The 288,358-nt window shown below is 37.5% G+C and overlaps 1 protein-coding gene across 3 annotated transcripts; it reads right to left on the bottom strand.

Annotated features, from left to right (window-relative positions):
* Positions 1–2,621: 2,621 nt before the first annotated feature.
* LOC122812034 (prosaposin-like) lies at positions 2,622–228,437 on the bottom strand. Of its 3 annotated transcripts, none has more exons than XM_044084280.1 (8): positions 228,318–228,437; positions 213,890–214,023; positions 213,377–213,469; positions 149,279–149,462; positions 114,467–114,627; positions 92,468–92,548; positions 79,141–79,228; positions 2,622–2,729 (listed from the first exon to the last, which is right to left on the bottom strand). In XM_044084280.1, exons 1-7 carry the CDS (start codon positions 228,361–228,363, stop codon positions 79,160–79,162), a joined length of 768 nt encoding a protein of 255 aa, XP_043940215.1. In that variant the 5' UTR covers positions 228,364–228,437; the 3' UTR covers positions 2,622–2,729; positions 79,141–79,159. The 3 variants fall into 3 exon arrangements, with proteins under 3 accessions (XP_043940215.1, XP_043940213.1, XP_043940212.1); XM_044084278.1 differs by lacking the exon at positions 2,622–2,729 and adding an exon at positions 2,819–3,080; XM_044084277.1 differs by lacking the exon at positions 2,622–2,729 and adding an exon at positions 43,384–43,748.
* Positions 228,438–288,358: the final 59,921 nt, after the last annotated feature.

Genomic DNA, 288,358 nt, shown 5'->3' on the forward strand with positions numbered 1-288,358 from the left:
GGAAGATACTTTATGTACATGTTATACCACATAGTTCTCATCTACAGTATACCAGTGTCCATGAATATATGATCAGTATGTAATGGCCTTTTGGTGTATTTCATTTTACATTTGTACATGAGTAAAATCGTAAGTACTGCCTGATATAAACAATAATGGCATTCTGTACAGTTTGCCACTCAGGCTAGGTCATTGACATTTGTCAGTTGTGCAGACATGCATAAGGACATCTGCTGACAGGTAGTGGTCATACTATTGCATGTTTGTAATATAACAAGCAGCATGCACCTATACCGTTTCCGCACAGAACCTAAAATGACTACATTCAAAAAAAATACAACAGCATTAACTTTATGTTGAAATAAAATGATATCTAAAGTTTTTGGGAAGTGATCGTGCCTCAAATCTAGTACACTGCATCTGGGGACGTGGTGTTGAATGTTAAAACTATTCGTGGGGGGGACTAGATAGGCAGCCCAGAATAGCTTTTCTAGTGGAAATCTGTGACTCCCTGAGGATTTGTAAAGAAGGTAAAGAGATAGTGAAACATAAATGTCAAATTGAAAGGCAAAATTGAAAGATGGAATACAGAAGTAGTGGATGATGATAAAAGAAATTGTAAAAAATGAAGTGAAATCAATGCAAACCTTGAAAATAGATCTACCTTAGTCTCTGAGGTGCACAACCTGAAGAATGAGTTACCTGTTGACAAGAAGCCACTCAAACTTGTTCAAAGCTAGATGAGTCAGTGTCCTCAGGGGATCGAGTGAAACAGATCTTTACAGAATATCACAAAGAGGTACATGAACTCATATCAACAGTAGAAGCTTTGCAGAGAAGAGTGCTTTATCCAGAGAACGGAAAGATAACAAATACTGTATAGGTTGTGGCAACTAATGAAAGGAACTAAGACCAGGATGAAAGGGTTTGTTGGTGAATGGTTTGGGCTTACATATGCACATTCCAACAGATTCTAAAGCAAGTTGAGGAGTCTATGGTGTGCAACAAGCAAAGGATTTACACATAAGCTCAAAGACACAAATACATAATCTCCAGAATGAAATAAAGCATAATTATCTGAACTTGAGGTTTGCTGTATAAAAAGTTTGTCTGCAATGAAATGTCTCTCAGATGCTTCACAGATGTATTATTGCTTAAAAGATTGTGATATAAAAATGTAAGGGAGCAGTCATGAATGACTGTTCCAAACCAAATAGTAATGGTGAGGCAGGAAAAGGGGAATATGTGTAGAACTCCAGATGGACCTTAAATATTCCTTGAGTTGGATCCAACAGCTCAGAGCAAGGCACACTAAATATAAGTGAAGGAGCCTGAGGGTATACAGGCGGGACATTTAATTATAAGATGATGGCCAGGATCCAGTTGGATCATAAGCATTATAGAAATGGATGTCTCAGGAACATGGTGGCCATGGGAAAAAAAGCCCATATGGACTGAGATATGCAAAAATAAGCATGTGACACCTAATAAGGTAGGAATTTTGCTGATGTATAAAGGAGATAAGGGAGTAGATATCAGAACAAAAAAAAAGTAAATGTGAGGAAAAACAAGGTACCTAAAGCAATGTTAAGTATACAATAGGGAGCTGTAGCTGGAAACTGGGCAGTTACTGGTTAAGGTGGAAGAAGATGCCCAGGACAAAACAAAAGGAACAATAAGTACCTCAAAAACATTTCTTTGTAATAATGGACGTATGTAGTACAAAATCTAGTTCATGTAGTGCACTGATTGCCTTCTGATATTAGAAAAAAGACAAACCAGTTTAGCATTAAAGTGGCATGCAACCCAACCTTAACAAATGTTAAGCATGTCCTGCTTATGCTGTTAAGTTCGGGTCTAGTGCCAGGCAATAAAATCTGCTTGTACTGACAAGCAAATGATAGTAGGAGAATGAATCTTTTTTTTTTCTGCCTGCTGTCTGTACCCTAAACGAGTCCCTAAATTCCTGTAAAAAAATAAAAGGTGGCAGGAATAACATGATGTGTTTGCCTGCATAATCTGAGGGTTACAAACTCTGAAACTAAAATCTATTTCTTTATTTAATAACTTAAGTCCTCAGTAGTTTGCCCAAAAAACACATATTTTATGAGGAATGGAACACAAATATGAAGCAATAAGCAAGAGGGGTATGGAGGTAAGTGCAAATGTAATGGAGTGCATTACACTGCCTTTCTGATAGTGTCCAATAAATGTTTTATTGCTTTCAAACCCAGTAAAACACTTAGCATTTTTTTTTCATTGTAACTAATACTACATGGAGCAGATAAAGCTTCATGCTCTACAAAGAATTATGATTGGTTTGCCAATCATAACTCTTTATTACATGTTTTCGACATGGATGCTAAGATTCACCTCAAGAACAAATTTCATGGCATCAATGTCTCAGACACGCATAATAAGCAAGTTATGATCAGCAACCTGATCATAATTCTCTATATTATGCACAATGAATGTAACACTATCCATATACATCTAATTCACTGCAGTTAATCATCCTGCCCACTAGATGGCAATAGAGAGTCATGATACCATTTTTACTAAACTAATAATTTATTTTTAACAACATTACTAACAGTCTTGAAGGTCACATGATGCACATTACTAACAGTCTTGAAGGTCACATGATGCACATCATCATTTTCAGGGAGAAGCTGGCTGTAGACGTCCTGGTTCATGGAACCGTCCAGGAAGCTTATTGTTGACATGTGCTGTGCAAAGAACATGAGCAATAAAAGTTAATATCACAAGACTTACAATCACCAGGTACAAATAAACGTTCAGCATAAAAACTATTTTGATGCAGTTTTTATTTATTGGCAAAAAGTAGGAATATTCTGAAGCTCAGAATTGTACAGGGTGGGGGTGGGGAGTAAACATAATACTAGTACCTGTTCATGAGCTAATATATTTTAAGAGCTCATCAGGTGCTCAGAGAAAGCTGACCATTATAGCTGAATCAAGGAAACTATGATACTATGTCAATAATCATGCACTGAGAAGAAAGGGATGTTCATCTTCCAACATGAAGTGAGTCCAAGGAAACAACCATTTAAAGTTTCCTGCAATTAAAAAAAAATAATTGACACAGATCAGTTGTATAAAATATATGTATAAAATATATATAAAGTTATATAAATTTCTATAAAACTATGCTAAAGATCACAGTTATGAGTTATGTAGTAGCATGTAAACGATCATATATTCATTATGAGGTTACAAGGTTGTATTAAATGCAAACAGCACTGGGCATCATCAACCATGTAATTTATTGATTCTAATGACATGCAGTTAGTTAAGCAATGAATAATACTCTGAAGTGATATTTGGGGTGTAACTGTGCCTCTTCCGGTGTTAATGTTGGCAAAAAGTAGGAATATTCTGAAGCTCAGAATTGTACAGGGAGGGGGTGGGGAGTAAACAATTATTAAATTATTAGTAAAAAATTATTACACTCTAACCCAAAGATTCCTGGAGTTCATAAACTCAAATGCCATGGAACAACTAGTCACCATCCCCACAAGAGGTGAAAACATACTTGATCTCATCATCACGAACATGGGATCAAAATGTTCAACACCGGAAGTATACCCCTCACTGGTGAGATCAGATCATAAACTAATCTCGCTGGAGGTCCTCATCCCGCCCCCACCTGAAACAAAAAAGACCACAGTGAAAAACTTCTCAAAAGCCGATTTCACACTTCTAAAACTAGTGTGGTCTCCTTTAAGGCCCCTGAGCCAGTGGTAAACATTACTCAAACCGCTGAATCACTTACAAATGCCTTCTACCAGCACCTACAGGACTGCATGGATCAGGCAATCCCAAACAAAACTAAGACTCTCTGTACCAAAGGCAAGTGTCCAGTCTGGTGGACCCCAGCCATAAACAAGCTCTACAACAAAAGGAGGAAGCTACTACAAGATAGAGCAAAATCCTTGAAAGGTAAGACACCTTTGATCATTATAAGTAAAAACTAAGAGCTCTCATAAAATCATCAAAGGCAAATTTTGAGAGAAAAATCGCCAAGGACTCTAAAGACAATCATAAGGCCTTCTTTAGCTATGTTAGAAACCTAGGAGGAAACTCCCAGATATGCTCAGAATTAGTTCAAAATGATGTGAAAATTACTGAACCTACACACATTGCTAACATACTGGCTGACAGGTTCAGTGCAAACTCCCCCCCCCAAAAGGAGAGATATCTATTCCAGAGGATTGTAGCCCCAAACATCTACAACGCCCAGGTGAGAACTGCCCTCACTAAGGCAAAAACACAGCATCCATGGGACCGGATGGTGTCCCCGGCTGTGTGCTTCATGAACTCAACGAGGAATTAAACCCACAGTTAGGACAGCTGTTTAATCTTAGCCTCACCTCAGGATACGTACCCAAGGAGTGGCGCGCGGCGACTGTGGTCCCACTTCATAAGGGCAGTGCCTCCACAGACCCTGGAAATTACCGCCCCATTAGCTTGACAAGCCTTATCTGCAAAGCCATGGAGAGGATCATAATGGAACTCATAAATAAAGACATAGGGAACTTGCAGACTTTGGATCCAACCCAGTTTGGCTTTGTCAAAGGCAGATCCTGCCCCTTAAACTTGGTTGACTTTTTCGAGACAGTCACCAAGGCCATTGATGAGGAAAGGCAGTCCATACAGCCTACCTCGACCTGGCAAAGGCCTTCGACACAATACCCCACTCAGGTATCATCGAAAAACTCATCAGCTTGAATGTAAACCCATACATCACAAGATGGGTTGCAAACTGGCTAAGCGACAGAACCCACAGGGTCAGAGTTGCTGGAGCCATGTCAGACTCAAAGCCTGTCACAAGTGGTGTCCCACAGGGCTCAGTCCTGGGTCCACTCTTGTTCGGCATCTACTTTTCTGAAGTACAAGCAAACACAGGAGGGTTATGGCTGACAAAGTTTGCAGATGACTGCAAACTGGGCCATAGTCGAAAACACATCTGACACAGATATCCTCCAGAAGGGCCTCACAGAAACGGATAACTGGTGCCAGAGCCATGGCCTGAAGTTAAACGCCAAAAAATGCATAGTCATACCCTTCGGGAAAAACAAGGTTACCCCTAGCTACCATATAGGTGACAATCCACTGAGCACAGAAAAAGTCATCAGGGATCTGGGGACCCAAGTTGACAGTAGTCTTTCATTTGACACTCATGTTGCTAAAGTAGTTAGGAAAACCTTCTATAGCGCCCACCTGATCATGAAGGGATTCACATCTAGATCAAGGGAGGTCATCGTCCCCCTGTACTCATCACTCATTAGACCTATGATTGAGTACAATGCACCGTTCGGAATGTATCTGACCAGACACCTGATGCAGCTTGAAAGGCCCCAAAAGTTCCTCACCAAAAGGATAAAGGGTCTCAAAAATATGTCTTATGCTGCCCAACTGAAAGAACTCCAGCTTTATTCAGTCTCATACCGCTTGCTCAGAGGTGACCTGTGCCTGACATATAAGGCCATGTCAAACCCAGATTTGATGAATATGCTTCACCTCAAAAATCTAGATCCCTCAGAACCACAAGGGCGGAGACTTAAACCTTGACACGGTTATAAATAGAACGTGCTGGAGGGACAGATTCATCACCCAGAGACTCCCTATGCTGTGGAACAAAATCCCGGTACATGTGAGGCAGAGCACCTCGCTGGCCTTGTTCAAGAGGAATCTTGACCAATGGATGGGAGATCGCAGATATACCCCAGGGATTACTTCAGTGTCACTGCTTGACAGAGGCACAGAAAAATGATAGGCATAGTTTTTATTCAAACTAAAGGGGTGGCGAAAGCCACATAACTATGGGCTAGGCTTATAAATGCCCTTGGGCAGATAGCCTAGTATGAACCTATGAACCTATGAACCTATGAATGAAAGAGGAAGTTTATTATCTTAAGCATTTATGGTAAGATAAAACTATTTCTCTCCAGACTGTTTACTATTCTTAGACTGCCAATCTTTTATAATATTCTTTACAGTCTGTATTTTTATAGAATTAGGCCAACCATGTTATTAAATAGAACTAGGTCCAGCTCAGTTCAATACAATACAGTATTTTACTAATGATATTAAGTTAGCCACTCCCACAACTACCATTTTGGGAAACAGGATCTTTAATGTGAAACATCTTACCACTGATGCTAATTTAATGATCCCTTGTAAAGCGTAATATACTTAGGTTCTTTAATACTGCTCTATCAACTGTTATTCTGAATTTTGACTCGGTTAATTTAAATTAATTTAAACAGAATTCAAAGTGAGGCCAAGAAGCAGATAACTTCTCTTTACCTTCATTAGTAGCCCAAGGTGGGTTGTCTGTTAGCAGGAAGAAGAGAGATTACATTTCTGAGACATGGAAAAACCACACAGAGAAATACGTAATTAGTAGCTCATTGCCATGTCTCTGAATCAAGCACTGCACTGTCAAATCTGACCCAGATAGTATTCTCTTAGCAGGCTGTGCATTGTATTAACAAAGGAATTTATTTTGCATGCAAATATAGAAATACATTCAGATAGACACACACACAGATGTGCGCGCACACACACACACACATACACTCTTTTACTGCATCTTCAGGATGTTGTTAAACCGTATGGGTAAACATTTAGTTCTGATTTTATCTTAACTGTTAAGCAGACCATCTTCACCAAACTCATCTACACTTAGTTCATTCTGGCAGTCAGCTCGATCTCACATGTTACAGCTCTGCTGAGCTGATTATTTAAGTATAGGCCAGAGCCATAGCTATGGTGTGATGAAGGAATTGGCTGCCAGGCACAAATTCTTAGGAAATGCGATGGGCAGATAACGATGTGTGGTAGTGCATTACTGACATTTAGAAACAAATACCAATACTATATTTTGGGTTTTTGTCTGTAATATTTAACAATAGCAAACTGCTTGTAACAGAAGACTTTTTTTTTTTTGCTCTGAGGTTAAGAGTTTAAGAGGGTGCAAGTTCAGGGAACTTCACATGGTGTGAGATAACCTAGCTATGCTTCTGTGTCGACCAACCAGCATGTAAACCCTATAGCTCACACTTGTACCACATCCACTCAGATATGCCTAACGTTCTACTATTGCACATGAGTTTGCTTGCAGGGCTACGTATTTCTGTTTCTGCTTGATGTAACTGTTGTTTTGAGACATCTCTACAGATACACATGATATCACAGTAACACAGACCCCTGTCTCAGTTTTAAAATTCAATGGGGTGCCATGAAAAAGATGTTATAATTGCCAATCTGATTCAAAATTTGGCACAGCAGTTACTAAACCTAGGAATAACAATGTTTTGACCACGAGTCTCACATTTATTTTCAATAACCACTTCTTTAATTAAATTGATATTGCAAATAACAGCAAAATGGTGTGCTATTAGATTTTGTACACCTTCCCCCTTGTGCAGTACACTTGTGTCTTAGCAGGCCAATGGTTATACCACATACATTTGACAAGATTACACTCATTCTGCTCCTTGTGTTCATGCATATACTGGTCAGTATCATATTTCTTTTTAAATTGGCCAGGTTTTCTTTGTGTTTTACCTCATATACATCATTTGCCTTAGTAACCATAAGTTGTTTTACTTGTTCTGACTCTATGAATTTCTGTAGCTTTTTCTGAAGTTAAATTCAGTTCTAGTGGTAATTTTTGAAACACTTCAGCAACATCCCACCAAAAGCAATTGTCTCTAATCTGCTCCTGTTTCATTCTATCAAACCCACAGTTTTCAGCCATTTCATCCAAACTCCTTACAAAAGCTTCAAGACTTTCACCTATAGCTTGAACACATCTGTGAAAGCATGTACTTTCATGAGTTCATTTTTAAGATTTATTTGTGGCATAAAATGTTCATTACACTTACTAATTTCTGACTCATAAGTTAAACTCTGGCATCAGAAAATGAATATGAATTGTGTATTGTGTCATCTTCTTTGCCTGTAGCATACAACAAAGTGTTAATCTGGATTTCTCCAGTTCATATGAAATATGCAAATCTTTGCCTCCATGCAGGCCAATCAAATGCCCCCTCCAAGACAGATAGCTCTGGTTGGTAAAATTTTGTTATATTTACTTATTTATTCTTTGTTGACTAGGTTAGTATGAGAAGGCTAGTAGCTTGTTTTCAGGGGAGATGCAAGGTGGTATTTATACTATTAGGGGATATTTGGCCAGGGCATCAGGGAACTTTCCCTACTCATCATTGTTGTGAGTGGAACCCATTTTGAAGGAACACTTGCTGTTTTGTTCCAGATGCAGAAGCAGCCCAGATAAACAGGGAGCCAGATGGAGATAGAAGAAGATGATGGAGTGGTGAAAGAAATGAAGGAGAAAGCAAATATTGAGACCAGAGAATGTGTGCAGGATTCTGAGGAAATATTTAAAAAAAAACTGTTTGATGGAGATGAGTCAGCAAATGACAGATGTATAATTACAACCCTTTGGCCGGGAGAGTTGTGGAATGATTAAGAAATGATGGTACGGAGTGAGCCAAAAATGAAGGAGATATTTCCTGTGGGGACATTTAGGGCTGCCACCTTTCTATGTGGTAAAAACCGGACCAAAGCCCCATCTCCTTGCACATCATATAATCCCACCTCTCTCCCCACCAATTTCCCAGTCCACCCTACCCAATCTCCTGCCCATGCAAATGTGGACATCATCACAAGGTGGAATGTCTTCTTTTGCTTTTTTTCTCCCTTTTATAACAAAGTCCTGTCTTTTTAACAGTGTCACACCAGGGAAGTACTGCCAGTCCAGCTATCTGGAATTTTGTAAATAATTATATGTCACTTGAAAATATTAATATGATTTATATAGAAATGTGAATGTGACACTGCCAACCCAGCTATCTGGAATTTTGTAAATAATCATATGTCATTTATGAATGTTAATATGATTCATATGCTTGTCTTACAAATGTGAGAGAACTGTATCTTATATACTGAACTTCAAGAATGTAACCACAGTGTACCCTAATGGAAAACAACAGAAATGTATATAACTTGTATATACCTGTGCAAATGTATATTTTAATAGGAGAAGCTAGAACTTACAGATTTAACTTGCAAAACTTCAAGAAAATAAGTTAATAAGTAAAGTCTTTTACGATTATGTTATCTCAGTTACAGTGCAGCAAGCAGACACAATGCCTAGAACTAGAGGTTTTCCTATTGTCTTGAAACAGAAATAATTACTAGGTTTCAAATGTAAAAGTGTTTTATTGCTCTATGACTTCCTAGCAGCTGCACACTTCTGAGAGATATGTATTTTTGACACAGAGGTGTTAAATTCTAAATATCTGTTTAGCCTGGGAACTGAAGTCAGGTGACAGAGTGATGCCATCTGAGCTAACCCAGCAGTAATGTTGATTATTAATTTAAGAACTCTCTCAGAATAAGACTGGGTATTTTGTATCTTGTCTTGGACCTAGAAACATCCATCATCTGCATTTGCCTTGCTCTGTAAGTAAGTTATTAAGGGCATGGTATATTTTAGATATAGATAGGAATATAGCAAACAGTTTACTTGTTTTCTGTATTTATTTGAGACTGCCCTGCAATGTTGTTTGAAAATATTTCCTGTGATCCTGAACTCTGTAGTTACTGTGTTGTTAAAGTATTGTCTTGTCCTTTCATTATTTATTATTAAATATATTTATACCTTTTAAATCTGGCTGGTTTGTTTAGAAATATTTAAGCTCTTAGAGTACTTGCATATGTATTTGGTGACACTGTATAGGCCATTGCAATAGTCTTGCTCTTGGTCACACTTACCATTTGGATAATAGTAACATTACACAGTAGGATTGGGCACCCTTTGTAAGGGCCTTAGAGTAGCTGATAAGTAGTGGTCGGTGACTGTGATAACTACCTTATAATCTGGGCAGAAGGGGGCATAGCTAGTAAACCTGTACCAGCCTTCCCTAGGAGTGTCTGTGTGTTTGTATATAAATCAAATGTCAAAGTGTGCATGTGTGTGTGTGTGTGTGTGTGTGTGTGTGTGTGTGTGTGTGTGTGTGTGTGTGTGTGTGTGAGAGCTACTTGGGTAGGGACACGAAGCACTGCTTGGACAGAGAGGGTGCTGGAGGTTTTGGCTTGACCACTTGGCTGAGATTGTAACCGTATAGCTGTGCCAGTGGGGAGTCTTATTGGGGATCTGGAGAAAGAAGCAGAAACCAGCCCCAGACTGACTGTGATCTCTGTGTGCCCTTAAGGGAAATTGTACTTTACTGTGCATGTACTTGTCATGCTCCCAATGTGTACACCCCTCACTGGTGTTAATGGTGAGGATTGAGCCTCCTTGATTACTGGGCCAGTGTAGGGGTGTCACAAACACATCAAAAAGTTATTTTGCACATGCTTGTTTATGAACTTGCTTGTTTGCAGATAAACAGAATACTGGAGGTTGTGCAGTGCTTTGTGGACTACTGGACCAACATTCTGATTTCCAGGTAGTCCAAAAAAAGTACCAGAAAGGTGGCAATGCTAGGGACATCATAGAGAAAATACAAAAGAAGGATGCAGAGACAGTCTTGAAGAATAGTGGTGAGATGGAAAAGAAAACATATGCAGAGAAAGCAAAAGACGGTAAAAGTGGAGTAGCAGAAAAGAAGATGGAAGAAAATGAAAAACAGATGTACGTGATAAGGGTTCAAAGTAAAAAAGACAAGGAAACAGACAGGTATGAAGGGTGGTGCAACTTAATGCCTCTTTTGGCTGTAAAAGCACATAAGGTAAGAACATTTATTCTTATTAACATAGACTGTTTTTCTAATGGAAAATTTTCTTGCAGAATATGCAAAAAAAAGACTGTAACCCATGGAATCTGTATGTGATAAAAGCATTTAAACAGGGAAACAAAAAAGAAGGCGTGTGTACAATTCCAAACAGAGGTAGAAAGAGAAACCTTGAAAGGACATTTGAAAGCTTTATGTAAAGAAGTACTGGACATTGCAAACGTTTATGACAGAAGGAGTTTATGGACTGGTGGTTGGGATTATAATATTGTATTAAAATATAAACAGAAAAAATTATACATATACCAAGTATGTTAAATGTGAAGGGAAATAGGGGTATTGTAAACTACTGGGGACAACCTAAAATATGTTTTTTCATGGAAAAGAAGGACACTTGAAAAGTAACTGTGACAAAAGAAAATGTTATATTTGTGGGAAATGGGACATCATGCAAAAAAGTGAATTGAAATGTTATAAATAAAACAATTTGACATTTATGGATGGAGTGCAAAAATGAAAATAACTGAAAATAATTATAAGGAAAAAGAAAAAAAAGAAAAGAAGAAAATGACCAAAGAGAAAAAAATTTAAAAGTAGTAGAAATAGAAAAAAAATTAGATGAGAAAAAATAAAGAGGACATGGAAAAATGTTTTGAAATAAATAATGAAGAAAACATAAACTGTGAGGTAGTAAAAGGGGAAAAAAGAACTATATTGGGAAAAGGAGTAAAAGAAAAAGTATAGGATAAGTACAAAAGGAACAAAGAAAGGAAATTGATGAAAAGATTGGGGTTTGGCATAATGGTTAAGTGTTTTTGATTCACAAAGAGAAGGTACAGTGTTTGATTCTCACTGTTGCACATTTTCAGAATTAGTTATGCATAAAATGGCCTACTAAGAAAGCTTGACTTATGAAACCACAAACCTAAGGAAAAGAGAAAATGAAATTTTTAGAGTGCTTTCTGTAAATGTGAATAGTATTAGGAATATAATAATAAGAATAAGACTTTTGGAGTGGTATAATACATGTGATGTAGATGTAATTATATTAAAAGACAAGATTTTTAGGAAAAGAAGAAATATTACAAACAGAGAAACTATGTGGAGGAAAGATACATTTGGTAAATGAGAGATGTTCTGTAATACCTGTATTCTGTAGAAATACAGTAACGTTATTAGATGTAACTTTATCAAAAATGGCAAGATTAATCACTGTAGATTTAAAATGGAAAGAACAAGTATATAGAATTATACTAATTGCAAAGAAAGGGAAAGCTTATTTCATCAGAATTTAGTTTATGTAGTGATAAATATGAATATTATAATAACAGGAGACTTTAATTGTGATTTAAGAGGTGAGCATAAAATGAAAGGAAATGATATAAGAAAAATGTTAGAAGTTATAAGATGTGGTAAATTAAAACTTTAGCAAAAACGTCATGGGCTAACAGAAGGGCTATGTATAGAAATGAAATAGATTATTTTATAGAGTGAGAAAGTTTAGTTAGAGGAGAAGGGGAGGTAGCTGAAACAGGATTTTCTGATCATCTTGCAATATGGCTAGAGATAAAGGAAAACATGGGATATATAAAAATAAGCAAAGGAATAAAAAGTATAAATGAGAAAGTATGGAATGAAGAAGGAAAGAGATTAGTAATACATTTATGGAAAGATCATATTACTATGAGAACATTTAATAAATATCGGTCTGAATAGTGAAGAGTGAAAACTATCTGTCAAGAAATGTTAAAAGACAATGCTCCTTCAATGTTACCACACATCATCTACAACAAACTGTTTTCTCTCTAGGAACTGTTGGGCTGGGGAAGCAAGCAGAAGGGAGGAGTAGGGTGAGAAAGGGGTGTTGCATTTGCTTAGAACAGTGTTAAACAGTACTGGAACATATTTTATACCAATTTTTTGTGGATTTGTTTGTAATCCATTCTTTTTTATGAAAACATTTGCATTATTATCTTGTATTTTCCTACCCATTGTAATTGCTAACCAATGGCACAGTGATCATGTTTATTTTCTCTTTTCTTACTCATAATCAATGTGAACTTTAATACCGCATTATTAAGTTGAAAAAAAGAATTTATCATCTGTATATGCAGTAAGAGAGGGCCCTGTATGCAGGAAACATGTTAAGCATGTGTGAATATCTTCCTTTATATAGATTCTTTTGACTTATTTAACTTGCTCTCTTAATTATTTTTATTAAAAATGTAACTATGTAATCCTTGATGGTTACAAAAGGAGCCATCTTTATGTTTTTGTGTGAAAGAAAATAATAACTCCATTATGGACTATATAGAGTGCAAAGGAATGTTACTGATCAGAACTAGAAATTTCATATAGAACGGTCACATTAAATACTAATTCACACCAGGAAACATGTTTTCTTCTCACACCTCCTTATAGACAGCAGTATCACTGCTAGAATTCAAAGCAAGAACCTATATTTAGCCATTAGAGTCACTCTGAGTACTGAGTAAGTGCTGAAAAGCAGGTTATAGGAAATCTGTTCAGAAAAATAAAGATGCAGATATCAAGTTTTCCTAAAATAATCTTGCTGGTTAAAGGCTGTTTTAGAAATTAGCTCTAATATATAAAGGACTTTATGCAGTACGTTTTATTGGTTCAATTCACAGAAACTTAAGACGTATAGCATAGCAAAGCCCATGGGTCAATCTTTATATGGTACAGGAACTGAGATTTCTTGTTATGGTACACTTTACCAATGATGGTGAAGATGAAGCAACGAAGCAAACATGACAGAGGTGTGTAAAACCTGAACACTGTAGGCCAGTTTGTGAATATTATGGATAAACAATTCAATTATTTTATCATTTTTCTTGCAATATGTCAGCTTTTTCACTGCTTCCAGTTATGGTGGCTAGATATTTGAAGCTATATAGCTTTGTTCTTCATCTTGCCTCTTACACATTAGTTTCTGGCTGACTCACTGTGATGGTTTTACTTGTCTGAATAATGAATATGGATTTTAATTGGGAATGAGATGCATATACAAGCAGTGGCTGGTGTAATGAGTTGAAGACCATGCAGAGTTCAAGAGATTAATTGTACGGAAAAGGGAGTCCCAGAAGTTTCCTGGCTTGGAATAGAAACACTCAGGACAAAAGTATCAGAACAGGAGCAGTATTGGATGAGCTGAGTATGGTGAAATTGAATGTAAACTAAATAAACATGTGCAGCGGAAACAGTGGCTAGGTGGTCTTTGTTGATGAAGTCCAGAAAATGTAATAGATTTGTATAAGAGACTATGTCATGGATATACAGAATAAAAATTTAAAAAGAAAGAACCGGCAACATACTATAGTCATTCTGTAAGAAAAAAATATCTCAGTAGCTAGAGCTCAGGTAGGGAATAGCTCAAAGCAATATTGATTCATAATGTAAAAGATATGTCAGACTAATCCAGGTGAAAGTTTTTTCCTTTTTTTTCTTGTTAGAACTGGGGAATGCAAAATAATAAATTAGCCTTCTGGCAGACATTCCTGGATATAGGAGCAAACAAAAGGTAAGCAAGCAAGTTACACAGTATAGTCATGGGCTGTAGTATGTTATCATGTTAAATATTTGACAAACAACCAATAAGGAAAATAATTGAGTGAGATGCAACCAGAAAAAAATACCATTTTTTAATGAGGCAGTGTAATGCTTATTTTATTTTATTTTATTCATTTGTTTGTTAACTGGATTAACCAACAAGGCTCAAGAACTCCTTGTTGGTTATAGGCAATAATAGCACACTGCCTAATTAAGTTCATAGGTTCATAGGTAGGTACTAGGCTATCTGCTCGAAGGCATTTATAAGCCTAGCTGGAATGTGTTGACTTTCGCCGGACCCTTAGATTAGTCATTGAACTGATCCCTGGGGTAAACTTTCTGTTTCCCATTAACTTGTCAAGTTTCTCTTGAAGAGGGTTAGATAGGAGCTCTGCCTAATGTAGATTGGGATTTTGTTCCAGAGCATGGGAAGTCTCTGGTACTGGAATCTATCCCTCCAGCATGTCCTATTTATTTTTGTGGTGAGGTTTAGATCCCTGGAGCATGTGGCTCGAGGGGATATGGTTTTCCTTAGGTGGAGCATGTCCATCAATTCTGGGTTGGACATGGCTTTGTATGTCAGGCAGAGATCACCTCTGAGTAGGCGGTATGCAACCAAGTACAGCTGGAGTTTCTTCAGTCAAGCTGCATAAGGCATTTGCTTGAGGCCAGTGATCCTCTTGGTGAGGTACTTCTGTGGTTTTTCCAGTTGTTGCAGGTGTCTTGTAAGGTACATCCCAAATGGGGCATTGTACTCTATGATGGGTCTGATGAGTGATGCATAGCGAGGCCCAATGACCTCTTTCGATCTGGATGCAAACCCTTTTGTGATTAGGTGGGTCACATAGAAGATTTTCTAACCACTTTGGCAATGTGATTATCAAAGGAGAGGTTACTATCTACTTGGGTCCCCAGATCCCTTATTACGTCTTCCGTATTTAGGGGGCTACCACCTATGTGGTAGTTTGTGGGTACTTTGTTTTTTCCAAAGGGGATGACTATGCACTTTTTGGCATTTAGCCTTGAGGCTATGGTTTTGATACCAGATATCTGTCTCAGTGAGACCCTTTTGGAGGATGTCTGTGTCAGCCAGAGAGTCAATTATAGCCGTAGTCGTCTGCGAACTTTGTCAAACATAGTCCTCCTGTGCTTGCCTGTACCTCTGAGAAGTATATGCTGAACAGGAGGGGTCCTAAAACTGAGCCCTGGGGAATGCCACTTGTAACTGGTTTAGAGTCAGACCTAGCTCCCGCAACTCTTACCATGTGGGTTCTGTCCATGAGCCAGTTGGCAACCCATCTCTTGATGTAGGGGGTTTATGTTCAGACTGGTGAGCTTGTCTATAATACCTGAGTGGGCAATGCTGTCGAAGGCCTTTGCAAGGTCTAGGTAGGCTGTGTGGACCACCTTTCCCTCATCTATAGCCTTGGTAACTGTCTCAAAGAAGTCCACCAGGTTTAGGAGGCATGATCTGCCCTTAACAAAGCTGAACTGGGTAGGGTCCAGTGTTTGGAGGTTTCCAATGTCTCTGTTAATGAGATCCATGATGATGCACTCTGTAGCTTTGCAAACCAAGCTAGCCAGGCTTATAGGCTGATAGTTCCTGGGGTCCGTTGTGGCTCCACCTTTGTGGAGTGGAATAACCTTTCTGTGGGCATGTAGCCTGTGGAGAGGCTGAGTTTAAACAGTGTGTTTAGGTGAGGGGTTAGTTCATCTTTGAGCTCGTGTAGGATGCAGCCTTGGACACTGTCCAGTCCCATTGATGCTGTGTTTTTGGCTTTGGAGAGGGCTGTTTTAACCGGAGTGTCTGTGATTTCAGGGGCACTATATTCCTCTGGTATAGTTATGGGCTCTTTTGGGGGTGAGAGGGGAGTGAAGTTTGCACTGAACCTGTCTGCCAGGATGTTGGCTATATCAGTCTGTTCAGTGTATTTTGTGGCATTCTGCATTAACTCCGAGCAGATCTGAGAATTGCCACTTAGATTCTTGACATAGCTAAAGAATGCCTTGTGGTTATCTTTGGAGTTCATGGCAATTTTTTTTTTGAAGCTAGCATTGAATGATTCTATGAGGGAATGTAGTTTCATGCTGATACTGATCAGGGATTTCTTCCCTTCTTGGGATTTTACTCTTTTCTGTACTAGTTTCTTCCTTCTATTGTATAGCTTGTTTATGGCAGGGGTCCATCAGACTGGTTTCTTTTTCTTGGAAGTGTGCATCTTGGTTTTGTTTGGGATAGCATGATCCATGTATTCTTGTAGGTGCCCATAGAGTGCATTAGTAAAGGATTTTGCAGCTTGGACAGCGTTATCTTTTAGCATGGGGGCTTTGAAACTTCCCACATCAGTCTTAAGTAACATGAAGTTTGCTTTTGTAAAGTTTTTCACAATGGTTTCTTTGACCAGGGGTGGTGGCGGAATGTGGATATCCAGAGTGATTCGTTTATGGTCAGATCTAACCAGCAAGGGGTTGACCTCTGGAGTGGAACACCGGTCGCCCATGTTGGTGATGACCAGGTCCAATATGTTGTCACCTCTGGTGGTGGTGTTGACCAGTTGATCCAGGGCATTTGAGTTTATAAATTCTAGGAAATGTTGGGCAAGGGAGTTTGTACTTGAGTAGTTCTCCCAGTTAATGTATGGGTAATTGAAATCACCCAATATTAGGGTGTTTGGTAGGACCTTTATGTTTCCCAGTGTTTCCAGGAATGCGGAGTGGGGGTCCTGGGACATGGTGGGTGATCTGTAGCAAGCTATAATTTGAATAGCAGTTTTGCCCATTGTTAGTTGCATGTGGATGATCTCTAACATTGTGCTGTGCCACTAACCTGGAAGTGTGGGTATCGTAATGAATATGGATACTCCCCCACCTTTTGTGAGTTTTGTGGCCGAAATGTATGGTATGAGTTGTAGCCTGGTAGTGCTGGGGTGCTCTGTGGGGTGCTCTCTGGAGCCTTAAACCAGGTTTCTGTTACTGCACATATATCAATTTTCTCCATACTGAGGAGTGTCTCGAGTGCGTCCATTTTGAGGTTTACACTTCTGGCATTGAGTAGCATTACCCTCAGTTTTTTGTTACTTGTGCTAGTTATGGCGGTGGGTTTGTATTTTGAGCCTTGCCTAAAAAGGCACTATGGGAGTGGCAAGAGCCCTGGCCAGTATTCAAAAGCCTAAGGGTGACAGGTGCAAGCCATCTCTAGCAAAGCAGTGTGGCTTGTCGAGCATGCTATCCCAAGATGACAGACATTGGATCCCCTTTGAATGACACCAGAAGCTTAGCCAACTGGTGAAATTGATCATTTTTTTCTCTATACCATGGTATCATTCTTGGTGAGGGAAGGATGCTACTCAGGGTCAGTGTCATACCGGCCTGGGCTACGTGATCAGAGAGCTCCTCCATGTCTCTTTTCATGTAGTCCAGTGAGGTATGGCTCAGGTCATTCACACCAACATGGACAATGACAGAGTCATATTTGTAATTGTTCTGAAGTGACCTGAGTGCTTGTGTTATGTGGTGGATCCTGGCACCCAACAGGCAGCTAACAGTAACCTTCTCCTTGTTCAGCCTAGTGAGTGGGATGTCAGTGTGCCTGACTATAGAGTCACCTATTACTAGTGTGTTGGGCATGTTATTTTGCCTTAAGGGCTGTGATTGTGTGGCACACTGGTTTTGTGAAGTATGTGTTTCATGGTTTGTGTTGGGGGATGGAGGTTGCTTGGATGTCTGCTTTGGAGGTCTCTGTTGCTTCTGCAGATTTTTATTTAGAGCCTCCGAGTATGTTTTCGTGTATTTATGTGTGTTTTTTGCCTGTGCTGGTTTCATAGGTCTATGTGAGACTGGTGGTGTGATGCAAGTAATTCCCTTCTCCTCTTGACTGCCTGGTCCAGTCTTGAGTTGAGAGAGCTTAGCCTCCAGTTTGGCTGTATAATTGCAGCTCCATGTATTAGTGTTTGGTGGAAGGAGGAGAGGGTTGTTTGTGTACATGAGGCATTCATAACATTGCCTCAAAATGCCCAGATTCACCAGTTGGACTGGAGAGTACACCTGAAACTGCCCTTTGGACTTGCCTGGATAGGTACAGTGAACTGTTTTACTGACTGGCTGGTAAGGTTGAATAGAGAGCCTTGTCCTTCTCTACACTATGGGGGGGGGGTCTATTGCTAAGGTTTATTAGTGCTTGCTATGAGTTTTGAGCAAGTGCCGGTATGAAAAGTGAATGGTTTGAGTGCTTAAGTTGAAGGTTTGTCTAGTTTCAAGGAAAAAATTGAAGAGTAAACCTTGTGGAGCAGGGGGATAGTTATACCCTAGCTAACTGGCGCTGCCCGGTGTGCAAAACTGCACAAATCTGGGTTTTATAGCAAGGAAATGAAAGAGATAGAAATTAGCCCAAAATGGCCAATAAACTACTAATTTCTGGGCTGAAACAACTCCTCCAAGGACAGATAGGCTGCTCAAAGCTCCTCTTTCACAGTGAACAGAGAAAATTCCTTCTATCCAAGTAAGGTATGTGCAAACACAAAAACTTGTAACACAGCCCTGAATTCAGCACTAAACTGAAAACTGGACTATACTAGCTTAGAAAGGTGGGAAAACAAGTATTTTTTTTTCAAAAAATAAAGTAGATACAATAAAAAAAACACTTTAAATGCACAGAAAATGGCTATCACACTTGAGTGTGTAGCATACAACAGTTAAACAGGTAATTTAAATACAAAAACAGCGTTGTTAAAGTGCAGGCAGTAAAATAAGTACAATATGTAACTGAAACAAGCTTTTTAAATCAGAAACCATAGAAAATCGGCGTTTTAGGCAGTGATTTGCTCTGGGACACAAACTGTTGAAACAGCTACTGACGCAGTCACACCCAGGGCTACAGCAAGAAGCTTATAAGCAGCAAGATTCAATGATGGCCTTGTCTTTTAAAGCTTTTATAAATGATGCTGTAAAAAAGATTATGAAATAAAAGTGGGGTTATTCGCTAATGGTGCAAACATGCATAATAGTGTTGCTAACTTGTGAAGAAAAGGATTGACAGTGTAAGAAGGATCACTGTAAAAGGAATACTTATATATGATATTTGTGTGTGTGTGTGTGTGTGTGTGTGTGTGTGTGTGTGTGTGTGTGTGTGTGTGTGTGTGTGTGTGTGTGTGTGTGTGTATGCATACATCTGTGTGTCTGTGCATGTATGGTTATGGGTTTTGATTTTATATCTATTCAATAGGATTGGCAGTTCTCAAACCCATCTATTCAATGAGTTTGAAAGCTGTCATATCCCATGGTAAAATGGAGGAATAGGCAAAGGGATCCGTGGTGCCCTCTCATTGCCTACTGTTCCCCTACATCCCAGCTTGGCCTCCTCACAACATCCAGCTTATCTTTTTCTTGTGTTTGTTACACTTTATATTGCTCTTCAAATTTTTTTTACTATCTTTTCCACACAGCCTAACTTGGCAAGACTGCAATGTAATAACTATGGAGGAAATAAATGAAATAAATTATGTCTGGAGGTCTGAGAGTCACTAGTTTTTCAGAAGTCAAAGGAGAAAAGCTCAAGGAAATATGTATGGCTCTAGCACCTGAGGAAAAAAGATGAAATAGGTGTAGTTGAAGAAGAAGGGTAATGACTCAAAACAGCATGTGTGAGGACTATTGAACATTTATGTGGTCAAGCCTTGTATGGAAATATGGTACATAAGGTAAGTTGGCAGTGGAATGCAGAAGTCTCAGAAGTCATCAAAAGAAGGAGTGCAGGTAAAGGGACATAGAAAAGGTGGACCAAGCAAGGACGGAATACTGGTTGACTCACAAAGATGCTAACAGAGCAGTTGAGCTAGCAAAGAACAAGGTATCAGAGGCAATCTACCAGCTTCTGGAAAGTGACTTAGCAGATGCGACAAAGAAAATCCATCAAGTTGCAAAACAGGAAAGAAAGACGAAGAAGATAGCCATCAAAACCCCTTGATAAGGGATGCCAGCAATGCCCTTCTCACCAGTCCAGAGGATATCAAAGACAGATGGAGGGAGAGCTTCCAGCAGCTTCTGTATGAAGAAAACCCCACAGAAGCTGTACTACCTCAGACACAGCATATGATGAAAGAAGAAGAGGAACAGCACTAAGGCAAATGAAGTCAGGGAAAACAACATACTCAGATGACATCATGGCAGATTTAATCAAGATGGTGGGTGCTTTAGGGGAGAAATTGTGTCAAAGGGTAGTCTTAGCAGTATGGAAAGACAGACATGCTCACAATGACTGGAGAACAAGCACACAAGTGTATAAGAACAGACATATAAGATAAACATATAAGAACAAAAGTCACAATACATGAACATTCTGGAGAGGGTGACTGATAAATGAATATGCAGAATAATGGAAAGTAAGACCAGTGATGGGCATTTTGGATTCAGATCAGGACGCAACCAAGCCAATTCTTTAAATGATACAGATAGTTGAGGAGAAGATAGAGATAATGAAAGAGTCCAGCTGGGCATTTCTAAAGTTGCAGAAAGCATAATAACAAGGTCTTGAAAATGCTGATTTGGGGAGTCACGTGGTGGTTTGAAGTTCCAAAAGCAGTGGCAGAATTAGTGCAGGCTATGTACAAGGACCCAGTCAGACACGTAAAGCAGTATTCCGATACATGGATGGGTGCCCATTGGGAGTGGGTGTGCATTACTGTTCAGCTGGATCTCAGCCCACTGCTTGTTATACTTTTGATGGATTACATTAGCAAAAAGGTCAGCAAGGAAAGATCAACAAATCTGTTGTATGTAGATGATGTGGCATAACATGCAGACATTGAACAAGAACTTCAGCAGTTGATAGGAGAATGGAATACAAAACTGAAGACAGTTTTAATGGCAGCAAATGGGGAAATCAGGAAAAACTGACAAATGAGATAGAAGGGAAATAGTGGAAAAGGGTAACAGCTTCAAGTATTTCAGATAGGTGATTGAGGAGAAGGGAAATGTGAATGAAGAGGTCAAAGCTAGAATTGGAGGTGTCAGAGGTGACGTGTGACATAAGAATGCCCAAAAAGCTGAAAAGAAAGAGGTGCAAAACAGTGGTGTTACAAGTACTACTGTATGGTGCATAGATTTGGGCAGTGAAGGCAAAGCAGTTGAGGAAGCTAGAGGTGATGGAGATAAATTGCCTGAGGTAGGTGATAGGATTCATATTGTCAGACAGATGAAGAAACAAGGGCATCAGAGCAAAAGCCCAAGTAGCTCTAAGTGCAGAGAAGGCCAAACAGAACTGATTACAGTGGTTCTGGCACATGTGCTGGAAAGCAGAAGACAATGTAATGAAGAAGATTTGAGACAGACAGAAAGAAGGCAAAAGCAAACAAGGATGCCCAGCAAGGAGTTGGATGGATTGTGTGAGAGAAGACCTGTGAAAGTTAGGCATGACTGTTGAAGAAGGTAGGAGAGTGGCAGGAGAGATGGCAACAGTTGACACTACACCCCAACCCCCTTATAGGAATTTGGAAAAGGGGTTGACGATGATGATAATGAACAGATTTCAATTTGCTCCTATTAGAACTATATACACTTCGTGCTTCCTTACCCCTATTCCCAAATATGCATCTGTTGTTTGATTTAGAGGAAAGTGAAAAAATAATGATCACAGTAACATATTTTGCATTGTTGCTTTAAGAGTGCACATTACCCCATATAAGTTATAGTGACCTTCTGAGCAAACATCTGAGGTTTGATTGGGAGGAAAATTTAAAAAATATTAACTACACTGTCCCCAGCCTCTGCACAAGATCTAGAGACCTTCTTTGCAAGCCTCTCAGCAGGGATGACTTTAGAATAGGTGATACCCATGCCAGAGGTTGAGGATATCCCTCACAATAATGTCTAAGTGTATGTCAAAATCCACTTATGCAGGCATGGATATGGAGGAGACCAGGGTCCAAGAAGTTCTAAAAGTGTCAATGCTCTGTGGTACATTTTATGCCCTGTTTTTGAAAGATAATTACTTGTCAGTTTTACTTTCTTACTGTTACCAAGGAGAGTTATGTATGCAACCTTATCATCTTGTGCAGCTGTTCATCTCCCTGGATCTGCAGACTATCCAGTCTTACTGGGCACCCACCCACCTTTGCAAGCGCAGACACCTTCCCTTCTACCAATAAATGATACCTGAAACATGGGTGCAAGTGGACAGAAAATCAAGGAAACCTTTTGCTTAAAACTAATTTTGCAGAATATCTGGTCTTACTGTCCCCCACCCACCTCTGAGAGCATGGACACTATCACTTCTAACAATAAATCATACCTGAAACAAGGGTGCACATGAACAGAAAATTAAGGAAAAGTTTTGCTTAAAACTAATGCAGGTGCTATAAGCATATTACCAGAGGTGACGGCTGCTAGCCTCCTTCACAACCCCCATTATGCTTTTCTACCCTACTAGAGGCACTACCCTTCCCCCTCTTTCAGCATTTCATCAGTAAATCACACCATCATCTCTCCTGTACAACACACAAAACTTTTAGGTGTAGAAAAAAAAACAGTAGTTTGAAATCCATATTGCACAAACCATTAAGAAAGTGCACAAAAACTAGGCACACTTTATAGAAATAAAAAAATATTTCACTAATAATACAAAAACCACTATAGCTAGACCACATCTTATCTCAACCCTTCTCTATGCATTGCCAATTCTCACAAACCTTAAGAAATCAGATCTAGACACATTAGAATCCTGATATAACAAAATTACAAAATTTGCTACTGACACCAGCTCTAGGACACATCATTGCACTGCCCTCAAACAATTGAGTTGGCTAGAACTCTGTCAACTAATAACTTATCACCAGCTGTGCTTTGCACATAAGACCCTGCACCAACCTGAAAAACTACCAGCACTTCAAAACTTATTAACTCCTTACTGTAACAAACGTACTTCACACGAGTAGCAAAACCATGTTAAATGTAATCAAAGCTAACAATAAATCAGACAACTCCCTTTTTTCAAGCAACACAGCTAAAATCTGGAATAGCTCACCATCAGAAATAACATCTACTACCAATTTATCTCACTTCAAAATAACTCTTAAGTCTCACTTAAATACATGGATATGCTAATATACAAATCCTGGATAAGAAAAAAATTTCAATGCAATGTCCTATTTACTGTAAGCACTCTTTTTCTAGTTAATACTAGTTCATCACACAAATCAGATCACATCTCACCTTTCAATATACGTCGACCCATTCTAATTACAATCTAAAGCGTGTATTCAAGGATTATAATAAAACTATTCTTCTTAAGTTGCAACTATGTTTCTATATCTAGAGGAGGTGCTACAGGCTGTCAAGTCAATGTAGTATATCTATGGAAATGGCTCACCCACCGATTGTTATTAATAATACCTGGTTTACATTCTATAAGTCAATCATTTTCCTGATAGATTTCTTCACTTTGTTTTTTTTTTTTAAAGAATAATCCTCTCTTTTCCTGTATTAGACTATGCAAAAATGCCATTAATAAGAAAATTTACATGAATGTATTTTATCCAATGTTACATGTTTAACACAAATGTCAAGTCATGTATATGTAAGCCTTGTATTTGTAATTATAATCATTGTTACATGTTAAATGTGGAGCTTTTCTCCCCAGTCCTCTGCTGAAAAAGGATTTTTGTCCAGTCGGACTTTACCGGTAATGAAATGTAAAATAAAATATATAAAATAAAAGTGGACAAAGTCATATATTTGCATTCAATTTCATAAAAACAGACAATTGTCAGGCAGCCACAGTAATGTATTCACTCCAGCAATAATCATACAAAGTATCATATTCTCCCATAATATCAGATTAAGTGCTGGGATGTAAAAAACAGAAGTACTAACCTCAGCCTTCAAACTAATATTGTTGTTTTATGGCCATCACATTCAGTTTCCTTTACAGGCTTTCTTTTCCTTGCCCCTCCTGCATCCATTATCTAGGCTTGTAGTCTAGCAGAAATCTGACAAATCAGTGGCTGTGTCAGGTGCATGGCACATCCCATGTAGTGCAGTATTAATGGTCACTTGAACTGGAGCACCACAGGCCATTTATGTATTTACTCCTTCATTTACGTATCCATCAATCTAGCCATTTATTTATTTATTTTAATAAAGAAAATGCTATGTTTGTGTTTATTTGCTTAAACTGTATAAATAAACTTTGGAAGAGTGCCCCATACTGAATGATGCCCTAAGCAGTTGCCCAATTACACTGACACACTGATCCTTTGACAAAATATCAGTACCACATGGCATGCAACTTCCTATAACTAGATTGTTAGTTTTTCAATCTATTTATGACATATTTTACATAACTGATTTCATGTCTGAACAAAGACTCACTTCTGAAACCATATGTCATGATTGGAGGTGATCCCCCTCTTACTCTGGAACTGAACCTTAAGACAGGACCTGGGCAGATATGAGATAGTCAGAAACCCCTGGCTAAGTTCTGCTGAGTTAGAGTTTGCATCAATAAATGAGGGGATTGCCTCAATATGATTTTAAGTAACAGAAAGAAAAAATGTCTATTGATTCTACCAGTTATCCTGAAGACCTAGCCTTTTCAGGAGACCATGGTAGTGCTATTTGAGAGGCTACTGACTCAAGACACAGTAGTTTTACTTGAAAACCTCAGCATGCATGAAAAGTGAAAAAAAAAAAAACAGCAGGAGGTGTAAGTGGGACTGATCTGAATATTATGTATATATATTATGAATTGTTGTTTGACTTCTCAGCTAACGATGTATTTTTCCTCTTAATCATTTTTATTGCATTCACATACTTCATAAGGAAACAAAATACATTTGCTTGATATATTCAGCATCATTGCAGCCAATAGCGTACGTCGATGTAAATCGATAGACTAAATTAATAATTTGCATTATTTTAATATAAAACATCATCTACATATAACAATGATAAGTCTAACAGAGACATAACACAATATTTACATTTTTGTATCCATACTATTTCTCTTTTGCCCATTTACAAAGTAGACCCCATACTGTTACACTTCACTTGTCTTGCCTCCCTTTTTCAACCCTCCCCTTATTGCATTTTGCCTACCTCTCCATGCTGTACCCTATTTCTCCTTTATCTTTGCATCGGATTTGTATTGCCATCACTCATTGCTTACTGCCTTAATCATTTACTTATCATTTCTTCCTTCTGTTAGCAATTTCCTTTTTAACCTACATGTCATTAGTAAGATTTCCTTAATTTCTTATATTCCCTACATCCTCTGTTTTCCAAGTGTTCCCAATACACATAACTCCCATGTTTCCTTTACCTCTCTGTTGTACAGCTGCTCCATTTTACTTTCATTGTCTGCCATTCCTCCTGCACCATTTTATATCTGCACCACATATGTATATTATCTACATCTTTCTCTACACATCTCTAACACTGTGGACTTTCCCACTAGCCCACCTCTCACAATATCTTTGAGAATTTCGTATCACTGGACCTGACACGTTGTACAACATAACCATCACTCTTGCTTCTTACTACTTCTCACCATTGCCTCACGTCTTGCTTACCTTTATCTGTCTCTCCCTATGTTTGCTGAAGCTTATTGTGTTCTTCTCCTCCCACAAATCTATGTATATCTGTCCCATTCTTCCTTTTTCTTTACCACCCCAGACAGTTCCCTTTACTCTGCCTCCTTTATTTTATTTGTCTCCATCCTTCTTCCTCTCATACTACAACTACTGCCCTAATTACTGTAATTTACACTAGCCAACCCCACCATCAAACCAGAAGTCTTCTTCTCCTACTCATAGAACATATGTTGCCTTCTCTACCCTTTCTTTGTATCTGCTGTGCATATCTCATACTTTTTTATTCATTCTTTCAAGACACTCTTACTCAGCATGTGACTAATTCTTATCCATTTCTTCTCCTTCACTGTCACCCCCTCTTTCACAAATGTTCTTATTCCTGTATCTGTTGTTCTCACTATTTCTCTGAAAATGTTAGCTAATTGTGGATTGTCATTAGCAAGCACCATGATCAAACACAAGACTAATCTTACCTGTACCTAGTACCAGAGTACTTTGGGCCAACCTTCAATGACCTACTTTTAGTCTTGCCATCACATTTAAGGTTATATGTTGCAGACTTCATAGTCAACAAAGGTACTGAACTGTCTGATCATCTCTTTTTGGTGGGGAGTGGGACTAAATGGTTAATGTGGAGGCTAATCAGACCTAGAAAACACAAGTACATTGTGAGGGGTCCTGGGTGTGTCCAGTGTATGATTCGTTGTAGAATGAGTTCAATTCTCAATTAAAGTAGAGCTTCTCACCTATCCGAAAGAAGGTATGGAACACAGAGTCTGAATGGACCATGTTCAGACCTTTAGGTCTTGAGACAGTGGCAATGGCTAAAAGGTGGTTGGTGAATGTCATGGTGGTAACCCTCAGACCCCCATTGGTAGGTCCCAGCAGTGAGGAAAGCTATCTAGTTTAAAGAAACAAACCTTACATGTAATGCTTGTAGAATTTCCCACTGTTTTACTGATAGATGCTGACAGGCCAAGAACACAGCTGCTACAGCAGTTGCTAAAGCAAAAGCCCATTTATTAGTGGAGGCTTCAATAGCATATAGAATGACTTTTAGGTAGCCTCAAATAGGTTCTAACAAATCAACTTTAGACAGAGCTGGAGGGGTGGAGGGTGGAAACTGTTAATGTTGCTTTAAAGGTGAGGATATTGTTGTGAGGTTGATAGAATACTCTGAAGAACTCCTGAACATGGTGACCACTATCTCATTTTAGGAGGCAAGGCAAAAATCAAATGTTGGAACTGGATCATTTTGTATAGATCATAGGATCATAGGAAGTTACTAGGCTATTGGCCCTGAGGCCCGTACAAGCCTAGCCAAGAATTTAGCCCATGTTCCAACAAGTCAGCACCCTATGCCACTGTTCAGCAGGGACACAGGTGGAATTCCATGAGTATATTTTCTGTTCCCTATCTAGTTATCCAGGTTGCTCTTAAAAGGGTTAATGAGGTACTCTGCTTGATGTGGAGAGGGAGTCTATTCCACAAGAGGGGGAGACTCTGGGACACAAATCTGTCCTGCCAGTAAGTCCTATTGATGTCATAGACCAGGTTGAGGTCGCGCATGTGGGGTACTTGAATGAAGCTTGACTTGCGGATATTCAGCAGTCCTATCAAGGCAGCGTGTAAGATTGCTTTACATGCCAGACAGCGATCACCTCTGAGGAGTCTGAAGGAGACTGAGTAGAGGGATAGGATCTTTAGCCTATCTGTGTAGGGTAGATGTTTGAGGCCCTGGATTCTCCTGGTGAGGAACCTATGTGTCCTTTCCAGCTGTTGCATGTGCTTTGTGAGGTACATGCCAAAAGGGGCATTGTACTTAATAATGGGTTTTATAAGGGAAGAATACAGGGATGTTAAGACCACCTTATCCCTGGATGAGATACCCTTACTTATGAGGTGGGCCATGTAGAAAGCTTTCTATACAATGGAGCCAATATTGTGGCCAAAAATCAATTTGCTATCAACCCGGGTGCCCAAATTCCTCACGATTGATTGCGTGCTTTGGACCTTATTATCAATCTGATAATTTGTGGGGAAGTCACTCTCCCCAAAGGGGACGATGATATATTTTTTGGAATTCAATTTGAGGCCATGTTTCTGGCACCAGTCATTTATTTGGGTGAGACTATCTTGGAGGATATTGACATCACTAGGGGAATTGATGACAGCACCTGGCCTGCAGTCATCTGCAAACTTGGTCAGCCATAGCCCACTGATTTTTGCCTACAGCTCAGAAAAGTATATCCCAAACATCAGAGGCCCCAAGACCAATCCCTGGGGTACACCACATTTTTTCCTTTTATTATAGAGTTTTTTTATTGCAAATGTCCACTAGACAGGTTTATTCTTCCTTGAAGAGGATGATTTCATCCTGTCAGGAATTCCTGATTTCCTGCAGCTATATAAATGCTCATATAATACTTTAGTGTAGGTTTGGACATATGTGCCAGTTCCTATGGAGGGGGAGGGGGCTGTGAATTTGTTTATACCTTCCCTCAGGAGGTTGTAATCAGTTTTGGAAAAGTTTTTTTGTTTGACCCTAGCTGGGGGGGGGGGGGGTTTGGGGGAGATGGTGACTTTGAAAGTGACAACTTTGTGGTTGGATCTTACCAGAGATGATGACACTGTAGGGATGCTGCAGTGGTTACTCATGTTAGTTAATACCAAGTCCAAGATACTTTCACCTCTTGTGGGGGTGTCCACCCACTGGTCCAAGGCATTTGCATTCACAAAATCAAGGAATCTCTGGACATTTGTGTTTTGGCATGTTAACTTCTTCCAATCTATGGTTGCATAGTTAAAGTTGCCCAGGATCAGGTTGAATCTTGATAGATTCGAAGAGGTCAAGATAGGTGGTGTGGGCATCTTAAGTCAAAGTTGGAGGCCTATAGATAGCTATGATTTGAATGGGGGTCTTGTCAATTGTTAACTGCACCTGGAATGTTTCCTGTGCATCATAATGTTTGACCAGCCTACAGGTGTGTATGTCTTTTATATATATTGCATCTCCACCTCCTTTTGCTTTGCTGCCCTTGGTTTGAGGTCTGAATGTATGATAGGATGAGTAACCTGGTATGGCTGGGGTGCCCTCTGCAGCTTTGAACCAGGTTCTGTGACTGTACAAATGTCAGCATCTTCCAGGGTTACGAATGCTTGCAATGAGTGCAGTTTAGCAGCATGACCTTTAATTTACATTTTGATGAAATTTTCATGTTGGTAGTTTTAACCTCATGGCATTACCTAAAAAAGGCACTATGGAGGAGGCAAGAGCCTTTGCCAGGACCTTGAAGCCCAAGGAGACAGATACAGGCCATCTCTGGCAAAGTATCGTGGCTTGTCAATCATGTCATCCCAGGCTGTCAGGCACTGGATCCCCCTGGAATGACACCAGAAACTAAGCCAATTGTTAAAGTCAATCATTTCTGTTTGTATTGAGATATCATTCTGGGTGATGGTAGAATGCTGCTTAAGACTAGGAATATACCTGCTTGGGACACATATTCAGCGAGCTTGCTTATGTGTCTCTTCATATAGTCCAGGGAGGTATGTCTCAAGTCATTCACGCTGACATGGACTATGACATAGTAATAACAGTACATGTTGAGGGACTTGAGTGCAAGGGTGATATGGTGGATTCTGGCACCCAGCAAATAACTAACTGTGACTTTCTTCTTATCCAGCCTGGTGAGGGGCAAATCTGTGTGTCTCACAATGTAGTCTCCTATGACTAATATGTTGGGTGTATGTTTAGGCCTTAGTGGCTGTGAGACATAGGTGTGTGGACTATGTGTGATGTGTGGTGTGGTGGACAGTGGAGTTTGCATGTGTTATTGACTCGGAAGTCTCTTTTGTTCGGTATATTTTTGTTGAGGGCCTCTGAATATGTGGGGGTTTGTTTTGTAGGTGTGGGTGCTGTTTGAGGTGTGGTGTTCATGTTTGAGGTGTGGTGTTCATGTTTTTCTAAGTGCCAGATATATCAGCTTGTGGATAAGAAAGCAATTACACCAGATGCTTGATGTAAATGCAGCTCTCCCAAATTGTGTTTTTAGTGTTAGTAGTAGATGGTTGTCCGTGTACATGAGGCAGTTGCTAAACTGTCTTGGGATGCCCATAGCAACCAGACTGACAGGAGAAAACGTAGGAACTTGTCCATCTATATTTGTCAGAAACTGAGAGAGAGATACCAGCAAGAGCTAAGAGGGTAAAGGGTGGAAGGTCTAATAGTAGTACTACTAGGTAATTACACAAGTGCTACTAAGGAAAAATTTGCAGCTGGAATACCTCAGAAAGAGTTAAAAACTGTGCACCTGAAGCTCTGGATGCAGCATACCTGTATCTAGAGTATGCTACTGAATTTTAAGGTTAAGAACTCAGTAAGAAAAAACTCACAATGAAGCACAGATTAATTGCATATAGTCAAAAGAATAGAACTCGCAGTATGAAAAAATACAGTTAAACAGCAACAAAATGCATGTAAAATGCAGTTAAACAGTAATGAATTGCAGTAGATAGCAATGAAATGTAGTTAATCAGCAAATTGCTTTAAAACAGTAGCTCACAATCACAACAGTAAAAGACAGCTTAAATAAAGCAGCAATTCAGTAGAATCAGTTTAATAAGGCTACCAACAAGCAGTAATAAATGTGGCAAACTAAATGCAGTTGAACTCCTAAGCACAACCAGCAAAATGAAGTAGGAAGAGGCACAGTTTCTTTTTTTTTGTTTGTTTTTGTAGCAGAAAGTGAGGAGACAGAAGATAATTCAAGGTTTAGAAGCTAAAGAGGTGGGCCTTAACAACTTATCTCACTGTACACAGTAGAATGAGCTGCTGTAATGGGACTGGGGAGAGTGTCCAATATCAATTTTATACTAGAGGCAGCTGCGGTGGTGGTGCTGCGGTAGCATTGTCGCCTCACAGTAAGACGTTGTCCTGTTCGATTCTCAGCTCGAGCGTCTTCTGTGTGGAGACATGTGTGAATGGGCATACCTTCATTGAAGGTTGTGTGTCAGGGCCAGCGACTCGGCACGTAATCATTAGCGGACTGGAGTTCCGCTGTGGCGACCCCTAACCGGGAAAAGCCGAAAGACACAACAACAACAACAACAACTAGAGGCAGGCGACTCAAAGCCACCAAGCTTTAATACCACAACAGCAGCTGGGCAGGTGGACAGGATACACAAGATCAGAACAGAGGTAAGGACCGAATTCACTAAATCTAAAAAAAAAAAACAGTTGCACAGTTTAAACAGATATGCAGCAAATGTTTTTAGTAAATCAGAAGTGCAGAAAACAGTTAAAATAATCACTTATCTTTTCCAATCTCACAGCAGAGCAATGGTAGAAGGCCTATTTTACTGCAGCTTTGAGCAAACAAGTATACACTGGTTTAAACACTGGCTATTTAAGACAGAGAAACAAAAAACAGCCAAATTGTCCAATAAAAAAACATAGCCTTGCAGTAATGCCTCTAACTAGATCAGACCAGACTGAATTCCCCTGCCATGAAGAAACAGCTTGGCCTCTCTAGACAAAATATTTTACAATAAGCTCCAAAGGTCACAAACAGTAATATATATTTAGCTATATGTTAGTGTTTTTTTAAAGTACAGCAACAAGCAAAAAGAACAGAACAAACAAATAAAAAGGAGGCAAAGATCAAAATTGAGGTAAGAACTGAATTCATTAAGTCTTAAAAACAGTTGCTCAGTTTAAACAGCTATGCAACAAATGTTTTTAGTAAATCAGAAGTGCAGAGAAGCACTCATCTTTTCCAATCTTATAGCAGAGCAATGGCAGAAGGCCTATCTCACTGCAGCTTTGAGCAAAAAAGATGAGTTTGAAATAACAATTAAATAATTTTGAGGTACCGAAGTTGCAGGAGTGGATAAGCTCTTGCTAGAATAAGTAAAGTTGATTAATTTTGTTGGAGTGTCATGGTTTCTGATAAGACTCAAAGTCTGCAAAACCTGCAAACAATGTTGGTGACACCCTGCTGTGTGAGGAAGGTAAACCTATATTTTTCTTGTCTGTAAGTTGCTTAAACTGTTTTACCTGCTCAATTTTGTTTTCTGTTCCGAGTGACGCCACCGGGTGCATCTGCAGTTAACTCCTACTGACGCCTCTAGATGTCAAATATTGCTTGTTCATATTTGCATCAGTAATTTCAAAAGAATGCTATATACAAGATTTTAGAAGATTTCATCTTAAAGCTTACACAATAGCAAACCCAACTGCATTAATATTTGACTTCTGTCTGGTGCAGGCAAATAGACATTAAACTGTTGTTTTTTATGATATTATTTATATAGATATAATTTTATTTTTTTTTAAATGTCTCAACAACCAAGTAACACAGACAGAACTTATCTTCACATGAAAGGTCACAGCTAGATTAATAAAATGTTGCTGACAGTATGTGTGTAATTTGAATGGTTGTTGAAATATTGTAAGCTGTTTTCAAAACATTACAAATGTAATAGTTACTGTTTACTGTGACCTATAACATTTGGTTTAAGACTTAGAACCTAAAGAATACTACCACTATAAAATAGTTTGTGGTGAAGAGTTTGCCATTTATACTTATTTCATAACCCCTGTAGTTCCAGAGATATGAACATTTCTTTGAAATGTGTGGACATAATTTGATTCTGTCAAAAGGTTTACGCTCTACCCAATGGAAGTTACGGGCAAACTTCCTGAACTCCATTGGAGTGAATGAGTTAAGAAATCTGCTCGGCCTGATTTTTTTGTTCTATATGGGAGATAGGCACTTAGATTATCTAGACTACAATTTTCACGTTTTTCTCATTGGTTTCTTGTTTCCTGAGTGATACTTAAATACACAAATAAGTTCTGTGTTTTAGTTTTTTCTGAGAAGACTCAAATCCTGCAAAACCTACAAGCTCTGTTGATGACTCCTTGCTAGTCATTTTTACTAGCCACCATCCCATTCCTTGATCTGATTTTAAACTTGATGATTTTAAGCTGCTCATCTTTACTGTAAATTGAGCTTTATAAGCTCCTCCCTTTCTACACTGCTGATTATATGTAGAATTATTTACTTGCCTTGCTGATGTAGAATTATTTACTTGCCTTTCCTTGTGCTTATTTTGAAAAAAAAGAGCATTTTCCTCTCATTGTCTGCTTTACGGATTTCCTTGCTCTGAATTCATTATCTAGCTAGCTGTTGGATAAAATAGTCTATGTTTGCACCTTAGCAAGTACTTTTCTGTGTTTTACATCAAGAGGTCAGTGGATTTTCTATCCAGTGGCATTGGGTGGTAGCTTGGTCTATATAGGTGGTTGGGGAAACATACTAGAGATCCTGCATGTAGTTGTTTTATTGGCTGGAGGTCCTATTAATCAGCATATCTTGTTTTTAGTGCCTTTATAAATTCTGTACAATTGAGTGGCTTTTGACTCATTTCTGCAAAGAAAAGTACTTTTGTTGAATAATCACACTTTTAAAATCTGTTTAGTAGACTGCTGTATCTGTATCTCTAAGTTTGTGCTTTTACATTAGGAGGACTGGGATTATTCATCTAGTGCTAGTAGGTATTTACCTGGTCTGTCTGAGCTGGGAAGCACACAAAAGGGCTCTAAGTGTAGTCATTGTATTGACCAGAGGTCTCGGTCAGTTTTCTGTATTTCCAGTGCTTTTATCATTTCGGCACATTTGCACAGATCTGCTCGTTGTCCCAGTGTCCTGAACAGATGGAAACACCTTACCTTATTATAGCACCATGGACTATTGCTGCTCAGAGAGCATCTGATTTGGTGCTGGGCAATATTACCAGTTGGGTAAGCTGCAGATTGCACCAAGTAAGAACCCTTCCCTCATCAGATTACAAACACATTCCACTCCTCTCCTTTCAGGTACACATTAGGGCCTGCAACCATGGATGAACACTTTCCCACTATCTCTGCATCCAGCTTGGGGGGCATAGGTATCCTGAGGCAATGTAGCAATTACCTTATGTACATTGACAGTCAATTAATTCTCAGACAGACAAATACAGTATGTGAGATGTAGTTATACATTGACATTGGAGACAAGACTCACATACAGACACAAAAAGCAACAGACAGGTTGTCAGCAACTCAAACACATCACTCCCTTTACCCACAAAGGACCACACACACACACACACACACACACACACACACACACACACACACACACACACACACACACACACACACACACACACACACACAGATTCACATATGCAGAGGTGCTCACATGTAACATACCCAAACCTCAAAGGCCCCTCAGGTGCAGCCCTCAGAAACTCTGCATGTACACAAACAAGACAATTCCCATCACATCACAAAGCTATATCTCAGATACCAAGCCCATGAGGCAAAACACTCCACAACCCAATATGCTTCTCATGGGAGATTCCATTGTGAGACACACTGATGTCCCTCTTACAAGGCTGGATAAAGGGACTGTTTCAATTAGTTGCCTATCAGGGACCAGGATTTACCAGATCATGCAAGCACTCAGGCCATTTGCCCCTAACTACCAGTATGACTCAGTCATATTTCATGTGGATGTGAATGACCTGAAATGTACCTCCTTGGAATATGAAAAGAGACATGATTGAGCTCTCAGAATATGTGTCACAGGCAGGTATGAACCTAGCATTGAGCAGCATTCTACCATCTCCAAGGTTGACGCCACAATAACAGCAGAAATGATTGACTGTAACAATTGGTTTAGATACCGGTGTCATTCCAAAGGGATCCAAAATTTGTCAGCCTAGGAAGACATGGTCGATAGACCTCTCTGCTTTGCCAGGAATGGTCTTTACCTGTCACCTCTAGGCTTTCGCATATTGGCCAAAACATTATCCATCCAATAGTTCCATTTTTAGGCATTGCCAAACAGACAAACCTTCCAACATAACAAAAACTACTCAGGACAAGCTAAAGGTGTTACTGCTTTACTAGAAAGGCTCAACCAGACTCTGCTACACTTTGCTGTGAGGGAAAGGTTAGTTTGCTTTTTATTTGTTGTATTTTGTATTACTTTATTGCCTTTTTCTATTTTGAATACTGTGAATTGTTTTCTTTACCTTGTGTTTTATTTGTATTCTGCTATTAACTGCGTATTAAAACTTGGAAAGAGACCACAGCTCTGTCTTTTGTGAGTCAGGCAGAATTTTCTTTCCCACCCTCCCACCCGGTTACTGTTATGTTCTTAAACACCACTGTGTTTCTAGTTGCCTGCCCCTTATGTTAATTTGACCATATATCTCATTTCCTCTCTGCTTTTACTAGCTTTTGTGAGTAAGCGCAAAATTATCATTTTGTGAAATCACTCCCCTTCAACTATTTAAATTTATTGGCCATCCTACTGTATTCCATAGTACCAGAATACAAAAGTGACCACCCCCTTTCAATCTATCTTGCTGTTTTAAAAATAGTGACTCTCCACTAAAACTTAACTTTTTAGACAGGTAAATCTTAAGTTACCTACTTTCACATCTAACTCCTCTAGTGCACACTGCAGTGTTTATGATAAACCATTTTTTTTCATCTTACCTTTAAGCATCTCTGTGACTAGCACTTGCTCTAAAACCTGCTGGAAAGCACTAGGAAGCCTTAAACTGTTACAAGCACTCAACTCTCCTTGTTAATAAGGAGAAATGAATCATAGGTACTAAACAGCCTAAAATTGCAAAGTACCTTGCTAAGGTAAGGAAAAACAGCTCTTGTACTTTACAAAAAAAAGCACTAAACCAGGCATGTCCAAGGGTCAGCTTCTGGTGATTTCTCCTGTCCACCTGGTGAATCTGGGCATACTGGGGTAATGCAGCAATTGCCTCATGTACACAGACAACCCTTTTCTCCTGCCAGCCAACACTACAACCTGTTTGAGATGCACTTACATAGCCAAACTGGAAGCAAAGGTCTCTCCACCCAAGATTGTGCTAGACAGTCAAGAGGAGAAGGTTAACACCCACACTACATCTCAAGCAACACATAGCCCTTCTAAACCCACACCACCAACACCCTCACATAGCAACACTAAACCCTCATATGTGGAGGCCCTTAACAGTAACCTGCCCAAGTAATAAGGACCTCCAAAGCTGAAATGCAAACAAACACCAATCACAACCAAAGTGTCAAATAGCTCACAACACCAGTGTGCCAGCCAACAACAGCTCCTAAGGCAAGACAACATACTCAACACTTTAGCTATAGGTGACTCTATAGTCAGGCACACTGATGTCCCACTCACCAGGCTGAACAAAGAGAAAATGACAGCCAGATGCCTGTCAGGTGCCAGGATCCGCCACATAATGCATGCACTCAAGTCACTCCACAACAAGTACAAATATGACTCTGTCATTGTCCATGTTGGAGTGAATGACTTCAGACATACCTCCCTGGACTACATGAAAAGAGACATGGAAGAGCTCTTAGATCATGTGGCCCAAGCAGGTATGACTCTAGCCTTGAGTAGCATCTTGTCTTCGCCCAGAATGATACCATAGTATAAGGACAAAATGATTGACTTCAACAATTGGCTAAGCTTCTGGTGTCATTCAAAGGGGATCCAGTATCTGTCTGCCTGGGACGACATGATCGACAGACCACGATGCTTTGCCATAGATGGTCTGGATCTGTCACCCCTGGGATTCAGGTTACTGGCTGAGGCTCTTGCCACTCCTATAGTGCCTTTTTTAGGTAAAGTTCAAATTACAAAATCACCACCATAACACGTACAGGCATGCAAAATCTGAAGGTAATGCTACTCAATGCTAGAAGTCTAAATCTCAAAATGCACTCTCTCGAGGCACTCCTTAAAATGGAGAACATCAATATCTGTACAGTAACTGAGACCTGGTTCAAGGCTGCAGAGAGCACCCCTGCAATACCAGGCTACAACTCTTACCACACTTTTCGGCCACCAAACCAGGACCGAAACACTAAAGGTGGAGGAGTGTCCATATTCACCAAGGATATACACACCACCAGGCTAGTTGCCCAACACAATGCGTCTGAAATTCTTCAGGTGCAACTAACACTAGGTAAGACTGTAATCCAAATTGTAGCTTTCTACAGATTCCCCAAGATTCTCACTACACCTTTCTAAACATACTGGAAAATATTAAGATACAACCAAACACCCAAATAGTGGGTGATTTCAACTACCCTGCCTTTAACTGGGAAAGCTACTCATGTACCAACACCTTTGCCCAATGTTTCTTGGAATTCATAAATTCCAATGACCTGGATCAACTAATCCATAGTCCCACCAGGGGCTCCAGTATCATAGATCTGGTCATTACCAACATGGGAAATCAATGCTCCACACCTATGGTCGCCCCATCATTGGTCAGGTCTGACCATAAGCTAATCACCTTTGACATCCACATCCCTCCCCCACCCCCCAGTAAGGAAACCGCTGTAAAATCTTCTCCAAAGTCAACTTCATGCTACTCAAGTCAGAAGTGACAAACTTCATGACAACCATGCAGACGGGAACTGAAAGTTTGACTGCTGAATCCTACACTAAAGCACTCTACAAGCACATCTACTCGTGCATGAATTGTGCCATCCCAAATAGAACCAAGATGCTCTCCTCCAAAAGAGGAAGCCAATCTGGTGGTCCCCTGCCATAAACAAACATTACAACAAAAGGAAGAAACTGTTGCAGAAAAGAGGAAAATCCCAGGATGCAAAAAACTCCCTTACCAGCCTCACTAAGAAGCTGAGATCCCTCATAAAATCCTCCAAAGCTAGTTACAAAAATAAAATTGCCAAAGCTTCCAAAGACAAGCACAAGGCATTCTATAGCTATGTCAAGAATCTAAATGGCAATGCTCATATCTGCTCTGATCTACAACAGAATGGCATTAAATATACTGATCCCAAGGATATTGCCAATATCCTGGCAGATCAATTCAATGCCAGTTCACCTCCTCTCACCCCCTAAAGGGCCCTTCCCAATTCCGAAAGATTGCCAAATTCCAGTAAAAACACCCACACAGGTAAAAAACACACTCTTCAAAGCTAAGAATACAGCATCCATGGGACCAGACGACATCCTGGGCTGTGTACTTCATGAACTACAAAATGAACTGGCACCTCACCTAAGTGTCATGTTTAATCATAGCCTCACCTCAGGCTTTGTGCCCACTGAGTGGTGCACAGCTGCAGTTATCCCTCTCCACAAGGAGGGATCCACCTTGGATCCTGGGAACTACTGCCCCATCAGTCTGATGAGCCTGATCTGCAAGGCCATGGAATGCATTATCATGGAACTTATAAACAAAGACATTGGCCACCTTCAAACACTGGACCCCACCCAGTTTGGGTTCATGAAGGGCCGATCTTGTTTCCTGAACCTGATTGACTTCTTCAAATCAGTCACCAGAGCTGTGGACGAGGGTAAGGTGGTCCACGCAACCTATCTGGACATCACCAAGGTCTTCAACACCATCCCCCACTCTGGAATCAAAGATAAACTTACTAAACTGGGCATTAATCCCTATGTCACTCGCTGGGTTGCCAACTGGCTTACTGACCGAACCCACACTGTAAAAGTAGCTGACTCCAAATCCAGCTCCAGACAAGTGACAAGTTAAGTACCTCAGGGTTCAGTCCTGCGATCGCTCTTGTTTGGCATCTACTTTTCTTAAGTACAGGTCAACACTAAGGGACTCTGGCTAACAAAGTTCACAGATGACTGCAAACTGGGAGCCATTACTGAATCCCCAAATGATGTGGATATTCCACAAAAGGGCCTTACAGAAACAGATGATTGGTGCCAGAGCCATGGGCTCAAGCTCAATGCCAAGAAATGTATAGTTATCCCCTTTGGGAAAAAAACATGTACCCATGAATTACCACATAGATGGCAATACACTAAACAGTGAAAGTGTGATAAGAGACTTAGGGACACAGGTGGACAGTGGTCTCACCTTCGGAAACCACATTGCCACAACAGTTAGGAAATCCTTCAGTGTGGCACACCTCATCACTAAGGGCTTTTCATCCAGAAAAAAGGAGGTCATTGTTCCACTGTACTCATCCCTCATTAGACCCTTTATAGAATACAACCCCCCATTTGGTATGTACCTCTCAAGACATCTGCAACAACTGGAAAGGCCACATAAATACCTCACTAAAAGAATCACAGACCTAAAGCAGATGCCCTATGCTGACCGTCTAAAAAAACTCCAGCTATACTCTGTCACATATCGTCTAATCAGAAGAAATCTCTGCTTAACATACAAGGCCATGTCAAACCCAAAGCTGTTGGACATGCTACACTTAAAGACATCATAATCCCTCAGAGTCACACGCTCCAGGGATCTAGACTTTATCATCATAATGAACAAAACATGCTGGAGGGATAGGTTCCTGACCCATAGAATCCCCAGACTCTGGAATAGACTGCCCATACATGTTAAGCAGAGCACCTCTTTGGCTCTCTTCAAAAGGAACCTTGACGATTGGCTGAGACATAGAATATTCACCCCCGGGGATCACGTCAGTCACCCTGTTAGACAGGGGTTCAGGGAAGTAAATATTGTGGGAAGAAATAGCCAGGGAATTGTTATGGCTAGGCTTGTATAGGCCCTAGGCCCAATAGCCTAGTACCAACCTATGAACCTATGAAACTATGTTAGGAGCCTCAACAGAAAGTGTACTTCTTGGAAGCTCTCCTTAGGAGAATGCTAACATCTGTGCAGTTACTGAAACATGGTTTAGAGCAACGGAAAGCACCCCATCAGTGCATGGTTATAATGCCTTTCATACATTCTGACCACCTACTGAACATAAAAAAGCAAATGTAGAGGTGTATCTATTAACATAAAGGATAAGCACAACTCAAGGCTGGTCAAACAATATGATATGTTTGAGGTACCCCATGTCCAACTAACCATGGGAAAAATCCATTACCATATTCTTGCTACCTACAAGCCCCCCACTATGAACCAGGAAACCCATACATCATACCTGAAGTTAATAGAATCATTCACCATCCATCCTAATACCATATTCGTGGGTGACGTTTAACTACCCCTCCATTAATTAGGAAGCTTACCCAACCACTAACAAACAGGCCTAAATATTTCTCGACATTGTAAATTCAAATGCCCTGGATCAGCTAGTCTGCACTCCCACTAGGGGAACAAATATGGGAGATCTGGTTCTCACAAATATGGGAGAGTAGTGCACCCCCTTTTAATGTTATGTCCTCACTGGTAAGATCAGATCACAAAGAGGTCTCCCTTTGAAATAAAGGTAAAAATAGTCCCCTCACCTAACCGCAAACATTTTAAGAACTTCTCTAAGGTAAATTACTCCCTATTAAGGGGCAGCATAGCTAATTTCCAAGCTCCCTCAAATCCAAAAAAATACAGAACCCTATGTAGAGGCATACACAAAAGCGTTGTATGACCATATAAACAACTGCATAGACATGGCAGTACCAGTCTGAAATAAACCCAGGTCAAATTACAAAAACAAGCCACCCCGGTAGGTTGCAGATATTGGTAAGTTGTACAACAAAAGAAAGAAAATCCTGTTGAGAACTAAGAGGGAATGTGCACAGCAGAGCAATAAGTCGCTCATTAGTCTAATCAAGTGAACCAGGGAACTAGTCCATTCTCTAAAAGCAGACCTTCAGATAAAAATATCCTCCAAAGCTAAGGATAACCATAAGGCATTTTTCAGTTATGTCCTCAATCTTGACTAGGCACTTACAGCAGCTGGAGCGATCTCAGAGGTTCCTCACAAAGACAATACAGGGTGTAAACAACATGAACTGTGTGGATAGACTAAAAGCCCTATCCCTTTACATTGTCTTCTACGGACTATTGAGTTATGCCTGACCTACAAGGCACTCACAAATCCAGCCCTGATGGAGCTGCTACACATCTGCAAGTCAAACAGCACAAGAGTCAACCAATCTAGGCATCTAAACTTAATCAATGACTCAAACAAAACATGCTGAAGAGGCAAATGTCTCAGAGATTTCCCCCTCTTTAGAACAGGCGTCTTATTCACATTAAACAGAACCCTTCCCTTGCCCTCTTCAAATGAAGTTTGGATCAATTGATGGGGAATCACAAATTCACACCCGGGGTAGTGTCTATGTCCTTTATGGACAGGGACAATGAGTAATATACTCAATGCACAGGCACAAATCCATGCCATTCTGTTGCCCCTAGGAGCCATATATTGGGTAAAATCTAGTTTTACTGGCTTGGCTTGTAAGGGGCCTAAAGCTCTTAGCCTAGTAATCTACAAATCAATGAACCTAAAAACTTTTCAGAAATGGACAGGAAATGAGGACAGTAGCTCTGGATTGGCAAATTAGGTGGTGGTCCGTCCTGCAAAAAGATGGACAAAATCCTGAATTTTAGCCACAAGTGCATTATGGACTCAGCCTCTTTGAGAAAATAAACTCCATTTGATAGCTGAGCTTCTAACTCAAGAGGAATAATTCAGATTCTATCTTAGCTGTGATACAACGGATCCACTCTTGTTGTTGCCAGAATGTCCAAGAGGTAATCAGATTCTGTCAATGTGTTCTGCAAGTGTTTCTTGGACTTAGAGAAGACATATGTCTGTGTACCCCAAAATGTGTTGTGGAAGGTGCTACAACAGTACAGGGTTACAGAGTCAGTGCTGCATGTCATTGGGTACCCTGTATTTACAAAGCAAAGATGTATCCACGTTCTCAGTTATGTTCTGAATGCATTCTAGTTGGGCATATAATTCCACCCAGGTTAAAGTTTGCCTCCCCTTCTGTTATTTGGATGGCATAGCCAAAGTATGGACAGGATCCATTTTGTGGATGTGAAAGCATGAGATGTTGAGATGTATCTTTGTTGATTTTGGATGATTTTTTTCCAGTTGGTGTATAGTGACTGTGATCTTCAGTATGCACTAGAATGGGACACAGCTGGGAGTAAAGTGTTGGGGCAAAAAGCATCACATTCAAATCAAAAGTCATGGTTCTGTCCCCAAAAAGAGTGAATTGCTGCCTATAGGTGAGAGAGGAGTGCAGATCCCAGGTTAGAGTAGTTTAAGTATAGTGGCTATATAATAATCATCAACATAAATTAACACTTGAAATTCACTATATCAGCTGCAAACGGAGCATTCATATAAAAAAAAAAAGAAGTATATGACATAAAAAAATAGTTTTTTCATGGGTAGAGGCCCCTCTGCACCTCACACCCTACAAATATAATCAGAGATTACACAACGGTGAGGAAACTGAAAAATCCCCTTATGCCACTGTCACTTGATTTGTGGCAAATATCATTTATGTGTATTTGTATTTGTTTGTCAGGATAGTCCAGATTGGCAATGAACTCCTTTTCAAGTGGAGAGATTGTATCTCTCAGCTTTCTGAGCAAGGTTTGATAAGCCTGCAGGATGAGCAGGGAATTCTTACTAGTGGCAGGGGTAGGGATGTCTAGTCTGCTCTGTTCGTCTATGACCCTTATTAGGTTAAGTGATTTAGAAGAACAGATAGAATAATGGATGGATGAAAAGATTTATACATAACTGGATGAAAGGATTAATTGGTTTTCCATATACAATTTTCTCTATATAGCATCATGAAAAAATTAAATAATATCAGAAAATCCGATATAAAATGTTTCTACTTCAAAAGCATACAAGTCTTTGGTGTTCAGGCTATTATTTAATATAAAATATTTAAGGGATATCGTTCCCAAAGCATTTTATGTATATTTTAATATACATAAAGTAAGTACAGAACATGATAAAACAGTATGTGATGTGCAAAAGTAGATAGTACCACATTCCTAGGACGTATACCGCACTTACACTTTGACCTCATGTTTTACAACATCCACTAGAATGTGATAACTACTTGAACTATGCAGGGATCTTTATGCTACAGTGCCAAGTTTGATTTCTTCAGGTAGAAGTCATTGAGCAAATGTTTTAAGTCATTTCAACTTTCTTGTAACATCATAGTTCAGTTACACACACACACACACACACACACACACACACACACACACACACACACACACACGTACACACAATTGTTCCTGTTTCCATCTATGTGTGCTGCCATGAAGTTGTCACATGCCTGCTGTCATTGGAGTATTCCCTAGTGTCTACAGGTGCAATTCTCAGTGTGTGATTGTAGTACTAGTGACAAAACGAGTGTTAAAAGTCATATGGGGCACAGCTCTCCCTCATACTGTGGTATACAGAGCAGCATCAAAACTTTGCACTTCTGTCTTTGAATTTCATCCCATTCTGTCTGTGATGCATATTTATTCCATACTTTGGACTTTCTCTGCATTTTGGATCTCTCTAAATCCAGCTGCTTGTCATCAACATTTGCATTTGCAAAGAGCAAACAGGAGGTCGAGGTTATAAATGAAGGTCATAAATGAAGATCTAAGAGGCATCAACATAAAGCAGTAAAACTTTAATAAGTCAAGCAGGCAAATAAGCAGCAGATTTTAACAAACTGAAAACCATTAATGAGGTAGAGTCCAATACACAGTACATACATTTTTATATAAACATACTACCTATTGTCACATTTGTCTCAATCCCACAAAATAACTGTAAAACCATTTTAGATGCGTTTTGGACAGCTATAAATCTGTCCATAGATTTTCATGCTAATTGCTTTGTGTAGGCTTCTCCTCTTCTCTGCCATTGTTTTCTTCCATATCTTTAGTAAAGTGCATGTTAGTTTAGCTCGGACAGAAGCTAATAATGATTTTAGCAGGAACCGCATTGGAAGTTATAATTTTGAATGAGCTGTACAGCCTGAAATAGAAACATGAGGACATTATTTCAATGCATGTTATTCACACCACTGTTCTCACCTACTATAGAGTTACATAAGGACTAAGAGTTTTAAAAGCTTACTCTAAGTATCATGTATATTTTTTGAAATAAGACCTGCCCAGAAAGTAGCATTGTTACAGGAATGTCTCATTACGCTGGCTCGTGGGGGAGGCTTTCTGAATCGCTTTATTTTTATACAGCTGTGAAGTGTACCCCCCGGTGATACATAAAGTAGCCACTCAAAGGCACTGGAATACTGCACTCAGGGCATGCCTTAAGCCAACTGGCACCCTATGCAAAAAGGCTTCATAGCACCTCTTCCACAGCCCCTCCCCTCTCCATATGCAGATTACCTGCCCCCCCCCCCTATCCTGGTCTACCCAAACCATCCAGATTACTTTTTTCCTTTTTCTCATACTTTGCCATGCTCTTCATTTTTCCTGCACTTATTCATTAAAAAAAATAATTAACTCAACAATTAACTCAACAAACAACCATCTCAAGAAACAAATAATATTCACAAATATTCACAATACATGATACAGATATAAGAAGCAAAACATAAATTCATGCTATAATTTAAAGGGATACCCCACTGGGTTTACTAAAAACTATGTGAAATGTTGACTTTCTACAACTTACAACTATAAATGAATTACAGTGCATATAAGCTTTCATAATAATACATTTCATATAGACATGAAATAATTCCGTTATAGCTAGATCTTAACATTTAATGCCTGCAACTTAACACTTTCTTCAAAATAATAAAGGCCTCTATATGTTAATAGAGTGCCTGTCCATATCTAGGTGTACCAGCTGCTTCTATGTGAGTCAGACCTATTATGAAAGACTTTCAAACATAACAGACACAATATCTGAAGGATGGGCATTTGTTTTCAGAACTTCCTTCTTTTCCCTATCTGATATTTTTGACAAGAGGAATCCTTTACGAATAAGACAGATACGCATTTTTTTTGTTTTCAGGGAAAAGAATATATATATATATATATATATATATATATATATATATATATATATATATATATTTATATATAGGTCTACTTCAAAAAATCAAAGTAACGGAATATCAAAGATGGATACATTGAGAAAACATTGATGAATCTTCACATCATCAAACATCCGTAACAGTGAAAACTAAGGCCAGGAAAAGAACCACTTGGCCACCATGGTGAACTTTGCCCTTTCCCTACTTTAGTGCAGTTTTGGAGTTGGTATATTTAGTTAGGGGGGTGTGGGGGATCTGGCCCCCACTTTGGAGTGTTTTACTTGCTTCTTTGTTTGTTTTTTTGTTCCAGTGACCAAGTGGTTCTTATCCTGTGGATAGCTATCAGAGTTCCGTGTATTCAATGTTTTAAAGTTTCGCCGATGTCATCACAATAAATCCATCTTCGCTATTCTGGTACTTCTATCTTTTGAAGTAGATACATATCTCCTCTCTCTCTCTCTCTCTCTCCATATATATATATATATATATATATATATATATATATATATATATATGTATATATGCTCATACTATGGCAAATAGATGTAAAGACCAAAAATTTGTGGGGGGGGGGGGGTTGGCATAATGGCTAAGGTGTTTACCTCTTAGACTCGAAGTACAGGGTTTGATTCTCACCTTTGAAAGGGAAACTGACTAGGCTTGAAATGGCTCACAATAGCAGCTAGCCTAATACTTACTTATAAGTATATATGCATACATATGTATGCACGACTCCATTGGTGTACATGATTGCTGAGCATGAATATAAAGCCTACCCAAAAAACTACCTTTGTAAGCAGTATGGAAATATCAAAAATTGAGAGTATCCATTCTCCATAAGCAAAACGTATGTGAGCATTCCCATATCTCCTGAAATGCAGTTGGATTATCTAATCTGCATCCATAACAATAATGAAATCTTAGTCTTGATGTAGTGCCAAAGTAGGAATCTTTGGTTTTCATTAAGTTTGTTACTTTTGGATATTTTTCTCCATACTTTTGATAATAGTCTGGATCACGGTGGAGAAGGAATTCATTTTTGATAAGATTACCCACCAAAATAATAATAATAATAATAATAACCAAACATAATTTCTGTTTTCAGTTAATTAAAACAATGACAGCTATTATTATACTATTATTTTTCTTTTCTGGCTTAAGGTGCTGATAATGAATTAAATGCGCCAACATTTGTGATACGGTATTATGACAGTTTAAAATAAAGGCATTTATTATATTATACTAGAAACACAAAAATTGTGCACAAATGCCCTTTAGATTGAAGGACTTGCTATTATTGTTATCAGATGTGTGCCATCTGTGGAACCTGTATGATTTCGGGCAGTTGGCGAAGACCATTAAGGCTTAGAGCTGTGGTTACATTTACAGAGCTTAATTCCCTCAGTCCTCATTTTCCTACTCCGTGACCTTGAGCAAGTCAGTTAAGCAGACAATGCTTGGGGTCAACTGGGAATGTAGTCTAGCCTCCTCAATGTTATACCAGACTGTAACCTAATAACAACTTATGAGCATATTATTTGTTTAGTAGAGATAGGTTAGTCAGACATAGCTTAGCACAGTTAATTCTGCTTCATGGAGACTATTGGTGAAGGCTTTCCCCTCCAGCTCCAGAGCAGAGAATCTGGGGCAAAGTCTCTGGAAAAAAAAAAAAACAGAACCAGCACAGAGGTAAACCACTGGAATGCAACAACAATCCAAGTAATAAACAAACATAAAGAAACACCGACAGTACCACAGCTAGTAGATTTATTTAAGTAGAACAGTACAAACAGTACACAGGTTAGTGCTTTCAGGGGATATTATATATATATATAATTTTTTTTTTTTAACAATTTCATAATTTTATACTTATGCATGTCTATATGCTGGTAAGTATATTTTAGCATTCATTTATATATTTTTCACTATTTATATTATGCCTATATACTCTTAGCAAGGCGCATGCATTAGCACACGTACTCATTGGTATCAAGTCAGATGTATTTTATATATATATATTTTTTATATATATAGTTTATATATTTTTCTATGCACGTTTTAACAGAATTATTACCTTGGATAAGGAATGTGTGATATATGATATTCTTATTGCATTATTTAGTTTTATATTTTTTATTCTGCATTGGCAACTGTGTTTCTCTTTAATTAACAGTGATTAGGGTAATTGCCTGCATCATCATGTGACTGTTTCAAGTATTTAAGGAAGTGTGGAATTTCAACAGTTGTCTGATGAAGGGGTTGATCCCTGAAAGCACTAACCTGTGTACTGTTTGTACTGTTCTACTTAAATAAATCTCCTAGCTGTGGTACTGTCGGTGTTTCTTTACGTTTGTAGTTCCTTATTTTCCACTGACAGTTTTGTGCCTAGAGAGGACTCTACATCCAAGTAATAAACAAAGCAGTTCCAAATGACAGACAAGCAGAGTCAGTGGAAAGCAGGTTTTATTAAGAATCCACAAGGCTTTTGGGAAAAGTCCCTTTATCAGTGTGTATAGCAATGTTAAAACCAGTAACTCTTTTACACATTTCAAAAAATGAACTTGAATTGAACTAATAAGGAATATTCTTTGTATCAATGTATGGCAATATGAGATAATCCAGTACTGAATCAATTTAATGCGTTTTCCTAAATGAATACAGCAAATCAACAACCGTATGATTGTAATTTTAATGAGCAAATTTGTAATCTTGAAAGAAAAATGCAATCATTCAAGAAGCTCCAATGGCAGTGGTGTTTCCATATTCATAAAGGATGCACACACCTCCAGACTGGTCGCCCGACATAATGCATCAGAGTTACTTCAGGTGCAGCTAACATTGGGTAAGATAGCGATTCAGGGTATAGCCTGTTATAGGTCCCCAACCATGTCCCAAGACTCACACTCCACATTCCTAAGCACCCTGGAGAATATTAGGGTCCAGCCTAACACTTTCATACTAGTCAACTTCAACTACCCCTCCATTAACTGGGAAAACTTCTCATGTATCAATACACTTGCCCAACGTTTCCTGGAATTCATTAACTCCAATACCCTGGACCAGCTCGTTATTACCCCCACTAGAGGTAGCAACATCCTTGACCTGGTCATTACTAACATGGGCAACTGTTGCTCTACACCAATAGTTAACTCCTCCCTGGTTAGATCCGACCACAAACTAATCACCTTGAAAATCCACATCCCTTCCACCCCACCCCCCGCAAAGGTAACCACCATGAAAAACTTATCCAAAGCTAACTTTGGGCTCCTAAAAACAGAGGTGGCTAACTTCATAGCACCCATGCAAATGGAGAATAGTTGTATGACTGGCGAGTCATACACCAATGCACTGTATGAACACGTACACAAATGCATGGATCTCGTCATACCCAATAGAACAAAGACGCTCTCCTTCAAGAAAAGGAAGCCAATCTTGTGGCCCCATGAACAAACTCTACAATAGAAATAGAAAACTGATGCGGTGTAAGGTGAAGTCCCAACACTGGAAAAATTCCCTTATCAGCCTCAACAAAAAGTTGAGATCCCTCATCAAATCCTCTAAAGCTAGCTATGAAAACAGAATTGCAGCAGATAGTAAAGACAACCACAAGGCCTTCTATAGTTATGTAAAGAATCTCCACGGCAATACCCAGATTTGCTCTGAACTACTGCACAATGGTACCTCCTATACTGAGCCAACTGATATTGCCAATATACTGGCTGACAGATTCAGTGCCAACTTTACCCCCCCAAAGGACCAATCATAATACCAGTAGATTGCCAGGCACCCAGTATTACTGCTGCACAGGTTATAACAACACTGTCCAAGGCCAAGAATACAACTTCTATGGGATCTGACAATATCCCTGGCTGTGTTCTACATAAACTACAGAATGAACTGGCACCACACCTGTGTGCCCTTTTCAATCACAGCCTCACTTCAGGCTTTGTCCCTACCGAATGGTGCACTGCTACAGTCATCCCTCTCCACTAAAGAGGAGCGACTACAGATCCTGGGAACTATTGCCCCATTAGCCTGACTAGTCTGATATGCAAAGCTATGGAATGCATCATCAGGGACCTAATAAACAAGGATATAGGGAATCTCCAAACTCTGGATCCCACACAATTTGGTTTTGTGAAGGATAGATCACGCCTGCTCAACTTGGTCAACTTCTTTGAGTCAGTCACCAGAGCTGTGGATGAAGGCAAGGTGGTTCATACAGCCTACCTTGATCTGGCCAAGGCCTTTGATACCATTCCCCACTCAGGAATCATAGAAAAACTCACTAAGCTAGGCATTAACCCCTATATCACTAGGTGGGTTGGAAACTGGCTCGCAGATAGAACCCACAGTGTGAAAGTACCTGACTCCAAGTCAGACTGCTGACCAGTCACGAGTGGAGTCCCACTGGGATCGGTCCTGGGTCCTCTCCTGTTTGGTATCTACTTCTCAGAAGTCCAGGCCAACACAAAAGGACTCTGGCTGACAAAGTTCACAGATGATTGCAAGTTGGGAGCTATTATTAACTCCCCAAGTGATGTTGACATTCTACAGAAAGGTCTCACTGAGACCAGTGACTGGTGTCAGAACCATGGCCTTATGCTCAATGCCAAAAAATGTGTCATCATCCCCTTTGAGAAAAACCCAGTTCTCATGAATTAAAACATTGATGGTAGTCCACTGAACACAGAAGGTGTTATAAGAGATCTGGGAACACAGGTTGACAGCAACCTCTCTTTTGACCACCACGTTGCCACTGTGGTCAGAAAGTCTTTCTATGTGGCACATCTCATTACTAAGGGTTTTGCATCCAGGAAGAAAGAGGTCATTGTCTCCCTCGACTCTGCCCTCATTAGGCCAATCATCGAGTACAATGCCCCATATGGCATGTACCTCACTAGATACCTGCAACAACTTGACAGTCTGCAAAAGTACCTCACAAAGAGGATTTTAGGCCTTAAACATTTGACCTATATACAGACTCAAAAAACTCCAACTATTCTCTGTCTCATATCACCTACTTAGAAGTGATCTCTGCTTGACTTACAAAGCCATGTCTGACCCAGCTCTGTTAGAAATGCTACATCTAAACAAATCCCAGTCCGTCCACACCACACACTCCAGAGACCTCAACCTCATTACCACAATCAACAGAACATGCTGGAGGGACAGGTTCATAACCCAGAGACTGTCCATGCTATGGAAAATACTTCCCATACATGTCAAACAGATCACTTCACTGGTCCTCTTCATGAGAAATCTTGATGTGTGGATGGGAAATAGAAAATTCATCCCGGGGATCACTCTAGTGGCTCTAATCAACAGAGGCACTGGTAACTAAGGACGGGTAGCACGATGCCAGGGTAATCCTATGGGCTAGGCTTGTAAAGGCTCCAGGGCCATTAGCCTAGTACACACCTATGAGCCTATGAACCTATTAGGTTTTTCTGCCTACTTAAATCTGGGCATCATTCCACGAGGGCTAAGAATTCTAAAAATGCCCTCATGTGGCAATACATACACTGAACTGTTGAAAAAATGGCAAGAGCTCAATTTAATATTAAGCGCTAATTATATGACTAATAAATCTTTTTTGAAAAGACAGAAGCTGACTTACAAACTGAAATGGCATTGCTTGAAAAACATGTCACTGGAGAACCATGTTTTTCAGATCATGTTCAATGCTATAATGACATGTTGGAAAGACCTAGAAAATTTAAATAAAAACTGATATCTTCTAAAAAATGTAAACTAAATAGAGACTTGCATAACTTTAGCCATGGTAACATATTTTTGTGGCCCAAAGAACAGCATAATACGTGTAGTGTGAGCAATGGAACAATTCAATTTAATAGAACTGATAATACTTTGCAAAGATCATTAGATAGGTTGGATGTTTTTTCTACATATGACATCCAAAAACATAGACCAGCAGACTGTGGCAGAAAATATTATTGTATTTAAATCAAATGCATAACAATAGTATATAAAAGAATAAACAGACCAGATTCTGCTAGTTACTTACATAGCCTTCATCAGTGTAATGATACACAAACAGCTCTCCCTTTATATACTTTCTATATAGCCTGTGTGTAATCAGTTAGAGGTGCTTATTTAACCTGGATGCAAATAGCCCTCCCAATTTGATTATCATTTTTTTCTCTTTTGTATTAAGAAGTTCGGGCCAACCTGCTTTATTAAATTTAATTCTTAAAATCCGATCAATTATAATAAAATGAAATAGCGCAGTTCTATGAGACTCTGTGTGTTTATACAGTGCACTGGTGCTTCGATGTTTTTTGATATCAATAAAGTGTTCTGATATCCTATGTTTTACTGGTCTTGATGTCTGACCAATATAAAATGCAGAGCATTTGCAGATTGCAAGGTAAATAACCCAGTCTGAATTACACTTAGAAAAGAAAGGGATATCATATACTTGACTAGGTTTTTTGCTGCTAAAGCTTTTAGTTTTTATTATTCTATGGCATTGTGTGCAGTGACCACATGGAAAACAGCCTATAGCAACCTGTCCCTCTATGTTACTTTGTAAACTCTCCTTTAGTCTATGCGGCCCATGCTTATAATGATTGAAATAAGATGCTAGATTTTTACCATTTCTAAAGGAAAATTGGCATCTGTCCCCTATCATGCCACAAAGCTTATTATTAGCCATTAAGTTGTTCCAGTTATGCTGCACAGTGTCCATTAGTGTTCCAGTGTTCCTACCAAAGGTTGTAACAAACCTAAAAGTACCCTCTATTGTATTAGCCTTACTGTTATATTGTAAGAGGTTATCTCTTTCAATATTATCTACTGTATTTTTGGCTTGTAGAATATGACCTACTTTATAGCCCCTTTCCTTGAATCTATTAGTCAGGTCATCCCTGAAATGCTTATAAGAGTCATTCACCAAGCATATACGTTTCACCTGCATATATTGAGATTTAGAAATATTTTTGCATATATGTGGGGGGGTGATAGCTGGAGGCATGGACAAGGGAGTTATATTCAAGGAATTTGTGGTAAACGTCTGTTATCAAAGTGTTGTCAGGAGCTTTGATAGCCATAACATCCAGGAAGATAATCCGTTCTTTATCCTGGTTTACCGTAAATTCTATCCCCCATTTGTTTTTGTTCAAATAATCAACAATTCTTTCAAATGTTCCTCAGTCAATCTCCATACCATCCAGCAATCATCTAAATATCTTTTCCAGATATCTATTTCTTCTATATTCAGATTATGGGAACCAGAGAAACACAAATGCACTGTATAAACACTCAGAGTCTCATAGAACTGCAGTATTTCATTTTATTATAATTGATCGGATTTTAGGAATTAAATTTAATAAATCACGTTGGCACAAACTTCTTACTACAAAAGAGGAAAAATGGATAATCAAATTGGGAGGGCTATTTGCACCCAGGTTAAATGAACACCTCTAATTGGTTACACACAGGCTATATAGAGAGTATATAAAGGAAGAGCTGTTTGTGTATCATTATACTGATGAAGGCTATGTAAGTAACTAGCCAAAACCAGTCTGTTTATTCTTTTATATACTATTGTTATGTGTTTGATTTAAATACAGTAATATTTGCTGCCACAGTCTGTTGGTCAATGTTTTTGGATGTGCTAAAGGTATTTTGTGACCTTGCAGATGCCATACCTGAGGGAACACATTTGGACTGTTTTCTACATATGAGCCAGTATGTATTGCAACTGAGAAATACAAAAATAATACAATTATTTCCACAGATTCTTCAGATTCCTCTGAAAATAGTAATAATACATCACAGTCTAATAATAATGTTAGTGAATCATCTGCAACCACCTGTGCTTTGGATACTAATGGTAGAACCCAACCAATAGAGTAGTTTCAGAGACATCCTATACTCCTCCAGTTAAAGCTTCTGGAAGTGATAGAAATGAAGAACAGGGCTCATCATGTGATCATTCAAGAGCAAGAGTAGAACAGAGAGCAAATGGGACACCACATTGGCAGAGCAAAGGCCCGCAAACACAGAGCAAATCCAAGTCCCAAAAGAGGTGATTAAGGGACTGGTAGTGAATCTTTCTAGTTCCGATTTATCTGAATTTGACATTTCTTTATTAAGTAAAGGATTGAAGTTCATTCCATCAAATGTTGATGTTGATGCCTTAAGAGGTTTACTTATGTTTGTAAGAAATTTGCAAAGTACCACTATAGACAAAACTCATTCTCCATTACTAGTCAAAACAATACCTCTCTCGAGGTAGCCTCCCCTATAAAGCTTCTTGGAGTCCTTATTGATGAACAGTTAAAATTTGATACCCACCTCCTAACCAATATAAAAAAAAAACACCAGAAACTAGGCATACTCTACCATCATAACTGCTATATCACTCCCAGTACTAAACTTGTACTAACACCTTCATCATTCTTTCTCTCCTATATGGTGCCCCACTTCTTACCAACCTTCAATCTTCTCTAAAAACAAAGCTATTCTCCTGTTATAACAAAATTTCTAAGTTTGCTACCAGCTATAAATCCTTCTTCCACCACTGCAATGCCCTACACAAACTAAATTGGCTCGAACTTCCCAACCATCTTACCTGCATTCAACTTACTCATGCCCATAAACTCATCTTTAATCCCTCCATCTGCCCCTCCCTTGCCTCCTCCTTCAAAATGCACCTACCCAACAAACTTCTAAGACCCAATAACCAGAATTTGCTTGAACTGCACAAACCTGCTCGTCCTCCAGGCAAACATCTGCTATCCTTTTCCCTAGCTCACCTCTGGAACTCCCTGCCACCTCTTATTCATACTACAGACAACCACTCTACCTTTAAGGCCCTGCTTCATTCCCATCTCAAAACCATCTGAGAATATTCCTGCTCTCATCCCACATGACTTACCTCTTTTTTCCCCATTTCTCACACTACTTTACTTCTCTCTTCTCTTCATCATACTGAGCTTCCCTGACTACGACCATCTTTATTTTTCTCATTTACTCCTACTCTTGCTCTACTTTTTTTTTCTTTCTTATTGTCCCACCCTTCTTACATTCAACAATTAGCATCTCTTATCCCCCTATCCTACTTTAACTCTGCTAAGATTTCATGCAAAATGGTACTGTCAACCCTGTGTTATTTCACATTGTAACAAATCTAACAGGAATATGCACAAATGGATTTTTCTCATTTTAATTTACTTATTTATATATGTGTGTGTGTGTGTGTGTGTGTGTGTGTGTGTGTGTGTGTGTGTGTGTGTGTGTGTGTGTGTGTGTGTGTGCGTGTGTGTGTGTGATTTTACCTTTTGCTTTTCTGACTGTATTTTCACTGCAAGCGTGGATTTTTTGTCATGTTGTGTAATACCATCTTTCTTCAATAGTATTACATAAATGTAAATGCATTGTCTTCATATTATATTGTTGTTTATGGAGCTTTTCTCCCTGGGACTCCATTGAAAATGGGCTCTTCCTGGCTCAATGGACTATCCCGGTAAACAAACTGTAAAATAAAATAAAAATAAAGTTTAAAACTGATTTTTAAAGATGTATTAGCTATTGATTCTCACGTATGCAAAAAGTCTAGCTTGTTTGTTCCCTCTAACTGGCCGATAATAACAGTTTTTAATGAGATCTGTGAACAAGAAATACGAGACCTCTATGACAGGAAAGTTGGTATAAAATATTATAATTTTGCAGTCCAGGAAAATGAGGCTCTCCTTAAGTTAGAAAAAAATAATGATATTATAATCAAACAAGCAGATATTGGTGGGGCAGTTGTGATTTTAGATAAAGTGACTTGACAACTGCATGTATGAATTTTTGAATGATGCAGATACTTTTTCTCTGATAAATGAATCTTCTGTTTCTCAGTTCATTAGCAATGTGAATATGGCAATTTATGAAATGCAGTTAAATGGTGATTTAGACACTGACCTATTTAACTACTTTACTGTTCCTTGCCCAAGATTATCATCCATATATGGGTTACCAAAGATTCATAAAAATCTAAACCACACCCCAATAAGACCTATTGTTTCTGGGGATGGTTAGGTTACAGAATCTATTTCTCTTTACTTGCAGTCTACTCTTAGTCCATATTTACCTTTGCTAAAGAGTTGCATAAAAGATACTGAAGATTTTTAACTCATTCATATACTTGGCATGAAAGTCATAGAGGACGCAATTTTTATTTGTTACATTAGATATCAAATCTCTGTTTAACATGCTCCCTACTGATGTTGGTATACAACAAATATGTACTTTTCTTTGTAAGAACACAAATTTGAATGGCAGAAAAATAGAAATTCTTTGTGACTTGTTTGAATTAGTATTAAATAATAATGTGTTTATGTTTTATGAATCTCTGTACCATCAAAAGATGGGTGTTGCGATAGGAATGCCAGTAGCAAATACGTATGCTAATATTACTGTAGTAAAATGGGAAAATAGATATGTTTATCAATGTCCTGAAGTCTTTAAAGGCAAGTGTTATTTTTTTCAGCATTTTGTTGATGATATATTTTTATTATGAAATGGAACAAGTACAGAATTAGAGCTGTTTGTTCAATATTTAAATCAAATTACTAATTATTTAACATTCACAGCTAACCATTCATCTGATAATGTAAATTATTTGGACATAAGGTTAGAGAAAATGGGTGATATTATTACTACTATTATATATAAAATGACGTGCAGACAAATAGATATATACATAGTAAGAGTCTACCTGCACCTCATATATTTAAAGGTATAGTGAACAGACAAATGTTAAGAGTTTGTCATCTTAATACAGATATGATATGACTGGTGAATTCTTAGAACAAGGATATGATATGGAGTTGTTACAGCAAGTAAAAATGATGTTATAGGCATGAGGGTAAACAAAGCTACCCTGTATTTTTCAGCTCACTGTAAAGATAGAGTTGACTATATTTACAATAAAAAGAAATAATGAATGTGTGAGGCATGTTACCACATGCAACAGAAGGTCTCATGGAGTACAACAGATTATAGAAAAAAACTGGAGTATTTTAATGACTATGCCTAATATTAAAGCATTAGTAGGTGATAAACCATTTTTGTGTATCGAAATTGTTCAAATTTGAAACAACATTTATGTTATAAAGATCTAAAAAGTCATCCTGTACAGCAAAAAAGTAATAAAAAAAGCTACTTTCCCTTGTTTTAATTGTACATGTTGTAAGGATTTAGAGAGTGATTATATTTTTAGACATCCTACCACTGGGAAGTATTTTGTGTTTAATCTGCATGCTACTTGTAATACTAAGAATATTATATATTTAGCTAGGTGTTTAAAGTACCCTGTGTTTTATATAGGTAAGAGCAATAGGAAATTCAAAGGCAGGATCATTGAGCACAAGTCTGAAATATGGAGGAAAGCGGATACAAATGCCTTATTTAGACATATTAGGGAGGTAGGTGAAGAGCATACTTTCCTTTTTAGGGCTATAGTCATTACAGTTAAGAAGAGAAGAGGGGGTGACCTGAATAATGTTATAGACGTCATTGAATATGAGTGGATTACCTCTTTAAATGTTGATTCAAGGCCAGGTTTAAATTCAGGTGTAATTATTAAACCCATATGAAAGAGACAGAAAAACATTTTGTAATGTTTTAAGTATGTTTTTATGTAATCTTATATAGAATTTGCTATATGTAGAGGTCTTATGCAGTTTTATATGGAGCCATTTTAAATTTAAATTAATTAATTAATTAATTGGATGCTTTCTTTGATTGGGCTGTGATATTTTTTGAAAATTATAAAAGAATTACTGGTTTTAACATTGCTATACACACCGGGGAAGGGACTTCTCCAAAAAGCTTTGTGAATTCTTAATAAACCTGCTTTTCACTGATTCTGCATGTCTGTCATTTGGAACTGTTGTTTGTTGCAAGCACTCTAAAGATTAGAGGCAAATTGCTAAAATCAGAGATGTCTAATTAGCATAAATTATGTGTATCTGTGGACAATGTAGTTAAGCTACAAGGTCAAGCAGGACACATTAAACTCATTATATCATAGGATCTTAAATGTAAGCTTTCGAAAGTATAAGTATTACTACTCAAAATAAAACATTTTCTTTAAAACACAGAGAGCAGAATTACAATGCCTTATATCAAAAAATGTTCTATATAAGTGTTTTCATTCCATCAAAATTGGACCTAGTGGTAGGTAACCATACTGGGAAGACATGATCAATTTTGTAGCTTGTCATAATATTACGAGTCAAATAAAAATAGTTCAGCTGTTGCTTAATCACTGCTCAGCGGCAGTATGTGGCTGTTAAGGAAAACTCCATGTTGAAACTCCAGAAATATGTTTTTCACTGTGTCTTAGTTCACTTCCAACACAGAAAACAAAATTCACAGTGCACCTTCAAATGATGCTATATATGAAATGTGATATGCATAAATGCTTTCTAATTAGAAATAGTAAATTCTACTACAAGCGTTCATGTGCTATTAGCTCATAGCTAACTCACTTATTGCCAAAAATGACAAGAGCCCTACCTCCTACAAGCTCAGCCTTACTAATTATACAGCCCTCTCACTGCCCAGTGCTAGCCAATGATATAAAAATCTTTGAACCGTAACTTTCACCCAAAAACTTCCACCTGGTCTCTAACCCTTACCTGAAACCTTGGCCCATAACTCTAATCTTAAAACACCCTCTCACTCCCTAAGCATACATTCTCTTCTTTCTCCCAAATCCTAACTTTACCTCTCATTGTGGAAATTTAAATCCGCAATCAGTCTCTAACCATAAGCTCCCCTCTGACTCCATCAAAACTTCCCTCTTGTTCCCTAACCTAAATTCCCTGAACAGTCCCTAAACATAAATTCCCTAATTGCAGCCTAACCCTAAACAGCCCTCCTGCTTCCTAAACCTGACTTCCGTAGTCATGCCTTAACCCTAACCTCCCAGACTGGTCTGTAAACCAAAACTCTGCCTCAGTCTCTAACCCTAATCCCAAACCCACTCTCTAGCCTTAACCCTAAATTCTCCAGTTACCTACTGAACCTAAGCATTATACTCCCAACCCCTACCACTCCATCCCCATGGCTGCTCTACTTACCTTACTCAAACCCAAGCCACTTGTTTGGACAGCAGTTTCAGTATCTTCATGGCTGCTGCCCTTTACACGAGCATGTAATTGACTTTAAGCATGAGTGGCAGTCCATACAAACGGCAAGACACTCAAGTTACTGGGTATGACATTGTGCCCTGTGAGCAGCCTGGTCTTAAGCATTTGTTGTACACTAAAACTGTTATGGTAACTAACTGTTTTGTCAAGACATGTAACAATCAGTCTGACCGTGATTTAACTCTCTTTAGTCACATTTAAAGGAAAACTTCACCTTGAAACTCAAAAAGTACAGATATTTTAAGTGCACATTAATTAAAATACAAAAGCAAAACTGCATTGCAATATGAGAAAAGGGTGTATATCAAAACTGGTCTACATAAAACTGTATTCTATCAATCATCATAGAGGTAATGTGTGCATTTCTAAGTTTGCATATCCTTATAAGTTAAACAGAAATGGATAACTGCTACTAAAGTACAGTTGAATTACATTTAATGGAAAAATTCCACCTTGAAATTCCCCAAAATATGTTTTATTCTTATTGTAACTATGTAGTACTTCTTAATATATTTTAATAGGATTTATCACAAAATGGCTAATAGGCCATCATAAGGCTGCATATCATGAAGTACCTGCATATGATCTTGTTTTACAATTTCTGCTGTCTTTCCCAGAATCCATTTCTAGTGCCCTTCATATGACTAGTTTCCAAACCAAGGGGTAAAAAGGTCACACAGACAAACCATTGATTAAAAATTGCAAGAAAGACCAGCCTGGCAAAAGTTTTCACTCTGTAATACCTTGAAACTCCTGTATCGTGGCCCAGGGGGTATATGCAAATAACCCCTTAGGGACATATCAGTGTTTCAGCCACATGGCTTCAGAATGCTGTTGACATTTTACTTTTTAAGTCATTATGGGTACATTTGGGCCAATAAAGTCCAACCTTACTAGCTGTAGACATGCCATGTGTTTGACTCTACTTCAGAAACACAAAGTTTCTTTGGTTTGGATGTTAGCTGGGGCATTACAGGTTAAATATAAAAGACGTTTATGTTTAGCTTTATATAGTTTCACAGCTGAGCTGGATAATAGTTGCTGTTACTATAAAAATTAAAAATGTGATTGCAACATATATTGAAACATGCATGATTATGTTAATGTGGGAAGGATGATATTCTTTCAGGATAATCCCGTAAATGTGTACTGCATTTGTGAAGATAACTTGCAAAACCTACTAAAATAAATGACCATAATCTGACCTCTGAAGTAAAGGAAGGCATAGATCAAGCACATGTGAGGTTACACAGCTGTCATGCTGGCAAGGACTCTGGAATATAAGACCTTAGCAAAACACTATATATTATTTAAAATCTACAGACAAGAGGAAGGTTTACCTACTTTACAGCCAAAGGAGTAGAAAACATACCAGAAAAAAATGTGTTACCTTCAGTTGTTGAAGTGTTCTTACATGCTTGTGAGACTGAACTGTATAATTTCTTTAGAATGAAGAAACAAGTCAGGGTTAACAATAACTTAACTCTTGAGGAACAACAAGCATTGCATGATTTGAGGGGTAACATAGAATTGGTCATTCGACCAGCAGATAAAGGGGGTCCAGCGGATGTGATGGATGCAAAATATTACTATGACAGCAAGATGAGAATGTGTATAGAACTGTTGAATTGAGTGTTGTAGGAAAGATACAGGAACATTTAATGAGCAAACTTTACGAATGCGTGTGTATGGGTTTGATTACTAGACAGTTGTTTGAATATTTAAAGGTGGACCATCCTCTTGTTCCACAACTCCATGGGCTTCCAAAGATCCGTAAGAATCCCTTATACCCCACATTTAGACCCATAGTTGCAGGGGGTGGGTGGTTGACTGAGCACATTTCAATCTATTTGGATAAACAATTTAGAAAGGTATTGGATGATTGTCAAACAGTATTGAGAGACACTGAAGATTTTTTGCGTGACTTGCATCAAATGGCTACTGAACCCACTGGGCAAACACTGGACATCCTGGTCACCTTGGATGTCATTTCATTGTTCACCTCCATACCCAACCAGGAAGGCATAACCATGTTTAAGTCCTATTTAATCAGGCATGGCCAACTAGATAGCCAGCAGGTAGATTTATTGTGTTTCCTCCTTGAGTTGGTTTTAGAGCATAACCTATTTTTGTTTGATGAGGTCTATTACTGGCAGAAAGCGGGGGGTGATGGGCACTAGCTGTGCTGACTCCTATGCAAATCTTGTCATGACAGAATGGGAATGTCATAATATATTAAGTACTGATAATGGGCATGTCTGCTTCTATCGATGCTTAGTTGATCTCTTTTTAGGATGGAAAGGAGATGAGTTAGCTTTGATGGGCTTTGTGCAACTGTTGAATGAAAGTAATAACCCTTTGAAGTTCACTATGAAATTCTCTACTGTGAAAATAGATTTTTTGGACATGGAAGCAGTGAAAACAATGGATGGTAACTTGCCTACCAAGGTGCACAGAAAGGAATGCTATCACCCAGTATTTTTGCACAGGGCCAGTATGGATCCACAGCACATTTTCCCCAATATAATGAAGGGTCAAACCATGAGGGTTTCATATTTGTCGTATGAGAACCATGATTTTGAAAGCAATTTGGAATGCTTGAAGCATGACTTTATGAGGCTGAGCTCAATAGGGCATACAAGAAGGCCAGTAATGAGAGGAATGGTAGAGCCAAACCCTATTTTTCTGGTGGGATGGTGCACAGGTTGAATAGACGAAGGTGGAATAATAATAATCTCATTGTTTTATCATATACTAGGGATGTTAGCAAGGAGAGAGGCATTATATGTAATAATTGGCACTTTTTACGGGTGGATGGGAAGGCTGCAGAATTTGTGCGTCCACAGCCTAGGTTTGTTTATAGAAATATGAGGACACTGAAGCAATAGTTTTGTTACCCAAGAAATCATGGCAACTCTGGTGTGTATCTTTTAGGTACCAAGAAGTGCAAAGCATGTACATTTTGTGACTTTATAGAAGAATCCCGATTTTTTAAGCACCCCGAATCAGGTTTTCTATGGCAGTTGAGAGTATCTGCAGACTCAACACAAAGAATGCTATTTATGTTGCACATTGTAAAATCTGCTTTAAGTTTTATGTAGGGAAAACCAATCATAGGTTGAGGGAGCATATTAGGGACCATCTATATTGCACCCGAAAAGGCATAGAGTATCTAGGTAAGCACACTTTACATGCAGGTGAAGAACATGCTTTTGTGTTTCAGGTTTTACATGTCCTTGAAGACAGTGTTAGAATGGGTGATCTGACAAACAGGACTGAAAATGTTGAACTACAGTGGATCTTACGGCTGGGGGCCCATAGGAGGCTTGGACTGAATAATATGGTCCCATTGAAACCTGTTTTGAAGTCCAGGAAGTTGAAGTGATGGGAGTTATGTTTAATACTAGTACATTGGAATTTCATTTAATGCTATAAGTGTACTAATGAAAAGGTGTGTTTTTAAAGTATCTAACAGTTGTTATTGGACTATTTTGTTTTAAATTTTTGTATATAATTGATTGTTGAGCATGACGGTTTATGTATGATGAAGCAATGTTTTTCATTGTGAAAGCATTAACATTTATTTTAAATACATTGTTGTTTTGAAGCAGTTTGGAGTGATTGGACTTTGAAGCCACTAGTCTCTGCCTTTTTGAGGTCACTACATGGACATGCTACAGGGGTTCATTGTTTCCATTGTTCTTCCGTAGAGTTTATCACTGCTTTGGGACTTTTTTTCTTTGTAAATTCAAATAGGTGCTAACTGCATTGCCGCTGCATTCTAACTACCTATTTGTTTATTTTTTTTACCTCTGTTGTTACTAACTAACCTTTCCTTTTGCAGCCTTGTTTGTATTGTCATTTTAAAATTCAGCTTAAAAACTTAAGAAAGAAAATGCATGTTTTTTGTGATATTTGAACAGGGTTAGGTGTCAAATACATGCTTTTTAAAGAACTGCGAATTTGGCTCAGACTTGAACTACTGGTATATGCCTTCTCATTATCCTTAATTAAGGCATATTAAGTGACAATTCCTGATCTGTTACGCCTAATTAATGTTTAACTCAGCTAGAATAAGTATGCAAAGTCACACTATGACTAAGGCATATATAAATTAAGGAAGAACTCCTTGCTAGGTGCTCTAAATAATCACATTGACAATTAAAGAAACAAATACTTGAATACATACATACATACATGAATAAATACATGAATGAACAAATAAGTGAAGGATCCAATACATGATAACTTAAAAGGATGGCCAAAAATTGGGGAAAGGTAAGTGATATGTTTAGCATGTAGGACAGCAGTCTGGCTAAAGGACCTTTTTGGTAACAGAGAATGTGGTCTGTTTAGATAAATGTAGAAGTGTCATACAAGAATATCAGACCTAGACTTTGTAGTGGGCTGAGTGGGAAAGAGGCCACAGGTAAAGACAGGACTGGGTAGATAAATGTACAAGTGTGAAAAGTGTAGGATAACACAGCATGGGCAGATTTATTTTTATTTTTTTATTTTAATTTTGTTTACCGGGAAGGTCCGACTGGACAAGGTCCATTTACAGCGGAGGCCCGGGGAGAAAAGCTCCAGTTACATTAGGATAACACATTACAGAAAATAAGCATATAATAGAATATGTAGGCAATAGTATCTATTGAACAAGAAATTTCTAGACGGAAGTCAAAAGAGTAGACATTTGCAATAATAAAAAAAAGCAATTTACGTATATACATTTAGTTAGCAAAGAGCACAGTCAGATTTTATTATGTACATGTTTTTCATGTAAAATATTTTGAGGAAATATATTTATTGGGCATGAAAAGACAGATAGAAGTTGGTTGTAAAGGTAACAGATTGTGGTCTATGTGATACATGGACAGAGCCAAGAACTTGTGAGATGGGCCTTAAGTGAGTTGTTGAATAGAGTGGTACTAGCTGCAGAAGTCACAGATGGGGGGAGAGAGATGCTGCCAGAGAGGGATTTTCAACCTTTTTGGTTCAGTAGTCATTTATCATAGCTGTAAAGGTTTGATGGGGCCACCTTACCATAAACAACATGCATATTCACAGTTTAAGCAGTATGCTGTGGAGGTTGTTGTGGGACATGCTGAGGGCTGGATAAAATGCTTTGGTGGTCTGCAGTCTAGTCTGTGGGCCACCTACTGGACATCATTGTTGTAGGAGAAGTGCAGGCAAGTGCTGTGGCATGTAATGAGGAGAAGGGAGAAAGTGTAAGATGCAGTCATAAAAGAAAAGCCAATAGGAGTGATGCATACAAACAATAGTGCCAGGTGACAAAAAGAAAATAACAGAACCAGAGATGACCATGCAAGAATCAACACAAGGAGAGAAGGAGGGCAGCTGGTAGTGAGGGTCCTGCAGACTGATGGGAGGACCAGAGAATAAATTGACAAATCTCATACTTAGTACAGTAGAGGTGGGATTATAACCAAATGGACCAAGGGGCACCAACGTAATCAACTGACTCTGTGGACGGCTGGGTAGTAGAAATGGAGAAGTAATGGTTACAGAAAGGAGATGTATGGCAAAGGAAGTTAAGAAAGCCAGAGACTGTGTGAGGTTGTAGAAAAGAGTTTTGAGTATTCACAGATGAAATCACCATGGTATTTAAGAGTATTAGCAGGGATACAGGAGAAACTGGCATTTGGAACAAAGGATTAAGGCTATATCATCAATACTTACAGACATCTCATAAGGCAAGCCACCACACAATCCAACATTCTGGTCATTGGAGGTTCCATTGTAAAACACACTGATGTCCCTCTCACCAGGCTGAGTAAGGAGAAAGTCACAGTCAGTTGCTTATCAAGGGCCAGGATCCACCACATTACACACACACACACACTCAGGTCACTATACCACAAGTACCAATATGACTAAGTCATAGTCTATGCGAATGTAAATGACCTCAGATGTACCTCCCTAGACTACATGAAGACAGACATCATAGAATATGCGTCCATGGTATGAGCCTAGTGATGATCACATTTTACTTTCTCCAAGGATTATGTCAAAATACTAACAGAAGATGACTGACTTTAATAATTGCCTCACTTTCTGTTGTCATTCTAAGGGGGTGCAATATGTGTCAGCATGGAAGATATGGTCAACAGACTACTCTACTTTGCCAGGGATGGTCTGTACCTCTCCCCTCTCGGGTTTTAAATATTAGCTGAAACATTGTTTTCCCCCATATTGCCTTTTTTTAGGCAATGCCAAACTGAAAGTGCTTCTGACATAGCAAATCAAAACCAAAAAAAAAAAAATCTAAAGGTGTTACTGCTCAGTTGCTAGGAGTCTATACAAAAAGCTTCACTCTCTATAAGCTCTCCTCACCCTAGAAAATGCTGTCATCTGTGCAGTCACTGAGACCTGGTTTAAAGCCATGGAGAGCATACCTGCAGTATAAAGCTGCATTGCCTTCTACACATTCAGACTAGGTACTACACAGAGAGGCACTAAAGGTGGAGGTGTCTTGATTGGCATCAAAAATAATCATACCTCAAGGATGGTCAAACAGGGCAATGCACTTGAGCTTCTGCATGTTCAAATCACAAGAGGCAAAATCCCTTAACAATTCCTTGCAAACTATAGGTTCCACTCTATGACTCAGAAAACCCATAACATGTTTAAACTCATTGGATACACTTACCATCCAACCCAATACCATATTCATAGGTGACTACAATTACCCTACTATTGAAAGGGAATCATATACAACACCAAAACTTGCAGGCACAGATATTCCTGGATTTTGTAAACACAAACTCTCTCAACAAGATTGTCAATATACTGACCAGGGATGCAAAAATACTGGATCTGGTCCTCACTAATATGGGAGAGTGCTGCACACCCCCAAGTGTAATGTCTTTTTGGTAAGCCCAGACCAAAAAATTATCTCCTTTGAAATAAAAAATAAAACTTGGAACCCCAGGTAACCCTGGAATGTTCAAGAACTACTCTAAGGCTAACTTCCTACTATTAAGTGATAACCTGGCAAAATTTCTAGCCCCCATAAATCCTAAGACCACTATTGCATACGCAGAAAGGTGCACAGAAACCCTATACAAGCATATTAACAGCTACACAGAGGCAGCTGTACCAACCAGGAAGAAGTACAGAACTAACTCAATAAACACGCCACCCTAGTAGAATCACAGCATCAATAGGCTGTATAGCATATGGAAGAAAATCATGGGAAAATCTGGACATGCAACACACAGCAGGATAAAAACAGTCATCAAACTAAAACAACTTAAAAAACAAAGTCTAACAAAGCTAAATTTGAGGTAAATTTGGCTTCCCAGGCAAAGGACAATCACAAGGTATTCTTTGGCTATGTCTTAAACTCAAAGGCAATACACAATTGTGTTTGGAGATCATTGTAAATGGAGTCATGTATACTGAGCCAGACGATATAGAAAACCTACTGGTCAACAAATTCAGCTCCAAATTTACCGGTCTCTCCCCCTCAGCCTCCCTTCAGGAAATACTATCAAGTATAACTCCCTTCACATTCACTAGATAACAGGTCCTTAATGCGCTCTGTAATGCCATGAACACTGCATCAATGGGCTGGGCCCAGACAATATCCCAGAATGCCTTCTAAATAGCACTAAACTTGACCTATCATGCTCTCTGGAATTGCTGTTTAACTGTAGCCTTCAAGCATGCTTCCTGCATCACAAATGGAGAACAGCTACAGTCATTCCTCTGCATAGAGGTGAGCCATATACACACCCTGGAAACTACAGGCCCATAAGTCTCGCTAATCAAATATGCAAAGCCATGGAAAGAATTATCATGGAAATAGTCAATAATGACATAGGAAATTTCCAGACACTGGACCCAACCCAGTATGGTTTTGTCAAGGACAGGTCATGCCTACTCAACCAGGTGGACATCTTCGAGAAGGTCACCAAAGTAATGGATGAGGCCAAAATTTTTCACACTGCCTATCTTGATCTGGCCAAGGCATTTGACACAATATCCCACTCGGACATTGTTGACAAAGTCAAGAAGTTAGGTATAAACTCTTCTGTCACCCAGTGGATAGCCAGCTGGCTCACAGACAGCACCCAGGAAGTTAAAATTGGAGAGTTCACCTCTACAAAGCAGCCAGTCACAAGCAGAGTCACCCAGGGAACAGTCCAGGAACTGCTCCTTTTTAGCATTTACTTCTCTGAAATCAAGGCCAATGTCAATGGCCTCTGGCTGATTAATTTTGTAGATGATTGCAAATTAGGAGCAGACATAGAATCCCCTACCAACACAAATGTTCTCCAGAAAGGGATGAAATAGACAAATAGCTGGTGTCAGAGCCATGGACTAAAACTAAATGATAAGAAATGCATAATGCATAATAGTGTCCTTCATGAAGTCATCCACCACTCGTAATTATCATATTAACAACACACCCCCTAAGAGATGACTCAGTAGTAAGGGACTTGGGGACACACATAGATAATAATTTAGCCTTTGACCATCAGGTGTCTACAGTAGTGAGGAAATCATTATCATCAAATAAATGAATAAATAAATAAACAAACATATCCAAAAATCTTTCCTGCATTCACCTAATTACAATTAGAGTTCCTGCAAACTTTACAATAAAATGCCGTTTTACATAGTTTCTGTAAGATTTTCTGGGTATGTGGCTGAAACTTGAATACATTTGTATTCAATTGTTCTTCATGTACTCTGCTGTTCATTTATTGTTTTGTGGAACTTTTCTCCCTGGGCCTCCACTGAAAAAGGACCTGTGGCTAGTTGGAATTTCCTGGTAAATAAATAAATAAATAAATGAATACATACATACATACATACATACATACATACATAAATACATAAATTCTGTGTTGTGCAACTTATACACAAAGGTATGGCATCTAGGTCCAAGGAGGTCATTGTTCCATTGTATTCAGTATTCATCAACCCTATCATTGAGTACAGTGCTGTCTTTGGTAAGTACCTAAAAAGTCACATCAAACAATTAGAACATCCACAGAGGTTCCTCATCAAAGAATACAAGGAGTAAGAAACATGTCCTGTGCAGACTACATCAAGGTCCCATCCTTGTATTCTGTCTCCTACAGGCTGTTGAGGGAAACTCTATACCTAATCTACAAGGCATTGTCTGACCCCACCTGACTGGACCTCCTGCATATCCACAAAACAAACAGCACGAGAATTACTCATTCTAAGGATGAAAACCATGTGATGTAAATAGGACTTGCTGGTGAGACAGGAACATATCCCAGCAATTAACCCTTCTCTGGAACAAGTTCCTCATCCATGTAAAGCAGAGGGCCTTCCTAACCCAATTCAAGGGTAACTTGGATAGTTGGATAGAAAACAGGAAATTCAGCCTAGATTTGGCAACTATGTCTCTAATGGAGACAGGCAGGCTGTTAAAGGTTTGTTTCCCATACCCATGGTTGTAAATGTTTCATCTCCCAAGCCCCTGCTTATACTTATCAGGGGTACCGGAATTAGATTAGATCTGGGATACATGGCTAGGCTTAAAAAAATGCCCTTGTGGTCATTAGCCTATTCCACACCTATGAAACTATAAGCTGTTAATAAGCTACTTCCAGTGGTATAGGGTTGGATTCATCTGATTAAAGTGTGACCTTGAGCAAGTAACTTAACCAGGCAGTGCTTTTGGACAATTGTAAATTTGAGGTAGGCTCATTAATGGTCTCCTGGACTACATGCCTTGGAACTACCCAAAAACATATGAAACTAAGAAACCAGATTATAGTGAAACCGGTCTCACTGCTCAGACTTAGCAAATCAAGAAAGAAGGTGGCAGAAGTGGTCATCAAGTATGAGGGGTGGCCATATTGTGGTTTATGTAGCCACCAGTGGCTTGTCAGAGGAGAGCTAAGGTGGTCACCGGGTATGAGGAGTGGAAACATTGTGGTCTATGTAGGCACCAATGACCAGTCAGATGAGACAGCCAAGGTAGAAGCAGTGAAGAGGTCCGGGTTGCTCAGCTGGATTCTGCAGTCTGTTTTACAACTTGGGGGACACAGAGTATCACAGTTATGTTTGGTGAAGCCCCATCCCATTTTTGTGAGGGCAGATCTGTTTTGAAAGCTGTGTTTACAATACATTATTGTACTATCAACCCAAAACAGTGACAGTGACAATACAAGAATGGAGCTGCAGTTGTCAAGGTGAAATATTTTCTGTTTTTTATAAAGCATATCTGCAGACATGTGCCTAAATCCAAATGAGAGGGTGTCAAGTCAAGTTGTCCCATTCAACAATAGTTTCAGGGTGTGCACACTTATGCAACCAGCGTATTGTACATTTTTTATTTTTTATATTTTTTTCCCCTAACAGATTTGTTTGTTTTTCAATTGAATTGTACAGGTTATAGGTCACATTAAAGGTGGGAAAAGTTTGAAATGATTTATTGTTGTCTCATTTATTTGCATCACAAAAACCTGGCATTTTAACAGGGGTGTGTAAACGTTTTATATCCACTGTCTAATATATATATATATATATATATATATATATATATATGTATGTATATGGGTCCTATCAGTTGACTGAGTTTTCTCAAACTCGAAATTCATATGGCGAAGATCATACGATCGAGTTTTTGAAAACCCAAAGCTTTTGAATGGAGATTGTGGTACAGTGCGGATCAGGAAATACCCTTTTCCTCACTGTAGTTTGATCTCAGAATTGGTATATATAATTTTCAGGGGGTGTGGGTTGTACATGGGGGCTTGCCCCTGTAAAAAAGTAAAAAAGGTAGGTTTCTTTTTTGTTTTTTTGTGTTTTTTTTATGTTTGAGCTTTTGGAAACTCAATCATCCCTGTCACTATTCCTGGCTGTGTTCTACATGAACTACAGAGTGAACTGGCACCTCATCCGTGTGCTCTGTTCAATCATAACCTCAACTCAGGCTTTGACCCTACCAAATGGTGCACTGCTACAGTCATCCCTCTCCAAAAAGGAGGAGCGACTACAGACCCCTGGGAATTATCACCCCATTAGCCTGACGAGTCTGATATGCAAAGCAATGGAACTCATCATCATGGGCCTAACAAACAAGGATATAGGGAATCTCCAAACTCTGGATCCTATACAGATGGTCGACTTCTTTGAGTCAGTCACCAGAACTGTGGTTTAAAGCAAGGGGGTTTATAGAGCCTATCTTGATCTGGCCAATGCCTTTGATACCATTCCCCACTCAGGAATCACATAAAAACTCACTAAGCTAGGCATCATCCCCTATATCACTAGGTGGGTTGCAAACTAGCCCACAGATAGAACCCACAGTGTGAAAGTAGCTCACTCCAAGTCAGACTGCCCAACAGTCACAAGTGGAGTCCCACAGGGTTCGGTCTTGGGTCCTCTTCTGTTTGGTATCTACTTCTCTGAAGTCCAGGCCAACACGAAGGGACTCTGGCTGGCAAAGTTCGCAGACGATTGCAAGTTGGGAACTATTATTAACTCCCCAAGTGATGTTGACATCCTACAGGAAGGCCTCAATGAGACCAACGACTGATGTCAGTACCATGGCTTTAAGTTCAGTGCCAAAAAATGTGTCATCATCCCCCTTGGAAAAAACCCGGTTCCCTTGAATTACCACATTGATGGTAGTCCACTGAACAAAGAAGGAGTTATAAGAGATCTGGGAGCACAGGTTGACAGCAACCTCTGTTTTGACCACCACGTTGCCACTGTGGTCAGAAAGTCCTTCTATGTGGCACATCTCATTACTAAGGGTTTTGCATCCAGAAACAAAGAGGTCATTGTCTCCCTCTACTCTTCCCTCATTAGGCCAAACATTGAGTACTCCATTTGGCATTTACCTCACTAGACATCTGCAACAACTGGAGACACTGCAAAAGTACCTCAAAACGAGGATCCTAGGCCTTAAACACTTGTCCTATATGGACAGACTAAAAAAACTCCAACTATTCTCTGCCTCATATCGCCTACTTAGAGGCTATCCCTGCTTGACTTACAAAGCCATGGCTGATCCAACTCTGTTAGAAATGCTACATCTAAAGAAATCCCAATTCCTCCGCACCACATGCTCCAGAGACCTCAACCTCATTATCACAATCAACAGAACATGCTGGAGGGACAGGTTCATAACCCAGCGACTGCCCATGCTATGGAATAGGCTTCCTATACATGTCAAGCAGAGCACTTCACTGTTCCTCTTCAAGAGAAATCTTGATGAGTGGATGGGAAACAGAAAATTTAACACCGGGGATCACTCCAGTGGCTCTACTCAACAGAGGCACTAGGAACTAAGGTCAGGTGGCATGATGCCAGGGTAATCCTATGGGCTAGGCTTGTAAAGGCTCCAAGGCCATTAGCCTAGTACACACCTATGAACCTATGAACCTATATGATCTCAACCATATGAATTTCGAGCTTCTGAAAACTCAGTCATCTGACATAGACTCATATAGATATATATGTCTATATTTATATGAATCTGGGTTTATTATGTGTGATTGAATGATTATAACATTGACATCTGTTTTGTCAACACCATTTGGTCGACATAAACAGATGGTTGACATATTGAAGAGATTGACAATTCCTGGGTAGGGAAATATTCCCTTTCACCAGGGACTGTGCAATCTCAGAATTAGTATATATAATTAGCAGGGGATGGAGGGGGGCTGACCCTCAGGCAAAACACTTGCTATTTGTTTAGCATCTTCCATTGTAATCCTTACAACATGTTCAGAATGTGTCAGCTTTATGTTTTGACATTAGTAAGTCAAATTTTTGGAATGTCAATGTCGTGATCTTTTGATCACAAATTATCAATCAGGACTATCACTGGTTTATTTGAGGTTTATAACCAAAATAATGAAAAATGCTTGGAGCTAGCAATGACCTAGACAGAATATCAATAGCACAGAAATGTATTCAATGAATATTAACCACTTTTTTTCTTCCCAATCGTGGACTTCATCAGCATCAAAAATAAAACTCCATTTCATGTATTTAAAACCATTCAAAGTGATGTCACTTAGCTATGCTACCTTATCAAACCAATTAAATTTGTTCTCAAGTGAAAACAGTTGTTAAAACCTTCGAGAAGTTAAATCATTTCAAAATATATCCAGTAAAAAGTAAAGGGAAAACATTTCTAACTTACAGCCTAGAGAGGATCTAAGTTTCAAAAAATATAAAAAGATAATCATTCAAACCAGGATTAAATGATGCATGTTAATGGATCTACCATACCAGTTCTTTGGATTCAAGTATGGCTCCATATGCTTCCACAGTTATTTTCAACAACATGTCAATTATAAAAAAAAAAAAAAAAAAAACAAAACATAAACCTTTTAAAGTTTTTACAGTCTAATGAATGTCTAAAATATGATCCCGATGCTGTATGCATGTTTGTAAATTCTATCTCTCAACCTTCTGTCTGTTTTGCCTACATAAAAAGCAGTAATAATGTGGCAAGATGCCAGATAGACCACCCTTCTAATCTCACAATCAAAGGCACCAGGAAATCCAATAGTTCTGTCATATCCTTCTGCTATGGTACAGGAATCCTTAATGATGAAGTTATTTTTGTAAAAACAAACAATCCTTTTATTGGTCTAGCAACTGATTACAATAAAATTTCAACATTTAAAACACATTTAAACTAAAGCAAGGAGAATTAAACAACTACTACAATCTAAAGTATGTTTCATGTATTAAGAAAGTAGTCTGTCCGCTCACAGATTTCTTTCCATCTTATAATTAATCCTAAACACTTCACATCCTTAAATTTAATTTAGAGATAGATGTGCGATCTTAGTAGGTAACATTGAGTTGCTCATAGTAATGAGTATTTGACCCATGAATATTTGTTAAAATAATCCTTTAATGCATCACTTATTAAGCCATTGATGAATTTACAATTACAACATTGATCACATTTTGCCCACTTTTTGGATGAAAACACTTAATCTTCAATGAATGAATTTTTGTGTTATCAAAATCTAGCCCGAATTGTTGCTGGTTTCCAATGTTTATCATTTATTTGGGTTATTTGTCTTACGTTGGTTTCACTTTTGGTGTTTGGAGATCTGAGGTTTAGTCGACAAAACGGATGGTTGATATAATGGGGAATTTGCCCTTTCCCTGGGGATTGTATGATTTTTGAGTTAATATAACTGAGGGAGGCTAACTAATTAAGCATTAATAAACGTTTTTCTTTTCCATTGATAGCTCTTTTTAAATATTTATATTCAGACTTTGAAACTTAAATGCATTGTTACTATTGTTTGCACATTTGTATTCAGACTTTGAAACTTAAATGCATTGTTACTATTCTTTGCACCCTGCATAAAAAAGGAGTTTATTTATATGGTCAAGTTGCATCCTTGAAGCATGCTCAGAAGTGTGTTGATGTCAGCATTTTTGATGTTAAAGTGTCATCATTAATTTGCTTACAAAATGTCAATTTTACCTGGATCACTATATCATTATTTATCTATCTATATATATATGGGTCTATTTGTTATGATCAATGACTCAAATATTGACGTTCATAATGTCGACCAGAAAATATTGACATTACAAATGCTGAGAAGCTACTACTCATATGATGAGCAACAGCCTAGGCACATGAAAAAATAAAACATTAAAATTAAACAAAAGTATTTTTTATTTTTATTTTATTTTTTTTGCAGGGGGAAAGCCCTCTGCATCCCCACTCCCCCTCATAATTATGCATACTAACTCCGAGATCACACAATATAAGGCAAAAGACATATTCACATATGCCAACTATTGTGTGATCTTGCATATCTGTTGACCATCTGTTTAGAAGACCAACTTTTGTTGACTAAACAGATGTCAACACAACTGTAGTGCTGACCATATTCTGTGCTTATAACTAGCTATATATATATATATATATATATATATATATATATATATATATATATATATATATATACACACACACACATGTGTGTGTGCAGATAGATACAGATATATGTGCAGATAGATACAGATATATATATATATATATATATATATATATATATATATATATATATATATATATATATAAAGATATATATATAGATATATATATATAAAGATATATATATATATATATATATATATATATATATATATATATATAGATATTACGTCAGAAAAATAGATCGACACACATACCTCATCACACACTAAGGCTGCCATATGACTACTTTGTCTTGTTGCAAAATCTGGGCTTGTGCTCAATGGATCAGCACTGCTGCTGCTTGTACCTCCCTGTGATCATACCGTGCTCCTACATGCTCTTTCCACAGTTCCTGCTGCAGCCACAGCACACACTTGCCTTATTGCATTCATTGCTTATGAGCAGTGGGGCTTATTGTGCATGCACATTAAATAAAGGAGGGTTAGATACAATTGCAGACACAGTATTTCTGAATCCCAGTCTAACTATATATTTTTTCATGAAATAAAAAATAATAAAATGAAAAAAAGAAGAAAAGAAATCACAATAATGTTGTCAGCCACAATCTGTGACCCAAACTGTATTCCAAAGAAATACTACGCTCTTTGTATTGTCACATGATATGTGCATATGCAGTATTTCTGTTCAATATATTTGCTGACTCATGCAAAAAATACAGAAGCAGAAAAATGTATGTCACACTAAAATGGAGTTATTTTACACTTGTAAGAAATGGATTTTTTCAAGTAACGCTGTTGTATGATGGCACTCTATCTTATGTTTATGTGGGCAAGTTTAACTTAAAACAACTATAAAAAAAAATCCTGCTCCATGACAAATGGTTAAAAATACTACATTAATAAATTTATGTATTTAACATTTGTTAACTGAGAAAGTCCGACTTGGAACAAGTCAATTTTCAGCAGAGGCCCGGGGAGAAAAGCTCCACATGTATGTCTTTGTAATGTGGGAGGAAACCGCAGCACCCGGAGGAAACCCACATGGACAGTGGGAGGACATGCAGACTCCGCACAGAAGGCACCCCAGCCAAGAATCGAACCAGAGAACCTTTTGCTGTGAGGTGATAACACTACCGCTGCACCACTGCACCTTAATAACGCAAACAGACTGATTTTACTAATGTTCATTCAATGAATCAATCACAGGACCATAGGATCATAGGAGATTACTAGGCGTTTGACCCGGAGGTCATTTCAAGCCTAGCCGTTTCACCTAAATGTAATACCATAGTAATGCTAACCAATACCCAAGATTGCATTTAATAATGATTGCCCATGTCCAGGAGGGATGTGGGTGCTATCTCCTTCAAGAATTTACAATGCCCCATCCGCCCGTCCAGTTTTCTCTTGAATAGTGTCATAGATGTGCTCTGTTTCACATAAATTGATAGCCTATTCCAAAGAAGCAGCAGATGCTGGGAGACAAATTAGTTCCTCCAACATGTCCTATTTAAATCACAGAGCATATTTAGGTCCCTGGAATGGGTAGCTCTAGTCCCATTTGATTTATGTATATGCAGCAAGTTCATTAGGTTTGGGTCTGAGATTGCTGTGTAAGCCAGGCATAAGTCTCTTCTATGAAGTCTATATGATACAGAGCATAATGACAGGGACTTTATTCAGTCTGTGTAAGACACATGCTGGAGTCCCTTGATCATCTTTGTTAGAAACCTCTGAGGTGTCTTCAATTGCTGCAGGTGCTTTGTACAGTATATGCCGAATGGCGTGTTATACTTAATTAAAGGGCCAAATTAGTTCCAAGTATAGAGGGGTTATAACCTCCTTTGCTCTCATGGTGATGCCTTTACTAATCAAGTGTACTACATAGAAAGCCTTCCTTACATGGTGATCGAAGTTAAGGTCGCAGTTAACTTGTGATCCCAGATCCCTTACCACTTCATGGGCACTTAGTGTATTGTTGATTTGATAGTGTGAAGGGACATTATTTGTGCCGAAGGGAATGATGATGCATTTCTTTACATTCATTTTGAGACTGTGACTAAGACCCAGTTATTGGTATACGTAAGACCTTCCTGGAGTATACTGACATCATCTGTGGATTCAATAATTGCACCCAGTCTACAGTCATCTGCAAACTTTGTCAGTCACAACCCCTTAGTTTTGACCTGAACTTCTGAGAAGTATATACCAAACAATAGGAGGCTCAACACTAACCCCTTTGGCACCCCACTGGTAACAGGTCTGCTGGTTGATGTGGAGTCACCCACTTTGGCACTGTGTGTCTGGTTTGTGAGCTAGTTGGCAACCCATCTTACAACAAAGGGGTTTACATTTAGTTTGCTAAGTTTATTGGAAAATGCCTGAATGTGGGATTGTGTTAAAAGCCTTTGCCAATTTGAGGTATGCTGTGTGCACATATTTGCCCTTGTCAATGGCCCTAGAAACATTTTTGAAGAAAGCCACCAGATTTATCAGACAGGATCTGTCCTTGAGGAAACCAAATTGGGTTGATCCAGGGTTTGGAGGCCCATAATGATAAGTTCCATAGTCTTACAGATGAGGCTGATGAGGCTTATGGGTCTGTAATTTCCTGGGTCTGTTGCTTGGCCACATTTGTGGAGAGAAATAACTGTTGCTGTTATCCATTCCACAGGAACAATGCCTGTAGTTAGGCTATGCTTGAAAAGGGTACTTAATGATAATGCTAGTTCATGTTTTAGCCTGTTTCAAAGACAGTCTGAGATGCCTTCTGGCCCCATAGAGGCTGTGTTTTTTGCCTTGGACAAGGCTTTAATGATCTGCTCTTCAGATATGTAGGGTGGGGGGTAGGGAAGGTTTGTGATAAGTTTGGAGGGGATAAGGGATTGAAATTTTTGCCAGACTTATCTGCTAGCAGGTTTGCTATCTCTGTGAGGTCAATGTGTGTGATACCTTTAGTCACCGGTTCTGCGCATGCTTGGGTCCAATCTTTTAGGCTACATACATATCTATAAAAAGCCTTGTGGTTATCCTTGGCTGTGCTTGTTTTTCTCTAAAAAGTCCTTAGAGGATTTGAAAGTTGTCTCATTTGCCTGTTGAGGATAAGGAGGGTGTTTTTCTATTGTTGGGGCTTGCCTTTGTTTTCTTGTCTTTTTTTGGACAGCATCTTTTTGTATTTATTGTAAAGTTTGTTGATGCTGGATGTCCACCATGGTGGCTTGGTTTTACTTGGGGCTCTGGCTTTGATTCTTTTTGTTACAGCTTACTCTATACTCTTATGTAAGTGATTGTACAGGGCTTTAGTGTAAGCATCGGTGTAATTACCACTTCCAGCTGGGGGTGGGGCATGGAATGCATTTATACCTTCAACTAAGAGGGTATAGTTTGCCTTGGTGATGTTTTTTAGACTCCTTCTGCCCTTTGTGAGTTATGGTGTTAGTGCCAGCTCAAAGGAATTTAAATAATGCAGTCATTTAGAATATAATTGAATATCATGTGAACAGTTAATTTATACTAGTCACATATATAAATACATATTAAGTAGACATTTAAACAAGAAATGAACATAAATAAATCAAGCTACAAGTGTCAAAAGGAGAGATAGCATCTTAATAAATAGTTTGAAATACAATATGAAGGTAACAATTGTTTAAAGAAAATATGGTATTTAACAGTAGTCAAAGCAAAAGAAGAAATATTGCATGTAAGCAAGCATGAATTTGTTGCAGTTTACTTGTATTACCAAACTAATAGAAGGAAACTAGCTAACTAACTAACTAATTAACTAACTAACTAATTAACTAAGCAATAACAGCTTTTTTTTTCTTTTCCTTTCCATTGATAGCACTGCTTAGATATTTGTATTCAGGTTTTGAAATTTAAATTTAGTGTTAGTATGTTTTCAAATAGGTGATTCTGTGAATGAACTATTGATGAGATCTTTAAGTTTATTTAAATTGCTGACTTTTTTTAAAGATTTTGTTCAGTTCACAAAAGCAGAGCCATACCTGGCTCAGTTAATGCCCAGTGCCACTCAATGTTGAGGCTCAAAAAACAAAACTGCCATTTTCCAATTTGTTACTTCACACCCTTCTCCTAAGAAGTATGAGGTCTAAAGTGCTCTTTGCCTGCTCATTTGTCTTACTGGTGGATGAAACTTGAACTCTCATGCTTGGACTGTCTGAGCTTCAACTTGTCAATGATGGGAGTTCCTCCACAGGAAATTACTATCAGTGAGATTTGCCAGAAGGGATTCCGTTTGAGGGAATTTCCTCCTTTTTTGAGGGAAGTTGTACCATAAGTGATTCCCTTTTTGGGGGAATGTCCCTCTTTTTTGAGTAAGTGCAACCCTGAAGTTGGTGTATATAAGTTTGGGTGTGTGGGGGGATTGTCCCCTCATATCAGGTGATGCAGAGAGGGCTTACCCCCTGCAAAACACTTAAAAAGTGTTTTTGGCAAGATTTTTTTGGCAAATTCAATTCAGGGATTCCAGTCCTTGGTGCATTTACTTTCACCCACTCATAGTGGAAGCCAACTTGTCAAGTAGAGGAGCAAAGAAAAATTCTTCAAATTTAAAGTATTGTAACAAACTGCATGCTATATTTGTAGCAAGCAGCTTGCTGCAAGTTAAATCACACATAAAGTGCTGAAGCAAGAGCATCGGTCCTAACCAGAAAAGCAGCATTTCCCCTAACAGCATTCAGAAATTAATGCACTAGTAATCAATCTTCATTTACCGATCATGCCCCCTAACATCACCTGCCTTGGGTCGCTGTCCCCTTTGCCCCCCTGACTATATTTATGCACATAAGGGTTAGTGAAACAAGTCTGTTAGTGTTATTAAGCTGTGCATATTGTTTCTATTTTTAAAGTTACTAGTTCACTTTTTCTGAATTTTTGTTTTTTATTTTACTTAACTGCTCTGTTCCATGCACCATGACAGATATGTTGGATCTGTATAATAGTTTCTGGTATCTCAGCTGAATTTTATCAACCACTAGACTGGTTCTAGTTTGGTCATGAGGACTCTAACTATATATAAAATAGAACATCCAGATATAAATCTGACCATAAAGTTCATAAGGTCATTCTCTTGGTACATAAGCAACTTTTAAAGCCACGCCAGGAATTTTGAGTAATGTGGAGGAGCACTTGTATTAATAGGTTTTGCACCAATACGGTAGCAAAGATGTGTTTCTGATGCTGCTTCTGCAATATGAGGCAGCACAGAGCAGTAGCAAGGAAATCTTGTACTTGAACATTATTGTTTGTCTCCTCAATCTACTATTGATCAGAATGATTATTAAATGACAGCTTGCAAAACTCAAGACATTTTTGTAAGGTAACCTTGGCCACCTTTAAAAAAGGAATAGTTTGACAGAGTAAAAGCTGTCTTTAAAGAACAGCAGTCATGGTTGCTTATAAGCAGCTCATAAACTGTCAAACTGTTAATGCTTTTTTTTTGCTTGTAAACTGCCTTTAAAGAACAGAACATTTGCACAGTTAGGTTGCATGCTGCCTGCAATACTTAAGGACATATTGTAAATTGTCACAGGTCTGAGTTGTGAGACTCAGACTTGCCAATAACTTCATGGGATGATGAATACTGCTAATTTCAGAATGTTCTTACCCCAGTCTGACCACATTCACACTGACTTACTTAAGTTGCATAAGGTGAATCAAGGCATAACTAATAACTTCTGTTTGTACTGAAGAGCTGTTGGGCAACTATAAATAGCTATGCATGGAAGTAGTAGAAAAACAGCTAAACAGTAGCAAATAGGACCACAGAGACTCAGTGAATTAGTTTAAAATGTATGTTGGAGGGGCATAGCTATTAGCCTTCCTTTTCTAAAATGTGGAATGCTACCTTTCCTAATGTGGAACAAATAGGCAAATTGTGGAATACCTACTGCAAGCTTACTAACAGGTTTGACTTGAAAACAAACAGGATGGTTACATTTGCTATTTTATACCTTAGAAATATTATTTTGATGACTTAATATGATTCAGTATTATTTACCATGGATATCAGTTAAAAACTTTCTTAACACTGAATGTATGACAGAAATTCCTAATGTGGAACTGCAAGAAACCTGGACTTTTTAAGAGTTACAATGAGGAAACTTCCTTATATTGAGGTACAGCCTGTCAGAAGGACATGGCTACAGAAAGATGAAGGGGTGAAGCTGACATCAGAAGTTTTTTAATGCACCATCTTCTGTCATTGATTCCTAATACTTACATTATGCATTGGGGCACTTTCATTGTCCTTCAATGGCTCGGTGATTAGCTGGAGAGTCGTGCTTTGCTGCAACACACATGCTTACTTTCTGTTAAAAAAATAAAGAGAAGGTCAGTATTATACAGCAGATTTAAGATAATTTATTTAAATAAATATGACCTTCATTTCTACACTAAAGACATATCCATCCTGATAGCTAATTATGGCAGGAAAATATTTTAGAGCTTATAACAGGAGATAGGGTAGCTAAATTATTGTTGTAAAAGAGATGTTCATGTATTGCTCCATTTTTGTCAGTGATTCTCTGATGATGTCTATTGTTTCTTGCTGACTATCATTGCAGTGGTTCTTTCCACTATTACCCCACACACACTCATGTTGGCATCCTCCAAACCATAAGTTTAAGCAGGATGTGGTAAAGTAAGCAATATATATCAAACCACAGGGTAAATGGTCACACAGACAAGCCATTCAGTAAAAAACGCAAAAAACATATAACCAAGCTCCAGAGTTCAATGTGTAATACCTTAAACCTCTTGTAGTCAGAAGCTATGTAGCTGAAACACTGGTATGTTCTTAAGGGGTGATTTGAATATATCCCACAGGCCATCACTCATGCACTACAGGAAGTCTAAAGTATTGCACATTGAAGACTTTAGCTTGGTCCAGTCTTTCTTGCAGAGTGTGTGTATGTATGTATATATATATATATATATATATATATATATATATATATATATATATATATATATATGTATATATAATATATATATGTGTGTGTGTGTGTGTATGTATATATATATATATATATATATATATATATATATATATACCATATTTCTTCATAAATAAGACCTAACCAGAGAATAAGGCCTAGCATGGTTTTCCAGGGTGGTCATTATATAAGCCCTACCCGAAAAATAAGCCTCAGTTAAGATCAACAACACACGATGGGTGTGATGAATTATAAAATAATATTATTGACACCCATTGACTGAGGTTATTGTACTCTGCTCGCCATTTTCGGACCATTTGGATACCCAACTTCTTCTCTTTGCAGAAAGTTGTAAGATTCTTTCCATGGAAGTCCTCCACAATTCTTACTGTAACCCTAATCATCACTCACACTTGATGGTTGAGATCCTTGGCCCATAAACACTGGCAGATGCACTTTGATTGGTGAAAGTACAGACAACGCGCAAAAAGCGCACGCACTTGATAGCAAACAGCTGTGGTTGTGTCTTCTTAACCATCGCCATTTTGTGTTGCCACTCCGGTCTTGTAAGTCTTCAATTAACCCCCCCACACACAAAATGAGTGCAAAAAGAAAGAGCTATTCTGTCGAGTACAAGAAAGGAATCATGGAGGACTCTCGGGGAAAGAATCTGATGGCTTTCTGTAAAGTGAAGAAGTTAGATCTCCGAATGGTCCGAAAATGACGTGCGGCGTACGAAAACCTCAACAGGCCAATGAGGGAAATGCTAAGAAGTGCAAGTTTGGATCAGGCTGGCGACCATTATTTCCTGAGCTGGAAGACATCATCTGAAAATGGATTGCTAACAGGAGAGCAAAGGTTTTAGTTGTGTGCAGGGCTGATATTCAAGCATTTGCCCTTGTAATGGCACCACAGTTAGAAATATCCCCAGAAGAATTCAAAGCATAACAACACTGGCTGGATGGCTTCCTTCAGTGGCATGAACTGTCTCTAATAAGATCAATAACACTGTTCAAGTTGGAAGATACTGAAGTTATTAAACGTGCACTTGCGTTCAAGTCCTTTGTTGATGGCATTGACTTTTCTAAATACCAACTCTCCACATGATTGCTATTGATGAAACTGTAGTGTTTATGGGCCAAGAATCTTAAACAACAATTGATCAAAGTGGTGCCTAGTCAATCTGTATTCCCTCCACTGGTTATGAGAGTGCACGTGTTACCTGTATTTTGGCAATTCATCTAGATGGAAAGAAAACACCCACCTCTAATCATTAGTAAGGGTAAGAAAGATAAGATAGCCCTAATGCGTATTTCGGCGGGAGAAAGAGTATAAGACCCGTTTTTTTTTTATTTTCGGGGAAATATGGTATATATATATATATATATATATATATATATATATATATATATATATATATACATACAGTGAGAGATATACACATATACACAGACACACACACAAACACACACACACATAGATAGATAGATAGATAGATAGATAGATAGATAGATAGATAGATAGATAGATAGATAGATAGATAGATAGGTGTATATGTATATATATATATATATATATATATATATATATATATATATATATATATATATATATATATATATATATATATATGGGTCTACTACTAATGCCCGAAACGACGATTCCCCGACGGAAAACTCACCGACGCCAGATGACCGACAGGTAAGTGTACCGACAGGGTGATTTGCCGACAGCGGAAAGACCAACAAGGGAATGTGCGATCGCGACGCTGTAAGTGTGCGATGGTGACGGAGTTAGGAGCGGTCAGGTAAGTGCTCGAGATTGTGGGATGTCGGGTTAGGCTGTGGGAAAGGTGAGTGTGTGTTCGGTCGGAGGAATGGTTCGGGTAAGGTAAGTGTGTGCTAGTGAGGGACTGTAGTTTAGGGACGGGTTAAGTGAGTTAGGGTTAGGGTGCAGGTAGGTGATGTGTGCGTTAGTGTCGGAGCTTGGGCTAGGGGTGGGTTAAGTGAGTTAGGGTTAGGGTGCAGGTAGGTGAAGTGTGCGTTAGTGTCAGAGCTTGGGCTAGGGGTGGGTTAAGTGAGTTAGGGTTAGGGTGCAGGTAGGTGATGTGTGCGTTAGTGTCGGAGCTTGGGCTAGGGGTGGGTTAAGTGAGTTAGGGTTAGGGTGCAGGTAGGTGAAGTGTGCGATAGTGTCGGACCTTAGGGTTAGGGTTTGGGTCAGGGCTAGTGTGTATGCTATGTAGTGTCGCGTGTTGTTTACGTTCCATGTGTCGGTGTAATGGTGTTCGGTGTAATGGTGTTCGGTGTTTTGCGTTGTCGGGTTTGTGTGATGTTGGTCGTCTGGCGTCGGGGAGTTTTCCGTCGGGGAATCGTCGTGTCGGTAATTAGTAGTAGACCCATATATATATATATATATATATATATATATATATATATATATATATATATATACATGTATGTAAAACACCATTAAAACTTTCTAACAGGTACAAGTTTTAAATAATTAAATCAGCAATTACTGAGCAAATGGTAGTAGTAAATTGCTTCTATAGGTATTTGAGATTATATATTATATTCTGTTAGCAGTCAACAGCAATATTTTACAGACCCTTTGGCGCTTTGAATGTTTTGACAAAGGCTGTAGTTTATGTGGGTTGGGGCATTCTTCAGTGTGCGGAGCATCTTACGTGCCCCCCCCAGACTCCTTGTCACTTGCAACTGTCTGGAACAGCCTACCTTAGATTGTCTTTAGGGTTTTTCCATTTGTGGGCTATATGGGGATCTAACACTGGAAGCTAACTGGGATGGATCAAAGCCAGGAGAAAAAAAAAACTTTAGTACAAGAAAGCTTTATCTGAGTGTACAGTACTAGGAATGATGCCATCTTTGATTACAATTCAAGCTCTGGGGAGCTATCCCAAAAATTATGTTCCATCATTGAACTGGTAGACCCACATCCTGAGCATATCAAGCTCTGCATGAATACCTGATGCTCATCGCTGTACCCTTGTAGTGATGATTAAAAGAGGGAATTTCCTTCCTAAGACATGGGTCTCCATGGGTCTCTCTTCAATGATTTCAAAAGTTGTAAGAGTCTGTGGGCTTCTCTTTGAGGATCTCCCAACTCTCTTTACCCTCCACATCATTCAACACAACTTACACTTCTTCACCTTACTCCACCTTTCTACTCTTTTTCTTACCCTCTCCTCCACCTTCTGCTCACTTTCACCTCTCCAATATACATGTATACATTCTATATATCTATTATGAAGTAAAGTCTTATATGTTAAAATTCTACTAAACCTTTCCATCTACTTTTGTTATAGTTTACCCTGTTTGCTTGACTTCTTTACTTCTTTTATAGCTGCCACTCTCCTACAATAATTTTCTATTTTTTTAAATGACCGAATGTTACATTACTGTTTATTTTTAAACCATGCATTATTTTTCAGAACAGGGCCTATGTGATGATAGGAGGTACTGCCAGTAATGCCAGGAGAAGTGGGGCAATGGATGGGTAACATATACCAGCATAGCTAGTGGAATTCTGTAAAGAATTATATATAATTTGTGTATTAAACTGAGTTGTAATGATGCTTGTGTTTAAAAATGTATTTGTGAGCTGCTTGTGTTAAAAATATATCAACAGTGTACCCTGCTGGAAAGCAAAGAAATGTAAGTGCATTATAGTAACTGTTTACATGTATATATTGTAACCAAGGATACAGAAAGAGAAGAGGTTAATCTCAAACTTAAAAATAGTAAAGAAATTAAATACTGGGCATAAGCCATATCTCACAGTTTTGAATGCAGCCAGAGAAAAAAAGCTTGCACTAGGAAGCTTCCTGCATTCTTATTCAGGTGAACTAATTGCTACTCTGAAAGAGTAGAGGTTTGGAATGGTTTTATGACTTCCAGGAGCAGCAGCAGATCTGAGCAAATCCCTTGTGTGGGTATTATTGACACATAGGTGCAAAAATCCTGGCAGCTTCTAGTGATGGTGGATGGTGCGGGAAAAAGAGTCATATGACCAGATGTGTGTGATGTCATTCTCTAAGCTAGAAATAATATTTCAGTATTAGTAGGAGATTGCTCTCAGTATTTTGTCTTGGATCTGACAACAAGGACCACTCACCCACTTCATCTTGCCTTGTGCTAGTAAGTGACCAGGGATAGTAGTTCTGTAAATCAGTTAGGAGCATCTTGTGAGAATAGTTAAGTATTGTTTTCTGTAACTGGCATGAATCTTTCCAGCTGTGTTATTTTTAATCTTTCCTGTCACCAAAACTGTGGCGATTACTGTAAATAAATATTTAGTATATTCATGTTCTTTTATTATTTATTAATAGATATATTAAAATTTTTGATTGTGGCTGGTCATTTCAGAAAATACTTAAGCTTTGAGAGTATTTGCATATATTTATTTGGTGATAACTCTAGCCCCTCCTGAAAGCCTTGCTGTTTGGTCAGCATTACCATTTGTATTAGTAGTAATTGTACACAGTATAACTGTGTACCCTTGTAAGAGCCTTAAAGTAGCTGGCAGGGGTTCTGGTGGCAGTGATAACTACCTTCTAGTCTGGGCAGAATGGGGCACAGCAGGTCAATCTGTGCCAGCCTGTCCCAGGTGTGTTTGTGCAAATCAAATCTCAAAGACAGTGTGTGTCAGCTGCTTGGAACAGGGACACAAGGCACTGGTTCCACAGAGAGGGGCTGGAGGACTTGGCTTGGAACCTTGGCTAAGGATTCAGTTCTAAAGCTGTGCCAGTGGGGAGTCTTACTGGAAGTCTGGAGAGAGAAAGATTGTATCAGCCTCCAGACTGAGCATGTTCCCTGTGTGCTCTTAAGGGAAAGTGTGCTTGATGCAGAGAAGTCTGCATCTGGAAATACTGAATGTATCCATTTGTTTTTCCAAGTGAACATCACTCTCCAGTGTCAGTGGTGAGGACTCGGGCTCCTTGATTAGTGGCCCAGAGTGGGGATGTCATAACCTGAAAGTGGTCAATGATGATCAATGCTCTACCCTCACTTAGCAAATAAAAATGAATAAACAAACAAATAAATAACTCATTGTTATCCCTGTCAGTCAGCATTTAATGTAGCCTGGATGCCCTCAGGAGTTTAATGTCATTCATGTTCCCTCTGAGGCTCAAAGCTATCCTAATTAAAGGAAAGTGCTGCTCATCTTTCCAGTCAATAGACAGACTTGTAGAGTATGTAACAGATGTGTAAATACATCCAGAATGATACATTGGAAAGACCCCACTTCTCCCTTATTGTCTTGCAGTCAGCTGGCATTCATTGGCCCTGCACTATATAAGTTAAATCAGGCAACCATCCAATCTCATGTGCTTCCTTTTCTGAATCTCTCAATGTCTGTCCTGCCACTCACAAGTTGTGATTATCCCAGACTGGAACAGCTGCTCCCCTTGCCTGGCTTGGAAGGATGAGGTAGTAAAGATCTTTCAGTCCAGAGAATGTCTGGTGAATTGTGTGCCACCCCATCTTTAAATGCCTCTGTACTGATTTGGAGAACCATCTCAAGCAACACATAGCCCTTCTAAAACCGCACCACCAACACCCACATATAGCAACACTAAATCCACATATGCAGAGGCCCTTAACTGTAACCTGCCCAAGCAACAAAGACCTCTGAAGCTGAAACGCAAACAAACACCAATCACAACCAATGTGTCACATAGTTCACAACACCAGTGTGCCACCCAGCAACAGCCCCTAAGGCAAGACAATGTACCTAACACTTTAGTCATAGGTGACTCTATTGTCCGGCACACTGATGTCCCTCTCACCAGGTTGAATAAGGAGAAAATTACAGTCAGCTGCCTGTCGGGTGCCAGGATCCGCCACATAACGCATGCACTCAAGTCACTCCACAACAAGTACAAATATGACTTTGTCACTGTCCATGTTGGAGTGAATGACTTGAAACGTACCTCCCTGGACTACATGAAAAGAGACATGGAAGAGCTCTCAGATCATGTGGCCCAGGCAGGTATGACCCTAGCCCTGAGTAGCATCCTGCCTTCGCCCAGAATGATACCACAATATAAGGATAAAATGATTGACTTCAACAATTGGCTAAGCTTATGGTGTCATTCAAAGGGGATCCAGTATCTGTCTGCCTGGGATGACATGATTGACAGACCACGATGCTTTGCCAGAGATGGTCTGCACCTGTTGCCCCTGGGATTCAGGTTACTGGCTAAGGCTCTTGCCACCCCTATAGTGCCTTTTTTAGGCAAACTTCAAAGGACAAAACCACCACCATAACAGGTATAAGCATGCAAAATCTGAAGGTAATGCTACTCAATGCTACAAGTCTAAACCTCAAAATGCACTCTCTCGAGGCACTCCTAAAAATGCAGAACATCAATATCTGTGCAGTAACTGAGACCTGGTTCAAGGCTCCAGAGAGCACCCCTGCAATACCAGGCTACAACTCTTACCACACTTTTCGGCCACCAAACCAGGACCGAAACACTAAAGGTGGATGAGTGTCAATATTCACCAAGGATATTCACACCACCAGGCTAGTTGGTCAACACAATGTGTCTGAAATTCTCCAAGTGCAACTAACACTAGGTAAGACTGCAATCCAAATTGTAGCTTGCTACAGATCCCCCACCATACCCCAAGATTCTCACTACACCTTTTTAAATATACTGGAAAATATTAAGATAGAACCAAACACCCTAATACTGGGTGATTTTAACTACCCTGCCATTAACTGGGAAAACTACTCATGTCCCAACACCTTTGCGCAACGGTTCTTGGAATTCATAAATTCCAATGCCCTGGATCAACTAATCCATAGTCCCACCAGGGGCTCCAATATCCTAGACCTGGTCATTACCAACATGGGAAATCAATGCTCCATACCTATGGTCACCCCCTCGTTAGTCAGGTCTGACCATAAGTTAATCACCCTTAACATCCACATCCCACCCCCACCCCCCAGTAAAGAAACCACCATAAAAAACTTCTCCAAAGCCAACTTCATGCTACTCAAGTCAGAAGTGACAAACTTCATAACACCCATGCAGAGGGTAACTGAAAGTTCAACTGCTGAATCCTACACTAAGGCACTGTATGAGCACATCCACTCAAGCATGAATAGTGCCATCCCAAATAGAACCAAAATGCTCTCATCCAAAAAAAGGAAGCCAATCTGGTGGTCCCCTGCCATAAACAAACTTTACAACAAAAGGAAGAAACTTTTGCAGAAAAGAGGAAAATCCCAGGATGCAAAAAACTCCCTTACTAGCCTCAGTAAGAAACTGAGATGCCTCATAAAATCCTCCAAAGCTAGTTACGAAAATAAAATTGCCAAAGATTCCAAAGACAACCACAAAGCATTCTATAACTATGTCAAGAATCTAAATGGCAATGCTCAGATCTGCTCTGAGCTAAAACAGAATGGCATTAAATATACTGATCCAAAGGATATTGCCAATATCTTGGCAGATCGATTCAGTGCCAACTTCACCCCCCCCCCTCATCCCCTAAATGGCCCATCTCAATACCGGAAGATTGCCAAATTCCAGTAATAATGGCCACACAGGTACAAAACGCACTCTCTAAAGCCAAGAATACAGCATCCATGGGACCAGATGACATCCCGGGCTGTGTACTACATGAACTACAATATGAGCTGGCACCTCACCTAAGTGTCATGTTTAATCATAGCCTCACCTCAGGTTTCGTGCCCACTGAGTGGCGCAGAGCTACAGTTATCCCAATCCACAAGGGGGGATCCACCTTGGATCCCGGAAACTACCGTCCCATCAGTCTGACAAGCCTTATCTGCAAGGCCATGGAGCGTATTATCATGGAACTTATAAACAAAGACATTGGCAACCTTCAAACACTGGACCCCACCCAGTTTGGGTTTGTGAAGGGCCGATCTTGTTTCCTGAACCTGATTGACTTCTTTGAATCAGTCTCCAGAGCCATGGACAAGGGTAAGGTGGTCCACACAGCCTATCTAGACCTTGCCAAGGCCTTTGACACCATCCCCACTCTGGAATCATAGATAAACTTACTAAGTTGGGCATTAATCCCTATGTCACCCAATGGGTTGCTAAATGGCTTACTGATAGAATCCACACTGTAAAAGTAGCCGACTCCAAATCCAGCTCCAGACAAGTGACAAGTGGAGTACCTCAGGGTTCAGTCCTGGGGCGCTCTTGTTTGGCATCTACTTCTCTGAAGTACAGGTCAACACTAAGGGACTCTGGCTAACAAAGTTTGCAGATGACTGCAAACTGGGAGCCATTATTGAATCCCCAAATGATGTGGATACTCTACAAAAGGGCCGTACAGAAACAGATGCTTGGTGCCAGAGCCATGGGCTCAAGCTCAATGCCAAGAAATGTATTGTTATCCCCTTTGGGAAAAACATGTATCCATGAATTACCATATAGGTGGCAGTACACTAAACACAGAAAGTGTGATAAGAGACTTAGGGACACAGGTGGACAGTGGTCTCACCTTCGATAACCACATCGCCACAACAGTCAGGAAATCCTTCTATGTGGCACACCTCATCACGAAGGGCTTTTCATCCAGAAAAAAGGAGGTCATTGTCCCACTGTACTCATCCCTCATTAGACCCATTATAGAATACAACGCCCCATTTGGTATGTACCTCTCAAGACATCTGCAACAAATGGAAAGGCCTCAGAAATACCTCACTAAAAGAATAACAGGCCTAAAGCAGATGCCCTACGCTGACCTCCTTAAAAAACTCCAGCTATACTCTGTCGCATGTCGTCTACTCAGAGGCGATCTCTGCTTAACATACAAGGTCATGTCAAACCCAGAGCTGTTGGACATGCTACACTTAAAGAAATCCCAGTCCCTCAGAGCTACATGCTCCAGGGATCTAAACCTTGTCATCACAATAAACAAAACATGCTGGAGGGATAGGTTCCTGACCCAGAGACTCCCCAGACTCTGGAATAGATTGCCCATACATGTCAAGCAGAGTGCCTCTTTGGACCTCTTCAAGAGGAACCTTGACGATTGGATGGGAGAAAGGAAATTCACCCCAGGGATCACGTCAGTCGCCCTGCTAGACAGGGGTCCAGGAAAGTAAATAATGTGGGAAGAAATAGCCAGGGAATTGTTATGGCTAGGCTTGTATAGGCCCTAGGGCTGATAGCCTAGTACCAACCTATGAACCTATGAACATACTCTTAGGGAATTGGGCACCAATAATTTTGCTTTCCAGTTTGTACAGACAGGAGAGTTATCTCATGGACATTCAAGTAGTTTGCTGAATAAAAAAAGCACGGACATACTTGCCTCATCAGTTGAAGTGTATATATCAAGGGATATCATTATTTGAGTATCTTAAGTAATTTATATCAGTGGAGTGCCCTCATATTTTCATTTCATAGACTGATGTTGCACAGAGAACAAGGACTGTAAAAACAGTTAAGTCTTTTGAGCAGAAAAAAAAGAGTACCAGCATGACAAACCAGATTTTGCATTTCGGACCTCCATGGTGATCATCAGGCCAGCAATCCGATGATTCCTTGGCCTTAACTTGGTTAGAAGCTCAGGATTCATTAAAGGTAATAGCTGAGAGTAACATGACACTCTTTTATTCAACATTCCATGCTTCAGTAACATTTACTCATTCATTCTTCAATGACCTCCTTAATCTATTTCAAGACTGAGAGGGAGCAAAAACCTTTCCCAGTAGTTATGGGTGCTAGACAGAAATAATAATCCTGTATGTGGTAACACAGTATCATAAGAAGTTCACACACATTCATTCACGCATGCCACTCACAAACCATTTGACGGAGCACCAATTCATCTAAAGCACATGAATGTAATGTGGGTGGAACCCGGAAAACCCAGAAAAAACACATATAGGCACAATGTGCAGACCCAACACAGAAAGTACTAAATCTGAGGATTAAGTTGGAAAACCAAGTGCTGGGAGGCATTAGTACTAAGTTGGAAAACCAAGTGCTGGGAGGCATTAGTACTAATCACCACACCTTTGTTCTACTCCACATTTGCTCATCTTAGAACATATTGCTGGAGGACTCTACTGCATAATATGTAAACAGACTTTGTTTTATGTCTACTGGGAAATGTGTTTTATAACAATTGTTTAGCTCCATGACAAGAGCTTCTATACTCCTAAAGTTCAAGCAGTGTTTTATTTGTTTTTGTTTACAATGGGTGGGTTGGCCCATTAAAATCATTACAATGCTGATTTTTTTTTGCTGAGTCATATTCCAGAATATGGCGATATGGCTAGGAGGAATGTGCATCGACTCCTTTAGTCCGACATGACTAAACCGAGGTTCAGTTAAGTTCTATGTGATCTCATATTTCATTTAATAAGCTCCTTTGGCATCTGAGATCACCACTTAGTAACATAATCTTTTTCACACCTCTCAAACTATAGTAGGAATTTTTCTAAGTAGCTTATGTTTTAGGAGCTGTAATTAGTCACTACATTTTTGTTCTAAAAAAGTTACAGGGTGAGCAAAACATAGTATCAAAGCTATATTTTAGGAAGTATATGTGGCCCCTTAACATGCATGATTGTCAGAAATGGCAGCAGAAATGAGAAAATCTTTGTGTAAAATGGTTCAGGAATGGTGTTACTTCAGCAGTTGATGTAACATGTATAATTCAGAAAGATACAAGGTGACATTTACTGACTGAGGACACTCATCCTCAATAAAAATTAGTATCAGCTATACTATGAGCAATAATAACTTTATATCTGAAAGACTTTTATTCTGTGGAATAAACCTCTCTTCCCAATTACACTCATTCCATTCATAAATCCATACATCCAAGAAGGAACAGGGTGACTGTGGGCACTCAGAAGTTCCAACATGGTGTCTGGGGTATCATGCTGTTCAATGACTGGTAGATCATGAGCTTTTTCATCCAGCCTATGCACCAATAGGCTGATGTTTGAGGATATAACTATTGTATATCAGAGCAGTTCTATTGCTACAGTAGATACTGAGTACCCAGTAGGAATCTTGGTATCTGTGGAGTTTATGAACACTAAAGAAGTGGTCGGGGCAGTAAGCAGACTCAGTATTCTGAAAAAAGCAGCTCAGAGGCCAATGTTGCCCTCAGTGAGTGACTGAATCAGTTCAATGAAACTACATTTAATTTAATTGTTGTACATAAGTGTGGCGACATTAAAATAACTACAGAGTAGGAGGCAACCCCCCTAAAATCCCATGTCATGGGAACTACCATACTTCCCAGCTAAATATATTTTACTCTGACTTCATAACACCTCAGGGTAGGTTTTATTACTTTCAGTGGAGTAATGTTAGTCTGGACATTGTGGCTACCTTTTAAATTCATGTAGTTTCACTGAGCCACAGCTCTAACATTCATTCTGCTCACAAGACAATTCCTTACAAAGTTCCAGCACTGCTGAAATAAAGTAGTCAGACAACAAGTAAAAGCATGTAGTCTTCTGAATATTTATAAAGAATTTCAACTACTGCAGGTGGGTGCAGGATTTAGAATCTGAAACTAAAGCTGCTACTCTACTGTTGATTGCAGTTGGAGTCATGTCTATGTTTTTTTTGCACATATGCTCACCACTTTATTATTTATGTTCCATGATGGCCATCTGTCCCTGTTGCACAATACATTCACGTCATCCTTCTCCGCTACATTCCTTCATATCATCTTTAACGTGGTATCACTTCTGCATGTTGACATTCCATCATCCCAAAGACACTTTGAAATGGTACATTCACTTTTCCTCTGTTTGCACTGCTATTTATCACACCTGATAACATATTCTGCACTGCGGGCTCCAGATAAGGTGATGTGTAACAGTGCTGCATCCTACTATGCAACTCTTAAAAGATGTAAATTAGTAGGTGTGGACCCCGGTGCAGTTATCTCAGTTTACTAATTACATTAAAATGTGCTAGATATAGCTGTTCTCATCTGCACTTAAATACTTATAGGTTGGCAGATGGAATAACACAAAAAACTTTGGGACAAAAGTAATTTATTTTCCACATTTTTTTGTTATTGGCTTCATTTCTTCATTTGCATACAATCCATTCTTGGTCATGCATTAAAATAAAATGTCACAATTCATTTGAAGGGTCCTTATGCAGACATATGAGCAGGTGCAAAATGAACCTTTTGTGTATTGTTACAATCCAGGGTCACTTTGAAAATAGACATTTGTATCCTTGATTCTTACTGGTTGCCATATAAATACATATCAATGTTATGCTCATTTGTGCTGTTTGTGTTGCACTTTTTATTTTACTATTCCTACTTTATGTGTCCCCAGTCACACACCAAATTACATTTATGTTATCTAAGATATGATCTTTAAAAGGAAACATTGGTTTCCACTAGTGGGTTAGGCAGTCTAATCATTAAAGGGAAAGTAATGAAGGCAAAGCTACTTTTACTTCAGGTATAGTTAATGAAGGCCTTACACTTTGCAGAGGTGGATGTTTTTCCTACTGTTGTAGTACTCAACAATGAGCAGGTGTAGAAGATTGGGGGAACAATAGTGGAACTGGCTATGTACACCTAGTGGCATGAATCACTATGACCTTACCTCACAGGCCATCTTGTAGTCCCAGGGTTCCATTAAAGCCTTTATCAACTCATGCTTATAGGTGGTCACGAAGCTTTTACACTGGGAAATAAAATAACAGACAAGTATTACATTACAATGTATTAAGATATTACACAATATTTTACTATACCACTGTCATTCAAATGCTTTTTCATCAAATCTTATAAACTTTAATAGATTGCAGCAGTCTTTGTCAAGATGAAGAGTTCACATATTAAATGGGAAAGCAAAGTAGTGCCCAGTCTATAATGGCGTAGTGGAAAAGGAGAGAACTAAAACTCTAGCTTTGCTTTATATTGGACATAAATTACTGACTGTATCCTTTTCAGTCATATGGGGTCTTAAGCATTTATACTTCTGACTTGACCATACCTGTGATATTATAGACGAATGCAGCACAGCCCCCCCAAAAAAATGTTCGGATAGAATATCTTCTCTGTTACTAGTCTAAAAGTATTTTTATTGGCACCGTTTTTTCTTGTCTTACATACCATTTTCAGCAGCATTACCACTTCTGCTGCATATAAATGATGATGATAAACAATCAGCATGTCAACTCCCAGTTCTATCTGTAAGTACTGTGGGGGGAGGGGCTACTTAACTGAGTGACACATCAGCATCTCCACATGCAAATAAGTGTGTATGCACATGCCCATGGGTGTGTGTGTGTGTGTGTACTCTTTGAAGATATTTACCTTAGCTCATTGGTATCCTGCACTGACTTCTGAACCAAAGTTTAGGAAAAGAAAGTCCATAAATAAGAAAACATGATTTTTAATGGCAGAATAGTATTCTGAATTGCCATAGCTATTGATGGCAAAGAACAGTATTAGAGTTTCACATCCTGCAATCTCTTACTTGATTAATCAAACTATTTCGGTAAGAGTAATACAGCGTAGACCATGGGGTCACAACACTCAAGACACTGAAAACAGAAACCATTATTTAAAAGCTGCATGAACATAGTATATTTGTGTGAAATCAAGATAAGTAAAACACAGTCAGAACTTTTAAATACAAATGACTTGGAAATTATGCATAGCAATAATATCAGAATACATATTATGCAGGGTGGGCTTGAAGAGGAAAACTGCTTGAAACACAGTAAACATACATACTTTGATGAAGTGCTTAATGAGGCATTTAAAGATTTGTGATATAGTTAATGCTCACAGTTGTCTGCCATCATTAATCTGTGTCCCTTTTTGAAAGAATCTATATATATGCCTTTACTTTTGGACTACTTAAAAATAAAGAAATCATGTGTAAAGCTTGGGGCATCAAGAATTGGGCATTGGATGGAAAGACTGCACATCATTTTGAGAATGATTTCTTTTTCATGGATCCTTGTGTTCAAAGGGTCTTTGCAAGTTTAAAGAAGCTGTGTATAGCTAAGTAAATCCAAACTGGCATTTTGTATCCTATAAGGTTTCACGTGAGTCTGATCAATAGAATGGTTATCTATGACTCAGTATACAGGGATTAATGTGCTCTGGTAAAAGATGGGATGTCATAACTCAGACTTAATGGAAACAGAGGTAAGTGTGAAGAAGGAAAACAGACACTCTTGTTCCCATTACTGCTTATAAGATATTAGTTTTCAAAACATTGAAAGAACATCTGCTTCTGAGGAATGACCATCCATTTTGTAGTTACAGTATACTCTGAACCGCTTAGAGGTTCCACTAGACCTTAATATACCTTTAGTCTGTTCACTAGCCCTTAATATACCTTTAGTCTGTTCACTAATATGTACTGATTAACCTTGTCTCTGACCATTAATTTGTTGAGTAATGCTTTATAATATGATCCAAACAAAAACAACAAGGAACAAACTAGAAACAAAACAAAATAACAAGTTCCAAAGGACAAATCACAAGATTCCTTCCAAGATTAAGCGCTTTTGTTCTTTAATATATCTACCATAGAACTTCCTCAGAATCTTTTTACAAAATATTTCTAAACCATTTAAATACTATTCAGGCTTTGAGCCAAAAAACACACACAACCAATCAACTACCATTCAAAGCACATGCACCCAGTGAAATACAATGTTTAAATTAGTTTAAAAAATCTCAAAAAATAAACATTCCCTGGTATCAGGCCCAATCATTATGCACTAAAAACAAGCCAATCAATAGATCTTAATGGCTTTTTTACCAATCAGAAAATAGAACCAGTCATAGATCTTGATTGCCTTTTTCCACCAATCAAAAAACAGTGTTAAAATCTATTGTCAAAAAGTGAAGTTCACAAACAATCCCCATCCAAATGGTATCCAGGCTTGATTCTGCTTAGCTTCTAAAGTCAGATAAGATTGCTTCCTATAAACCAAGTATATGTCAGTGAAGGATAATTTGGGGATGAAGAAGTATGTATTCGACATGCAAGAGACAGGTAGGAATAGGAAGGTAGGAAAAAGAGAGGGACTAGATGCAATTAGATATTTAATTATATGAAATGGAATAAGGTGGGAGTTACAATGGATATTCCCTCGATTTCTGTAGGAAGGTGGGTATTCAGGTGACAGATGATTTGATGGGATTATTTAATGATGTCAGTGAGAAGAGTCATTGTTTGGAAACAGCACATTAAGCATTAGTGGTAGTGGTGTTTAACAGAAAAGATAGTAGAGAGGACCCTGCAAATTACTGGCTAACTTCCTTATGTAATTTTTCACTTTTTTTTTTTTTTTTTACTTTCTGTAGTTGACTTTCCTCTTCATATCCACTCGGTCTACCAGAGTTACCTTTGTCTCCCCAAGGCTAAACCTGACTCTTGTCTGGGACTGATGAGGAGATTGAGGACATGGGGGCAGCATCACACTGTATCCAGGCAGTGGTTTTGTCACTTATTTCACTGCCCCTGTATGTGCCCAGAAGCACTCCAAGAGTGGAACATATAATGGGTGCTACTACTGAATCACCCCTGGCTTCCACATGATGCTGACATAAGTAGCATGCCCCACCTAGCCTCACAGAGCACCTTGCCATTGTTTTCCCAGTCTTCAGTAGGTTACTTAAGCCACAATAATGTACCCTGAATATGTACCCCTCTCCCATTTGTCTTCTCTTATAAGTGCGTCAGACATCTGAACCACTAATCGAGTCAGAGTCACCCAAGCCATTGTCAGAGTTTAATTCCTCTATGATATAGCAATGGCAACTCCTTATGTAATGGGAATGTTAAACTTCTTGTCAGTTTCTTGATAGCTAGATCACAGGGTAGCATAGCCCGATATCATTTGGGACAACTGAGTTGATTGTGTTGAGGGCATTCACTGGCAGATAATTGGGAGTGCTAATGCATTTTTGGATTAGGTGGAAAGAGAAGTGGCAATAAGGCAGGCACAGATATTTGGAAATTTTAAAAAAATATTTGATTGTGTCTCACAAGATTATTTGCTTGATATGTTAAAGTGTTAAAGAATGCATTGGGGAGAGACAGTGGTTGACAACAATCAGGACATTCTATAAAAAAAAATACTAGTGCAAATCTTTGTCAGTAGGTAATTACTGGAGGCTGTTTGACTGATGGGTACAAGACCATGATTCTCCTGTCTTCAGGTTTATTTTTGTTAGTATTTCAATATCGTGTGCAATGGATGATACTTATATAGTGGTGGAGTTACCTTGGGAAAAGTGGTGGGAGAAATGTCTAAGTATGATGGCCTTCCCATCACTGAAGATAATAATAGAAGTAAACTAGGCAAACCACAGAGACAGAGTGGGGATGCTAACAGAAGGATGGTTCGGGATGATTACCACCCTAATGAGGAAGGTGAGATTACTACAATGCATGATATGTCCTTGTGATTTATTTATGAGAGCATAAATATATAGGTTCTAAAAGTAAAGTAGAAAGTGAAATTAATAAGAATTGGGTTAGATTTATGTGGAGAGATGGTAAGGGCAAAACAGAGAAGAAAGAAAGAAAGAAAGAAAGAAAGAAAGAAAGAAAGAAAGAAAGAAAGAAAGAAAGAAAGAAAAAAAAAAAAAGAAAGAGTGAGAGTTGAGGGGAAAACAGATAAAGTGTTGATATGGAATTCCTGATTTTAGATGGTATTTGATGGCTATGAGTGTTATGCAACTGCTGAGGGAATATGAGCAGATCAGTTTATTCTTAGAGAAAAGGGAAAGTTAAAGAAATATATGGTGAAGCATATGGATGGTTGGGTTGGAAGGAAGAAGTTTGGGATGTTTCTGGGATGGAGGTTTACCCAGAAAGATGGAATTAGTATGGAAAGTCAAAAGAATTAGGAGTTCAGAAAATGGAAGCTATTTGTCAAAACTGAGGGGAAACAAATAGCTATATGTTAGGTAAATAAAAGAGTAATGAAGGGACTGGTTGTCTTACTTAGCTGAAAGTTTGCTTAAGGACTGAGGATAAAGGAAAGGGATTGGGGGATATGGTGAAGGATTAGACAGGGAATCAGACTCAGCCTTGAGGGTGATTAAGTAGGGGAAACTATGAGGTTAGGGAGTTTATCAAATTACATTTTTGTATTCAGAGACAGCTCTACCATGGACCTGTTGCATGGTTGGCCTTTCTCTATTGTCATGCTACATGCTAATGAGGTGGTTCAGGGGAGAACCATATGCTAATTAGCTACATGTTTCCTTCTCCAGAAATGACTCCAGGAAGACATCTAAGCAATTAATAGAATCATAAGATTTATTGGCCATGTAGATCAGTATAGCCACTCGTAGTTTGTCACTGTAGTGAACATGGCCAAAATGCCATGTTCCTCCATCATGGTAGCAGTAAGTATTGAGACTAGTGAGGAGCTACATTAGAAGAGTGTGTGTGTGTGTGTGTGTGTGTGTGTGTGTGTGTGTGTGTGTGTGTGTGTGTGTGTGTGTGTGTGTGTGTGTGTGTGCATGTATGTCTATGTATGTGTATGCATTTATGTGCATGTGTGTACCTGTGTGTGTTTGTGTGGGTGGGTTGGTTGGGGTGTCTCTTATTCATCCATATGCCCCTCTAAACTAATGAGAAAAGCCTACAGCAAGTGGGTAGGAGAACAACTAGCTACCAGAGATAATTCCTATAATTCATGCCTCAGAGGCACTTAGCCAAAATGTGGATCAGGGTGGGGAAACTGCTAGTCAGCAGAACTAAAACTCCCATGCCTTAATGACACTGTAACAGTACAGGGATCAGGGGTTAAGGGAACACTAGACACTGGGGATACTTAATATGATATTCCTTAAAGGCACGCAAGTGAAATATAAGTTGCAGGGAAAAACGGAGTGCCTTAAAATTCACTAAGTGGACCTCAAGCCCTATAAACTCTCTCATCGTATACTAGTCCTGTGCAATGACAGCAAAGAGTTTGTTAAAATATGTATATGCATATGGGTCTACTTTGATTCACTGAAAACTCATTTCACTGATTTTCAAAACACTCACATCAAATCGCTGAAAGCTCAAATCACTGAAAACTCATTTGACTGAATCACATTTCACTGAATGTAAGTACTGTTGGTCAAATAAAATGTATATGCCATTTTCCTCACTGTTGTGTAATCCTGGAGTTAGCATATATTGTTGGGGAGGTGGGGGGTACAGCCCCCCACCTACTTTTGGTTGTATATTGTTAGCTTTCGGTGAAATAAGATTCATAAATATAAAAGCTAAGTAGGTAGGGGGCCACCCCCCACATCCACCAATATGGGGGGCTGTGCCCCCATACCCCCTAACTATATATACTAACTCCAGGATTGCACTACAATGGGGCAAAAGGCATATATGTTTTATTTGTCCAACAGCACTTACATTCAGTGAAATATGATTCAGTGAAATGAGGTTTTCAGTGATTTGAGCTTTCAGCAATTTTTTTGATGGTGAAAATTCATTTCAAACTCACTGATAACTCATTTCACTGGCCCAGTTGTGCAGGAAAATAACTTTCTTGGGTGGCGTAAGCCAGGGAGCCTTGTTGGCTAGGCTTACATAGGCCCTTGGGCCGATAGCCTCGTACCTACCTATGAACCTATGAATTGAAATTCAGTGAAATGATTTTTCAGTGAATCAAAGTAGACCCATATATATATATATATATATATATATATATATATATATATATATATATATATATATAATTATAAAAAGGGGGATAATAGAACCATGTACTCTTAACCTTGAGACCCCTGCATTAGTTGGCTGCAATAAATTAGTGCAGCAGGTGCTTTTTTTACAATATTGAGTATCTCAGGCATTATCCACTGCCTGCAATATGTGATACTGAACAAGGATGATGGATGAGAAATGTAAGGCATACCCCTCCACCATGTAAACAGTATGTCCCGGCATGTATTTACTGAAGGAAGTGGGGTGTGAAATTGTAATGCCTGGCATTACGGACCGACTGTCATCATCCGTAAATTACCTGAGTTGGAGAAAAGGATACATTGTGGACATTCTGACAACAAGGACAGGTAAGAGATATGTGGTATATGTGCATATATGTTTGTGTGTGTTTTACTGTGCATATGTGTGTGTGGCGGGGAAGTGAAGGAGGAGAGATGGATGCCTGTGTATACACAATGTGGTAGCTTCAATTAACTACCACAGAAAGTGCTAATCTTCCCTTTTCAGTAGTTAACTGCGACTCGTAGACATGCAAATTAGCTGCTAAGGAGGTCTTTCTTCATTAATGCGAATGTATCTGTGCAATGTAAAATACCACATCATTGTATCAGAGCCATTTTACTGAAGGTCCTACAGCCCATGCCAGGGATCTTGATGAATCCCTGGGTATGTTTTATTTGCATGCAATTAGGCCTTAGAGAGGTTAGAGAGGTGATGGCAGAGCTCTGGGAACAACAGAGAAAGGAAAGGTGTGTGTGGCTAGAGGATGAAATGTGAGAGGAGGTACAGGATAAGGCACAACTGGTAAGACATTTTGGACGAGTTGGTGATATATATATATTGGCATTTAATTCATGGATGGTATAAGACAGGAATAGAAGTATGTTAGGAAGGTTGGGAGGTGGACAGCATGTGCTAGACACATGAGAAGGAAAAAGCAAATCATCTTCATATGTAATTAGAATATGAGATTGTGCAACAGGTCTGGAGACTGGCTATGGGATGTGGCAAATAGCTTACAAAAGGATGATGAATGATAAGTATGAATTTTGTCTTTTTGGTGTAGATGGGAAAAGCAGAGATTTGAAACGAGAGGAACAGGAGGAAAACCTGATAATAGTAGGAAGAGGGATAGAAAGTTGGTAATGAAAGCTTGGAAGCAACAAATATTAGGGGGTACAACTGGGGAGCAGCAAAACAATGGATGGATAAGCCTTGTAGGGGGACAGAGAAAGAAACATTTAAATGTTACCCATATCATGAGGGACAATGGTGCAAATCTGGAATGAGCTTGTGATTCCCATCTGTTCATCCAGATTATCTTGAGTAGAGTAATAGATGTAGGGTGCTTTATGTAGAAATGAAGAAGATTCCAGAGAAGTTGTATTCTGTGTGAAATATCTTTCCCTCAACTATGTTCTATTTACTTCAGTGCACCATCACCAAGAAGTTTCTGCAGTTAACTCCTGTTGACGCCTCTAGGCATCAAATATAGATTGTTCATATTTGCATTAATAATTCCAGAAGCATGCTACATACAATGTATCAGTAAATTTCATTTTAAAGCATACGTGATGGCAAGCACAACTGTATTAATATGTTACCTCTGTCTAATGCATCCAAAGAGATATTGAATATTATTTGTATGCTGTGTATTTGTATTGTAATATTTTCATATTTCTCTAAATAGCTCAACATTCAGGTAGCACATACAGAGCTACATAAGTTAATATGAAGAAAATCCTGCTGGCAGTGTGTGCCTTGCTTGAATGGTTACTGAGTAGCCATAATCTGTTTATACAGCATTACAAAAGTAATATTTGCTACCTTTATTTTGACTTATGAAATCCAGTTTAAAGCATCAAACAGAAAGACTGCCACTAATGTAAAGAATAATTTATCCTGAATAGTATGCCATTTACAGTTTTCTAGTAACACTTATGATTCCAGAGATACAAATACTTACTTGAACTGTAAGGTGTTAATTTCATTTTTTAAAGGCTCGAGCCACACCCACTGGGAGTTAAAAGTACACACTCAAAACAGCTGCACTGGAGGGAATGTGTTAAGTTGCAGAAGAAATTAAGATCTTTCAAGAGGGTGTTTCTGCCATAACTGGACTTAGGGATGTGCAGTAGTTCTGAAAGTATGGGGCATAGACGATCTGTATGTCAGGCAGAGATCGTTCCTTAGTAGTCTGCACAAAACTGTGAAAAATCCTTATCCATGTTTCTTTTATCCAGCTCAAACTCTAAGAAAAGCCTTCAATATTTTAATGTAAATACACTCTACCACTCTCCCAATCAAGGATAAAATTTCCTTGTAGAACTATCCCCAGGAATATATGGTATTCCTGTAGAAGTTTGGAAACTAGGAGTGAAGAAAGTGATACAGATCTGGAAGTTTTGTTTAACAGTATTTTAAAAGAAGGAGATGCACCAACATCCTGGAAGAATGCTGTGGTGGCTGTAATACATAAAGATGGAAAAGACCAGTCAGCTCCATATTCATAAAGGCACATTTCAAATCTAAGCCATGATTATAAACTATTTATATCTATAATGGCTAAAAGAATGGCAAAAGTGATACCAAAGCTGGTAAATAGGGTTCCTATTACTGTGTCAAATGCTTAGGTTGTCGAACGCTTAATCATTGACACCTAAATGACAAATGCTCAAAACCATGACTGGGGGCAAGTATGCAAATTTTTTCCCAGGGAAAAAATTCACATTGTCGTCATCGGGGATTTGCCCTTTTCCCCGATGTAGAGCGATCTTGGAGTTGGCATATTTAGTTAGGGGGTGGGTGGACACAGCCCCCTACATTGGAGGTGTATGGGGCGAAGCCTCCCACTTGATTAGGGTTTTCAAGTATATATATATATTTTTTTTTGTTGGCCAAGCAAAATTTTTCACGTGGAAAAAATTTGTGTAATTAGCCAATCGAGGTTTTGAGTGTTCCACATTTAGGTGTCCATGTTTTGGCGTTCGACAACCTAAGCATTCAATGCTGTAATATAGAGTGGTAAATATGGATAAATGTGGTTTTGTGGAGGGGAGGCAAACATTTGACAACATTAATAAAATAATGATGATCAAGAGTGGAGCAGAATGTAAGAAAATACAACTGTTGTTGTTAGGTATTGATGTAGAACTATGATTTATCTATAAATGATCCATTTCACTTTCTAATACTTTCTGATTAAGAAACTTAGTAACTAATCTCTTAACCACTCTACCTTCTGCTATAACTTTCATGTTATTTCAACACTTTTTCCAAATAGCCTTATGATCAGAAAATCCATTTAATATAACTCCAGCCCCTACTTCCATCACTTGTTTCTGACAAAAAATAAATCTACTTCACTTTGCCTGTCTCTGTTTTAAATGTCCTCAAGTTATTTGACCAGAATTTCAACTATTCGCATATTATAACTTCTCTTAATTTTCTTACGTGTATCACAAACTTCTTCTTACTCTTTCTTATTTTAAGTTGAAATCCCCAGTAGTATTTTTCTCATATTCACCATCAAATAAAATGTTAAACTTCTAAACATTCGTTCTCCCTACTTCATTCCAGAATAAGAATAACCCCCTACCAACCTAAATACATACATACCCCATCTCATATCTACCACAGTTGTTCCTCCAGCCAAAACAATAAGGAAATCCAATATTTTCTTTCCCAGACAAAATGACCACACCTAAACACCTATCTTTTCCCAAATTCCACAAAAGTTTACCATTCCATAATGTTTCAACCTGTCCCCTATCCCTGTACCCTATCTTTTTCTGAAATACATCTAGTATTTTGCAAAGAAATAACTTAAGTTTCACACATTTTACACCATCATAAAACAGCAATTTCCCAAGCTTTTCAACCCAGCTATTCACATTCACAGACATAGCCCATGTACTTTTTGCTTAAAAAAAAATTGGTGAAAGATTTTTTAAATTTTGTTTTTGTCAGTCTTACATTAGCTCTTATAGAATTTATTTTCCTTAAATCCTGCACATTCCTCTTTTTCAGCTCTGTTCTGCTGCTCAGTAAATCATCACATACATTTCTACTTCCTCATTTATTTCCCATAATTCACCATGGTTCCCAATGTCATTATTCATATCCCCCTCCCATATTATTCCCATTTCATTAATTACTACACCCTCATTCATTTATTCCTCTTATTCATTTACCCCAATTCTCTCAAAATTCTCATTATCAGTATTATCCACCTTACTTCTGCAGTATCGAACCAGCAGTGACCCTTTTCGTTACATATCCTGCATTTCTTTTTACACTTATTTATCATATGTCCTTACTCCACACACTAGTTGCACCTTAACTTAGAATATTCATTAATAAGATTATTAAAATCCCCACAAAAATAACAAGCTTTAGACTGGCCAATATATCTTACTGTTCCCCTATTACCAGCCTCATGAATCACACTAGGAAACACTTTATTATTTTCCATTTTCAAAAACACATCCGATTCTTACTTCCTATTCCTCAATCCCTTTTCATCTTTAACATTACTGATACTTGGCACAGAATGATACATTTGTGAAAAACATCTCTTGAAATCAGTTGATTCAATTTCATAATTTCTGATGTAATGTAGCTATTTTTTAAGTCTGTTCCTTTGTCCAGAAAAAAAATAGTCATTCTAAGGAAAATCATTTCTTTTTTACTTCACAAAGGAACAGAATTTTGTATAATAAAGCATCTGTTTCAAAAGCAAAAATCAGAGAAATGTTGTTTTCCTAAATGCACCAGTGGTCTAATATCTTTTGCAGTAAACCCAAAAGGCAAAATAGCATTGTCCCAGATAAAATATCAATCAGTAGCAATGTCTTTCTTGTTACAGATTTGAACAGTATACCTCCTTTTTTAAAACAGTCACAATTATTGTTGTCTGTACTTTGTCCTTTCCTACAATATCAACATACATTTTTTCCTATAAACTATTTTTCAGTGTATCTTTACTTAACATCCTTGTTAACAGCAAAACATTTTTCCTCCATAGCTTTTCTGAATACCTTATCAACTAGATTGGACCATGACACCTCCAAATCCTCTCTAGGATCTTCTTTTTCCACTAATACCACTAACTGGGAATCTGAAAGCCCTTCTGATGAAATCTCAGTTACTTCTATTCCTTTATGTGGCTCTAAACACTGACAATTTGATTTATCCATAATTGCCAAACATTTTCATTCTCCTTGTAAAATTCACAGTTCTTCATTCATGTTCTCCTCTGATTGTTCAGTTTTACCAACCATACACAACCTCTTCTCCTCTTCTGCCATCTCATGAATTCTTCTTGCTGCCTCTGCACCAGGAATGGAAGCAACAAGTGCATACGCACACACACACACACACACACACACACACACACACACACACACACACACACACACACACAACTGAAACAGTAGGAGTAACTTACTTAAAATAACATAAAAGCATTATTTACCTATTTACAAAATGTACATATTTACAAATATACATTTCTATTTTTTTTACTATTTATCATCTTTCTTATAACATCCTCATTGTTATTCTTTCATAACTGACCCCCACTCCCTCTTCCACAACTATAATCTAACTTTTTGCAATATATCTGCAAATATCCATTTCCCATTAAAGTAAAATTCCTTCACTCTTTCATTCCAAATAACCCATATTACATTTAAACAAATTTGTATCTACCTTTCTCATATATTCTTCCTTCTTATTCTTGTAATATCCATCCATAATCGTATTCATATCAATATTGTTTATGTGATTAATATTCTCAAAAACTTTTCTAGAGTTTTACCAATCTCGCATTTCAAAAAATATGCTCTGTTGTCTCTTCCTCCAAAAAAATAAACACACTCATTTAACTTTCTTTTTATGTGGCATATACTTCTTTACTGACAACTTATGTATTACCATTCTTGACAGGAAATCATGACACTCTTCTATCTTGTTAGAGCAGTTTTCCTTACTTTCATGGTTTGAATCACTTCTTCTGGTGCATTTTGCTTTGGATTTACATAATAATAATATTATTTCATCTTATTGTTATATCACATAATTTATCCTTTCTCAATATCATCAGTGTTCATTTTCCATGTTACTATTTTTTCTTGAATTTTTTTAATTTCTTCATTTGCATATTATTTTTTCTCTTTCTGAGTCTCATCTCCTGGAACTTTTTATGCTTATGTTTAAACATTTTCACTATTAATTTCTCATTTTCTTCTTTTACTCATTTTAATATTCAAAATTTAAAGAAATAGAATAAACAACTGAATATAGTAACACCTATTCCCCCTTCATCTTTCTCATGTACAGAACACCTATTTTCACTGGTTTAATCTTGAACACCATATGAAAGAAGAAAACAATGTACAATTTCATTTTCATATTTCTCTGACATCATATAAACAGTTGACATATATTATATTTCCCATTATTACAGAATTTACAAGATAGCCCTTTTTCATGAATGCTAATCTATGCATACTCCACAGAAGATGTATTTTATGTATTTCTTTTATCAGACCCTCCCATTGCATCATAGCTACAAAATTCTTCCAAAATTGTATCCTTAGCAAAGATACTTTGTTCATTGAAAAATACACACCCCCATTTCCCCACAACAGCCAAACCCTTACTTTTATCTTTATTCAAGGTCATTCTTATTTTGTTTAAAGATCTAGTCAGGCAAACCAACCTCTTCCACACCCATATTTTGTTTTTAGTAACTACAACTATATTGTCTCCATGTATTAAAACTACAGGAATTACCATGTCCTTTTATATCACATATCTAACATCTTTCATTTATAAACTACTTCACTCCCTATCGCATTCATTACCATTGCATACAACATTCCACTAATGGGACATGCTTGTCTTATACCACACTTCATGCACATTTCTTTACTCAGCCACCATTTTACTAATACTCTCACTCTGTTATTTTATATGCTGACTTACATACTCTCCTAATTCTGTTACCTATTTCATACATTTTATAACATCCCACAAAGCGCCACATCCTGCTGTATCAAATGCCTTGCTAATATCATTTGCCATAAGTTTCACATACACCCTTTTATTTATTATATCATCCACAATTTCTTTCACAAATAGTAGCAGCTCCTGACATTCATTCCTTTTATACATTATATACTTTATTGCAAAATTCTCAACTTCTTACTAGTTTTAGTCCTACGAGTTTTTTGTCTCATGTGACTATATTGTGACTAATGTATCTGCTGCATATTAGTTGCAGTGCTATAAGATTTTTGTTCTTGTAAACAATCTATAACTATCACTGATTGTATCCACACAGTGTTGGTTTTTATACATACTAAGCACAGTCATACCACCCCTGTAAACAAATGTCAAATAACCTTAATTCTTTCTTCCATTCTCCTTAGTCTCATACAAATGTTATAATCTGTGTTATTTAGTATGATGGGTCTCTAATTTCTTATTTCATCCTTGTCATATTTCTTTCATATAAATTGCAATATCCTACTACATAGCTATTCATAAACAAACACATCCTTCAACCATTCTTTCAGTGCATTTACAAAATACTCTGTTTGCTTAACCATTAATTTCTTCTATATTCCATACCCTATACCATCTGGGCCTGATACTGATTCAACATTTACTATCCTATGTACGCCACCTAATTCACTAACATTAAATGATTTTTCAAATTCTTCCTTATCTCATTTTGGAATGATTTTTTTACATCACTGTTGAAGTGACACCCTGAGCCCATTTGCAAAAAATGGGAAAAAAGGATTGTGGATTGATGGATGGATGGGTGGATGGATTACATTCTCTCTTTCAGTGTTAATAACACTGTTCTCATTTACTGAAAGTACTCTAAATTTGTTGCTTTTCCTTCTTTTTAAGTTTAAGGTAAATATTTTAAATTTTTTGTTTTCTTAATTTTATTATGTTCCCAACTGAATATTTTTCTTGGGTTTATGTACAAACAATTCTTGATCCTCAGAATCAGATTTCCTCACTGGCTAGAAGTTCAAAAATATTATTATCAATCAATTTTCCTGAACTCTCTTTTTGCATGCACTCTCTTCTCATTCCCCTTCAATGTTTTTTTTCTTTTTTTACAGTATCTTCCCCACCTAGGTCGACCTCTCCCCCATCTTCTCATTGTCTTCTTCATGTATGTTTTCTTGCCATTACTCATCTTTTTTACTGTTTACAGCTTGCTCTTGACAATCCATCCAAAAGTTCTTTTTCTTTTTTACAAACCTGCATTCAAGCACAGACATCCTTGCTGCCTGTCCTTTCTCCCCACACTGGTTACATTATACCTTGTTGCAATCATTAATTATATGAGAAAAGTCTCCACAAAAGAAGCATGAGTTAGGCTGGCCAGCATATCTTAATGTCCCTCTAAGACCAGTCTCACATTAAACACTGCTCATTTCTAACATCCACCAGACAGAAATCTTTGTATAAATTCTGAAGCTCCATATCGAACACATTTTTCTCCAAACTCTCACCTTCTACCTCTACATTTTCCATGGATTTTCTCTCCTTCTCCATGCTGCTGCTTCTCTTAGGCCTCTTCCTTGCTGCTGTAGCAGCTCCAAAGAGTACTGGAAGTTCCCCAATGCCCTGTCCAAACTACCCCTAATAATCAAAATGCCACCTCAGATCTTCCCTGAAATAAAATGGCACTGGCATAGTGGTCCATAAACAATAAGTTAAATTAAAACGTTATGTCAGAATCTCATAAACAAAATTTCAATTTCATAGCTCACACAAGATACTGTGCATTTGATTTCTCTTGTTTACTCTATTCCAAAATCATTTATATTGTTGATTTTAATATTAATTTATTTAGTAGTTTGATATAAACCTTAATGAATTAGATTTGGACATCATTTATTTGTTTGTTTATTTATTTTACTTTTCCATGCAACTATGTGGTTTTCAAGAATTTAATATTAAGCTCTGCTATTATTTAAATAATACAGCCTGCAAGCGATACAGTTAATTTAGTTTCTGTATGATATTTTTTATTTTTTTTTATGTTTTATGTATTTTATTTTATACATGAAATGTTTCTGCTGTTGCTCCAATTAGCAAATTGGCATTAACTGTGGAAAATTTTATTTGGATTTGTTTTTCTTATTTTACATAGCTTGGGTTTCAGGAATATTATTATTACTTTCTGTATTGTTATTATTATTATTATTATTATTATTATTATTATTATTATTATTATTATCATCATCACCATCATTATTATTTTATATTTCTATAAATTCTGCAATAAAATGTGATTGTTTAAAAATGTTTTCAGAAACTGACTAGAAACACTCCAGAAGTACTATATATTTATAAATAAATATTATTATATTTATAAATATATATTATAAATATATATTATCTGCAAATACACAGAGCTGAGTATATTTTCTTTATTATAGAGTTTAATTGTTGCTTAGATAATGATCTGCAACTATACAGAGCTGAGTATATTTTTTTTGGTTTTATAGTTTATACTGTTAGTGGTTGCTCAAATCTCTGCTGAAACTGTCTTCCCCAGCCCCCCACCCCCATTTTCTGCCTTGTCTTTAGCTGATATAACTGTTTTTTATAGCTTGTGTGTTACCTAACTCAAGGTTCCCTTAATTTGACCTGTTAATAACAGCCTGCATTTAAATTGGAACCTGTGTTCTGAGAGACAGCCTTACAAGATTATCTGCAAATATACAGAGCTGAGTATATTTTTCTTTATTATAGAGTTTAATTGTTGCTTAGATACTGATCTGCAAATATACAGAGCTGAGCATTTATTTTTGGTTTTATAGTTTATACTGTTAGTGGTTGCTCAAATCTCTGCTGAAACTGTCTTCCTCACCCCCCTCCCGGTTTTTGGTTTGTAGTTAAATTTGGTGGCTTTTGCAGTGCCCGCCCCACTGTAGATTTGATCTAGGACACTCCCCCAGTCTCATCTCATTACCACATTCTACCTAATAAACCCTTTCTGCACTTGCTTTTAGTCCTTTTTAATTTAATTGCATTTTTCAAACTGTGTGTGGTCTAACATTGCTACATACTCGTGTGCTAGCTTGCACTGCATGTGAATTGTTTTTACTACTGTTTTTGCTACTTTTCTGTAAAAAAAAAAAAAAATCTGTAAGCCTGTTTCCTATCTTTCCTGTAACTAGTGTTCCAGATACAGATTTGCTGTATCCAAGACTGTTTGTAAGCTTCTGAGCCCCTCAAGCCTTTCTGTGTTGGAGGGAAGCCTTCTAGCTTATCAGTGGGAGTGGTAAGCATTAGGTAACCTGTCTACCACATAAGGAGTGGTTCTGGCCCAGAATTTGTAGTTATTGGCCATTTGGGCAATCTTCCATCTCTCTCAACTTTCTGATTTGAAAGCCTGCATTTGCAGTTGTTTCTGTAACTCATCTAGTGCAGATAGAGATTCTTAGTTTTAGCACTTAAATTTGCTTATTCATACTCAGCACTTGTTCAGAACTTCTAAGCACTAAATAAGCTACTAATTACTATAGCACTCAATCTTCCTCATTACCTAGAGGAAAACAGTTTTTGTACTTACTTTTCCCACTGGCGTTGAGAAAAACAGCTCTTGTACTCACTTTCCTCACTTATCTAGAGGAAAATAGTTTTTTATTCAGGCATGTCCAAGGGTCAGCTCCCAGTGTTCTCCCCTGTCTATCTGATAAATCTGGGCATCTTGAGGCAATGTAGAAATTGCCTCATGTACACAGACAACCCTCTCCTCCTACCACCCAACACTACAACCTGTGAGAGATGCACTTATCTAGCCAAACTGGAGGTAAAGCTCTCTCCAACCAAGACTGAACCTGACAGTCATGAGGAGAAGGTAAACATTTGCACCACACCACACTCATCATATAGTCTCACTACGTCTACAGCTCCAAAATCCACACACAGAAACTCAAAAACATTCGCAGAGGCTCTCAATAATAATCTGCCTAAGCAACAGAGACCTCCAAAGCAGAAACACAAGCAACCTCCATTCCCCAACACAACCCAAATGACACATAGCCCACAGACTCAGTGTGCCACTCAAACACAGCTAATAAGGCAAAACAACATACCCAACACACTAGTCATAGGTGACTCTATAGTCAGGCACACTGATGTCCCACTCACCAGGCTAAACAAGGAGAAGGTTACTGTCAGCTGCCTGTCGGGTGACAGAATCTGCCACATAATGCACGCACTCAGGTCACTCCACAACAAGTACAAATATGACTCTGTCATTGTCCATGTTGGTGTGAATGACCTGAGACGTACCTCCCTGGACTACAGGAAAAGAGACATGGAGGAGCTCTGCGATCTTGTAGCCCAGTCAGGTATGACCCTAGCCCTGAGTAGCATTCTGCCATTGCCCAGAATGATACCGCAGTACAAGGACAAAATGATTGACTTCAACAATTGGCTAAGCTTCTGGTGTCATTCTAAGGGGATCCAGTATCTGTCTGCTTGGGATGACATGGTCGACAGACCACGATGCTTTGCCACAGATGGCCTGCACCTGTCGCCCCTGGGATTCCGGATACTGGCTAAGGCTCTTGCTGCCCCTATAGTGCCTTTTTTAGGCAGGGTTCAAGTAACAAATTCACCACCATAACAGGAACAGGCAAGCAAAAACTGAGGGTAATGCTACTCAATGCTAGAAGTCTAAATTTCAAAATGCACTTACTCGAGGCACTCCTTAAAATGGAGAACATCGATATCTGTGCAATGACTGAGACCTGGTTCAAGGCCCCAGAGAGCACCCCTGCACTACCAGGCTATAACTCATACCACACTTTTCGGCCATGTAACCTGGACCGAAACACCAAAGGTGGGGGTGTGTCCAAATTCATTAAGGATATCCACACCCCCAGGTTAGTTGCTCAGCATAATAGATCTGAGGTTATCCAAGTACAACTAACTTTTGGCAAAAATGCAATCCAAATTGTAGCTTGCTACAGATCCCCCACCATGCCCCAGGATTCCCACTCCTCTTTTCTTGATGTACTGGAAAATATTAGGGTTCAACCAAACACCCTAATAATGGGCAACTTCAACTACTCCATCATTAACTGGGAAAACTACTCATCTACCAACTCCTTAGCGCAACGCTTTCTGGAATTCATAAACTCCAATGCCCTAGATCAACTTATTTACACCCCCACCATGGGCAACAATATCCTAGACCTAGTTATTACCAACATGAGTAACCGGTGTTCCACACCTGAAGTCAACTCCTCGTTGGTCTGATCCGACCATAAGCTAATCATGCTCGATATCCACATCCCACCCCCAACCCCCATTAAGGAAACCACAGTAAAAAATTTCTCCAAAGCCAACTTCATGCTTCTTAAGACAGAAGTAGTGAACTTCATGACACCCATGCAGATGGACAATACAGTTGCAACTGCTGAATCCTACACAAATGCACTCTGTAAGCACTTACATGAGTGCATGGATCATGCTATCCCAAACAGAACCAAGATGCTATCCTCCAAAAAAAAGGAAGCCAATCTGGTGGTCCCCTGCCATAAACAAACTGTACAACAGAAGGAAGAAACTGTTGCAAAAGAGAGTAAAATCCCATGAGTGGAGGAGCTCCCTGGTCAGCCTCAGTAAGAATCTGAGATCCCTTATAAGATCCTCCATAGCTAGCTATGAAAATAAAATCTCCACTAAGTCCAAGGACAACCACAAAGCATTCTATAGCTATGTCAGGAATCTCAATGGCAACACCCAGATCTGATCTGAGTTACAGCACAAAGGCACGAAAATTACAGAACCAACTGATATTGCCAACATCCTGGCAGATAGGTTCAGTGCTAACTTTACCCCCCCCCCACCCCCTAAAGGGCCCATACCTATACAGGAAGAATGCAGAGTCTCTGTAATCACAACTACGCAGGTGAAAGCTGCACTCTCTAAAGCCAAAAACACAGCAACCATGGGACCGGACAACATCCCAGGCTGCGTTTTACACAAACTTCAGAATGAAGTGGCTCCCCACCATGTTCAATAATAGCCTCGCATCAGGCTTTGTGCCCAGTGAATGGCACACAGCAACAGTTATCCCACTCCACAAAGGGGGAGCCACCACTGATCCTGGGAACTATAGACCTATTAGCCTGACGAGCCTGGTCTGCAAAGCCATGGAACGTATCATCATGGAACTCATAAACAAAGACATTGGTAACCTTCAAACTCTGGATCCCACCCAGTTCGGGTTTGTGAAAGGCAGATCATGCCTCCTGAACCTGATCAACTTCTTTGAGGCAGTCACCAAAGCCGTAGATGAGGGTAAGGTGGTTCACACAGCCTATCTTGACCTCGCCAAGGCTTTCAACATCATCCCCCATTCTGGAATTATAGCTAAACTCAATAAACTAGGCATAAATCCCTACATCACAAGATGGGTTGCCAACTGGCTCACTGACAGAACCCACACTGTAAAAGTTGCAGACTCCAAATCTGACCTCAAACCAGTGACAAGTGGAGTACCACAGGGTTCCGTCCTGGGACCGCTCCTGTTTGGTATCTACTTCTCTGAAGTACAGGCTAACACAGAAGGCCTCTGGCTAATGAAGTTCACAGATGACTGCAAACTAGGAGCCATAGTCAAGTCCCCAAATTATGTGAACATCCTACAGAAGGGCCTCTCTGAGACAGAGGCCTGGTGTCAGAGCCATGGCCTCAAGCTCAATGCCAAAAAGTGCAGTGTCATCCCCTTTGGTAAAAACTCTGTACCCATGAAATACCACATAGGCAGCAATCTACTTAACACCGAATGTGTGATAAGAGACCTTGGGACCCAGGTAGACAGTAGTCTCTCCTTTGATAGTCACATCGCCACAGTAGTCAGGAAGTCCTTCTATGTGGCACACCTCATCATAAAAGGGATCTCATCCAGGAAAAAAGAGGTCATCGTTCCCCTCTACTCGACACTCATTAGACCCACTATAGAGTACAACGCCCCTTTTGGAATGTACCTCACAAGACATCTGCAGCAGCTGGAAAGGCCACAGAAGTACCACACAAAGAGGATTACTGGACTCAAACAAATGCCCTACACTGACCGTCTCAAAAAACTCCAGCTTTACTCCGTAGCATATCGCCTACTCAGAGGTGATCTCTGCCTAACATATAAAGCTATGTCAAACCCAGAGCTGTTGGACATGCTACACCTAAAGAAATCCCAATCCCTCTGAGCTATACGCTCTAGGGACCTAAACCTTGTCACCACAATAAACAGGACATGCTGGAGGGATAGATTCCTATCCCAGAGACTTTCCATACTCTGGAACAGGCTACCCATCTATGTCAAGCAAAGTTCTTCATTAGCACTCTTCAAGAAAAATCTTGATGAGTGGATGGGAAATAGGAAATATACCCCGGGGATCATTTCTGTGTCTCTGCTTGACAGTGGCACAGGAAAATAACTTTCTTGGGTGGCGTAAGCCAGGGAACCTTGTTGGCTAGGCTTACGTAGGCCCTTGGGCTGATAGCCTAGTACCTACCTATGAACCTAATATTCTGAAGTATTCTCTTCAGTATTATAAATATTCCTTTTGCACCAGTTTGTATTATTTCATTTTATTGTTGCTTCATAGTACACTGCAGCCACTCACCTTGAATCAAATTTGCATAGATTGTAGTTGAAAAGGAACCTGAGATCAACCTACAGATTTGCTTTCATTTAGAATAATAACTGTAGAATTAATATTAACCCCAATAAACCTCACTAAGTAGTATGAATTATAAAGCACCGTCAAACACCTTCTGCAAACCTAGGCAGGGCATTATGATCATTTTGTTTTGTTGTTGCTCTTTTTCAAGCAAGTGGAAGTGAGCAAGTGTAACACAAGCTATAAGCATAAGAGCATCTGCAGTAGACCCCTTTCAGGTAGTCAGGCTTTATTATGTAGCAGACCTACATTAATCCTGTCCTATTCCTATGTGATTGTTGGTTACTAAACTTTTACAGGTTTATTTTCCCACATTGCACTAGGATAAATCAGGGACTTTTACAATAGATTTAATCAGATTAGAGAAAATATACACTTAAAAAATTCTGAGCTTTTGAAAAGGTCAGTATCCACCTCAGTCCAATGGATGTAATATGTCTTTATCGCATGCCCCTATATCTGTGATTCATGAACACAAGTATTAATATGAAATGCTTCTTGTGTTCTTTCGCCTCATTCTGACTTCCATTTAATACATCGCTTCCCTTCTGAGTCTCATAATATCATCTCTGCTTGTCCTTTCTATGAAATAAAATATATACTGACATATCTTTCAATTGTCTCGTTTTGCAAGGACAAGTAGAATAAGGCCTGTGGAGAGTCAGGGTGTCCATTCCTCCCAACATCAACATCCTAGCACACGAATTCTGGACAGAGCCAAACATAATGGGGAGACAAAGGCACAAAATGAGGGACACATTTTAAAAATTGCTCTTATAAGTGGAGAAAGTTGTTAAAATAGGTTTTGAATGAGCATGCGTTTTTCTGAAGGCTATGAAGTCAGAAATTCAAATGTCTGTCGTTATTTAGTGGCAGAAAGTCATGAATGTTATCAGGAACAGACCAAAAATATACCACAAAAATCTGTATATTCTGAAAAATTCTGCACAGTTATAAGGTATGTTTACTACCCTCTGAGTTATGTATTTACTCAAGGTGGGTGTAAATGCCTGATGAAGTAACTGACTGACAGTCAAAAACTTTTAAAGGACAATATTGCAGGAACTAGGACATGAACTCAACAAGCTCACGTGATAATATTGTGTATATAAGATGTCCTTCTGGGGACTGTCATACTCACTTCAGGTAAGCTGTGGAAAATGTCATCACAGGAAGTGTCCAGAAGTCTTGAAATCTCTGCTTTATACGCCTCATTATTCACACTCAGCTTCATCTGTGCTACAAAACTCTGGCATGCTCCACACTCACCCTGATTGATCTGGCCAGAAATCAACAGTGCATCTGTCAATGAAAATAAAATGTCACTGGTTTCAAAATGTCTGAATGACACACAAATATTATTCAGCTATTAAAAGCCCATGAAAAAGCAGATATAACATGTCAAAATGCAAGTGTAGGAATAATCACTGATGTATGCGATGTCAAAGGTACATCATTGACCAGAAACAGAGAGCAAGAAGTCATTATTTAATGAAAGCTTGAATGATATGGAAAACTCATTTTGAAAGTGTGGTGCAGTTCTTTCACATCACTATTTGATTATTTGGAAAGTTCAATGGCTCATTAGAAAACTGTCTGCCTCATAGCCCCTGAGAGTTCATTTAAAATCTCTTCTTTCTGTTGTTATGGAATCTATATTCTCTAGTTTCCTCCCACTTTCAAAACTGGCTTCAAAAATTCTTTCATTATGTTTATACAAATATACATATACATATAGAAATACACAGAGACCCCTCAAGAACGACCACAGGAATGGTTAAGGAGAGGTGAATTCACATCAAGAAATGAAAAGTTAATATTGGCAGCCCAAGATAGTGGGCTACGTAGACACTGGTTTACAAAATCCATTGAACATGTGGGAGAAACAGACATATGCAGGTTTTGTAAAACCGAATTGGAAACAGTCACACACCTTGTTGCTGGTTGTGACGGACTAATGGCAGAGGGACAGTATACTGAAAGGCATAAGAATGCAGTGAGATTGTAGCACTGGAGATTGTGCAAACATTATGGTATCAAAGTGGCTGAAAAACACTGGAAATATGAGCCACAATCATAGAAAATGATGAAGTTTATATCACATGGGATCATCCGATACCAACAGTTCAAAAGATAGAGTCTAGAAAACCAGATATAGTGGTCCAAGAAAAGAAGACAAAAGTAGCATGGATCATTGAAATCACCACACCCAGTGACTACAGTGTCTTGCGTACAGAGAGATGCAGAGTTATAAAATATCATGATCTGCAGGTACAAACGAAAACTGTGTGGAAGAAAGATACTCAGACAGTTCCAGTAGCAGTAGAATCAGCTGGTCTTATAAAAAAAAATTTACAATCATATTTAAATATGTTACCAGTTCATGTAACACCATGTGGGTGCTGCAAAGAGCACTTTTGGCTAACATCAAAGAGTGAAACAATACTAATTTCATGATCTTTAATTGTACTTTGACTTAGGAATGGGGTCCATTCCCATCATGGTATTAGAAACCCAAAAGGCTTGGAGAAATTAAAAACAGCAGAAACCCCTCCCACATACACAGTCAGTCATTAGCTCCCTTCATAAACACATTATCACAATGGATTACAGAAATCACATTCTTAAAGTCCAATAGGTTGCACGTTTGACTGTTAGTTCTATAAATTTAGAAACCAAGTGTGCAAGAAAATGTATACTGTAAGCAAGACATAATGGCCCCTTTTACACTCAGTGGACTAATTTGCTGGTGAATGGACCCAGGCAACATTTGGATATGATGTGAGTAAATAATGTTTCTCATTATAAAAGCTTATGAAAGCTAATTTTCTTTAGTATAATCAGACCATCTTGACGCAATAATTGCAGAAAATATTCTATGTTTTTTATATGTTTTCAGTTCTTTCTATATTTATTCAATTGAGGCTGTGGCTATATAAAGGAGGTCAGGCAGTGTTGATATCTTAAAAGATGGCCTACTCATTCCTACTCCAAACATTTTGGTATCCAACACTTAATATGCTCAGAGTACTTCAAAAATGTTAAAATGCTTGCTCATGTGATATATAACTTAGTATTGTCACATACCTTATATTTTTATGAAGAGCTGCCTCCCCAAAAGTTGTCATGTTACATTGTAGTAAAGACCCACAGTTGCAAACTTATAGAGTGTGCAACACTTAACAAACCTACGCTCATTCAGTCATTACTTCTTTCTGCTGAACTGTCTCACATCTAAGAAATCAACAACAACACAGTTACATTTTAACTTCTACTTTAATGCTGAAATGATATTCCATTCCATAACACATCAACATGAAAACATGGCAAGATTGCACTAACTAGCTGCAGTGTATCCAGACAGACTGATATAATGTTTGGAGTGTTAAGAAGAACACAAACCCCGATACCTGTGTAACTGCATTTTATGTTCCATGCTAATAATCTGGCTGCAAGAAAATAAAGCTGCAGTAAGAGTAACAAACCAGCAGCCTGCAATAAAACTGTAGTAAAAATAACAAACCCGCAACCTGCTATAAAACTGCAGTAAGAGTAACAGTTCAGCAGCCTGCTATAAAGCTGCAGTAAGAGTAACAGTTCAGCAGCCTGCTATAAAACAGCAGTAAGAGTAACAAACCAGCAGCCTGCTATAAAACTGCAGTAAGAGTAACAAATCAGCAGCCTGCTATAAAGCTGCAGTAAGAGTAACAAATCAGCAGCCTGCTATACAACAGCAGTAAGAGTAACAAACCAGCAGCCTGCTATAAAACTGCAGTAAGAGTAACAAATCAGCAGCCTGCTATAAAGCTGCAGTAAGAGTAACAAATCAGCAGCCTGCTATAAAACTGCAGTAAGAGTAACAAGCCAGCAGCCTGCTTTAAAGCTGCAGTAAGAGTAACAAATCAGCAGCCTGCTATAAAGCTGCAGTAAGAGTAACAAATCAGCAGCCTGCTATAAAACTGCAGTAAGAGCAATAAGCCAGCAGCCTGCTTTAAAGCTGCAGTAAGAGTAACAAATCAGCAGCCTGCTATAAAACAGCAGTGAGAGTAACAAACCAGCAGCCTACTACCAGACAGTATTCTGTGGGTGTATCCTCTTTAGCTGATACCTCACTGATTCAGCTAATGGTGTCTAAGTAATATTCTCCACTTTGCATTATCTTCTCTCTCTCTCTCTCTATATATATATATATATATATATGTGTGTGTGTGTGTGTGTGTGTGTGTGTGTGTGTGTGTGTGTGTGTGTGTTTTAGTATACCAAAATTCACGGAAACAGCCAAATGTTGACATTCACAAAGTTGACTAGAACATGGCAACTCTGCAAACATTGACATGCTGCTATGCATGCACCAAACAACAGTCTCAGAACATGCAAAAGATAAACTCAAAAATATCTCAAGCATAATTGTATCTTTTTAATCAACCAAATTTTGTTGACTAAACTGATCTCGACTAAAGGGGGATTCAATGATACTCAGTTCCTCCATATCGAGATATGGTACTTCTCCGTTATCAGGGCAAAACTTGTTAAAGAGTGCTTAGAATGTTAGAACGAGCTTGCAATGATTTCACAGCTGATGCTTAAGTGGGTACTCCACAGACAGTTATTTTCCTGTGAGAATCATAGTACTTCTTTCCCGCGCCTCATGGATTTTATTATCTGGCAATTGCCAAATGTGGAAAACTCAGCAATTCAGTTATTCCAGGAGAAAGGAATTCTCCATAATGAAAGAGTGGAGACGTGTCAATCCCAAGAATGCCCTATTCTCCGCTATGTTGACGGACATTTCAAGTTTTATGCCTGCTACTTAACTGTTCCTTGCTGTACTGTGATTGCTGTGGATTCCAAAAGTGATGTGATTAAAGTCATTACTCAGTTCCAATTTGTCAACCAAGTCTGTCAAGTTTTCAAGTTGGTGTAATGCAATCTCGGTGTGAAAGGCTGTTTGTATGGTACCTATATGACAGGCAGATGCGCTATATCTGGTTTCACTGACATTGTTTTATTTCTTCGGCCGAACATCATGTACTGGTAAAATGTTCTGCTTCTGTAATACATACATATGAGCTGATATTTCTGTAAAAGCAAACAAATGCTGCAGCACATAAATCTGTGTTTCTTTCCTTTTCTTTTCAAAAATGCTGCGTCAGGGCTGACAGCTGTGCGATCTTTGTATTTGCAGGCTTCCGCGTTACAAGTATTGCCCCGATAACAGAAAAGTACCCGATATATATATATATATATATATATATATGTGGATAGATTTTTTATTGATTTATTTATACGCATCTATTTGCCAATAGACATATTGATAGGTATATAAAATCATCCCCCCCTTTTCCCATTTTTCTACATTGGGCTAGATGTCATATAAACTGTTGCCATCTCTTTTGATTCAGTGCTACTGTCCTACCTTGCTCAACAATTGAAACACAATCCATCCAGATCTTTGCCAGTTGCCCTTTTTCCTCTTGTCTTCTTCCTATTTGTCCCAAACCTTCAGTAAATTGCCCTCTGCTTATACATATATAAAAACACAGACATTTTGCTTTAGTCTTCCATTAATTGTTGAGAGTCACCCACTGCCCATTGCATCCCCCACTGGCCATGGGATCCACTACCTGCCATGTCACTGACTTATTCATTCCTCCTGGGTGAGGGCATTAAGTATTACAGGAGTGGTGTCATCATTTCAGGTAGACTGGGGTTTCTATGTTTTAAGAATGAGCCAAAAACCTATCTAGCACTCAGATGATTACCCTATCTGAAGTACTAATATCTAGAAATCTTTTAATGCACTCTTTATTCAAGTAGAATAGCAGTCAAAGATTGTTCAAGTGCAAAGAACAAACAGTACATGACAATCCCATCAATTCATCTTTTAGATAAGCAAAAAAAAACAAGACAAAATCTTTACTAGTTGCATTGAATCACTTCACAATCATCAGTGACATCTAGTTCAACAGTCACTAAACAGCCATTTATATTATTAATAATAATGATAATTATAATAATAATAATCGTAATACTAATAATAATAACACCTAATTGTATGTAGGCATACTGGACACACACGCCCTTATCAGGGATAATCTGGGAGCAATGTCTGCTTAAGTGATTTGCTCAAGGTCACACAATAGGCAAATGAAGGCAGTGGGAATCAAACTCTACTACAGGAACTACAGCTCACAACCTTAATAATTATATTTTATATTCATGAAATTATGTCACCAACAATTAAGTGTAAAAACATAACTAATAGATACGTAACATTGAAGTACTAACATTAAATACTTTTAGTACAAGCACAATAAAATTCAAAAGTGAAAATATCATTAATAAAATGCAAAACCGTATATGGAGCACAAGAGTCACATGCTGGTCATATAGTTGACATAGCAAGTGTTTGTTTATCCCAGATTTAAATGAAACTCCTAAAGTGACAATCCATCCTTGTTCTTGACGTGACAGAATGCCTCGATGTCCCTGTTTATTTGGGACTTTAAAATTCAACCCTCTCTAAACCTGTAACCAAAAACCTGGCATCAGGATGCTTTGAATTATGTTTAAAGACTGCATTCTGTATCTTTTTGCATCTGCTGTTACTATAATGTTCCTAAGCACATGTTCTTAGCATGCAAGTCTTACTCACATAACATACTGAGGAAGAGCAGCTGGTTAAATGTAGCCCTCACTAAATGTGACATATAATCAGTTAATGCAGCTGAAGGATTTCTGTAGTATTAAAAGATTTAATGTTTTTGTTTTCAAAACTTACATACACATGGAATAATTTCACATAGAACACTAATAATAGAAATATCAGTGGTTGGTGTCCTTATACTAATAGGCTTTTGGTGATATTTAAAATCATCTAAATGCTGCCTTAATATTTTTCCCTTTCTAAAAAATAACTTTAGATAGATACAAAATGACGTGGTTCACCATCTGATCTGCTTGTAAAATAGGCCAATGGTTATTAATAACATTTTAATGGCTATAGAATCACAACCAAAGGTTACAATAAATGCCACCTGAAAATCATTATTAATTCTATGTAAATTGTAAGACAATAAATCAACCCTATTAGTATGGTTTGCCCAATCCATAGTTTGTGCAATATGGGCAGGATCGTAACCTCTTTGAAGAAAGCAATACTGTAACATATTAGTGTGCTTTTGAAAATCTGCATCTCTAGAATAAACCTCTAATACCACATAAATTGTGATTCAGGTATATTCTGTATCATGTATCTAGGATAGCAGCTAGATGCCTGTAATAAATAGTTTTGTAGGACTTGGTTATCTATACAAGATGTAATCAATTGTACCATTTAGAAACCATAACATGGAAAAATGTGATATTAATGTAAACTGTGTTAAACTCTGAAAAGTGGATTCCCCACTTGTTATCATTCAAACATGACACAAAATCACGTAAAGCGATTAAAGTTGCTTTCCAAATACACAAGCAGACATCTAAAAATGACGCCACATGTCTGTGGCATAATGAAAAACATGTTACATCATATGTCAGTATGTGTTTGATATAGCCCATAAAGAAATCAACATACGTGAGGGTGAAAGATGCCTCCAGCACAGACCCCTTAACAGTAAAAAAGAAACAATATGGGCCAAAAGAAAACACATTCATGGTAAGAACTAGTTCAGAAAGAAAGCAAAAAATCATTAATGCCAGGACTGTATAACTGTGAATGAAAATGCCAAAAGCAAAGAGCTTCTAATCCAGCCTGGTGAGGAATGCCAGTACATAAAGGTTTAACATCCAGTGTGGAAAGCAGCCAATGGACATCTAGTTCTATTTCCTCCAGCAGTTGTCCTTAGGTCTAGTCTGAACCAGTCCTAATAGTTAGGGCAAATAATGAGCTAAAATGCTGACAAAAGCTCAGTCAGGGAATATTGATTAAAACAATAGGTCTCCTGGGGTATATGGCACCCTTATGTATTTTAGGCACCAAGTAAAAGTACTGCAGATTTGCATGAGAGACTTTAAAATTATTTTTTGATCCAATAATCTTCAAATTACATTGATCTTCTAAAAATCCATCAATATGCTTTTTAAAAAGTATAGAAGTCAGTGGTAATGAACAATAAAATCCTTTATCCCATAACTGATCATTAGCTTCACTGATATAATCTGTCGTGCTCACTGTATACCCCATCAGCCTGACAAACCACTATATGTGTTTATAGACAATTATTTTAATCCTTCCTTCTCTAGCAAATTCAAAGTGTTAGTTTCTTTCTTAATAGTATGCTGTTGATAAAGAAACAAATTATTTAGAGAAAGCATATAAACACAAATCAGGATAAAGTATCCCCTTCAAAGAAGCAGAAAATCCAATAGTCACATAAGGAGGATACACCAGGACAATCGAAGCCAACCAATATCCGAATAAAAGCTTTATTACAACAAAATAAAGATGAGTGAGTGCTTTCACGTCTCCTGGACGTTTCATCAGACTTAATTAACCATCACTACAATATAACTTTATATAATAACAAAATAGCTCCTACTGGAGAACCAATATAACATTCAATCAAAGACAATTAATTATTAAAAGAGAAATGCAGTGTAGATGAATCACTTTGTTGCTAGTAAGTGCTGCTTAATTTCTTTAGTCAACATAAAAACATATACAAAGAATAACTTATTTATATATATATATATATATATATATATATATATATATATAATTACAAAAGTTCCTATGCATATCAAAATTTAATACAAAAACATATAAATGTAAGCATGAAGAAAACCCATGCTAATAAAACCCTTTAAAAATAAAATTTTATGGGTTTGAAAACTTACTATTTATGTTTAAAAGGCCTGTCTGCCAAAAAAGGTCTCAGAGAAATTTTATCATTAAGGCCATGACCTCTATCCGCTGCTAACTTGACTATCCATTTAATCTCTCTCTTCTCCACATTATTACGTATGCAGCCTAACCTTTCAGTACTATAGACATGTTCCAATACTAGGAAACTAAAGGTATGTGTGCTATCTTTATGTAGCACATGATAAGCTAGTGCATTGGTCTCATCCTCTTTATTGATGGCATAAATATGTTCCCTAATACGCTCCCTTAGAGTTCTAGTGGTCATGCCTACATAGAAACATTGACATTTATTACACTGAGTTAAATAAACCACGTTCCTGGTTTTACAATCGGCATACTTAGTAAACTCATATCTTTTGCCTGTATCTGGATGTATAAATTCACATGAACTCTTAATATAACTCCACTGATTACAGGTACAACATGCTTGTGTGCCTTTCCTTTGTGATATCAAACCATCATGTCTATTATGATTATAACATAGTAACCTCTTAAGAGACTTGGTGTTCTTATAACTAAAAGAGGGTCTGTCTCCTACTATTCTCATAATATTTTATCTAATTGTAGAATGTTCCAGTGTTTTTTAATGATGTCAACTATAAAAGGATTGTTGTTAGTATAAGATATTGCTAGTCTCCTCTTACTAGTGTTAGCACGATTATCATTAGTTCTGGCTGAGGGCATGTTCCTGTTTACATATGGTTTGTCCTTCCCATCACGTTCTGTGCTAAAAAGCCCACTAAGTTCCCTCTTGTGATAGCCTCTAACTGTGAATTCATCCTCTATATTTTTAATAGCTTCTGTAAACATTAAATCATCACTAGTAATTTTTGAAAAACGTGCTGCTTGGTTCTTAATAGCATTCTTATACACATGTGGAGGATGCATACTTTCTCTGTGAAGTATATTATTCCTCCTACAAGGTTTACGAAATACCTCAGTTGTAAGTTTCCCTCCTTCCTTACTTATTGACACATCTAAAAATTCAATTCTAGTCAGAGATACAGTATCAGTCAGTTCTAAAAATGTGGTAGTACTATTAATATATGTAATAAACTCTCGTAGGGTGGCAAGGTTCCCCTCTCCAAACCAAAAAAACATCATCTACAAATCTCATGTAATATCTAATATATTCAGAATAGTTTTCATGTCCTAAAGCATAAGTAGATTCCCAATATGCTAAAACTAAGTTAGCATATGAATTGGCACATGCTGTGCCCATTGCTACTCCCTTAACCTGAAGAAAGTAGTTACTATGAGAAGTAAAAACATTATTGGAGAGGACTAAATCCAGTAACATAGTAATCATAATAATCTTACTATTGGACATCCCTTTCTGTAATAAAAACAATCTCAAGTATTCTATACCCACATCATTAGGTATACTCGTAAATAGAGCTATAACATCCAGAGTGACTAAATAGTCTGAGTCCTTTACTTCATCTACCCTATTATGACAAGCTAAAGTTTCAAAAAATGTTGTGTGTCTCGAAGTATAAAAACAGTTTCATCTACTATTGGTCTAAGTTGTTTCTCCAAAAATATAGAAATACTTTCTGTGAGCCATCCTTTTCCCGAGACTATCGGTCTAAATGGAGGGTCATACAAATTCTTATGAATCTTAGGAAGAACTCTAAACACTGGAACCAAAGGTTTCTCAAGTAAAAAATATGGTCCAAAAGAAAACACATTCATGGTAAGAACCAGTTCAGAAAGAAAGCAAAAAATCATTAATGCCAGGACTATATAACTGTGAATTATTTTAATCCTTCCTTCTCTAGCAAATTCAAAGTGTTAGTTTCCTTCTTAATAGTATGCTGTTGATAAAGAAACAAATTATTTAGTGCAACTTTTCAATAGGCAGCAAAAGTGTAATTAATTTTTGGCTGAAAATGTGAATCCATAAAATGGAAAGTATTCGTAGTATCTTGACTCACTTCTAAAGATGGAATATAATGAAAAAATAACTTCAAATTTAGTTTATGATAGTTTTAATTGGAGAAAGAAACTGCAAGGAATAACCCCCAAACCTTCATTACGTAAGAATATCTCATTTTCAGAGAACACATTACTGGAAGTATTGTGAATCAAATGAACAGACTGGATGGCAACATATATCCTGTTCCTTTCATTGAGGCCAAGAATTAAAGCAACAATGCTTGAACATCTCTTCCTGCTCTGATGTTTGTGGCCTCCCTCCTCCTCCTTCCTCTGGGATCTGAGTATTACTCTATTTATCAGAAAAATAAGAGACCCTAATTCATTATAGGTATCTGTGGCAGATGATATACCATCTATCAGGCTTGCATCTGACAAATCTGCATGTGATAAGCTAAATCTAGGCATTATATTAAATATTATGTTTTTTTTTCTTTCCTGTTTAAATTTTCTATTGCATTCAGTCTATTTAGCAAACCCAACAGTTTTTTGTTCTCTTTCCTCTAAGTAAATTGTCTATTTACATGGAAACATGCAAAATCCCTGGAAAACTTCTTTAACTTTTTTGTTTAAGAGATTATTCAAATTCAGAAATAGGCACCAAAAATTGCTCAGCTTCTTTCTGAAAAACAGCTTGTTCTTTGAACAATTCAATCAAAGACAACAAATCATCCAACTGCTCTTGTTGCGTAGTAACCCGCCAATCATAAAAGTCAATCAAAAGCTGTATAAAAGACAGAGACAGTACTCAAAACTACTCAGCATTGATCTAAAAAATCTGTCAGCTTGTTTTTGCTTTCTGTACACCTGAGGGAGCAAGGGAGTGACGTGTCACTTCTATGCAGTCAATTGGTTTTATAACATTTCTGAAAATGAGATACTGTTACTTAATAAAGACTTAAGTTTTATTTTTTTTTATTTTGTTCTTTCCATTTTCAAACTATGTTAGATACTAAATCTTTTTCTCAAAAACATAATCTGAAATAGTTTTTTTCATAATCAGCCTTTAGACATTACTCAAAATATTACAAATACTTTCTATTTTAGGAGTACACCTACCTATTAACAATACTGCTGTCCCCTATAAGAAAGTTGTATTAAATGATTTTTGTCTTAATCAATAAAATATTTTTATGAAACAATCTGACACTTTGTATAGACTGCTCCACCCCAGCTCCAACAAACATCTAAGCCACTAGTCAAATCAGGTCCCTTAGTTCATAATTAAGGCTGTTCCACTACACCACTTGAGCCAGAAGAGTTAAACTATTTAATATGCTCATCTTCACAGATCTTGTTTTTGTTTATTCACTTTTTAGGCAAAAATGTTCTCAAATTTACTAAACATTTGAAATAGTGTGGCCGTATCCTTATGTTGGTCAACAATATTTATCAACACATCATCCGCAAGCAATGATTTTTTAACTTTTCCTCATTTATTTTCTAATTCTTGAACTTGAATCTTTTAACTGACATAGTCATATATTCTAAATACAAAGAGTCTTAGTGAGAATGAGTAACCTCGCTGATTTCCTTTAAGTATTCATTGGCAGGCCCAAATGTATTTTAGCTATACCATTTTCCTGCCCTCAGTACTGTAGAACCACTGAGGTGCTTCTTAACTCATTCATTCACTATCACCATGGTAAGACCAATCTTTGTAACAGATGTGATACAAAAAGCAATAGGGTTGTCTAGTTGGCCCTGATCCTTGCCTTAATGGCTGATATGAACTCCACCATCACTGCATGGGCATCCTATGCCATCTCTCAGATGTGAGAATGTTTCCACATGCATGCCCAATGAGGTCCACCATCACCAGTTTGGGATCACCAAGCCCATGTCCATTGGCCCTATGGGCACAAGTTACATGGAAGTTTCCAGAAGCATGGGGACAGGCTGGGGGACAGGGACCACCAACACCCCCCCCCCCACACACACACACACAGACTGGACAAGCTAGCATATGTTATGCATGCCTGTCTTCCCTGCCTTGTTCTTATAGCTGTCAAGCAAATATTAAAGCTCAGGCCATCTGAAACATAATTAGAGCTATATCCATATATACTACAGAGACAGTCTATATTTACATGTATTTTAATTCCAGCTTTTGGAAGTCTTCAGTGGCTCAAAAATCTAGTGAAAGTCCCAATGTCCAACAAAAATCTGCATTAAATAATACCATTCGTCTCCATCAAGAGGCCTTCAGAACAGCAAGACCGTATAACCAAGAGTTTTGGTATCTTCTCCACATTCTTCATCAATATATACAAGTCTTTAAGTTATTACTGATTGTTTGTTTACTACAAACAAATGACATTGACCCTTTTCACTAATTGTAATATTACTCCAGCCAGATTTCCTCCAAAGTAATAATAAATGGCATACAGACATGAGTTAATACTGATCTTTGTTGGGTGTATATTACATTACAGAACTTTTAAAAGTTCGAATGTCATATGGTTGACACCATATGATCAAACTTTTAAAAGTTCGAGCTTTTCAATGGAGATCTCCGTACAGTGTGGAATGGGAAGATTTCCCTTTCATGCACTGTAGTGCAATCTCGGAGTTGGTATATTTAAAGACCTGGGGGTGTGGGGATGCAGGGAGGATTTCCCCCCTGTCTTAAAATGGTCAGGTAGTTTTATTCTGTTGTTTATTTATTTGTTTTAGATTTTTTAACTTTTAGAAGTTTGATCATATGGCTTCGACCATATGACATTTGAACTTTTAAAAGCTGGATAATGAAATATACACTCGATATTTGCTTATATAAAAATGGCATTTCTAGATCCTTACCTTCTGTTGGAATCACTGCCACCCTTACCTTCTGCCATTAGTTTCCAAAGCTATGCTGTAGAACACTGCTAATCTGGATAATACCTTTTCTTGTTGAACACTCTTAAAATCCAGTTGAAATATTGTTCCTTACTGGTGGCTTATGTCTTGCCTGGCCATTATAAAATCTGTTTTAATTCCTCTAAAGCTAGAGGTTTCATTATTATTCTAGTTTCTTCCTAATTAAGTCTTGGCTGTACACCTAGCCATCCTTAATTACCCTAAACCTAATCTTACCACTACCCCTAACCCTATCCTAAACATTATGTTACCAAAAACTCTTTCCTTAACAGTACCATCGTTTAGACTGATTATACATTAAGCTAGGGTTAGTTTTTTTTTGTTCTCTGCTCACAATCAATGTGGTTTTGTAGTTTTGATCCTTTTTTCACTGAAAGTCAATTTTGACATGTAGAAATTGTTGTAATATGTATTGATGTCACTGAGTGTTGATGCTAGGTAACATACTTAAACAGACGACACACATACACACACCCACACCCACACACACACACACACACACACACACACACACACACGCACACACACACACACACACACACACACACACACACACACACACATATATTTACTGAAATTGTGAAATAAATGGCTTGGAAAAATTTGCAGTAGCATATAGTGTACATTCACAAACTTTAGTGAAAGGATCATGCTTGGAAGTTTTGTTGCAACACAAATTTTATTAACTGTTTTGAATTGTTTGTGCTGGAAATGGTGATTGCAAGGTGTGTTGTAATCTTAGTGCTGGTTATAAGACATATATAATATATGAAGTGTTCTCAGGTAATTGTCTTTTGTGACAGTTGATAATACTAAGCCCAGTAACATTTCTACATTTCTGAATTCCAATAATCTATGCCTATACAAGAAAAGATAATATTTTTAACAGGAAAATGGCAGTGCACTCCGAAGAAAGGTCTACTGGGACAACTTTCTAAATTTGAATAAACTGTTTAGAAAGATATAAGCCTGCTATTTTGAGAACTGAAAGCAAGAGTGATATGCAGCTTGTAGAAATCTCTTGCAAATGGGTGATCTTTATACAGTACTGAATTGTACTGAGTGCTTTCTGAAATTGCTTCTCCTTTGTAAAGTGTAATAAAATTCCTGTGACAAACAGGAGAAGCATAAATTAAAAATGCGTCTTTCTGACTAGTAAACCTCCATGTCCGAATCCCATTGCTCCATACAATTCTCCAACCCTACCACTCTTCCAGACCGCTGCACTCCTGCAACAAAAATCTACTCCAGGTCACCAAAGCCAAAAACACAGCAGGTGAAGCACTATTTTCCTGCACTATATCCAACTTCTGGAACAGCCTTCCCACTACCATAACTACCCTTCCTTCCTGCAGTCTTTCAAGGCTGCACTTAAATCTCACAATCTCTCACTGGCGTTGTCCTTGTCCAAACCCCGACTAATTAACCCCCTTAAACCCTTCTCTCCTTTCCCAGATTTAGATAGAGTATCCCCTCTATCACTATAAAACTGAACTGAAGGTTACTCACTGCCTGTTAATCCTTCCAGGATTTAGTTATCTTTTAATTTATTATTATTGCTATCTAGTTACTGTTTGGAAAATTTGTAGCTCTGTGTTTTACTTCTTCTTTTTCTCAATGCTTACTACTCAATTGTACCTAATTTGCTCCTGTATTTCTCAATGTTATTATCACCTCTACTGTATAACTACCTTGATTGTTATTGTTTACCATCTACCATGTTCATTCTGTGGAGCTTTTCTACCCGGGCCTCCTCTGAAAAAAGTCCTGTGTCCAGTCGGGATTTCCTGGTAAACAAATGTAAATAAATAAATAAGCAAATAAATAAATAAACTGTGGAGATGTTGAACACACAAAAGTTAAAACTTTTGAAACTATACAGACATTTTGTTCAAACAATAAAATTGGACCTTTATGAAAATTAAGTGTCACTGTAGAAAATACATTGGTTAACACTAGGCTAATTGCCTGTGTGTGCAGTTTTAAGCCTAGCCAACTACTCCATGTGCAAATCAAACTTTGCACCTCATGTCTGGAAGGTAAACACCTTAACCACTGTGTCAAACTCCCACTAATGCCTTGTTTTTAATATTATACTAAAGACTTGCAGCATGGGTTGTATGCTGTGAAATTTAGTTACAAATGAAAAATTGAGTGAGATACAATCATTAACAGCAAGTGTGTGTTATCAACACAAACAAGTGGGCATGTGAGTGAGATAGTCATCAATGCTGAAGAACAAGCTTTGTGTCAAAAACTAGAGAATGCCATGAGAAATCATAAACATGCAGTAAAAGGAAATAATGTTTTTTTATAAAATATAGCTGTACAGCAAATAGTACAACAAATAGTCATCAAGAAGAAGAAATAAATAGAGTACAGTTCAGAGATACTGAAGTTCTGCAAGAAATGGTCAGAACGTTGACTGTGTATGCAGAACTGCAAAGGGAGGAAGGGAGCAGAATATCTAAAGAAGGATAATTACAGATAATCAATAGCAAAACTCGAACAAAATGATTTTGAACATAATAATACAATGTCAGATGGTTTTAAAAGAATTTTAGGCAACTTTGAATAGCAAAACAGCTGACAAAAATAGATAAAGAAATGACTGACTTGTTTAAAAATATTTTCTAAATGTTCAGCACATGTTGGAGTGGTGAAACAGAATAGTCTTGAAAGTTTTAGCAAAGTGTTATCACCAACATAAATGAACAAGTTGCTGGGTTAAAAATTTTAGATTATCCAAAGAAAGAAAACTTAAATTAAGGAAAGATGTGGAAGTTATGAAAAACTTACAGAAACAGTCAGAACAGCTTCAAAAAGGCCAGGCTGAGACAAGCCGAAAGGAAAGTGAGCCTGTTTTAGCAAAGTTGGAAAAGTCAATGCACAAATTCAGAAAAGCTCAAAGTGAGCTGGTGCTTGAATTTCAAAACTAAAGAGAACCTAGGGTTACACTGAAGATGACATTAAATGTCTAAAGAGTGAAAAAGAAGAAATATAGCATCATTTCAAAACTCTAGATGATGCTACCAGTAATTCAAAGACAAACAACCAGAATTCAGACCATGGGAAGTAGTTGCAGAAAGCCTAACCCAAAGTGTCTGAATATAAAATTAACAGTTGCTTGGTTTGATGTTGTTAAGGACATCATTTCTCTAAAGCGAAAGTGTGATACTTTCAAATATTTTGTCTGAAAGGGTAATTAAAGAGTTAGCAATTACAAATGGGGAACACGAAAAGACTTAAAAGTGAATTAAATGTATTTAGTTAGTATGTGCAGGATCCAGAAAATGGATTCAGATCAGGATTCAGCATAAAAGACCAGATGTATGCAGTGAGACAGATAGTTGAGAAGAAGCTAGAGAGGAGGAACCATGCCAACTGAGCATTCCAAGACTTGGGAAAGCATAGTAAATGGTTCCAAGAAGGCTGATTTGGGCAGTCCTGCAATGGTTCAAAGCCCCAGAAACATTGTTAGAATGAGTGCAGGTTATGTTCATGGACTATCTATTGCACAGTGCACTGTATAGATTCATGTCACTGGAATGAAATGATGACTATAGCCTTAGTGCACAGTTGTTCAGCCAGGGTGTCAGTACTGATAAGGGGTAAAATGCAGTACCTAACTACTAACTTCACTATCCAGCTAAGCTGTAGACTACTTCACTCCTCCAGGCAGCATTGCAGACTTCTCTCAGTACTGCAGGTCCATCACATTTGACAGTGCAGTACTAAGTAGGACCTTGCTGATATAAGGAGGGATGAGAGCAAAACTTAATGTCCATTACTTTCTACATTCTTCAAACCCCTCTTCTAGGTACTAAGTTAACCTAACATAGTTAAAATGTTGTAGCTAGTCTAATATCCCCTAGCTCACCATCAGTGCATCTTATTCTGATATAATGGGTCTGCAGATCACTTCCTCACACTTTGTTGCCAGCGTATTAGCACTTGGTACCTTGAGGTAATCTTTCACCTACTTAATGCTCACTGACAACCATTTACCTCTGCCATCATTCCAGTACAGATGTGAGATCTGGACATATCTACTTAGGCTGGAGAACAGCCTCTCATCTAGCCACATTCACAGCAACAATGCCATCTTATGCTGAGGTATTTAATAAGTCTCTTGATATACATCTATGCAGCATAATGTAACCTCACATACTACATCTTTATCACCTCTTATCACAAAACCTACTCAGAGTCATCATAAATGCCTTCTGAATCCTTAAGGCATTATGGCCCTATCAAAATACACAGAAATGTCCTAGGCATAGGCAACTCCCTAGTGAGACACACAGATACATCAAAACTAGGCTTAGTAAAGATAGGGTGACACTGAGCTGCTTTTCAGAAGCCCAGATGTGGGAAAGATTTTAGTGAAAAGAATTGTGGGGGTACAGACTGAGGTGGACCAAAAATAGGACAAGGAAACTGAATCATAAGTATACAACATGCAAATCAATGGCAAGAAGGACAAGTTTGCATCAAATAAGACGGTATAAAAATAGAGAATAAAGATGCTATTATTGCTTTTGGTTTGGTTATTTTGCTTTGAAGTGTTCCAGTGGAGCATATTTGCACAAAATAATGTTTGTACAAAGCATAAGACTGTGCTACTTATACCACGGGCCTACTGTTGTTGGATTAGGTAGGCCAGTGTCAATCATATTGTAAAGTCTGAGTTGGGAGAATCATTTGTTTTTTTTTTTAACATTAAACTTCTGTTGTTTATGCCTGAAATGAGATGGCTGACAGAAGAGAGTATGTAGTTTCCCAAGACAGGGTAGCTACTTTTAGAAATTAAGATGGCAACCCAGCTAGAAAAAGAGGTTAGAGATGTACCTCCTAGGAGCTGCTGCTGCTGTATACAACAGAGAATAACTTGGGGAAATCCCCTCATTGTTTCAGAGCAGCTATTACCTTCAGCCTAAGGAAATACTGGTCTATATTGTAAGGGAATTGTAGAGCCTGGAAAAATATTCCAAAGAACATTGTCAGAGAACTGTTTAACATGGGCAAGTACTTCAAAGAACATTACCAGATAAGTGTGAAGCCTGGGAAAGGATATTAACAGAGAAGTCTGGAGCTTTTGGAAAATACTCCAGTGGGCATCAATGGAAAAGTATTGAGCCAGTGGAAAGATTCCTGGGGAAAACAAGTACTGTGTGTGGTTTAGTCAGGCATTATAAATAACATATATTAATAGCAAAGTATCGTGCTCAAAGTAATGTGCACCCCATTCATTTCTGTTCTGTTTATTCTGTTGAAGAAATAATTATTTTTATTAATGCTTTATTTAAAGCCTATTATGTGTCAGTTGTTCTCACTTTATTCAATGTCTGGCCATAAAACTGTGAGCTACAGGTAATTCTCCCACACAGCGCTACTAAGCATATATGGTTCCATATCATTTTATCAATTGGGTGCTTTGTTGATGAATGTATATGACTGTAGAACCTTTAGTCACAATAACTGATTTGTGCTACAGTAAAACCTGCTTTGGTTGATTATAGCACTTTGAATTTGTATGCTATTTGGTCATGGCTGTTTAACAGCTGAGTGTTGGAAGCAACTAATCCCAGTTTTATGATATTATTTTACCGTTTTATTAAAGCATTCAGATATTCTGTGGTGAGAATATATGCCTAGTAAAAATGGAGAAGGACAACATCAACCCGATGAACTCTTAAGAATACACAGTCCTTAACTGCTTTACTTTAAAGCACTTGCAAAGCATGTACAGTATTGCAGACATAAATGAAGTTTCCTAGTTCCTAAGTATTTCTTTGGGGATAGCTACCCTGCAGAAAATTAACACTAGTTCTCTGGCTTTTGCTTTATAATTGACTTTTTGCTGGGGTACTCCTTCAGAAAACTTAGTGGCACGAATCATGAAAATGTATTGGTAGCCCTTACGAGGCTTTACTAATGACCTTATAAGATCCACTGTGATTTCAGTAACAGTTATATATATTATTGGACTTCTGAAACCATTATATGGTCTTTTCTGTAGACATTCTGGGTAGGGTGCACAGTTCTTAACATCTTTCCTTACACCAGGCCAATGAAATCTATCTACAATTTCAGCTTTGGTTTTCTGCATCATTAAGTGTTGTCCCAAAATGCAGTCATGTGTCAGTTTCATCACAAGTGCTTAAAAGGCTTTGGAACTAGCAACTGACAAAGTACTTCTTCTTTGTCTTTATTCACCCAGTACAGCAAGTGACTCTCCAACTCAAACTATGAGTATGTGATAGGGCCAACCTGCTCACCTGTTTCTCCCTTTACCTTTGCTACATTTATCTGGCTGTGTTTACTGTATCATCCTTCTGTTGTGCTTTTGTTTCCTTTTCATCCCTTATCTGGAGAACCACTTTCAACAGTACACTGATATGAAATGGGGGATATATCCTCTTCACCTGTGATCATGGGTTAATGTTTTCCTGTTCTAGCTCTTTTTTTTTTTTTTACAAACAGCAACCCGTGCTAGGATCTTCATTCTACTGTTATTTCTGGCAGTTCCTTTATTTTTGCCTCTTTAAATTTTCTGTTTTTAACTACCTGCCACTGAAATTCCTATTTCTGACTAGCTGTCTGTTTTGATTTTACATATGTAAACCTAAGTCTTTGTCCAGATTCCATTTCTTCCTTTAGTCAGTTTATTATTATAGCAATAACCCACACCTGGGTGTGGGTAATGCTGGTTTTACCCATGGTTGGTGTGGTTTGGTCATGAGGGCGAAGCCCGAGTGGCCAAACAAAGCCAACCGTGGGTAAATCCAGCATTAACCACACCCAGGCGTGGGTTACTGCTATTATACAATGACATTATTTAAGAAAAAAAATAATTACATTTCTTAAATAATGGCATTGTATAATGCCACCTTGCTGCCTTTCCGCAGCTGTCTGGTATTCTGCTGCAGTTCTGATATACTGCACATGCATATGCCTACGCAGTACATCAGAGCTGTGGGCAAAAGCAATGAGAAAGCAAGATCTCAGTTGCTTTTTACAAACTGTTTCCCTATGTTAAATGGGTTTAACATAGCGAGACAGCTTTAGAAAAAGCAATGGAGAATCTCCGTTGCTTTTTTAAAAGCTGTCTCGCTATGTTAAACCCATTTAACATAGTGAGACAGTTTTGAAAAAAGCAACGGAGAAAGCAAGATCTCTGTTGCTTTTTACAAACTATCTCGCTATGTTAAACGAGTTTAACATAGCGAGACAGCTTTAGAAAAAGCAACGGAGAATCTCCGTTGCTTTTTTAAATGCTGTCTCACTATGTTAAACTTGTTTAACATAGCAAGACATTGTGAAGCAATGAAGATCTTGTGTTCTCCGTTGCTGTAAAAAAAGAGTTATAGTAATGGAAAAAGACCGGGCGACCGGACCTTTTTCCATTACTATAACTCTGATTTACAGGGTGCACATTTTCAATATTAATGGGGGGTCGTTGTATAATATGGGTCTCTCCCTTGCTGAATGCACACTGACCTCCATCATTACTTCATTGACTGGAATCCTCAGACAAGGTTCCATAGGAAGCACTAAAGTTTCTTCCCTTTTGGTTTATGCTCTGACCCTTTTTTTTACTAACTTAACAAAATGGGGCTTTCTGGTAAGACTCTGTAACATGTTTCTTAAAGCATAGAGATTCTTTTATCCTTCCAAGCCAAAATCAAATTCTAGATCTTTTTGAAGTTTCTATACTCATCCCTGTCTCTTTATCAATACTATGCATTTCTAACAGTGGGTCAGGCTGCTGCTGTCCCCCATTTTATTAGAGGTCATTTCAGGATCGTGTATTCTTAACAGTGCATCAAGTTGCTGTTCCCCCTTCCTCATTTTTACTAGGAATATATTCTGACCACAGGGTATCTAAATCTGTTCCCTCCCCCACAATTTCCACAGTGCCTCAGACTGATAGAAGTCTTTACCTATTATGATATAATTTGTTAAATCAGATACCAAAGCTATAGAATGTACTAGTTTACTCAACAGTGTTTGAATTTCTACGTGTTGCAGAACAATTCTTTCTGTCTCCCTGAACACAAATTGCTTCCCCTTCCTCTTGACAATTGTTTTATGACTATAGATATAAAGTTCCTTCAAGAGTATAAACATGCTCCCAGAATCTAGTAGCCCTTTCAATGTATTCCCATCCAATAACATTATATATTTGGTAAATTTGGTAGTGACACAGAGGCAGTATTCTGATTCTACTATTCTAGCAATTATCTTATCACACTCCTTCAGTAAATGTTCATTACCAGCATGTCGATTACAAATTCGAAATCACATTTGGTATAGGCATGTACAAGCTCTGTTCCCAAAACCCCAACACTCCCCATTTTACAGCTTCTATATTATTGATTAGTGTCTACAATTTTTTACATCGTAACGGATTTCTGAAGACTGTTGCATATGCATAAAATTATCATTTGCAATTTCGAATGTATCCTGTAGAAAACAATCTATTTTGTGTGCGGTTATTTTATATAAATATGTGTTATTATATCTCACAGAGTACAATCTTGTGTTGCAGACCTCTTGAAAGGCAGCAACACTACAGAAGGACCCAACTGTAAAAGTTAAAACCACTTCTTTAAAACACACAAATTAGAAATCATAATTGGTACAGGCATGTACAAGCTCTGTTCCCAAAACCCCAACACTCCCCATTTTACAGCTTCTATAAAACACTTTTGATTAGTATCTGCAGTTTTTTTTACATCATAGCGGATAAACTTGGAGTTACTTCTTATATCCCTTAAAAATATACTTCCTACAACATGAGTTTTTTTAAAAGAATTTTTAGCAAGCTATATGAAAGCTTTAGTTAGTACAGCCCACAATTATTCTCCTATTATCAACATCCAGCTTAGAAGCTGATACTGTTTAATTATCAGTTCTACTCAAGACAAGGGCACATAAGATGCACTGAATAAAAGATGGTCCTATATTGTGTAATTATCTCCCAATTATACACCTATGCATTTATTTTCAAAGGTGAATACAGATGAGCAAAGTTATTAGTGCAGTACTTATTGACAGGTCTTCCTTACTTGAATAACCCCCTATTAGATTCCAACCTTAAAACACTGCTAACAATGTTCTCCCAATGCATTGTTTTCTGAAGACTGTTGTTGCATATGCATAAAATTATCATTTGCAATTTTGAATGTATCCTATAGAGAACAATTTATTTTATGTGCAGTTATTTTATATGTGTTATTATATCTCACAGAGTACAATCTTGTTTTGCAGACCTCTTGAAAGGTAGCAACACTACAGAAGGACCCAACTGTAAAAGTTAAAACCACTTCTTTAAAACACGCACACTTGGATAGGTATAGATAAAAAACAAGTAAAACAATGAAAAGTCGATAAGTGCTTTCAGTCTCGAATCCTTTCGGGACTTCGTCAAATGACAATCAAGTGCACTTTAAGGTTTAAATACATATGGTCGAAGTTATAAAACTTCTAATAGTTAAAAAAAGGAGAAAACAAAAAATTAATCTAATGGCTTAAAGCAGGGGGGCAAGCCCCCCTGCACCCCCCACCTCCCACTCTTTAAATATACTAACTCTGAGATCGCACTACAGTGCAGTAAAGGGAAGTCTTCCCTTTACCACATTATAGTGCGGTCTCGGAGTTGTTATATTTAAAGAGCGGGGAGTGCAGGGGGGCTTGCCCCCCCTGCCTACAACCCTTAGTTTAGAGTTTATTCTTTTATTTTTTTTTTCACTATTCGAAGTTTTATAACTTCAACCATATGGTGTCGAACATATGGTATTCGAAGTTATAAAACTTTGTTCATATAATATAGACCCAGCAGGTTTTGGGTTTGTCTACAGTTCTCCTTTTCTTACAGTCGTCTTCTTGATGTGCAAACATCCGTGCTGTATTGGCCTCTAACAATTACTTACACATACAGGTATGATATGCATTCTTGGATGCATCTTGTAGCATAAAATTAATGTTAGATTCATTTTCTTAAAGTATTTTTTCTCTGTTTTTTACTAGAACTTTATGGTCTGCATATTGATTACCTAGTAGAACCTATGAACCTATGAACTTGTAAACATTTAAATGATACTGTATCTTCCTGAAATTCTACTCCAGGGATGAGTTTTAAACTGGTCTGATGAGATTAGTGGTCTACCCCACTTAACAAATGCATACAATCAGCAAACTGCAATCATTTTTTACTTATTTCGCTGTGAGGTTGATCAAGGGTTTTCTATAATTAACCTTTCCTGGTCATTTGTTGACTTAATTTCACAGGTCTTTGGTACATTTTTATCACTCAGTATATTGGATTATATTGCACATGACAGACATGAATCTTTGTAGCTTATTTCCCTTACTTTTATTTTTTTCTCTGTGGTTTAGAAAAAAACCCACCATTTGCTTTGAGGACTGTGGTAAAAATGCTGCATTCTCCAATGTATTTTGAGATTCAGAAGCACATTAACTGCAATGAGGAAAGACCTCTTTCTTAGGTAATTTGCATGTCTTTGCATGTCGTTAACTAACACAAGTGCAGATTAGTACTTTCTTGCAGTAGTTAGCTGTGGTAGCTGATGCAATCTGTTAGTACAGGCTCCCCCTCTCTCCCCACACACACACACACATGTAAGACACACATACACACACACACACACACACACACACACACACACACACACACACACACACACACACACACACACACGCACATGCACACCACTTAACCCACACCTGTCCTTGTATTGTGACATCCCTGATGTATCATTTTTCTACCCTCATAAATCATGGCTTATTATAGCCTATCATCAACCCCAAACATTGTTTCAAACTTCATATCTTTTGGTAACTCCATGGCAGTGCAAACATTGTTATACCAGTGACTTTATAAATTTGATAGAGGAAATTTGCTCCACAATTGTTTGTCTTTGTCTTGATTTCTTACACTGCAAGTTTGAGAATAAACCTAATGTTCCCTGTCCTTCTCTTTTGTAAGCCATGAACTGTTACATGCATTAATAATATCCAAGACCATAAGTATATATTAAAAAATATGCCTTTATTTATCAGTTAGTGCAGCAGGTTAATGTTGAGGGGTTTTTTTAGTGGTAAACGTACAGGGGACAAAAGCTCCCCCCCCCCCCCACATTGCACTTCAGATTTTTTTTTTTGTTTGCTTTAAAGTCTTATTTTATTTTACATTCTTCCTCTGGTATTTCATAGTGGTACAGAAAGCAAGTATCCTTGAAGAGAAGGTATAGGATTTGAATCCCTTTTAATGTCTTTAAGGCTCCTGGAGATGCATGTCTTTAGAGTTATCAGTGTGTCTAGTGATACCCTCATCCCATGTCATTAGAGTTAGCTCTGGTGGCTAATGATTCACCTACCCCAGATCAACATTAGGTTTAAAGTGCTGTTAAGGCATGAGATAGCAAAGTTATTCCCTGGTGCCTGGTGTTACCTCCTCCACCCTATGTTGTGGTTAAGTGACTTTCAGGCATATTAGGTAGAGTAATCCCTCATATCAAGTGCCCCTCAACCCTGTGTGCTGTTAAGGCACATAGCTAAAGAGTAATCTCTGGTGTCTAGTGTTCACCCTGACCCTAAGTGCCATTAAGGCATGTAGCTAAATAATAATTCCTGGTGTCTAGTGTCTCCCATCACCTCCAATACTGTGTGCCAAAAAGGCATGTAGCTAGCTAATCCCCCTAACCCAGTGTTGCAGGCTTTGCTCATTAGTCTAAGATTGTGTAAAGGTATGACTGCCACCTCAATCTAGTCTGCCATGCATGCACATATATACACACACACACACACACACACACACACACACACACACACACACACACACACACACACACACACACACACGCACACACACTCACACACACACACACACACACACACACACACACACACACACACACACACACACACACACACACATACACACACACACACACACACACACACGCATACACTCCTTCACTAACTCACCTACTGAAGCCTGTCAACAGACACTCTTACTCATGCACTGACGATTGCAGCCCCTCACATATACACACTAATACACCCCCCCTAACACTACCTGATCACTAAGCTCCCCATTACTCACCTACTCTACTGTGATGGATGAACAAGACCTACTGGCTGTGTTTGTAAGTATGAGTGGTTAGAAGTGCCCATGCTAAGTTACAGAGAATCAATTGGCTGTGCAAAAGTCTTCCTGCAGACAATTCTGTGGGAAACCACATGTCTAATTTATTGATTAATTGATTGATTGATTGATTTTATTAACTGGAGTAGTCCAAGTGGGCATCAATAGCTCCTTTTCAGGAGATGCCTGAAGGCAAAGGTTTGGGTTATAAAATAGAGACAACAAAATAAAATAAAAATCTTAAGGTTACAATATGGACAAACAATAACTGAAGGATAGCTATAGTACAGACATACTTCTCAACTGTCCAGATTTTCACAGAATGTCTAAATTTTTGCCTCTTATCTTTGGTGTTTTTATCATAAAATGTGTGATTCTCTGGCAAATCGCAGAGGATTATAGTCAGTAAATAACGACAAACATTTGATTTCAGACTTCATGTCCTTTACAAAATAAATACAAACACAAATTCTATTATTCTACCAACTATCTAAGTTTATAAGACTAATATTTAAAATCTGTCCCTATTTTTGGGCCTTTACCCCATTACTTTAGCCTTTGTCCAGATTTCTGGCACTAGGATGTTAGGAGGCGTGAGTACAGGAAATCTACAATCAGTAAAATATGCAGTCATTACATATTAATACATGTTAAAGTGGCATGCACAATGAAGGTTATAATGTAGATTTACAATTTTACATTTATGTGTAGGAGAAAAATGAGAGAGGATGTGCGGGAGATATGAGTAGAGAGCAGAGAGGATAGGAGTATAAGATTAGTATGTGGATTTATTTTGTTACCTGATAATGAGATAAAAACATTGTAGTGAAGTTGAGGTAGATGTAGAACAGAGTAAATATGAGTTGGAAATTTGCTAGATGAAAAAAATTGTCAGGGGTGAGTAGAGTCTGTAAAGATGGCAGTAAGAGCAAAGGGGTAGAAGACCGTAGGATATTTATACTGAGAATTTGCTTTCCTGTGGTATCTAGGGGTAATGTGGGTGTGTAAGGGATGAGGTAGTCTAGCCTGGGGAGATGCAAGAGCTGAGCAAATTGTGTTGTCTTAAGTTTTTGAATCTGAATACCTTGATTTGTTTGATGTTGGTAGGGACAAAAGTCCAGATTTTGGAGGCATAGTTTGAGTACAGGGACACACCAACAGGATTGTGGATTTTAGTTATAATTAATAGGGACTTGTCTGTGAAGTGATTTTCATTATAATTAATAGGGACTTGTCTGTGAAGTGATTTTAGTCACAATTAATAGCGACTTGTCTATGAAGTGTAGTGATTATGCAGGGATGTAAGGTTCCACTAAGGCTTGCAGTGCAGGCCAGTTTTGTTGCTTGTAGATTATTTTATGGACAGTTATAATTGATATGATAATAGGGACTTGCCTGTGAAGTGATTTTCATTATAATTAATAGGGACTTGTCTGTGAAGTGATTTTAGTTACAATTAATAGCGACTTGTCTGTGAAGTGCAGTGATCATGCAGAAGTGTAAGGTTCCACTATGGCTTGCAGTGGAGGACAGTTTTGTTGCCTGTAGATTATTTTATGGACAGTTATAATTAATATGGAAATAGGGACTTGTCTGTGAAGGGATTTAGTTACAATTAACAGCGACTTGTCTGTGAAGTGCGGCGATCATGCAGGAGTGTAAGGTTCCACTAAGGCTTGCAGTGCAGGACAATTTTGTTGCTTGTAGATTATTTTATGCTGCTAAATGGGTTAAAGAGAGTGTGGGTGGTCTAGGTAGCCTAACTGTTTTAGGACTAGTCATGGGTGGGGTTTTAGAGATGGGTTAGTGGCACATTTAGCTATGCATTATGTTTTCTGTGGGTTTTCTTGATAGCTTATTGTATCTGAACATTGAACTTTAGGTGGTTTTCTAGAATGAGACTAAGTAGCATTATGTGGACACAAGTTCGATAGGAGTGTTTTTTGTTGCGGCAACGAAGAAGTTATTTTTGCATAGGATACAGATTTGGTGTGAAGAGCAATAACCTGGTTTTATTAGCATTCAGCACAAAGTGAGAATTATTGGGCAGCCACAGTGGTGCAGCGGCTAGCATTGCTGCCTCACAGCAAGAGGTTCTCTTGTTCCATCATCGGCTTTGGTGCCTTCTGTGCAGAGTCTCCATGTCCTCCCTGTGGTCGTGTGGGTTTCCTCCGGGTGCTCCGGTTTCCTCCCACATCCCAAAGACATGCTATACGTGGACTGAACACTCTAAATTGGCTCTAGGTGTGAGTGTGTGCATGTGTGTGCCTTCTCTGGAAGGTTGGTCACTGGGCTGGCAACTTGACACTGTAAAACTCCACTGCCAGTCATGAGTGGACAGGTGATCCACTGTGGCGACCCCTAACCGGGAAAAGCCAAAAAAAGAAGAAAAAGAAGAAGAAGGAAGTGAGAATTATTGAGCCAGATGTATATAGAAGAGTGTTTTGGGTCTTTTCCTGAAGGTCTGGGGATGGACATAGCTGTGGTTACAAGTGTAGCATCATTAACATACTGAATGCCACTTATATCATTAATAGGTCTATGTGGGCCCAAGGCTGAGCCAAGTAGCACTCCAATTTAAATAGGCAAGAGTGGTGATTGTTTTTATTTTTTTATTATTTTTTTTTTAAAAATACATGTCTTTAATGCAGTTCACAACAATTGTTAAAATTACATTTAACAAATATTACCTCAAGATGACTAAGATCAGAATATGAACAACACAGCTGATGAAGAAAAACTGAAAATAAAGAACTAAATAACACAATGAAACATTTAGCTTATATCACAAATGGAAATTATCCATACTAATAACTACAAAACTGAAACACTCTTTCATAATGACAAGACAATCAGTTAGCAAGCCATTTTTCCGGACCATACTATAATGTTAAATTCTAATGTCACCTCCAAAAGTGAGATACATAGAATTGATATTAGATGGCATATGCCAGCTTGTTATCAGCAAATAACATCTGTAGAAATATTACCCACAGGAGATGCCATTGATCAGTATACCTAGATATAAGGGATCAGGTAATATATCTGTCTATCAATGTTTAAAAATAGAACCTAACCTGGATCTAAGAGATCAGGTAGTATATTTGTCTACCAATGTTTAAAAATAAAACCTAACCTGGATCTAAGGGATCAGGTAGTATATTTGTCTACCAATGTTTAAAAATGAAACCTAACCTAGATCTAAGGGACCAGGTAGTATATCAGGTTACCAATGTTTAAAAATGGAACCTAACCTGGATCTATGGGATCAGCTAATATATGTCTACCAATGTTTAAAAATGGAATTTAACCTGGATCTAAGGGATCAGGTAGTATATTTGTCTACCAATGTTTAAAAATGGAACCTAACCAGGATCTAAGGAATCAGGTAGTATATCTATCTACCAATGTTTAAAAATGAAACCTACAAGGGATACACATACAAGTCAAATCAACAGCAATAAGGAAATGTCAAATGAAAATTCAGGACTGGTAAGTCCAAGCAATCAGAGGTCAGGGTGAGTTATGTTTGGGAGAGTGCACCTAACGCCCATGTGAAGGTGTTTTGTAATTTAAATTATGTAATGTTAGTCAGCTGTCAATGATTATGGCAACAGCATCTATGTGAGTTAGACTGTCCTCTAGAAAAGAGTCTGTGAGGTGGGTATCAGTGATGGATCAATTCTATAGAAGTAAAATTATGTACGCTAGGGAGATTTGGGAAAGAGTCTGCATTATTATGATTAAGGTAGGGGCATCTGTCTTCAGCTAATATAGGGTTCCATCTTATCAGGGAGGTGAGATACAAAGAATCTTTTCTTTCCTTGTAATACATGGGTTGGGGGGGGGATCAGCTAGTACTGCTAATACTTAAGCTACATAAATACAGCTCAAGGTTGACCTTATATATTTTTAATAATTCCAGAGTTTTTTCCTTGCTAATCCTAACTACTGCTTTAACTGTATATTTTGTAACTGTAAATATTGCCACCATGGTAGGTTGTCCACCATGATGCATTTTTTCCAAATCCTTAGAATTGTAAATTTGTAAGCAGCGGCTTCCAAATATCTAGGATATACCAAATCCTAGTCTTAATCCGTCTGTCAAGGGAATAGGATTACCATCTAAAATAAATCTATTTGAGTCCCAGATTCTTTTCCAATATAAGCCATCCAATTTGGCATTTTACCATTTAAATACTTAGCTTTCCAACCAAGTTTCCCATTTTCCAGGGTTCCACACTTTATGAGATGTGGAAGAGGCTTTCCTATCCCAAGCTGACCTAATCACATCAAGCTTGATAGCAATCCACATGGGTCTGCATTTCAGCCTGGAATAAAGGTAACTACACTTAACTACTGCAAATATGTAATCTTTTAAAATGAGGATCCCCACCCCTCCAAGTTTGTGAGGAAGAAACAGATTAAGTTTACTAATCCTAGGATGAGTTTTGTTTCAGCACTAATTGGAGGTGAGTTTCTGGAGCTTACCTATATAAAAATGTTTATAAAAGTGCAGGAGGTATCTCATCAAAAAAAGGTATTTTAGATATACATTTTTATCATCTGCATTTTGGTAAGAAATTTAAAGTATAACTTCCTCCAGTAGTTTACTTTGCTATGGAAGTTGGTAACTAAATGGCTAAAAATTTGTTTGGATCTCCTTGGTGGGGTCAAAGGTTAGTACAATCCCCAGGTATCTACATTGTAGTGTCTAATTCCAAGGGGCTAGACAAAAAGCACTACCTCATTGGTGGCTCTAGATAGGTGAAAACTGGCTGATTTCATCTCATTAACTTCGACCCATGAAGTTCCTCAGAAGTTTAAATACCTCCACAGCTTTATGATAATGTTTCTTTGGTTGCAAACCATGGTGAGGCAAGTGTGCCATGTTTGGGGGCAGATATACTTATGTTGCTTAGTTGGTTATCCAGAAGCCTAATATATACCTCAGTCACTAACAGAAAAGGAAGGGTAAAAAGAGGCCATCACTGACACATAAGTGGAAGAAAGCTGTGGAGTGGGGTGGAACTCATCACCCTCCTTTTTCCCATTTCTACATGGGGTGAGGGTGTCTCATCAACTGTCATCATCACTCTTAATTCATTGTCAATCTCCTACTATCTTCAATAAATATTGCCTGACTGTCACAGGTCTTCTCTCACCCATTTAATCCATCTTTTGCAGCTTCAGCTGCAGAGAAGGTCAAACAGAACAGATTATCATGGTTCACGCACGTGTGTAGTAAAGTAGAAGACAATCTGATGAAGAAGATTTTGGATAGACAGGAAGAAGGCAAAAGGAATCAAAGACATCCCCCAAAGCAGTGGTTGAATTGTGTGAGGGAAGACCTGTTACAGTCAGGCATGAATGTCAAAGAAGGTAAGAGGGTGGCATTGAATAGAGACAGATGGCAACAGTTGATACAACACCCCAACCCCATGTAGAAATGGGAAAATGTGGATTGAAGATGATGAATGGCTTTGCACTCATATGTTGCCGACATTCCCCCTTACATTGAGTAAAATTAGCTTAATTTACATATTTACATGTGCTGATGAAGTGGCTATAGCTTTCTAAGACTGACGGAATTTAGTTTCTGTTTACTGTCCTTTAAATAGGATTCATTGAGATTAACAAACTGGGAGGAGATGTTTTGATCATAACTTACTGAAATTATTGTATAAACTTTGGGCTAAACCACACTGCTGGCCATGTGTTCTCAGTAAATAGTCCTCCTGTAACAAGCCCCACCCCATCAAAGAACTAATATATATCCCATAAGTCACAGTGCAGTAAATTGTCATTCTGTATTCCATTATTATATTAATTTGAAAGTAATCTTGATAATAACATAAAACAAAAGTTGAAACCAACACCACATCCCAGGAAAGCACGGCCACTGTAACTTAGCTTTCATTCACTTTAATGGTTGTGAACTTCCTCAGAAAAAACATCCATCTACCCTCACAAACACACTTAAATAATTAATTGAATAGTCACATGATTAATTGAGCATTAAGCATTGCTAATGTTAAACAGTACAAATATATTCTATACACAAAATTTATAAAACATATTTAAATGCTGAATAAAATATTTACATAAAATAATTTACATATATTGTAAAAAACATTTTATGTTAATAATGTCATTAAGACCTGGTGCAATATTGGCACCTAAATGTATTTGCCATAAACTTTCTTTACATTCTAACCATGTTTTATAGTCCCCCGAAAACATCTCTGAACTAACACTGTCCAACACTGAAAAAACAAATTTCTTAAAGCTCTTGCAAACAGCAGCATGTCTAGCTAAGGCATTTTTTTCTTCTCCTTTCCTTATTGCTAACAGATGTTGATAAGTACATCTTTTCAGACATCTGGTAGTTTTTCCAGTATAATAACACGGATATGAAAGGCACTGTGCCACATAAACTATCATTTCACTACTGCACGTATAATACCCGCTAGTCCCAAAGGTTTTCTTATTGTGACTGAAAAAAAAATGAAGATGTATTACTAATGTACCTACACTGTCTACGCTACATGTACATTAGTAATACATTTTGTGTATAGAATATATTTGTACTGTTCATTTAACATTAGCAATGCTTAATGCTCAATTAATCATGTGACTATTCAATTAATTATTTAAGTGTGTTTGTGAGGGTAGATGGATGTTTTTTCAAAGGAAGTTCACAACCATTAAAGTGAATGAAAGCTAAGTTACAGTGTCCATGCTTTCCTGGGATGTGGTGTTGGTTTCAACTTTTGTTTTATGTTTTAATTCTGAAGTTTTTTAGTTTTCCAGTTTTACTCATTTAATCTTGATAATAGGTAAAAAAAAAAAAAAAAAAAAAAAAAACCCATCAAAACCTTTTACATATCATCCATTTCTGAATAACAAAAGGTTAGATATTACCAACCAGCATGTAGTTGGAGATATCAATCCTTCTTGATACTCTTAGCTAGCTAAAATATGTCAAAATATGTCAACTCTTAGTTAGCTAAAATATATCAAAATATGTCAACCTCCTGATTCACAGGGGAGAGTCATGTTGTAGAGGTCATTGTTCAAGTAATAGAGCTAGTTGTGGCTTCTGCAAAGGACTTACTACTCCCAAGTTATGCATATTGGTCCAAGAGGCTTTTAGCAGTTCCACTTCACCTATTTTGATTTCTCAGGGTAAACCATCTACATTCCCATCAACTAAGGAATGAGATAAAAGGGCAGCATATTATTTGGTTACATCTGGACAATATCTTATAGTTGTGCCCTGTTTCTTTTTCTTCTGCAGGTTTTGCTACCTTCTTAATGGAATGGATTCTTTGGGATCAGATGTAAGTTTGGTTGGTAAGGGTGTCATAGGTTTTTCCCTCTTTTTTGCTGTCATGAGCACTGCTCCATTTTCATGGGCCATCTCAAAGTTGTCATTTTGGGTTCACATTATTAAAGATTAATTTTTCAGCTTTTTCTACTGATGTGAAATTAGAGGAGTGACCTTCTGTTGTGACCATTAGATTGGCTGGAAAATAAAGCAGTACTGAGGGCTCCCTTTCCTTTAAGTAGCACAGGTAGAGAGCTAAGGCTTGTAATCAGGTACCATGCAGACAGAAGACTCAGAAATTTCAGAATCACTTCCCAGTGATCTGGCTTTATTTAACATTGCTTCTCTGTCGCTATAGTTTACACACTTGTAGATGAACTGCCTAGGAAAATTGTGGATATAAATTTTAGGAGTAATTCTATGGTCTAATTCAATAATGAATTCCTTATTCCTCCCATAAACTTTTTTAATATTCCTGATGTGTAGCCCCTGGTACCATTGCCTTCCAATTTTTCAGGCAACCCCAATAGCTTAATATTGTTCAGGTGAGCCCTGCTTTCCAAGTCATCCATTCTAATGTTCAGCAGTGAAAGGGATTCATGTACCTGATTGGATTGTGATTCTATGGCCGGAATGCACTCTGCATTACCCAAGATGTCAGAGTATTATACTATCAATAATGACTGTAGGTGGGTTAGCTGGGTTACATGCTCGGTAGTTGTGTTCTTAATTTGAACAATATCCATTTCCATGGTTTTTATCATAGATGTCAGTGTCAGCAGCATGTCATTCATAGTTTTAGTATCTTCTGAGATGGAAGGTGTTGAGGGATCCATCTTATCTAGCAGCCCATAGGGAGTACTTACAGCAAGTAAGAAAGTGGCCTGGACTTGATATAATCTATAATCACTTCTTTTTAACTCCAATTGAGAGCTGAAGGGTGGCGGTGCTGTCATAGCTATGTTACACCAAAATAAAATGCAACTTCAGCTGACTAAATTGACCATATAGGTGCAGAGCTTTGAGTTCAGAACATGTCCTCCATCATCTTGTGCCTGTGGGCATTAGGGATTGCTCTTTCAGCTATTTTACTGCATGTAGGCTGTAAGAAAGGCAGCTATGGAACCAGAAGATGGTGGGGGTCTAGTGAAGATTATCTATGGAGAAGAATCTGATGGGATACCGTATCAAACACTTTAAATAGATAAGTCAAGGAATAGAGAGGAAATTAAGTTTCCAGACTCCATGTAGATGTTGGTATGATGGATAAAGTTAAGGAAAGCTGTTGTACCGCTGTAATGTATACCAAAATAGTGCTGGTCAGATGAGGGTAAATTGGTATCTGTTGTTTGAGAAGATGAGACTGTATCAACTTTTCAAGGATTTTGAAAGTGGAGAAAGAATGGCTAAAGGGCAGTAATGACAGAATTTAGTGAAGTCTCCTCCTTTGCGTAATGGAATAATTATCATATGCCTCTCCTCTGGAATGCCTTATTAGCATTTTTCATGGTCACACCATTGTTGATCTGCCATTGACTGCAGAAGTTTTATTGTGAAGTGTACACCTCATGGTAACCTTTCTGAGTTTGGCCATTTTTTTATATTAGATGGTCATATCATGAAATGTTATTCAGTAACTTCTCATCTTGTTGCTATGGCAACATATTTCATTTAACCATACCATATCACTATATTTCTTATTACTATTTCGCAGTGACCAAGGATCAGGTCTGCATATAATAGAATGATCAAGAGAAGTCAGTCAATCTTATTCTTTACATATGCAATCTGAATCTGTAGTCCAATGACCAAATGGAAAAAAAATAAGGGCTTTCCAAGTCGCCTCCAATGAAAACAGTCTCAGAATTTCAATTGTGGTCACTCTGCCATAAATATTATATATATATATATATATATATATATAGAGAGAGAGAGAGAGAGAGAGAGTGAAGGCAAATATATATTATTTTCCTTAAAGAGTGTTTCATTTATAACTTAAAATACTATTCATGGTTTAGAAAGCTCAGGTCAGTAGACTGGATAAATCATATTGATAGTATACTTGCATTCTGAATGTTGGGCATACATGCATATTGTGCTATTAATAATTCATAGTCCTTTGGTTCACATATTACAAATAATTGAACATTAAGCATATGACAGACCCTCATGAAGTAGAGAATGTCCATTAGTTTGCATTACTGTAAGACCTACAAAGTGCAGTTCTCTAGGGCAAAATTGATTACATTCCTTGCTTTATGTTTATTTTGTCTGTAAATTATTAAATACTTTAATTTTCATGTCAGGTTAATTGATTTTTTTATATATTACTTTCCAAAATTTTAGTTAAGTATGCAACTGCATAAAAAGTAAAATCTAATGTATTGTTAACAAAGCAGTTGTTTGGCTTACTGATTAAATATTTTTTGGTTCTTGTAATTTTATGTTGATTTGTTCAGCAATGATTAAGTTTACCGTTTTTGTATTTAAGTATTAAATCAGTTGGTTGGGTTATTGTATGATCAGTCATATTGAAATTGGAAGCACTCCCTCCTGTCTAGACTACCAGAGAATGCAGCTGCAGGCCAAAGCAATGCTATGGAGCAATCACATGAAGCTTCAAGCTCAGCTAAAACCCAATTCTTCTGCAGCCTGATACATCCAGCAAAGTTAGTGAGGCAATGAGTTGAAAGAAACATTACTCCTTAGCTATACACCTTAAAATGTAGTGCCTATAATTACAGTTCTATTAGGAAAAGCACATTTCCATATTCAAACATACCTTCAAGATGTACTTTGTCACCCCAGCAGAAACTGAGAGAATTGCAGACTTTTTGGGGATTAGCATGCTCAGCTAGAAGCTTTGCAATTGGTTCAACTAAGTGATCAATGACTCTGTGACACAGGAACCGGACAAACCATGACATTGTGCCACAAACTCCCTTTATAGCACGAAAGATATATCTCTGTGGATCATACAAAAGACAAAGAATTCTTAGCATTTGCATTTGTTAAAAACAAGTCAGAAAATTTTCACAGCATAGAGCTCTAATTATTTTCCTTCCTTTCTTTCTTTCTTTCTTTTTGTCGCTCTTGAAACTGTATGGTACTTTCTGTTTCCATCACTACAAGTTATACAAAATATGGCAACCATTATTCCATCATGCCTTCATAGTATTGCAAATTCAATGTCCTTTCAAACATTCTTACATTTAAGAACTCTTAAGATTAAGTAGTTAAGAGAAAGTCTGCAGAGATGTTATGTAAAACAAGAATTCAATGCTTAACAACTTTTTTTCTGGATGACAAGTTACATACCAAATTGTTCTTACCCAAACAAACTCAAGACAGTGTAATACAGTTTAATTTAAAGTAAGAGTCATTGGAAAGATCTTAACATGTAGTTATGTTGCTCATTTTCATTGCTTATAGACTTGAATTAAACATTAAGAAAGTATATACACAAGTGACAATACCCAAGACAAATATGATGGAAACTAATTAGGCTATTTAATTGTGCTGTTGAAATACTATTTCTATGGGCATTCGACCACGGTGGTGGTGCTGCGATAGCGTTGTCGCCACACAGTAAGACGCTGTCCAGTTCGATTCACAGCGAGAGCGTCTTCTGCGTGGAGACATGCGTGAATGGGAGTACCTTCATTGAAGGTTGTGCATCAGGGCTGGTAACTTGGCATGTAAATTCAACTACCAATCATTAGCAGACCGAAGTTCCGCTGTGGCGACCCCTAACCGGGAAAAGCCGTAAGACACAAACAAACATGTAATTAGATACCTGACACCATAGATCAAATATCTCAAAATGTATATGTCTAATTACTTTCAAATTATGAATAATAGTTATCATGCAGATGTCAACAGCTAAATCAAAGAATTAAACATTACGAACACAGCCTTTATTCTTGGTAGTTAAATAAATACTACCCTTTTCAATATCCATCACATTCCAAATGAAAATTGAACAGACTGCCTGTCAGAAACTGAAACTGCTGATGACTGGCAGGAAAAATTCTACTTTATCTTGATTAAATTAAAGTTATATCAGTTTACAGATCTGGAACTAAAGGGGTAGAATTGCCATTCATTTACATTGTTTATTCTTTAATACTTAGTCTGAGCTATCAAAATCAGTTCACATCAGGTAAGCATCCTACATTGGTTATTATACTGAATCAATTTGTACTTGGCATATTATGTGATACCAATCTGCTAAGGCTCTCCTAAACATTAGCACTTCTAAGATACAATTTCCATATACCCTTATGATCAGTGCATAAAGTATTCCTTATTTTAGAGCAATACCCTTGCTACTCCAAACTTTGGAGTAAATGCACTTTGCTGTTGCACACTAATTTATATTTTCCAAGTAAATTTTATTAGCATTTTACAAAAAAGATTCAACAAGAATAAAATCAGCAATAATTAAGAAACTATTTACAGAATACATAGTGTCACATTTTTAATTAAATCCTCAGTATTGTTTATAACCTGCTTACAATTAAAATAAAAAAATGCTAAACTTGCTGCTAGTACTTTTATATATGGTAATCCCTTTAGAACTCACTACTGTCAAAATCTGCAGCAGCTACGCTGGCTGGAACTACAAAACAATCTGATATTTTCTAAACTCACTATTGCCCACAAGATATTTTTCCAACCTAACAACACTCCCATACTCACTAATCTCATCGCCCCCTACAAAAACCTTAATTCCCTACGCTCCTCCAGTAAACTTCTAACTAACATAAACAAGACCAACAACTTGGCAGGTGATTCCCTATTCTGCAACACTGCTGGAAAAAACTTGAACTTATTACCCAGTGAACTAACCCTACTTCCATCTCTTACACTATTTAAACAAAAGCTTAAAAGACACCTCAGAACACACTGGTTATGTCCCTGTAGCAACCCTGACTAACTTCTGATGCCACATCTTCTTTCTCCACTTTTTTTTTCACCACGTTGTTCTAAAACTAAAACTACATTGCTTATTTCCCCAAAGCAGTAACTGAACTACTAAAATTATATTATGCCTCTGCACAAATAATTTCCTTTCTGTATTATAAACTACCTCATGTATGATACTGTAAAAAGACTTGTTTTGTCCAGTATGTAACTTATTTTTTTATTCAGTTATTTAATTTAATCTCTGCTCTTTAATAATATATCTTGGTATTTTTTAAAATCTGTCTATTACTTTGTGATAGTATTGTTGTTTAAATTCTTTATGCTATTTTAGAGCTTTTCTCCCCGGGCCTCTACTGAAAATGGAAATATATCCAGTTAGACTAGCCCGATAAACAAATGTAAAATAAATGAATAAATAAATAATAATAAATAAATAAACAAATGTAAAATAAATAAATAAATAATAAACAAAATGGGTAATAAGTTCAAGAAAATCAATTTATTCCAAATCAGTCACGCACTTTCATCCCAAACACCATAGGGACTTCTTCAGAACTGATATGTAGAATCAATCAAAAAGTGTAAATGCAATTCCTTGCCTAATTAAATTAATCATGTGACATAATTAAACCAAAATTTGAAACTACCATAAATTGACAATAAACACATGAAATTAACTTCACCAAACCAATCCAATGATACATTAAATAAAATCGTTATTTCATAAATCCTGTGCCCTAGTCTATAAAATGGGGAGAATAGAAATGATATAATTTAAACCTGGGGGTGTGGTGGAGTTGAGTTTCAATTACCATTGTAGTTCCTTTCTTTCAATGTCTAACTCCCACCACCCACCCCTAACATTCTCAGGGATGATGTCTAAAATAAACTGAAACTTAGTAAAACCTGTGCAAACCAGGATGTGCCTAAATAAGGCATAAAGATGTTCATAAATCCTTTTCCTCAGTTGTCTTTCTGTCTTCCCCATATAAAAAAAATCCACATTTGCAGCAGATAGCAATATAAACAATACTTCTGGTTGTGCAGTTACCCTTATTTAAATATATAGCAATATAAACAATACTTCTGGTTGTGCAGTTACCCTTATTTAAATAAATCTTAAAAGGGATGTTTTGAAGAGATAAAGTGGACTTTCTAAAATGTACAGGCACTGTTTACAAACTCAACAATGTGTGGTACCTTTGGGATGGAGCAAATAGCGGCCTTCACATGTTCAAAAAAAATTGATATTTCTAATCATTTTAAAAACAAACTTTGCTCTATTCCCTAGTATCTCAATAATTTCAGAATTACCCTTAAAAATAATCCAGTTTTTGGTAATTATGTCTTTTATCTCCTTATAACCAGACCCAAAGGGTATAACCATCATGTTGTTAATATCATCTTCCCTTTTTCCCAAACCTTCATATGTATTTTCCCCAACAGAGGTTTAAAACTCAAATTCAATCTTTCAGGACCTCTTTACCAATTCTATTCAACAAATCCTAAGGATATCCTCTTTCTAAAAACATTTGAAAAAGTTTTCCAATTTCTAACCTGAAATTAGTTATATTTGAACACCTTCTTGCAGAATGGACTAACTGCTCCTTGTAAATGTTCTTTTAATGATGTGGATGATTACTCTGATAGTTAAGATAACTGTTAGAAAAAGTGCACTTCCTGAAGATCTTTGAGCCAAAGGTTTGACTAAGCATGTCCTTAAAGTGACATCCAAATAATCAATGGTAGTGTTCGAAGAAGAATAAGTAAACCTAAAATATGAACAAACACTATTTAAATAATCAACAAATTGTGCCAGTTTGTATGTTGAATTTTTCTAAAAAATAAAAATATTATCCTGGTAATGTAAATATATTCTCCATCTTCACAAAATTGTGAAGTGAAACAAATTTCTTTTCCCAGGCATATAGCACCAAATCTGTGTATGTGGGTGCGCAACTTGCACCCATTGCTACGCCCTTGATGTGTTTAAAGAATTCACCTTATGGTGTTTGGGATGCAAGTGCTTGACTGATTTGGAATACGTTGATTTTCTTGAACTTATTACCTGTTTTGTTTATTATCCACATTGGGTCTTGTTACAATTTTTTTTTGGATTTGTGTCTAGTATTGCTAAGTTTTGCACAACCGCACTTTTGGCATTCTGGTCTTGAGATAGTGAAATTCAAAATTTCAGTATTTTGAGATTCAGAAGTAGACCTATGTATATATATATATATATATATATATATATATATATATATATATATACATATATATATATATATGGGTTACCTTCAGTTCAACGAATGTCCACTTCCCTGACTCGTAGATCACCGACACTTCAGACCACTGACATTCGCAAAGCCGACGTTTCCTGCAAGGTAAGTAAGCACTTGGCCATCCCAATGGAAAGAACTACCCAAATAAAAATGAAACAGACCAATGTAGGGGGCTGCACACACACCCCCCTTTGTGGCGGGCTTTGCCAGCACCCCCTTACTAAATATACCAACTCTGAGAACGCACTACTGCGGGGGGATGGGTCAAAGTTCAAGTAGATGGCCAATGCGTGTCTGGGAAGTGGACATTCGGTGAACTGAAGGTAACCCATATATATATATATATATATATATATATATATATATATATATATATATATATGTGTGTGTGTGCGTGTTTGTGTATATATATATATATATATATATATATATATATATATATATATATATATATATATAGCACCAAAAAACGTCCAGCACTAAGAATAATGAAAATCACAGCCGTTTGGGAAAAAAAGGCTTTTTATTAGAGCCTAAACAGTCTGCCCCACAGACCGGTTTCGCTCCAACTGAGCGTCATCAGTGTGTGGCCGCAATGAAAACAGTACGTAGATATACGTGCTCACTAGCACACCCATTTAACAACAGCTCACTTTTAAAGGTGCAGTAATCTAATAACACCTTACCACTTGTGAAATAATAAAACATATAAGAATTTCAGTTTTAATTTAGATTTTAAAGCTCAACCTAATAAAGTATACAAAAGCTACTATACCTATAATCAAAATAATAGATATGTCAATATATATGGCTGCCAAACACCATAAAATAACACATGTACAAGAATACCTTAATACATAAACATACATACATGATACTTAGTGAATAGATCATACCCAAAAAAGGAAAGAAAACATGAAAAAGATGGTTACCAATGGTCATTAAGACCGGGCTTGAATAAAGCTCCTAAATTAACTATCCACCTACGTTCTTTATTCGTCAGAATTTTGTGTTTGACTGACTCAGACTTAATCCTATCTGTTACTTTGTCAATCCCTACAAAAACAAAATGCGCTGTTGGGTGAACTAATATATGTTTGTATAAAGCACTGCGCATTCTTTTACATTTAATGTCACTTAAATGTGTAGCAATCCTTTGTTTTAAAAGACACGAAGTCTGTCCAATATAAAAAGAACCGCACCTGCACAGAGCCATATATACTACCCATGAAGTATTACATGTGACAAAGCACTGAATATCATACACCTTACTGGTATTCTGAGATGTGAACGTAGTGGTTTTGGACATCAACATACAATATTTGCAATGTCCACAAAAAGTACTTCCCTTTCTGAATATTTCAAATCCTGCTGGTGTCTCGCCTTTCTTATATTTTGATAGATATTCACCAATGTTTTTGCCACGCCTATATCCAAACTGGCACTTATTTCCCAAAATAGTAGACAAAAAAGAGTCATTAAGCAAAATAGACCAATGTTTATCAATAATTTGCTTAATCAAATAAGTATTAGTAGCATAAGTAGTGACAAAACGAATAGTGTCACTCTTATTTATAGACTGAGCATGATCTTGCAAAAGCAAGCTTCTATCCAATACTCTACTTTCATCAAAAGCCTGATTAATATTGCTTGTTCGATAACCCCTAGCCTTAAACCTAGAAATTAAATCATGCGCTGTTGATTTATAGTCACAAGCATCTGAACATATTGTTCTGATTCTCTTAAACTGTGACCTTGGTATATTATTAACCGTATGAGGTGGGTGACAACTGTTCGCATGTAGTATGGAATTCTTAGAGAATGGTTTTCTATGTAGGGAAGTTACTATTGTACCATCTAATGTTTTTGTGACATTAACGTCCAAAAATTCTATGGTAAATAAATCAAGCCTCCCTGTGAATATAATTCCAAAATTATTGGAATTCAAATACTGCTTAAAGCCAAACCATTCTTCCATACTACCCTCCCAAACCACCCAACAATCATCTAAAAACCGGCGCCACATGCCAAGACAACCAGAAAAAGGGAAATGTTCACTATAAATAAACATTTCCTCCAGGTAGCCCATAAATAAATCGGCATATATGGGGGCAAAAGTAGCCCCCATAGCTGTACCCTTAATCTGTAAATACCAATCGTTGTTATATTTGAATGCATTATGCTCAAGAACAAGTTGTAATAAACTTAACAAAAATTTCTTTTCTGATTCAGAATACAAGCCAGATCTCTGCATCCAAAATTCTACCGCCTCTATTCCACCTGAATGCGGAATACTAGTATAGAGTGACTGGACATCCAATGTCCCAAGCCTACTACTAGTAGATAATTGCAAATCTTCCATTAGCACCAAAAATTGCTTGGTGTCTCGAATTCTGGCTCTAACGTATACTAGTAAAGGTTTTAACTTGCTTTCAAGGTATTCAGATAAGGGTTCAGTTAATGAGCCTCGACCTGACACTATGGGTCTACCTGGAGGATCTTGTAGTGTTTTGTGTATCTTTGGTAACATATAAAAGTACTGAAAAGAGGGATTATCAACCTGAAGCTGTGAAACTAACTCTGGAACAATCAAATTTTCATGTGCTGCTTGTAGCAAAAATGCATCTACAATACTTTTAAATTGTGGCATCGGATCTTTCTGCAAACAAAAATAAAAATTAGAATCATTCAATTGTTTTTTAACTTCAGCATCATACTGCAATTTGTCCCAGATAACCACAGCCCCCCCCTTATCAGCCTTAGTAATAACAATTTGTGAATTTTGTGTCAATCCCATCAATGCTTCATGTTCATCCATTTGTATATTATGACTACAATTTCTGAAAATTTCACTTTGCCTAGTTTGCAAATCCTTCAACACCATTTGCTCAAAGATTTTAACATTAATATTATATGCTGCTGAAAAATTAGATTTCTTAAAAGTAAACCCACTAGCAGTTGAGGTCGCAGGTTTAACTTGTTGACTGGCAAAAAAACATTTTAGATTGAGCACTCTACTAAAATTTTTTAAATCACAAACAATGTCATACTGGGATGAATAAAAAGAAGGCACAAAATTAAGTCCTTTATGCAGTAGCTTTAATTCACTAGAACTAAGCTGGTAATTGGTCAAATTAACCACAATATTATTAACATCATTGATGTTACTAACAGATGTTAATGACAAAGTTGAAGCTGAAACCGGTTCTGTGGGGCTAGCCCTCTCACTAGAACCAAAAAGTCCACTTAAGTTCTTATGTTTTCGACCACCCCTCCTAAAGGGGTATTAGATTTCTTAGAGGAAGGCAGTTCAGGTGAAATAGCAACCACCGATTCAAACTCTGCTTCTGTGTCGGTGTTTGAATAGCCAGAAGAACCTTCAGATGTACTTGTGGTATTATACTTCAAAATTGACCTGACTCTTTTGCGTTTGGGTCTGGTCTGTTTTTCACTCACAAAATGCACCTCTTTCTTTTCCTTTTTCCAGCTAAACACTCTATTACTTTTAAAGTCATTAGTGTCCCTGTTAAATTTTTTCATTTTGCGTGCACACAGTTCCTTTTCATACTTATCAATGTCCTCCATAAACTTTTGATGTAAATGCTGATAATCTGGCATAGATTCATACCTTAGAATATGTTGCTGACACTCGTTAAGCTCTAATAATAAAGTAGAAATATGTTTATCATAATATTCCACAAGCAATGTCATAAACATATTCGAGGCTGCTAACTGTGTATCACGCCATTTTTTAATGAAGTCAGAGTCATCTTTACCAAGACCAGGTTCCATTCTCACTCTAAGCCCCCTCGGAACAATTTTGGCTTGCAAATAAGCCTTAAGTAGCTTGTTGTGCCACACCATAGAACGCAGCTTCTTAGTAATATCAAACAACTTACGGAATTGTGTCTTGATCCCAGTATTCACTTCTGAGCCCATATCAGAGTGTGTGATATTTCTATCCGTTTCAGATGACATAAACATGGAAACATCATCTTTATCTTCCGTTAACTGTTGAAGAAAAGATTTAAAATCACGACCAACTGCCATAGTATACAGCGACTGTATTTAAATCCCAAAACAATAAGCTGCACGCCCCAACGCCAAATTGCAGATGAAGGCCTTAATGTGGAACAGCACTGGAAACCCAAAACTTCAAAACGCCAAAAAGTCCGTGCGCGTATCCACAAGTGCACGAGACAGCATACAATCACACCAAAAACGTCCAGCACTAAAAATAATGAAATCACAGCCGTTTGGGAAAAAAGGCTTTTATTAGAGCCTAAACAGTCTGCCCCACAGACCGGTTTCGCTCCAACTGAGCGTCATCAGTGTGTGGCCGCAATGAAAACAGTACGTAGATATACGTGCTCACTAGCACACCCATTTAACAACAGCTCACTTTTAAAGGTGCAGTAATCTAATAACACCTTACCACTTGTGAAATAATAAAACATATAAGAATTTCAGTTTTAATTTAGATTTTAAAGCTCAACCTAATAAAGTATACAAAAGCTACTATACCTATAATCAAAATAATAAATATATATATATACCTAATAACTACAGTATCTTTGCACAGTATTTACAATTGCTATGGCACCGAGTTCATTTTTATTACAATTATTTCTTTTTGGCATACTGAAATGGTTAATGAAATATGTTTATGAAATGTTGGAGTTCTGTTACTTCCAATTTTTGATAATGATTTTTCTAACTATTGTTAATAAGTACTGTAATGAAGTACATTGATTATTTTGTACACATGTGAAAATAACAGCATTAAAGAACATTTAACATTTATTCAGATATTTATTGCACCACAATGTTTTCATAAAGTCACCATTTTTTAAGCAAAGTTCCCTAATACCCTCATGAGTAAAGATGTGTTCTTAATCTGCTTTAACCACTTTATCAGATGTCCAAGTGAATTTCTAGAAATTAATCATGTTATATATCTTATGTGGAGTGTTGAAATATTTATGCTTATATTTAGAAAAATGCCTTCAAAAACAAAAAAGATATAATTGAACCTTATGATTTTAAAATCAAATTATTGCTACCCTCATGTAATTTAATAAATGATAGAATTTACATGCCTTTACAAAAGTTGTCAAATAGTTTTCTTTTAAAAGTTAAAATCAGTATGTATATTTTGATGATCATTTGCCATTTCACCTCTTTACCTGAAATATTTAGAAAGAAGTAATCTGATATAGGAGGTAAGAATTCCTTATCACAATTGGGCATTGCTAGCATTTGACTTTACCAGTACTTCCTAATATTTTGAAATAAAATCCAGTCATTGGAATTTAAATTAAATGTGCTAATAGTTTTATCCAATGAGATTATTTAATGACCTTTAAAGCCTCAAACCAAAACATAATTTATTTTTCTTTAAGGTTAACATCATATTTGAGCTTGCTCTATATAAAAATGTAAGTGTATAAACAATCAAAATCTGAGAAGTTGTGTAACAATTTCTTATACTTGATTTGCATGGTATCTGTTAACTTATGTGTTGGTATTGTGCCTAGGTATTTGATTTCTTTTTTATTCCATTCAAAAGTATGTGCTTCATTGATGTTGCCTAAAGGCATACGTTTGATTAATATAATTTCTTTTTTGGTGTTAAATTGCAATTTAGATACATTTCAAATTCACTGATAGCAACCAATAGTGCTTTCAGATTATAACTAATATTTACTGTTAGTAAAATTCCTTCTGTGTATAATTGAATTTTAGTGATAACCTCTATCCCTTGAATTTCTTAATTTGATCTTATGAAATATACAAATGGTTGGATGGTAGTACTGAAAATGATGACAAAAGGAAAACCCTCTTTTTTTTCCTAAAATGTTTATTCCTTGAGAATAAAAAAATCATATTTTGATATATGTTTTAGAATTAGTATATGGCTGGTATAACTCTGATAGCAACTCATTAAACTTTTAATGGAATCTAAAAAAGGTTTAAACAAATAAGTCCAATTCAAAGAATGAAATACTTTTTTTTTCTAAATGTAAACTAATTATAGACATATTTAGATTATTATTATTATTATTGTTTACATAATCAATTAAATAATTTTTCTTATGTTATCTTATATTTGACTTTTAAACATGAACCCTGATTGTTCAATATTTAACACAAACTGTACACATTTTCAATATATTTGCCACTGTAGATATATATATTTTTATAGGCAATATTTAATAAAAATATTGGTCTATATTAATTACATATATCTGGATTCTTATCTTGTTTAAGTTTAAGTTATAACTGCATATTTATAAGAAGTAGGAATGTTATTTTCCTTATGAATCAAATGAAAAAATAATTTTTAACAGTATAATGTTCTAAGGCATCAATTTATAGTTTTCTGGAATTAAGCCATCCCAGCCTGGTGCCTTATTTTCCTTCAAACTTCTCATCTGGTATTTATTTTCTACCATTGAAATAGGTTTCACAGGTTCTTGAGGTAATTGGCCAAGAATGTTTTAATTCAGAAAATTCTCTCCTTGAATAGAATCAGTCTTCTTGTTGTCTGTGTTATGTACTTCCTCTTAGTGTTTCCAAAAGGCCCAAAGTATTATTTTCTAAGTTAAAGGATGTCTTTTTTATTTCTGATGCCTGAAATTATAACACTTGTATATTGTGTAGTTTGAATAAAACTTTTTGATCTTTTCACAAATCACATATCATTGGAATTGTAAGTGTATGAAATTTTCTAAAGCTTTCACTACCTTATAAAATAAAATATTTTTATATTTCTTCTTAACTTTTTAATCTGAGTAATTTTACTTTAATTTACTTTCTGTAATTATATAGAATTAGATTCTGAGAACATATTTTGAATATTTCTTTTTCCTATGTTTTTCTGTTTTTATAAACATGCTTTAATTTTATCAGACAAATATAGTTTCATATAATCCTATAAGATAGTATTATCAACTGCTTCATTGCCATTAGAATTTATACATTTCAAATTTCAAAATTTGTTTACTTACTCCTTGAAATCCATCAGGTTGGTCACATGTGCCAATAATCTTAAAACTGTCAGAAGATTTTTACTATTAAAATTTACTATTTATTTGCACTGAAGCTGTTACAGCACTGTAATCAGATATTGGGTACAACTTCAACTTTGTCTATTTTTGTTAATTGTACATCTGTGAATATAATCTCTGTACATTTTCATTTTTTACCAAAAACAAAAGAATGATTAGCAAAAATGCACTTGGTTCATCCAAAGTTTTTTTTTTAATCTAAACTTTCAGTCTACTTTTGCAGAAGTAAATATTGTTGGACTCTTCTATGTTTTCATTCCCTAAAAATAAAATTGCAGTTTTTCTGTTACTAAACTACATTTCCTATCAGTGGTTATTATTTAAAATTTTTATCTGGTTATTCTAGCAGCAGTTCCAGGAATCCAATATATATTTTCCAAAGTGAGAACCAATACAACCAATGATAACAGTCCCACAGAATGAGAAATAGTGTTGTGATCTTTGGCATGATGGACTTTTTCCACCAGAAAATAGGAGTATTGTTCCTTATCTTATTAAGACAGGATTTTAGAAATATTTGAAAATGTTTATCTTGTAATTTATGTAATTCCTCCTGAATTCTATGTTTCTTGTAAAAATACAATACCTGATTTAATTTTTTAAATATCTAAATAATATTATTTTCTGCACTACAGTTGATTTCACTAATAGTTAAAGATAAACACCCAAGACTTTTTTTAAACTTCATTAACTCCATATAGTATATTAAACTCACATGCAATCTACAACAGTGATTGGCTGCTTCATTTTCTACCCTAGCCTTATTCCCCTTCTTAGTTTGCTCTCTTCTTACTGTGTAATAATCTAATTGCTCTGTCTATTGCCTTTTCATTTCCCCTTCCCCAATTTTCTCATTTATATTAGTTTCTACAATCTTCTCCTTGCATTCAGGCACCTCTTGTGTAATTAATACGCCTGTACTGTTTTGGCCTCCTTCCAGTTTAGAGAGATGAAAGCTTTACTTTACAAATTGACATGAATGATATAAAGGATTTTAAGGTATTTAATTATACAAAGGTTTTGATCAGTAAAACGTTTGTTGAAACACTGACAAAAGGTTTGAATTTTATGATCACTAAACATGTTAATATAGCAGAACTGTTAACTGAGTTAAAAGTTCTTATTAGAAAATTTAATTTCAAAATTATTTTTAATAATATGCCACAAGTAACTGGGGAATTGAAAGCTTCTAGCACATTTAACCCACTGCTTCATCCAACCTTACAATTGTTTGCAAAGGTTTATGAGAATGATTTTAGATTTTTGGTAAACAAAAATTTCACATGAGGTAGATATAATATAGGGGAACATGAACTAGAGGAGCTAAAATATGTTAAGAAAATTAATGCAAGATTAATGAAAGCAGATAAGGGTGGGGGAATGTTACTGATGTATAAAGATATGTACAATAAGAAAATGTTTACTTTATTGAATGAAACTACTTATGTCCCAGTCACTCTTAAAGAAGTAAATTGTCCCTACAATGTTAACAGGTCACAAATTAGGGATTTTTTTTTAATAGAGGGTAGAACCACAATTGACGATTTAACTATTTGAATATTGCCTATGCTATTATTCCTAACATTTTTGGAATCCCAAAAGTCCACAAAGACCTGAATGACTCACTATTGCTCCCCATAGTGAATGTGAGGGGGTTGATTACTAGTGGTTGTGCTAAATTTTTAATAATAATTTTAATTATTTTTAATAATAATAATAATAATAATAATAATAATAATAATAAAACATTTAATAGCAAAGGAAAAACAAATTTGTAGGGATTAATGTGACTTTCTTAATAAGATGAATCAGCAAAAATTACATTTTAGTGACAATTGATATAAAAGACTTTGTACATGGTTATCCTTCATAGAGAGGGAATTGAGTGGTTTTGTGAATTTCTAACCCGGCATAGGGTCAAACAGTCCAAAATTAATTGTTATGAAGAAGTTTTAGAACTTGTAGTAAAAACTATTTTTTTAGCATTTAAGAAAAGATATTTCTTGCAAAAAGAAGTGGTGGCTATGGGGCAAGTTGTGGTTCCCTTTTCAGTAATATCATTATGGCTTATTGAGAAAGGACTTTTGTACTGGATAGTGAGTTTAAAGACAATTTAAGGACATATACATGATATGTTTGGATGACATATTTATTTTATGGAATGGTAGTGAGACCAATTTAGATAGGTTTAAGGAGTTTATGAATGGCACAACCACCTTCCTGAATTTTACTTTTCAAGCAAATAAAGAAAGGATAGCATATTTGGACATTATGTTAGAGAAATATTTTTGTAATAATGAATGCACAGCTCATATTTATAGAAAACCTACATACTCTAATAGTCTTCTCCATTTTACTAGTGTGTACCCACTTATACAAAAAAAAAAAAAAAAAAAATCTGTAATAGACGGGCAATTTGTGCATGCTGCCAGAATGGTAACAACAAACAATGACTTTTTAGATGAGTGTGAGAACTTAAAGTCAATGTTTCTGAGCGGAGAATACCCCATTGCAATAATTAATTACTTAAAGGATGAGGTGATGACTAAAAGACTTTCAAGATATTTTAACCCTATTCTAAAAAAAGAAGAAAATAATTCAAATAGAGAAATCTGTCATGTAGAAATTGGGGATAGTTATAAAAGTGGGTGTGTTATAACATTTAGCCTAGAGAGCAACATGATTAAGGAAATCTTGTTAAAACACTGGATTCTTATAAAAGAAGACATCGATATAAGAGAAAAATTTGATGATTGTCCTCATATTATATACAAAAAAGCTTTAACCTTAAAAGTTATTCTAGAGAGACCAATTTTAAATCCAAAAATAACACTGCTATGTAGGACGTGATGCTGTGGAGCAACTATTGTAAATACTTCTTACTTGGTGTTAATGTGATTATAAGAGGTCATACTGTATGCTTTAAGGATAGATATGATTGCTCTACAAAGGGGTTTGTATATGCTGTGTTATGCCGGATGTGTTCATCATATTATATAGGTAAAATGGAATGCCTCCTTAAGGAACATATCTATGAGCATTGCTATGAGATCAGAAAAAAATAAAACCAATAATGCATTAGCTAAACACACCATGACTCACATATAAGCATTGATTTACATTTGTCATATTGGAGAAGGTTCAGAAAACTGAAAGGTGAGGTCCTAGGGCAATTCTCCTTAAAAAGAAAGAGCTTTATTGACAGTTGCGATTGAATGCAATGAGTTATACATGTCTGAATAAATTTATGGAAATCACTAGTGTTCTTAGATTGAAAGCCCTAGCAAGATGAAGTTTTTTTTTTTAATTTAGTTTCTTATATGGTTTATTAACTTAGTTTTTATGAATGATGTGTAGGCAGCTTTTATATTTTATATTTAAAAAAATAAAAAGGGGTGTGTCAGGGTTTGTGACTTATTGGTTGAACATATTCATCTATGTCAGTGTTCTGGACTATTTAAACTGTTATAATGAAAAATGGTGTTGTCTGATAAAGTCTTGGTATTTTTACAAGACAAAAGTGCTTACTTATTTACTGGATGTGTTTTTTGTCACAGTTTTATTATCTTATATACCACTGTGTGTGATTAAAGTACGCTCCGCTCTGATGCGAGTGCCTGGTATTCCATTTGTGTTTTGGATTATAGCTGCAATCCTAGGAATCCAATATATATTTTCCAAAGTAAGAACCAATATAACCAATGATAACAGTCCCATAGAATCAGAAATAATGTTATGATCTTTGGCATGATGGACTTTTTCCATCATAAAATAGGAGTACTGTTCCTTTTCTTATTAAGATAGGATTTTAGAAATATTTTAAAATGTTTATCTTGTAATTTATGTAATTCCTCCTTAATTCTATGTTTTTTGTAAAATTACAAAATCTGATTTGTTTTTTTTTTAACTATATAAATAATATTATTTTCTATACTACAGCTGATTCCTCTAATATTTTAAGATACGCACCCCAGACTTGTTTTTAAATTTCAGCAACTCCATATAGTATATTAAATTCAGATGCAATCCACAACAGTGGTTGGATACTTCTTTTCCTACCGTAGCCTTATTCTCCTCCTTGGTTTGCTCTCTTCTTGCTCACAGTGCTCAGCGCTGCTTTATTGTTATCCTTTAATAAACTTCTCCACATCTCCCTATCCTTTACACTATTTTGCTTAACCTACTTCTCTTCTGTTTATTTCCAGTGAATGATGTTACATACAAGTGTATTTTTTGGGATATGTGAGAATCCACATCCTCACCTTTTTCCTGTTCATGCATATTGTTTTCTTGTGTATTATTTTCCCATTGTATTTATTGACAAATTTATCTATGTATTTTTGCATTTGCTGTAAACTTGTGTCCCTTGTATCTGTATGTATTTTCTAGAGTATGTGGAGGTCTATTGATAGCACCATCTGCATCCTTACTGCATTAATTCTCCTTAGCAAAGTGTACTTCTCTGCTCTCTTTGTTGAGTATTCCTTAACTTTTTTCCACCTCCATGTTGTTTTTTCTCACTACTGACTGTCTCACCATGTTTCCAACATACAGCTCTAGGTACCTGGAGAACTAAACCTCTTATAATTGATTCCCTTTTCCCTTCCCTTTTCCAAATTGTGCTACCATTGTCTTTTTATCGTTGCTATTGAGTCATACCTCATAACCTCTTAAAGCAGGAAATCTGGACAAAGGCATAAATAAAAGTGATACAAAGGCCCAAAAATTGGGGCACTTTTTAAAGTTTGCTCTTACAAACTTAGAAAGTTGATATAATAACAGGTTTGCATTAACATGAATTTTCTGAATGGTATAATGTCTGAAACTCAAATTTCTGTCATTTTCTTCTAACTTCAATCTTTAATGATTTGCCACTAATTTGATAGAAATCCACAGTGTTTTACTTGTGTCTTTTTCCATCAAGGTTAAGCTAAGTAGTTTTGATTGCTAAATCACACTTGTTTAAGTTATTTTGAGTAATTGCTATTGTTTTCTGCTTTTATGTTTGAATTTCACTGTATTTTTTGTGAAAACATGCTTTTTCTGTCATTGTTACTGCTGTCAGACTGTCTTGAAATGGCTTTTAGCAAAATATTTATGACTAGTTAATTGGTTTGAGACAGCATTACACTTGTGGATCTCTTCTGCTGTGTTTTTACATCAGGAGGACTGGGTTTATTCATCTTGTGTCAGGCTGTATTTGCCTTTTCTTTCTGAGCTGGGAAACACACAAAAGGGCTAATAGTGTAGTCATTTTATTGGCCAGAGGACTCATTAGTTACCTTTCTGTTTTTTCTGTGCTGCTATAAATTTGGCACATTTGCATGGAGCTGCTCACCATGCAGCAGCAGTCAGTAGTGCCCTGCACAGTCGCAAACACCTAGAAAGCAAATTTTCCCTACAGAACGGCACATAAAACTATACCATACGAACCAGTAAATGTAGAGCAAATACCCTACATGCCAAGCAGTTTACAGCAGGTAGTTGGGCATTGAGTGGCATTACCTATAGATTTAGTAAAATGCAGTACTGTTTAAGCATTCCAGTTAGTAGAATTTAGTACTGCTTACCATATTCTACCCTTATTAGTCTTTACTAACAAACACCCTTAATAGCTTTCTAACCCCAATATATCACCCCCTCCTTGCATTTCACCAATAAAGGGACCAGACAGTATGGATATCCAGTTTGCTAATTTGTCTGTAGCCAGCTTGGTGGATATGGGCATACTGAGACAATGTCTCATGTCTACCAACAACCACTTAATCCTTAAAGAAACAGACACAGTATGCAAGAGGTGTACTACACAATGACACTGGGGACTAAACTCTCCTATACAAGCACACATCAGATTGTCGAAACCACACACACAACACCGACCTCACAAAGCATACAACACACATATAGACCAATGTATGCTAAAACACTTAAAAACAATCATCCTAAACAACACCTAGACTGCCTGTTATAAACCTATATCTCAGCAAGCTTGAAGGGACTCAGAAATAACAACACCTAACACCACACATACAGTCACACTCAATGGACCCCCAAACACTAAGCTCCTAAGGCAAGCAAACACACTTCCCAGGGATTTTGTCATAGGAGGCGTCATTATAAGACATATGGATGCCCCTGTAACCAGGCTGAACAAGGAGAAGACAACTATGAGTTGCTTATCTGGAGCCAGGATCCACAAAATCAAGCACCTACTCAAGTCAAAACACAGGAAGCACCAGTATGAGTCCATCATAGTCCTTGTAGGTGTAAATGGCATCAGACATACCCCCCTGAACTATATGAAGAAAGACATTGTGGAACTCTCAGATGATGTGCCTCATGCTGGTATGATCCTAGCATTGAGGTGCATACTACCATCAATGAAGACAATGCCACCATATGAGAAATGCATGATTTATTTTAATAATTGGCTATCTTTCCAGTGTCATTCTAAGGGAATCCAATATTTGTTAGCTTGGAGGACATGATTAACAGACCTCTTTGCTTTGCCTAGGATGATCTGCACCTGTCCCCTTTAAGCTTTTGAATACTGGCTAAAGCTTTATCCATCCGAATAGTGCCTTTTTAAGCAATGACAATTTTACAAACCTACTGACATAGCAAAATCAACTCAACTGAGCATCAAGGTGTTAATGTTAAAGAACTACACTCCCTGCAAGCCCTCCTCACACTTGAGACAATAGACATCTGTGCAGTTACCAAGACATGGATTAAAGCAACAGATTTTCAGTGCTTTCCACATCTGTAGACCAGTAGCTACACAGACAAGGGCTAAAGGTGAGAGTGTCTTAATATACATCAGTAACAAGCATACCTCTAGATTGGTCAAACAGGATGATGAGCTGGAGTTCATCCATGTGCAAATCACCACTGACAAAATATCATAGCGTATCCTAGCCAGCTATAGGTCACCCTGTATGTGACAAGATGACGGCAATGCATACTTGGACATACTGGAGACACTTATCCTCCAACCTAAACCCCTACTCATGGGAGACTTTAACTATCCCTCTATAGACTGGCAATCCTACATAACCTCAAATCTACATGCACAGAGATTCCTGGACTTCGTAATTACAAACATCCTTGACCATATTCTGAATATGTCCACTTGAGGTTCCAATAAACTGACCTAATACTCACAAATAAAGGAAAATGCTTCACTCTTTTCCAGTGTCTTATCATCCCTGTTAAGGTCTGACCATAAAGCTGTCTCCTTTGAAATGAAAATCAGCTCTGCAACCCCAGTAAAACCAGTAATAATTAGGAACTATTCCAAGGCAAGCTACTTTTTCTTAAGTGATGGTTTGCCAAAATTCAATGGACCTCCAAACCCCAAGAGCACAGCAACCTACACTGAATTGCTGTCAGAAACTCAGTACAACCATGTGAATGGCTGCATAGAGGGTGCTGCACCTACCAGAAGTAAGTCCAAAACTAGACCCAGAAACAAACTTCCCTAGTGGCATCTTAAATTAAACAGGATACACAACAAACAGAAAAAATATGGAAATAAAATCAGGAAAGGTAATTCCCATAAATATTAAAACTCTCTCATCAAACTATATAAACAGCTAAGAGGGCTAATTAGGTCAAACAAAGCCATCTTTGAGGTTAAGATAGCCTTCCAGGTGAAAGCTATCCATAAGATCTTCTTTGGCTATGTCAGAAACCTCAGGAGTCGTTCCCAGCAATGTGCTGAACTGGTGTATAAGGGTGCCACATTCACTGAGCCTGGTGATATAGCGAACCTGTTAGCTGATCGATTCATTTCCAACTTTACCTGTCCACACCACTGACCATCCCCTCAAGCATCACCTCTCCAACTATGACTAGGGAGCATGTACTGGCTGCACTAACTAAAGCCAAGAAAACAACCTCAATGGGCATGATAATATTCTGGGAACCTTCTGAACAGTCTAAAATATGACTTATTTGAACCCGTGGAGTCACTATCTAACTATAGTCTTAAAACAGGCTTTGAGCCATGAGAATGGAGGATTGTGATGGTCATCCCCCTTTTATAAGGGAGGACCTTCAACAGATTCTGGGAGCTATAGACCTCTTAGCCAGACTAGTCTTATTTGCAAAGTCACAGAAAGAATTATCATGGAAATTATCGACATGGGCATAGAAGACCTCCAGACACTGGAAGCATCCTAGTATGACTTTTTCAAAGGAAGGTCATGCTTGTTGAACCTGTTGGACTTCATTGAAAAGGCCACTAAGGCAATGGATGAGGGAAAAGCAGTGCATCCTGCCTTTCTAAGTCTGGCTTATGTTTTTTATACAATAACTGACTTGAGAATTGTCAAATAAATTAAAGAACTAGGCCTTAACCCCTTTATCTTCTGGCACATCTCATTACTAAGGATTTTGCATCCAGGAAGAAAGAGGTCATTGTCTCCCTCTATTCTTCCCTCAGTAGGCCAATAATTGAGTAGAATGTTTCATTTGGCATGTACCTTACTAAACACCTGCAACAACTAGGGAGGCCACAAAAGTACCTCACAAAGAGTATCCTAGGCCTTAAACATTTGTCCTATATGGACAGACTAAACAACCTCCAACTATTCTCTGTCTCATATCGCTTACTTAGAGGCAATCTCTGCTTGATTTACAAAGCCATGTCTGACCCAGCTCTGTTAGAAATGCTACATATGAAGAAATCCCAATCTCTCCACACCACATGCTCCAGACACTTCAACCTCATTACCACAATCAACAAAACTTGCTGGAGGGACAGGTTCTTAACTCCGAGACTGCCCATGCTATAGAATAGACTTTGCATACATGTCAAGCAGAGCACCTCACTGGCCCTCTTCAAGAGAAATCTTGATGAGTGGATGGGAAATAGAAAATTCACCCCGGGATCCCTCCAGTGGCTTTACTCGACAGATGCACTGGGAACTAAGGTTGGGTGGACAATGCCAGGGTAATCCTATGGGCTAGGCTTGTAAAGGCTCCAAGGCCATTAGCCTAGCATACACCTATGAACCTATAACATGCTGGATGACAAGCTGGCTCATGTATAGGACCTAATAGGATAGGGTCAGTGAGGCCACCTCCACAAAGTGTCTGGTCACCAGTGGAGTCTCTCAGGGCTCTGTGCTAGCCCAGCTCCTTTTTGGCATCTACTTCTCAGACATGAAAGCCAGTGTCACTGGCATCTGGCTGACCAGGTTCACAGATGATTGTAAACTGGGAACGTTCACTGGATCCCCCCAAGATAAAACCCCCCTTCAGGAAGGTCTAACACAGACAATGCTTGCTGCCAAAGCATGGCTTAAAACTCAGTGCCAAAAAATGCATTATAGTACATTTTAGGAAGTCAGCCACCCCAGGTGATTGTCATCAATAAAACACCCTTAAAAGTTGATTCAATAGTCAGGGATCTAGGAAATCATGTAGATAGTAACCTGGCCTTCGACCAACATGTCTCCAAGGTAGTAAGAAGATCCTTCTTTGCTGTTCAACTTCTAAGTAAGAACATGGCATCTATGTCCAGAGAGGTCTCCATACTACTGTACTCAGCACTCATCTGACCCATCATAGAGTAGAATGCCCTCACTGGAATGTACCTGACCAGACACATGTAGCAAGTGGAATGTCCAAAAAGGTTCCTTGCAAGAAAAATACAGAGAGTAAACACAATGTCCTACACTGATCACCTCAAAGCCTTATCTCTTTACTCAGTAGCATACAAACTTCTAACAAGTGATCTTTTCCTGGCATACAAGGCATCCTTGGACCCTGTTTTGATGAATTCTTTGCACATACATAAAACAAACAGCATCAGAACTACTCAATCAAAAGATGTAAATTTTACTTGCAACATGGATAGGACAAGTTGGAGAAACAGATATGTTTCCTAGAGAATTCCCATTCCCTGAAACAGGCTCCCCATCCTTTTGAAGCACAGCTCCTCCCTAACCCTATTTAAGCACAACTTGGACCATGTATGGGTAATCAGAAATTCATCCCTGGTCTGGCACCTATGTCTTTGATAGACAGCGCAGTCAGAAAATCATCCACTGTATAAATCAAATTTGTGACTCACATTTGAGTTTCATGGCTAGGTTTACATATGGCCTAGTGGTTATTAGCCTAGTATACTCATATGACTCTATGAACCTTTCCCTTCCTCTTCGTTTCCTCCCAGTGCATAAATTCCAGCAGGTCCCACCATTTTTTTCTGCCTTTTTTCCCCTTTGTGAAACCATTTTGCTTGCTTCTATAATTTGTCGCACTTTTTTATCCAACCTGCCAGCCAATAACTTTGGCAAAATCTTGATATCATTTAAATGGGCAGTTCTTGTTTTATCTCAGTTTTGTGTGCTTCTTTGTTAACTTCTGTGAGTAAGATCTTAAACTGACTTAATTACTTTATAAATATTGCATTCTCGGTGTGAATTAATTTCTTGCCTGCCCATGCAATGCAGATTTCATAATGTTAATTACTAAACATTGCATGCCTTCACCAAAACTCTAATTAGCTTTAAAATGCTCACAGAGCATGTTCAACATGATTTCTATTAGAACTTCTTGTAAGATGTTTTAAAAGCCATACTGGAAAGGATCAGAAGATATTTCACCTAGAATTTTTCTCTGCATTAACTATTCTAAAGGTATAAAGCTAACTTGCATCTAAGCAGGAAGCCTCTAAGAGAGATTTCTCTGCTTGTCAAATGTATTGTTTCTAGCTCTTCGGCAAACTTCAACAAATCACCATTTAAAAGTCTTTTTCTTGTCCTTATCATTTTCTTTTTATTTTTCTCCCTTTTTTTTTTAAACTGTACCTATGCTTGAAATAACTGTACAAAACCAAGAGTATGTAGCAAACACTAGTTATGCCATTCATAACTATAGCTAATATAACAGCAAGAACATATTACAGTACGTCTATAAAACACAAAGCACACAAAAATGCTTAATGAGCATTTTTTTCTGTAAACAGTTACCATTGAAGCATTTTGTGGAACAAATTAATATCCTATTTAAATTCTTGTATAAAATTATAAAATGAGCACTTTACACATCAAGCTAAAAAGATAGCTTATCTTATTGTAATAAGTTTATAGCCCTTCCAGAGAAAATACGTTTCCCTTAAAACTTAACATAGTTTTTGATTTTTATAATTAATCTTCAAGAGCTAGTATGTGTAAGAGAGCATAACTCTGATTTGCATAGAGAGAATAGTTCAGAATAAATCTATTGTTTTTCAGAAAATATTCCAAAAAAAACATTAGTTCATTTCTTCTTTGAAGCAGACACGTATTTCCCAATTCTTTTGGCTTTTCTCTTCAGAAATGTTGTGTTCCATTCCATATCTTCTGTTTCCTTTAAAAAACTTTGGCATTTTATGAAGACAAATGCTTCCTCGAGTCTGTTGAATATTTTTGTTCTTTCTGATAAATAGATCTCAACCTGAAATGGAACAATAATATGGGTAAATACAGAAAGGTTACTGCAAGGTCACAGTAACCATATCTGATTCAGAGAGAGATTACTATGGGGATCAACATGAAGAGCTACAACACTGCAGTGAGTTGTCTCCACAGCCTATGCAAATGCTAATAAGGCATTGCAGAGGGAGCAGCCTATGCAGATTAGCCATGTGCTTCCCCCAAAAATGCCTGCAGTAAGACATTTAAAAAATTGTTGGCTGCATCAGGTACATCGGCTGCCCACAAAGGGCCAAAGGCTTGTGTTTAATCATCATGTTAGAAGTAAGTGCTGGGGAGTGTAGTGGACACATGGTGTTAGGTGAGTGTGTGTGTGTGTGTGTGTGTGTGTGTGTGTGTGTGTGTGTGTGTGTGTGTGTGTGTGTGTGTGTGTGCGTGCGTGTGTGTGTGTGCGTGTGTGTGTGCGTGTGTGCGTGTGTGTGTGTGTGTGTGTGTGTGTGTGTGTGTGTGTGTGTGTGTGCGCGTGTGTGTGTGTGTGTGTGTGTGTGTGTGTGTGTGTGTGTGTGTGTGTGTTAGTGTGTGTGTGTAGGTATGCATATGTGAGTGTAAAGAGTGTATGCGTGATTGTATGTCTGCCTGAGAGGTACCAGTAGGGTGTTAGTCAAGGAAGAGGGTAGGTTTCTGTGTGAGTGTGCGTGTGTGAGTGCGCGCGCGCGCGCTTGTGTGTGTGTGTGTGTGTGTGTGTGTGTGTGTGTGTGTGTGTGTGTGTGTGTGTGTATGTGTGTGTGTATGTGCGCGTGCATAAATGCATGAATATGTAAGTGGATGGGGGAGGCTATCATACCTCCACACTCTCCAAAAACAAATTCTGCAACATTGGTGGGGAAAAAGTATACACCAGGGTTAACTCTTTACAGCATGCCTTAAAGACACTTAAAAAACATGGGATAGAGTGCACACTAGACACTAAGGATATCGCTTTATAGTGTGCTTTAAAGACACTTAAAAAATAAAAGCATAGTTTTGCACTGCAAAAGGCATGTACTCTATATAGCTTGCCTTACAGGCTCTTAAGTAAATAAAAGAATAAAGTTGTGCAGTATGAAAGAAGAGGGGTAGGGGAAATACTAGACACGCAGTATAACAAGCCCTAAAAAAGATTAAGGGCCTGTACCCTCACAGAGTGGGTATTAGTCCTCTGCAGCTCTCTGAATAAATATTATCAATGTATTTTCTAAACAAATGTAGAGCAAGAAAAAGTGTGGAAGGGAAGGTTTTGAACCATACACCCTTGATACAGAGAGCAGCAGCATTAACCTGCTGTGCTAACTGCTCAGGAAGCATGTTATAGCTTTTTTATTTACAGAGCAAGAAGTACAAACTCTAATCTGTGGCATTATTCAATGTCTGCAGTAGTTTGCATGTTACAAGGGAAGGGGCACCTGTAAGAGGCAACAACAGGTGCTTCCTGTAAAACCACTGACAGACAAATAGACAGTTCAGAGGGATAGGCATGTGTCCATGTAAGGGGAGCTTCACAATAAAGCTTTAACACTAGATGACACCAGAGAGAATTTTGTGAACATGAATCATGTACACTTTAAAAATGACTACAACAACAACTTTAGCATTGACATGCATTTTACAAACACTAAGGAGAATGAAACTCTAGTGTCTGGCACTTGTGACTTATTCTAAGGATCCATAATTTAATTGGTAGGGAAAAAAGTAAATAAAAAGTTAAAAAAAGAGAGACCTAAGTGACTTTCTGCCAACTCAGGGAAAGGTAAGAGGTATGTGTGTGTGTGTGTGTGTGTGTGTGTGTGTGTGTGTGTGTGTGTGTGTGTGTGTGTGTGTGTGTGAGTGAGTGTGTTTGAGTGTATTTGAATATAACTTGAACATACAAATACAGAGGAGGACAATTAAAATAACTTATAGCCAGACATCTATTGAGAGTCATTAGAGATGTTTCTGTCCAGGGAAAACAGTTGAATGTTATATTAAGCACCAACTTAGATAAGTTACTGTGCAAATTGTTGAAACGACCGAAAACGAGAAGTTCTGTTGACACTACTTCCATTTCTGGTCAACATCCGGTACTTCCAACAGTATACCATCATTGTTTCATTAGTATGAGTATTTTATGGACGAACTAGTATGGCACACTTAAGTAAGGGTTATGAAACAAGAACGCTCATTCCAATTTAGTTTGTTATTTAGGTTTTTATTTTTCAGTATTTACACACTAGATTTTTGTAACCTGAATTACTATAGATTTTTAGTATAAGGTACTGAGACCACACCTTTTCTAAATTGATGATTTATTTATGAGTCAATAGAATTAAGTTTCTAATTTGAAGTGTGTTGTTATTGGTTGTTGCTTACTATTTGAATCCAGATGTATTTGTTGCTTAATGTGATCTGAAGAAGCGTGCATCCAGCACGCGAAAGCGCTTATCCTTCCTGTTTTTATGCTGATTTCTGAATAAAAGAAGATTGTTTTTCTCACTTCTCGTGGTGTGTCCTATGGTATCTTATTTGGATATATTATGTATTTGAATGTGTGATGTGTGTGGAATAGTGAAATATGGAGGATGCCTTTGGCAATGTGAGGCATGATCCATCATATTTAACTACCATATCTTTCTTCTTCATTTCTTTGTTGAAAAGCAGACATGCTTTCTTTTTTTCCAACTTTTGAGGAGCAGCCATTATCAAGTCTTATTATATTTGTCCTTTGTATAATGATTGGACAGAACCAAGCAGTTTTAAATACAGGTTCTTTGTCAAAATGAGAAACTTATTGCACAATATTAGTGGTCCACACTATGAGAGAGATGGTTTAGACAAGGATAGTGGTCTTTTGATACCATAAAAAAAAAAATTGATAGAGATAGAAGCCTGAAACTAAAAAAAAAAAAATCAATTGTATTCTCACATTTTTTTTCTCATAGTCCATAAATTCAAAAGTTATTTCTTCTTTCTATATTCTCCAAGTTGTCTGTTTGTTCAGTAGACAGTGGTTCTATTTCATTACAAAATTCTGTTGGATGTTCTTCCTCCTGAAGTGTTCCTTCTATGTTATTAATTTCATTTTCAATTACATTTATTTATAAATCTTGTTTTTGAATTGTCTGTAAGCAGAGCAATTTGATTATTGCAGTCCTATTTTTTTTAAATCCATCTTACTGTCTGACATCCATTTGAAGAGACATCTGTTGTATTGATAAAGTAATATTCTACAAGTCTGTTTTCTTGCTTAAATCTAAAGGAGAAATTTTCAGGTGAGTCATTTCCTTCCAGTTGGCGAGCTATTATTTTCTCCTCCCAGGTGTATTCTTAGTTAAATCCTTTCTATAATTGTTCTTCTCAAATCATTCAGAAAAATGATTCAACTTTCTATAATTTCATCAAATTACTATAGAAACAATAATATTGTTTAGAGAATGGGCTTATTGTACACCAGTACCCTGACTGGAGAAAAAGCGTTCTCCAGCAAGGTATTAATGTACAAGGAATGCCCACTGAAGGATGAGCCCACCGCTTCACAGCAGCATATCAAACCACCTTGGAGCTTGGGCAGAAAAAAAAAAACTAAAGGCCACCATTATTTTAAGCTTGCTACGCTGTTCAGTGAGTTTAAAATGTAAAAAAATAAAGTAATATAAAAAAAATATGAGTGTATGCGTGTATGAATGTGGGGGAGAGAGAGATCGGCTGAGCTACTCTTTTACCCTTGCTAAGCAGCAGTTCTTCTGTTTAGTGAGTGTAAAATAAAAAGTGTGTCTGTGCATGTGAGAGTGTATGCATGTATGAGTAAGAGAGAGAGAGATGATCGAAAATAAATGAATCAGAAAAAAGTGTGTGTGTGTGTGTGTGTGTGTGTGTGTGTGTGTGAGGGAAAGAGTGAAGAGTTACAGTGATCGAGCAATCCCTGGCAGCATCACATAAGAGCTTTGTGCTCTCGACTGTACCTCTCGGCACAATAAATCTGGACAGAGACACAAATAATGAGGAAACAAAGGGATAAAAATAGGGATGATTTTAAATATTGCTTTTATAAACTTAGAAAGTCGCTGGAATAACAGGGTTTTCATTAGCATGCATTTTTCTGAAGCAGAAATGTGTGTGTGTGTGTGTGTGTGTGTGTGTGTGTGTGTGTGTGTGTGTGTGTGTGTGTGTGTGTGTGTGTGCGTGTGTGTGCGCGTGTGTGCGCGTGTGTGTGTGTGTGTGTGTGTGTGTGTGTGTGTGTGTGTGTGTGTGTGTGTGTGTGTGTGTGTGTATCTCAGTGAGTGACTGAGTGAGATGACTACTGGCAGCAGCAGTAGTAAAGATGTTTGCATACCTCTGCACATTTCAGCTAAAGAAATCTGGATGAAGCCTAAAATAAAGGGGAACAAAAGCTCAAAAATACAGATTTTAATTATTTCTTTTATAAAACTACAAAGTTGCTTAAGTAAAGGATTTATGTTAGCATGAATTTTCTGAAGGAAGTAAAAGTCTAAAGCTCAGATGTATGTTCTTATTTAATAACTTCAACCTCCAATGACTGCCAACCAAATTACTTAGGAGTAAGGGATGAAAAAATAAAGTAAATACCTCGTTATTTTTTAAAATGTTATATTTTGGATGTAAAATGCTTCCTCCAACACCATTAACATATACTACAGCAAGTTTGAAACATTAGGCGGAAGAACTATTTTACATCAAAAATATACTAAAAAATTAGTAATAACTATATATATATATATATATATATATATATATATATATATATATATATATATATATATATATATATATATATATATAAGTAAAACACAACAATTTTACAGAGAGTCCACTTTCTAAGCACAATAATGCCTCCAGAATGTGTGTTAATGTGTAAATTAATGGCCTTCCGCCCTTCCTGTGGCATCAGACCTCAAAACACCCCTGGGCAGGTGTTAATTACACATTAACACACACTGTGTCGGGCATTATTGCTTGCTCAGATAATCCTGTCAAAATATTTCAAATCACACTGCAAAATTAGATTGCTGCTATCCAGTGGCCATTTTAACTCCACCCGTAGTGCTGCTAACCAATGGCCATCTTAAATCTACTTTAGTGCTTCTAACCAGCAGCCATCTTAATTATACTATGCTCACTAATTTATGCTCTGTACATAAATACATTGCCCATGTTAGTCAATAAAAATCTTTCCATGTCAATGTTGGATTTACATGTCTATGTCTGTATGGAAATGCATTTACCTTATGGTTGGAATCCCCTTCACACTGACTGGAACAGCGGCTTTCCACTATAAGACGAGTATTGTTAGGTTCCCTGTATTAAAGGGCAGTAAAGTAGTTCACATAATACAGAGACTGTAAAGCAATGCATGTTTTAACAAAGGATGTTTTAATCCCCACTACGAGTCACCTGCTACCCAAAGTACTTAACCCCATCCCCGTAAATGTGACAGTAATGATAGAAGTCCCTACAAATTGCTATTATCAGTCCTTAGCTCTACTCCCTTACTTTCTGAGATGTTTGTTCCTGACCTCCTCCTCTATGTTTTGTCCCCTTGCAGTTTCATAAAGTTTGCTAATTGTCACACATATATCTGCATGTATCTGACATCGTACCCACTGTGTCTACTTTCAGGCTAACTCAAGCATGCATAACTGTCCACTGGGCCACATTTGTATGTGCTATGCAGATTGAACAGCATTAGAGTGCATGACTGTTTCAAATGTTGGTCTTGGCAAGTCTCAGAATATTAAGACACCACAGCATCCAAGTCTCAGATCTAATTTGATCCATTAATATTGAATATTTCTCAATTGCATTAAGTGTTTGAAGCAACAAAATAAGGGCGGGGGGGGGGGCTCCACCCACAGCACCATTTATTCAGATGTGTCACTGGAGGGATTAGAGTAGCATGAACATTGTAACAAAGTCTTTCCCTACACTTCCTTCACCTTTTGGAATCAAGCTCCGAGTTATATGTAATCACTTTTTCCCTACCATTGATACATTTTCTCCCAGAGCTGTACTGGTCAGAAAAGTGTCCCAGTTCTTTGTTACATAATCATGAGTTCTTGCCACAGGGTCATGCTCTAGGTAAGAACTGGCCAATTGGCTTTACCTGCGTAAAACACTTATCTAATCATGCCATACTGAGTAATTGATTACTTCATATGTGGCCAAAGATTGCTGGTAATTGGCTTGGGTACTTACAAAGGGTCACGCTATGGACTATGATGTTTGCAGATGACATTGTGATCTGTAGTGAAAGTAGGGAACAGGTGGAGGAGTCCCTGGTGAGATGGAGATATGCTCTAGAGAGAAGAGGAATGAAGGTCAGCAGGACTAAGACAGAATATATGTGTGTGAATGAGAGGGATGATGGAGGAATGGTGAGGATGCAAGGAGTAGAGGTGGTGAAGGTGGATGAGTTTAAATACTTGGGGTCAATAGTTCAGAGTAACGGTGAGTGTGGAAGAGAGGTGAAGAAGAGAGTACAGGCAGGATAGAGTGGGTGGAGAAGAGTGTCAGGAGTGATTTGTGACAGACAAGTACCTGTAAGAGTGAAAGGGAAGGTCTACAAGATGGTAGTGAGACCAGCTATGTTATATCGGTTGGAGACAGTGGCATTGACAAAAAGGCAGGAGCTTGAGCTGGATGTGGCAGAGTTAAAGATGTCAAGATTTGCACTGGGTGTGATGAGGATGGACAGGATTAGGAATAAGTATATTAGAGGGTCAGCCCAGGTTGGAAGGTTTGGAGACAAAGCCAGAGAGGCAAGATTATGTTGGTTTGGACATGTGCTGTGGAAGGATGCTGAGTATATTGGGAAAAAGATGCTAAGGATGAAGCTACCAGGTAACAGGAAAAGAGGAAGACCTAAGATAAGGTTTATGGATGTGGTGACAGAGGACATGCAGGTAGTTGGTGTGACAGAGCAAGATGCAGAGGACAGGAAGAAATGGAAACAGGTGATACGCTGCGGCGACCCCTAACAGGGACAGCTGAAAGAAGATGATGATGATGACTTACAAAGGGTTGCGCTAATCATCAGATTTTAGAATACCACATTACTCCTTTTTTCAGAAATATAAAGCAAACAATTTTTTTTCCTCCACTTCAAAATAACTTCTAAGGAGCATATTTTCATTTGCCTCTTTCATTTTATACAGTAAAGCAATGACTTTTATATTACCATGTACTATATACTTTTTGCTTCAGCTGTTGCATTGTACATATATACATGAAGGTTTTAGTGCTCATGTAGTAATTTTTAACAGAAGTATTTACAGCATCATTCCAAAATCATTATAACATTTGAAGTAATTTAATCATGCTTGCATTGTTTTTGCTGCAACACCTTCCTTAAGAATTTGAACTATGTCATATTTAGATTATATCATACATCAATGTTTAATTAAAAATTAACACCCTGTAGTCATTATCAAGTACTTTCCTGAAAAATGTGTGTTGCTGGATGAGTTGCCTTTCTCCTGTTAGTGCAGCTAACATTTGATATTTTATTTCTGTTGTGTTACATGGACATTTTGAAAAGTAAGAAGACTGGTGGACCTCAGCTATTGTACAGGTGTATATTATCTCCTATTTATAAGTCATGTCAGGATGAATATTTTAACTGTCTGCATGATGATTCTGCTTGTGTGTTTTGTTTTACACTCTCTAATTAGAATGTCAAATCAAGTGATGGACTCCTGCTCTTGAGCCCAGCTCTAAACATCAAGTAGGATGCTTCTGTCCGGTAGTATCAAGTAGTTCTACTTTAATTGCTGTTACTCTCCCCACAGGAAAAAGGGGTGAAAATCTGACTGTAGTCTGGGTAACCTGTGTTTGACTAGTGGCTTGGAAGCAGGAGAGGAGGGAGTTAGACAGGATGGTAGTGATTACTGTCCATTGCCATATCCCTTATCCTGGGGGAGGTAGCTCTGGCTCACTGCTTGGGAGACACTCACTGGGAGCACTGAGTGTTGTACCCAAACAGCATGGGATTGCTGAACATATACTTCCAAAAATTCAAGCAGCACTAGCAGCCAAGGAAAGTGTGTGAGTAGAGGCAGGCGTGCCTCCAATTTTAGGCAACATTAGTGGAGCCTGAGGAACCTGCTGTGGGGAACAAGCACTCTGGGGTTAATAAATTCACTGGAGCCAGGATACTGGCTCAGTCCCAATGTTTTAACTCTTAAATGAGGAACAAACTGGCTTATTAGTACTTCTAGCCAGGCTACAGATGCCTGTCTCTTACCCGTAAAGGGGAGCGAAAAAGTCATGGGGAGAAGAAAGTTGAGGTACTGGCCAGAACCTAAGGGATACAATAGAAAAAATGCAATATTGTTTACAAAGTATATTTTTTATGTATTCTTACATGGAGCTTTGGTACAGTTCCTTAGACTTTGTCAATAAGACTGTTTGCTTGACGTCATAAAAACATTTCTTTCCTATGTCCAAAACCTCAGAATGTATTCAAATTGGAAAATATTGCCAATTAAGTGGAGATTGCCTGTTCTTAGTACATTTAGGATTGTAAAAGTGCAAAATATAATCCCCATGACTGGAAAAAAGTGTAGTCACTGTTGTATATTTGTTCATTGACTGGATACCATCTGAAGTCAGCAATAATCACTAACAAATGTTGCCCTAATGGTAAAGGCACATAAGAAATTTAAAGTTTATTCTACCTATATTTTTGCTTTCAGTTCTGTTCTGGTCCTTTCAACTACTTTATTGTTTGGTGTACTTTGTCTGACAAGTCAGATAATTGTACAATCAAGGCTTTATGTCAATATCAGGAAAGTGTATTTTCTATCTGACCAGTTCCTCTGCTTAAACCACACCTTAGTGGAAGAAATGTGCAAGTTCAAATGCTCTGTTTGGAAGTCTTTTGGAAAATTTGTATTTTTAATTTTAAATTGACTTTTCTATCTTCTGATGTTGTTAATCCATTATTTCAATTGGCATCTTTCTTAAGTGCACTTACATAAAATGATTTACTATCTAAATTAAGCCATCTGTTTGTTTGACAAAACTCATTTACTAAATGCAATCTGATCTGGACCGAGTGTTTTTTTGAACTAAAAGCAATTTAACAAAATTAAGGCAGTTTACAGTTGTTTTGGACTGTGTGCTTCAAACATGTTCATAGTTAGGCAATGGATGGCTGGACATAAAATTCTACCATTTGTTTTTTTTTTTTTCTTGTGGCACTATTTTCAATGACATTTCTAATTTCTGTCAGACCTGGAATCAATGCAGTTTCACAATTTGCCATTTCTTTTCTGTTCCCATTGCTACTTTATAATGTACCTTGAATATTTTTGAGTCTGCTGTTATAATTGTTCTTGGGATATACTTGCCAAGTCTGAGTACACCAAGTGTGATCTCCAGAAGTATGAAGATTTAAGTGTGATTACCAGGAAACATATATTAAGTCTGAAATTATTCTTTCTTTGAGAACTACCTTTCCTGTAATGCATAGCAATCATAGCTAGTTGACATCCCAACCTCATGTACAAAAATTAGATAAAGGGGTTATGCCAATATATAAATATATATAATGAGTGTGTGTGTGTGTGTGTGTGTGTGTGCATCAGCTCTCTCACTATATAAATATGTATATATATATATATATATATATATATATATATATATATATATATATATATATATGTATAGTGAGGGTGCAGATCCCCATACTGGGGATTCAGTGGGACTTCCCCATAACAAAAGATATCTTTAATGATTATTAGTGACTTTTATAGTTTGCTGCTGCTTCTCATGATTTGTTTTTTTTTTTTTTTTTTTAGTTTTAGAGCAGGCAGTATTGTCTCAAACTTTCGAAGGGTATCCTTTTTCTGAATACTGCCTTTATTGGTGGAGCATTCTTCATTGCTGTAGGGATACAATGGAAATTATATAAGGTAATGGAAAAGTTATGGTGAATGAGTTTTATGAATAACTTCAGAATGCAGAATAAAAAAGTTGCAAAATGACTAAGCATGTGTGAAATTAAAAGACATAACAAACAAAAGAAAAAAACACCAATACGGAAAATTGTGACCTATATTAAACAAGTTAAGTGCTTTCATCTTTAAGCTCAGTAAAATGTCCTCAAAACAAAATAAGGACATGACATACACAATATAAATACCGCTTGTTTTAAAACCACATGATACTCAGCTACCAGTCAGTTAATAAATACAAAATCTTAAGGAACTTTTGCACCCATATTCAATAAAGAACAGTCTGTATCATGACTGAAAAGTAATAATTATGCATTTGCTAAATTACTTACTTCACAAAAATAAAACAATACATAAAAAGCATTAGAATATGAGTCAGGCCAGTGCTGATGACTGGTAGTAATTCAGTTTGCAGTTGCATCTAAGTACTTTGATAAATTTCTATCTTTCATTGAAGAATGTAATTGTAATATTACAATTAATGTTGAATTAAGATCCATTACCTATTTAATTTGTCACATTAAGGTCCTTAGGAAAAAGATCCTATTAATATGACGTGCTATTGTGCTAATCATAGATACGCTATGTGCAATGAGGAAATACCTTATTTTTTGGCTAATTTGCATGCCTAAAACTGACAGCTAACTAAAGAAGAGTGCAGGTCTGCACTTTCTGTAGTAGTTAGCAATGGTAGATGCATCTTGCTAGCTCAAGAAGCCCTCCACCCTCAGTCACCCCCGACACAAGCACCCAGTAAAACACACACACTCAAATTTCACCCTTCATATCCTTGTGTAAAGGCATACTAGGGCAAAACCTGTCTGTGTAATGAGGAAAAGAGGCATGCTGAACTTTTCCTTGACCTTTGCCTTGTACATCATGAACGGGTGCAGCACTGCAGAATGCCTGTCATCCACAATATGTCTTTAAAAAGCCTAATGTAGAGGCTTCATATGTCAGAAGTGGAGGGTTCAAGTCCCTTCTCCCTTTTTACTTTGATTATTTTTTTTCACTTATTAATATTTTATCCCTGGTGTCTAGTGAACCCCATCTGATTCATGCTGTGTTCATGTGCCACTGAGGCACACTGAGAAAAATAGTCCTGGTTGTCTAGGACCCCCTCTGACCTTGTGTGCCACTCAGGTATGAGTACAGAGTTTTCTGTGGTGGCTAGTGGTTCTCTCCATACAGTGCTGCATGCTCTGCTCATTAGTCTAGGGGTGTGTGGAAGTCTGGCATTCACCATAACCAACACACACACACACACACACACACACACACACACACACACACACACACACACACACAAACACACACCTCTCGGCTATCTAGATTTTACCAAAATGCCTATATTTTTGCCTTATATTTTTGGTCTGTTCCTCATACAATTTGTGTTTTTTAGGCACATTTATTTTTTATTTATTTTACTTTTTATTAATGTAGTATTTGTTAACCAGGTTAATCCTACTAGGTTAGTGGCCTCTTTTCAGGGGTGATCCACAGTTGTATTTCTATTAGTACTGGAAATTTAGCTAGGGCAATGGTGGAACTCCCCTTCTCTTTGGAGCTGTTAGATAGTGCTGGATGGCTCCTACCACAGCAATGAAGAGGCCTAAGGGAAGCAACAGCATGGAGGGAGAGAGAAAAGCCATGGAGAGTTTGGAGGTAGAAAGTGAAAATTCGTAGAAAAAAATGCCCTATATGAAAAATCAGAATGTAAATAGAGATTCTTATGAGGCTGATGTTACAAATAAGCAGCATTTAGCTGTTTCAGTGGAGAAAGAAGTAAGTGGATCTTTTGAAGTGGTGCAGATAACATAACTGGTGTCAGGAGGACTTGCAGATGATGTTCTGCTAAAGTAATCAGACAGGATGACCCAGGTGACAGTTCTGCTGTTTCATGGGGTCAGATGGCAGATACATTATTCCAAAGTGCTGAGGATAGTAATGTGGAAAGGAACCAGGTGATGTGGCAGCAGAAAATGCAGCAGTTAAAACTTCTGCAGCAGTGACATAAGGTAATACAGGAAAGCAGCAACAAACTGAGAAGGTGTCTGGTTTTGTAGCAGCAGATAATGTAACTAAAACATGTTCAGCAGTGACATCAGGCAAAAGAGAAGAGCAACAACAAAGTGTAAGTAAAACTGTTTTTTATTAATAAGAGAAGACCAGCTGTGAGAATAAGAACAAAAAGTGACACTGAAATAGACAAATATTATTTATGGGACTGTTCTGAGTTTTAAAGTTCAAGAATTTCAGTCTTTTATTCGTACTGTGACAGAGACTTTTTGTGACTTGACATTTGAAACTGAGGGACTGATGATGACATTTCTGGAACTGTGTAACAAGAAGGACATTTATCCAAGGAACAATTATTTGTCTTCTGATAGTAACGTAAATGTAAAAAAAATGTTACTTTGCCATTTAGAGTTGATGAACTGGAAGAAGGCAATGTTAAAAAAAAATGCATGTAGAGTTTGTGTGAAACTGTTGATAATGTTGTGAAATGTAGAGATGAGAGAAAGTTATGAAAGAGAAGGTGAAGGTTGGAAACTTTTGAAATGTAAAAAAAAAAAAAAAAGCATGGTGAAACACTTGCAAAGTGTTATTTTTGAGGCTGGTCATAGATTCAGTAAGAGATACTGGCTAGCCTGAATCATTATCCTTTAGTGGGGTCTTTTTTTAATTTAATTGCTATCTGTGATAAGGTACAATGTAACCAGTGAGGAGAAAAAGGATTTACAGCAAAAAAGTGCATGCCTGAATGTAGGTTGTGTGTGAAAAAGGACACTTTTGGGTGGATTGTCAAGAGCAAACAGTAAATAATGAAAAAGAAGGGGAAAGGGAAATATACATGCAGGACAACATGAGGCTTAGGGAGAGGTCAACTAGGTAAAGAAGAAACTGTAGATAAAGACAAAAATATGGAAGAGAAAAATGAGGAAAAAGAGTTCATACTCAAATAGAGATCAGGAGAAAAGAATAATTTTTTTAAAGTTCTAATTAGTGAGAACTCTAATTTTGACTATCGAGGTTTATTTATACATAAACCCAGGAAAAATGTTCATCTGGGGAAAGAGTGAAAATAAGAAAACAAAAATGTAAAAATATTTCCCCTAAGCTTAAAAATAAGAAAAAGCAACAATTTTAAAGTTCTTTCAGTAAATGTGAACAGCATTATTAACACTGCAAGAAGGATATGGATACTGAAATGGTTTGATAAATGTGATGTGGATGTTATTCTGTTATAGAATCTAAGATTCCTGACAAATAAAGATAGACTGCAAGCAGAAAAATTGTGGGGTGGAAATATAAAGTTTTTCTGGAGTGTTGTATAAAAACTGAAAATATTAGAGTTAACATTGGTAAGAAAGAGAAGGTTAACTGTTGTCAATATGATGTAGAGGGAATATATTTATAGAATTATAATAGTATATACATAAATAACTAGCAAGGAAAGAGAAAATTTGTTTCATCAAATATACTACACGATGGTTAACATGAGAATTATATTTGCAGGGGACTGAGATTTAAAAGAAAATGTAAAAAGAAATGGAAAGATGTATACATTACTGGAAGTGATAAAATATAAACAAGTTGTGTGTAAAAAAAGTCAAGGGACTTATAGAAGAGGACACTTGGATCTGAAATTTATTATTTTGTATTATTGAAAGTCTTGGAGGTAGCAGATGGTGATACACTTGTGACTGTTTTTTTCAGACTATTTAGGAATATCAATAGAGGTAATGGAAAAGGGGAACATATTAAAATACAAAAGGGAATAAAAACAATAAACAAAAAATCATTTGATGAAATGGAGAGTGGGAAGAATTGTAGTTATGGAAGGATCATATAACCATGAAGGGCTTCTATAAAAACTGGTTTGAATGGTGGACTGAATTTAAAAAGTACAAAATGTATTTTTTCAATGGCAGGATTCTGGTAGTAACTTAATGTAAAAAAAAAAATATATATATATATATATATATATATATATATATATATATATATATATATATATGTGTGTGTGTTACTTTGCAATTTAGAATTGATGAACTGGAAGAAGATGATGTTAAAAATTGCATGCAAAATTTGTGTGAAAGGAAGAAAGGAAGAGAAAGTGAAGTATAGGAAAATGTAGAGAAACGTATTAGAGAATTTAGGGAATAATACAAGAGTGTATTATGGTATGAAAAAGAAAATAAATAAAAGAAATTGAGAAAAATTAAGGCATTACTGCTTAGGCAGAGATATTATTTACAAGGAGGAAGGGAGGAAGTGAAGTTAAACACTAAGCATATTTGCCGTAACAATAAGGGTTTCTTCAGAGTAAAATCACACCATAAGCTAACATCTTAAATACCCTTTGACCCATCAGTTAATACAGAAATTATCAGCACCTCCCCAAAATTAGTCAAAACACTTTTGATTTAAAAAGATAAGATCCAATAAATTATAGTACATATCACAGAATAAATAAATAGCTAATAAGTGCATAAATATTAAGTGAACAGTGTTAAAAAAAATATACATATTTAGTTAATATACATCTAATAAAGTTTAAAATATAAAATATAGAATATAGAATATATAATATATACAAATGTTAACATGCAATAACACTTGATAAATATAATATGGGTTTCAAATTCTTCCTGCACTATTTTTTAAAGTTCCAATAATGGAGTAATAATCATTTAGACCTTGTTTATTAGTGTCATCTCATCTCTGCTACCACATAGGCATAGAAAATGGTTCCTTACTGCATCAAGAATCTAAGTGGCAACTGGCAGATATGCTCTGAGCTAGTGTAAAATAGCACAAAATATACTGAACCCACTGATATTGCCAGCAACCTGGCAGATAGATTCAGTGCAAACTTCACCCCCATCTCACCACCAAAAGGGCCCACAACAATGCCAGAAAAGTGTAGTGTCCCAGAAATCGCTAATGCACAGGTGAAAACAGCCCTTTCAAAAGCCAAAAGCATAGCGTCAATGGGGCCAGATGGTGTCCCAGGCTGCGATTTGCATGGACTACAGAACAAACTAACCCCCCACCTAAACACACTGTTCAACCTCAGCCTCTCCACAGGCTATGTGCCCATAGAATGGTGCACAGCAATGGTTATTCCGCTCCACAAAGCAGGGACCACAACTGACCCTGGTAACTATCGCCTCATAAGCCTGACTAGCCTGGTCTGCAAGCATCATGGAACTCATTAACAAAGACATTGGGAACCTCCAAACACTTGACCCAACTCAGTTTGGCTTTGTTAAGGGCAGATTATGCCTACTAAACCTGGTTGACTTCTTTGAGACAGTCACCAAGGCCATAGATGAGGGGAAGGTAGTTTGCACCGCTTATCTTGACCTCACCAAGGCTTTTGGCAGCATTTCCCACTCGGGAATTATAGAAAAACTCACCAGCCTGAACATAAATCACTACATCACGAGATGGGTTACAAACAGAACTCACACAGTAAGAATAGTGGGCTCCAGGTCCGACTCTAAACCAGTCACAAGTGGTGTCCCACAAGGCTCAGTCCTGGTACCCCTACTGTTCGGCATATACTTCTCAGAAGTATAGGCAAACACAGGAGGACTATGGCTAACCAAGTTCGCTGATGACTGCAAACTGGGAGCCATAATGGACTCTCCAGCTGACATGGACATTCTCCAAAAGGGCCTTACAGAGACGGACACCTGGTGTCAAAGTCATGGCCTCAAGCTAAATGCCAAAAAATGCATAGTCATTCCATTTGGAAAAAACAAAACACCCATGAATTACCACATAGGTGGCAGCCCACTTAATACAGAAGAGGTAATAAGAGATCTGGGACCCAGGTAGATAGTAATCTCTCCTTTGACAATAATATTGCCAAAGTAGTTAGGAAACCCTTCTATGTAGCCCATCTAATTACTAAAGGGTTTGCATCTACAAATAAAGAGGTTATAGTGCCCCTCTACTTGTCACTCATCAGGCCCATCATAGAGTACAATGCCCCGTTTGGGATGTACCTCACTAGACATTTCCAACTGCTGGAAAGACCACAAAAGTACCTCATCAAGAGGATTACTGGCCTCAAACATATGTCCTATGCAGCCTGACTGGAAAAACTCTAGCTGTACTCAGTGGCATATCGCTTACTCAGAGGTGATCTCTGCCTGACTTACAAAGCCAAGTCCAATTCAGAATTGATGGACATGCTCCACCTAAAGAAATCCAAGTCACTACAAGCCACTCGCTCTAGTGAGCTAAGCCTTGCCACAACATTGAATAGAACATGCTGGAGGGATAGATTCCTCTCACAAAGACTCCCCATGCTTTGGAACAAAATTCCTAACTACATTAGGAGAGCCCCTCACTGACACTCTTCAAGAGAAACCTTGACGAGTGGATGGGTAGCAAAAAATACACCCCTGGGATCACTTCATTGGCTCTTCTTGACAGAGGCTCAGTTAATTAATCAATGGGGCGGTGAAAGCTGACACACTCTGGCTAGGCTTATAAATGCCCTCGGGCAGATAGCCTAGTACCTACCTATGAACCTATGAACCTAAGAGCTTCTTGGACTATTTGACTGGACTGGGATAACACTTATGAAGATTCTGATATGTGACAATGAACATAAATTGCTAAAATTAGACAGTAATATTAAGGAACTTATTGTAAATTATTTACTTTTTGATTCTTCGAGACCAATTGTTGCTGTAGGGTGGTCAAAAACTGAACCTTTAGTGGCTTACATCGATTTTCATTGTAAGCACATTTTATCTAGTACTCACTACATGTTGTGTGAGTCATGGCATTTTATGGAATAGTTAAACTCCATGGAATTTAATAGCAACATGAATTTTATAGCTATTTACATTGTTAATCTGTTCTGTGTTATACCTCCCCATACAGGGTTGGAATTTTTCATTGACATCCTGACGCATGATGGAAAATCAGTAAATTCTTGGGTAAATATTTTAACTGAATGTATGGAGGTGATGCTTCACAATATTTTTATCTATTTTGAGGGGGAGCTCTTCTGTCAAATCTCCAGCATAGCTATGCGTGCCACATGTGCACCTGTTTATGTAAATATTGTTTTAGCTGAATGGGAAAGGGGGGGGTTATTTTTACATCTGATTTTTTTAATAATGTTGTCTCATATTTTAGATTTTTGGATGACATTCTGATTATTTGGAAAGAAAAGTAATATTTAATCCCTAAGTTTGTTGAATATTTAAGTAGAACTATCTCTTTATTAGAATATACAGACAGAATGGACAACAGACTGATTATTTAGATGTCTGTATATATAAGAATGATGATGGGAGTAGGTGTTTATCTACCATTTTCTGCAAAAATATTTTTTCTAATTCATTTTTGCATTTTAATAGTTGTCACCTCTTATTTCAGAAAAAAAAGTGTTGTCAAAGGTCATATGGCTGGCATTTCCAGGTTAATGTCTTTTGACAATTTATTTTTTAATGAATTGAATGAGTTGATATATATGTTTTTGGAAAGGGGTTATCCATCTGATTTATTAAAATTAATTAATAATGAAAAAGAGAGAGATCAGGTAGATTTGCCCCTATTTAAAAAAAATTGATGGTAGTGTGTTCACTCAATTCCAACTTCTAGGTCTAATGGTAAAAGGCCACGTGTTACAGTAGTGTCCTTTAACCATGATGTCGTTTATATTAACAAAACCTTGAGAGTGGCCTGGAATATGGCCTTTACACTTGAGGTGAAGGACAGATTGGGTAGTTCCCCACAGATTATCTGTAGTAGGGGAAGAACATTAAAGGATTGTTAGAGGGGAGATTAGATTTTAAAATTTGTAAATTGAAATCTATGATAGTAAAGCCAAGTATGTGTAAGTTTTGTAAATATATAAGCAATGGTCCATATGTGACCATCAGTAATTACAACTGTGCTATAGTATGTCTAGGAAAAATGTAATTGTAACATTAAAATGGTAGTTTACCTTGCTACATGTATTTCAAGTCAAGCATTTTATGTAGGCAAAACCATTAGAAGGTTAAAAGACTGGATAGGGTGGATCATGGTGCATATTAATAACATTAAAAAGAAAAGAATAACTAATGCCTTATTTAGACATAGTTTGCAATATATTAATTTTAAGAGATTTTTATTTTTTATTGTTGACAAGGTGTTAGTGGATGAGAGAGGGGGTGACTATGAAAGTTTATTAGAACATAATGAGACTATGTGGTAGCTGAGATTAGATGCCACTAATTAACCAGGTCCAAATTATTCTTATTCCATTACTGGGACTTTAAAAATTAGAGCAGGAAGAATTTGAAACAAGTACTACATTTATCAAGTCTTACTGCATGTTAACAATTGTATATATCATATATTTTGTATTTTAAACTTTATTCATCACATGTATATTAACTACATGCATATATATTTGTATTAACACTGTTCACATAATATTTTATTTGTTTATTAACTACTTATTTATTCTATGAAATGTACTATAATGTATTGGATCTTATCTTTTTAAATCAAATGTGCTTTGACTGCTTTGGGGGAAGTGCTGGTAATTTCTCTATTAACTGATGGGTCAAAGGATATTATACTCTGAATGAGCCCTTATTGTTATGAGTGAGAGTGCTTAGTGTTTAACTTTAATAAAATCTTTACCAGTGCCATGGTTATTTTTTCTTCTTTCGTGTTTTTTTTTTTGAGTCAGTATCTGCATATTTGAGAAAATATGAAATGAATATAAATAGCTTCTCAGGCAAAGGAGAAGCACAAAGCTTTCTACAGATGTGTCCGTAACCTCGGAGAAAATGCACAACAATGCACAGAAGTTATCATAACTAAATACAACTTTAAGCCAAGATTTTTAGCTACCTGTGACAGTTCAGGGCTGATCTACCTAGCTACGTGTGAACAATGTACTGCATTTTATGTAGGCTTAACAAAACGTAAACTTAAAAATAGAGTGTATAATCACATCTATGATATAAAGAAATTAAATGAACTAAATGCCTTAGCGAAGCACATACAATGTTATCCTGATCATTCTTTTGTATTCAGGGTACTTGAAATAGTAGAACCAAATATTAGGGGAGGAGACTATATTAATTTATTAGAACTTAAAGAATTGAAGTGGATTTTAAGACTGAAAGGACACTACCCTCCAGGTTTAAACCTTTATGTTTCAATCAAACCCTACCTTAATGCACGCAGGTAATTGATTGTGAGTTCACAATGTGCAATATATTCTACTATCTGTGCTTGGAAATATAGTCCTTGAAACTTGACTTGATTGCCTTAATAAGATCTATTTATGTGTTTAGTGACAGGCTTTATTTCTCTTTTTCTTTATTTCTTTCCCCTTTTATCTTTCCTGCATCAGCACTTTACACACTTTGTTTTAATCATTACAGGTGTTCACACATAGACTTAGGTCCTTTACAACATTATAACATTTATTACATTCATACTTTCATGTATTTAAAATTGTTATATTGTGACTAGTACATTTATTCAAGTTTCATAAATTTCTTAATGCTACACTTTTGAATGCCATACACATATTTATATTTATATTCATATTTATATATTTTATATTTAATACTACTTTTTTATTCGTATATTCACACATTAAAGTATATTATAACATTTATATGCTAGTAACTTGTCTGAGCTGTTTTCAGTTCCTTTTGGTTCACATGTTACACATCAATTTATCTATCCATTTATTATATAGTGATGGTTTTAGCATCTTCTCAGTGCACCAAAATTCAAGCTTCCTTTGAACAAATGGTTTTAGAGTATACCCCTTTAATGTTTTAATTGTTTTAATTGTTTGTTGAATTGTTGAATGTGTTTAATTAATTGTTATTAAATAATTAAGTGTGTTTGAGTCACAGTGTATAAAAAGCTGTTTATCTGCTGTAATATTTGTGGTCTGAAGAAGCGTACAGAAGGTACGCGAAAGCGCTTACCAAATAAAACATACAGTCTTTTACCTAAGTGTTTACTGAGTCGTGTTGAGTCCGAAGTTTACTATTCATTCCAGTTATTCCTTTAACTTAGGACTCTTTGTTGCAGTGGCATTTGGTTTTATACAATATATTTTCGTTTAATACCACTACAACACACGACATGACTTCTCCTAATGTGGAATTAGACTATGTGCCAGAACCGAGGATACCAAGAAGGAAAGAAATGTGGACAACATTACTAAATGATGGACTTAATCCTTTATTGGATCTGGACCTCAAGGTACCGAATGGTAATATAATAGAAACTAATAATGACAGTTTAGAAAGTTTTAAAACCAAAATTAAAATCCTGGAAAATGATCTTTACAAGTTTCAACGACTGAATTGGCAAAGAAAACACATGGAAGCTTGTGTATGCTTCAAACTGATTCCAAGAGGTATGCGGATACTTTGCATGCCCTCCTATGGTGAAGCGCATCCTATTCTGCTAAAAAAATGGCAGAAAATTAATTTAGAAGCCAGCATGCAGTATGTTTGTTTATTAATAGACTATTTTAGTCCGATTGAAAAAGAATTGCTTATTAAAATTAACAACTTACAGCAAGAACTAACTGAAAATTTTCCAGGGGATCACTTTCAGCAAAGAATGGACAATTTACTTAATCAAGTGAGCTCTTATGCCCTCCGGTTGCAGCAAATTAAACACAAGAAGCTGCAACGCGATTATGAAGATTTCTCTTCGGGGAATGTCTTCATTTGGCCCAAGAGAGAATCACTAAACGCTCACGCACGCATGCAGATTCCAAACTTGGTGCCCCATGATGACACCATCATAATGACAGCAGAGATGGGATTTCCAGCTCTAGTGACTTCACGGGCTGCTCCAGAGGATGGCTCAAGAGATAATTTTATCACACCTCCAGAAGCCCCTATGATCGTAACACCTATGGCAGCTACTTCAACTCCCCTTCCTAACCAGGAAGCAAATCGCAACAAGCTAGCTCAAAGAAACCTTGGAGCCATTCCCAAAAATGACGGCACTACTTCTTCCTCTTCTTTTTTACCGTATCCCATAAAGAAGCTGGCCCCAATGAGAGAACGCAGGAACAGTTGGAGCAGGAAACGCAAGCTATCGGAAGACAACGAAGCCTTCCAGAGAAGGAGACATTACCAGTAAAAAATCAACTTTTCTTTAACATGTCCAGGTATGTGCTTTCAGTACACGATAAAGAACTTTTAAACAGAGGGTTATCGTTTGTGCCGTCGCAAGGCAGTGTCCTTTCTGACTTATTAACTGACCTCAGAATGTTTGGGCGTTCCATAGCCCTGAAAATATTTTTTAAGTCTAAAACAGCAGAAAATGACAGTGGTGAAGCTAATTCTGTTAATTTTGAAAGAAAGAGCTCGTTTTTTTCCTATAATAGCAGGGCATGTTGACCTTTTTATTAAATTATGTGAAAAGGAACTTTATGAATATTGCATGAATACTAAAAGGAAATGTATGTATTTCAATATGACTAAAGGAATGCAATCCTCTCTTCATAATTTAATGTTTGACTCTTCTCTAGTTTTTAGACCTGTTGACAAAGGAGGTGGTGTAGCTATATTTGATAGATCATCATACCAAACCTTAATGCATGATATGTTGAAAGATGATAGCATTTATTTGGAGATTGATAATTCTAGACTGCAAACTATTCTAGCTAGTGTCAAAGATGAGATTTATGATCTACTTATGTGCGGTCAAATATCAGAAGGTCTGTATGAATATTTTACTATAGATAAACCATTTGTACCTGCCATCAAAGGACTGCCTAAAATGCACAAAGGAGTTCTACCCCCACCCATTAGACCCATTGTAGCTAGTGAAGGATGGGTTACAGAAAAAGTGTCAGTTTACTTAGAAAAGACCTTGAGACCTATAGTAAATGGAATCCCTAACATCTTGAAAGACACCTACCACCTCTTGGATTCTTTAAACTTAATAGATAAAGAATTGGTTGAGGGGAAACACTTGCTAGTTACTATGGATGTGACCAGCCTTTTCACCTCCATACCTAATGTTGAAGGTGTCCAAGCAGTGAGAGAGTTACTGTCAGCATTTTCACACATAAGAAGAAATGATATCATCCTTATTTGTCAATTGCTAGACTTAGTCCTTTATAACAATGTGTTTGTTTTCGAGGGGTGCCTACATCTGCAGATATCAGGGGTAGCCATGGGCACCCCGTGTGCAAACACTTATGCAAACTTAGTAATACATAAGTGGGAAAGAGACTTTGTCTTTACCCACCCTCTGTTTAGAAAAATAGTGGCCTATTATCGTTTTGTAGACGACATCCTTCTGGTTTGGGAAGGCTCCATAGAAGAATTTGTTGTTTTTAAAAATCATTTAGAAACCACTACTACATTTCTCAGATTTACTGCACATATGTCCTATGAATCAGTGAATTTCTTAGATGTATCCCTGAACATAAGAAATGGCAAGTTAAATTCCAATTTATTCAGAAAAGAATGCTGGAGAAACTCTATACTATGCTATGATAGCATGCATCCTCGCCACGTGTTCAAAGGGATAGTTAAAAGTCAGTTCACTAGAATATCCAAGATCTGTAAGGACCAAGATGACTTAACACGTGAAGCAAATAACTTAGAGAGCATTTTTATTGAAAGAAAGTATGATGAAAAGTTAGTGAAAAATGTTAGGTCACAAGTTTTAAAAGAAGCTGAAACCACAGATTCAATTTTAGGAAATAATCTCAAGCATGAGACAGGATGCAAATATCCACCCTGTTCCACAGGGAAGATAAGTTTCATCACTACCTACACCAATGACAGTTTAAACATTAGGAAAATAATTAATAATAATTGGAAAGTATTAATGACTGATGATTTTACACAAGAAATTGTAGGTAAGACACCCCATTTTACCTACAGGAATAATAAAAGTCTCAAAAGAATACTCTGTGACAAACCCAGTCAAACAAAATTAAAGTCAGTAGAGAAAGTAGGTACTTACCCTTGCAATCATTGCAACTATTGTAAGTTTGTTACTAGAGAACAAGTTTTTGTACATCCTGAAACTAAATACAACTTTAAGCCAAGATTTTTAGCTACCTGTGACAGTTCAGGGCTGATCTACCTAGCTACGTGTGAACAATGTACTGCATTTTATGTAGGCTTAACAAAACGTAAACTTAAAAATAGAGTGTATAATCACATCTATGATATAAAGAAATTAAATGAACTAAATGCCTTAGCGAAGCACATACAATGTCATCCTGATCATTCTTTTGTATTCAGGGTACTTGAAATAGTAGAACCAAATATTAGGGGAGGAGACTATATTAATTTATTAGAACTTAAAGAATTGAAGTGGATTTTAAGACTGAAAGGACACTACCCTCCAGGTTTAAACCTTTATGTTTCAATCAAACCCTACCTTAATGCACGCAGGTAATTGATTGTGAGTTCACAATGTTCAATATATTCTACTATCTGTGCTTGGAAATATAGTCCTTGAAACTTGACTTGATTGCCTTAATAAGATCTATTTATGTGTTTAGTGACAGGCTTTATTTCTCTTTTTCTTTCCCCTTTTATCTTTCCTGCATCAGTACTTTACACACTTTGTTTTAATCATTACAGGTGTTCACACATAGACTTAGGTCCTTTACAACATTATAACATTTATTACATTCATACTTTCATGTATTTAAAATTGTTATATTGTGACTAGTACATTTATTCAAGTTTCATAAATTTCTTAATGCTACACTTTTGAATGCCATACACATATTTATATTTATATTCATATTTATATATTTTATATTTAATACTACTTTTTTATTCGTATATTCACACATTAAAGTATATTATAACATTTATATGCTAGTAACTTGTCTGAGCTGTTTTCAGTTCCTTTTGGTTCACATGTTACACATCAATTTATCTATCCATTTATTATATAGTGATGGTTTTAGCATCTTCTCAGTGCACCAAAATTCAAACTTCCTTTGAACAAATGGTTTTAGAGTATACCCCTTTAATGTTTTAATTGTTTTAATTGTTTGTTGAATTGTTGAATGTGTTTAATTAATTGTTATTAAATAATTAAGTGTGTTTGAGTCACAGTGCATAAAAAGCTGTTTATCTGCTGTAATATTTGTGGTCTGAAGAAGCGTACAGAAGGTACGCGAAAGCGCTTACCAAATAAAACATACAGTCTTTTACCTAAGTGTTTACTGAGTCGTGTTGAGTCCGAAGTTTACTATTCATTCCAGTTATTCCTTTAATTTAGGACTCTTTGTTGCAGTGGCATTTGGTTTTATACAACATTAAAATGGCAGTTTACCTTGCTACATGTATTTCAAGTCAAGCATTTTATGTAGGCAAAACCATTAGAAGGTTAAAAGACTGGATAGGGTGGATCATGGTGCATATTAATAACATTAAAAAGAAAAGAATAACTAATGCCTTATTTAGACATAGTTTGCAATATATTAATTTTAAGAGATTTTTATTTTTTATTGTTGACAAGGTGTTAGTGGATGAGAGAGGGGGTGACTATGAAAGTTTATTAGAACATAATGAGACTATGTGGTAGCTGAGATTAGATGCCACTAATTAACCAGGTCCAAATTATTCTTATTCCATTACTGGGACTTTAAAAATTAGAGCAGGAAGAATTTGAAACAAGTACTACATTTATCAAGTCTTACTGCATGTTAACATTTGTATATATCATATATTTTGTATTTTAAACTTTATTTATCACATGTATATTAACTACATGCATATATATTTGTATTAACACTGTTCATGTAATATTTTATTTGTTTATTAACTACTTATTTATTCTATGAAATGTACTATAATATATTGGATCTTATCTTTTTAAATCAAATGTGCTTTGACTGCTTTGGGGGAAGTGCTGGTAATTTCTCTATTAACTGATGGGTCAAAGGATATTATACTCTGAATGAGCCCTTATTGTTATGAGTGAGAGTGCTTAGTGTTTAACTTTAATAAAATCTTTACCAGTGCCATGGTTATTTTTTCTTCTTTCGTGTTTTTTTTTTTGAGTCAGTATCTGCATATTTGAGAAAATATGAAATGAATATAAATAGCTTCTCAGGCAAAGGAGAAGCGCAAAGCTTTCTACAGATGTGTCCGTAACCTCGGAGAAAATGCACAACAATGCACAGAAGTTATCATAAATGGCATCACCTACACTGAATTGGAGGTCATTGCCATCCTTTTGGCTGACAGGTTTAGGTCAAATTTCTCCCCCCAGCTCCTCCCTGATAGTCCAAAGGAACTACCACATACCACAATCTCCCCAACCATTACTAGGGAACAGGTCAGCAATGCACTTTCCAAAGCCAAAATCACTGCACCGATGGGCCTTAATAACATCCCTGTATGTTTAATAAATAGCATGAAACATGACCTTTCTGGACCACTTTAAATACTTTTTAACTGAAACCTTCAGATTGGTTTCATACCCAAGAAATGGAAAATGGCTACAGTCATTCCCCTGCACAAAGGAGGTCCATCCATTGATCTGGGTAACTACAGGCCCATAAGTCTTACCAGCCTCATATGTTAGGCCATGGAAAGAATCATCATGGATATGATAAATGAGGACATAGGTAAGCTGCAAATGCTGGACCCATCACAGTTTGGCTTTATTAAAGTAAGGTCATGCCTGTTAAATTGGGTGGACTTTTTTAAGAGGGTCACCAAAGCATTGGATGAAGGTAAAATTATGCACACAGCTTATCTCAACTGCAATACTCCACTCAGGCATTATAGACAAGCTCACTAAATTAGGTATAAACCCTTTTATCACCCATTGGATAGCCAACTGGCTCACTGATAGGACCCAGAAGGTCAAAATTGGTGAGGTCACTTTCATCAAGAGATCAATCACAAGTAGGGTCCCACAGGGCTTGGTATAGGGCCTGCTTCTTATTGGCACCTGTTTCTAAGAAATGGAAGCAAATGCTGAAGGCTGACTAAGTTTGAGATTATTGCAAGCTGGGGGTTATCATCAACTTCACTGCAGACACCAGCATTCTTCAAGAAGGTCTATCTCTGACTAACAAATGGTGTCAAAGCCATGGTCATAAAATCAATACTAAGAAAAGCTTAATTACACCATTTGGGAATTCAACCATCCTGGCTAATTGCCATGTGGATAATCAATCCTAAGAGTCGACCCAGTGGTCAGGGATCTTGGCATGCATGTAGACTGTGACCTTACCTTCACCACCATGTAGCCAAAATGGTCAGAAAATCTTTCTATGTTGAGTAACTTATAAGTAAGGGCATGGTAACTAGATCCAAACTCCACACTTATAAATCTCCTTCATATTTGTAAGTCAAAGAGTGCCAGAAATACAAGGTCTAGGGACCTGGATTCTGTCTGTGACTTAAACAGAACATGATGGAGAGACAAATATGAGTCCCAGAGACTGCCCCTCCTATGGAATAGGCTTCCCATCCATGTGAGGCTGAATTTGTCTATTACTCAGTTTAAGTGCAATCTAGACCAGTGGATGGGGAGTAGGAAATTGGGGTCTATATTAAAAGCACAAAAGCCCTAGTTACCGAATACTAAAACACCGGCACATATTCCATGAACCGTGAATACACTGAATGCCCTAAACCATGAAATTCAAAAACTCGGACTGTCATAGTTGTCCCATCCCACCACCCGCTACATACTACCTACCCAAACAAACTAAATAAACCACATACATATACTAACCAAAACCCTACTTCTAACCCTAAACTAAACCCTACTTCTAACCCTACACTAAATCTTGCATATATCACCATGTATGCACTTACCTTAACCCGCACCCTAACCCTAAGGTCCGTAACTAATGCACACTTACCTTACGGAGCTATACCACAGAAGGGCTAACCATGACGATTCGATGTTTTGGATTTTGCGCTTCAGGATGATCTATGTTTTTGCAGTTCAATGAAGACGTGTTGGCGTTTACATATTCGGGTAAGTACACCTTCAAGCTTCTAATATAGACCCGGAAATTGACACCGGCTTGGTACCCATGTCCCTTATGGACAGAGTTAGTTTATAAATGCCTGGCCCTCAATGCCTTGTTATCACAGGACATCATTATTCTTTTGGGAAAACTTGGCTAGGCTTAGAAATGCCCCCCCCCCCCCCCGGTCATTAGCCTAGTAACAGTCTATGAATCTATGACTCTATTAGTATAATGAGGAAAATGAAAAATGTAAAAGGAGATGTAAAAAAGAACACAAGAGTAAATTAGGAGTATTGTAGTGCAGCATGTAGAAAATACATTGTGTCTTGTTGTTGTGTCTTTCGGCTTTTCCCGGTTAGGGGTCGCCTCAGCGGAACTCCAGTCCGCTAATGATTGGCAGTAGATTTTTATGTGCCAAGTTGCCAGCCCTGATGCACAACCTTCAACCAAGGTACGCCCATTTACGCATGTCTCCAGACAGAAGACGCTATAGCTGAGAATCGAACAGGACAACGTCTTACTGTGAGGTGACAGCACTACCGCAGCACTACCACCACAGAAAATATGTATAGGAGTAAAAAGAAAGAAAATAAGAGAGAATGGAAAGTAAAATAAAAAATAATAATTCCAGAATGAGCTAATGAAGAATTTGAAAAAGAAATTACTATTAGTGAATTGGATGTTGATTCAGTATTAGGCCCAGATGGTACAGGGTAAGGAATCAAAAAGAAATTCATGGATTGATAAAGAGAGTACGTAGTAATGTACCAAATAAATGGTTGAAGAAAGGATTTGTTGATGAGTTATGTAGTGGGATATTAAAATTTATGCTGAAGAAAAATAAGACGAATGAAACAGAAAATTGCAGGCACTTCACACTAAATAAAGATTATAAATTGTGTATGAGAATAATAGAGAGGAAAATTGAAGAAGGGATGAGTGATATTATGGAAGAAAGTATATATGGTATAATATGGGCATGGGTGACATTATAAACAAAAGGGAAGATGTAAAACTTACAGTAGGTTATATTAGTAAAGCATTTTATACAGCAGAATGTGATGCTTTGTGAATGTTATGGAGACATATGGAATAGGTAATAGAATTAGGAAAGAGTATATGTCAGCATATCAAAAAAACAGAGTCAGAATGTTAGTGAATGGGTAGCTGAGTGAAGAAAGTGTGGTAGAAGATAAGGATGTCCCATGAGAGGAATAATGTTTGCATTGGTAATGAATAGGATAGTGAGTAAAATAGCATATAAAATGAAAGATTGTAGATATGTGATGCAAAAACAAGATGGTGACTCAATTTGCTTTGACACTCAGAGATGATCTAGTTGTAGTTGTTAAGAACAAAATATGGATGAGGGAAGTGCTGGTTTGCCTGAACGGATGTTTAAAGGAAATGGAAATGACACTGAATAAAGAAAAAGGTAAGGTTTTGGGTGGTTCAAGGAATTTGTTTTGCTAGGAATACAAGTTGAGAAAATGTTGTAGTTATGATGCAATGAGAGGGTTTGATAAAAGAAATGAAAGAAACATAGCGTATGTGGAAGACATATAGATTAGCATTCGGGAAAAGGGATTTTCTGGTGAATTCAGTAATAATGGGAATCATCCTGAATCTAAAATCATGATCATTTCACTTCAGTGAAATATGCGTATTCAAAGCATTTGTGTTTGCCTGCCTATGAATATCAGATAAACGTTCACAGATTATATTTAAAATTTCTATTGGTCTTACCAACATAAAGCCTAGTGCATTATGTGCATGTAGCTAGATAGACTCTATTGTCTATAGCGCATGTGGCACAGCACTTAAATATAAACACTCTCACCCCATCTTGGGGTGAATAAATTAATACCTGTTGATATAAAACTGCAGACAGCTACAATTATAACACAGCTTAGTACCCCACGTATTAGAATGTACATATAGAGACTCATTCATCGGTTTAAAGACACAGTTATTGTTTCAAACTTCTTTCTGACATATGAATCTAGGTTCATTACTAAATAGAGATTCAAATTCTGGAGTAGATTTAAGTATAAACAAATTGTTATTAATAATATTGTTTGTCATAATATACTTCACTTTAGAGCTAAAAATATTTTGATGTATTAGGTTGATCTGAGAAGTGCAATCTGCCAGTATCGTACTCTCAGACTCCACTTCATCTTTATTAGATAATATTAAAGTATCAGGGTAACCCTTTTCCTTAAAATGTTAATTGTAATTTCCATATCCATTTTAAACTATGCTCATCAGTTTTCAAGCAGCTCAATCTAAGGCATTGGCTTTGTACCATATTTGAGATGCATACTATCAAAATCCAAATATTAGCTTGGAGATCTTTACTATGTATATTGGTGTTATTTCTGGCATCATTAATTAATATAGTAACATCCAAGAAAGGACTCTGTGTATAAGAAAAAAAAAACAGTACATGTAAAAAACCCCACAAATTTATTTAAATGTTCCTCGTTACCAGTCCAAATCATAAATATCTCACTCACAAAATGTTTAAAATACATTACATTTTGTCCAAACATGTTATTAGAAGCAGACGTTAAGAAATGTTTCCATTTAGATAAATCTAAATTGGCATAGGTGTTCTGCACAGAAGTGCCCATGGCAACAACATGTTTTTGGAAGTAGTATTCCCCATCAAACAGAAACACATTAATATGTAATACTAAATCTAACAACATGCATACAGTTTCAGTGTTCCTTTCAGATACTGAACTATTATCAAAAAGACAGACTTTGATTGTCTGTAGTTCATAGCTGTTAGCAATTGCCATAAATAATGACTTAATACCCAAAGTCATTAAAATTAGTTGTCACAATTATTTGTTTGATACCACGGATACAATTTTTTTTAAAAAAAATTGTATCTTTACCACAGATAGCAACAAAAGATAGAAATGGATTAAGCTGCTTTTTTTAAATACATAGAGACAGCTTCAGTTGCTCATTAGTTACTAGCAATGAGTGGTCACACAAGGGTATATAGTACCCTTATGAACCTTACATATTCCATGTACAACTGGAACTGCTGGTGATGTCACATACAAAACATATGTAGCATTTTCAAGCTGTAATTCATAAAGAGTAGATTTTAGCTTGTAAACTATAATATCAAGAAAACTTTTAGTAAATTTCAGAAATGTATCATCCTTTGGTAATTCATACTTTGCTGTTATATAATCAATTTTATTCATTAGAAAAAAAGTAGTCCCTGCTTTATTAGCCTGTTTAATTATCACAATATTTACATAAGGCTAAAAGCTCTTCATTCTTTAAATGAAAAGATTTTTTTCTGATGTATGCTCATATACAGCATATAATTGCAACACACATATTATAAAAGGCAGTTATTACTGGATGACTAATTGGTACAAAAGTACTCTTACATTTCAAAACACTCATCATCATAATCTTTGTTTTTAAAAATAAACTTTAAATTCATATCCCTAATAAAACATCCTAATTCTGATAAAGATTCACTGACATTACCATCTGCAGCAGGAACAAACACAAGTCCTTTACTTAAGAGTTTACATTCAGTCTCAGTTAAAACATAGTCAGAAAGATTAAGCATAAAGTGTTCATATGTGACCTGCCCTTGGTTTAATGACTTTGGGCTCTTGGATGGGCACCTCCTGCTTATCCTGTCTCTTTGCTTCTTCCTCTTAGTCGTAAGGTGTGCCTGTGCTTGATGTCTATCTTCCATTGAAGATGTAGTATTATTTCTTGTGAAGAACCTAAACATTTATTGCTAACTCAAGTTTATCTCATAATGTCGCACTAGTTCATGATACTTCTTGAAAGTTAATAAAATCATGATTTCATTGAACTGTTTCTGTTACATTTACAGGTCTGTCATTAATGATTGATGAACTCACGTCAGTCTTATTTACAGTAGAAGATGGTTCAATCAAGTCTAATTCAGTTACACATCTCAACACTTAGGAATAGCTTCTCTAAATTTTGTCTGTGCATTCCAAATAAAGGATTATTGCCAGATGCAAGTGGAACATCTCATTGCAATGAAGCACGCAACATATGTATTTCCGTCTTAGGCCATGCGAAAATATTACCTTTTTGAAAATCATTAATGTCTCTCTGAATTTGTCTTTTCTGTAAAGAAATCAATTTTTTCTCAAACAGATTAAGTCTATCGATCATATTTGAAAATTCATGATTGTAGTCTGAAAAGCGAGGTGAAGTAATAATGTTATTTTTCAAATAATTCAGCAGAACGGCAGTTCTAAAACTCCAATGAACAAACAAAAAGAACGCCTTGGACCACGGTCTTCTCCTCTATAGTGTCAACACCAAAATCACAGAGCGCCAGTGAAATTAATGCTTTTATTCACCAAGAAAAAATAAATACATGCGTTTTCATCCTACATACAGGAATTCATCAGACAACCATTTTTGACTCAAAAAGCCATTTAAATAATCTCTAAGTCACCTGTTTAATTGTTAATCCAATGAAATACATCTCCTTCAGTTTAAACTAACAAATCTCCCTTTACATCTTATAAATATTAATGCCTACTCTCTGAAAGTGTCTTGTGCTAAACTTGATCATTCCACATCATTTATTTATATAAATAATTTAAATCATTAATTATTAATTATATTTTTCAAATCATTAATTTCAGTTAACAACTGATTTTATATTATTACACTAAGCCATGACTCAATTTTAAATTTAATTATTGCTATCTGTATTTTAGAGCTTATGTCCCTCCAGGTGTAAATGCTGTTACAACAATACAACCCATTTTAAAACTTAAACACAATATTTTATAGTATTGTTTCTATCTGTTTATTTGTGTCTTGATCAGGCTGCTATTATAAAAGATGATATAAGATGTAATTGTTAGTTAAGTATTTAATATAACTGTTTTGCTAACTGATACTGATTAATTTATTAGTTAATAATGAGGCTGCTATAAACTGCATTAAGGAAAGCTCTGCATTCTATTAATCAAGTGTTACTGTTTTCTGCATCATACGTGAGTCTGTTGCCTGTTGTGCCACTGACACAACATTTCACAGAGGAATGAAGTCACTAAATAAGGACATACATTTGAGTTTCAGACTTTATGTCATTCAGAAAATGCACAAATCCTGTTATTCTAACAACTTTCTAAGTTTAGAAGAGCAATATTTAAAATATGTACCTATTGTTGGGCCTTTGCCTTCCATTTGCTAAGAGGTTGATTCCATACATTCACACACACACACACACACACACACACACACACACACACACACACACACACACAAAAACACACTCACACATGCACACATAGACACACCCCTTCCTCCTACCTTCCTAATTTATCCCCTTACTACCTCCCCTACCATTTCTTACAGGCAGACAGCCACAAACAGCATGCTGAACTCCTTGAATACACTCGCATTCACACCTCCTAACCCTACCTTATCACTAAACTCCCTAGCACTTACCTCTTCAGGGATAAAGGATGGACTATTTGCAAGGTGCAAGAAATGGCTATGTGATGACGTACACTAATGAGCAGTTCTGTGAATCTCTCAGTGCATTGTTGCTTTCCTGAAGGTAATTCCAAAGAGAAAGTCCATAGCTAATTGTCATATGCCTTTCTCTGTACTCTCTCATTAGCATCTAGCATGCTCATGGAGACAGCCCACCTCATGGTAGAGCTGTATATGAATTCAAAAGGGTTATCTCAAGGTGTAAACATCATGCATGCTTTATGGTGACCTTTATGAATTCCCTACATGGGTTCCATAACAGTACATTTATTTATGAACTGCCCTGTTATGGTGTGTGAATAGTTGAGTAGCACTGAGTTTGGGAGGTTGTGGTGTTTTTAAGGGGCTCTACAACAGAGTAGTAGCAATGAGTGTTTCTCAGATCACAAGAACAGTAAAGGGAGCAGTGCCTGCAAAAAGAACTTACTTTTGTGAATTTGATAGGTCAGGCATACATGTATTTTATCTGAGGACATGATAAAGTGTTTGACAAACTGACATATACAAACACACACAAAACAAATACATGCATACACATATATATATCTGTGAGTGATTATGAAAACATGATGATACAACTGTAGTTCTAATAGTGGAATGAAAAGACTGATTCATTTCAATCATCTCAGTTTTAGCATGCTTTTCTTACTTACACAGTCATTTCAACCAGGTCTTTAAATATCTAGGAAATATATCTGCTTCTAGCTTGTTATTAGCACCACACACACACACACACACACACACACACACACACACACACACACACACACACACACACACACACACACACACACAGTATAATTTAACTTGATGAATAGCAAAAAAATTAAACTATGACATTTGTTGCTACATCTAAATAATGCATTTTATTTTTCTCCATTTTGATAGCATATAAATGCTGATAAATCTGATGTGATGGTTTTCTTCTACTTTTGCCTACATAAAAGTCTCACAGCTAAGGTACATTTTACATAAATTGTGCCCAAATGGTTATAGGTGTAATGACTGTTGGCACCATGAATTAGTCTCTTAACAAGGCAGTGTTCCTGATTTGCCCCAGAAGAGGGATGCTTGCCTCTAATAGGCTATTTAGTTAACAGATGTACATAAGATATGCTGCTATGTACAGTATACTAGTCTCTCTATCTATATCTTTATCCAACTAACTACATATACCCATCTCTCAATCTCTCTCTCTCTCTCTCTCTCTCTATATATATATATATATATATATATATATATACATGTTTGTGTGTGTGTGTGTGTGTGTGTGTGTGTGTGTGTGTGTGTGTGTGTGTGTGTGTGTGTGCATACATATATGTGAACATATATCTATCTATATATATATATATATATATATATATATATATATATATATATATATATATATATACATACATATATCTACATTGTATATATGGGTCTGCTTCAAATGATCAAAGTGGCAGAACATCAAGCCACACATCATCATGGACAAGATTATCAATGTTCTACATCTTTGAACATTAAAGTAGAATAAATTAAAAAAGATAAAACATCTTATATTACGTTTTTGAAGAAGGCAAGCCCCCCTGAACCCCACACCCACTGCTACTTAAATATACCAACTCTGAGATCACTCTACAGTGAAGAGAATGATACTGTACAGCATGAAATGGGAAATGTACCATTCTCTTCACTGTAGTGCGATCTCGGAGTTGGTATATTTAAGTAGCGGGGGGGTGCAGGAGGGCTTGCCGCCTCTACTTTAATATTCGATGTTTAGAACATCAGTCATCTCATCCTCCGTGATGTCTGATTCGATGTTCTGCAACTTCAATCATTTAAAGTCTATATATATATATATATATATATATATATATATATATATACATATATATATATATATATATATATATATGGGTCTACTTTACTTACCCGAATGGCCACATCACCGACAACAAATCAGAAGACTGATATCTGGAACACCAACTTTCCACTCAAGGTAAGTAACAGCTTAGTAAGAGAGCGAGGGAAAGGACAAAGATTAGAGTTAGTCAACAGAGCTGCTACTGAGAGCAGGTTAGTTTAGAACTGAAACTCACTTATAGTTAGTTACATTCCACTGGCAGCTAGTAAAAGCAGGAGTAATAACAAGGAGATAGGGAGAGTTGGTATGGTAGATCTTGAATAAATAATACTGTAACTAATTTTGTGGTATGACATTGACGTCCAGTAAATGATATTATAAATATTGATGTTCAGAAAATATATTTCCTTTTGAGAATGACAGATCTGTATCTCTATTGAGTGGAATGACTGCTTAAAACAGTGCTTATATCAAACAGTTACCTTATTCATTTAATGTGCAAAAAACTAGGCTTATGGCTTTGAAGATCAGAGAAGTTAACATCTCAATACAAGCAGAGTTTAGTGCATGAACAGTGATTCTAGGAAGTGTGGTTGCTGTAGAAATGAAGAGACAACATGGAGGCATCTGATATAGACTGCATTTATTCTGTTGAGAATCCAGTAAGGAAGATGTTGTCTGAATTTACTTTGTAACTAACATGAACTACTATAAGAGACACAATATTGGTTTATTTTTTCCCCATCCTAGGGAGATGATTATATCACTTAATGGTTATTTTGTAATCTGATTTAACAACAAATAATTTGGACAAAGTGGCTCTTCTGCCTTATTTAGAAACCACATTGCTGGAGAATATGGGTTAATTTGACACACATTTTTCTATGCCAGTAAGGTTTCCAAGTTTTCCAAAATAAATTCACCCAATCAGCTTGAGATAAAAAGCAAAATGTCCAATTACAGCATCATTTTGAAGCCACATAAAATGTCAAGCTCAGTTCTGATCCATTAAAACATCTTAGATTTGTCACAAGTTTTAAAAGAAAAAGAGGCTTGGTATACCTTTGTATATGACAACATAATTCCTAAAAGTTTGAATAATAAACTTAACATGAGGTTTCTATTATAAGCAAAATAGCTGTTATCTGTGTAGAACTTCTTTGGGTTAATTAATAGCTGGTCTGCTGTAAGCTGTGCATCTGAGCTCTATGAAGAGAATCTGACCTGTGTTTACTGTATCTGCCATCTTTCTTCAGTCCTTCAAACTACAGGGAAGGTATCTATCCTAATTATATAAACTTTCATTTTACATCTCAGACAACAGTTTTTATTTCCTGATTTCATTAAATGTTACTAATTGGATGCAACTTAGTTTGGCTCTGTTTGAAACTATCCTGAAATGCTGCTTGTGATTATCACGTAGTTTGCTACTGTTATGGAAGTTCAAATTATGTTATCTTAACAGCATGTATTCTGACTGATATTCTACTTTTTCTGTTTTTTTTTCTTATATACTGCTCACCTTGTGAGACATTGGTCTCCTTTTGGTTGGATTTTTGTGTGCTGTGCATCTGAGTACTTTTTGGAAATGGATTTGATTTGTTTGTACTGGATTTGATTCCTTTTCTCTATCTTTTCAATCAACAAGGACAGAACTAACCCAAAAAACAAGCCACTCTGATGGAATCAGAACATCAGTCAGTAGGCTATATAACAGAAGGAAGAAAGTCAAGGCAACATCAGGAGGTGTAGCATCCAGTAGGATAAAAGCAACCTCATCAATCTAAAACAACTCAGAGGACAAATAAAGTCTAAAAAAAGACAATGTGAGGTGAATTTAACTTCCAAAGCAAATGTTTTTTCCCCCCTAAGGGGTCTATTTGGTAATAACATGGGGCAAGATGGCTGACAGTCAGACTTGCTTCACCAAGGATGGTCTGCACCTTTTCTTCAATAATGTCTCCATTAATCAGGAGTGGACAGTGAGCTCTATGGGTTTTCATGAAGTTGATTATGATTTCCTTGGTTTTGGTGATGTTGAGATCAAGGTCGTACACAGCACACCAGTCAATCAGTAGATTCACTTCTTCCCTGTATGCTCCTTCATCTTGATTAATGAAAAGACCCACTAAGGTGGTGCCATCTGCAAACGTAATGATATGATTGGTATTAAATCTGACTATACAGTCCTGAGTTAGTATGATAAACAATAGTGGACTCAGCACACATACCTGGGGTACTCCTGTGTTAATTGTGATGTTTCTTGAGGAATTCCTGCCTGTGCATACTTTTTGTGGTCTTCTGATCAAAAAGTCCAGTATCCAGGTGCACATGTGATTACTGACATCTAGATGGACAAGTTTCTCGATTAGCTGTTGTGAAATAACTGTGTTGAATGCTGAACTAAAGCCAATAAACAGCATCCTTACTTAACTGCCCTTATTCTCCAGATGTGCCATTGTGAGATGTACTGCAAGTGAGATTGCATCTCTGTCATGGAGCGATTGGCACAATATGCAAACTACAGTGAGTTTGTTAAGGATTGCATAACCTCTAGACACATTCCTAGAGACTCATGAACTAAACTCCAACTTACACTGAACAAAAACTATCAGCGTATAACCTGCTAGATGACACCCATCATGCCCCCTGGTTACCATATAAGATTCCTAAATGTGCTTTAGGAAGTACCTAGTATCAAACATTTCTGATTTCATCTGCCCTAAATAAACCAAAGCACCTATACCTCCAAAGTCAGGTATTCCTAGGCATTCTTTGTCTTATAAATAAAAACTCCCCAGAGCCGATAGTTAACAATCTAATTAGAGGACATACTATTCATGAAGTGGTCCTAGGTAATATAGCTAGTACATGTAACACCCCTCTCTCTTTTCCATCCCTCATTAATTCTGACCATATACTTATAACTTCCCCTTTCCAAATCTCTGAAATTCCTGCAGTTAATAATCGTGCATCTGATGATTTCAAATTGACAAACATCCTCTATCTTTATGACAAGATATCCAACGTCACCTGTAATATCACCAGACCCAACACTGACACAGATGCTATTTGTATTTCTGCATTGATAACTACTTAGTTATGCCCATCCTTGCCAGAGCCAAACTTAATGAGAAGTTTAAGAACAAACCACACTGATGGTTTAGCAACTTAAAAAAAACTCCTTAACATAAGAAAAACATATAAAATCATATAATAGTTTTACAATTTCTCATATTAAAGATTATATCAAGAATATAAGCTAAGAACTTACAGGTACTAGAAAGTATAATAAGGCAAATCATGAACATAAATTAGTTTCTGAAGTCAATAACAGCTATAATCCCTTCTTTGGTTTCATTAGGAAACTAAAAAGTAATATCTAGTAGAGTTCTCAGCAGTATGTAGACCCTATCTACCAGGTCGAATCCCGTAAATCAATTCTTCAGATTCACTTGAAATATTGTTAAGCTTGTATCCCACTGGACTAGATACTTTTCCTTTTTTATTAATTAGAAACATTCCAATATGAAGCTAATGGTCTGAACCACAGTTAGCTTACTTTGATTACCAGCTTCAGCAGACCAATCACCTGTGATGAATGTAGCATCTTTTGTCATGATATTTACAGAAGTTGGTGTAGTTCCTCATAAATCTGGCCAATTTCTTACTTTGGAACATTTGTAGTTGGGGCATAAATGACTTATCACTAATGCTGAATGAGTTACTTTTGCAGTCTAATTGTGATCATTCTATCATTTATAGTAAGACCTGACTTTGATAGCCTTTTATTAAGTATGAGGACTATTCCATTTCTTCTACAAGATCTTTGACCATTGCAAAATATCTGATGCTTATTTGATGCAAAATTACCCATTTTAGTCCATTTTAGTTAACTGCATATCCGTATTTATTTTTATCATCTCTTCAACCACCACGAGTTTACCTTGGTTTCATTCTTACATTGCAGTGGTGGGCAGTTCTTTGCAGAATCAGACTTTCCTTTCATCTGTTACCACCTCATCAGAAGGATTTCTTCCAATGAAATGGAGATAGTGACAAGTTTAGTTTTATTTCTATGGGTTTAAGGATCTGTGCAGATAGGGATTGCAGCCATGAAATTCAAGACACTTGCTTTTTGGAAGGAAAGCTATCACAAATCTAGATAAGATGTTAAAGTGCAAAGACAGCAGATTGAAACAAAGGTCCACGGAGTAAAAATTGTTCTTTTCCCCAGCAGTAACATTCAGCTATGAGAGCAAGACTATAAGTAACCTGTGCATTGGAAAACTGATGCTTTTGAACTCTGGTGAAGGACAACACATTGAAGAATTCCATGGACTGCAAAAAAAATTGAACCAGTCCATACTTAATCCAGAATGTTCATTAGAAGGCCTGATAGTAAAACTGAAACACCAGTCCTTTAGCCCCATAATGTAAAGACAGAATGAACTAGAGAAGAAACAGATACTCAAAAAAATTGAAGACAAAAGAAGTAGGTGAGCAAAGGCTAAAGTGGATGGAGATAATTACTGAACTAATAAATATATACAAAGCAGTTCTTGACAGGCATGGTATGCTAAAATCCTTGAGGTCATAAACAGCTGGATTTAATTAAATGATTAAACACCACCATTAATGAATGCATTTCTGTTATTAATAATTTATTATATACTTTTCTTATATATTATAAAATTTAACACCACTAAAACTATCAAGGAAAAATGTATTAAGTATGTTAAATGATAATTATAGCAAATAAAAAAAACAGAACAAATACACTTTGCAGAAACTAACTCAGTATACCTTAATAAAGAGAACAACATGTGCACAAATATAAAACCAGAACTTTATCAGACAATTCCATTTAAGTAACAGTCCAGGTTAATACTAGGACCCGTCCCTTCTCTCACTCTATCTCCTTATTTCTGTACTTAGGTTCATAGGTTCATAGGTTCATAGGTTCATACTAGGCTATCTGCCCGAGGGCATTTATAAGCCTAGCCCATCGTTTTGTGGCTTACTCCACCCCTTTAGTATGGGGAACTATACCCATTATTTTGCTGTGCCTCTGTCGAGCAGTGACACTGAGGTAATTCCTGGGGTATATCTGGTAGTAATCACTTAGTAATCACACCTTCATGCCGTACTTCTCCTCTCCACACATCTCTGTAATCATACCTACCTGTACCTTGCTCTTGTTGTGCTTATGACAGCTGCAAAAATGCAACTACTTTCTCCTGAAACTAATATTTTAAACTGTCGGTGTTATTATGTAATTTTACGTCATATATGAAATAATGCTACATTACATTAATGTACTGTACAGTGTGAATGCAAATTGAAGACTATTGTTGAGCTTTTTCCCTCCGGCCTCCACTGAAAATGGACCCATGTCCAATCAGACTTTCCCGGTAACCAAATGTAAAAAAAATAAATAAATATGAACTTCTTTATATAAACATCCTACCATAACATGTGACTACATCAATCCAATCATAATTTTTTTTAATACTGCAATGGTTTCAGTTAAAAAAAAGCCAAATTAGTACTATCATTTAACATTAGATCTCAGAGTGTAATAAACCTGATCTGTCAAATGAGCTCATGTTTACCTATCAGACCTTCTAAATACCCACCTCTAAAATCAATCCTGTCCTTTTCTAACAATGAAATCAGAAACTTTTTAAAAATGTAATAAGAAATAGTACTTAGTAAGAAACACAAAAGTTGACAATCTTGATAAACGTTCTGTTGATTTTATTTGTTTGCTTTTTGCAACAAAAACATTACAAATCACAAGCATTTTACATGAAGGCTAAAATAAAATAATTAATAGAAATAATTACTTGCTAATGTTTCACCTCACAGCAAGAGGTTCTCTGGTTCAATTTTTAGCTGGGGTGCTTTCTGTGTGGAGTCTGCATGTCCCCCTATGGTTGCGTGGGTTTCCTCCAGGTGTTCCGTTTTCCTCCCACATCCCAAAGACATGCTGTAGGTGGATTGCTGACCCTAGGTGTGAGTGTGTGCATGTGTGTGCCTTCTCTGGAAGGTTAGGCACCACGCTGGCAACTCAACACCATAAAACTCCACTGCCAATTGTTCTGCGGACTATTGTTCCACAGTGGCAACCCATAACCGAGAAAAGCCAAAAGGAGAAGAAGAAAAAAGAATTACTTGCTAATATTTCGTAATTTGAAGCATTTTAGCTTGTTTGACTTGGTAGTAAATAAAGTTGCTATTTTGAAATGTAACTATGAATTTTAGAGAAATGTTAATATTAATGTAATTATTATTATTATAGCAGCATATCTTGGTTGTGGAACAAGAAAGGAATATGACACCTAGGTGTGTGTTAATGCAAACTTGCACAAATTGCTCATTGACTAAATCTGTTTACTGTATGTGGACTCTTCAATCCCAAAGGCTGGAGGAACCTTTGAATTGATTTATAATAAGAAGTGGCTGTAAGAGGCATGTTTTTTATATGTGTTTTGTAAGTGGATGTTTTTTATTCACTCCACAAAAGACATTTTGACTGTCTGTTTTTGTTTGACAGGGAGTTTGCACTGCTCTCCATTGTACTTGTGTCCTAGACTCTCTTGACAGCAGTGTGTAGTTATACTTATGTCCTGCCTTTGCATACATTATATCCAATTAACAATAAATCAAGGAACATTCATTTTTTTTCTGTTCATTTCAGAAAGTAACTTTTCCAAGTCTTCATAAAACAAATTCAATCCCTCATTAATTTTGACCATAACATTTGTATTATCATCACATTAGATTATTTTAACTTACACGTGATGAATGGTTACCAATCCTATTCTTCAGGGATTGTATGACTGCGACACATACTGGACACAGAAACTTGACTTGATTTCGTGGCAAATCCTGCACCAACATATAAGGGTGACATTTGGGGAGAAAAAACATTTTCAGTAGAGAATACAGTTTCTGTAAAATGCTGTACTGCTGTTTTCTGCAGACGATAAGGATACTACATCAGTAAAAAATAACAACCAGTACTTATAAGTGGCAGCTTAGGTCACTGAACATAAAAAATATCTAATGGATCATTTATATTCACATTATAAACACGAGTGCAAACATCTTACAGACAAAAGTAATAATAATAATAATGGGGTGTCAAAAAATAATATGATCAGACTGTCAAAAAATAATACAATCAGACTGTATTCATTAAATATTCTGTCCATAATTAAATAACCTATTTCATTAACTGCAGGCTTAGTTACTTAATTTTGCAATATTATACAAAAATTGTAAAGTTTTGTAAATATTAAGGCATACCAGTCTGGAGTCATTCCACATCAGTGTGCTGCAGAACTCCACTTTGTTACACAGAACTGCATTCTGAAGGTCGTGACACCAGAACTGTGGTCCCTGGGAACATTGTTGTTGCACCACTTCTTTTACGCTCAGAGCTACGGAGACAAGAAGGAAAATCAGGAAGGCCAGACGTGTGTCTTACTAGAATTCACTTTCATTCTGATCCGTTCACTGTCAATAACAGAATATAAGAAAAAGAAAAATAATGCTCTGCTAATAAATGTCTTACATACTTAATTTGACTGGTTTTTATAGCACATGAGGTTCTATGGGGTCATGAGGTTAATTTTAAGTGACTTGGGACTGAGAAGCTACTAGATCAAGCTTTTTTTCAAAGAAATAGGTTACTTTATAACACCATATTCTAGCCTTATTTGCTATTAACTGACTGCAGTATAGTTATTTGATGGGGGGCCTCCAAATCTTGTATCATAGTATGTCTGGGACAGATTTTTTTTTTCAGAAAAGCAGTTCTGTGAAATGAAGAATCTTTTTTTTTTCACAGAGGGATTTGTTCCCTTCTACCACCACTGACCCCAATCCTCTTTGTAACAACCTCTACTTATTGAGATTAAGTCTGTATGTTAAAAAAGTACACATTAATTGGAAAGAACTATAACAGCTGATATCCATGCCTTCAAAAAAAAAAAGCAATTTTAGAAAATACATCTCAGTGAAGCAGGTTGAAAGGATGCCCTTTATCCCTGCTGCCATTCAACATTTATATACATCATGGTAGTTCAAGGAGTAAGCAGAGAGATTAAGCATGCTGGGAAATGTGGAGAGAAAGATATCATTTACTTAGATTCTCAGTTCTGCACTATATTACATCAAACTCATTCAGTTTGATAGAGTCCATACAACTGGAAAAATTCTGCCAAATGTATGCATTCATAGGCACATAGCTGTGTACTAAGTTAATGACCACTAGGGTCTTTTTAAGCCTAGCCGTGCATCACAGATCTCTGACAAGTTCTGGTACCCTTGATAAGTGTAAGCAGAGGCTTGGCAGATGAAACATTTACAAGCAGGGGCCTGGGAGATGAAACATTTTCAGGCTGTGTGTGTCCATTAGAGACATAGGTGCCAAGCCAAAGATGAATCCCCTGTTACCCATCCAATCTTCCAAGTTACACTTGAATTGAGTTAGGAAGTTACTCTGCTTTACATGGATGGGGAGCCTGTTCCAGAGATGGGGTAGCCTCTGGAATACATACCTGTCTATCCAGTAGGTTCTATTTATATCACAGGTAAGGTTTAAGTCTTTAGAATAGGTAATTCTTGTGGTGCTTGTTTTGCAGATATGCAGGAGGTCTATCAATGTGGGGTCTGACAGTGTCTTATATGCCAGGAATACATCTCTCCTCAACAGCCTGAAGGATACAGAATACAGGGATAGGGCTTCAAGGTGGATTGCATATGACATGTTACTTATGCGCTGTATTCTTTTAGTGAGGAACCTCCGAGGATGTTTCAGTTGTTCAATGTGCTTGGTTAGATACATACCAAAGAGGGCATTGTACTCAATGACAGGTCTGATGAATACTAAATACAGTGGAACAATGACCTCATTTGACCTAGATGACATACCTTTGTTTACAATTTGCATAACATAGAATGATCTCTTTACTATTGTATACACATGACATTCAAAAGATGGATTACTGTCTATGTCTGTCCACAAGTCTATGACTACTAGGTCAACTCTTAGAGATGTGTTGTCACTATTATAGTTATCAGAGATGGATGACTTCCATTTCAAAGGAGACCATTTTGTGGTCTAACCTTACCACAGAGGGCATTGCACTAGGAGGTGTGCAGCACTCTCCCATATTAGTGAGGACCAGACCCAGTATGTCTGTACCCCTGGTCAGCATGCTGAGAATCTGGTGTGAGGAGTTTGTGTTTACAAAATCCAGGAATCTCTGTGCCTGCGCATTCGGTGTTGTATATGATTCTCATTTAATAGTAGGGTAATTAAAGTTCCCTATGAATATGATATTTGGTGGGATGGTGAGTATTTCCAGTAAGCTTAAATACATGTTATGGGTTTCCTTGTTCATAGAAGAGGAACTATGACTTGCAAGGAAGTGGTATGGGATTTTGCCAATGGTGGTTTGAACATGGAGAAGCTCATCATTCTGTATGACCAGCCTTGAGGTATATTTATTTTTATGTAAACTGAGAAAGTCAAATGCATCTAATATGAAAGTTATAGTCTTACTGCATAAAGATGTGGTTGTTGCAATATGCTGAGGAGATCAAAGATGGGGTTATCCCATTGTTGGGTTATAATGTGATGATGGATGATGATTACTCATTGTAAATTCATGCTCACAGGCAGAGAGTTAATGCATGAATTTGAAGTCTGTGCATGGAAGGATTGCTGTGAATGTTTTCTGTCAGTTATTTTTCACCCAATCCTGTACTCCTCAACACTTAAATTAACTGTGATTCTGACAAGGAACAGTGCCTGCTGAAGGAAGGGGGTACTTTTCTATGAGGGTGCTGTGCTCCCTACAACCCCTGATGTTGGGGATGTGCACATCCCCACTGATATCTGTAAAGTATTCAGTACTGTTAGTCAGAGGTTCATGTTGGTGATCTTTCAGGAGGTAGAACAAGAAGAGATATTTATCATAGGACCTGGTGTGTTATACTTGGATCTGCACTGTGCATTTTGGGAATGGAGGAATCCTGTCTGATGAGAATAAGGAGCAAATAGTGCTATGACACAGCTGCTTATGGCCATATCTGTTATTCTCATTGCTCACTGATGTTCTAGTCAGGAGATATAGGAGGCAATAGGACAGCTCAGATAGGGTTGAGGAGGTAAGAGTTCTTCAAGAACATTAACATTTTTGCAGATCACTGCATGATAGTGTTGCTGGATCTGAATCACGATCATTTGCCGTATTTTTTCCTTGAATATTACAACAGCATTATTTCTGACACAACAGCAAGCACCTCTCCTGGAATACATTGACATTTTCAAAAATTGTCATGTATTTTTGAGCCTGTAACTATTCACAGTCATTGTTTCCGACTGGTCAGCACCACAATATGTGTTCAAAAGTCAAACATTTACAATGTTCAGTTCTGACTTACCAATATAGTTCTTACAAAATAGCATTTATATTTTCTATGTCCTTATTTCTTAAATGTCTTACTTTTTTCTTGTTTTTCTTTCCAGTCACACTATAAGGTATCAATTACTCCATGATTAAGTTTAAACTATAATAACTTCTGACATTTTAATTTCATCATACTCAGTGACATAGTTGAATTAAACCACCTTCAATCTATTCGCACTTTCCAGTTTTGTGCTCTTGTGAGATCACAGGCTAAAATGCTCAAAACTAAATAAATCAAGAAATCTAAAAGAGTAAAGCAGCATAAGATGTAATGTATTTTGAGGCAAAACAACTTAAATATGCATGTTTCTGCTTACACACAGAACATGATCGTGCTACTTTGACCTCAACACATGGGTTGGATTTAAAAACTGAAGACATGAAACTTTTGTTGTCTTCAGCTCCAACACTATCATTTAGCCAATGCCATTTATCAGTTACAGCTTTTCCAAAAGCCAAATACCCTATTTACTGTTTCACTCATTTTTTTTAATTAGAAATTTTCAGAAATTCTTTATTCCTATAAATGCAATAGCATTGGCAATTATATGCTACCATTTGTTCATCTTTTGCTTTTAAAGGGTAATTAATCACCCAAAAACAAACATAAATAAATATAAAATGCAAAAATATTTCAAAAATGGTGTTTGCTTTAAAGTAGGAGAATATACAAAAATACTCTCTTTAAAAATGGTGTTTCCTTTTTAGGTAGGATAATGCATATATTGTACCCCCACATGCAGAGAATGCAACACCAAAAAGATCTTCACTATCTTTCAGGAACAAATCCCACTAATCATTTAAGTGATACTGCTTAAAGGTCGCAGATCATCAGAATGCAGGCTCCATATTCCAAGAGTAGACATTACTCCTAATTCTTAATTGTCTAATGAGTTCTTAAATAGCATTAAAGAGCTACTCTGTCTAACATGTAAAGGTAATGCTACATTGAGTTATGAATTTGGCTCTCAGAGGAGTTTTTTATTCAGGAACTAGCAAAATATAATTCCTTCTTCTTCTAGATATTTTACTAGAATGCAGCATATCAGTATTTAAAAACAGCCCAAACATTTCATCATGAAGAGTATAGTATATTAAACACAATCTGCCATGCAGACAATGATAATTTCTTGAATATAAATTAACTTTTTTCTAGATGTTTACAATATGTTAGACTTTTATAGTCAAGTATTCTTTTTGTAAAGTTCCTTTGAGCACTTTTTTAACAAAAAATTGATCTCCCTTGGATTAAGAAGGAAATGAAGAATTACTTTCTATAACGAGTCTAACATAAATTGTAAAGTAATTTTCCAAAACACATTCTGACCTAGAGATTTTTTTTTAAATAATAATCCCATAATGTACATGACCTTTGCCTTAACATTGCATCTATCATTCTTAAAATTTAAATTAGAATTGACATATACTCCTAAGTCCCTATATGCAAGAATTGTTTGAACAATAGTACCCCCTAATCTAAGGATGTGACTGAGTTTAATGTTGCTAAAAATACATCACAACACTTTTTCAGAGGTAATAATGTTGACATTTCATTTTTATTCTCATTCCACAAGAATTGTTTAACTTGCTTAAGGCCAGTGTTTCTAACACTCTTGGCTAACATCAAATACTAAAACAATACTAATTAAATGAACTTTGACTGCACCCTGACCATGGAATGGGATCAGATCCTGTCATGGTATTAGAGACCACAAATACTTGGAAAAATTAAACAAGGAGATCGATAACAACTCTAGTAAGTATTATGTCTGGATGCAAAAGCTATCGGGAATGGATCATAGATTTCATTACAATGTAAATAAGACTCTAGCTACACATAGGCCTTATTAACGAAAGGCAGATTGGGTATAGGTGTCTAATTTTATACCTTATTATTATCAGATCAAGGCTTCTTGAGAATAGAAATAACCCAAGCTTTTTTTTTCAAAATTACAGGTTACCTGTCTCAAGAGTTAGGGATGCAAACAAATATAGAACATCGAACGATGATTTAACAAGACTACAGATCCAGTGTGCAGGTGGTTGAGCACATACTGAAAATAGAGTTCTGAAATCATCGGAACTGAGTAACTCATACTCTCAGCTAGAGCAAAACCTTTGCCACAAAATGTATCTACTTCAAACTCCTACAAGCATGCCATGGCCAAAAGTCAACCAGATGGAGGCAAGCTTGGAAATGAAATATGAGGCTGCCAACTCACATTAATCAGTGAACAAATAATGTCCTAGTAGAAAAGGTGGAGCCTAGTAATAGCCTGGAAAAGAACAACTGGACTGCTGGATGTTGTAGAAACTTCATGAGAAGAAAAAGCAGATTTTTTTCTTTGGCATCACCCAAGATTCCCTGGGCTAGTTTAACAACTTTCTCTCCAACAGTATGCTTAATGTGAAACTGGGACCAAATTCTTCCTCAAATGCCTGAGTAACCAATGATGCCCTGCAAGTATCCATACATCCATCTTTATTAACAGACTCCCACCAAACAACCTAATTTATCCATTATCCTGTATGCTGATTAGTTGATTATTTTCAGCTGGCAACACAACATGAAACTCCACCTTGATCAAAATAAAACTAACACCACACTGTTTGGGGACAGCCAAAAGCTATCTATATTGCCCCTAACTAGCAGATGCTACACAACCACCTGCAGCCAACAAAGCAGGCAAAACTACACCCATTACTATGTTGTGTGGTTGGAGCCACAGCTAAGCTATAGTTATTATTCAGTCATGACCAAAGACAAAATGAACAAATTAATAAATCTATATTCTGAGACAGGAAAGTGTCCCATTTCCTTTCTCCCACAGATTAAAATACAATTGGAAAATGCATTTTACTTCCACAGCTAGACTATGAGCTGTTCATTTTAAAAGCAACCGTAAAAAAGAATCAAAGCACTCTCCATACCTTTTCCAATCAGATCTGCTGATCCATAACCTCTCCTTCAAGAGACACCAGTGCCTAACACTCACAAAAACAAAATGGCTACCTATCAAATAAAGAGCATAACTCTAACTGGGTTCTCGCTTATTCAACTTAACTTGGACTCATTTCCAGTCCTTGCTAGCCAATTCACTTTTAATACCTTCAATCACCCCTTTAAGTCTCTTTACTATACTAGCATCCATTTACACACACCTGACAACAAATTCCACTCCACTGATCACTGTTTGGCTATACTTAGTCCTGAACTCTGGGGATGCCTACCTTCAGGTTTAAAGGATCTTCAGTGTTGCTACCAGTTCTACTCACAAGTGAAAATAAATCTAAAAGTTAAAGCTAAATGTTTTATATATATACATATATATATATATATATATATATATATATATATATATATATAGAGAGAGAGAGAGAGATAGTCATATGTTCAGTACACAGTGCACAAGCCGTAAGGCCATCAAAAACACTAACTCCCTAAATGATAAATTGTAAACCCAATCGTCCATCCATTCCTCAAGGTTATTTAAAAAACCTTCAATGAAGGAGACGTGTATATAGCATATTAATTTATTGCAAAGAATTAGGGCTGTTTGCTGATGTGTCCTAGTACTATCATTAATATTTGCATTAATAATAGCTAATAGAGTATCATTCTTCAGTGCAATGTAGGCCATAATTAACCTCCCTGTCAAATGACAATAATGAATACAAAGAAAGTAAACTTTTTACATCCCTCATCATAATTTATGTTAGATAAAGATTTTACTTTTTTGGAAAGCTTCCACTTTACTCATTTTAATCTCCTCAGCTGTTTAAATAAACTAAATAGGAAATAACAACATTGTTATATTCCAAAATTAGCATAACAAATGCATTATGTAGCTGAACCCAATATGTTGAACTCTTAAAGAAAGATTTGTTCCTACCTGTCTCATAGCTTTTGAAACAACAGAGTACATGTGTCTTGAAAAAGAGAGGGTTTGGTGTAATTAATATGCCCAAATACACTTCTATTTCAGTTAACACAATATCTTGTGTTAATAGTGATTCCCATGGAATACATTTTCCAAAATACATAGTATTGCATTTATTTATGCTAAAAGCTATGACAAAACTACTAACCTAGGTTATTATTTCAAGAGATAATTACTGAGGTCTTCAAAAACATTTCTATTAGTAATGACAGAACCCAGTTTGCATTCTCCAGCATACTTGTTTCAACAACATATTTTGTTTTTGGGGAATGTAGAAAAATTAAATGATAATGGATCCAAAATGGATCACTGTGGTCACCATTCAGCACTAGCAATATATCTGAACACTTTCTTTCAATGACCACTGATGAAATTCTTCCTACAAACCGTGCCACTATCCAGGTCACCAGATATTTGATATAATTATCCTTAATTAAGAGGTCATGTATTCTTGAATAAGGCAAGTGCATTAAACCTTTAAGTAAATCTAAAAATATTACAACCACTACTAGCCCTAGATCCACTGTTGTTGCCTGATCATAGAACTCAGTAAGGTTTTAATGTGTTGATATTCCTCTGGTAAATCCATGCTGTTAGATGTCCAATGAGTCATTTTGGGGCCTATTTACTTCCATGAGATCCAAAATACACCTCTAAAAATACTTCCACATTATAGAAGTTAGACTCAATGGTGAATAATTACATATCTCCATATGTTTACCCTTTGTATATGTTGGAGTAATATTTGATATTCGTATTATTTGGGCCAATACAAATCCATCCATTCATCCACAACTCCTTTTTCTAATTTTTTTGAACATGGAGTTGGGGTGTCACTTCAACAATGACAATCATCTAAAGCCAAGGTTTAGTGACTAGCCATGCCACTGTAGTTTATCCACACTCACACCTGTGGCAAATTTAGAGTGTCTAGAGGGAGGACATGCAGATAGAAGGCACTCCAGCTGAGTATCAAACCAGGGAACATCTTGTTGTGAGATGACACTTCTGTTCACTGTGCCACTCTGCTGCTCTAATAGAAATATTCTTAGTTAATTTCTAAAGTGCTCAGTTTGAATTCCTGAGAAATCACCGGACTCTCAGTTTCATTTGTATTTAGTATTGGCTTTGTTTCAGATTAACAGAAGCAGCAAAACAAACGAAATAAATAAAAATGCTGGCAGGCAGAGTTTCACAGGCACAAATCACTCAGGTGATGATAAACCAAAGGTGTATTGAATGATAAAAATCCACAAGAAAAACAAATAAAATGTGAGCGCTTTTGTTAAACAAGTATTAACTTCATCAGATGATTTGTCTGATTTTTTTATGTTTCAGATTAGATGCCAGATTAATTTCATAATTAATTGTCCAGTTTAATTCTAATTTGTGGTTCCTTGCCAGTCTTTTTAAGTTTAGTTTTATTTGTCCTAGTGGGATATTTTTATAAGTTTAGAATGTTCTCTTCTTATTATTATTATAAAGCTTTGGGAGGGAGTTACTCTATCAATAATGACATTTATTGTTTTTACAGATACCATACCTTATTGGAGATTTACCCCATTACTGAAAACTTTTTCCATAATGACATAACCATAATCAATGGGCCAGATTCCAAAAGAGTTGCTTTCAGTGAAAGTCTGCCCTGATTCCAAAAGACTTGCTTAAGGGTGGCTAGATTCCAAAACACCTTATCTCAGCCTGCTGTCAGCAAGTCTTTTGGAGTCAGAGTCAATATGTTCCAACTTAGTTATTTCATTCACGTTAACCTTACTGATTTATTCCTTTATGGAACAATTTTACCATAATTGAAAGACTTCCTGGATTTAAATGTTTTTCTGCCATTTTCAGTTCTAAAGGATACTGAGTTATGATCAGACCTTCCCAAGAGTGAACCTGTTTCTAAACCAGAAATCAGTCCATTTCTATGGGTCATAATTAGGTCTACTTTACTTTTGTTTCTTGTATTATGTTTGACCATCAGATCCAGACCATGAAACTATAAGATATCAAGGAAGAGCTGAGAGAGGTGATTTTTGAGGTAAGAGACTTCCAAGTAATGTCAGGGATAATTAAAATTGTAAACAAAATGATTAGGCGACATCAGCATATTTTAACTGCATCGGAGGACATATACATGTTTATACTCGCAGCGCCTTCTTTTGGTCATAGAAGGGTGCATAATTTAAAGAACTTATGTTATAAAGAAATGGACACACAATGTTACATAAGAAACAGTTCTAGGTTAGGAACCTTCTTGGGCTATAAATGCATCTTTTGTAAATACATTTTAAAGTGGAATTATTTTAAGTATCCTGTTTCTGGCAAAGTATTTTCAGTGAAGAAATATTATGATTCTAATTCACAACACTTAGCATATTTAGCACAATGTCAAGCTTGTATTTCTTTTTATATAGGTAAGACCACTCAGAAATTAAAACTTATTGGAAATCATTTATCAGATATTAGGACAAATATACAGACTAATTCATTATATAAGCATATTTCAAGTAATGATTCAACAGATTTTTTTTAATTTATAGTTTTAGAACTTATTATTCTAGATGATAGAGCAGATGATATTAATTTAAAGATGGAAATTGTTGAGTATAACTGGATACATTTACTTTATGCTGATCATTTTCTAGGTTTAAATAAACATAATTCATTAAAGCCAGTTTTAACAAAAAATTTTAAATGTAAAGTGCTTTACTTGATTGACATGATTTTTAACTAATTGATGAACACATTAAATGTCATGTGATTGTTTTAGGTTTTTATACAACTTGCTTTTGCTAATTTATTATACACATGATAAAACTTTGAGTGAAAGCATTTCAGGTTGTGATTTATTTTTTTTTTCTTTTCAGTGACTTGAATGTTCTGTTTGCACAAATAATTGAAATCACCCAAGAGAAGTACATTTTTTTCTGATACAAACAATTATCCAAATGCTTTAAGAACTCACTATGTACAGACCTTTCATATTAGCGGCACTGTGGCACACAAGTAACCCAATTTTATCCAAACTATCAGGTATCAGGATATCTTACATCATATGGAGTAATACGTATTATACAAGTGCCCTTACTGAAGAGTGCACAGGACTGATTATTCACCTCATTAATAGACTCTGCCTCTCAACTGTCACATTAACACATGATATTCAGATTTGCTCTGCTTAGTATAGAAGTTATGCTCTACCAAGCAGTCTTTGGACTATGACCTGAATGAGGATTGCCTAGTCTCAGGTTGCTCTGCATGGCTTTAAATATTTTATGTAGGTAAAACTAATTGTAAATTGAAATAAATTATTCTGAAACATCTTTCTGCTATAAGTTTAAAAACAGAACATCATGCTGTATATCAACATATTAATAAGTATCAGGGACATGCTTTTAGTTTTATGGCCTTACAGGTCATTAATTCTAACCCTAGAGGGGGTGATCGTATTAATTACACTGAATTCTATGAAGTACAGTAGATTGTAGAACTCAGGGCAGATACAAGCCCTGGTTTAAAGGGGATGGTACCTTTAAAGTTATTTCCATTATTCTATTTTTTAATTAATGAGATATGCATGCACTAGGTATCTATCCATGGTAAGTCATGAAATCTGTCCTTTTGATTCTGATCTTGATTTTACAAAAAAAAAAAGTTTATTCTCAGCTATCTTAATGCCTTTTGTGTTTTGTTAAAGCTAGAGATCTTAACATGCAAAGTGTTTTGTGTCTTATATACATCCCGAACAGTTATCACTAAAAAAGGGAGACTTTGTAACACATGTCCATCACCCATATGCACTCACTGACTTTCTCCCTTTCAGTTTTAACAAGCAATAGATCAATTGTTAAACAAAATCAAAAGTAGTGGTGGGAGACTGGAGAAAGAGAAAAAGAGAAAGGAAGGGGGAGAGAGAGAGGGGGGGGGGGGAGAAAGAAAAAGAGGTAGTGTTCCAGGTAATAGTGGAGAGGTACAAATATTATTATTGGTTCAGCCTAGAAATGGTTGAAACCTGGTATAAATAAACACATATTAACAATGCACATATTTCCATCTGATTCAGTATTAGACACTGCAGACATACACATCTTCACTACACAGGTTAGACCAACCTTCCCTCTGTAAGCATATTTTGTTCTTGAACTATTTTGCTGTTCCATTAGAACAGCATATCATTTTAGGCTGATTTCTTACCAATTTGATTGGTGTAATATACTTTTCTTTTGGTGTAAAATGTTTAACAGACAATTGTTTTATTTGCTTGTTTTTACTTATCTATTTGTATTTGTTAACTAAAAATGTCAACCGGGAAATTTATGTATTTATTTGTTTATATTTTGACTATTAATGTATAACTGAACCTCTCTGATTTCAGTGGAGTCATGGACAGAAAAGCTCCAGAAACATTAAAATACATAATATTAATATAAATCAATATATGCGACACGTTATGAAACACCATACAGTACAACTCAAAGCAGTGTGAACTGAGACAATAGTATACATAATACATACACAGCAATATCCAGCTTATTTACACTATAAATACTAATTTAATGCAATACTGACTGTGAAGGTATCTTAGAAAACAGAAATAAGATTCATGCATAAGTGTCTGATGATAGCAACTGAGGAAAACCTGCCCTAATCCATAAGTAGCAAATACCTGAGACCTGATAGCAACTGAGGAAAACCTGCCCTAACCCGTAAGTGACAAATACCTAACACCTGTTTGTCAAGTGCTGCATGAGGTTTGAAAGTAATTCAAGTAAAACATTATGAGATGCTTTATGGGCATTAAGAGAGGTAAAGACTATCAATGTAGTATATGTATCTAGTACATGTGCTGCAGAGATATATAGGGTATACAACTAACTTTTTAGTACATGTGCTGCAGAGATATATAGGGTATACAAACACCTTTTCCAGCAGAATAACATCACATTAACATAGCTGATACAACTAGTCTATAAGCCCCATATCTAGTACATGTGCTGCAGAGATATATAGGGTATACAAACAACTTTTCCAACAGAATGGCATTACGTTAACATAGCTGATGCAACTAGTGTATAAGCCTCATTGCTCTGCAAAGAACTATCAAAAGTACTATCATATAAAGGCCAGAAATGAAATTTACATCACATCATAAAATGATGAGGGTACCAGTTAAAACCATGCTAGCAATTCTGTTACACCTTGACATTGTTTTTGAAGATGTCTTGAAGGGCTTCCTTTCAGGGATATATCTTACAGGTTGAGATGCATAATCTGCCACTACCCCTGAGTGCATTATCATTTTGTGTATGCTGTATTGTTTTCTTGTGTCTTTTTTTCTTCTGTGTTGCTCATTCTTAATCTGTAGTCGTTTACCTTTTTCATATTCCTTATATCTACATAATGATATCTTTCTCTGTTATATCTATATTTACTAACTCTGATTATACATAATATATAAACTAAAATCCATATTCTAAATAGTATGTGTTTTAAGCATCTTATGTTATTTGCATTTTCTGAGGTGTACTGTGTTTATGAAAAGTCATATTTCAATTATCAGTGTAGCCATATATTAATGTGAATATGACTAGTTCTTCAAGAATGTAAGTATTTATGTATCTCCAGACTCAGTCTACAAACATCAGATAAATGCAGACCTATGTACTTACTGAGGTTTGATTCTCATCTGGGGTACCTTCTGTGGGGAGTCTATGTTTCCTCCCTGTGTTTGTGTGGGTTTTCTCTTGGTACTCCTTTTCCCTCCTACCTCCCAAATACATGTGATAGGTTTAGAAATGCTAAATTGTCTCTAGGTGTGTGTGTGTGTGTGTGTGTGTGTGTGTGTGTGTGTGTGTGTATGTGTGTGTGTGTGTGTGTGTGTGTGTGTGTGTGTGTGTGTGTGTGTGTGTGTGTGTTATAGAAAATAAGCCATGCAACTTACTTGAATTCCCTGCTTTCCTACTAAGCTTTCTGAGGAACAGCAACTGTTTACGTGATCACTATAGGAGACAGACACCACTTGTAAAGCATACATAGATTGGTGGATGGAACTAATAATTTTTCTCAGATGCAATATGCCTACGAACAGCAAGTACTTCTTTATATATCAATTGGTAGACTAATATCTGAGTACAGACAGTATCTAACTTTTCACTCTAGCTATTATAGGTATCAATCATGTCTGTTGACACACAATGTTTTGCAAGGGTAGTTGCTTCATGTACAAATGGGAACAGAGCCATAGAGTGAAGGCTATAGATTCCACTGCTACAAAGATTAAGACCAACTACATAGTCCTAACAGCTGCTCTCTGGCTACTCCTATTAGTCAAGGCTGGGCCAATTTACTGCACAACTGTACCCACAAACTGGTGCAAATGTACAATTAATAAATGTGCTCCAGCCTGAATCTGCAGGAAAACTGTGACACCATGATTATATGAATGTGGCAAATGACACTCAGTGCAATGATTTACAGATGGGAGCATTTTCTAGGCTTTGTGAATCCTGACCAGTGTGTCTGCATGCTTTTTTTTCATTCATCTGAAATTAGTTCTCCTTCAGGAGGTCTGTTATGTTATTCTGGGTACATACACTACTTTTAGATGATGAACTTTCACATTTTTTAGATTTGTCTTTTAAATTGTGTTCTTAAATACTGTTTATATTATGCCTTCAGTTTTACAAATAATTTCGTTTTTGTTAAGATATTCTTAACTTTTCTCTGTATATTTACTATCATGCATAGGCTTTGACATCTAAATATTTACATTAAATAAAAGTAATAAAAAAAATCTTTCTAATCATTGCCTGCCTATATCTAGATTTTCTTCATCAAATCAGTGCGCAGATCTATTCTTGTCTTCATATTTTAGCTATCTCTGTATATTCTATCTGTGTCAGTTTGTGTCTCTCTCCATCTTACATGTTCTCTGCCTTGCTGCTGTTTCTATACCTGTCTTCTTCTTTAAGTATAACTGTCTGGCATGTTTGCCACCTTTCTGTTGTTAGTTTCTGCCTACTTATAGTAGGCATCAATCACCTCTATGTCCAGGCATCAGCACAGTGGTTTTTGAGATGCTCAGCCCTTCCTGAAACACTGCCTTCATTATTCTAAGGCTGAAATAGTTAATTGTCAGGTCCTGCATGAGTTTTGACTTGCTAATGCTACACTCAGTACCATTTAAGATGTATGAGCAGGAATTCTGTGTATTATTAACATGGACACACTAAGGAAGAGACTAAAAATTATATAATCAGGTTTTGAATTCTCTAATAGCACTTTCATATATGAAAAAAAATGTTTACTTACCTGTGGTCTGTGCTACAAAAGCTATCAGGAGCAGGACTAGTGCCATGTTGCTTTGATGTGGACGAGTGATTGTGTGTGTATGTGTGTGTATGTGCACAAGATGAGGGTTATATAAAGTTGAACAAGGGAGGCAGTCACTTCAATTATCTTGATTTTACAAGAAGAAAGGGGAAGGAAACAGTGCAGCCAGTATTTCCTTATTTGGATGGGATAAATAGCATTAGAGGCAGAAAAGAATGATTTTCTTGTTCATTAAGTCTGTTTAGTTGCTGCCTTCCTTATTTTTTTGCAAATCATAATTTTCCTCGACTGATACCTACCCATGCCCACATTTTGTGTTATTTTGTTTATATTCCTCCATTTGCCTTATAAATGTAAGCTCTCTCCCCATTTTTTATCTTTATTTTAAAGCCTGGTCTTATTGCATGGTCTCCAGTCATTCTATCTGCACCTTCATGCCCTGTTCATGGCACCCCCTTTTCTATTTGTGTTCTTGTATTTTTTGAGGTAAAGCTCTTACTCTTAAGAGCAAATGTTGGATTTGTATCATGTATGTCTACCATATGTAATTACTGTTCTGTCATCATATCATTGGGCAAACCTGCCACAACATCTAACCTGCATCTCTTTTACCCACATAAGTACTTCCAGCTACCCTGTGCAGCCATTGATGACAACATTTCATAAGGTACTGGAATTCGTAGTTCAAGAAAAACTCTTCCAAAGTAACATCACTTTCACTAAAACCAGCTGTTCCTTCTTGTTCCCTAGTAATTAAAAAAAAAAACTTTTAGAGATTGAGACCCTGATGTAGTATATGGAGAAAAATCTATAAGAATGTGTTTCTCAGAGTGACTGAGGTAATACATTTTGTAAAGCATGTAAACATTAGAATTATTTAAAAAGGATGCTGGTTGTTAAAATGATTTCTCTGTGTTGCTGAAATACACATTCACACTCATTACATATTAACCATAAATAAATGATTTATAATATTCTGCAACAGATGTGACTAATGAATACTGGTAAACTGACAAGTACTGCAGAGTGATATATAGTGCTTTCATGGCTCTGTGTTTAATCCTTTTTACTCATCACTCACTCACATCCTATCTGTAAAGGTCCTACCTTAATAAATGATATGTTGTAATAAGGTGAAATATACCTCAGCAGTATAGAATACCATTCGCTTTAACAACCAATCAGCATAGCACTACCAGGACACATCAAGGCTTGAACATAGGACTGCTTCAGTTTTATTAGTGGATTACTTTTAGAAAATCCTGGTCTACAGACTCTTATACAAGCTAGTAAAACCACTTAACAAGGGGACACTTTGTGTCATTATCTACTGACTTGTCTAATTACTTAGCTCAGTGCATTGCTGATATGCGAATGAAGGCATAAGAAAGGAAAAGCTTGGACTTGACCTAATGGTCTGCAGAACTCCATCCTGGTATCAGTACTTATTTATCATCAAAGACTTGTGAGTAACCAAAGTATTAGCTTATCCACTGCAAATTGTATTAGTTTTATCTAAGAATAACTGGTATTATCTTTTTGTCAAAATATGTCTGACACGTAAACATACACACACACACACACACACACACACACACACACACACACACACACACACACACACACACACACACACACGTACATGTAGCATTGCAACTCAATAATCTTGTAAACTTTGCAAAATTAAAATCATGATGGAATTTTAATGGAAATATTGGGAGTTGACTATGACATGAACTTCGGATCTTTAACATTTTGAGATAATAAAGCTATAGATGTTGTTAACTTTAAATCTGTATTCATGAGGACAAGGCAGTGTTTGGATGGCTTGATGGAATTTTGGCCAAAGTCTGTTCTGTGAGTAAACATGGCTAAAAGTCCAACGGGTCAGCAACCTAAGGAGTAGGGTCTACTACTTTGCTTCAAAATGCATCAGCTCTAAACACAATATCTCATACATTTCAGCATAACCTATACCTACATACTCAATGTAATTGTGAATGTGAGGAAATGATTAAACAATGTAATCAGCATATGTTGCTGGGCAGTAACCCTAATATACTCTCCCCATGTTTAGGGCAAGTCCCTACACTCACGTTACTTATTTGTTTAGTCCCAGGCTGTTCCAACTCAGAGAAAGAATAGCTATTATTACAGCATATTAATTCTGATTGATGGTTATCTGCTACCCATCAGCCTTGGAGAGTACTCGATAGCTTATCCTAAAGCATTTGTACATCATACAATAAGCAGTGAATGAGTAAAAATGGAGAGAAAGTAATGTGAGTAAATATTCAAGGTGTAACAAACAGAGCTCCAGCAAATCATGATAAACTTAAGAGGAACGTTGGGCCCCTTGATAAGCTTATGACACATTAAGGACCAAAAAAAGAGTAAAGTGTAACCATTCAGCACCCTGTGGGGAAGACAGTGCATAACTAGTAAGACATTTCCTTTGGATGAACACAGAAACATACCCACTGCAAATGTAATAAATAAATGCATGAATCTAGGCCCTGCATGGAAAGAGAGCTGAACTGAGGGGGATCATCATATTTAGGGTTATTAAAACACAGTCTAGATAATAATTCCCACAATGTAAGCTAAAAGGGAAATTGTGTTTTCATTTATATACTCCTAGCTCTAAAATAAGTTACTTTTGAATGTAATAATCTTATCAAAGTTGTGTTACTTTTTGTGATTTGTTCTAAGTTTTGTCAAATGTACTTTTGCTGCCACTTACGTGATGACCAGATTACCCAGTTGTACTTGGAAATTTAGTGCGCACTTTTAAATGTGGGTTTAGGAATCAGTTCTTCCACAAATCCTTCTTGTGTAATATTGGATGCTGTGCTGCCTTATTTCTAAATCAAACATTAAAGGTAGACTACAGACAATTACGTCAGTCACTTCCGTCATATAGACTGTTTGCTGTTTTGCCATTTGTCAGGCTGGTTCACGTCTGAACATAAGCATGATTCATAAGCCATGTATCAGTTATAAAGGAAACATATTGTTAGATACATTTTTTCATAGGTTCATAGGTAAGTACTAGGCTAGCTGCCCTTGTGGGCCATTTTAAGCACATCCAATTTTCATTTATGTACTCATAATAACTTATCCAATTTGGTTATGGATTGGCCTTACCCATGCCATGGTCAATAATTATATACTACCAAAATTAAACTAAGTAGGATAATATAATACATAACTTGAGGGGACCCATGCATGGGGTAAAGCGTTTAGGAGATGCTTCTTTCCATTAGCAGTACAGGGGGCAGTCCTGGGGTAAATTTTCTGTTTCCCATCTATAGGCAATTTGTACTTCTACGTGGACAAGGATGAACTTTTTTTATGTGGATGAGTGTTTGTTCTACAGTATCCTCTGCGAGATATACCTGTCCCTCCAAACCATTCTGTTGAAGTTGCAGAAGAGGTTGAAATCCCTAGACTGAGTATTTCTGATGACATTTGACTTGCTGATGTACAGTTTCTTAATGCTGTTTCTGCAAGAAACTATTTCAAGCTGTGAAATTGTAGTAGTCTGACTCAGAACCTGAAAAAAACATAAAATCACATAGGGAAGAAATTAAGAATGGTGGACAGATCACAAGTATTTCTACACCCCAGTAGTAAGGAAGTTACAGATATCAAATATGCTAGTGTCATTTTCATGCATTTCCTAGAATTCCACATTGCTGAGTGTTTCATTGCATTAATTTTGAGAAGGAAGCCTTCTATTTTCATAACAGGGTAACATTCTAAAGATTCTGGTTGTATAGGTACTGGCAAATAAAAGGAATTCATTTAAATGCTTTGCACAATTTTTTACTGGCAGAAGAACCAATTGTCATTTTCCTGTTCACTCTGATAAAAAGATGTAGTAATACAGAGTAAGTAAATTAGGGCTACCACACTGGTATATCATGATATACTGTATGAATATGGTAAACACGTATTTCAAATATAATAATCAGGTTTTGTCACAGTGGATATTAACATATAAATTTACTGTGGTGAGTCTAAGTAATAGTAGTATGTTAACTACCATGACACAATGTTCAAATCAGTAATGCAGTTATGTTACAGAAGAACATTACAGAGCTATGGAAAGCTTGCTCCTTCCGGTAAAAGTACATGCCTGATCATATATGCCTAAGAAGTACTGGTTAGATAAAGCAGTAAAACAGTTATGGAATAGCTGAGTGTATAATGCAAGTCTGTGCTCTATGGGTTAGTAATTAGATTTATAGGCAGAACAAAATAACAGTCAGTAGCACTAGGAGATAGTGCAAAAAAAACACATTAAATGCAACCCACAATTAAATATATCTATACATTTACAGGTATCAGGTAAAACATCTAGCCAAAGTTAAGTGAGATAAAAAGTGCATTCTGAACAAGATTATCAGATCAAACTATGAGAAAACGTTATATGATTTCTGATTATCATTAAGCTCAAAGTAAGTTATTCTAGATTTGAAAATTCATGACTGTAAAAACTATTTCCCTTCTTTTTACCTTATATTGAAGTATGGGTTGCTATCTTCTGGGTATTTAAGTAGCTCTTAGTACTTTGATTTCCCTATGTTCAGCTTTATGTTTCCAGTATGAAACAAATGTCATGTCTTTATTCTGAGTAATGATGCTAATGATGCTGCCTGGTACATTCAAAGCAAACATGATTTAATAGTCACAAAGAATATATTTCCCTTGTCTTCCTTGTACTGTCCACAACTTCGCTCTGGGCTAATTGTTATCTGCATGATGTGCTAAAATCATACGCTGATCCAATAGACTTCCAAGACATCTAAAGTTTGGAACCTCTTACCATCTGTCTTCTGTGAAGATCAATCGACCAAGGCATCCAAGTCTAAAGAAGAGAATAGACAACACCATTGATGTCCAATTTATCTGAGAATGTTAAAGGGACTCGATGCAATCCCTAGTCAACATCCATTTCCTCTGATGCTTCTTCATGATTTTAATTTTGCATCACAGGCATAGGCATTATATTATATTATATTATATTATATCAATAGCTGTCTGGATTAATTCCACTAGGATTGTGGCGTGTTTCAATGGAGACCTAAGATAATATCCATATTGTCTATGGGAAATTTTGTCCAGAGTAATTTTTCTTTATGAGAAAACTGTGGAAGCAATGTGTTGCTTTGTATAGAGATGATAAGAAAACACATAAAATCTAAAGAAATCCTCATGAATGTGGCACCCTGTTATGCTGCACTGTAGAGTCAGTACTGACAAAATTAACCAAACACCTGGTGTGGGACTGAAATACCTAGTCTTTCCACCACTCATCACCTACTAAGCTGCAGGACTCTACTGTAACCTGTAACTGTCTACATGGTCCCTAACCTTAACCTGAATCCTCACTTCCTAACACTAAACCCAAAAATCAACCCCAAATATAAAACTCCTCTCCTCCTCCTTCCCAAACCTAAAGTTACCAATATCTCCTAAATTTCACCTTCCACTCCCTAACCCTTACCCCAAAATCCCCCTCTGACATCCAGAACCTAAAGTCCCTGATCACTCCCAAATTGTAAACTCCCCTACCATTCCCTAACCATAAAATCCCCCCAGCACTGTAGAGTCAGTACTGACAAAATTAACCAAACACCTGGTGTGGGACTGAAATACCTAGTCTTTCCACCACTCATCACCTACTAAGCTGCAGGACTCTACTGTAACCTGTAACTGTCTACATGGTCCCTAACCTTAACCTGAATCCTCACTTCCTAACACTAAACCCAAAAATCAACCCCAAATATAAAACTCCTCTCCTCCTCCTTCCCAAACCTAAAGTTACCAATATCTCCTAAATTTCACCTTCCACTCCCTAACCCTTACCCCAAAATCCCCCTCTGACATCCAGAACCTAAAGTCCCTGATCACTCCCAAATTGTAAACTCCCCTACCATTCCCTAACCATAAAATCCCCCCAGCCTCTGAATCTTAATCCTCCTTCCAATCACTTCCTGAAAACAATTGCTACATTCCAACCCCCCCCCCCCCCACTGTCTTCTACTCCCTCTGCATGGCTGCTGCACATACCTTACTAAAACTGGAATAATATGATTGGTGAATGTGTGTCAGCTCCATTCTCCCTGCATCTGCATGGTTCTGATGCACCACTCCTGAACACATACTTGATTTCAAACATTAATGGCAGCTCATGCAAGCTACTAGATACGTAACTCCTTTCTGATGAGATGGTGGTCTTTGAGTGCCAGGACTTGAGCACTTGTAGTAGACCCTGCAACCCCACTTAAGAAAGTTGCGACATCAGTAAGCTTTATATTTTGTACATGACAAGCAGAGCGCCTCTTTGGCCCTCTTCAGAAGGAACCTTGATGATTGGATGGGAGATAGGAAATTCACCCAGGGGATCATGTCAGTTGCCCTGCTAGACAGGGGTCCAGGGAAGCAAATATTGTGGGAAGAAATAGCCAGGGAATTTATATGGCTAGGCTTGTATAGGCCCTAGGGCCGATAGCCTAGTACCAACCTATGAACCTAAGCCTATGAAGTTAAATGAACCAGTTGACTTTAACAAGATGGAGTTTGATCTCCACAGCCTTCTCCTAAACAATATGTTTATCAGCTAGGTTATTTACCATATAATTTCCAGAATCACTTGAATATAGGACTTTGTGACTATTGAGGATTTCTCACCTGCCAAAGAATTAAAAAGATGTTTCAGAAACCAGTTCTCTCCTCTGAATCATATAGTATTTCAGATTTATTTAGTTAATAGTAGACCTTGTTAAGGACATTTCTGATAGTAGATTTATGTCGCTAATTTACAACTTTAGTGCTTGTTTTGAATAACAGAAGAGTGAGAGTTATGTTAGCCGGATCTATATTAGAACATCGGAGTTTCAAAACTTCGAATGTTCTAATATCGACCCCTATTCAGAAAAAGCTGATAATATCAAAGCAACAGAAAGCCAAATTTTTTCCTAGGGAAAGAGTTCGGTTGTCCATTTCTGTTGCTTCAGTATTTTCAGCGCTGTGGTGGAAAGTTACTCGTCAGATTCAGGTAAGTGTGCGATTGAGTGCGGGTTAGGTTAGTTAGGGTTAGGGTGCGGGTTAGGTATGTGTGCGATTGTGTGGACGTGAGGGTTAGGGTGGGTTAGGTGAGTTAGGGTTAGGGCGCAGGCCAGGTAAGTGTGCGATTGTGTGGACATGAGGGTTAGGGCAGGGTAGGTGAGTTAGGGTTAGGGCACAGCTGAGGTGAGTGTGTGATAGTGACGGACCTTAGGGTTAGGCTTTGGGTTAAGGTAAGTGGATAGTTAGCGGTGTGTGTATAGCTTAGTGTAGGGTTATGTGTAAGATTTTAGGTGTATGTGTGTGGATTGTTGTTTGATGGTGTGCTTGTGTTGTGTGTATGTGTTTTGGAACAGCAAATTTTTTCCCTAGGAAAAAATCCGCTGTTCTGTATGTTCAATGTTTTCAGCTTTCGCTGAATAGGGATCGATATTAGAACATTTGAAGTTTTGAAACTTCGATGTTCTAATATAGACCCTGTTAGCCATATGGATGTAGTGTGGAATGCAAATGACTAATATGGAGTCAGGATAAACTGGAAGGTCTGGGATAGTCTGCTCTAGTCTTATTTGTTTTTGTATGACCTTACATTCTACTGTCTGATTGGACTGACTGACATGCTAAGAAATTAACCTTCCAAGGTGTTAACATCACCAATAACTCCAAATGCAGCTGTGTATATGTCACAAGTACAGTTATTTGTTGAGAGATAAGTTTTTGAAGTGTGTCCTGTGATGATGCATACAGGTGTAATGGGCATAGCTGAGAAGAGAGTTATTGGGGTTTCAGTAGAATGTTTTTAGTATGGTACAGCCTGCTAATGAAGGGTTCAAAAGGAAAAAGTGTTTGTGTTTACCTCTGAGATGCACAGATCATAAAGATAGTCATTTCTACTTAATGTCACATGCAGAACTAAGTCTGCTGTATGTAGCTATTTGGTGCATTTCTCCAAGGGATGTAGTAACAAACTTATTGGTTGCTTGCTTTTAATTTGGTGCAAATATGTGTATGTGGGGGCTCTTTTTAAATTTTGTGTACTTTGTTTTTGTGTTTGTAATGGCAGCAATTTTCTATCACAGTATCCAATAGGCCACATTATATCCACAGAGGGGTGTCACTGATATGGTCAAATGGTGCAATTATTGCACTGGAAAAAAGCCAGCACAGTTGGTTCAATATTGCTGGCTTTGTTTTAGTGTGAGATCATGAACAATGGGGATTAGGGAATTTACCTTTTCTCCAGTGTAGATATATCTCAGAGTTGGTATATATAATTAGCAGCACGTATGGATGGTACAAGGAGGTTTTCTCCCCTTCAATTTTTTTATTTTTTAATTTATTTATTTATTTTTAGTTGATCTTGTTCATCTTGATTATATGAATATATGACTAAGTGTCATAGACACCCACAGAGATATACACTTTAAAATAACATCTTCTATCTCACAGGCCATCTAGCTAAGGCCACCAAAAGATCAAATTGACCAGAGTACTAAAACAGCTACTTGAGAGATAAAGGCTATTCAAAATGGAGAGCTCAAAACTTCCAAAGAATCCTAAGAAAGGTTCATTACCTGGCTAAAACCTACCAAAATAATGGTTTAAGTCATAAAGCAGCCTACCTTTGAAACTAACAAAATGCTTGTTTTAATCAACATAAAAAATTCTGGAAACATGCCAATCAGTTCACGGACAGGTACAAAAATTACTCCATATTTGGAAAACTTTGGTCCAACAAAGGACCTATCGTATTAGAAGAATTCCTCAAAGAATGGAATCAATATTCCTCACCCCACACATTAACTAACATTATGATCCCCAGATACAGACCATCAGATATTATCCCATGATTTTATTTCAAAGCTATCAAAACAAGTGATAATAATCAGCAACATAGCTCCCCAACCTGGGCAGACAACATACTTATCGGGTTCATTAAAGTCTGCTCAAAATACATCATTGAACCATTCTAACATTATTTATAATCTCTCCCTTTGTCAAGACTCTTTCTCTGACATCTAGAGGGATATAATTATAAAATCTGTTCCATAAATTTAAATGTCCAGCCTCCAAGCTACAAACTCATATCTTTTCTACCCACTGTTGGGAAAATTATGAAAAATAGTTTACTACCACCTTGCTAAATATTTTAAAGCTTATAGACTGATAGTTTCACAGATTAGTACTAGGCTAACTGCCCTTGTGGGCCATTTTAAGCCTAGCCAATTACCCCATGTGAGAATCAAACCACGCACTTTGTGTCTACAAGGTAGACACCGTAACCATTATGACAACCACTGTTACAGAATCAACATGGCTTTTATTAAGGCAGAAGTAGTTTTCACAGCTTTATGAACACAGTTAGATGATATTTTAAGAAACATGGAGAAAGACCAGTTAATATTTGTTGACCTTAATGAAAAAATTGACATAAATAAGCATAAAGGCCACACTCTGATTTTAAAACTCTCTCTCTCTCTCTGTCCAACCACACATTTGCAGCAATAATAGGTAGCCACACCTCTATAATAAAAAAGCCCTGCCCATAGCAGTACCCCAGAGCTCCATTCTGTCACCTATTTTTTCACTGTATGTGAACAAACTCTCAACTAAACATCAACACATCCCCATCATAGTTTATACTGACTGCATGATCTTCTACAGGTCTTTTTCTTCTCAAACAGAAAAATAGGCCAGCTGCATCTAGACCTAAAATCTATAACAAGCTTGAAAACTAATCCTTAATTCAAGAACAAAATGAACATTTTTGCCTCAAACCACAAATTAAGTGTGGTTACCTCCTACTGGCTTATTGCAGACATAATAACATTGGAAACTAGCTATGAATTTAGATATCTGGGCCTGTGCCTAGGCTGAAACCTTAAACCTTAAATACCAAAAAGTTAGAAATCTAAATATATAACTTTCTCTCCTCGGTAGCCAGACAAGCCATAGACAAGGGAGTCCTAATGCCTCAACCAGAATACATACTAATGTTTCAACCAGAATACATGCTACATATCTCACCTGTGTTGAAAAAAATATCTTGGATCTAGTTTGCTATTTTATCAGTCAAGTCCCCATATCAAAACATCACTGTCCATTTCTTAGGAAACCAAACTTGCTTCCGTCTCAAGACACTACAACCCTTATGCTAGGTCCATTCCATTTAAGCTTTTTAAATAGGATTCAAAATCATACTTTGCAGGAAGAGTCATACTATGGAAAAGAACTCATAACCTACATCCCTAGTCGGACAGTGCATCCTCAACTATAGTTTCCTCATAAAACACTGCACAAACCACACCTTTGCAATACTAGATTCAAAAAAATCCCTCATTTACTAAGTATATGACCTAAACTCAAACACCACTTACACAAAATATCTAAATGTAACTGTTTCAAACCTTAAAGCTATCAAACCCACCCAAATTCACCAGGCCACTTAATTTATAATATTTCATTTATTTTATTTGAGATTTGATTACCAGGAAAGTCCCATTGAGATAATATCCTATTTTCATACACAGTGCAACAAGATGAAAATGAATATTGTTCATAGATAAAGTACTTACAAATTGCAGTTTATAGACATGAAATTAAACACAATGAGTGCATACTTTGGAAAAGGGATACTAGATAATATCACCTAGGCAAAAATATATTTGATCTTTTTCTATGAAATAGATTTTACTAATTCCTTCTCTTTGAACATAGTTGAAGCGTGCTGATGTTGGAAGGAGAAAGGGATTACTTTAGCCTGGGTTAGTTCAGAACAGAGACAAGTTTTATTTAAGTAGTCTTTTAGTAGCTGTTTGAAGTTGTAGAAGTTAGAGGTAGATCTAATTTGCAGAGGATACAATTTCATTTCTTAGTGGCACAATATAAGTAGAGGCTTTGGCCAGAGGATTTCAAGGGTTTATATATGCTGAGATAATTTTTGTTGCACTGAAGTGGTTTATTAGAATAATAGGAATGGAGAATAGGAGTAAACGTGGGGCAGTCATCAGCTTTGAGAATAATGTTGTGTGTCAAGAAAAGCTGTATGTGATTTAATTGGTGAGGCCATCTGAGCCAACTGAAACCCTTAAGTGCAATACAGTGGTGGCCGCTGTATTGTTTGTTTCTGACAAATTTTGCAACCTTATTATAAAATGCCTCCATTTTATTTTAACTGTAGCCTGAAGGTTGGTTAGGATGGATGCACAGTACCATATAAGAGAAATGGGAAAAGGTAGGTAGTGGCAAGAGTGATTTTGGTGTTGTTGCTAAGAAAGTTTGCATGTCTGAAGAGCATTCCTAACTTTTGCAGGACAAATGTAAGGTTATCATCTAGAATCACTCCAAAATGTTTTGTATGACAGACTACTTAAATTTCAATTTTGCTTAGTGAAAATATTTTGAAACTTGCTTTATCAGACAAGTATGATTTGGAAAAAATAGCCTTAACTTTGTATTTTTAGGGTTGAGTAGTAGCTGGGTATTTTAGAGACATTTTTCAACTGAGGAAAAAGGGCATATAATATGGAGAAGTTGAAGTAAATTATTAGATGCCCATATAAGTATAGAATTATCAGCATATTGTATAAGAGAAGCCACAACTATGGTAGTGTAGTGGTCGTTGATAAAGACATGGAAGAGGAGAGGACCAAGTAGAGAGCCTTGGGGTGCAGCAGTGGAGACTTGTAGGTATGGAGAGAGAGTATTCTGCCATTTTACAGACTGGACCCTGGCAGTTAAATCACTTTTGAACCACGGTAATGAAAAAGGGGATAGTCTAAGTTGAGACAGTTTATACAGGAGTTTAGAGTGACAAACTGTATTGAAGGCTTTTGACAAGTCAAGGAATAAAAAGGAAACAAGCTTTTCCAAGTCCTTGTATTTATTTGTGATGTCAGTGAATATAAGAGGCAGTAGTTGTATTGTATGTTGGGCAGAAACCATGCTGGGCTGATGTTAAGAGATGTTCTTGTAGAAGATAGTGGAGGAGTTGCTTATGAATACATCACAGAATAATTTGTGAGAGGTGATGATATTGCAGTTCAGCTTCAGTTCACCTTTATAAAGAGGGATAATATAAGAATTTTTCCATAGTGAGGGTACACAGGATTCAGCTATCAATCTATTGATAAGGACAGAGACTGGGTATGCTATGGCATCTGCAGCTATGTTTGAACATTCAGGTGTGAGATTATCAGCTTCAATGAAGTGAGAAGTGAGATTAAGTAGAATTTTTTTTATCACTTATGTAGAGACAGACTCTACATGGAAGATGCTGACAATAGATATAGAGGGTGAATTAAGTTCATATGTAAATGCTTGGGAGTGTAAAGGAAGTGGTAGTGTGTATGGTGTATAGAGAGTATCAGCTTTGGTGTAAACTGTTGTTTGCTGAATTATTAGGCTTGGATGTTATTGTTGGGGGTAGTAGAAGCTCTGGATGGGGGTAAAACGTTTTTAGTTATGGAGGTAATGCATTCCATGAAGTGGGTATTGAATTATGTTGCAATTTCTTGTGGAGAGCTATTATGAGAAGGGTTGGGATGGGTTCCTTTTTTGAGCCCGGATGTAACAGGTTATATACTGATGTCCTGAATTTTTGGGGCCAGTTTTGTGTTGAAGTTGTATTATTTTTATGTAGGTTAAGTGTTTTTTTTACTCAGAATATGCAATTTTCTATAAAGTTGCAGGTTAGAGGGAGCTTAAGTTTAAGCCATTCTTTCTGAGCTTTGTGTCTGGATAGTAAACATTATATGTGGTTAATTTTCACTCTTTTTTGAGGAGTTGGGTGTGTCCCTTTAGAGTATTTAAGGATAAGGTATTAAAAGTAATGACTGTCTTGACAAGTAGAAGAGTTTTTTATGACAGACTAATTAAAGGCTTTCAATATATTGATGAAGGGGTCTTTACTGAATTTAGAAAGGTTTTAGGTTGTTTTAAGTTGGTGAGTGTTAGTTTGGTGGGTGATATTTATTTGGGTATAAGCTGGAAAGTGGTTTCTAAGTGAGTTTTGTTGGGTTCCAGAGTTTGTAAATTTACTAGGGTCAGAGACGAGTATCCAGTCCAAAACTGCACCTTTACCATTGGCATTATTAAATCTAGTGTGTGTTTTAATAATTTGTGTGTAACCATTAGTCAATATTTAATCTCATAGAATAACTTTTTCATAAAGTTTGTTATTAGTTGTCCAGGTGAGGATTTATTTTAAAGTTGTTATATTATTTCTTGGTAGGATATAGACTGTAACAAATCATAGCTGTTTTTTATTATTAAGGTTTAACAGTGATACTAGTATTTCAGCATTTTGGAATTTCGAGATGTGTGAATAAGGAGATGGGTAGTATGAACTTGGATAAATTAAGGCTACCCCTCCTGCTTTCTTGTGGGTCCTATCAGCTCTGATACGACTGTAGCCTGGAGAGAGTAGTTCTGAGTCCCTTAATGTTAGGCTACAGCCAGGTTTCTGTGATGACAAGAATTTCAGGGTTATATTTTGGCATCAGGCATGTAGTTCTATAATTTTGTTACAAATGCTATGGAGGTTGATAGTGACAGTATTAATTTTTTAGCAGACAAGTGTAAGAATGATGGGGTGATGGGTCTGATGTGTTAGTTTTAGTAGTATGGATAGGTGGTTGTTTAATGATAGGGCAGTACAGCTGAGAAGAGGTATAGTTTGAGGGGGCAGTTGAAGAAGCATTACTTAAGTCACACTTTTGTAGGTGTGGTGCTTTACTATTTAGATTCATGGTGAGTTTTTGACAACTGGGTTGGGGTGGTCATCATCACACTGTGGAATTTTTGAGAGGTAGCATCTTTGATTTAGAGGGGACCTGTATGATTTTTATTTTTTGAGTGGAGTGCTGCTAGTGAATTATTTTGTGCTTAAAATAAAGACAAGGTGAAAGATTAAAAAGACAGAGAATATATTGGTATACCTACAACTGATTTCATAGAGTGTTGAGTAAACTGCAGTTGAAGAGATAGGATGTTAGTAGCAACAGAAAGGGAAATGATTCTTGGAGAAACATCTTTTGGTGGTTGTAGAGTGGAGGGAGGCAAAGGTGGAGTTAATGAAGAGAAGTAAGTGAAGAAGATTTGTCTTAATACTTAATTCTAATTATGTAATAAAGAGAAAGGAATAGAGTAGTTATCAGTGATATTTGAAGTCAGTTAGAGGTATAACAAACAGAATATAAGTACTAATAATGAAATTTAGTTGCATGTAATAGTATGAAAAGCAGATAAGGCTGATGTAATTTCTGCAGCTACTTCCTACAAGTTCTTTATTCAACAGTGACCAACTATCACACCTTACCAAAGTCTAGCCTACTTTCAGATACCACTTACACATCTGATATTTCCAATTTCACTTTTTATTATCAGAATCAGGTAACAGGAACCCCAGTCCTTTACTGTCTACTATACTTAGTCTAATTATATCATCTTTATTATATCTCATCTAAATTCCTTAACCTGAAGGCGGACCCTGATCGTAGAAAGTAACCTGTACATTTTCTACAGGCAAATAATACTACTGCTATTATGTCTCCTGCAAGTTGTGATTTCCTAATAGGTTGAATGTATTCCTCTCTAATCAGTTTTTGTAAGTATATGGGCTTTTTCAAAAGCTATTGTTTTAATTATATCTCCTCACATTGTCAGTGTAACCTCACTGATTAAATTCATGGTACCATTGCATATCAATTAATATTTTCTAATTCATATGCAAGACCTGCAATACTCTTTTGGTCTTCTTTTGTCAGCCTTGTATGTTGACAGTTGGTTCTGTTTTGATCTGCACTTTGCCCTGGACCAAACACAACTCATTTCTTTGGTTCATTGTTATACCTGAATGTATTAAGTTAACAATGAATCAAACAAATAAGTAATGGAAAGAACCATATTAATATTGATCACTGCAATACCCATCTAGATGCCACTCTTTACTACTATGCCACTACTCAGAGATTCACTTAAGGGTTTGTAATCCACATACTTATCTACAGTGTAATATTGTGCTATATAGTTTGCTAATGGTCATACAATTTGCTGATGTCTGAGTAAACTACATCAACTCCTTCCTAATCAATCATTTTTGTCACATAATGATCTGTATGTGTGTATATATATATATATATATATATATATATATATATATATATATATATATGTATATAGTTGATTTTGTATTTTCTCTACTTTTAATTTAGAGTTCATAAAAAGTTTGTGAATAGTAAGTGATATCTACCAGTTTTAGTGCAGAAGAAAAAATTGTATTACATTTGTCAGACTTGAGCTCAGAGTTGTGATTCCCTACTGTTTAGTGCCCTGCAGTATTTTTTGTGGCCCTTAGATAACTCTAAAAATATTTATTTAAACAGCAATGCCATAATTTTCTTGCCAATATCATAGTATACAATGTATATTTTCCAGCTTCAATTTTAATGTCCCTTTTGTGAAGAAGGAAGCATATTAACATATTCCTCCTGTCTTCAGAAGCCTTACTATCATTCATCGAGTCAAAGAAATGATTATAGTAGTATTACCAACTCCTTCCTCAGGTACTCCTGAGTTCTATAATAAATCACATTTAATTCCATTGTCTTCTGTATATTTTTTGTTGAATTCCTTATTTTTTGGCTGTGACAGGCTGGGATTACCCCACTTATCCTGGTGGATAAGGAGAAGAAGTTTTCACTAGCAACACTGCTTTTTCACTTTCTATGCCTTAGTCACTAAATAAGTAAAGTAAAAATATGATGCTAAAATGGCTTAGTGGTAACTTGCTGTGGCTATGGTGTGCAGGTTCCTGGGTTCGAGACTTACAAGGGCTGATTATTTCCCCACCAGGAGTAGCAATATCCTGGACCTGGTCATTACCAATATGGGTAACTGGTGTTCCATGCCAGTGGTCAGCTCCTCGCTGATCAGATCTGACCACAAGCTAATCCTAGACATCCATATCCCACCCCCACCCCCCATTAAGGAAACCACTGTCAAAACCTACTCCAAAGCCAACTTCCTGCTTCTTAAGACAGAAGTGGCAAACTTCACGACACCCATGCAGATGGAAAATAGAGGTACAACTGCTGAATCTTATACAAATGCACTGTATAAGCACATACACGAGTGCATGGATCATGCCATGCCCAACAGAACTAAGATCCTATCCTCCAAAAGAAAGAAGCCAATCTGGTGGTCCCTTGCCATAAATAAACTCTACAACAGAGGGAAGAAGCTGTTGCAAAAAAGAGTAAAATCCCAAGATTGGAAGAACTCCCTGGTTTGCCGCAGCACGAAGCTGAGATCCCTGATAAAATCCTCCAAAGCCAGTTATGAAAATAAAATTGGCACTGATTCCAAAAACAACCACAAAGAATTCTACAGCTATGTCAAGAATCTCAATGGCAACACTCAGATCTGCTCTGAGCTACAGCACAATGGCACTAAATATACAGAACCAACGATATTGCCAACATCCTGGCAGATAGGTTCAGTGCTAACTTTACCCCCCCCCTCACCCTCCAAAGGGCCCATCTTAATACCGGAAGAATGCAAAGCCCCTGTAATCAAGAATGAACAAGTAAAGACCGCACTCTCCAAAGCCAAGAACACAGCATCTATGGGACCATACAACATCCCAGGCTGCGTACTACACGATCTACAGAATGAACTGGCACCCCACCTAAGTACCATGTTCAGTCATAGCCTCACCTCAGGCTATGTGCCTACTAAATGGCGCACAGCAATGGTTATCCCACTCCACAAAGGGGGTGCCACCATGGACCCCAGAAACTACCTCCTCATTAGCCTGACGAGCTTGGTCTGCAAGGCCATGGAACATATCATCTGGGAGCTTATAAACAAAGACATAGGTAACCTCCAAAGCCTGGAACCCACTAGTTTGGGTTTTTAAAAGGTAGATCATTTCTAATAAACCTGATTGACTTCTTTGAAGCAGTCACTAGAGTCAAAGATGAGAGCAAGGTAGTGCACACAGCCTATCTTGACCTCGCCAAGGCTTTCAATACCATCCCCCACTCTGGAATTATAGATAAACTCACTAAACTGGGCATAAATCCCTATGTCACAAGATGGGTGGCCAACTGGCTCACTGACAGAACCCACACAGTAAAAGTAGCTGACTCCAAGTCGAACTTCAGACCAGTGACGAGTGGAGTACTACAGGGTTCGTCCTTGGTCCTCTCCTGTTCGGCATCTACTTCTCTGAAGTGCAGGCCAACACAGAAGGTCTTTGGCTAACAAAGTTCGCAGATGACTGAAAACTGGGAGACATAATACAATCAGCTAATGATGTAGACATTCTACAAAAGGGCCTCACAGAGACAGATGCTTGGTGTCAAAGTCATGGCTTCAAGCTCAATGCCAAGAAGTGCATTGTTATCCCCTTTGGGAAAAACTCGGTATCCATGAACTACCACATAGGCAGTAGCTCACTAAACACTGAAAGTGTGATAAAAGACTTTGGGACACAGGTGGACAATAGTCTCTCCTTTGATAACCACATCTCCACAGTAATCAGGAAATCCTTCTATGTGGCACACCTCAACATAAAAGGGTTCTCCTCTAGAAAAAAAGGAGGTCATTGTTCCTCTCTACTCATCTCTCATCAGACCCATTATAGAGTACAAAGCCCCATTTGACATGTATCTCAGAAGACACCTACAACAATTGGAAAGGTCACAGAAATACCTCACTAAGAGGATTACCAGCCTCAAACAGATGCCATACGCACACCATCTCAAAGAACTCCAGCTGTACTCCATCACATGTCACCTACTCAGTGGCGATCTCTGCCTAACATACAAAGCTATGTCAAACCCAGAGCTGTTGGACATGCTACACTTAAAGAAATCCCAATCTCTCTGAACCACATGCTCCAGGGACCTAAACCTTGTCACCACAATAAATACAACATGCTGGAGGGATAGATTCCTGTTCCGGAGACTTCCCATACTCTGGAACAAATTACCCATTCATGTCAAGCAAAGCTCCTCATTGGCCCTCTTTAAGAAAAACCTTGATGACTGGATGGGAAATAGAAAATTCACCCCAGGGATCACTTCTGCGGCACTGCTTGAAAAATAATTTTCTTGGGGGTCTATATTAAAAGAACGAACGTTGACTTACCCGAATACCTAAACGCTGACATGTCTTCATCGAACCGTGAAAACATCGATCAGCCAGAAGCGAGAAATCGGAAACATCAAATCATCATGGTTGGCCCTTCTGCAGTATAGCTCCATAAGGTAAGTGTGCGATAGTTATGGACCTTAGGGTTAGAGTGCAGGTTAAGGTAAGTGCATAGATGGTAATGTATGTTAGATTTAGTGTAGGGTTAGAAGTAGGGTTTTATTAAGTGTATGTGTGTGGATTATTTAGTTTGTTTGGGTATAGCTTTTTAAGGTAAGTGTGCAATAGTTACAGACCTTAGGATTAGGGTGTGGGTTAAGTTAAGTGCATACATGGTGGTATATGCAAGATTTAGTGTAGGGTTAGAAGTAAGGTTTAGTTTAGGGTTAGAAGTAGGGTTTTGGTTAGTGTATGTATGTGGTTTATTTAGTTTGTTTGTGTAGGTAGTATGTAGCGGGCAGTGGGATGGGACAACTATGACATTTCGAGGTTTTGCATTTCGCGGCTTAGGGCATTCGGTGTATTTGCAGTTCACGGAATATGTGTCGGAGTTTTGGTATTCGGGTAAGTAAATGTTCGTGCTTGTAATATAGACCCTTTTCTTGGGTGGCAAAAGTCAGGGAACCTTTTTGGCAAGGCTTATATAGGCCCCAGGGTCGATAGCCAAGTACCTACCAATGAACCTATGAAACTTGCAGAAAACAACAGTTTTTTTGTCATAACTGTTGATTTAGGGCACAGGCTAGTACATCTTGTCATACAGTAACAAAAAAGAATACACTTATGAAAAGCATAATTGCATGTGTTTACTGATGACAACAAGACTTTCATAGAAAAAAAACAGGATCCAACAGTATCTATAAAATGACAAAGCACATTTTATCATTAATGCATGCCTTTTTCTACCTGAAAAAATAGAGATACTGCCACATTGAAGATATGCCCCTAAGAGTTGACCCAGTTGTTCTGTAATTGGGAACTTAAAAGGACAGTAACCTAACATTCGACCAACGTGTCCACTGTCATGATAAAGTCCTTCTATATTGCACAGCTTATAAATAAAGAAATTGTGTCCAGATCTAGGGATGGCATAGTCCCCCTTGACCAGCCCTCATTAGGCCAGTCTTTGAATATAATGCCCCCTTTGCCATATATCTATCCAGACATATGTAATAGCTGGAATGGCCACAGAGATTCCTTACTAAAAGGATACAAGACCTAAACAATATGTCCTACATGGACTGAATCAAAGCCCTTTCACTATACTTAGTATCCTACAGGCTGCTAAGATGGGACCAGTGTCTAGCATACAAGGCATCCTCTGACCCACTACTGATAGATCTTCTACAAGTCAAATGGCATCAGAAATACTAGCACTAGGGGATCTAAACCTCTTTTGCAGCATCAACAGAACAGTTTGGATGGCAGGTATATTGCAAAGAGAATAACAGTGCTCTGGAACAGACACTCCATCCACATAAAACAAAGTTATCCTTGTCCATATCCTTGTATTTGAATATTGGTCTGATGAGGACTGAGTACAGTGGAACTATAACTTCCATGGATCTGGATTCCGTACCTTTACTTATAAGTTGTGCCACATAGAAGGACTTTCTCACAGCTGTGGACACACAACAGTAAAAGTTCAGGCTACTATATATTTCTGTACCTAGACCTTTCACCTCTGAGTCTACTTTTAGGGGTTTGCTATTAATGTTGTAATTTGCAGGAGTATTTGGCTTCTAAAGGGTAGGATTATGCTTTTTTTGCATTTAGTTTTAGGCCATGGCTATGGCACCAATCATTTGTCTGAGTCAGACCCTCCTGAAGGATATCTACATTGTTGCGGGATTCAGTGATTATCCCAACTTGCAGTCATCAGCAAACTTTGTCAGCCAGAGGCCTTCTACATTAGCTTTGACATCAGAGATGTGTATTTTGAACAGGTGTGGTCCCAGCACTGTGCCCTGTGGCACACCACTAGTAACTGGTCTCTTGCTGGATCTGGATTCACCCAGTTTAACAATGTGTGTCCTGTCCAAGAGCCATTTGGTTATTCATCTGCTAACATAGGGATTTATGCACAGTTATGTGAGTTAATTAGGTCAAATGCCTTAGCCAGGTCAAGGTAGGCAGTATGCACCTTTTTACCCTCATCTGTGGCCCCAGTGACTCTCTCAAAGAAGTCCACGAGATTTGTTAGGCATGACCTACCCTTAACAAAGCTGAATTGGGTTGGGTCCAGTGTTTGGAGGTTTCCTAAGTCATTATTTGTCAGGTTCATTATTATTCTTTCCATGGCCTTGTGTATAAGACTAGTCAAATGTGTTGAAATGTAATTTCCTGGGTCAGCTGGTGATCACCCTTTACAGGGCTTTTTTGTACACCTCCACATAGACTTCTATGTTTTCTGGGTCTGTGAGAGCTTGGAAACTAGCTTTGCCATCACTTAAAATGATGTAGTTTGCCTTAGAAAAGTTCTTATACACTCTGGGGTTAGGTAAGGGGTCTAGCTTTATATTAATTTCAGGGGAGATCACTTCAGCTCATGATTTGATCCAATCAGTGAGGACATCACACTTGGGTTGCTGCAGTACTCTTCCATATTTGTGAATACCAGGACTAGAATATTTGTACCCTTAATGGGAGTGCAGACTAGTTGTTCCAAGTCATTTGCATTTACAAAGTCTAGAAATCTTTGGGCCTGCATGTTAGTGGTCATGTATGCCTCCCAGTTAATGAAGGGGTAGTTAAAATCACTCATGAGTATGGTATTGGGTGAGTGTTTCAAGTAAATTCAGGTATGATAGTATGGGCTTCCCAGTGCAGGGTGGGGGACCTTGAGCTAGCAGGAATATAGCAATGCATTTTTCCTGTTGTTAGTTGGACTTGGAGTAGCTCAAGTATGTCATATTGTTTGACCAGTTTTGAGGTGTGCGTATCCTTTATGTCGATAGATACATCTCCACCTTTTGCCCTTTCATGTGCAGTGGGTGATTGGAATGTATGTAAGACATTATAGCTATTGCACTGTCAGAGTGCTTTGCATGGCTTTGAACCATGTTTTAGCAACTGCACAGACATCAGCATTTTTCAGGGTGAGGAGTGCTTCCAGGAAGTGCAGTTTCCTGTTGAGATTTGAAGCATTGAGCAGTAATACCTTTAAGTTATCCTAAGTAGATTTTGCTTTGTTGGAAGACTTGTCTATTTGGCGATGCCTAAAACAGGCACTGTAGGAGTGGATAATGTTTTGGCCAATATTCGAAAGACTAGTGGTGACAGGTGAAGACTATCCATGGCAATCAAACAAAAAACGGCTCATAGTAGCCTCCACTTCAGCAGGTAGTTTATTAAAATAAAAACAGACTGTAAACAAACTATTAAATATAAAGCACTTTTCATCCAGTAAAATTACCGGACTTCTTCAGATACAAGTATACTTTTAAAAGATCCCTTTTTATATAAACATCTCAGCAGTCATCTGATGTGCTGAGTTTCAAATGGCATTGGAGGTTATTGTAATTAAATGTATTTTTTAAAAGGGCTAATGGACCTTAGCCCTTGGCTATTATGTATTCAACTGATATGCACAGTAAGGTTTAACTGCAAGTAATTAACTCAGCAGAGGCTACTGTGAGATTTTGGACCATCCCTGGCAAAGCAGCATGGTCTATGAACCATGTTCTAGAATGCTGAAAAATATTGGACACCTTTTGTAATTGTAAAGACAATTATTAAAGTAAATTATTTTCTGCTGGTATTGTGGCATCATCTTTGGAGACAGTAGAATGCTGCTCAAAGCCAGGCTCATACCTACCTACTACACACATATTATGAGAGCTCAGTCATATCTCTCTTCCTAGGTACGTCTCAGATCCATTATGCCCACATGGACTATGACTGAGTCATACATGAGTGCTTGCATGATCTGGTGTATCCTGGCTCCTGACAGGCAACTAACTGTAACCTTCTCCTTGTCCAGCCTGGTGAGAGGGACATCAGTATGTCAAACAATGGAATCTCCTATGAACAAAATACTGGATTGTGAGGTGTCATGCCTTATGGGCTTGGTAGGTGCGAAACAGTGAGGTGTGGTTTTACATGTTGTGGTGGGAGTTGTCTTGTTTGTGTCATGCAGAGCTTCTGTGGACTATGTCTGTGAGACCTTTGAGGTTTGGGTAAGTTACATGTGAGCACCTCTGCATATGTGGGTCTTTCTTTCTGGTCCTTTGTAAGTGCAGTGAGTGGTGTGTGTGTGTGTGTGTGTGTGTGTGTGTGTGTGTGTGTGTGTGTGTGTGTGTGTGTGTGTGTGTGTGTGACTGACAACCTGTTTGGTGTTTTTTGTGAGTGTATGTGAGACTCTAGCCTCCAGTGACATTATGCAACTACATCTCTCACATACTCTATTTGTCTGTTCCAAAACTGTGTCATACTGCTCAACCACTTAGTTGAAGAAATCTGGACAAAGGAATAAGTAATGGGAGGACAAAAGCCCCAAAGTAGGGACACTTTTAAAATATTGCTCTTAAAACTTATAACGTTGATAGAATAACAAGTTTTGCATCAACGTGAATTTTTTTGAAGGGTTTGAAGTCTGAAACTCAAATGTCTGTCATTAGTTTTTAACTTCAACCTTCAATAATTTGCCAGTGATTTCCCAGAAAAAAACACAATTTTATTGAGGAAAAGAAAAAAATATGAAGCAAAAATCTGGACATTCTGTCTGTACAGTTGAGAGGTATGCCAGTGCAAATAAAACAAGTGCTACAATACCTCAGGATACCCATGTCCACCAACCTAGATATAGAGAGCAGGAAAGCCCTTATCCATCATTGCAGGTCCTAATGTGTGTTTTACAAGAGAAAGGAGTGGAGGATGTTTACAACTGGACAAGTGATGGTTGTTTACTTGGTGCAATCTTCAGCTCACCTATCTAATGATGTTGCCCAACACCCAAACCAGTTGCTCTTTGAGCAGCAATAGTCCTAGGTACTGTAATAACGTAATATAGACCAACTAAATGAGGCAATGCTGCTCAGCATGCAAACTACTTGCTCCTTGAGTAGAGCAGGACTGAGGTAAATTTCTGAGGTAGGTTTTATAGGAAAAATGCAACTTCTGGTGATTGCATATATACAAGGCACCATTGCCCACTGCTGGCAAAAGTGCAGCAATGCACACATGTGAGGCTTATATACAAGCAGGAAAAGCAAGGCTTAAACTAACTATGTCCAAAAGCCATTCAGGTAAGCACACAATAAACCAGCCCTGCCATATAGTCCAAGTATTAAGGAGCATTGAAAACAGTAGGTACTGTGTATTCAGAGTACTACAAATGCAGACAAGCAGCCCTTAACAGCAGTGAAAAAATGCAACTTAAAACTCTAAGCAAGTGCAGGAAAAACAATAAATAGCAAAGAAATCTTTGAGAATACAATGAAAACAAGCAATGAAAGTGCAAAATAATACTTCATTTCTTTTTTATCCAAAGGATGGCAAATATAGATTAAATATATTAGTAAGTGGTTTGGCAATGAATTTGGATGCATTCATGAGGACGGTTTAATGTAGGATACTGACTTTCTTGAGATTGAATTTAGTTTTTTTTTAAATGGCTGCCCTCTCAGATTGAATTTAGTTTTTTTTTTAAATGGCTGCCCTCTCTGCAAAGGGTTTGATATGAGTGATGGGATGTGTTTCTAATGAAGATAAGTTTGCAGAAAGCAAATGCATTTTGTAATCTTCTGAATTACATTCATATGTTCACAGTTAAGTACTAGGCAGCCACCTTTGTGGGTTATTTTAAGCCCATTCAATGTCCCTTTTGGAGAGTAGACTCAAACCCTGTACCCTTTGTCTATGAGATAAACACAAGTATTTTAGAAAGGGCTTGTATCCTTCTATGAGGTTTGACATGTTGTTATTCGAAGATACTGGGGTAGCCAGGGAGGATTTAGAGATTTGTCCTGTAAGTTTTTTTTTTTTTTAATTTCCATCAAGAAGAGATTTCATTTACTAGAGGTAACACACTGCTTTTTTCTCAAATATCTTTTCTTAGCTAAACGCTATTTTAAGGAAACATATTTATTTTAAATTCCAGTGTAATACCGACAGATAAATTAATGACTATGAAACTATGTTCGAGTATATATTTGAAAACAATTCTTACATAAAACATTCCATCAGGTTACAACTTATAAAAATATTTGTACCTTTCACAAATATTTTTATATAGGAGTTGCCCTCTGTATAAATGTAAAGAAAGTTAATTTATAGGATGATATTTTCCGTTTGTTTCAAGTGTGAGGCAAACAATCTCAGCATGATTCTTTGTATCTTATTACATTTTTTTTACAAATATATTGCTTGTGTGAATAAACCCTATTTTTGATTTTTCATGAATTACACAAAGTTGTATCCTTTACAAAAGGTAAAGTTGAGAAGCAAATATAAAACATAAGGGTGTTTATAACAATCCCATCCTAAGATATATATATATATATATATATATATATATATATATATATATATATATATATATGGGTCTACCATATACATGGTCGACATTTCAAAATGTCGAAGACCATATGACCAGGACTATATGATCGACATTCAAAATGTCAACCATGTAATAAAAAAAAAAAACGACAATAACTTACCTTCACACTACTAGCAGGGGGTCTACACCTCCCCTGCAACCTCCCCGTGGGGGCTATGTCTCCCACACCCCGGTAATTTAAATATACCAACTCCGAGATCACATTACAGTGCAGAAGATGGAAATCTTTCCATTCCACACTGTACAGAGATGCCAGTTCTGCATGGGCGACATTTTGAATGCCAATCATATGGTCTCGGCCATATGATCTTTGACATTATGAAATGTCAAACGTGTAGGATATATATATATATATATATATATATATATATATCTGTGGTTTACCGTCAAAAATATAGAATTGAGGTTTATCGAATACGAGAATGCCGAATGTGTTTTGGTCGATTCTCGTATTGCAGAACTACAATTCTATGAGTGTTCTATGCAGCGAATGCCACTGTGCATTTGCTCATATGTGGTCGACGTTAAGACTAGAGATCGTGGTACAGTGCAGATGACAAAATTTACCCTTTTCCTCACTGTAGTACTATCCCAGAGTTGGAATATATAATTTGCAGGGGGTGTGGGGAGTGCAGCCCACCACAGGGGGCTGCAAGGGGGCTTGCCCCCCTGCAAAAATGTGTATGTCATTGATTCGTACTGCTGGAAAGTAGTTAGCTGTTAAGTGGCACTAGGTATAACTTATGATATCGAAAATACCAAATTCATTATCATTGGAGATTTGTTTTCATCATTTTCACCTAATTATTATGCAGCATGTTAGTATTGTGACTTGATAATGCAACCACATTACATTGTGAATTTCTCTGTTTTGATAGTAAACTATATAAATATAAATATATATATATATAATATCTATATTTAACTACATCTGTGCTTGTTGTTTCTTGACCATTCCTATTATCTTTTTCATGTCTATGCTTTTTCCTGATGTTATCTTTCCTTTTCTATTGTAATATTAGTCTATGTCCCCATTTACGAATATGACTTGATGTCCCTTCATTATCTATTATCCAACTCTCAATCCTTTCTATTCCACATATGGGTCCCTCTAAGTCTTTTTTTGTTGGGATGCTATTGTTTTCGATCTTCTGGTTATTAATTTATGTTGAGCTGTGCTTATGGCATCTAACAAAACTTTCTCTGTCCTACTTCTTAATACTGCTGGGAATAGCCCTAGCTTGACGTTTTCAAGGGTGAACTGTTTTTATCTCTGGCCGGATTTGTTTCAAGAGTGCTTGAATAGCTTCTTTTATTTTTTCTTACTTGAGGTATAACCAGAATATATGCACCCAGTCTTCTTTGTCTCTTGAGTTGCATCTCGAGCATTGCTCCAATGATTCTGGATACATTTTTGCCAATCTGACTGGTGTATAAAAATACTTGGATAAACATTTCCAGGCAAAAATCTGAAATGTTCTAATTATAGTTGCTTTTAAATTTCTGTAAATCTCTCCCTGATTTTCATTTCTAAATTGAAGATTCAGCAGCTTTTCTCTTTCTTTCTCTGTCATTGGTTTGTCGTGTCTCTCTATCTGCTTGATTGCTTTATAGAGCTTATAGAGCTTCTGTTTCATCCCTTGCTCTATTTTACATCTATTTTTCATTTCTTGTATCGTTTCTGCCTACAATGGAATCTCTGATAGGGGCATTTGTTCTCTCTTGATCTTGTCATACATGTCCTTAAGTCCCCTCTACAATATATAATTGCCTTTCTCTAGGTTAAAGAGTTCTCTGAAATTTTCCATGTAATACAACTTTGTGCTTTTTTGAATTATTCCTAGATTTGTAAGTTTGCCTTTGTTCTTAATTATGTAATGAATTCATCCTGTTCTTTTTATTTTTAGCTCCAATTCAGGGTGTATCTAACCAATTTCTTATGCCTTCCATCCCACTTTTTTTTGTCAACCACTCAATGGGCTTTATTATAGTTCCAATTACAGCAAATTGAGCTGCCTGCATTCCTTCTCGTGTCTCTGTTTTGGGGTCCTTATTTTGAAGTACTGGGGATTGCTTAAGTATCAGTTCCCATCTGGTGGGTCTGGAGTTATATTGGCAGCTCACTACTGTTCTTAACTGAGAATCTCCCCAGTATTTTAGCAAGTCAGGTATACTCCCCTGTCTTTTTTACCTATTTTCTATAATCATGAAGAAAACTGGTCCTGGGATAAAAGATAGTACCTGACAGCAGTATAATACTGATGGGAGTATAAATATTTGTTTAAGTCTGTGTTTTTTGCTCTAATGTTAGGTCCAACATATTCCAATTTTAATCCAGTTTGTATTATCTTGACAAATTCGGTCACAACTTACTTTGTCTCTTTTTTGTGCTCAAACCATATTTTGTCTGTTCACACTTAACTAATATACTACAAATCAATACCTTAAGTATGAGCCAAAATGCTTCCCTCAGTAGTTACGTGAAGGGGCTCTAGTCTGTACTTAGAAGTGCATCGTTCTTAATGTGCAGACTTAAATTGTTCTTTAGATGGACAACACTCCAGTATATCAATTCTAAACCACAGAAACACTATTTCCTACCTTAGCCACATTAGTAATTAGTAGTAAACATCTGGAAGCATGGGTTTGCACTTTTCATCTTCATCTGTGGCCAGCTTGGTTGAAATGAGCATCTTTGGACAATGTAGCAATCGTCTCATGTTTACTGATGACCACTTACTACTTAAAAAAACTTACGCAGTATATGAGAGGGATATAGTTTTATGATGTTATTGGAGGCAAAACACTTGCATGAAGGCACTACAAATAACAAGGCTGTTAGTATTACAGAACATCACACTTAGCTAATCATACACACCATTCACTGAGACCTGCATATGCTGAGACTCTTTAAAGTAACCTGCATTAAAACAAAGGCCTCCTAAAAGTAACTTGTGAAACAAGAACCCTCAGCAACCTCACAAACACACAACACAGGCAACACCAGCCATAAAACATGTATCTAGGAGTCACACTGTCTCAGTTCAAAGTCTCATAAGGCAAACTTCCATACAATCCAAGATCCTTTTAATAGGTGAATCCATAGTGAGACATATTGATCTAACACTCACCAGACTGTGCAAAGAAAGGGTTGAGGACAGTTGTCTATTAGGTGCCAGGATATTACACATCACAAATGCACTAAAGTCTCTTCACAAAAAGTATACATATGACATAGTCATAGCTGACATGAGTGCAAATGACATGAGAATGTACTTCCGTAGGCGACGTGACTAGAGACATGACAGAGCTCTCAAAATATTTGTCTGAGGCAGGTTTGAATCTAGCCTTGAGCTTCATTCTACCATCACCAAAAATGATACCACAGTACAAATAAAAAGATTATTGGCTTCAACAATTGCCTTAGCTTTTAGTGTCATCCAAAGCAGCTACAATATGTATCTGAAAATAGATGGCAGGCAAGTCTAACTGCTTTGCCAGAGATGGCTGGTAGCCATTTTCTCAAGGTTTTTGCTAATTTGCTAAATCCTTTTCCACTCCCACAGTGCCTTCTTAGGCAACATCACTTTTCTAAAGCTTCCAACACTACAAAACAGAACCTGGATGACATAAAGGTATTGCTGTTTGATGCTTGGAGCCTAACCCTATAGCATTCCTTACCCTGAAAAGCATCATCATGGAAACCTGGTTCAAGACCAATGAGAGCACCTCAGTGCCTGCCACTTCTTCAGGCACACTGCATTAGGTGAAGGCACTAAATGTAGACGTGGCTCCATATTCACGAAAAATGCCACTAGACTCATTAGGCAAGATAATGATCCAGAACTAATCCACATCCAAATTACTATTACCAAATCCCCTTATCATATCATAGCTAACTGTAGACCCCTTGTATGTCCCCCTCAGCCCATACTTCCTGCCTAACTCATATGGAATCCCTATGCATTAATACAAACAGCATTACCCTAGGAGATTTCAACTACCCCTCTACTAACTAGGAGACTTATACATCCTCAAACATGTATGCTCAAAGATTTCTGGACTTCATCAATACAAACTCGCTGAATTAGTTAGCCTACACCTCAATCAGGGGTAATAGAAGCCTAAACTTGGTCCTTACCAATATGGGACAACTTTGCTCCTCACCAGTTGTCACTAATTCCATTTTCAAATTCATAATCTACTAAAGCTGAGTGATGACCTGACTAAATTCAGAATCCCTTTCCAACCTGATGACCCCACTGCTTATGCAGAATCCTTTACTGCCGAAGTCTATGCAAATGCATCTGTCCCCTTCTGAAGTAAATGCAATGACAAATTTAAGAATACACCCCAAAGGTGGAACACAAATATAAACAGGCTTTATAATAAAAGAAAATGTACCATATAAACTATCTCATATTCTTCTGAATTTCAGTAGCTCTCTTGACACTGTTCATTCTCTACTCTGAATTATTGTTCTTTGAAATTCTTTGTATTTTCTTCTGTTCTTCATTTAGTTCTGTAACTACAGCACTATAGCTGAAACAGATCTTTTGAGATCAACCCACTACTGAAATTTCCAAATAGTAAATACAATTTTGTTAGTCCTGTACCCCTTCTGACCATCCCACCTCTCTTCCAGTATACTCACTTGCCCAGTTTGCTCCCACTAGGGTGAGAGCTTATCTTTATGGCTTATTACTTCTCTCATCCCTATATACCTCTCAACTGCTTAGAGCAAGAAATCTGGACAAAGCCATAAATGAAAGTGGGACAAAGGCCCAAAAGTAGAGGCAATTTTTAAATATTGCTCTTACAAACGTACAAAGTTGATAGCATAACAGGTATTGCATTAGCATGAATTTGTTGCAGGGTATGAAGTCTGAAACTCACGTCTGTCTTTATTTTCTAACTTCAGTCTTTGATGATTTGCCACTAATTTGCCAAAAAAACACAATTTTATGAAAAATGGACCAAAACTATGAGGCAAAAATCTGGACATTCTGCAAAAATCTGTATAGTTGAGAGGTATGCATCCCAAAGATTGAGTGTTGAGCTATCTTTAGTAATGCCATTATCCTGAAGGGGAATGGTATTTTTTCTTCACCCTAATGCCGTCCCCTACTTGCTGTAAACAACTCTGTTTGGTTGTGTGTGCAAGGAGGAACAACTAACATCCATGCTCTACCCTGGGCTCATAGGAATGGACATTACTGATCTGTTCACATACCCACTCAGCATTGCATCAACTTTCTGAGTTTGAGATTTCACCAGCAGTCTAACAGAGAGACATTTAGTATAGTCCATCTCCATCAGGATAGGCATGCTAATCATTCCTGTCAGCACCATTATTCACCCAAGGTGCTAACTATAGTCTGGTCACCTGGGTCACAGCCAGGATTTTATCCATCTATATCAGTGGGATGGCTTGCCAAACAATAAATAAATCAGAAAGTTCATGTATGGATCAGAATGCATTCACCCTGTGTATGTATTCATTCAAATCATTTCAGTGAACTTACTGTTGATGGATTTGTTATGACCATTAGCAGTGGATCCCTACCCTGCTGTAGATTTTGGTGGTAGCAACGTGACATAGGCAGAGTAAATTTATTTTCCCAAACAACATTTCACAGCTCATCTCTTGAGATCACCATGTGCTTTGTTGCAAACTGAGAGACATAAATTCACCATTAACTGATGAGTGTAATCTAGGGCCTCATTCTACTAAACTATACATGGCACACATTTCACAGGAGGTACTTGGGAACATCTTCACTAGGTAACTAAACACCCTCAATTGATGGAACAGCAGTTATACTTTGATTTTCTCTGAGATTGCTGACATCCTCAATTTATCAAAGAGAATTAGCCAATTAATTTTGTAGTGGAACCTCCTTTATAATAATAGTATCTGTGATCTAATCATTTGGGCAGGTGCCAGATTATAATAAGTGAGATTCATGCAGCTGCCTAGGGTTCACAGCTCAAGTGGGGGCTGTGACCTGCGAAGGAGAGTGGCACCACTGGCCATTATTACATTTTGTATTATATTTTGATTAAAGCAATTCTGCATTTCTTTACTTAAAAAATAAAATTAAAACATGACTAACATTTCTCCTTTAAAAGACCTGCAGATTTCCACAGTTCTGGACTGTGGGCATGATTGGTTAAGTGCCCTCACCTTTGGAAGGACAAGCACTTGACCAATCAATTCACAAGCTTAAACCCACAAGTATTAAACAAGAAAAAGATGGCATCATGCTGGGAATGGAGCTATCAGAGTCTGAGGTGACATTTTTTTTAATCAATCTAAACAAGCAACCAGATGAGATATGCTTTGCTGATTGGAAGCATAGTTTTCAACTGTCGCTGAGTTTGCCTCATGCATTTTTTTCAATCATAAGATTTTTGGTTTTCTGACAAATTATTGAGGACATATCCCTTAACTGTCCCTTCCTGATTTTGCAGAATGTCCTTGATTTTGCCTCATATTTTTTATCTGTTCATCATGAAAATAGTTGCTTTCCAGCAAATCATAGAGGAATGAGATAATAAATAATGCTAGATGTTTGGGTTTCAGACTTCACATCCTTCAGAAAATGCATGGTAATATAAAACATTATTCTACTAGCCTTTTAAGTATATAACATTTGCGCATGATTGTCAAACTTTTCTCTCAACATCCTTTGGTTTTGTCCCTGGTTCTTTAGACTAAAAGGCTGATAGCAATAACATCACTTTGCTGGGGGGTGAGAATATGTGCTTATCTCTCAAGTATCATTGTTTTGCAGAATGTCCATCATTTTGATTAATATCTGATATGCTCCTCATACAGTGTTTGGCTTTCTATCAAACTGTAGAGACATTTAATTTTCAGACTTAATCACCTTCAGAAACGAAATGATAATGCAAAGCCTGTTATTCTTGCTTATTACTAAGTTTGTAAGAGTATATAAATGGGGGTACGGTTTGGCATACTGGTTAAGGTCTTTATCTCACAGATACAAAGTTTGATTCTGACCTCTGATTATTGGCTAGGCTTATAATAGTCTGCAGCCTGATAGCCTAGAATTTCGATATGAACCTATTATTTAATTCTATGAATGATTTTGGTTATTTGATCTTGCATTATTTTTGGATTTGTTCTTCAATCTTGTGCTAAGATATTGAGAGCTGGGACAGTCCTTTGTTTGGGAGGGCAGGATGTTGAGCAGTCAAGTACATAGCTTTCAACTGTCCCTGGTTTAGCATAATGTCTCTGATTTGGGCTCATAGTTTGGTCTTCCCTTTGTAAAAGTTTTGTTTTTCTGGCAAACTATTCAGGATTATAGTCAATAAATAATGGCACACTCTTGATTTTCAGACTTCCTATCCTTTAGAAAATGTATACTCTTGCCAGTCAACAATGTGGGTATATCTGCTGAATGTAGGTGGGGGATGTCTGTGTTTGAAAGCATGTTAACCAAACTACTTATATGTACATTTCAAACAGAAATTAAACTGGAATTGCATGACTAGTGCAAGTATGTGTTTGAGGTTAAGTTTGAGTACTTTATTGTAGCTACACTGGTTACTGTGTGTTTGTGTGAAAGAAACTTGAAATATATTACTGTCACTGTTTTTTGTATCACGATCAGATGTCTGAGATGTAATCCATTAGCAATGTGGAAATATTGCTGGGTATGTATGGGGGATTACTAAGCTTTGAATTAAAGTAATTTACCCTCTTGTTGTCTGTTCATTCTAAACATTTTTTTTTCATCTGGCCTTACAGGAGTAGTGTGCTCTTGTAAGAGGAAAGTTGGAATACTTTACTGTGGCTACTGTTTGTTTGTATGAATTAAACTTGAAATATATTACTTTAGGCCTAGACAAATAGTTTATCACAATCAGATGCCTGAGGTTAATTAATTAACAAACTTCTTATAACTGTTGGATGTGGTAGGAAGCCATCTGTGGATAAAAGTCATTTTCTTTTTGTCATATGCTCATTTTAAACAGACATTATTCTGGATTTTCAGGAATAATGCATATTTGTGTGAACTAACTTCTAATTCGTGCTTGTGTGAAACTTGAAATATGTTACTATGGTTATTATTGTTATTGCTGTTATTATTATTATTATTATTATTATTATTATTATTATTACTATTATTGTAATCATGATCAGACATTTGAGATGCACACATTCAGCAGTTTAGTTATAATTGGTAAGTATGAGGTGTGCCTTTGAATGAAAACAACTAGCCCTGCTCTCATGATAATGTTAAGCAGTCATTCATTTAGCTTTTTGCACAACTAGTTTGCATTTGAATAAAGCAATTTGGAATACTTTACTGTTGTAATTTTTTATTACAATCAGACATGAGGAGTACATACAATCAAAGTGTCTGTTACTGATGACTATGGACATTGTTGTATTATAAGGAGAGATATTTAAGTGCTTTTTTATGGTTGAAATGTTTTGAAATAGGTAATTTTGTTTTTACTGGTTAATAAATTTTGTTTCTCTTCTTGCTGTTAAAATGCTCAAGAGTGTGAGCTTAAAATGATCTGAAGCAAATTTTGCATTTTAAATAATAAAGCATTTATTAAAAAAAACTATAATTGTAAGTAATCTGGTAAATATGTATTCATTATTAATGATCAAGAAGATGAATCCAAAATAATATGTGTATTTATGCCTGGCCTTTAGAAAGGTGTGTGGGGGTACATGGTTTGAGTACTGCCCAGGGTGCTAGGTATACTCAATCTACAACTGATGTGATGGCAGTACCTCTAAGCTCATATTTGTAGCTAAAGATAGCAATATAGATTGAACAATGAAAAAGAGTGCACCCTGTGACTCAACTTTTACTTTATACTCTCAGTCTGGTACAGTGCCTGAAATGTCTCCATCGCAACTCCATGAATTTAAGAAAATAAATCCAGACTGTTCACTGAAAGGCCTGATGCTAAAACTAAACTGCAGATACTTTGACCACACAATACAACAACAGGATTTACTAGTGAAGACATTGATGCTGGGAAATATGAAAGGCAAAAGAAGAAGAGTCTAAAGTGGATGGACAGCATTACTGAAGTAAAAACTATTTTTTGTTTGCGTCTTTTGGCTTTTCCCGGTTAGGGGTCGCCACAGCGGAACTCCAGTCCACTAACGATTGGTAGTTGATTTTTACATGCCGAGTTACCAGCCCTGATGCACAACCTTCAATGAAGGTGCACCCATTCACGCATGTCTCCACTCAGAAGACACTCCACCTGAGAATCAAACCGGACAGCGTCTTACTGTGAGGCGACAACGCTACCGCAGCACCACCGAAGTAAAAACTATAAATATGCAAAAACCTAAATAAACAATTAATGACATACAGGCCTGGTATGCTAAAGTCCTTGATGTTTGGCTGATTAGCTGACCCTGCTGCATAAATTGTTGACACCTATTTCTCCACTGCATTTGCCTGGACTACATGAAGCTGTGCATTGTGGAGTGGAAGTGGGCAGTGCACTACATAGATACAAGCCAGTTTAAGTGAACTTAAACAACAGCCTCAGTGTTCTCTGTTTTGTCTGCTCTTTGAGTTTTGACAGTAGCAATTTCCTGGTTCCACTTACTTTATTGTTTTTTAATCACTTTTCTGAAATTGAATTGATGTCCAACAAATCTTCCACTTAACATCAGGAAAGGCATATCACTTCTTAGTTTATTATCCAAAGCTACATTATAATTTCTAAGACACTCACACATTTTAATAAATATACTTTCCTGGGTGGCATGAAACACAAATCAACTTGTGTTACTTTTGTTGCCAGTCTTTGGGTATTCATAGATAGCATGGGATCTGCCTAATACTCACAAACATTGAAGTGTTAATTGATAAACATGACATGAGCTATGAGAGGTATACATATCTACATAGCACTGACTCAGCCATTTCACTTAAGATATGGCTTTTGAGTACCACACAACACAATCCACACTTCTTAGCTACCCAACAAACTAATGTATGCTGAGATTATCAAAAAGTCATTTACTAAGCCTCCTAGAACCAAGAAAATACTGGGTTAGCATACAAGTGCTATCATCATGTAACCCCCACTTGTAATATCGATGAGTCACCAGTCTGTACAATGTAAACCTTACACTACCACTGATTCACTGATTTAGGAACTATAAATAGAAATGTCCTAGTAAGAGAACCCCTTGTCATACACCAAGACCACCTGCCTACAAGGCTGGACAAGAGCAGTGTGATGTTATTTAACATTTCATTCATCGAAACTATAGTCCATTCCACCTGCAAATATGAGTACAACCTAGTGCCCCTTCAGGTGAGTGGAAAAAGCTTGCATTGCTCAACCATGAGTGAACTGCAGGAAAAGATAATGGCTCTCACCATGCATTTGTTAAGTGCAGGCAAAGCTCTGGTACTGAATGGAATTATAACCTTACTCAGTATGATTACCAAATGCAAATAAGATAATTGACTTCAACAATTAGCTAAGTAGTTAGTGTTATTCTACAGTGGTCCAGTATGTGTCAGCCTTTGATAAGATGGAAAATAGTGTAACTAGCTATGCAAAGGAGATTCCATTCCATGGTTTTCAGTTTTTATGTCAAATATGGCAACTGGACATCCCAACATAGTTACAGCAAATTGTAATCATGACCATATCAAGGTTAGTCTCCTTAATACCAGAAGCATTAGAAAAAAATTCCCATGTCTTACAGCTCTCCTACAACTTGCACACATCCATGCAAGCATTGTAATTGAGACTTTATTTCACTGTAAACATAACACACCCTGCCTGTCTGCGTGCCACTGTGGGGACATTTCCATGTTTGTCAGAGATCATATCACTTTTAGGCAGTTCCCCAGGACACACAGACTGAACTTACTGAACTCCCACTTACCATCAACAATACAAGTTATCTCTTTATAGCCAGTTACAGGGTGCAATACATACCCCAAAATATCAGGGTAGATTTCAAAAGGTATTCAGTGAAGTATCATTAACAAAAAATACATTTATGTTAGGCAATTTAATAATGCTTCAATTAATCGGTGTGTACCTACATCTCAAAATATGGGTATAGACAAAGATTATTGGACAAAATGAAGAATGATTCCATAGAATAACTAGTTAACCCATCCACTGGGGGTCAGAACATTCTGGATCTAGCCCTTACCAACATATCTTCCAACTGTATCAAGCCTATAGGATCTCCATCACTGGTCCATAAATGTGCAAGCTTCTCCTTTAAACCTGCAAACTCTGTCAATGTAAACAAGGCTACATTTAATGCTTTTAAACATATGAATTAAGTTAAACCCTAGGATGAGGTTCCCAAGCTGAATTGTAGCTGAAACTGAGTTCTACTACCATTATAGGTTCATAGGTTCATAGGTTCATAGGTTCATACTAGGCTATCTGCCCGAGGGCATTTACAAGCCTAGCCCATAGTTTTGTGGCTTACGCCACCCCTTTAGTATGGGGAACTATACCCATTATTTTGCTGTGCCTCTGTTGAGCAGTGACACTGAGGTAATCCCTGGGGTATATCTGCGATCTCCCATCCATTGGTCAAGATTTCTCTTGAACAAGGCCAGCGAGGTGCTCTGCCTCACATATACCGGGATTTTATTCCACAGCATAGGAGTCTTTGGGTGATGAATCTATCCTCCAGCGCCCTATTAATAGCCGTGTCGAGGTTTAAGTCTCTCGCCCTTGTGGCTCTGACGGATCTAGATGTTTTGAGGTGAAGCATATTCATCAAATCTGGGTTTGACATGGCCTTGTATGTTAGGCAAAGGTCACCTCTGAGCAAGCGGTAAGCGACTGAATAGAGCTGGAGTTCTTTCAGTCGGGCAGCATAGGACAGATGTTTGAGACCCTTTATCCTTTTGGTGAGGAACTTTGTGGCCTCTCCAGCTGCTGCAAGTGTCGGGTCAGATACATTCCGAATGGGGCATTGTACTCAATCATTGGTCTGATGAGTGATGAGTATAGGGAGACTATGACCTCCCTTGATCTAGATGAGAATCCCTTCATGATAAGGTGGGCAATGTAGAAGGTCTTCCTAACTACTTTAGCTACATGGGTGTCGAATGACAGACTACTATCAACCTGGGTCCCCAGGTCCCTGATAACTTCTTCTATGCTCAGTGGATTGCCACCTATTTGGTAGCTAGGGGTAACCTTGTTTTTCCCGAAGGGTATGACTATGCATTTTTGGCATTTAACTTTAGGCCATGGCTCTGGCACCAGTTATCCGTTTCTGTGAGACCCTTCTGAAGGATATCTGTGTCAGATGTGTTTTCTACTATGGCGCCAGTTTGCAGTCATCTGCAAACTTTGTCAGCCATAACCCTCCTGTGTTTGCTTGTACTGGAAAAGTAGATGCCAAACAAGAGTGGGCCCAGGACTGAGCCCTGTGGTACACCACTTGTGACAGGCTTTGAGTCTGACATGGCGCCAGCAACTCTGACCCTGTGGGTTCTGTCACTCAGCCAGTTTGCAACCCATCTTGTGATGTATGGGTTAACATTTAAGCTGATGAGTTTTTCAATGATACCCGAGTGGGGTATTGTATCAAGGCCTTCGCCAGATCGAGGTAGGCTGTATGGACTGCCTTTCCTCATCAATGGCTTTGGTGACTGTTTCAAAAAGTCAACCAAGTTTAGAAGGCATGATCTGCCTTTGACAAAGCCAAACTGGGATGGATCCAAAGTCTGCAAATTCCCTATGTCTTTATTTATGAGGTCCATTATGATCCTCTCCATGGCTTTGCAGATAAGGCTTGTCAAGCTAATGGGCCGGTAATTTCCAGGGTCGGTGGAGGCACCGCCTTTGTGAAGTGGGACCACAGTTGCAGTGCGCCACTCCTGGGTACGTATCCAGAGGTAAGACTATGATTAAACAGCTGTCCTAGCTGTGGGTTTAATTCCTCGTTGAGTTCGTGGAGCACACAGCCTGGGACACCATCAGGTCCCATGGATGCTGTGTTTTTGCTTTGGAGAGAGCAGTTCTCACTTGGGCGTTGGAGATGTTTGGGGGCTGCAATCGCTTGGTATAGATATCTCTCCTTTTGGGGAGGGGAGAAGTTTGCACTGAACCTGTCAGCCAGTATGTTGGCAATGTCTGTAGGATCAGTAATCTTCACATCATTTTGAACTAGTTCTGAGCATATCTGGGAGGTTCCTCCCAGGTTTCTAACATAGCTAAAGAAGGCCTTATGATTGTCTTTTGAGTCTTTAGCTATTTTTCTCTCAAAATTTGCTTTGGATGATTTTATGAGAGCTCTTAGTTTTTACTTATAGTGATCAAGGGTGTCTTACCTTTTAAGGATTTTGCTCTATCTTGTAGTAGCTTCCTCCTTTTGTTGTAGAGTTTGTTTATGGCTGGGGTCCACCAGACTGGACGCTTGCCTTTGGTACAAAGAGTCTTTGTTTTGCTTGGGATTGCCTTATCCATGCAGTCCTGCAGGTGCTGGTAGAAGGCATTTGTAAGTGATTCAGCGGCTTGAGTACTGTTTTCCACGCTCGGGGCCTTAAAGGAGACCACACTAGTCTTTAGAAGTGTGAAGTCGGCTTTCGAGAAGTTCTTTACTGTGGTCTTTTTATTTCAGGTGGGCGTGGGATGAGGACCTCCAGCGAGATTAGTTTGTGATCTGATCTCACCAGTGCGGCGTATACTTCCGGTGTTGAACATTGTGCTCCCATGTTCGTGATGATGAGATCAAGTATGTTTTCTCCTCTTGTGGGGATGGTGACTAGTTGTTCCATGGCATTTGAGTTTATGAATTCCAGGAACTTTTGGGCTAGGGTGTTTGGGCTTGAGTAGTGTTCCCAGTCTATATTAGGGTAATTGAAGTCACCTAGTATGATGGTGTTTGGTGATACATTTATCCACTCTAGTGTTTTCAGGAAGGCCATGTGAGGTTCCTGAGTTTGTGAGGGTGGCCTGTAACATGCTACAATTTGCAGAGCAGTCTTGCCTATGGTTAATTGCACCTGGATGGCCTCCGATGCATTGTGCGTTGCCACCAGTCTTGAGGTGTGGGTGTCTTTGATGAATATGGCTACCCCCCCTCCTTTCTTGGTATTGTCCGGATTTTGGGGCCGGAACGCATGATAAGAGGTAAAACCTGATAGTGCTGGGGTGCTCTCAGGAGCCTTGAACCAGGTTTCTGTCACTGCACAGACATCGATGTTCTCCATACTGAGAAGGGCCTCGAGTGCGTGCATTTTGAGATTTAGACTTCTGGCATTGAGCAGCATTACCCTTAGTTTTTTTCCTTTTTGTGTTCTAGGGTGGTAGGTTTAGAATTTGAGCCTTGCCTAAAAAGGCACTATGGGGTGGCAAGAGCCTTTGCCAATATCCGAATCCCAGGGTGACAGGTGCAAGCCGTCCTTTGCGAAGCAGCGTGGCTTGTCCAGCATGTCATCCCAGGCAGACAGACATTGATCCCCTTTGAATGACACCAGAGTTTAAGCCAATTGTTAAAGCTGATCATCTTATCTCTGTATTGTGGCATCATTCTTGGTGAAGGTAGGATACTGCTCAAGGTCAGGGTCATACCTGCCTGGGCTACATAATCAGAGAGCTCCTCAATGTCTCTTTTCATGTAGTCCAAGGAGGTACGCCTCAGGTCGCTTACACCAGCGTGGACAATGACTGAGTCGTATTTGTACCTGCTGTTGAGAGACCTGAGTGCTTGCGTTATGTGGCGGATTCTAGCACCCGACAGGCAGCTTACTGTGACCTTCTCCTTACTCAGTCTGGTGAGCGGACGTCAGTGTGTCTGACTATGGAGTCACCAATGACTAGTGTGTCTGGCATTGTGTTTGGCCTTAAGGGCTGTGACTGTTTGACACTCTGACTGTGAGGTCTATGTGTTGCAGGTGTTGTGTTCTGAGGTGGTGGTTGTTTGGGTGTCTGCTTTGGTGGCCTCTGCTGTTTTGGTAGATTTTTGATCAGAGCCCGAGTATGTCTTTGTGTGTTTATGTGTATGATTTGAGGTTGTGATGGTACTATGTGAGACTGGGTCTATAGTGTGTGTGGTAACCTTCTCCTCCTGACTGGTCTTGCCAGTCCTATGTTGAGAGAGCTCAGCCTCCAGTTTGGCCGTGATAGTTGCATCTCTCGCATGTATTTGTGTTTTGTGGGAGGAGGAGAGGGTTGTTCAGTGTACATGAGGCAATTGTAACATTGCCTCAATATTCCCAGGTTCACCAGCTGAGCAGGAGAGGACACTAGCAACTGATCCCTCGACATGCTAGGACTAGACAAAAAACTTTAAAAGAGATTCCGGGATGTGGGTGACCGAGAAATGGGGTTTTGCCTTTTGGGGTGCTATCTATAAGAGTGCCGTATCAAGGTAATAAGTACTGTAGGAGCAAGTGCTAGGTTTAACAGATAGAGAATAGTCTACTTGGAGTCAAGTAGAGATGATCTTTTTAGGTATTAGAGAAAGTGCTAGTAACAGGGATGCTTAAAGGTAAGATTGAAAAGAATGCACTCTGCAGTGTGCACTAGAGAAGTTAGATATGAAAGTAGGTAACTTGAGTTTTACCTGTTTAAAAAGTTAAGGTTTAGTGGAGAGTTACTATTTTTAAAACAGCAAGATGGACTGAAAGGGGTGGTTACTTTTGTATTTTGGTACTATGAAATACTGTAGGATGGCCAATAAATTTAAATAATTGAAGGGTGGGATTTCAAAAGTGATGGTTTTGTGATTACTCACATAAGCCAGTGAAAGTAGAGAGAAATGAGATATATGGTCAGATTAACATAAGAGGCGGCAACTAGAAAGACAGTGGTATTTAACAAGACAACTTAAATGGGTGGGAGGGAGGGAAAAATTCTGCTTGACTCAGAACAGAGAGAGCTGTGGTCTCTTTTGAAGTTTTAATATGCTGTTTAAAACAGAATGCAAGCAAAACACAAGATAAAGAAAACAAACTACAGTATTCAAAATATAGAAAGGCAGTACAGAAATACAAAAATAACAGCAAACTAACCTTTCCTTCACAGCAAAGTGTAGCAGAGTCTGGATGAGCCTTTCTGGTAAAGCTCTGAAATGTTTTAGTTTACTCCTTAAATAGAAATTTTAGTTCCTAGCTCCACCCCCTCTGTTAACAAGTGATTAACCTTAAGTGACCTCTTCTGTCTTATGAATGAGTCCTTAATTAATCAGTTCTTATTCTGCTTGACTCAGAACAGAGAGAGCTGTGGTCTCTTTTGAAGTTTTAATATGCTGTTTAAAACAGAATGCAAGCAAAACACAAGATAAAGAAAACAAACTACAGTATTCAAAATATAGAAAGGCAGTACAGAAATACAAAAAATAACAGCAAACTAACCTTTCCTTCACAGCAAAGTGTAGCAGAGTCTGGATGAGCCTTTCTGGTAAAGCTCTGAAATGTTTTAGTTTACTCCTTAAATAGAAATTTTAGTTCCTAGCTCCACCCCCTCTGTTAACAAGTGATTAACCTTAAGTGACCTCTTCTGTCTTATGAATGAGTCCTTAATTAATCAGTTCTTATTCTGCTTGACTCAGAACAGAGAGAGCTGTGGTCTCTTTTGAAGTTTTAATATGCTGTTTAAAACAGAATGCAAGCAAAACACAAGATAAAGAAAACAAACTACAGTATTCAAAATATAGAAAGGCAGTACAGAAATACAAAAATAACAGCAAACTAACCTTTCCTTCACAGCAAAGTGTAGCAGAGTCTGGATGAGCCTTTCTGGTAAAGCTCTGAAATGTTTTAGTTTACTCCTTAAATAGAAATTTTAGTTCCTAGCTCCACCCCTCTGTTAACAAGTGATTAACCTTAAGTGACCTCTTCTGTCTTATGAATGAGTCCTTAATTAATCAGTTCTTATTCTGCTTGACTCAGAACAGAGAGAGCTGTGGTCTCTTTTGAAGTTTTAATATGCTGTTTAAAACAGAATGCAAGCAAAACACAAGATAAAGAAAACAAACTACAGTATTCAAAATATAGAAAGGCAGTACAGAAATACAAAAATAACAGCAAACTAACCTTTCCTTCACAGCAAAGTGTAGCAGAGTCTGGATGAGCCTTTCTGGTAAAGCTCTGAAATGTTTTAGTTTACTCCTTAAATAGAAATTTTAGTTCCTAGCTCCACCCCTCTGTTAACAAGTGATTAACCTTAAGTGACCTCTTCTGTCTTATGAATGAGTCCTTAATTAATCAGTTCTTATTCTGCTTGACTCAGAACAGAGAGAGCTGTGGTCTCTTTTGAAGTTTTAATATGCTGTTTAAAACAGAATGCAAGCAAAACACAAGATAAAGAAAACAAACTACAGTATTCAAAATATAGAAAGGCAGTACAGAAATACAAAAATAACAGCAAACTAACCTTTCCTTCACAGCAAAGTGTAGCAGAGTCTGGATGAGCCTTTCTGGTAAAGCTCTGAAATGTTTTAGTTTACTCCTTAAATAGAAATTTTAGTTCCTAGCTCCACCCCTCTGTTAACAAGTGATTAACCTTAAGTGACCTCTTCTGTCTTATGAATGAGTCCTTAATTAATCAGTTCTTATTCTGCTTGACTCAGAACAGAGAGAGCTGTGGTCTCTTTGAAGTTTTAATATGCTGTTTAAAACAGAATGCAAGCAAAACACAAGATAAAGAAAACAAACTACAGTATTCAAAATATAGAAAGGCAGTACAGAAATACAAAAATAACAGCAAACTAACCTTTCCTTCACAGCAAAGTGTAGCAGAGTCTGGATGAGCCTTTCTGGTAAAGCTCTGAAATGTTTTAGTTTACTCCTTAAATAGAAATTTTAGTTCCTAGCTCCACCCCTCTGTTAACAAGTGATTAACCTTAAGTGACCTCTTCTGTCTTATGAATGAGTCCTTAATTAATCAGTTCTTATTCTGCTTGACTCAGAACAGAGAGAGCTGTGGTCTCTTTTGAAGTTTTAATATGCTGTTTAAAACAGAATGCAAGCAAAACACAAGATAAAGAAAACAAACTACAGTATTCAAAATATAGAAAGGCAGTACAGAAATACAAAAATAACAGCAAACTAACCTTTCCTTCACAGCAAAGTGTAGCAGAGTCTGGATGAGCCTTTCTGGTAAAGCTCTGAAATGTTTTAGTTTACTCCTTAAATAGAAATTTTAGTTCCTAGCTCCACCCCTCTGTTAACAAGTGATTAACCTTAAGTGACCTCTTCTGTCTTATGAATGAGTCCTTAATTAATCAGTTCTTATTCTGCTTGACTCAGAACAGAGAGAGCTGTGGTCTCTTTGAAGTTTTAATATGCTGTTTAAAACAGAATGCAAGCAAAACACAAGATAAAGAAAACAAACTACAGTATTCAAAATATAGAAAGGCAGTACAGAAATACAAAAATAACAGCAAACTAACCTTTCCTTCACAGCAAAGTGTAGCAGAGTCTGGATGAGCCTTTCTGGTAAAGCTCTGAAATGTTTTAGTTTACTCCTTAAATAGAAATTTTAGTTCCTAGCTCCACCCCTCTGTTAACAAGTGATTAACCTTAAGTGACCTCTTCTGTCTTATGAATGAGTCCTTAATTAATCAGTTCTTATTCTGCTTGACTCAGAACAGAGAGAGCTGTGGTCTCTTTTGAAGTTTTAATATGCTGTTTAAAACAGAATGCAAGCAAAACACAAGATAAAGAAAACAAACTACAGTATTCAAAATATAGAAAGGCAGTACAGAAATAATAACAGCAAACTAACCTTTCCTTCACAGCAAAGTGTAGCAGAGTCTGGATGAGCCTTTCTGGTAAAGCTCTGAAATGTTTTAGTTTACTCCTTAAATAGAAATTTTAGTTCCTAGCTCCACCCCCTCTGTTAACAAGTGATTAACCTTAAGTGACCTCTTCTGTCTTATGAATGAGTCCTTAATTAATCAGTTCTTATTCTGCTTGACTCAGAACAGAGAGAGCTGTGGTCTCTTTTGAAGTTTTAATATGCTGTTTAAAACAGAATGCAAGCAAAACACAAGATAAAGAAAACAAACTACAGTATTCAAAATATAGAAAGGCAGTACAGAAATACAAAAAATAACAGCAAACTAACCTTTCCTTCACAGCAAAGTGTAGCAGAGTCTGGATGAGCCTTTCTGGTAAAGCTCTGAAATGTTTTAGTTTACTCCAGTCACCATTAGAGCCAAATATAATAATAAATTTAAGAATAAACCACCATCATGGCCCACCAGAATAAATAGCTCTTTAAGTAGAAAAAAATAAGTTACAGGTGTATAGACCCAGCAGTCACCATTAGAGCCAAATATAATAATAAATTTAAGAATAAACCACCATCATGGCCCACCAGAATAAATAGCTCTTTAAGTAGAAAAAAATAAAAACACTTTTAAGTCCTACAGCAAAACTAAAACTGCCCAGATTAAGGACTCTCAAAAAGGTCAGCAAAAAACTAAAATGACCATTAAAGACGTCAGAGAAAAGCATGAACTGAAACAAGAAACGAAAGTCAAGGATAACTATAAATCCTTCTTTAATTACATTAGGAAATTGAGAAATAACACCCAGCAATTGATCTACAACTGTGTTACTTAGACTGGCCCTAAAAATATGGCTAACTTAACTTGCAAACAAATTTAGTGCTAATTTTACCACAGAAAATGATTCTGAACTTCCATGATTTCCCAGGTCCCATATGTTCCTTAAAATTATCATGGAGCAAGTCCTGACAGTGTTGTCAAAAACTAAAATCTCCAGTTCCATGGACCAAGACAATTTACCTAGTTGCCTAATAAGTAGCTCCAAACATGCTCATGTTGAACACCCTCCTGCAGTTGTTTTGTATAAAATGGCTGCTTAGGGCCTGGTGTTGGTTGGGGTGGGGTTGCATCTTTAGCAAAAAGTCTTCCTCTGTCCCCTTAAAACACCTCAGCATCAGTTCTGCCACTTTATAAAACCTGCATCTTTAAAAGTAGAAACCTAAGCATTAGGATGACAACATACACACAGGATATTTGTGTGTATCTATTTTGCCTGGATGCAGTGATCGAAACACTTTTTGGGATTTAGCAGAGAGAAGCAACAGAATAAAAGATGTACAGAGAGCCTTCCCTTCCAGGAGATTTATGGCTAAAGTCACAATGTGTGTGTACTGTATAGTTAAAAGTGTATAGTTACGTGACTTTGCTCAGAATCAATTCCTGAACATACCTCTCAACCTCTTGGACCAAGAAATCTGGACAAAGCCTTAAATAATGGGGGGACAAAGGCCCAAAAATAGGGACACTTTTTAAATATTGCTCGTAACTCAAATGTCTGTCACTATTTCCTGACTTCAAGCCTCAATTATTTTCCAAAGGTTTGCCAGAAAACCACAATTTGATGAGAAACAGACCAAAATTATGAGGCAAAAATCTGGACAGTCTGCAAAAGTCTGTACAGTTGAGAGGTATGGCTGAACCTTAACCATTTGAAGGCAACATCCTTAATCCTACACACCATCTGCCAGGCCTCCTTTAACTGTTTTTTTTTTTTTAATCATTGAGGATTACTCTGTCAATGTCAGTCATAGAGTTTCATTGCATTTTGGTTCATAGTATCAGTGGGACAACATGTAGCACACTTGTCTTTGGTGCAGAAGACTATTGGTTCTGTTGCCACCCCAGGTAGATTAATGGCTGACACTACAGTGTAGTATAAGGGGGGTGCTGCACTCTTGAGTGTGTCATCCTTTGGATGAGATGCTAAGTCAAGGTCTAATCTGCTTGAGCTGGTGGTAGCTTAGGTGGCTGTAAAATATCCCACAGCATCTATTGAAAGGAGAAGTTATCTGATATGTTGGTCATATGTTTCTAGTAGTATAAATGCTACCTTGGGTTTGCCCTGAAAAGAGACACTAGGTTGGTTAATCAGGGATAAGTTACTTGTTACTCTGTTAACTTTTAAGTGATTTAGAGAAGTCTGCTCTTATCTCTCTCCAGTTTTGCAGAATATCTCTGATTTTTGTCTTATATTTATACCCTGTTCTTGAGCAGGTCATTTAACCAGATAGTACTTTGGGACAATTGGAAATTTAGGCTAGGGTCCTCAGTGGTCCCCTGGACTGCAACCCTGGTAATTATATGTGAACCAGAGTACTTATGGAGTAAAGGAAAGAAATTTATTGCAATAAATAAGAGGCACATCATATGAGCCATGTTCTTCAGATGTGAGCCTTGGCTTTCTTGCTTTCTTGAATATTGACATTGTGTTTATTATTTAGCTGTGAATAAACTGGATAGCATGAAGTCTAAGTTTTTGCAGGCAAACAGGTATTAAATGCAGTGGATCTGAACTGCAACAGCTTGTCTACCACTTAATGCAAATGAGTAAGGCTATGAACTACTTCATGTAATACATGGTTTTATTCCCTTAGCCTTCATTTGTCTTCTATGCGACTGCCAAGTTACTTCTCCTGGGCTGCTTCTGAAAAGTAACATTTGTATACAATGGGTGCTTCCAAATGTTACACATTTGCTTTTTGAATTCCTGCACCCTTCACATATGCACCAATTAGTACTTCACTGTACACTATTTACATATGAATCCCAGCGTGTCTGTTCTAGTTGAATGGGTTGCTAAATCCATTATTCATTAAATGTGAGTTTCAAGGGAAAAGAAGGTCATAGAGGCAGCAGTTAGTGGTCATTCAGTCCTCACAGACTTTGGTTAGGGCTTTGACATTATGCTTCATGTTAATATTATTAATAAACTAAACTACAGTGTGATAGACTTCTGTGTGGTTAGATTCATTGCAAAATGAATGAAAGCATAATCCATGCAATGAATTGTATTGAAAAAGTGCATTTTGTCTCTCATTGTTCTACTGATTTAGTCAATTTATATTTATTATCTACATAGCTGTTGAATAAAGTAGTGTATTCTTACACTCTACCAGGCATTTGTTTTTACATCAGGAGGTCAGTGGATTTTCCATCTGGCGCAGTAGGGGGTAACCTGGTCTATTTAAGTTGGTGAAACATTTGAGATTTCTGCTTGTAGTTTTATTAGATTATCTTGTTTTAGTGCCTTTATAAATTCTGTACAATTGAATGGATCTTGACTTATTTATACAAAGCAAAGTACTTGCTTACTTGCTCGTAGCATTTCATATCTTCTAAGTTTGTTTGAGGCAAGATTTCACTCCAGACAGTCCTTAAGTATGCTTTTGCATTGGGAGGACTGGGATTGTTCACCTGGTGGTGGTAGGCGTTTGTGTGGTCTGTTTGAGCTGGAGAACACACAAAAGGGCATTACATACTTTTTGCACTTCTCATATACTGTGACTATACTTTTGCAATTTCAAAACAAAAATAAATGAATACATACATTAAAAAAACTATTCTGTCTGCTGTTGCCTTAAGTAGTTAATTGCATGTGTTAGTTGTAGGTAGTTTGCGTGGTCTTGTTAGACTTGGGCTCCAAACCAGCTGTTCTACATTACGAAGGTGTTTTTCTGCACCATTGTGGCAGAAGTATGCTGATCTACTGCATTTAACTGTTTTACTGCATTAATTGGTGCCTTTTTGACTGTTTTCTCTATCTGTGCCAGCTTTGTTATCTGCACTTGTTTTGCACTGCAATATTGCTTAGAAAGCATAGACTAGATCCAGACCTCTGAATCTATCCTACTTTTTATACACTTGAACTCATATCCAGCCATTTAAAATTAAGTACGGCTTCCCTGCATCCTAGTGGCAGAAGAGTGTACATATAGCCCTGCTTGAGTTGGAGATTGCTGGAGGAAGGATCATTGTATGATTTCCTATTGGCAGACTAGTTTAAAACTGTTTAATTTCACCTATATATAAGCCTCGCATTTGTGTGTAGCTGTACATCACACAGTGGGGGTTAGTGATGTCCTGTGTAGTAGCAAACTCCTAAAAACTACTTTTTCCCATAGATGTTTTTCAGTTGAACTCACCCAAAGCTTCCCTGCTGCTCTATGGGCATCTCAGCTGAGCACTGAGCAGCATCACCAAACTCCTTCACCCCTAATCCTCAACAGAATAAGCCCCCTTGTTTAGTTAGTCAAATTAGTCCAAGAGCAAAAGATAATGCAACTTGCCCACTCCCCCAACTAGTACTTACAGTTTAACCTGCTACAATGGACTGTCAGTTTCCCAACATTTCACCAACTAGCCTGATTGACATGGGCATCCTAGCACAATGTAGTAACTGCCTTGTGTATACTGACAACCACTTGCTTCTAAAGCAAACAAATACATTATGTGGGAGATGTAACTATACCATGAAGCTGGAATCAATCCTGTCATGTAACAATAAACGAGACATCAAGCAGGTTGTCAGCACACATACCTCTCCTCTCACACATGACAAGGTCAAGTCACATAGACACATCTATGTGGAGGTACTCACTAAGAGCCCACCAAAGGACCAGAGACATCCCAAGTCCAAACAGATCACACATACTGGAACACAAACAGACCCCACTTCATATAGCAACACACATACAAGGGTCTCAACAAATAAGCCCATAAGGCAAAACACCTCAAAAGCTAATGTCCTGGTCATAGGTGATTCCATAGTGAGACACACAGATGCCCCCCTCACCAGGTTGGACAAGGAGAAAGTTACAGTTAGCTGTTTGTCAGGTGCCAGGATCCATCAAATCATGCACACAATCAAGTCACTCAACAACTATTACCATTATGACTCTGCCATAGTACATGTTGGAATGAATGACTTGAGACATACCTCTCTGGACTATATGGAGAGAGACATGACTGAACTCTCAGATTATGTGCCCCAGGCATGTATGTTCCTAGCACTAAGTAGCATTTTACCTTCACCCAGGATGATGCCACAATGCAGACAAAAAATGATTGACTTCAACAATTGGTTTAGCTTCTGGTGTCAGTCCAAGGAGATCCAGTATCTGTCAGCCCAGAAAGACATGGTCAATGGACCATGCTGCTTTGCCAGGATGGTCTTCACCTATCTCCTCTAGGGTTTTGGATACTGGCAAAGACACTTGTCTCCCTCCATAGTGCCATGTTTAGGCAATGACAAAACAAAAAAATTCCAGATGTAAAGAAATCCACTGGCCCCAAACTCAAGGTTATGCCATTTAATGCTAGGAGCCTCAACAGAAAACTGCACTCCCTGGAAGCACTCCTCACTCCAGAAGATGTTGACATCTATGCAGTCACTGAGACTCAGTTCAAGGCCCCAGAGAGCATCCCGGCTGTAGAATGACTTCCACATGTTCAGATCTCAAAACAAGTGTGAAAGATCCAAAGGTGGAGGTGTACCCATCTTCATTAAATCCAAATACACCTCAAGACTGGTTAAACAGTATGACTCTCTAGAGATTTTCAAGGTACAATTAAATATAGGTAAAATACCCTACCACATCATCTCTAGCTACTGATCCCCCACCATGAACCAAGAGATACACACCGACTACCTGGATTTGACAGAATCACTCCCTATACAGCAAAACTCTTTGGTCATGGTATATTTTAACTATCTTTCCATAGACTGGCTAGTTTCACTGTGTGTGAGGTATTAACTGGAAATTGTCCACTCTTATTAAGCATCTGTTGGGTTGTTTGTTTATGATAACTTGTTGCAGTTAAACTCTTTTTTTCTAGTGGCTCCTTTAGCTGTTTAAAACTTTCATTTAAAGGCTCACTGCTGCTTTTCAGCTGTGAGTAACATTTCTGCAGTTTGTTCTAAGTAGTGGGGATATTTGTAGCATTTCCATATTCAGGCTTGTATTTGGGCCTAGTGTTTGTGGAGGCTGTGTGTCTGAGCACATAATTCAGGGACATCTTGTTTTAGCCAAGGCCATCAGGCATTTCAGTGAGAGAGAATTGTTTGAGGTCATTGGCTGACTGAGGTCTCCTGGACTACAGCTTAGACTAAGCACCTCATTGGTTCTTTTGAGATTTCTTTCTTAAAAGCTGTCTCAGGTTTCAACTTTCTGTTACCTAAGAAGCTCAGTTGTGAGTGTTCAGCCATTTTACAGTGAGCTGATCGAAGGAAGGACACTCAGCAAACTCGGAGCTACAATATATAACATTAAGTATCCTGTTTTTTGTTTATTTTGTTCTTTATTTCTTGGTTGTTTATAGCACTTTGTGTACTGTGCATTTTTTCTAGCTAGTTTCACTGTGTGTGAGGTATTAACTGGAAATTGTCCACTCTTATTAAGCATCTGTTGGGTTGTTTGTTTATGATAACTTGTTGCAGTTAAACTCTTTTTTCTAGTGGCTCCTTTAGCTGTTTAAAACTTTCATTTAAAGGCTCACTGCTGCTTTTCAGCTGTGAGTAACATTTCTGCTGTTTGTTTCCCACCCTCTCTCCTTGTTGGTATAGTGTTTTTATAGTTGGTGGCTTTGCAGTTGCCCGCCCCTAGTGTAAATTTGATCTGGGACCCTCCCCCCAGTCTAGTGTCATTACCTCATTCTACCCAGTACAGGGAGAGCATTTGAGAAGGCCAATCAGCTTAGTTTCTGCTACTCCTTTCTCTCTTTCCAAAAAAAAAAAAAAAAAAAAAAAATGTATCTGCTTTTACTGTATTTGTGTTTTTTCTTACTTTATTTTGCTTTTGTGTCATCTTAAAAGTACTCAATTGTATTTATTACTGCTTGGTGTAACTCACTGTAAGCCTTTTAGTTTAAGCACCTGGGCTTCAGACCAGTTTTACATTAGGAAGGTTTGTGGTCTGCACTGTAGTGGCAGAACAGGTAGCTTACATCCTTCTAAGTTGGGAACTGCTGATTGAGGGCTCAGTGTCTGTTATTCTAAAAGTGTATTAATTGTGGTTTAAGCACTTGGGCTTGAGGCCAGTTATTTTACATTAAGAGGGTTCATGTTCTGCACTCTTGTGGGAGGAGAGGCTGGACTCTGTCCTTCTGAGCTGGGAATTTCTGGTTAAAGCTTATAGTGCCTGCATATTTGAACTGCTTATTACTGAAATTGGTACACCTCATTTGCTGTAGCATAGACTAGATCCAGGCCTGCTGAATCTAGCTTTGTTTGTATAACTTGAGCACTAATCCAGGCATTCTTTAAAGTATTCAGTTGTATTTATTACTGCTGGTAGTAACTTGATTAAAGTGTAGCTATCATTTCTAAGTCTTTTGGATTAAGCACTTGGGCTTCAGACCAGTTGTTTTACATTAGGAAGGTTTGTGGCCTGCACTGTGGTGGCAGGACAGGTAGCTTACATCCTTCTAAGTTGGGAACTGCTGATTGAGAGCTCAGTGTCTGTTATTCTAAAAGTGTATTAGTTCTGGTTTAAGCACTTGGGCTTCAGGCCAGTTATTTTACATTAAGAAGGATTGCGGTCTGCACTCTTGTGGGAGGAGAGGCTGGACTCCGCCCTTCTGAGCAGGGAATTTCTGGTTAGAGGCTTATAGTGCCTGCATATTCTAACTGTTTCTTACTGAAATTGGTACACCTTGTTTGCTGTAGCATAGACTAGATCTAGGCCTGCTGAATCTAGCTTTATGTGTATGCTTGTTGTTTGTTTATTTCCCTGAAACGCTAATTCCACCTAAAACGCGGCCTTTTAGCACTTCTGTGGATCCCTAGTGATATCTGCATTGCTTACTGTACTTATTTCCTTGTTTCTCTTGAAAGAAAGTTACTGTTTGTCGTTTTTGCATTTAAGTTACCTGTAACACATTGCATTTAAGTTACCTGGCACTTGCTCACTAAAGCAATTATATAAGTCAGCTCTAAAAAATTAAAAGCACTACACCCTCACAAACCCCTTGAGTACCTTGTTCCCCATTGGCCCTTTTTTTCAATTATAAAGGAATTCCCAATACTATTCTAGCATGTCCAAAGGTCAGTTGTCAATCTCCTCTCCGGTCCAGCTGGTGAATCTAGGAATCTTGAGGCAATTTTACAACTGCCTCATGTACACAGACAACCCTCTCCTCCTCCCAACAAATTCCAACACATGTGAGAGATGCAACCATATAGCCAAACTGGAGGCTAAGCTCTCTCAACTCAGTACTGGCGTAACCAGTCAGGAGGAGAAGGAAACCACACTCACTACAATTCCAGTCTCACATAGACCTACCATGACAACAAACCAAACACATAAACACACAAAAACATACTCGGAGGCTCTAAATAAAAATCTGCCTAAGCAGCAGAGACCTCCAAAGCAGACACCCAAGCAACCGCTACCCCAAAACAAAACACGTGCAACACATAGCTCACAAAGCCAGTGTGCCGAGCAGTCACAGCCCTTAAGACTAAGCAACACACCTGATACACTTGTAATAGGTGACTCTATCGTCAGGCACACTGACGTCCCGCTCACCAGGCTGAACAAGGAGAAGGTCACGGTGAGCTGCCTGTCGGGCGCTAGGATCCGCCACATAACACAAGCACTCAGGTCACTCCAAGGCAAGTACAAATATGACTCAGTCATTGTCCATGCTGGTGTGAATGACCTGAGATGTACCTCCCTGGACTACATGAAAAGAGACATAGAGGAGCTCTCTGAGCATGTAGCCCAGGCCGGTATGACCCTGACCTTGAGTAGCATCTTACCCTCACCAAGAATGATGCCACAATATGAAGACAAGATGATCAATTTCAACAATTGGCTTAAGTGTTGGTGTCATTCAAAGGGGATCCAATGCCTGTCAGCCTGGGATGACATGCTCGACAAGCCACGATGCTTCGCTAGGGACGGCTTGCACCTGTCACCCCTGGGCTTTGGATATTGGCAAAGGCTCTTGCTACCCCATAGTGCCTTTTTAGGCAAGGCTCAAAAGACAAACCCACCTCCATAGGTATCACAAGGGATAAGAAACTAAGAGTAATGCTACTCAATGCCAGAAGTCTAAACCTCAAGATGCACGCACTGAAACTCTCCTTAGCATGGAGAACATCGATATCTGTGCAGTAACAGAAACCTGGTTCAAGGCTCCCGAGAGCACCCCAGCACTACCAGGTTATACCTCATACCATGCTTTTCAGCCCCAAAACTTGGACCGAACCACAAAAGGAGGGGGAGTATCAATATTCGTCAAAGATACCCACACCTCCAGGTTGGTGGCACAGCACGAAGCATCAGAGACTATCCATGTGCAACTAACTGTGGGTAAAACTGCCTTCCAGTTTATAGCCTGCTACAGACCACCCTCCCAAACACAGGAACCCCACTTGGCCTTCCTGAGAATAATGGAAAATATGAAGGTCTCTCCAAACACCATTATATTGGGCGACTTCAACTACCCAAACATAGACTGGGAGCATTACTCTAGTTCCAACACCCTAGCCCAAAGGTTCCTAGAATTTATAAACTCAAATGCTATGGAACAACTTGTTACCACTCCCACAAGAGGGGAAAACATACTGGACCTGATCATCACCAACATGGGGACACTATGCTCCAGACCAGAAGTGTGTCCCTCACTGGTAAGATCAGACCATAAACTAATCTCACTGGATATTCACATCCCGACCCCACCCCCTGCCCAGAAAACCACAGTGAAAAACTTCTCTAAAGCAAATTTCACACGCCTCAAAACCGAGGCGAAATCCTTCAAAGCCCCCAGGTCTGTGGAAAATACGGCCCAGACCACAGAATCCTTTATAAACGCATTCTATGAACACCTTCAGGAATGCATGGATCATGCAATCCCAAATAAAACCAAGACCCAATCCTCCAAAGGCAGACATCCTGTCTGGTGGACCCCAGCCATAAACAAACTATACAATAGAAGGAGGAAGCTACTACATAATAGAGCAAAATCCCAAAAAGGGAAGGCATCTCTGATCAGTATTAGCAAAAAACTACGGGCACTCATAAAATCGTCTAAGGCCAGCTTCGAGAGAAAAATTGCACAGGACACTAAGGATAATCACAAGGCTTTCTTTAGTTATGTTAGGAACCTGGGTGGGAATTCCCAGATATGCTCAGAATTAGTCCAAAATGACAAAAAATACACCGAGCCCACAGACATTGCCAACATCCTAGCTGACAGGTTCAGTGCAAACTTCTCCCCTCCCCACCAAAAGGGCAAATATCTATCCCAACAGAGTGCTGCCCCCCTGACATCTCAGATGTTCAGGTAAGAGCCATCCTCTCCAAAGCAAAAAACACATCATCAATGGGACCAGATGGTGTCCCGGGCTGCGTCCTACATGAACTCCAAGAAGAGCTAAACCCAAACATAAAACTACTGTTCAATCTTAGCCTTACTACAGGATATGTACCCAAAGAGTGGCATACAGCAACAGTGGTCCCTCTCCACAAAGGTGGTGCCTCAACGGATCCTGGAAACTATCGCCCCATAAGCCTGACTAGCTTGGTCTGCAAAGCTATGGAAAGGATCATCATGGACCTCATAAATAAAGATATTGGGGACCTACAGACACTGGATCCTACCCAGTTTAGCTTTGTTAAGGGCAGATCCTGCCTCTTAAACCTGGTCGATTTCTTTGAAACAGTCACCAAGGCCATTGACGAGGGAAGGTGGTCCACACAGCCTACCTGGACCTCGCAAAAGCCTTCGATACAATACCCCACTCGGGCATTATAGATAAGCTCACCAGCTTAAATATAAACCCCTATGTCACTAGATGGGTTGCAAACTGGCTCAAGGACAGAACCCACATGGTTAGAATTGCTGGAGCCATGTCAGACTCCAAACCAGTTACAAGTGGCATCCCACAAGGCTCAGTCCTGGGACCTCTCTTGTTCGGTATATATTTCTCGGCAGTACAGGCCAACACGGAAGGACTGTGGCTGACCAAGTTTGCAGATGACTGCAAACTGGACGCCATAATCAACTCTCCAGCCGACACAAGCATCCTCCAAAAGGGCCTCATAGAAACAGACAACTGGTGCCAGAGCCATGGTCTCAAGCTAAATGCCAAAAAGTGTATAGTCATCCCCTTTGGCAAAAACAAAGTGCCCACAAATTACCACATAAGTGGTAATCCATTAAGTACAGAAGAAGTCATTAGGGACCTGGGGACCCAAGTTGATAGCAATCTCTCATTTGGCAACCACGTGGCCAAAGTGGTTAGAAAAACATTTTATATAGCCCACCTAATCATGAAGGGATTCACATCTAGATCAGGGGAGGTCATCATACCCCTTTACTCATCCCTCATCAGGCCCATAATTGAGTACAATGCCCCTTTTGGGATGTACCTTACCAGACACCTGCAGCAACTGCAAAGACCCCAAAAGTACCTCACCAAGAGGATCAAAGGGCTCAAACAGATGCCATATGCTGCCCGGTTAAAGAAACTCCAGCTCTACTCAGTGGCATACCGCCTGCTCAGAGGCAATCTGTGCCTGACGTATAAAGCCATGTCCAACCCGGAATTAATGGACATGCTGCACCTTAGAAAATCCAAATCCCATCGAGCCACGCTCGAGAGACTTGAACCTCAGCACTGAAATAAATAGGACATGCTGGAGGGACAGATTCATAACCCAGAGGCTCCCTTCACTCTGGAATAAAATCCCAGTCCAGGTTAGGCAGAGTCCCACATTGACTCTCTTCAAGAGGAATCTTGATGAGTGGATGGGAGATCGTAGGTTTACCCCGGCTATCACTTCTGTGTCACTGTTAGACAGAGGCACAGTATACTAACCTCAAAAAAAGGCATAGCAAAATTAATTTAAAATGGGTGGCGAAAGCCAAACACACTCTGGCTAGGCTTATAAATGCCCTAGGGCAGATAGCCTAGTATGAACCTATGAACAAACATGAGCAGAAATGTGATCACCATGAGGTTCCTGGACTTTGTTAATTCAAATGCTCTGGAAGAGCTAGTCTGCACCCCTACAAGGGCTTGAATGTCCTGGACCTGGTACTCACCAAAGTGGGGGGGGGCACTGCTTTACCCCTCATGGCTTTCCCTCTCTTGTGAGGTCAGACCATAAATCTGTCTTATTTGAAGCAAAGATCAGACTGGACACCTGCACAGGAGGAATCAAACTGAAACATTTCTCCAAAGCAAACTTTAGCCTACTAAGCGAGGGTATAAAAAGTTTCAAACTCCCTGCTAACACAAGCAACAATGACTCCTATGCAAAGAAGTACACAAATGCCCTGTGCAGACATTTAAACAACAGTATAGACTCAGCTATACCTGTCAGAATCAAAGACAGGTCTCCCGAAGAAACAGGCCACCCTGGTGGACCACAAGTATAAATAGGTTATATAACAAAAGGAAGAAACTGATATCCAAGAACAAGAGGAAACTTATTCACCAGAGAAATAATATCCTCCACAGCTTGAACAAGCAAATCAGATATCTTGTAAAGTCCTCTAAAGCCAATTACAAGGCTAAATTAGCATCTCTAGCTAAAGGCAATCAGAAGGCTTTATTTAGCTATATCTGAAATCTTAAAAGGAATGCCCAGCTATGTGCCGAACTGACTGTGGATGATACTACTCACACTGACCCCAAATAAATTGACAACCTGCTGATTGACAGATTTGGCACAAATTTCACCCCCCATCCCTACCAGACACACCCTAAAGCATCCCTATCCACAGTCCATTTCCTAGCATCTCCAAAGAGCAGGAAGCATCCACCATCTCCAAGGCCAAAATCCTAGCCTCCATGGGACCAGATAGCATCCGAAGCTGCTTACTAAACAACTTAAAACAAGACCTAGCAGATCCACTTGGCACTCTCTTCAACCATAGCTTGAGCACTGGCTTTGTTCCAGCAGATTGGAAAACACTAAAAGTAATCTCATTACAAAAAGGAGGGTCCATCAACCAGCTCTTCAACCAGGTCATGTGAAGAATCATCAAGACATAGGCAACCTCCAAAGTCTTGACCTGACCCAGGTTTAGCTTTGTTAAGGGCAGGTCTTTCTTATTAAACCTGGTGGACTTCTTTGAGACTGTCACCAAAGCCCTAGATGAGGGCAAAGCGGTACATACCACCTATCTTGACTTAGCCAAGGCATTCAACACAATCTCCCACATAGGTATCATTGAGAAACTCATCCACCTGGGGATTAATCTATACATCACTAGATGAGTAGCAAACTGGCTCATGGACAGAACGCATTCTGTCAAAGTTGAAAATTCCACCTCCACCAGTAGACCAATTACCAGTGGTGTACCATGGGGATCTGTGCTGCCTCTACTATTTGAAATCTACTTCTAGGACATCCAGGTGAAATTAGATGGCTTGTGGCTTACCAAGTTTGCAGATGACTGCAATCTAGGTGCAGTCATTGAGTCCCCCAATAACATTAACATATTGCAAAAGGAGCTAACACAGACTAATGACTTGGGCCAGAGTCACAGTCTAAAACTAAACACAAAAAGTGCATCATTATCCCCTTTGGCAAAGACATGGCCACTGCATACTACATTATAGATAGCACCCCCCTAAGCCAAATACAGTGGTGAGAGATGTGGGAACACAGGTTGACAGCAATTTAAACTTCAATCACCACATCTCCACAGTGGTAAAGAAAGGCATCTATGTTGTGCATCTCATAAATAAGGGCATTGCATCCAAGACTAAGGATGTTATAACTCCTCTATACTTGACCCTCATTAGACCACTAATTGAGTACAGTGCTCCTTTTTGCATGTACCTCACCAGATGCCTGCAACAACTGGAGACACAGAGGTTTCTAAACAAAAAAAACTGAGAGCCTCCAAAACATGACCTACATGGAAAGACTGAAGGCCCTTTCTCTGTATTCTGTATCCTACAAGCTGCTGAAAGCTTAACTGTGACTGGCCTACAGAGTGATCTCTGACACCGCCCTAATGGAAATGCTGCCTGTCTTCAAATCAAATGTTACAAGAGTCACTCACTCCAGGGATCTCAACCTAGCATGTGACATAAACAGAACATGTTGGAGAGACAGGTTTGTCTCCTAGAGATTGTGCTCCTCTGGAACAAACTCCCACTTCATGTGAATCAGAGATCCTCAATGACCCTATTTAAGTGCAACCTTGACAACTGGATGGGAGACTGCAAATTCACCCTGGCAGGGGCATCTATGTCTTTCATGGACAGGGGCAGTCAGTGCTAATCACTGTTTTGCTCTGCTAACAATGACCATCTAACTGTGGTCAGCTAGTGAACAAAGGTATTACATGACTAAGCTTGTTATGATGCTAGGGCCATTAATCTAGTAACCTTCTATGGAACTATTATTTATTTATTTTACATGTGTTGACCGGGTTAGTCTGGCTGGGCAGGTGCCCTTTTTCAGCAGTGACACAGGGAGAAAAGCTCCATTAAAGTAAAAATACAGCAGTCACGTATAAATATTTCACAGCATATTCTAACAAACAGAGTAAGCAATAAAAAAGAAATAAACAACTCTAAATAGTCAATACATTACAATCACAAAACAAAAGAAAAAATATTTACAGTCTTTACAATACAATTTGATTAAACAGCAGTTAAGAATCAAGGCTTTATAGAGTGTGGCAAAGAAGTAAGATGTGAAGATGAATGTAAGTGAAATGGAGGAGTTTAGGAATTCATATAGAGAAGAGGGGGGTTGGAAATAAGAGGCAGAGGGAAGAAGGGCTAGGAGGAGGGAGCTAGATATGTACAGGGATGCTGAACAGGAAAGTAAGAATTGCGATGAGACTGGAGGTTGAGAGTATAAAAACTTGTGGAACTACAGAAGAGTGGGTTTGTAAAGTAGAATAGTATGATAGCTAGAAGAGGAAGTAAGGCGGATAAAATTAATATATTCTAGGGTAGCTGAGTACAGTGGCAGTACCAATGATTTCTGAGGTGTTCCTTTAATGATGATTTGAATAATTTTGTGTTGGTAAGGGGCCGTACCTCTTGAGGTAGTTTATTCCAGGACATAGATGGGTGATAGCTATACAGTTTACATCCAGTTTTAGTTTTGGGTTTATAGATTTGGAGTAAGTTTTGGTTAGAGCTTCTAAGTTGTCTGGAGGGAGAGTAATACGAAATAAGTGGTGCAAGTGTTGGACAAAATGAAGGCAAGTAAAGGATAGAGTGAATAATGGAGAGTTGAGAGAGTACAAGATGGTGAGGTAGTTCTAACCACTTCATTAGTTTTAATAAGATGCAATGATGGGATTTATAGTTTTGATTTGCTGCAAATCATGCTATTTTATTGTAGGAGTTTTCAAACTTGGTGAAAAGGGTAGAGTCAAGATTAGTAAGGATCTGGGAGCCATACATAAGACTGGGTAGGAGGTATGATTGAGAGAGTGTAATCTTGGCGTCAGAGGAAAGATATTTTTTTGATCTGTAGAGTAGTCTGAGTTTTTGATGGGTCTTTTTGATACAGTTGTTGATATGTATGTCAAACTTCAATTGGTCATCTATGGTGATTCCTAAGAGTTTGGTGCTGGATTCTACTTGCATGGAGGTGTTGTTAAGAGACAGAATGGAGAAAGTAGATTTGATGTAGGACAGATTTTTAGGGAGAAACAGTAGCAGTTTTTTTTTGGATTAAGTATGACTTAATTGTCAGTAAGCCAAAATTCTATTGAGTTAAAGGCAGTTTAGGTGGCAGAATGGAGTTCAGAGATGGAGCTGGCAATAGTAGTAATAGTCGAGTCGTCAGCATATTGAACTAGAGAAGACAAGGGGGAGGAAGAGTAGAGATTGTTTGTGAAAATATTGAAGAGTAAAGGCCCTAAAATAGAGCCTTGAGGAACACCCATTCTGACTGCTAGAGGTGGTGAGAGTGTGGACTGCCATTTAACAGATTGGGTTTGATTGGAGAGGTAGCTAGAGAACAATGAAACAGCTTCGGGGGAGAAGTTTAGTTCTTGTAATTTGTTTAAGAGGAGAGGATGAGAGACAGTATCAAATGCCTTGGACATATCCAGAAATAGGCATGAAACTAGTTTGTGGTCATCCCTGCCAAGACAGACCGTGTGGAGAAAGGATAGGAGTGCTGTGGTAGTGCTATGTCTAGGTCTGAAGCCGTGTTAAGTAGGAGTTAGAAGGTTATGGTTAGTAAGATATTGCATGACCTGTTTGTGAACACACTTTTCAAGGACTTTGGAAAGAGGGGACAGGATAGCAATGGGACAGAAGTTTGAGATATCATAGGAGTTGCCGCCTTTATGTATTGAAAGAGTATGAAACTGCTTCCATATGTCTGAGACTTCTCCTTCTGTGATTAAGTGATTAATTAGAATAGATACTGGTAGGGCAAGAGACTCTGATGCTAGTTGGAGAAAGGAGGAATTTTATCT

This window comes from Protopterus annectens, chromosome 9.part0, assembly GCF_019279795.1.
Source record: "Protopterus annectens isolate FY-2018-M chromosome 9.part0, PAN1.0, whole genome shotgun sequence".
NCBI classification, from domain to species: Eukaryota; Metazoa; Chordata; order Ceratodontiformes; family Protopteridae; genus Protopterus; species Protopterus annectens.

What these genes read in the sequence shown, in the direction of transcription:
- LOC122812034 (XM_044084280.1), bottom strand. Translation starts at nt 228,363, where the DNA reads ATGGCACTAGTCCTGCTCCTGATAGCTTTTGTAGCACAGACCACAG. An exon ending in TTGGTAACCATTCATCACGT is followed by an intron (nt 149,463 to 213,376) that starts GTAAGTTAAAAT and finishes TATGATCCACAG; the next exon opens with AGATATATCTTTCGTGCTAT. An exon ending in TTTTCCACAGCTTACCTGAA is followed by an intron (nt 92,549 to 114,466) that starts GTGAGTATGACA and finishes TTTATTTCCCAG; the next exon opens with TGTAAAAGCTTCGTGACCAC.